The sequence below is a fragment of the Syngnathus floridae genome, chromosome 8 (genome assembly GCF_059516105.1).
Source record: "Syngnathus floridae isolate MCC-2025c chromosome 8, RoL_Sflo_1.0, whole genome shotgun sequence".
Lineage (NCBI taxonomy): Eukaryota > Metazoa > Chordata > Actinopteri > Syngnathiformes > Syngnathidae > Syngnathus > Syngnathus floridae.
Window position 1 is genome coordinate 7,886 of NC_142420.1, and position 272,464 is coordinate 280,349.

At 52.3% G+C, this 272,464-nt stretch overlaps 8 protein-coding genes and 1 long non-coding RNA gene across 22 annotated transcripts in view; 1 reads left to right on the forward strand and 8 right to left on the reverse strand.

Moving 5' to 3' along the window:
• Positions 1-9,154: 9,154 nt before the first annotated feature.
• LOC148393710 (uncharacterized) lies at positions 9,155-17,389 on the reverse strand. 5 transcript variants are annotated; one of them, XR_015860095.1, is made up of 6 exons: positions 16,393-16,762; positions 16,014-16,189; positions 15,342-15,437; positions 14,259-14,354; positions 13,226-13,321; positions 9,155-12,179 (listed from the first exon to the last, which is right to left on the reverse strand). It is a non-coding gene; the product is annotated as an uncharacterized LOC148393710 (long non-coding RNA). The 5 variants fall into 5 exon arrangements; XR_015860098.1 differs by lacking the exons at positions 16,014-16,189; positions 16,393-16,762 and adding an exon at positions 17,161-17,389; XR_015860097.1 differs by lacking the exons at positions 16,014-16,189; positions 16,393-16,762 and adding an exon at positions 16,772-16,879.
• Positions 17,390-18,730: 1,341 nt separating this feature from the next.
• Positions 18,731-135,631, reverse strand: ttn.1 (titin, tandem duplicate 1). The gene is made up of 196 exons (XM_088382272.1): positions 135,465-135,631; positions 132,566-132,685; positions 132,278-132,481; positions 131,416-131,703; positions 131,083-131,177; positions 130,835-130,986; positions 130,392-130,536; positions 129,676-129,738; positions 129,341-129,602; positions 128,876-128,924; positions 128,598-128,798; positions 128,263-128,405; positions 127,883-128,028; positions 127,305-127,532; positions 126,916-127,181; positions 126,521-126,741; positions 126,271-126,435; positions 125,772-125,940; positions 123,906-125,602; positions 123,338-123,619; positions 122,941-123,207; positions 122,524-122,796; positions 122,192-122,455; positions 121,672-121,932; positions 121,339-121,599; positions 120,602-120,865; positions 120,146-120,409; positions 119,703-119,963; positions 118,999-119,259; positions 118,699-118,840; positions 118,460-118,628; positions 117,975-118,209; positions 117,511-117,795; positions 117,274-117,387; positions 116,850-117,038; positions 115,333-115,782; positions 113,791-114,255; positions 113,604-113,654; positions 113,453-113,539; positions 113,081-113,368; positions 112,835-112,942; positions 112,432-112,708; positions 112,088-112,265; positions 111,708-111,788; positions 111,086-111,353; positions 110,725-110,787; positions 110,569-110,628; positions 109,999-110,061; positions 109,820-109,882; positions 109,655-109,729; positions 109,486-109,521; positions 108,351-109,364; positions 107,680-107,730; positions 107,116-107,520; positions 106,469-106,747; positions 105,859-106,128; positions 105,635-105,774; positions 105,398-105,524; positions 104,786-105,052; positions 104,434-104,700; positions 103,951-104,214; positions 103,737-103,876; positions 103,525-103,651; positions 102,707-102,973; positions 101,976-102,242; positions 101,576-101,842; positions 101,168-101,307; positions 100,736-100,862; positions 100,492-100,634; positions 99,641-99,764; positions 99,296-99,562; positions 98,880-98,977; positions 98,637-98,805; positions 98,207-98,476; positions 97,866-98,132; positions 97,508-97,786; positions 97,013-97,421; positions 96,811-96,935; positions 96,461-96,727; positions 96,086-96,355; positions 95,708-96,007; positions 95,316-95,618; positions 95,059-95,246; positions 94,870-94,984; positions 94,508-94,795; positions 94,177-94,328; positions 93,907-94,054; positions 93,589-93,766; positions 93,316-93,437; positions 92,924-93,211; positions 92,440-92,736; positions 92,129-92,315; positions 91,935-92,050; positions 91,564-91,863; positions 90,570-90,869; positions 90,362-90,467; positions 90,044-90,240; positions 89,650-89,958; positions 89,270-89,548; positions 88,884-89,183; positions 88,510-88,812; positions 88,182-88,378; positions 87,913-88,096; positions 87,473-87,775; positions 86,618-86,917; positions 86,221-86,339; positions 85,932-86,109; positions 85,566-85,850; positions 85,154-85,447; positions 84,770-85,069; positions 84,521-84,699; positions 84,263-84,392; positions 83,993-84,183; positions 83,471-83,900; positions 82,998-83,303; positions 82,745-82,926; positions 82,511-82,640; positions 82,269-82,420; positions 81,924-82,071; positions 81,674-81,839; positions 81,448-81,599; positions 81,043-81,339; positions 80,583-80,882; positions 80,190-80,504; positions 79,957-80,105; positions 79,620-79,770; positions 79,255-79,536; positions 78,847-79,149; positions 78,188-78,490; positions 77,826-78,107; positions 77,478-77,665; positions 77,246-77,357; positions 76,758-77,060; positions 76,361-76,669; positions 75,955-76,236; positions 75,531-75,830; positions 74,476-74,769; positions 71,416-74,385; positions 71,013-71,333; positions 70,642-70,926; positions 70,257-70,562; positions 69,975-70,138; positions 69,609-69,831; positions 69,236-69,511; positions 68,845-69,144; positions 67,555-67,857; positions 67,179-67,478; positions 66,806-67,093; positions 66,416-66,718; positions 65,960-66,262; positions 65,576-65,881; positions 64,479-64,766; positions 64,069-64,359; positions 63,695-63,982; positions 63,286-63,568; positions 62,895-63,202; positions 62,713-62,817; positions 62,344-62,541; positions 61,966-62,262; positions 61,288-61,878; positions 60,882-61,184; positions 43,467-60,776; positions 43,086-43,382; positions 42,215-42,802; positions 41,820-42,122; positions 41,446-41,742; positions 41,061-41,348; positions 40,655-40,960; positions 40,217-40,519; positions 39,832-40,137; positions 37,988-39,751; positions 37,573-37,866; positions 37,174-37,458; positions 36,787-37,086; positions 34,529-36,595; positions 34,148-34,450; positions 33,767-34,072; positions 33,349-33,639; positions 32,968-33,267; positions 32,403-32,708; positions 31,981-32,283; positions 31,503-31,784; positions 30,822-31,415; positions 30,411-30,698; positions 29,682-29,981; positions 29,281-29,583; positions 28,851-29,153; positions 28,161-28,745; positions 27,769-28,071; positions 27,290-27,589; positions 26,602-27,177; positions 26,204-26,509; positions 25,498-26,103; positions 20,268-25,405; positions 19,875-20,028; positions 18,731-19,794 (listed from the first exon to the last, which is right to left on the reverse strand). The coding sequence occupies exons 2-196, from the start codon at positions 132,657-132,659 to the stop codon at positions 19,622-19,624; spliced, it is 77,700 nt and encodes a 25,899-aa protein (XP_088238398.1). The 5' UTR covers positions 132,660-132,685; positions 135,465-135,631; the 3' UTR covers positions 18,731-19,621.
• A 721-nt stretch (positions 135,632-136,352) lies between these two features.
• On the forward strand, positions 136,353-138,675 carry lacc1 (laccase domain multifunctional purine nucleosidase 1). 4 transcript variants are annotated; one of them, XM_088383566.1, is made up of 5 exons: positions 136,357-137,029; positions 137,185-137,363; positions 137,434-137,599; positions 137,816-138,032; positions 138,199-138,675. In XM_088383566.1, exons 1-5 carry the CDS (start codon positions 136,528-136,530, stop codon positions 138,398-138,400), a joined length of 1,266 nt encoding a protein of 421 aa, XP_088239692.1. In that variant the 5' UTR covers positions 136,357-136,527; the 3' UTR covers positions 138,401-138,675. The 4 variants fall into 4 exon arrangements, with proteins under 4 accessions (XP_088239694.1, XP_088239693.1, XP_088239690.1 ...); XM_088383568.1 differs by lacking the exon at positions 137,434-137,599 and having other exon boundaries at positions 136,353-137,029; XM_088383564.1 differs by having other exon boundaries at positions 136,356-137,029; positions 137,816-138,494.
• LOC148393713 (TGF-beta receptor type-2-like) lies at positions 138,676-142,434 on the reverse strand. 3 transcript variants are annotated; one of them, XM_088383562.1, is made up of 9 exons: positions 142,289-142,434; positions 141,138-141,294; positions 140,622-140,842; positions 140,025-140,419; positions 139,723-139,896; positions 139,524-139,661; positions 139,170-139,311; positions 138,982-139,103; positions 138,676-138,911 (listed from the first exon to the last, which is right to left on the reverse strand). In XM_088383562.1, exons 1-9 carry the CDS (start codon positions 142,323-142,325, stop codon positions 138,708-138,710), a joined length of 1,590 nt encoding a protein of 529 aa, XP_088239688.1. In that variant the 5' UTR covers positions 142,326-142,434; the 3' UTR covers positions 138,676-138,707. The 3 variants fall into 3 exon arrangements, with proteins under 3 accessions (XP_088239688.1, XP_088239689.1, XP_088239687.1); XM_088383563.1 differs by having other exon boundaries at positions 142,260-142,415; XM_088383561.1 differs by lacking the exon at positions 142,289-142,434 and adding an exon at positions 142,053-142,235.
• Positions 142,435-143,066: 632 nt separating this feature from the next.
• Positions 143,067-151,909, reverse strand: itgav (integrin, alpha V). Of its 2 annotated transcripts, XM_088382781.1 has the most exons (32): positions 151,431-151,909; positions 150,428-150,552; positions 149,859-149,950; positions 149,624-149,738; positions 149,488-149,549; positions 149,350-149,398; positions 148,986-149,108; positions 148,853-148,897; positions 148,741-148,784; positions 148,607-148,663; positions 148,453-148,505; positions 148,299-148,374; positions 148,103-148,232; positions 147,933-148,030; positions 147,604-147,697; positions 147,487-147,532; positions 147,266-147,373; positions 147,132-147,187; positions 146,902-147,056; positions 146,588-146,725; positions 146,423-146,490; positions 146,208-146,352; positions 146,035-146,127; positions 145,849-145,928; positions 145,687-145,767; positions 145,413-145,518; positions 145,193-145,351; positions 144,990-145,127; positions 144,802-144,915; positions 144,620-144,727; positions 144,410-144,529; positions 143,067-144,329 (listed from the first exon to the last, which is right to left on the reverse strand). In XM_088382781.1, the coding sequence occupies exons 1-32, from the start codon at positions 151,625-151,627 to the stop codon at positions 144,237-144,239; spliced, it is 3,168 nt and encodes a 1,055-aa protein (XP_088238907.1). In that variant the 5' UTR covers positions 151,628-151,909; the 3' UTR covers positions 143,067-144,236. The 2 variants fall into 2 exon arrangements, with proteins under 2 accessions (XP_088238907.1, XP_088238906.1); XM_088382780.1 differs by having other exon boundaries at positions 148,103-148,374.
• Positions 151,910-152,322: 413 nt separating this feature from the next.
• On the reverse strand, positions 152,323-156,537 carry qtman (queuosine-tRNA mannosyltransferase). Of its 4 annotated transcripts, XM_088382787.1 has the most exons (10): positions 156,408-156,537; positions 155,215-155,414; positions 154,895-155,062; positions 154,650-154,826; positions 153,877-153,993; positions 153,368-153,513; positions 153,161-153,303; positions 152,999-153,069; positions 152,837-152,928; positions 152,323-152,704 (listed from the first exon to the last, which is right to left on the reverse strand). In XM_088382787.1, exons 1-10 carry the CDS (start codon positions 156,465-156,467, stop codon positions 152,568-152,570), a joined length of 1,311 nt encoding a protein of 436 aa, XP_088238913.1. In that variant the 5' UTR covers positions 156,468-156,537; the 3' UTR covers positions 152,323-152,567. The 4 variants fall into 4 exon arrangements, with proteins under 4 accessions (XP_088238913.1, XP_088238912.1, XP_088238911.1 ...); XM_088382786.1 differs by lacking the exon at positions 156,408-156,537 and having other exon boundaries at positions 153,159-153,303; positions 153,368-153,477; positions 155,215-155,692; XM_088382785.1 differs by lacking the exon at positions 156,408-156,537 and having other exon boundaries at positions 153,159-153,303; positions 155,215-155,692.
• Positions 156,538-157,228: 691 nt separating this feature from the next.
• Positions 157,229-165,975, reverse strand: LOC148393716 (zinc finger E-box-binding homeobox 2-like). Its single transcript, XM_088382784.1, has 8 exons — positions 165,821-165,975; positions 161,670-161,786; positions 160,504-160,572; positions 160,147-160,352; positions 159,611-159,713; positions 158,066-159,462; positions 157,682-157,838; positions 157,229-157,576 (listed from the first exon to the last, which is right to left on the reverse strand). The coding sequence occupies exons 2-8, from the start codon at positions 161,725-161,727 to the stop codon at positions 157,317-157,319; spliced, it is 2,250 nt and encodes a 749-aa protein (XP_088238910.1). The 5' UTR covers positions 161,728-161,786; positions 165,821-165,975; the 3' UTR covers positions 157,229-157,316.
• Positions 165,976-166,265: 290 nt separating this feature from the next.
• Positions 166,266-174,522, reverse strand: LOC148393717 (myosin light chain kinase, smooth muscle-like). The gene is made up of 18 exons (XM_088382783.1): positions 173,828-174,522; positions 173,447-173,563; positions 172,947-173,012; positions 172,416-172,463; positions 172,204-172,331; positions 171,976-172,132; positions 169,748-169,938; positions 169,565-169,673; positions 169,446-169,478; positions 169,217-169,307; positions 168,941-169,144; positions 168,563-168,780; positions 168,362-168,485; positions 168,134-168,286; positions 167,851-168,065; positions 167,535-167,663; positions 167,361-167,473; positions 166,266-167,196 (listed from the first exon to the last, which is right to left on the reverse strand). Exons 1-18 carry the CDS (start codon positions 174,267-174,269, stop codon positions 167,062-167,064), a joined length of 2,673 nt encoding a protein of 890 aa, XP_088238909.1. The 5' UTR covers positions 174,270-174,522; the 3' UTR covers positions 166,266-167,061.
• A 2,586-nt stretch (positions 174,523-177,108) lies between these two features.
• Positions 177,109-272,464, reverse strand: part of ttn.2 (titin, tandem duplicate 2) — a 164,034-nt gene continuing 68,678 nt past the window's right edge. The window contains exons 100-252 of the mRNA XM_088382789.1: positions 271,415-272,464; positions 271,044-271,094; positions 270,565-270,963; positions 270,179-270,457; positions 269,838-270,107; positions 269,618-269,757; positions 269,423-269,549; positions 268,761-269,027; positions 268,407-268,673; positions 268,027-268,290; positions 267,742-267,881; positions 267,506-267,632; positions 267,168-267,434; positions 266,498-266,764; positions 266,126-266,392; positions 265,614-265,753; positions 265,405-265,531; positions 265,023-265,165; positions 264,770-264,893; positions 264,426-264,692; positions 264,063-264,160; positions 263,801-263,969; positions 263,336-263,605; positions 262,911-263,177; positions 262,410-262,688; positions 261,594-262,002; positions 260,975-261,099; positions 260,629-260,895; positions 260,164-260,433; positions 259,683-259,982; positions 259,022-259,324; positions 258,462-258,649; positions 258,280-258,394; positions 257,910-258,197; positions 257,672-257,823; positions 257,455-257,602; positions 257,064-257,363; positions 256,558-256,845; positions 256,184-256,480; positions 255,721-255,907; positions 255,416-255,531; positions 255,036-255,335; positions 254,485-254,784; positions 254,281-254,386; positions 253,955-254,151; positions 253,553-253,858; positions 253,307-253,460; positions 253,117-253,241; positions 252,924-253,042; positions 252,614-252,794; positions 252,187-252,489; positions 251,647-252,105; positions 251,226-251,528; positions 250,985-251,141; positions 250,767-250,909; positions 250,573-250,691; positions 250,228-250,405; positions 249,830-250,114; positions 249,462-249,755; positions 249,076-249,375; positions 248,455-248,763; positions 247,864-248,081; positions 247,440-247,754; positions 247,197-247,311; positions 246,398-246,700; positions 246,139-246,320; positions 245,930-246,059; positions 245,686-245,837; positions 245,433-245,580; positions 245,061-245,281; positions 244,762-244,858; positions 244,108-244,404; positions 243,529-243,828; positions 243,106-243,420; positions 242,776-242,993; positions 242,526-242,676; positions 241,690-241,971; positions 241,018-241,320; positions 240,573-240,878; positions 240,139-240,420; positions 239,800-239,987; positions 239,615-239,726; positions 239,202-239,340; positions 238,851-239,014; positions 238,371-238,522; positions 238,027-238,183; positions 237,665-237,946; positions 237,042-237,341; positions 236,603-236,896; positions 234,307-236,308; positions 233,477-234,164; positions 233,075-233,339; positions 232,663-232,989; positions 232,272-232,556; positions 231,690-231,989; positions 231,070-231,372; positions 230,483-230,758; positions 230,057-230,356; positions 229,500-229,802; positions 228,728-229,027; positions 228,188-228,475; positions 227,697-227,999; positions 227,281-227,583; positions 226,601-226,906; positions 225,935-226,222; positions 225,401-225,691; positions 224,964-225,248; positions 224,273-224,860; positions 224,077-224,181; positions 223,812-224,009; positions 223,391-223,687; positions 222,719-223,306; positions 222,307-222,609; positions 205,125-222,218; positions 204,719-205,015; positions 204,001-204,588; positions 203,597-203,899; positions 203,216-203,512; positions 202,851-203,138; positions 202,457-202,756; positions 202,225-202,376; positions 201,979-202,129; positions 201,602-201,901; positions 199,746-201,512; positions 199,372-199,665; positions 199,007-199,294; positions 198,630-198,929; positions 198,225-198,559; positions 196,373-198,104; positions 195,981-196,283; positions 195,536-195,847; positions 195,135-195,425; positions 194,633-194,932; positions 192,842-192,983; positions 192,374-192,537; positions 191,580-191,882; positions 191,232-191,513; positions 190,558-191,151; positions 190,163-190,453; positions 189,765-190,064; positions 189,369-189,671; positions 188,990-189,292; positions 188,632-188,900; positions 188,249-188,564; positions 187,652-187,957; positions 187,198-187,497; positions 186,515-187,090; positions 186,119-186,424; positions 185,653-186,035; positions 185,352-185,562; positions 179,300-185,254; positions 178,617-178,919; positions 177,109-178,266 (exon numbers count right to left, since the gene is read on the reverse strand). The exon at positions 271,415-272,464 is cut by the window's right edge and continues 525 nt beyond it. Of these exons, the coding sequence (XP_088238915.1) occupies positions 177,959-178,266; positions 178,617-178,919; positions 179,300-185,254; positions 185,352-185,562; positions 185,653-186,035; positions 186,119-186,424; positions 186,515-187,090; positions 187,198-187,497; positions 187,652-187,957; positions 188,249-188,564; positions 188,632-188,900; positions 188,990-189,292; positions 189,369-189,671; positions 189,765-190,064; positions 190,163-190,453; positions 190,558-191,151; positions 191,232-191,513; positions 191,580-191,882; positions 192,374-192,537; positions 192,842-192,983; positions 194,633-194,932; positions 195,135-195,425; positions 195,536-195,847; positions 195,981-196,283; positions 196,373-198,104; positions 198,225-198,559; positions 198,630-198,929; positions 199,007-199,294; positions 199,372-199,665; positions 199,746-201,512; positions 201,602-201,901; positions 201,979-202,129; positions 202,225-202,376; positions 202,457-202,756; positions 202,851-203,138; positions 203,216-203,512; positions 203,597-203,899; positions 204,001-204,588; positions 204,719-205,015; positions 205,125-222,218; positions 222,307-222,609; positions 222,719-223,306; positions 223,391-223,687; positions 223,812-224,009; positions 224,077-224,181; positions 224,273-224,860; positions 224,964-225,248; positions 225,401-225,691; positions 225,935-226,222; positions 226,601-226,906; positions 227,281-227,583; positions 227,697-227,999; positions 228,188-228,475; positions 228,728-229,027; positions 229,500-229,802; positions 230,057-230,356; positions 230,483-230,758; positions 231,070-231,372; positions 231,690-231,989; positions 232,272-232,556; positions 232,663-232,989; positions 233,075-233,339; positions 233,477-234,164; positions 234,307-236,308; positions 236,603-236,896; positions 237,042-237,341; positions 237,665-237,946; positions 238,027-238,183; positions 238,371-238,522; positions 238,851-239,014; positions 239,202-239,340; positions 239,615-239,726; positions 239,800-239,987; positions 240,139-240,420; positions 240,573-240,878; positions 241,018-241,320; positions 241,690-241,971; positions 242,526-242,676; positions 242,776-242,993; positions 243,106-243,420; positions 243,529-243,828; positions 244,108-244,404; positions 244,762-244,858; positions 245,061-245,281; positions 245,433-245,580; positions 245,686-245,837; positions 245,930-246,059; positions 246,139-246,320; positions 246,398-246,700; positions 247,197-247,311; positions 247,440-247,754; positions 247,864-248,081; positions 248,455-248,763; positions 249,076-249,375; positions 249,462-249,755; positions 249,830-250,114; positions 250,228-250,405; positions 250,573-250,691; positions 250,767-250,909; positions 250,985-251,141; positions 251,226-251,528; positions 251,647-252,105; positions 252,187-252,489; positions 252,614-252,794; positions 252,924-253,042; positions 253,117-253,241; positions 253,307-253,460; positions 253,553-253,858; positions 253,955-254,151; positions 254,281-254,386; positions 254,485-254,784; positions 255,036-255,335; positions 255,416-255,531; positions 255,721-255,907; positions 256,184-256,480; positions 256,558-256,845; positions 257,064-257,363; positions 257,455-257,602; positions 257,672-257,823; positions 257,910-258,197; positions 258,280-258,394; positions 258,462-258,649; positions 259,022-259,324; positions 259,683-259,982; positions 260,164-260,433; positions 260,629-260,895; positions 260,975-261,099; positions 261,594-262,002; positions 262,410-262,688; positions 262,911-263,177; positions 263,336-263,605; positions 263,801-263,969; positions 264,063-264,160; positions 264,426-264,692; positions 264,770-264,893; positions 265,023-265,165; positions 265,405-265,531; positions 265,614-265,753; positions 266,126-266,392; positions 266,498-266,764; positions 267,168-267,434; positions 267,506-267,632; positions 267,742-267,881; positions 268,027-268,290; positions 268,407-268,673; positions 268,761-269,027; positions 269,423-269,549; positions 269,618-269,757; positions 269,838-270,107; positions 270,179-270,457; positions 270,565-270,963; positions 271,044-271,094; positions 271,415-272,464 (67,679 nt within the window). The 3' untranslated portion in view covers positions 177,109-177,958. The remainder of the gene's footprint in view (positions 178,267-178,616; positions 178,920-179,299; positions 185,255-185,351; positions 185,563-185,652; positions 186,036-186,118; positions 186,425-186,514; positions 187,091-187,197; positions 187,498-187,651; positions 187,958-188,248; positions 188,565-188,631; positions 188,901-188,989; positions 189,293-189,368; positions 189,672-189,764; positions 190,065-190,162; positions 190,454-190,557; positions 191,152-191,231; positions 191,514-191,579; positions 191,883-192,373; positions 192,538-192,841; positions 192,984-194,632; positions 194,933-195,134; positions 195,426-195,535; positions 195,848-195,980; positions 196,284-196,372; positions 198,105-198,224; positions 198,560-198,629; positions 198,930-199,006; positions 199,295-199,371; positions 199,666-199,745; positions 201,513-201,601; positions 201,902-201,978; positions 202,130-202,224; positions 202,377-202,456; positions 202,757-202,850; positions 203,139-203,215; positions 203,513-203,596; positions 203,900-204,000; positions 204,589-204,718; positions 205,016-205,124; positions 222,219-222,306; positions 222,610-222,718; positions 223,307-223,390; positions 223,688-223,811; positions 224,010-224,076; positions 224,182-224,272; positions 224,861-224,963; positions 225,249-225,400; positions 225,692-225,934; positions 226,223-226,600; positions 226,907-227,280; positions 227,584-227,696; positions 228,000-228,187; positions 228,476-228,727; positions 229,028-229,499; positions 229,803-230,056; positions 230,357-230,482; positions 230,759-231,069; positions 231,373-231,689; positions 231,990-232,271; positions 232,557-232,662; positions 232,990-233,074; positions 233,340-233,476; positions 234,165-234,306; positions 236,309-236,602; positions 236,897-237,041; positions 237,342-237,664; positions 237,947-238,026; positions 238,184-238,370; positions 238,523-238,850; positions 239,015-239,201; positions 239,341-239,614; positions 239,727-239,799; positions 239,988-240,138; positions 240,421-240,572; positions 240,879-241,017; positions 241,321-241,689; positions 241,972-242,525; positions 242,677-242,775; positions 242,994-243,105; positions 243,421-243,528; positions 243,829-244,107; positions 244,405-244,761; positions 244,859-245,060; positions 245,282-245,432; positions 245,581-245,685; positions 245,838-245,929; positions 246,060-246,138; positions 246,321-246,397; positions 246,701-247,196; positions 247,312-247,439; positions 247,755-247,863; positions 248,082-248,454; positions 248,764-249,075; positions 249,376-249,461; positions 249,756-249,829; positions 250,115-250,227; positions 250,406-250,572; positions 250,692-250,766; positions 250,910-250,984; positions 251,142-251,225; positions 251,529-251,646; positions 252,106-252,186; positions 252,490-252,613; positions 252,795-252,923; positions 253,043-253,116; positions 253,242-253,306; positions 253,461-253,552; positions 253,859-253,954; positions 254,152-254,280; positions 254,387-254,484; positions 254,785-255,035; positions 255,336-255,415; positions 255,532-255,720; positions 255,908-256,183; positions 256,481-256,557; positions 256,846-257,063; positions 257,364-257,454; positions 257,603-257,671; positions 257,824-257,909; positions 258,198-258,279; positions 258,395-258,461; positions 258,650-259,021; positions 259,325-259,682; positions 259,983-260,163; positions 260,434-260,628; positions 260,896-260,974; positions 261,100-261,593; positions 262,003-262,409; positions 262,689-262,910; positions 263,178-263,335; positions 263,606-263,800; positions 263,970-264,062; positions 264,161-264,425; positions 264,693-264,769; positions 264,894-265,022; positions 265,166-265,404; positions 265,532-265,613; positions 265,754-266,125; positions 266,393-266,497; positions 266,765-267,167; positions 267,435-267,505; positions 267,633-267,741; positions 267,882-268,026; positions 268,291-268,406; positions 268,674-268,760; positions 269,028-269,422; positions 269,550-269,617; positions 269,758-269,837; positions 270,108-270,178; positions 270,458-270,564; positions 270,964-271,043; positions 271,095-271,414) is intronic.

Genomic DNA, 272,464 nt, shown 5'->3' on the forward strand with positions numbered 1-272,464 from the left:
AGCAAGCCTAACCCTAAGCCTCAGCACAGCAAAAGCCAGCCTGAGCCTAACACAAACCCTAACCCTAACCCTAACCCTAACCACAGCAAGAGCAAGCCTAACCCTAAGCCTCAGCACAGCAAAAGCCAGCCTGAGCCTAACACAAACCCTAACCCTAACCCTAACCCTAACCACAGCAAGAGCAAGCCTAACCCTAAGCCTCAGCACAGCAAAAGCCAGCCTGAGCCTAACACAAACCCTAACCCTAACCCTAACCCTAACCACAGCAAGAGCAAGCCTAACCCTAAGCCTCAGCACAGCAAAAGCCAGCCTGAGCCTAACACAAACCCTAACCCTAACCCTAACCCTAACCACAGCAAGAGCAAGCCTAACCCTAAGCCTCAGCACAGCAAAAGCCAGCCTGAGCCTAACACAAACCCTAACCCTAACCCTAACCCTAACCACAGCAAGAGCAAGCCTAACCCTAAGCCTCAGCACAGCAAAAGCCAGCCTGAGCCTAACACAAACCCTAACCCTAACCCTAACCCTAACCACAGCAAGAGCAAGCCTAACCCTAAGCCTCAGCACAGCAAAAGCCAGCCTGAGCCTAACACAAACCCTAACCCTAACCCTAACCCTAACCACAGCAAGAGCAAGCCTAACCCTAAGCCTCAGCACAGCAAAAGCCAGCCTGAGCCTAACACAAACCCTAACCCTAACCCTAACCCTAACCACAGCAAGAGCAAGCCTAACCCTAAGCCTCAGCACAGCAAAAGCCAGCCTGAGCCTAACACAAACCCTAACCCTAACCCTAACCCTAACCACAGCAAGAGCAAGCCTAACCCTAAGCCTCAGCACAGCAAAAGCCAGCCTGAGCCTAACACAAACCCTAACCCTAACCCTAACCCTAACCACAGCAAGAGCAAGCCTAACCCTAAGCCTCAGCACAGCAAAAGCCAGCCTGAGCCTAACACAAACCCTAACCCTAACCCTAACCCTAACCACAGCAAGAGCAAGCCTAACCCTAAGCCTCAGCACAGCAAAAGCCAGCCTGAGCCTAACACAAACCCTAACCCTAACCCTAACCCTAACCACAGCAAGAGCAAGCCTAACCCTAAGCCTCAGCACAGCAAAAGCCAGCCTGAGCCTAACACAAACCCTAACCCTAACCCTAACCCTAACCACAGCAAGAGCAAGCCTAACCCTAAGCCTCAGCACAGCAAAAGCCAGCCTGAGCCTAACACAAACCCTAACCCTAACCCTAACCCTAACCACAGCAAGAGCAAGCCTAACCCTAAGCCTCAGCACAGCAAAAGCCAGCCTGAGCCTAACACAAACCCTAACCCTAACCCTAACCCTAACCACAGCAAGAGCAAGCCTAACCCTAAGCCTCAGCACAGCAAAAGCCAGCCTGAGCCTAACACAAACCCTAACCCTAACCCTAACCCTAACCACAGCAAGAGCAAGCCTAACCCTAAGCCTCAGCACAGCAAAAGCCAGCCTGAGCCTAACACAAACCCTAACCCTAACCCTAACCCTAACCACAGCAAGAGCAAGCCTAACCCTAAGCCTCAGCACAGCAAAAGCCAGCCTGAGCCTAACACAAACCCTAACCCTAACCCTAACCCTAACCACAGCAAGAGCAAGCCTAACCCTAAGCCTCAGCACAGCAAAAGCCAGCCTGAGCCTAACACAAACCCTAACCCTAACCCTAACCCTAACCACAGCAAGAGCAAGCCTAACCCTAAGCCTCAGCACAGCAAAAGCCAGCCTGAGCCTAACACAAACCCTAACCCTAACCCTAACCCTAACCACAGCAAGAGCAAGCCTAACCCTAAGCCTCAGCACAGCAAAAGCCAGCCTGAGCCTAACACAAACCCTAACCCTAACCCTAACCCTAACCACAGCAAGAGCAAGCCTAACCCTAAGCCTCAGCACAGCAAAAGCCAGCCTGAGCCTAACACAAACCCTAACCCTAACCCTAACCCTAACCACAGCAAGAGCAAGCCTAACCCTAAGCCTCAGCACAGCAAAAGCCAGCCTGAGCCTAACACAAACCCTACCCTAACCCTAACCCTAACCCTAACCACAGCAAGAGCAAGCCTAACCCTAAGCCTCAGCACAGCAAAAGCCAGCCTGAGCCTAACACAAACCCTAACCCTAACCCTAACCCTAACCACAGCAAGAGCAAGCCTAACCCTAAGCCTCAGCACAGCAAAAGCCAGCCTGAGCCTAACACAAACCCTAACCCTAACCCTAACCCTAACCACAGCAAGAGCAAGCCTAACCCTAAGCCTCAGCACAGCAAAAGCCAGCCTGAGCCTAACACAAACCCTAACCCTAACCCTAACCCTAACCACAGCAAGAGCAAGCCTAACCCTAAGCCTCAGCACAGCAAAAGCCAGCCTGAGCCTAACACAAACCCTAACCCTAACCCTAACCCTAACCACAGCAAGAGCAAGCCTAACCCTAAGCCTCAGCACAGCAAAAGCCAGCCTGAGCCTAACACAAACCCTAACCCTAACCCTAACCCTAACCACAGCAAGAGCAAGCCTAACCCTAAGCCTCAGCACAGCAAAAGCCAGCCTGAGCCTAACACAAACCCTAACCCTAACCCTAACCCTAACCACAGCAAGAGCAAGCCTAACCCTAAGCCTCAGCACAGCAAAAGCCAGCCTGAGCCTAACACAAACCCTAACCCTAACCCTAACCCTAACCACAGCAAGAGCAAGCCTAACCCTAAGCCTCAGCACAGCAAAAGCCAGCCTGAGCCTAACACAAACCCTAACCCTAACCCTAACCCTAACCACAGCAAGAGCAAGCCTAACCCTAAGCCTCAGCACAGCAAAAGCCAGCCTGAGCCTAACACAAACCCTAACCCTAACCCTAACCCTAACCACAGCAAGAGCAAGCCTAACCCTAAGCCTCAGCACAGCAAAAGCCAGCCTGAGCCTAACACAAACCCTAACCCTAACCCTAACCCTAACCACAGCAAGAGCAAGCCTAACCCTAAGCCTCAGCACAGCAAAAGCCAGCCTGAGCCTAACACAAACCCTAACCCTAACCCTAACCCTAACCACAGCAAGAGCAAGCCTAACCCTAAGCCTCAGCACAGCAAAAGCCAGCCTGAGCCTAACACAAACCCTAACCCTAACCCTAACCCTAACCACAGCAAGAGCAAGCCTAACCCTAAGCCTCAGCACAGCAAAAGCCAGCCTGAGCCTAACACAAACCCTAACCCTAACCCTAACCCTAACCACAGCAAGAGCAAGCCTAACCCTAAGCCTCAGCACAGCAAAAGCCAGCCTGAGCCTAACACAAACCCTAACCCTAACCCTAACCCTAACCACAGCAAGAGCAAGCCTAACCCTAAGCCTCAGCACAGCAAAAGCCAGCCTGAGCCTAACACAAACCCTAACCCTAACCCTAACCCTAACCACAGCAAGAGCAAGCCTAACCCTAAGCCTCAGCACAGCAAAAGCCAGCCTGAGCCTAACACAAACCCTAACCCTAACCCTAACCCTAACCACAGCAAGAGCAAGCCTAACCCTAAGCCTCAGCACAGCAAAAGCCAGCCTGAGCCTAACACAAACCCTAACCCTAACCCTAACCCTAACCACAGCAAGAGCAAGCCTAACCCTAAGCCTCAGCACAGCAAAAGCCAGCCTGAGCCTAACACAAACCCTAACCCTAACCCTAACCCTAACCACAGCAAGAGCAAGCCTAACCCTAAGCCTCAGCACAGCAAAAGCCAGCCTGAGCCTAACACAAACCCTAACCCTAACCCTAACCCTAACCACAGCAAGAGCAAGCCTAACCCTAAGCCTCAGCACAGCAAAAGCCAGCCTGAGCCTAACACAAACCCTAACCCTAACCCTAACCCTAACCACAGCAAGAGCAAGCCTAACCCTAAGCCTCAGCACAGCAAAAGCCAGCCTGAGCCTAACACAAACCCTAACCCTAACCCTAACCCTAACCACAGCAAGAGCAAGCCTAACCCTAAGCCTCAGCACAGCAAAAGCCAGCCTGAGCCTAACACAAACCCTAACCCTAACCCTAACCCTAACCACAGCAAGAGCAAGCCTAACCCTAAGCCTCAGCACAGCAAAAGCCAGCCTGAGCCTAACACAAACCCTAACCCTAACCCTAACCCTAACCACAGCAAGAGCAAGCCTAACCCTAAGCCTCAGCACAGCAAAAGCCAGCCTGAGCCTAACACAAACCCTAACCCTAACCCTAACCCTAACCACAGCAAGAGCAAGCCTAACCCTAAGCCTCAGCACAGCAAAAGCCAGCCTGAGCCTAACACAAACCCTAACCCTAACCCTAACCCTAACCACAGCAAGAGCAAGCCTAACCCTAAGCCTCAGCACAGCAAAAGCCAGCCTGAGCCTAACACAAACCCTAACCCTAACCCTAACCCTAACCACAGCAAGAGCAAGCCTAACCCTAAGCCTCAGCACAGCAAAAGCCAGCCTGAGCCTAACACAAACCCTAACCCTAACCCTAACCCTAACCACAGCAAGAGCAAGCCTAACCCTAAGCCTCAGCACAGCAAAAGCCAGCCTGAGCCTAACACAAACCCTAACCCTAACCCTAACCCTAACCACAGCAAGAGCAAGCCTAACCCTAAGCCTCAGCACAGCAAAAGCCAGCCTGAGCCTAACACAAACCCTAACCCTAACCCTAACCCTAACCACAGCAAGAGCAAGCCTAACCCTAAGCCTCAGCACAGCAAAAGCCAGCCTGAGCCTAACACAAACCCTAACCCTAACCCTAACCCTAACCACAGCAAGAGCAAGCCTAACCCTAAGCCTCAGCACAGCAAAAGCCAGCCTGAGCCTAACACAAACCCTAACCCTAACCCTAACCCTAACCACAGCAAGAGCAAGCCTAACCCTAAGCCTCAGCACAGCAAAAGCCAGCCTGAGCCTAACACAAACCCTAACCCTAACCCTAACCCTAACCACAGCAAGAGCAAGCCTAACCCTAAGCCTCAGCACAGCAAAAGCCAGCCTGAGCCTAACACAAACCCTAACCCTAACCCTAACCCTAACCACAGCAAGAGCAAGCCTAACCCTAAGCCTCAGCACAGCAAAAGCCAGCCTGAGCCTAACACAAACCCTAACCCTAACCCTAACCCTAACCACAGCAAGAGCAAGCCTAACCCTAAGCCTCAGCACAGCAAAAGCCAGCCTGAGCCTAACACAAACCCTAACCCTAACCCTAACCCTAACCCCTAACCCTAAGCCCAAAAGCCAGCCTGAGCCTAACACAAACCCTAACCCTAACCCTAACCCTAACCACAGCAAGAGCAAGCCTAACCCTAAGCCTCAGCACAGCAAAAGCCAGCCTGAGCCTAACACAAACCCTAACCCTAACCCTAACCCTAACCACAGCAAGAGCAAGCCTAACCCTAAGCCTCAGCACAGCAAAAGCCAGCCTGAGCCTAACACAAACCCTAACCCTAACCCTAACCCTAACCACAGCAAGAGCAAGCCTAACCCTAAGCCTCAGCACAGCAAAAGCCAGCCTGAGCCTAACACAAACCCTAACCCTAACCCTAACCCTAACCACAGCAAGAGCAAGCCTAACCCTAAGCCTCAGCACAGCAAAAGCCAGCCTGAGCCTAACACAAACCCTAACCCTAACCCTAACCCTAACCACAGCAAGAGCAAGCCTAACCCTAAGCCTCAGCACAGCAAAAGCCAGCCTGAGCCTAACACAAACCCTAACCCTAACCCTAACCCTAACCACAGCAAGAGCAAGCCTAACCCTAAGCCTCAGCACAGCAAAAGCCAGCCTGAGCCTAACACAAACCCTAACCCTAACCCTAACCCTAACCACAGCAAGAGCAAGCCTAACCCTAAGCCTCAGCACAGCAAAAGCCAGCCTGAGCCTAACACAAACCCTAACCCTAACCCTAACCCTAACCACAGCAAGAGCAAGCCTAACCCTAAGCCTCAGCACAGCAAAAGCCAGCCTGAGCCTAACACAAACCCTAACCCTAACCCTAACCCTAACCACAGCAAGAGCAAGCCTAACCCTAAGCCTCAGCACAGCAAAAGCCAGCCTGAGCCTAACACAAACCCTAACCCTAACCCTAACCCTAACCACAGCAAGAGCAAGCCTAACCCTAAGCCTCAGCACAGCAAAAGCCAGCCTGAGCCTAACACAAACCCTAACCCTAACCCTAACCCTAACCACAGCAAGAGCAAGCCTAACCCTAAGCCTCAGCACAGCAAAAGCCAGCCTGAGCCTAACACAAACCCTAACCCTAACCCTAACCCTAACCACAGCAAGAGCAAGCCTAACCCTAAGCCTCAGCACAGCAAAAGCCAGCCTGAGCCTAACACAAACCCTAACCCTAACCCTAACCCTAACCACAGCAAGAGCAAGCCTAACCCTAAGCCTCAGCACAGCAAAAGCCAGCCTGAGCCTAACACAAACCCTAACCCTAACCCTAACCCTAACCACAGCAAGAGCAAGCCTAACCCTAAGCCTCAGCACAGCAAAAGCCAGCCTGAGCCTAACACAAACCCTAACCCTAACCCTAACCCTAACCACAGCAAGAGCAAGCCTAACCCTAAGCCTCAGCACAGCAAAAGCCAGCCTGAGCCTAACACAAACCCTAACCCTAACCCTAACCCTAACCACAGCAAGAGCAAGCCTAACCCTAAGCCTCAGCACAGCAAAAGCCAGCCTGAGCCTAACACAAACCCTAACCCTAACCCTAACCCTAACCACAGCAAGAGCAAGCCTAACCCTAAGCCTCAGCACAGCAAAAGCCAGCCTGAGCCTAACACAAACCCTAACCCTAACCCTAACCCTAACCACAGCAAGAGCAAGCCTAACCCTAAGCCTCAGCACAGCAAAAGCCAGCCTGAGCCTAACACAAACCCTAACCCTAACCCTAACCCTAACCACAGCAAGAGCAAGCCTAACCCTAAGCCTCAGCACAGCAAAAGCCAGCCTGAGCCTAACACAAACCCTAACCCTAACCCTAACCCTAACCACAGCAAGAGCAAGCCTAACCCTAAGCCTCAGCACAGCAAAAGCCAGCCTGAGCCTAACACAAACCCTAACCCTAACCCTAACCCTAACCACAGCAAGAGCAAGCCTAACCCTAAGCCTCAGCACAGCAAAAGCCAGCCTGAGCCTAACACAAACCCTAACCCTAACCCTAACCCTAACCACAGCAAGAGCAAGCCTAACCCTAAGCCTCAGCACAGCAAAAGCCAGCCTGAGCCTAACACAAACCCTAACCCTAACCCTAACCCTAACCACAGCAAGAGCAAGCCTAACCCTAAGCCTCAGCACAGCAAAAGCCAGCCTGAGCCTAACACAAACCCTAACCCTAACCCTAACCCTAACCACAGCAAGAGCAAGCCTAACCCTAAGCCTCAGCACAGCAAAAGCCAGCCTGAGCCTAACACAAACCCTAACCCTAACCCTAACCCTAACCACAGCAAGAGCAAGCCTAACCCTAAGCCTCAGCACAGCAAAAGCCAGCCTGAGCCTAACACAAACCCTAACCCTAACCCTAACCCTAACCACAGCAAGAGCAAGCCTAACCCTAAGCCTCAGCACAGCAAAAGCCAGCCTGAGCCTAACACAAACCCTAACCCTAACCCTAACCCTAACCACAGCAAGAGCAAGCCTAACCCTAAGCCTCAGCACAGCAAAAGCCAGCCTGAGCCTAACACAAACCCTAACCCTAACCCTAACCCTAACCACAGCAAGAGCAAGCCTAACCCTAAGCCTCAGCACAGCAAAAGCCAGCCTGAGCCTAACACAAACCCTAACCCTAACCCTAACCCTAACCACAGCAAGAGCAAGCCTAACCCTAAGCCTCAGCACAGCAAAAGCCAGCCTGAGCCTAACACAAACCCTAACCCTAACCCTAACCCTAACCACAGCAAGAGCAAGCCTAACCCTAAGCCTCAGCACAGCAAAAGCCAGCCTGAGCCTAACACAAACCCTAACCCTAACCCTAACCCTAACCACAGCAAGAGCAAGCCTAACCCTAAGCCTCAGCACAGCAAAAGCCAGCCTGAGCCTAACACAAACCCTAACCCTAACCCTAACCCTAACCACAGCAAGAGCAAGCCTAACCCTAAGCCTCAGCACAGCAAAAGCCAGCCTGAGCCTAACACAAACCCTAACCCTAACCCTAACCCTAACCACAGCAAGAGCAAGCCTAACCCTAAGCCTCAGCACAGCAAAAGCCAGCCTGAGCCTAACACAAACCCTAACCCTAACCCTAACCCTAACCACAGCAAGAGCAAGCCTAACCCTAAGCCTCAGCACAGCAAAAGCCAGCCTGAGCCTAACACAAACCCTAACCCTAACCCTAACCCTAACCACAGCAAGAGCAAGCCTAACCCTAAGCCTCAGCACAGCAAAAGCCAGCCTGAGCCTAACACAAACCCTAACCCTAACCCTAACCCTAACCACAGCAAGAGCAAGCCTAACCCTAAGCCTCAGCACAGCAAAAGCCAGCCTGAGCCTAACACAAACCCTAACCCTAACCCTAACCCTAACCACAGCAAGAGCAAGCCTAACCCTAAGCCTCAGCACAGCAAAAGCCAGCCTGAGCCTAACACAAACCCTAACCCTAACCCTAACCCTAACCACAGCAAGAGCAAGCCTAACCCTAAGCCTCAGCACAGCAAAAGCCAGCCTGAGCCTAACACAAACCCTAACCCTAACCCTAACCCTAACCACAGCAAGAGCAAGCCTAACCCTAAGCCTCAGCACAGCAAAAGCCAGCCTGAGCCTAACACAAACCCTAACCCTAACCCTAACCCTAACCACAGCAAGAGCAAGCCTAACCCTAAGCCTCAGCACAGCAAAAGCCAGCCTGAGCCTAACACAAACCCTAACCCTAACCCTAACCCTAACCACAGCAAGAGCAAGCCTAACCCTAAGCCTCAGCACAGCAAAAGCCAGCCTGAGCCTAACACAAACCCTAACCCTAACCCTAACCCTAACCACAGCAAGAGCAAGCCTAACCCTAAGCCTCAGCACAGCAAAAGCCAGCCTGAGCCTAACACAAACCCTAACCCTAACCCTAACCCTAACCACAGCAAGAGCAAGCCTAACCCTAAGCCTCAGCACAGCAAAAGCCAGCCTGAGCCTAACACAAACCCTAACCCTAACCCTAACCCTAACCACAGCAAGAGCAAGCCTAACCCTAAGCCTCAGCACAGCAAAAGCCAGCCTGAGCCTAACACAAACCCTAACCCTAACCCTAACCCTAACCACAGCAAGAGCAAGCCTAACCCTAAGCCTCAGCACAGCAACCCTAACAAAAAACCTAACAAAAAACCTAACAAGAAACCTAACAAGAAACCTAACAAGACCCCTAACAACAAACCCTAACAACAACCTTAAGCACAGCAAGAGCAAGCCTAAACCTAAGCACAGCAAGCCTAACCCTAAGCACAGCAAGAGCAACAAGAACCCTAACCAGCACATAAAACCTTAAGCACAAAGCACATAAAACCTTAAGCACAAAGCACATAAAACCTTAAGCACAGAGCAAATGAAACCTTAACAAAACACATAAAACCTTAAGCACAAAGCACATAAAACCTTAAGCACAAAGCACATAAAACCTTAAGCACAAAGCACATAAAGACCTAATCACATTAAACCCTAAGCACATTAAACCATTAGCACATAGCACATTAAACCATTAGCACATAGCACATTAAACCATTAGCACATAGCACATTAAACCATTAGCACATAGCACATTAAACCATTAGCACATAGCACATTAAACCATTAGCACATAGCACATTAAACCATTAGCACATAGCACATTAAACCAATAGCACATTACACCAATAGCACATTACACCAATAGCACATTACACCAATAGCACATTACACCAATAGCACATTACACCAATAGCACATTACACCAATAGCACATTAGCACATTAGACCATTAGCACATTAGACCATTAGCACATTAGACCATTAGCACATTAGACCATTAGCACATTAGACCATTAGCACATTAGACCATTAGCACATTAGACCATTAGCACATTAGACCATTAGACCATTAGACCATTAGCACATTAGCACATTAGCACATTAGACCATTAGCACATAAGACCATTAACACATTAGCCCATTAAACCATTGACACATAGCACATTAAACCATTAGCACATAGCACATTAGACCATAGCACATTATACCATGAGCACATAGCACATTAGGCCATGAGCACATAGCACATTAGACCATAGGCACATTAGACCATGAGCACATAGCACATTAGGCCATGAGCACATAGCACATCAAATATAAGCACATAGCACATTAGGCCATGAGCACATAGCACATTAAACCATGAGCACATAGCACATTAGGCCATGAGCACATAGCACATTAGGCCATGAGCACATAGCACATTAGGCCATGAGCACATAGCACATTAAACCATGAGCACATAGCACATAGACCATTAGCACCTAGCACAATTAGACCTTAAGCACCTAGCACAATTAGACCTTAGCACCCAACCACATAAGACCTCAGCACCAAACCACATTAGACCTTAGCACCAAACCACATTAGACCTTAACACCAAACCACATTAGACCTTAACACCAAACCACATTAGACCTTAGCACCAAACCACATTAGACCTAAGCACCAAACCACATTAGACTTTAGCACCAAACCACATTAGACCTTAGCACCTAACCACATTAGCCACTAGCACCTAGCTTCTAGCACCTAACCTCTAGCCTCTAGCACCTAGACCTTAGCACCTAGACCTTAGCCTCTAGCACCTAGCCTCTAGCACCTAGCCTAACGAACCAAAAATATGACATCATAAAAAACAGAGTATGACATCACAAATGCAAAACATCATCCCACAAAAGACATCACATCACCCCACATGCTCTTATAAAATAACTTGGCCAATGCGTTTGTCTATTTGATTTGCTGCAAATCCAAATTATACCTAAGGATGGTGACAAATCTTATTATACTTAATAGGACATATTAAAGACTCTTTTGAATAAGTTCATTAACTTAATTGTTAATTAAATCATTTTCATTATGATTTTGTATAAATACTAGGTATAAACAGAAAATATACTACACAAAATTTAATCATGATTTTTCTATAAATACTAGGTATAAACAGAAAATATACTACACAAAATGGGCAGTTTACTTTTTTGAAAAAGAATGGGAAGTAAGACTTATTTCGTTTATTTAAACGGAAGAAGTAAAACTTATTTATTTAATGGGAAAAATGGATTTGGTGGAATTCAAAATTTCAAAAATGAATGAATGAAGTCATTTCAATTATGATTTTGGATAAATATTAAGTATGAACACAAACACGACTGCAAAAAATGGCCAGTTTACTTGTTTAAAAAGGACTAGGAAGAAAAGACTTATTTCATTTATTTAAATGGGAAGAAGTAAAACTTATTTATTTCATGGGAAAAATGGATGAGGTGGAATTCAAAATTTCAAAAATGAATGAATGAAGTCATTTCAATTATGATTTTGGATAAATATTAAGTATGAACACAAACACGACTGCAAAAAATGGCCAGTTTACTTGTTTAAAAAGTACTAGGAAGAAAAGACTTATTTCATTTATTTAAATGGGAAGAAGACTTATTTAGTTTGTTTAATATATGTTTGTTCCGAGGCAAAATTGGATTTGCTGCAATTGCAAATTTCGACAAATTACGGTCCCAAATATTGACTTGAGACCTGATGGGACGTATTAATAGCTAATTTGATAGAACTTGGTCATATGAGCAAGTGGAGTAACATGAGATCTATTCTGAATTACACAGCACACACAACTTTGGATCTTCTGAATGAATGAATGAATGAATGAATGAATGAATGAATGAATGAGTGGGTGAGTGAATGAATCTTATTTGTTCATTTAAATTATGACTGTATAAATACTAGGTATAAACACAAAATGGCCAGTTTACTTGTTTGAAATGGTGTGGGAAGAAGTAATCTATCCAATTTAAGACAAATGTAGTTACCTCTAACAATGTGTTACTTTATCTATTGTTGTCTGTGACTTCCCATGAATAAAAAGGAAGGAAGGACTCACCGGAGACGTCTTCGCCAACATCAAACCGTTGGACTTTTATCCTTCTTACAGTGGAAAACAACCAACACCATGGAACCTAAAGGAATGGAAGAAAACTTTAACATTTGGCTTCAAGCAACATTCGCAGATGCAACACAATGTGACGTGCGGGCTTAGGGCTCGTTCGGGTTAAAGGTTGAGGGAGGGGCCCTCGTTTTAAACTACTTTTTTCAAAAGGAGTGGGAACAAGCAAGACTTATTTAATTTATTTAATGGCAATATGTAAGACTATTTTTCTTCCCTGGCAAAATTGGATTTGCTGCAATTGCCAATTTCAACAAAGTACAGTGCCAAATCTTGACTTGAGACCTGATAGGACGTATTAAACGCTTAGTTACATTGACAGGAGTTGGTAATAAGAGCGAGTGGACTAGCGGTGGTTGAATGGATGAATGAATGTTGAAAGTAATTTAAATTATGACTTTGTTTAAATACTAGGTATTAACAGAACATCTACTGCGCAAAATGGGCAGAGTTTACTTGTTTGAGAAGGGGTGTCTTATTTAAGACTACGACTTATTTAATCTGTTTGTTCCCAGGCAAAATTGGATGTGATGCAATTCCAAATTTCACCACATGATGGTGCCAGATTTTGACTTGAGCCCTGATAGGAGATATTAAACACTGGATTACTACTTTGGATCTTTTCTTATATTACTTTGCAACAACATACTCGGTAAGAGATTAGGCAGTATAATCACATATGTTAACTAGAGAGTGCCCACACTCAATTTACTTATGGTTATGTGTTACATTAACTACTGTTAGGCATCATTTGAGCAGTCTGACCAAATCTTTGAATAGAAGAATTTGTGATTTAAGAAATTACTTCTGTTCAGGGTAATCAGATTTGTATATAATTCTAATGGTCGTCTTTTGAAAACTATTCTGAATTACAACTTTGGATCTTTTCTCATATTACTTTGCAACAATATACTCGGTGACAGATTAGGCAGTATAATCGCATATGTTAACTTGAGAGTGCCCACACTCAATTTACTTATGGTTAAGTGTTAAATCAACTACTGTTAAACATGAAATAGGAGGTGTTTAACATAAATGGAGGAAGAAATGGGTACTCACCATTGTGGCTCCTGGTCAATGATGCGAGCCTCCAACTGATTTGTATATTCATTCTCCTGACGGTGGGAAACGTACAGCCAACCAACACCGAGGAACCTAAAGGAATGAAAGAAAACTTTAACATTTGGCCTCAACCAACATTCACAGATACAACACAATGTGACGTGCGGGGCTAGGGCTCGTTAGGGTTAAAGGTTGAGGGAAGGGCCCTTGTTTTCAACTACTTTTTCGAAAAGGAGTGCGAACAAGCAAGACGTATTTAATTTATTTAATGGCTTATTTAGTTTGTTTCATCTATTTTTGTTCCCAGGCAAAATAGGATTTGCTGCAATTGCAAATTTCAACAAAGTACGGTGCCAAATCTTGACTTGGGACCTGATAGGACGTATTAAACTCATTTAATGGGAAGAAGTAAAACTTATTTAGTTTATTTAATCTATTTTTGTTCCCTGGCAAAATTGGGAAGGATTGGCAAGAAGTAAGATTTATTTAATCTGTTTGTTCCCAGGCAAAATTGGATGTGCTGCAATTCCAAATTACACCACATGATGGTGCCAAATTTTGACTTGAGACCTGATAGGACATATTAAACACTTAGTTGAAGTGATACAAATTGATAATAATACCGAGGGGGGCAACATGAATGTTCTGAATTAGACATAGTTTGAATATGCTTTTGAATATTTTTTAGGTTAACACTTTTGCTTCACTTTGAGGAGTGTGATAATCTAACCAAATCTTTGAATTGAAGAATTTGTGATTTAACAAATAGCTTGTTATTATGGTCACGGTAATCACATTTGTATATAATTCTAATGGCCTTCTTTTGAAAAATATTCTGAATTACAACTTTGGATATTTTCTTATATTACTTTGCAACAATATACTTGGTGAGAGATTAGGCAGTATAATCGCATATGTTAACTTGAGCGTGCCCACACTCAATTTACTTATGGTTATGTGTTAAATCAATTACTGTTAAACATAAAATAGGAGGTGTTTAACATAAATGGAGGAAGAAATGGGTACTCACCATTGTAGCGACTGGTCAATGATGCGAGCCTCCAACTGATTTGTATATTCATTCTTCTGACGGTGGAAAACGTACAGCCGACCAACACTGTGAAACCTAATGGAATGAAAGAAAACTTTAACATTTGGCCTCAAGCAACATTCGCGGATACAACACAATGTGACGTGCGGGGTTAGGACTTGTTAGGGTTAAAGGTTGAGGGAAGGGCCCTCGTTTTAAACTACTTTTTTCAAAAGGAGTGGAAACAAGCAAGACTTATTTAATTTATTTAATGGGAACATGTAAGACTATTTTTCTTCCCTGGCAAAATTGGATTTGCTGCAATTGCAAATTTCAAAAAAGTATGGTGCCAAATCTTGACTTGAGACCTGATAGGACGTATTAAACGCTTAGTTAAATTGATAGGAGTTTGTAATAAGAGCGAGTGGACTAACGGTGGTTTAATGGATGGATGAATGTTGAAAGTATTTTAAATTATGACTTTGTTTAAATACTAGGTATTAACAGAACATCTACTGCGCAAAATGGGCAGAGTTTACTTGTTTGAGAAGGGGTGGTTTATTTAAGACTAAGATTTATTTAATCTGTTTGTTCCCAGGCAAAATTGGATGTGATGCAATTCCAAATTTCACCACATGATGGTGCCAAATTTTGACTTGAGCCCTGAGAGAACATATTAAACACTGGATTACTACTTCGGATCTTTTCTTATATTACTTTGCAACAACATACTCGGTAAGAGATTAGGCAGTATAATCACATATGTTAACTAGAGAGTGCCCACACTCAATTTACTTATGGTTATGTGTTACATTAATTACTGTTAGGCATCATTTGAGCAGTCTGACCAAATCTTTGAATAGAAGAATTTGTGATTTGAAAAATATTCTGAATTACAACTTTGGATCTTTTCTTATATTACTTTGCAACAATATACTCAGTGACAGATTAGGCAGTATAATCACACATATTAAATTGAGAGTGCCCACACACAATTTACTTACGGTTATGTGTTAAATCAATTACTGTTAGACATGAAATAGGAGGTGTTTAACATAAATGGAGGAAGGAAGGGCTACTCACCATTGTAGCACCTGGTCAATGATGCGAGCCTCCAACTGATGTGTATATTCATTCTTCTTACAGTGGAAAACATACAGCCAACAAACACCATGTAACCTAAAGGAATGAAATTAAACATTAACATTTACCCTCAAGACATTCAAAGATATAAGGCAACGCGACTACGTCGTGTTTGTATCCGCTGTCGCGCTAACGGCCATTTCCCGCCCACGGATTTGAATCTTGGCGGGAGTTTCCCCTATTATTCATTTCGACGGCACATTACTGCGACGTAATACCCGCTTATCTAAAACGGCAAAGTTAAAAGTAGAGTTAAATAAAGTTTTATTTTTAATCAACGCAATAATTTACAACCGTTGACCAGGGAGAATCGTCGAAATTCGGCGTCTATGGCTGGCAGCAGACGCCGAATTCGACGACGGCCCCCCCACTCACTCGCTTTTTCGAGACTACAATAGTACTTATTTTTAAAAACAATGAGTTTTATTTACCGTGTAGCCCTAGACGGTCCAGTTGCAAGCAGAAAATAAAGATATTTTTGTTGATAATCGTCGTCTTTGTTTCCGCGACTCAGCTAAACATTGCTATTGCACAGTGAACGCTACCTACATCGACAACTTTAGTCAAACTACACAAAAGTAAGTCTCTTTAAACACAATGAGTTGTATTTACCGTATACGCTCTAGACGGTCCAGTTGAGAGCAGAAAATAAAGATATTTCTGTTGCTAATCGTCGTGTTTGTATCCGCTATCTCGCTCGCGTCCATTCGCAGCCATCCGCGGCCATGGATTTGAATTTTGGCGGAAGCCACGCCTACTGGCTTCATTTCCGCGTAATACCCGCTTATCTAAAACGGCAAAGTTAAAAGTAGAGTTAAATAAAGTTTTTCTTTTTAAATCAACGCAATCATTTATAACCGTTGACGAGGAAGAATCGTCGAAATTCGGCGTTTGTGGCTGGCAGCAGACGCCGAGCTCGACGCCCGCCACACTCACTCGCTTTTCGGGGCTACAAAAGTACTTCTTTTTAAAAACAATGAGTTGTATTTACCGTGTACGCTCTAGACGGTCCAGTTGCGAGCAGAAAATAAAGATATTTCTGTTGCTAATCGTCGTGTTTGTATCCGCTATCTCGCTCGCGTCCATTCGCAGCCATCCGCGGCCACGGATTTGAATTTTGGCGGAAGCCACGCCTACTGACGTCATTTCCGTGTAATACCCGCTTATCTAAAACGGCAAAGTTAAAAGTAGAGTTAAATAAAGTTTTTCTTTTTAAATCAACGCAATCATTTATAACCGTTGACCAGGAAGAATCGTCGAAATTCGGCGTTTGTGGCTGGCAGCAGACGCCGAACTCGACGCCCGCCACACTCACTCGCTATTCGGGGCTACAAAAGTACTTCTTTTTAAAAACAATGAGTTGTATTTACCGTGTACGCTCTAGACGGTCCAGTTGCAAGCAGAAAATAAAGATATTTCTGTTGCTAATCGTCGTGTTTGTATCCGCTATCTCGCTCGCGTCCATTCGCAGCCATCGCGGCCACGGATTTGAATTTGGGCGGAAGCCACGCCTACTGACGTCATTTCCGCGTAATACCCGCTTATCTAAAACGGCAAAGTTAAAAGTAGAGTTAAATAAAGTTTTTCTTTTTAAATCAACGCAATTATTAATAACCGTTGACCAGGAAGAATCGTCGAAATTCGGCGTTTGTGGCTGGCAGCAGACGCCGAATTCGACGACGTCCCCACCTCCGGCAGACTCACTCGCTTTTCGGGGCTACAAAAGTACTTCTTTTTAAAAACAATGAGTTGTATTTACCGTGTACGCTCTAGACGGTCCAGTTGCAAGCAGAAAATAAAAATATTTCTCTTGTTAGTCGTCGTTGAACCATCCGCTGTGTCGTTCGCTGCCATTGTTGATAGCCGCGCCCACGGATTTGAATTTTGGCGGAAGTCCCGCCCACTAGCGTCATTTCCGCGTCACATGACTGCAACGTGGCAGACGTCATATCGCTGTTTTGTTTAGTAGACTTACAGTTGTTATGCGTTGACATAATGGCGCACAGTCCAAATAGATTTAAATAAATTAAATAAGTCTTCTGCCCACTCCCTTTTAAACAAGTTAACTCTGCCCACGGATTTGAATTTCGGCGGAAGTTCCCCCCCATTGACGTCACGTCCGCGTCACGTGACCGCGACGGAGCAACGTCGTATAGCAACCGCTGTTTTGTATAGTAGACTTACAATTTTTATGCGTTGACATAATGGCGCACACTCAAAATAGATTTAAATCAATTAAATAAGTCTTCTGCCCACTCCCTTTTAAACAAGTTAACTCTGCCCACGGTTTTGAATTTCGGCGGAAGTTCCCCCCCCATTGACGTCACGTCCGCGTCACATGACTACACGTAGCAACGTCGTATAGCAACCGCTGTTTCGTATAGTAGACTTACAATTGTTATGCGTTAACATAATGGTGCACACTCAAAATACATTCAAATCAATTAAATAAGTCTTCTGCCCACCACATTTTAAACAAGTTAACTCTGCCCAGGGATTTGAATTTCGGCGGAAGTTCCCCCCCCCCCCGTTGACGTCACGTCCGCGTCTCCCCCCCCCGTTGACGTCACGTCCGCGTCACGTGACTGCACGTAGCAACGTCTTATAGCAACCGCTGTTTTGTTTAGTAGACTTAGTTGTTTTGCGTTGACATAATGGCGCACACTCAAAATAGATTTAAATAAATTAAATAAGTCTTGTGCCCACTATATTTTAAACAAGTTAACTCTGCCCAGGGATTTGAATTTCGGTGCAAGTTCCGCCCTATGACGTCACGTCCGCGTCACATGACTGCGACGTGGCAGACGTCATATAGCAACCACTGTTTTGTTTAATAGACTTACAGTTGTTATGCGTTGACATAATGGCGCACACTCAAAATAGATTTAAATAAACTAAACATAAATAGATATAAGATAAGATATAAAAAGGAGAATATAGACCAACTTGCAGTAAACAACAATTTAAATGATAATTTAAATTAAACTAATTTTTATCCCTGTCAGGGGCAGAGCTCGGTGGTGGCCAGGTGTGGCCTTGGACACTGTCCAAATGGAGACGAGGGTTGAGTAAATTACCTTTCTTTCTATGCGGCACCATCAAACGGATGACTTGACGGCTTACCGTTTGTACTGCAATGCTTTAGCGAGGTGCCCACCTGGCCACTGTCTCACCATTCACCCTCAAAGGGCCGCCCGGCAGTCGCGTTACACTGCTGAAGAATTTGTTTAGCGCTCGGTCACGCCATGTTGCCGCTTCCAGTTTGCTGTGTGAAACCCCCGCCCCTACCTTCCCCTACATGCACATGTGAGGAAAAACCAGTCAAGATGTGGTGCTGAAATCATGCTTTACTAGAACAAAAACAATAAAACACCCAAGGAGGACAAATGATACAAAACAAGGTTTGCCACAGCAGATGGAGTCAGCGTGGCAAATAAGTCAGTTCTTGACTACATGCTACAATACACACAACACACTCATGAGCAATCCTCCAAGGGATGGCGTTGCTTCTGCACAGCAGAGTCCACTTGGACTTTCTTTGGCAGTAAGGAGACGTTCCAAAGGAGCGTCCAGTGCCAGAAGCAGCGCTCCTACGTCAAAGGGGAGAGCACAGGCCACTTGCGCTCTCGGCCGGTCATCAAATCAATTGGTGGTACGACGCAGTCGGTCCGAGCGTGAGACGTCGTCACGCCGCTCGCGCGAGGGTGACGCCGGCGGCGCTCGGGGTCTTACGTTCGCCAGAAATCGGAAAGGCGACACGTGTCCAAAACATCAAGGTTTCTTTTTTGTGTCGAGTTAACTTCAACAGGGAGACGCTCTACCTGCCGAGGAAATCTTAGACGTCAACGTAGCGTTGAGGCGCAGCATTTTAGTTTCTGCTTCTAACAGGGTATTCGTTCCGCACGGGACTTTCTCCTGTTCAAGCGCATTTGCTTTCGTTCCTTCGCTTCATATTCTTGTCATAAATAACAATGCATACATTCTCCATAACCGTCACATCCGGCTATATACATTATGTACATGTCACTGCCAAAGTGTCATCGCGTCTGAAAACAATTGGAGACTTGAGTTGGGCAATCACTGAAGGTCAAGTTTGGTACAAAAAAAAAAGAAAGAGTTCCTATTTACAAGAAGATAAATTGGTGTCAATTCTTGTTGATTAATCATGAAACAAACCATTGCCAGTGAGGAAAATTAGGGGCGGGAGGGGTTGGGGGCTGTTATATACCAAACGAGGAGGAGGTTTCGTCACGCGATTGAGCGTACGTATGCACGATTTGACGGCTCGTTTCAGATGAGCTCTCCGTGGAGCTGAAAGACGCTGATGTCACACGAACCGAAGAGGCCGAGAAAGCTTCCGATTGTTCCGCACTTAACATTCTTTGTGCGTCAGCTGCAAGAAAGCAAGGAACACGTGTGCATTAGTCTTTTGAAAAGCTTGCTCGCAGCACTGTTTGAGTAACAATGACTTACTGATGACATTAAGGGAGGATGTGGCGGAGCACTGGCCAAGCTGGTTTTTGGCCTTGATGGTGTATTTGCCGCTGTCTGCCAGTGTTGCTTCACCAATCTCCAGTGTGTACAAACTGTTGGTCCAGGTCATTCTAACGTTGGACGTGGCTGACAGCTGTGAGAGAGAGAGACAGAGAGAGAGAGAGAGAGAGAGAGAGAGAGAGAGAGAGAGAGAGAGAGAGAGAGAGAGAGAGAGAGAGAGAGAGAGAGAGAGAGAGAGAGAGAGAGAGAGAGAGAGGGAGAGAGAGAGAGAGAGAGAGAGGGAGAGAAAGAGAGAGAGAGAGAGAGAGAGAGAAGCGTGATGTGATGATGGCAGTCAAAAGGGTTCAAACGGAGACAAAACCAAATACTCACAGTCAAGTTGTCTTTAAACCACTCCACGTCTGGGAAAGGCTCTCCCGCAACCTCACAGGTGAATTTGACATTTTGTCCCTGGTCCACATTTTGGGATCGGGGTTGCAACAGGAAGTGAGGTGGCGTCCCGCTTTTGCGGTTCTCCGCGTCAACTGAAGGAGACTTTTTTCCCACGGTTGGTGACATGACTCGCTTTGGTGATTTGATTTGCTTGACAGATGGAGTCGGCGATTTTGCAGTGGGGGAATTTGGGGAGACCGGTGACTTTACTCTGACTTCCTTGACCGACGGAGGCGGGGATTTTGCGGCGGGTGACTTTGGCGAGACTGGCGACTTGACCCTCAGAGGGGACTTGATTGGTTCAGGGGACTTGATTCTCTGTGGGGATTTGACAGGTTCGGGGGACTTGGCTTCAGGAGAGGTGACTCTGGGAGAGACCCCGACTTTCCGCTTGGACTCAGACTTGCGGATGGTTAGAGTAAAATAGGCTTCTTGTTTACCACCGGCGTTTTCTACACTCAACGTGTAGCTTCCTGCATCAGACACCTGAACAAAAGAAATTTCCAGAGAGGAGCTGTACTGCGTAGAGACAATGTGGTGATGCTGAGAGGAACCCAGAGCTTCTCCCTCACGAAGCCACAATATAAAAGGTGCTGGGTCACCATCCACGTCGCAAGAGAATCTGGCTAGACCTCCCTCATCGACACTCAGAGACTGAGGTTTGGTCAGAATCTTTGCAGGGACCGTGGCCTTGGCCTTTTCAACAACAGCGATATGTTTTGTCACCACTTCAGACATGGTTTCCTTGACTGCTGCCGCTGCTGAGATGTGGTACATCTCTGTTTTGGCCATGTCTGGAAGTTGGCAATATGGCGGTTCCTCATCCCGGTGGGTGGCAGAGAAGGCAGCAAATTCTGCTGCCACGTCCAAAGTGGCACTGTCAGAAGCTTCTCCTTTGACGTTCCTGCAGACCACAGAGTATGTTCCCGCATCGTCACTGGCGCAGTTGTAGATCTGGAGAGTCAGAAGTCCACTCATGTTGCTCATGTGGTGTTTGCCGCTCGGTTGGATCTCTTTTCCGTTGTGGAACCACTTGACTCTGGGCTCCGGTTTGGCCTGGACATTCAGGGTGAAGCTGGTGTTGGAACCAAAGCCGACGCGGTGAGATCGCAAGCGGATGCTAATGCGAGGGATGTGGTCCAGACTGAAAGGAGAATCTGACGTTCTTTCCACAGATCTGCGCTCTGATCTGAGAGTCTGCTTTCTCTCCTCATACCTGGAGAGAAAATCCACTCTGGGCAAAATGGTCTCTTTTTGGACAGCCTTTTCGGAGGGTGGAGCCCTTATCTCCGGCTCAGGCGTGGAGAGCTTCTTCATGGGTTTAGGAATATATTTGGACGCAAAACATGTCAGATGCTCCGACTCGATGCCCTCTGAAGCTTTTGTGACAGCGATGACTGTTTCCTTTTTCAAACTTCGACTTTTCTCCTCAAACTCCATGCGCTGGAGTTCACTCTTGTAGGAGGAGATTCTCTGAGTGGTGGTGTGAGGTCGCAGCAAGTCCTGATCCTCTCTCTCCTCGTATACCCTTTGCTTCTGCCTGGGAGCCTTGTATGTGGCTCTGTCATGGCGCTGCCGCAATTCCACAAAGCTTGGACCGGCCTCATATTTGGAAGGAATTCGGTACGAATCGTACCGTTGAAGGGCTCCCGCCTCCTCCTCCTCGTCATCACGATAGACTCTCACGGGTGATGAAGGGCGCAGCGACGACAGCTCAAAGCGGACAGGGCTTAGGCTTGGCGGAGAAGCCGAGTAACCGAGCTCCAGTTCCGCCTCCAAGCGAAGCCTCTCCTCTTCGGTGATCTTCATGGACAGATACTCCTTCGCCGGCAGTAGCAGCTCCTCATCAGACAGGTCGCCCAATGACCTTCTCCTGATCCTGCGGTAGACGTCTATCCCCGGTGAGACCGCACGGTGCCTCGACGACGGCCTGACCGTCTCTAAATCATCCTGAGTCATGGACGGGATGCGCCACTTTGGCTTGTACTGGTCTTTGATCCTGACGGGCACCTCGTAGAACTGCTCCCACCTGGAGAGACGAATACGTTTCATCCTCTTCTGCTTAATTTTCTCAATGGGCTCTGGGAATTCGTACTGATCTCTGAGCTTCTTGTACCACTTCATATCCGAGAGTGGCTTGAAGTGTTTGATTTCCACATCCTCTTCGAGAACAGCCGGGTTCACGACCCGCGGCGCGGGTACGTCGTACGGCATACGCAGTCTTTTCTCGTCGGCTCGCCTCTTTCGCTCCTCTTTTTCTTCCTGTATTTGGGCCTCGGACCTCTGGCTCTTTTTCGTCGTCACGGCGGGTTTAAACATGGTTGCCGCTTCCCTGACGGCCTGCACTGCAGCCGGAGGTAACGGCAAGACAACGGTGTCTGACAAGATCTGATGCAACCGGACCTTTTTGTCCAATTCCTCCTTCTGAGACGCACTTTGCTGCTCCTTCTGGCTGCTCTCGTAATCTTTCTTTACATGAGCGACACGTTCCACTTTCAGTGTTGCCTGGCAACTGGCAGATCCAGCAGAATTGGTCGCGGTCACTCTGTATACGCCAGAGTCTTCGGGGAGTGTGTCTCTCACATGAAGAATGAAATAATCCAAACCTTCGTGGACCAGCTCGATAGATGGCCCAAAGGCTATGGGCACGCCATCCTTTTCCCACTTCAGTGCAGGGTGTCCTGAAACTCTGATTTCAAAACGAACATTCTGGCCCTCTCTGCACTCCACGTTGGCGAGCAGACGTTTGAACATGGGCCTTAGAGTGAGGTCGGCTGGTTTTGGTCGCGGGACCACCGTCAGACGGGCTTTGCAACTGTCGTCGCCATACCTGTTGCGGGCCACAACGCTGTATTCAGCGTCGTCGTCGTCTTCGACTCTGTGGATAATTAGCTGGTACAGGCCCGTGTCACTGATGAAGGTATACTTTTTGTCATCCTCTCCAGGGACCAGCTTTTGTCCGGATTTGTGCCACGTGACACGGGGCTCAGGGTGAACGGTGATGGTCACACCAAAGCGCACATCCTCTCCAACGTATGCGGTGTGATTAACGAGGGGAAATGTGAACTCGGGCGGCTTCTGAAGCATTCTGGCGGTGTCGATTCGGCGCTTTGTCCTCTTGATCACGCGAGCAGTGAAGAAGTCACGGTATGACCTGACGCCGTTGACAAAGAGCTCTGCGTAGGCACTGTCCTCACCGTAATCGTTCACAACCTTGCATCTATACGTGCCGTCGTCAGCTCCGGTCACCTTGGCGATCGTGATCGTCGCCAGGCCGTCCTCATAATCGATCTGGTACTTGTCGCTAGCTTCCAACTGCCTGACGCCGCAATACCAAGTGACTTCAGTGGTGCTGTCGTAGTTGTCAATATTGCAGATGAATTTGACGCTGTCGCACTCGCTGGCCACCAAGTGTCCGACCTGGCCTCCAACCGGTCCGTGTTCAAACGGAGCAATTTTCACCTTTGCGACTAACACGCCACGCTGGGGCCGAATCGATCCGCCGCTGGCCACGCGGGCTGCAGACACCACAGTGCTCCATTCTTTCTTCACCATTGCCTGGTAGTACCTCTTGTGTCTGCCGCTCTGGACGGTCCTGGTGCTCAGATTTTCCACAGGAGCAGATAGCCATGGATGTGCCAGCGCCTCGGCAGCAGTCATACGGTGCTTGCGCTCCTTCGTCATTAAGCGGTCGGTGAAGTCTAGGGCTTCGACGCTAACGTGCTTGAAGGATTCATCGTCGTAGCCGTAGGCTGCATTTGAAATGTTGTCGATCATCTGCTGGTTGGTTTCGGCCGTGAATGGATTGAGTCCGCAGAGGAGCACATAGGACAGGACGCCGACGGACCACATGTCAGTCACGGTGCTCACCATGTCGCACTGATGGATCTCTGGGGCAGCGTACTCCGCAGTGGTGTACTGGATCTTGATTTGGTCTCCGGGCGTCAGGTGTCTGCACTGGCCCATCTCAATGATTTTGACGTTTGAGCCGGTTCTTGTTGTGTACACGATGTTCTCAGGTTTGATGTCAAAATGTCCGTAGCTCTGACTGTGCAGAAACTCGAGGGCTGAGCAGATCTGCCGAATGTAATTGGCAATCTCTCGCTCGTTGAGCTCAAACTCTGCCGTGTTGAGACGCTCAAAGATGTCAACACCTGAGATGAAGTCATAGATCATGACCAGCTCCTCGGGGCTATCAAACGACTCGTGCAGAAGGAGGACGTTTGTGTGCTTAGCCAGATTCAGTGTGGCTATCTCCTTCTTAACAATTGTCTGATCTGCACCCCTGACTTTGACAAATTTAGCCATGTAGGTCTTCTTCGAGCTGATGTTTACACAGCGGTGGACGATGCCGAATTGACCTCTTCCCAGTTCTTCTGCAATAGTGAATTTGTTATGCAGATTCTTTGCGTCAGAGTGTCGGGCTTTGCTTTTGGGAACGCAGCCCGTATCGTCGACCTCCGTGTCGTACAGGAGAACTCTCGATTTGTCCTCTTTTGTCATGACGGGTCCGCTGGACTCAGATGGTGCACTCTGTCCAAACCTGTTCTCAGCAATGACTCTAAACTGATAGCTTGTTCCTCCGAATAGATCGGTAACAGTGTAGCGGGCATCACGAGACTGAGCGACACGCTCCCACCGTTCGGCTGTGGTCGGGCACTTTTCAATAATATAACTGATAACCTTGCTTCCGCCGTCATTTGCTGGGGCAACCCAGTTGAGTGCGACAGAGTCTCGAGAGACATCGCTGGCTTTAATACCCCGTGGAGGATCAGGGACATCTGCCACATCCAGCTCAACCGTCTGCTGATCAATTCCAAATCTGTTTTTGGCGCAGACAATATAGAATCCCGCATCCTTCTTCTCAACGCCGTTGGGGAACACCAAAGATGTGAACGATCGCGTGACAATGACCTGGTAGTGGCCATTGCTGTCAATAAGATCTTGTCCCTTCTGCCATGTAATGACAGGATCTGGCTTGCCACCAAATGGTATCTTAACATTGACCATTTCTCCACGCAGGGCAGGAATTGCTTCTTTGTCCTTCAGGTTCTTGGGCAGGTGGATCTTTGCAGGAACTGATGACAGAGCAAAACATGACATTGTTAACAGAACAACCGTTGTGAAAAGTTGTATGCACTGTGCCGCGCCGCGTACACGACTTCCTTACTTTCAACATCCAGAGACACGGTAGCACAGATGGAACCTCCTTGGTTGGTCGCCCTGATCTGGTACACGGTCGAGTCTTCCTCATCCGCTTCGGTGACGACCAGTTGGTGGTAACCTCCCTTGAACTCTTGAATCTTGATCTTCTTTCCGTCTGAATGGACCTCCTTTCCTCGTCTGAACCACTTGATGACTGGTTTTGGCTGACCTGTGATCTTGCAGACGAGTGTGGCATTGCTCTTGTGTTTGACACTCATGTTCCTCAATTCCTCCTTGAATGCAGGCGCTCGGACATCGACGGCTGTGGCGGGAACGACGGAAGGACTTTCCTCACTATAGTCACTTTGTCCTCCGAGGTTCTCGCACTTCACCCGGAATAGATGTTCTATGCCCTCTGACAAGCATTTGACAGAAAAGACTGTCTGCTTGATCTCATCTGTAGTCACGGGCATCCATTCACCCCATTCCTTCTTATCCTTCTTTTCTTTCTTCTCAAGGTAGTAGCTCTTGATTTTGGAGCCACCGTCACTGATCGGAGGCTTCCAGGAGACTACGCAGGAGTCCTTGGTGATTCCGGAAACAGTTATTGACTGAGGCGGTGTCGGTTTCTCTGTGGACAAAAACAAAACAAAACAAAAAACCCCGCTTTGTCAGTACAGTAAGTAACACCGGCTGATTTTGTTGAACATTTTCTCGGGGGCTGAACGAACCCAATTGGCTCTTGATGAGTATAGGTGTGATGAGTTCAAGCGGCTCGCTGTTGCCATAGCGATTCTGAGCGTATACTCGGAAAAAGTATCCGGCACTGTCGGTAAGGTTGGGCACGCGGCAGGATGTGCCATTAATGGACGACGACACCAATTCCCACTCGCTTCCTTCTTTGTCCTCGCGCTTCTCCACAATGTAGTTGGTGATCATGCAGCCGCCGTCGTCCTTGGGAGGCTTCCAGGTGATGATGACAGAGTTCTTTAGGAGGGCCTCCAGAACGATGGGACCCTGGGGGATATCGGGTTTGTCTGCAAACAAAGGGTTAGGGTGTACTGTAATCATTGTCACTTTTTACAAAGGCAAAGCTGGTACTCGCTGAGTTATGAGGATAAAATCGTACCGTAGATTTCAACGTTGAACGCGGTGTCGGCCCTGCCAAAGTGATTGTGCAGTCGGATCCTGTATTTTCCTCCATGGATCCTGCGCTGCACATTCTTGATAATGAGGTGGGTATAATGCTCCGTGGTCTCGATACTGATGTCCTCGGAGTTCTCCAGGGTCTTTGCTTCTTGGAGCCACAAAATCTTTGGCACGGGACGCCCAATGTACACAGCGTGGATGCGTAGGGTCGTTCCTAGACCGGCGTAGTACGTGCTCTTCAATGGGTAGTCAGAGTGGAAGGACGGGGCAGCTTCCAGTACAAGTACTCCCTTGGTTTCTGCTTCGCCGGCATCATTGGTCGCCTTACAGGTGTATTCTCCCTCGTCCTCTTGTTGATCAGTCATGATGGAGAGGGAGTGGTTACGGCCATCGGAGCTCATCTCGTATTTGCGGGACTCGACAATCTCCTTGCCTGCGTGGTACCACTTGATCTCAGGAACCGGCCTGCCAATAATCTGGCACTTCATGACAGCAGGTTGTCCCAGTTTCTCTGTGACTTCGTCCATTTCTTTTCTCAGACTCGGTTTGGTCTCGACTATGTAAAAATAGCGAGCAGAAAAAATGCACAAAATGTGAAAAGGTGTCTTACTATTGTTTTGTGCCAACTATACAATTGCTACTTTCATATCAGCGATGGGTATACGCACCGCTCAGTTTGGTCTTGATGCAAGCAGCTGTCCGTCGAGGCCTGCTTATCCCGGTGTCATTCTCAGCTAGTACTCTGAACTCATATTCGGTAGCTTCGGCCAGACCACGCATGGTAAACTCCTGTTCTTTCAGTCTCTCCTTGTTGCATTTCTTCCAGGTGCTCTCAGTGGACTTTCGGTATTCCACCCAATAGCCCAGGACCTCCTTTCCACCGTCGCACTCTGGAGCTTGCCAGCGAACGGCGATGGAATTTTGAGTAACCATTGTTGTATCAATTTCACCTGGCTGGCTTGGTTTATCTGCACGATACAAAGGCGCAAAACAACCAGATGTTTATCGGTGCCACCAAAGGTAGCGAGTGAGAGAGATGAGGGATTATAATTCTTGATACGTATTAGGGAACATCTCTGACAGGAATCTGCTTAGTATCGTTAGTCATCCAATTCATGCTCCTGACTTTTGTCACACGGTGACTCACCAAACGGATCTTTGCACGTGACTGTCTCTGATACGGGTCCAGCTTCACTCTCTCCGATATCATTCACAGCAAAAATGCGGAATTGATAGTCTGCATTTGCTCTGAGTCCAGACAGGGTAAACATTGTGGAGGGAATCCTGGCGGGGTGACGAGACCATTGCTCCGCAGACACCTCCTTGTACTCAACGAAGTAGCCCTTGATGGAAGAACCTCCATCGTCCTTTGGTCTGCACCACGCCAGTGCCACCGAGCTTTTGGTGACATCCATGATTTCCAGCGGTGCGCCGGATGGCTCCGGTGGACCTATTTTTCAAACAAATGTTTCGCGGGTCAACAAATGCTGATGAGAGAATTCTGGTAAACAAATGATGGGGTGGGGCAAGAATACTTACAAAGTGGAGTCTTGGGCACTAGCGGTTGCTCTGACTTCAGAGATGGGCCAATGCCAAAAGAGTTCTCGGCGGTAACCTTAAAGTGATATTCTGTTCCTTCATTTAGGCCCTTCACAAGCAATTGATGATCAGTCACCCTGCTGTCCACAGTGTACCAGGCATTTCTGGTGACCTCTCTTCTTTCGACAATGTAACCGAGTATCTCTGCGCCGCCATCATCGGTGGGTGATTTCCAGGACACCTTTACAGAGTTGGCCTGGATTTCCTCAAACGTTAACGGTCCTTCCGGAGCACTTGGACGGCCAATCACCTTGACCTTGATTTGGGCCTTCTTCTTGCCAACTTCATTTTCCAGAAGAAGCTCATACACACCAGAGTCGCTCCTCTCGGCTCCTTTGATCACCAGTTCGCTGGTGTCTTCAGTGTAAGCAACCATGGCCTTGGTTGACACCGCCCCGCTGTCCTTTGACCATGAGCAGGTAGGGCGAGGTTTGCCCTTAATGGGAAGAGAGAGCCGGACCACTCCACCGTGACGGACCACGTACACATCTTTGTATTTCAGCTCGAGTTCACAATCGGGAGATTCTGTACAAGCCGAGTACAGAAATGGAACAGTTACTTTTCATTGACTTTCCTGAACAACAAAACTCATTTTGTTCACCTAATGTGTCCATTCTCGTGTGCGCTTACCAAACATCTCTGTGATGGTCATAGTTCCGGGAACTTCGGCAGGCTCCCCAGAACCGCCCGCGTTGCAGGCCAGTACTCGGAATTTGAACTCCTCTCCTTGTGGCATGTTGGTCAGTGTGTACTCGCATATCAGCGAGGGTGTGGTGTTGCATTTGAGCCACGCCATAGTGCCCACCTTCTGCATCTCAATGAGGTAACCGTCCACTCTTGCATCTCCCTCATCATCAGGGGGACTCCAAGCCAGGGATACGGATGTCTTGGTGGTTTCCGTGACCCGAGGGTTCTGGGGGCAACCGGGTGGATCTGACCGGGACAGAAATATGGATGTTCCATTTGTACCGATTTAGCTGTTTGCATGAAATGTATGGAAACACTGTCTGTACTTGACTAAATGCAGAAACGAGGACATTTTTTGTTTGTTTGGTCTCACCAATGGGATCTGATGCCACAGCTGGTTTCGAGGGCAAGCTCGGTTTGCTTAATCCACGGGCATTGATGGCAATGATTCTGTGTTCGTACTCTAGGCCTTCAATTAGCTCTGTGGAGCGGTATCTATTCATGGTGACAGGGTGCTTGTTGGCACGCACCCATCTGTCAGCCCTGACTTCTTTGCGCTCGATAATATAACCAGAAACCTCGAGCCCACCATCCTCTTCCGGTGGATTCCAGGCAACAGTCATACCATCACGTGAAACATCAAAAATGGTCGGCCGGCCAGGAGATCCGGACACATCTGCAAAAGAGGGAGAATCGTATTAGCCTTGTGCCAAGACTTATGGGTACATACGCTTGTGGAATAAATTACAAAGAGAAAAAAAAAACTGCTGTTACTTGTCAAACTCCTGCAGGTAACAATTTCCGACTGCAAGAAATCTCCGGTCCCATAGCGATTCACAGCAGCCGCACGGAAGACGTACTCATCTCCCTCAGTGAGGTTCTCAAATTTGAAGGTGGGTCGGCTGACAGAGTCAGAAACCGGCACCCAGCCTGGTCTGTGGGCATCTCGTTGCTCCACCACATAACCGCTGATGGGAGCTCCGCCATCCCTAGCGGGAGGATCCCAGCTACAGGTGACTGTGGTTGCGTCAATCTCATCAAATCTGATTGGTCCTTTTGGTTCGTCAGGTTTGGCTAGGAGAAAATGATGGTGTGTCATTGCAAAATCATCCAAACCACGCTTCTCACGCCGTCAGATGAAAGGTCAGAGAAGCGCAGTAACATGCTGCATTGACTTTATGACACTAACTTAAGTAACTTGCGTTGACTTTGAAACATTAACTCAAGTAACTTGGGAGAAATTGTACTTGCCAAAGTTAAATTGATACAACATACTCTTTCCTTTCACTTCTACATACATACGTACATACATAATTCTTAATCATACATGTAATTCTTTGGAGGACTACTCTTACTTGAGACGTATTATTATCACGAAACAAACCGTACTCTTACCTGACTACAATTTTTGGCTGCTCTACCCACCTCTGTCCATATTTCACCCGAACATACAGAGTATGTAAACAAATCAAAGTTAATGCCCATCTGCGGGGCTTTCCTTACAGAGAATGACAACTTTGATGACCTCGCTGGTGACACCAACAGTGTTCTTCAACTCCAGGGTGTAGTTTCCAGTGTCGTCGATGGTTGTGTTGGAAACGGTTAGTTTGCAAAACTTGCCAGTGCTCTGAATCTTGACACGATCTGTGATTTTGATCCTGTTGTCACCAAAGAACCAGATGCAGGAGGGGGGAGGCCTGCCGATGATCGGTAGGTCCAGCTCTAGGGTTTTACCGGCCAGAACGTGAATAGTTTTCTGGGGAAGGCTGGTGAAATCCACCTCAGGCATCACTGGAAAAAGAGTCAAGTCTTTTGTAAAGACTAAAACCATGTTTCATCGCACTTTGTCCTCACGGGTTTGACAAAAACGAATAAACAATGCGATAACCATGAGACGACGCTGCTGCTGCTCACCTCTTTGTTCCTGTACGGTCACAGGCGCAACGAGCTCCTTTGCTTCGCTGGCGCCTCGACTGTTGATGGCTTTGATTCTGAACAAGTACTGCTCCTTCTCATTCAACTTCTCAACTGTGTGCTCAAAGTCAGTTAGCTTGAGCGAGGCCACCTTCATCCACTTGTCAGTACCAAATTTGCAAGCCTCGACAATGTAACCCGTAAGTCTGCTGCCTCCGTCATGCTCAGGTTTCTCCCAGCTCAACGAAACTGTGCTTTTGGTGACGTCAATCACCTCAAATTTGCGCGGCGGGTGAGGCACCTCACAAACCAGGATCACGTCCGATGTCTCGCGAGGCTCGCCGACGCCGTAAATGTTTTCAGGTAGGACTCGGAAGTAGTACAACATGCCCTCCATCAGGCCATCAATCTTGAAAGATGTCTTGCTGCATTTGGAAGTAACAGTTTTGTAGGCTCTCATGGAGGCTTCGCGGCGCTCGATGATATAATTGTTGACAGGGGCGCCGCCATCAACGCTGGGGCCTTCCCAGGAGATGGTGGCATATTCTTTGGTCAGTTCCTTGATCTTGATCGGTCCCGTCGGTCCCGGTGTGTCTAGAATTGCAAAACGTTAGCCATTTACAAACGACGTTCCTAAATAATCACGCTCGTGACATATGCCTTTTTTTAATATCCGCTTACCGTAGACTTTGACGAGGATATGGACTTCCTGTTTGCCAGCAGAGTTCTCAGCCACCAGTGTGTATTTTCCCGCATCGTACCGATGGACCTTATCGATGATCAGTGAGGTTGACTTGTGAGTGACTTCTACGAAGCCCCGGCTGTTAAGGTCAACGCCCTGCTTGCTCCAAGTGATTGTCGGAGCAGGACGGCCGGTAATATTGACAAAGAGGCGTAGAGAACCACCGGCCCGCAGGCAGATGGTCTTCCTCAGCTCATCAGGGAGCTCCAAGTCAGGAGTTTCTATTGGGTCAAGGTAATGACAAATAAAGGTTGCTGAACTGCAACACGCGTGCGTAATAATTCATTTTTCTCCAAGGTCTATCTGTGACTTTGTAAATTTGCCAGCGGGTTCAACCTGCTCTCTGTTCCTTAGCAGTAGAGTAATTCGTATTGTCACGACTGAAAGGGAAAAAGAAAAAGAAAAAAAAAAACGTACCAATTCTCTCGACCGGCTCCGTTTCAGCACAGTGCTCGCTGAAGTCTCCGATGCCGTTGATGTTGATGCCGACCACTCTGAAGCAATACTTCTTGCCTGAGCAAAGTCCGGTCACTGTGTGCTCTAAAGTGCGCAGTGTCTTCTCATGGGCCTTTGTCCACTCCTGTGTTCCAGCTTCCCGCATTTCCAAATAATAGCCCAGCACATCAGCTCCTCCATCCTCCACAGGGCGAGACCAGGCCAAGCTAATGCTGTCAGCGTGCGTGTCAGTGATACGAGGTACCGAGGGGGGAGATGGGGTGCCTACGATGAGAGAAGACAGAGCTGAAATGCGTCGGATGCAAAGTGAGCGTGTCACCGACAGACTTCGTTTTGCCAATCTCTTTTGGATTGCTGGCGTATTAGGACCAAAACAAACTTACACGTTGGCTCTCTGCAGACAACGTAGAGTGAAACCTCACTCGGTTCACTCTCTCCAGCCTTGTTGATGGCCGTCACCCTGAACTGGTATATGTTGCCTTCGGTCAAACCGGACACCTTCAGCGTGGTGTCGAGATGTGCTCCGCTCCTGTTCACCTTCACCCAGCGAGCGCTCTTCTTCTCACGCTTCTCAACAAGATAGTGGAGCAACGGGCTGCCACCGTCACTCTCAGGCTTCATCCACTCAATGGTTGCAAAGTCCTTTCCAGACACCAGGATCTCAGGTGCACTTGGTGGCGATGGCACAGCTGTGGGGAGACAACTCGAGGTTTGAAACAACAACTGCGACAGGTTGACGTTATAATAATGATAAGTGACAAAGGGCAGGTTGTGCGGAATATTGGAACAAAGAGTTTCGTTCATGTAGTCGGGGGCTAAGGTTACGATCCACCAAACCGGCCATTTACGTTTAGGAAACTCCTCGGCAGCAACTTCAACTGCAAACGACGTCAAAAAACAAAAGTGTCGATTACACACATTTTACAACAGTTGCATGGGGACACTCACTGAAAGTGTTCTTGGCAACCATGGGATTGGAGACAAGGGGGACACCGGCGCCGTACTTGTTGATTCCCCGGACTCTGAACAGGTATTCTGTGTTCTTGAAAAGCCCCGTAATGCTGCAAGTCAGCTCCTTGCACTCGGTATGCATGAAAACCCAGTTAAGTCTGTTGGTGTCTCTTCTCTCCACGAGGTAGTGGGACACCTCATCACCGCCGTCTTCCAAAGGAGGCTTCCAGCTCAGAGTGCACGATTCCTCTGTTATCTTGCTGATTTCGACGCTGCCTTCACACACTCCTGGAGTGTCTAGAAACAGTCATTGTGTCGTCAGTCGATTTCTTGTCTCGCAAGGAGTTTGATTGGAGAACAGAGTGCAGGGATACTCACCGAGTACTTTGACATTGACTTCAGCAGTCTTTGTTCCACTCACATTCCTAACAGTGAGAATATACTTTCCGGTATCATCTCTGTCACAGAACTTGACGATAGCCATTGCCCGGTTGGATGTGTATTGCAGATGGTACTTCTCGCATAACTCGAGTTCCCTGTTGCCCTTGGACCAGGAAGCTTTGGGCTCAGGCCTGCCACCCACGGCAGCGTCCAGAACCAGATCTGAGCCAGCTCTCACCGTGACAACTTCAGACAGTAGTTTGCCGTCGAGGTGAGCCTTTGGAGGTTCTGTCGCACAATATAAGCGCATTGACACGAGTTGCATCTGCACGGTGGTCAGCCCGGGCATTTGTCACATAGTATCTGACATTGAATCACTGGCTAGTTTTTTGCACAAATAATCAAAGTAGCTTACCAAAGTCAGTCTTGCACTGCACAGAGCCAGTGGAATCTGATGGGGTGCTGAAGACTTGGTTGGCATTCTTGGCAATGACTCTGAACTCGTAGGGTTCTCCTTCTCCCAGGGCGGTAACCGTGTAGAACGTGTCCGTCACGTTGGTGTAATTACACTTCAGCCAACGGCCCTCGCCAGTCAAAGTGTACGGCTTTCGTTCAATGACGTATCCTACGATTGGACTGCCGCCGTCATTGAGCGGAGCCAACCATTTGAGCGACACTGTGGTCCTGGTTACATTTGTCACTTCTGGCTTACTCGGTGGATCTAAAATCAAAGACGTGGAGTCGTATCGGTCATAGGTCGGAAGCGGTCAATGTTTGCGTGGCAAGCGTTACTCACCAACAGGGTTTTGGGCGACTGCTCCTTTAGAGGCTTCACTGGCCTTGCTCAGACCAGCACTGTTCATCGCATAAACTCGGAACTGGTACTCTAGACCTTCGACGAGGTCTTCCACCTTATGAAAGCACTCAAAGCACGGAATCTTGTTCTCCCTTACCCAGAGAATGTTATTTCTCTCTTTCTTCTCGATCCAGTAACCTGTCACCTTGCTGCCGCCATCGTGATAGGGCTCCTCCCATTTCAAGGTCATTGTGTTGGCAAAGATATTAAAGACACATGGCCTTGTTGGTGCTCCGGGAGGTGCTACAACAGTCAAACGTGAATTCTCTTAGCGACTCACGACTTTTACCAGTGTCTTGCCAATTTAGAAATTGTACTTACTGTAAGGATGCTCTGCGACGACGGTCTGAGACTCAGTTGGCTTGCTGACGCCAAATCTATTCTCGGCAGAGACCCTGAAGGTGTATTGCATGTACTTTGTCAGATGACTGACATGCAGAGACGTGCGCTTCACGCTGGAGTTGATCAGTTGCCAGGCACTGGAACCAGATTCACGCTTCTCCACGATGTAGTTGGTTATGTCGGTGCCGCCGTCATCCTCTGGCGCGTCCCAGTTAACGACACAGGATTGGGAGGTGATATTTGAAATTTCGACAGGCCCCGTCGGAGGGTTGGGTCTACCGATGACGTTGACGTCTACAGTAAAGGTCTTGGTTCCGGCAACATTCTCCAGGGTCAGGTAGTATTTTCCTCCATCACCCCTCATGGCATCCTTGACTGATATGCTCGTTCTGTCTTTTGTTACTTGAATTGAAACTCTTTCAGAGTTCTTCAACCTCATCTCCTCCAGCCTCCAGGCTACCTTGGGAGCAGGTCGCCCGCTAATAGGGACATCAATTGTGAAGCTACTGCCAGAGCTGCATGTGATCAGCTGATTGGTGATCTCACTGAGATCAGCTGCCGGTTCAATGTGAGGCTCTTTGACCAACACCCGGGCTGGATTTTCCCGGGGCCTGCTGAGGCCGGACTCATTCTTGGCTTTCACACGGAAGTGATACTCGTGGCCCTTGTTGAGGTTATCGACCACGTAGGAGAGGTTCTTGGTGTTGCCAACCACAAACCATTTATCCGTCCCACTCGCCCTGGCCTCGATGATATAACTCTGGATACGGCTTCCGCCGTCATGCTCCGGCTTCAGCCAGCTCAGTGACACCGAGCTGTCTGTTGTGTCTACAATGTCCACTCTCTTTGGTGGCGCTGGCTCGGCAGTGGCCACGACAGGCTCTGTCATCTCCAATGCCTCGCCGACACCGTGCTGGTTCTCTGCAGAGACCCTGAAGAAGTATGGCACTCCCTCCAGGAGATCCTGGATTTTCATGATATTCTGAGTGCATTTTCCCCCAGACTGTGTCCAAGCGCGACGGGTGGCCTCGCGTCTCTCCACAATGTAGTGTTGGATTCGCGCTCCGCCGTCATTGAGCGGAGGCTGCCACGCAAGGGTGACTGAGCCTCTGGACACCTCGTGGAAGGCTAAAGCCTCAGGAGCTCCGGGAGTGTCCATGACCTTCAGGGTGAAAGTCATGGACTCACTACCGCTGCTGTTCTCCAAGTTAACAGTGTATTTGCCTGTATCGTTCCTCGAGCAGTTTTCAATATGTAGAGTACTGCTGCCCTCTGCGGTTATGACCTCGGACATCACACCCACTTCTCCTTCTTCTTTCAGCCAGGTGGCGACAGGAACTGGCTTCCCCCTGAATTGTACACTTAGTTTCACTGAACCTCCAGCCTTGACAACATGTGTTTGCTTGAAGGAGGCATCAATATCAACCATTGGCGGTGTGAGTCTGTCAACGGCCTGAGCTTGTTCTAGAGTTGCCATGTCCTCGCCTCTTCCGACTTGATTTACAGCGGCAACGCGGAACTTGTACGCAACCCCGGTTTGTAGACCAGTCACCGTGTACTCTGTTTCGGCCACAAGCTCTTCATTGACTCTATGCCAGTCGAGTTCGTTCGCTTTAACCATCTCGACGATGTATCCCAGGATATCAGAACCTCCGTCATCTGCTGGCTTGCTCCATTCCAGACTGATAGAGGTATTTGTGGAGTCGGACACACAGACCACGGATGGAGCGCATGGGATGTCCTTTGGTTCGACAGCTTTGATGGGCAAGGAGATGTTGCTCGGAGAACCAATACCGGCATCATTCACGGCCATCACCCGGAACTCGTACTCCATGTTCTCAGTGAGATGAGAAACCCTGTGAGCACATTCGGTGATGGGTTTCTTTGAAAGCACCTTGTAGAACCGGACAGTCTTCTTCTCTCGTTTTTCCAGTATATAATGTTGGATGGGGTTTCCTCCATCTGATGTTGGAGGAGTCCAGGCCAAAGTTATGCTTTCCCCTGTGACCTCGGTGGCATCCGGAGTGCCTGGAGAATCGGGGGCACCTGGGAGGAAATTGTGAATGGAAATATGTCAAGACCAGAATCAAGGATGAACACGCAGAGCAGAGCTTTCAATCGCAACGACCAATCGTTTTCCCTTGTTGCCGATTTTTAAACTTTCGAGTAGTGTGTTTGTATGTTCAATCCCCCCCAACCAAAAAATATTTGGTCAAAATGTCATTCTTTTGACTTACTGTATTGCAGCTGTGCAATAATAGGGCAAGATTCCAACGGTCTGCCAACACCAAACTTGTTGACTGCTGAGACCCTGAATTGGTACTCGTTGATCTTTACGAGTTTGGTTGCAGTGAGCGTGCACTCGTGACAGTCATCAGACACTAATGCCCAAGAGATTTTGGATGTTTCCCTCTTCTCAATGATGTAATGTGAAATTTCCGAGCAGCCATTGTTCTCTGGCGGATTCCAGGAGAGGGTACATCTGCCCTCTGAGATGTTGCTAAACACGATGGGTCCTACTGGTTCTCCAGGTGTGTCTGCATCACATATGAAAGTCGAAGTTAGAGGTAATACATCGATCGCTTGTGAATATACTACTATAATGTACAGAAACGACGACACACCTTGTACTTGAACCAGAAGATTCTCCTTCTTGCTGCCCGATCCATTAGTCGCTTCGACCGTGTAGAGACCGCGGTGGGTACGGTCAGCATCTCTGATGAAAAGAGTGCTGTATCCAGGAGCGGTGATAATATCCATCATCCTTTGGGTGATTTCCACGCCGTCTCTGTACCAGATCACTTTGGGAACAGGCCGCCCGGTGATCGCCACGTTCACCCTGATGTTGTCACCCGCTTTGACAGTCAAACCCTCGAAATACTCCGGGCCAAATTCAATGTGAGGAGCAGCTGGTTTAGAAAAAAAAGCATTTCACAATAAATGCATCATCATCATCATTATCATCATCATCATCATCATCATCATCATCATCTCATCACTCTCGCTGGCTTATCTTCACTTACCATTCTCGCTTCTGACTACAATCAAACCAGACGAGTTGGACGGGGGACTGACGACACCGATGGCATTTCTGGCAATCACCCTGAACTCATAGCGCTCGTTCATTGTCAGACCAGTCACAGTGTGCTGACAGTCGTGGACATCAGTCAAGTTGGCCTTGAACCAACGACCGTGACCCTGTCGTTTCTCAATGTTGTAGCCAGTGATCTTACTGCCGCCGTCACGTTTGGGCGCATCCCACTTCAGCGTGATCGAGTCACTCGTCACGTCAGTGTAGTCGGGCTGGCCTGGAGGATCTGAAAGACAAAAGTCCAGTTCATAATTAGTCTCCCAAAGGATCTTTGTGAAGAGGTTATTGGTTGACGAATAAGTTGAGCTACATGATGTAGGCCTATGGACAGAGTCGTCGGCACTTACCAACGGGACTGACGGCCATGACGGGCTTGCTCTCATCACTCATCCGGCTGGAGCCGGCATCATTCTGTGCGTACACTCTGAACGAGTACTCAAGGCCTTCGATGAGACCCAGGATCCTGTAATCGGTTTCTCTGATGACCACTAGGTTCACCTTCTGCCACATGATGCTGTTCTTTTCCCTCTTCTCCACATGGAAGCCCTGGATGGGTGTACCGCCATCATAGAGAGGCTTCTCCCACTGGATTGTCATGCCGTCGTTGGTGACGTTATACACAACAGGCCTGCCTGGTGGGCCTGGGGGCCTGAATTGGTGCTTGGCAATCACCATCTGTGAGACCAGGGGCTCACTGACACCGTACCTGTTCTCAGCACACACTCTGAACTGGTATTGGACACCCTTGACCAGGTTGGGCACTTGGAACTGAGTTCCCTCCACCCTGGAACAAGCCATCTTCCAGTCAGGCTGAGAGGTGTCACGCTTCTCGACAGTATAGCAGCTGACGTCTCCGCCGCCGTCGTCATTGGGCTCATCCCAGGAGATCATGATGCTTTCCGCTCTGACTTCATCAAGGCGGATGGGTCCGAGGGGCTTCGATGGGGGTCCGAGGGTAATGACGTGGATGTGGAAGGACTTTCTGTTGATTTTGTTGTCAAGAGTAAGTGTGAATTTACCCTCATTCTCTTTCTTCACACTCTTTATCATTAGCGTCACTTTGTTGGCTGTCTTCTTGAAGCGGATTTGATCGCTTTCCTTCAGAGGAAGGTTGTCCTTCAGCCACGAGACTGACGGCTTGGGTTTACCTACGTAGGGCAGCTCAATGTGGACATTGTGGCCTAAGCGAACACAGATTCTTCCATCCGGGTAGTCTGCGAGGCTCGCTTCGGGTGTGATAACATAGTCGATGACCTTGATTGGACCTATCTTCACAAAGTCACCCTGACCCTTCTCATTTCGGGCCGCAACTCTGAAGAACACGTCGGAGTGCTCCTTAAGTTTTTGCACCTCAAACTCACAGTGTCGGCTCGTTCCTCCGAGTGTCCAGTCTTCGCCCGCGGCTTTCTTCTCAACGATGTAGTCGGAGATGATGCTGCCGCCGTCGTAATCAGGCTTAAGCCACTGCAGGGTGACTGAGGTCTTGGAGGAATCCTTCATAGAAACACATTTGACTGGACCGGGAGTCTCTGCAGCCTTGACGGGTTCAAGTGTTTCACATGGTTCACCGACACCATTCTCATTCTCTGCGAGTACACGGAAAAAGTACAATGTCTTTTCAGAGAGATCTTCAATCGTGTAGGTGGTGTCGACGCATTTGCTTGTGACTGCAGAGTATGATCTCTTTGAAGAGTCCCTCTTCTCTACAATGTAGTTTGTGATTTCAGCACCGCCATCGAGGAGTGGCGTTTCCCAGCAAAGAGTGACTTTTCCACGGGTTACGTTTTTCAGTGTCAGGTTCCTGCACTGAGCTGGACGGTCCTGGACCTTCACGGACAAGGTTAGCGTCTTGGGCTCTCCTACGCCATTCGCAATCTTGACCGTGTATTTTCCAGTGTCGAGCTTGGTGACATCACGCATGACGAGAACTGCGGTGGTGTCCGAGTGGTGGAATTCATAAGAGGGGTTGTTGTCGATACATAAATCCCCTTTGCTCCAAGAAGCGTCGGGTGATGGTCGACCCTTCAAAGGAACAGAGAGCTCCACATCCTTGCCAGCCTTCACAATGTAGTGGGTTCTCACGGCCACATCTGAGTCAATCTGGGCTTCCTCTGTGAAAACGATATCACGGTCATTTAACAACAAACAAACAAAAAGGAAAGACATTTCTCAAGTCTGCAATGGCACTTACCCAAGATGTCTTTAGCCTGTACAGGCTCAGTCATCTGCAGAGGTTCCCCACGGCCCGCGCAGTTGACGGCAGAAACTCGGAAAAAGTAGTTCACGTCCGGCTGTAAGTCGTGTACAGTATATTCCGTCATCTTGACCTCGCCCTTTGAAGTAACCATGGTCCAATTCTCCTCTCCCTCCACCAGCTTCTCCACCATGTAGCAGGTCACCTCACTGCCTCCTTCCCATTCTGGCTTGGACCAGCCCAAAGTGATGGAGGTCTTTGTGGAATCCATCACCTTCAGCTTGCAAGGCTCATCTGGAGCATCTGTAAGCCAAATGAATTGATGGGCACAGGTGGTCCTCGATTGACATTTTGAAAGCAGCCAGCGTCTGGGATCACTTACCAACAGGATCTGCAGCCTTGTAGAAGTCGGATCCGTCAGAGAAGGGTCCTTCGCCAGCCCTGTTAATGGCACAGACGCGATACTGGTACTCATTTCCTTCGGTGAGATGGTAGACAGTCTGCTTATGGTCTGGAACGGGGTCTTTGTAAACTCGGATCCAGCGCAAACTCTTCCTGTCACGTCTCTCCAAGTAGTAGCCAGTAACTGTGCTTCCGCCGTCCACACCTGGACTTTCCCATTCGACCACCATAGAAGTCTTGGTGATGATGTTCACCTCAGGCGTATGTGGCTGTCCCGGAGTGACTGATGGAAATGCACAAAGAACAGATGTGTGAAACCTTTGTCCCTTGTGATCGGGGACAGGAAAACGAGCAAGAGTTCTGCATTTACTTGATGACGAAAGCTGAAGTGAAAATAAGCCTGAATTCCAAAGCTTACCAAAGGCGTTCTTTGCAACAACGGCCTCTGACTCGAGTGGCTCTCCCACGCCAAACTTGTTAACGGCCATGACCCGGAACACGTATTCGTTTCCTCGCACCAGTTTGCCGACGGAGATGTACGTCTGCTCGTGCCGCTCCGAGACTGTCGACCAGACCACTCTGCTGGTTTCACGCCTCTCCACGATGTAGTGCGTCACCTCGGAACCTCCGTTGTCGGCCTCGCACACAGGCTCCCAGCGGAGGGTGATTCTGTCCGCTGTGATGAGGTTAAAATTAATGCTGCCGGCCGGCGGTCCGGGTTTGTCTGAGGACACATGAAAAGGCGCCATCATTCAACAAACACAATTGAGACACGGGAGGAAACTTTTCAACGTGAGAAAAGGAAGCGAAACGTGTCAAAATACCGAGGATTTCGACCGCAACCGTAGCCGTCGCTGAGCCCAACGCGTTTTTGATCTTTATCTCATATGAGCCAGTGTGTCGGCGGGTCGCATCCTTGATCAGGATGGCTGACGAGTCGGTTGTGTTTTCCACACACAAGGAAGAAGAAGCGACAAGCTCCTTTCCGTTTTTGAGCCACTCGATGCTTGGCTGAGGTTTGGCAATGATTCCTACTCTGATTTTAACTGACGTTCCGGCTTTGTACTGAACCACATCCAAATACTCTGGAGGAAGATCAATGGCCGGAGCACCTGCACAAGAGAATACGGATCACATTTTCAACGCCTTGCGTTTTTCTTAACGCGCCCAATCACAGCCATACGAGAAGGAATGAAAATGAGCACTCACCGTGCGCGTCGATACAAGTGACCGGGCCAGCGATAAGAGAAGGGTTACTGACAGAGCCGACAGCATTCTTTGCATACACCCTGAACTCGTAAGACTCGTCCTGGTTCAGCCCAGACACCGTGAAGCCCATCTCAAGGATATTTGTGAAGTTAGCCTTCACCCATCTGCCACTGGCGGCGTCCCTCCTCTCCACACTATAGCCGGCGATCTTACTGCCGCCATCATATGGGGGCCTCTGCCAGGACAGGCTGACTGAGTTCTTTGTGACTTCGGTGACGTGGACATTTGCAGGAGGCTCTATAGTTGGAGATGTCAGAGGAGCGCCAAGTCACGTCGATGTCAACGGAAGCTATAAGACTGAGAGCGCCACTTACCACACGCGTCAATCGCCAGCACCTCTTCAGACGTCTTGCTCATCTTTCCAATGCCAGCGGCATTTTCAGCTGCCACCTTGAACTCGTAGATGAGACCCGGGCAGATGTTGGTGACCCGAAACTGGTTTCCTGGTATTGCTGTTTTATTGATCTTTTGCCAGAGGATACTGCTCCTTTCCTTCATCTGAAGATGATACCCGGTCACGGGATTCCCGCCGTCGCTCACCGGTTCATTCCAGCAGACAGTCAAGTTATCCCTACACACAAAACTAACCCAAGGGGTGGATGGAGGTCCAGGGACGGCTGGAATTAAAGCGACAGCATATTAGTCGATGGTACGTTTGAAAATGTTCATTGGCCAACCGCGACAAACCAACAAAGCCACGTTGACTTACTGAATGGAAGCTTGATCATAACTGACTTGCTGTCAATGTGGTCGCTGACGCCGTAGCGGTTCTGAGCCTTAATTCTGAAATGATACTCCTCCCCCTTGGTCAGTTTCATCACTTTGATTTCACTTCTTGCAACGTTAGTTGACGCCTCTGTCCAGGTAGGAGTGCTAGTTTCCCGTTTCAGGACGACGTAATTGGTAACAGGGCTGCCACCGTCATACTCTGGAGGATCCCATTTCAAGTACACTGTAGTCTCTCCAACCGCTCCAATCACCACAGGTCCGACCGGGGGTCCAGGTCTATCCAGCACCACAAAGTTCATGAAGATCTTGGCGGCACCACCGGGGTTTGAGGCGGTTACTTCGTATTTCCCAGCGTCGCTTGCTGCGCTTTCATTCAGGGTGATCGTTAAGTTGTCAGGGGTGACTTCGGTCGACAGTCTTTTGGATCCCTTGATGACAACATTGTTCTTGGACAGAGTCACTTTCGGCATCGGCTTGCCAAAAAGTGGAACGTCAAAGGTAAGGTCGGAACCAGCTCTGACGTAAACTGTATTCTTGGGGTAGTTTTTCAAATCAAACTCTGGAGCCTCTGTTGAAATTCAAGCAGAATGTAAAGTAAACTTACAGCAACGTTGAAAGCAAAAATAGGCTCCTTCTATGGCAAATAGCTGGCGTTTCATACAACACGTCATCGCAGCGGTGCACGTTGAGTGCCGCATTTCGGTTCGCTGTACATTAGAAAGCATACCTTTAGACGATGATGATGATAGAACTTTATTCATCCCACAGCGGGGAAATTCACTTGTCACAGGAGCGCATACGAGTGCAAGAATAATACGAGTGCAAGAATAGGAGATGAGAGAAAGAATTACCTTGAATTTCTTTGACGATAACCGGTACGATCATCTCCTTTGGTTCACTTAGTCCAGCGTGGTTCTCAGCTCTCACTCTGAAGTAGTACTCTGCACCTTCTCTTAGGCTTTTTATAGTGTGGCTCATTGTCCTCACTGATGCACACTTGACCCATTTGGTTTGTCCTTTCTCCAGAGCGTCAATGAGGTAAGCCTTCACTCTGCTACCACCGTCATACTCGGGACGAGTCCAGGCGATTGTCACGCTGTCTTTAGTGACGTTTGCAACTCCGAGTTTCATGGGAACACTCGGCACCTCTGCGACACAAAAGTGGGCCGTAGAATGAAGTTTTTACATTTGATGAACTTGATGGAATGAGAAGGGCTCGGACGGAACCTTACCTGTAATCTTTGTGCCGGCTTTTGCCTCCTGCGGTACTCCCAATCCATGTTCATTCTCTCCAATAACTCTAAAGTAATAAGTGGCTCCTTCCAGAAGCTGGTCCACTTTATACGTCAATGCGTGGCAGTTAGTGGTGACGGAAACCCAGGCCTTTTTACTCGCCTCTCGCTTTTCAACGTGGTAGGCCTTCACTGCGTCGCCACCGTCATTCTCAGGGGCTTCCCACGTGAGGGTGGCCGAGTCCCTGGTCACTGCTGAAACCTTGACATTGACTGGGGGTCCAGGAGAATCAAGAACCTTGACAACTAACGGTAATGTTGCCTTTCCTAATGACGACTCAATGCTGACACAGTATTCTCCAGAGTCATTTCTTGTTGACTTTTCGATGGTCAGTGAAGTGCTGGAGTTTGTTGAATCAATCGTTCCTCTCACCTTTAGGTCGGTGCCCTCCTTGGCCCATTCCACCGAAGGAGCAGGTTTACCCTTGAATGGAACATTGAGGGTAAATGCCGTTCCGTGCTGAACCACAAGGACTTTGCGCATCTCAACATCCACATCGAAAGCTGGCTCTGCAGTTCTTTCCACTGCTGCAGCCGCATCGGAGCAGCGGCTGCGCCTACTGCTTCCAACTTTGTTGATTGCTTTGACGCAGAATTCATATACCATGTCAGATTTTAGTCCAGGAACTGTGAACTCCAAGCTCTTGGTGAGAGCAATGGCCTCAACCCATCTCTGCGGTTCTGGTGACTTGGGTTCCTCCTCTTCCTCTTCTTCATATTCCCCTTCAACCTCCGCCACTGCCGTCACTGGTTTGTGGATGTACTCCCTGTATTCGACGGCGTATCCAAGGATAGGAGCGCCTCCATTGTTGGTAGGTGCTTTCCAAACAACGGACACGCTGTCCTTTGTTGAATTCACGATCTTTGGCTTGGACGGAGGACTTGGAACGGCCTGAGGATCGACTGCTCTAAATGAAGCAGAGGCTTCACTCGGAGGGCTCAGACCGGCCGCATTTTCAGCGTAGACCCTGAAGTCATACTCGCAACCCTTACGCAGTTTGTTTGCCACGGTGCTACATTCAGCGACTGAATCTCTATTGACACGAATCCAGCGCATGCCGGTCTTCTCCCGGCGCTCAATCACGTAGCCAGTGATTGGACTGCCTCCGTCGCTCGTCGGTTTGCACCATGTGACGGTCATTGACTCTCCAGTAATGTCAGTGGCATCGACGTTAAGAGGAGCTGTGGCAAACGTGTACGGGTCGGTGATCTTGACAGCCTCGCTCTCCAAAGCCTCACCGTTTCCGTGCTTGTTGATGGCCAAAACCCTGAAGATATATTCATTTCCCTTCAGCAGTCCCCTGACGGTCAAGTAGGTTTTGGTGACGTCAGCCTTCACTAGAGTCCAGGCCAGGCGGCTGGTCTCGCGCTTCTCAACAGCATAGTGTGTGATCTCAGCACCACCGGGCTCCTGAGGTGGACCCCACGACAGAGTGCATTCCTCAGATGTGAGACCTGTAATCTGCAGAGGTCCTGCGGGGGGCCCTGACTTATCGATAATGACACAATGTATTGGCATGCTAACTGTCCCGGCAATGTTCCGTAGCGTCAGTAAGTATTGACCGGAATCTCTTCTGATGCAGTCTTTCACAATCACCGAAGTAGCGGTATCTGTCGAAACAACTTGGATTCTCGCTCTCGGCACAATCTCGCTGCCGTCTTTGGACCAGGCGACGACGGGGGAAGGGCGGCCTGCGATGTCAGCGTGAACCTTTAAAGTTTCTCCTGCTTTCACAAATACAGTTTCTCTGTATTTGACATCCATCATGATTCGTGGAAGCTCCACATCATCCTTGACGGCGATCGGGCCAGTGTTGTCAGAGGGTCCGCTGAACAATCCTGCCGAGTTCTTAGCAATGACACGGAAGTCGTATTGGCTGTCCTCCGTAAGGCCCGTCACGTGGTAGCGAGTCTCGGGCACGTTGGTGAAATTGCACCTTGTCCAGCGACCTTCCGGAAGATCTCGACGTTCAACGATATAGCCAGAGATCTTGGCGCCGCCGTCATACTCTGGTTTGTCCCAACTCAAGGATACAGACGTTCTGCTTACAGCGGTGACAACGGGGGTTCCCGGAGGATCACACGGATCTCTCGCCGCCACAGCCTCAGAGACCTTGCTGCATTTACCGATGCCAGCAATATTTTCAGCATAGACACGATATTCATACATGATCCCCTCTTCTATTCCAGTGACTTTGTACTCAGAATCCTTGATCATTCCTCTGTTCATCTTGCTCCAGAGAATGCTGTCGCGCTCTTTCCGCTCAAGGTGATAGCCAAGAACAGGACTGCCCCCGTCATTGACAGGCTCGTTCCAGGTCACCACCATGTAAGACTTTGTGGCGAGCTTAACTGCTGGTGTGGAAGGGGGTCCGGGTTGCTTGAAATTGTACTGAGCTGTAATTGCAGGAGAATCTAAATGTGTGCTCTTTCCATAACGATTGACTGCGTAGATGCGAAATTGGTATTCTGCCCCGTGCGTCAGGCGGCTGGCTCTGTAGATCGTTCTGGCCACATTGCTCGCGGCCATTTGCCACTCTTGTGTGTTGGTATCTCTCTTCTCAACGATATAGTTACTTATGGAGCAGCCGCCATCGTAATCTGGTGGAGACCAGGAAAGCGTGATGCTGTCAGACGTCACGGCGTCCACCTTAAAGCTTGTCGGCGGACTGGGTTTATCCAGGACGACTACGCTTAGCTGTGATGTTACTGTTCCTGCGGTGTTGGCCAGGGTGATCTCATACTTTCCAACATGCTCCCTGGCAGCCTGCTTAATGAGCATCTTGGACGAGGTCTCCATGTTTAAAATTGTAACCAGAGAAGTTTGCTTCACGGGAAGACCGTCCCTCTTCCACGAGACAACGGGCTTAGGTCTGCCTCTCACTGGAACCTCAACAGCCAGGTCATCTCCGGCCTTCACGCTGTATGTTGTGAATAGTAGGTTCGCAGAGGGCTCGATGGCCATGTCCTTTGCGTGCACAGGCAAACCGAGCTCCTTGGGCTCACTCTTTCCTTTCTCGTTGATTGCGACGACTCTGAAGAGGTAGGTTTCGTTGGGAGTCAGATTAGGAACAGTAGCCTCCGTCACCTTGACTGTGCAAGCTGTACCCCATTTTCCACCACTCTTGGGCTTGAACTCCACATTGTAGCAGATGACTTTACTGCCGCCATCGTGTGCAGGTTTGCCCCACGAGAGTGAAACGCTGGTTTTGGTCACATCGACGACGGTTACATTGTTTGGCGGCATGGGTACCTCTGAAACTTTAGTTTCTCTGCTTTCAACCGTCAGCCCTTGGCCGTATTTATTAACAGCACAAACCCTGAAGTAGAAAATGCCACCCTCGGGCAACTCTTCAATCTTAAATGTGTTTGCCGTGCAGTTGCTGGTAACAGTCGTGTAGGCCTTACGGACAGACTCCCTCTTCTCAACGATGTAGTTGGTGATTTTAGACCCACCGTCAGTGAGCGGCGTATCCCAGACGAGCGTGGCTGAATCCTTTTTGAGATCCTTCACACTGAGGTTCTGCGGTGCACTCGGTGTATCCAAAATCCGCACGGAGACAACGGCACACTTTGAACCGCTGCTGTTCTCCAAGGTGAGTGAGTATTTGCCACTGTCCCAGCGGTTAACATTGTCAATGACAACCATAGTGTATGAGCTGGTGGTGTCGATGACAGCGCGGTCTGTGAGAGCACCATCCATTTTTTCCCATTTTACAGTGGGTTCTGGCCTTCCTCTGATGGTGACAAACAAACGCAAGGTACCACCAGCACGCACAGACACCACCTTTCTGAGATCAGCATCAAGCTCAATCTCCGGTGCTTCCTCCCTGTCCACAGCAACCACCGTGCCATGGATGTAAGCGGCGTCACCCACGCCCTCGGAGTTGATGGCGCAGACACGGAACTGATATTCTTCCAATTCCTTTAAGTCCGTGACAGTAAGTTGAGTAGCCTGAATGCCAGAAGGTGGCGTACACGTGGCCCACTCTTTTTCAACCAGTCTGTCTACTGTCGGGGCGACTTCTACCTCCTCTGTCGATTTTGGTACTGGCGTATACTCTCGCATTTCAACGACGTAGCCCTTGATATAGGCGCCGCCGTCAAAGTCGGGCTTGCCCCAGGAGAGTGAGACAGAGGACTTTGTGTAGTCTGTCACCTTGGGGTGGTGCGGGGGTCCTGGGGGCTTTGTGGCATCACAGGCTCTGTAAAGTAGCGACAGTTCACTGAGGTCTCCGATTCCTGCCTCATTCTCGGCTGCGACGCGGAACTCATAAAAGTGGTCGGCCATCAGTCCCGTCACTTGGAAGTGAGCGTCTGTCAGTTTTTGTCGGTTGCACTTTGTCCAGCGGACACTGTCTTTGTCACGTTTTTCTAGGTGGTAGCCTGCGATATCTGCCCCGCCTGTCTGCTCTGGGGCTGACCATGACAGAACCATTGAATCCTTAGTGATCCGACTTGCCTCCGGTGTTCCAGGAGCACCGGGGGATTTGTATGGATTGCGGGCAACAATGGGCTCACTCTCGAGACAATCGCCGACGCCGTATTTGTTGACAGCCCTGACTCGTAAAATGTATTCATTCCCGGCGAGCAGGTTTGTTAATTCGCAATACAGACTGCAGACATTGGCGGCAGCCACCGTCCATGATAAACTGCTGGTCTCCCGCTTCTCCACAATATAGTGAGTGATATTGGCACCTCCGTCCAGGGATGGCTCGGACCAGGTAAGGGTACATCTGTCAGCCATGATTCCTGTGACCTTCAAGGGTCCTGTGGGTTTTCCTGGTTTGTCAAGGACTTTGACTGTGACTGGGAAGGTTTTTGTACCACCCAGGTTTTTGAGCACAAGTTCATAGTGCCCGCTGTCCAATTTGTTCACGTCCTTAACCGTCAGGGCAGTGCATTTGGGAGTGCTCTTCACTTCAATGCGCAGAGCTCTGTCCATTTCCTTGCCTTCCTTGAACCAGAGCACGTCAGGAACTGGTTTTCCGTGGATGTCGGCATCGAGAGTTAAATGTTCTCCAGCATTGACCACGACGACGTCTTTGTATTTGGGGTCCATTGAGGCCCTTGGTGGCTCAATTTCATCCGTAGCAGTTATAGGTCCAGAGCTGTCGGAGGGCTCGCTGAAGACGCCGGCTGCATTTCTGGCGATAACCCTGAATTCATATTGCTCATTCTCTGTCAGACCGCTGATGTTATATTCCGTCTCCGTGATATTTGTAAAGTTCTCTCTGACCCAACGCTTATCGGGTGAGGCAAGGTCTTTCTTTTCTACAATGTAGCCGTTGACTTTGCTGCCGCCGTCATACTGAGGCTTTGTCCAACTAATCTTAATCAAGTTTCTAGAAATGACGACAGCCTCTGGAGTGCCAGGGGGGTCGCATGGATCACGTGCGACAAATGACTCTGAGGCTTTACTGCACCTGCCAATGCCAACAATATTTTCAGCATAAACCCTGAACTCGTATCCAATTCCTTCTTCGAGATTACAGATTTTGAACTGAGTATTGGTGATTAGTGTCTTGTTCAATTTGTTCCATAGGATACTGCTTCTCTCTTTGCTCTCAAGATGGTAACCAGTAACAGCGGTTCCACCGTCATTGACGGGCTCATTCCATTCAATGACCATCATCTCCTTGGTTGCAGATTTAACATACGGTGTCCCAGGAGGGCCTGGTGGCTTATATGGGTATTGGACAACAATAGCCTTGGAGTCTAAAGGAGGGCCTTTTCCATATCGGTTTTCCGCAAGGACCCTGAACTGGTATTCCACGCCCGTCTTCAGCTTGGTCACTTTGAAAGCTGTCCTAGCTAGCTGCAGGGTGACCGACTGCCACGTATTGCCGGTGGTTTCTCGCTTTTCTACGATATAATGTTTCACTTGGCATCCGCCCTTGTACTCTGGGGGGTCCCACGAGAGGTGGACAAAAGTGTTACTCAACTCGACAACTTTAAGTGGACCAGTCGGTGGACCTGGCTTATCGAGAATAATGACATCCATGTGAGCGATAAATGTGCCGGCGGCGTTGTTGGCAGTGATGGAGTACTTTCCAAAGTCCTCTTTGCACGCTTCAGATATCTGGATCCCGGTTGTTGTGAGCGTGTTCACCACATTGACTCTGGAGGTGACCTTCAGCAGTTGACCATCCTTTGTCCAGGTGACCTTGGGTTTGGGCCTGCCAAGTATAGGAAAAGTCAGGCTCAGGTCTTTTCCTGCCAACACACTATAAGTGTTGAACTGCATCTTAATGCTTGGCTCCAAGGTCATGTCACTAGCAACAACGGGTGTCACGAGTGCCTTTGGCTCACTCTTTCCCTTCTCGTTGTAAGCAATGATACGGAACAGATATTCCTTTCCGTTTGTGAGGCCTGTGACCGTGCCTTCGCATGTCTTTGTGTTCGTGGCAACACCCCACTTCTCTGTACCCTTGGGCTGCATCTCGATAAGGTAGCCACCAATCCTGCTACCTCCGTCATGCTCAGGTTTTTCCCAGGCCAATGACACACTGGCTTTGGTGACGTCGACAAGGGAGATGTTCCCGACAGGAAGCGGTACCTCAGACGCCTTTGAAGCCGTCTTTGTTTCGTTTGCCTGGCCAACGCCATATTCATTCTCAGCCATGACTCTGAAGTAGTACATAGCACCCTCTATCAAGTTCTCAACCTTGAATGTTGTCTTTGTACATTTGCTTGAGACGTTTGCATAAGCCTTCCTGGTGGATTCACGTTTGTCAATGACATAGTGCTTGATTTTAGAACCTCCATCGATTAGTGGCGCATCCCAAACAAGAGTGACTGAGTCCTTCCTGACATCTTTCACCACAAGATTTTGCGGAGCTCCTGGCGTATCAAGGACTTTAAGGGTAACAAACTCTGACACAGACCCACTGCTGTTAGTCAGGGTTAGAGTGTATTTTCCTGAATCCCATTTGTCACACGAGTCAATGGACAGTTGTGTGAAGGTCAGACTCTTTTCGACCAATGCCTTTTCACTCAGGTTTGTGTCACCCTTCAGCCACTTAATCTCAGGTGTCGGCCTGCCCTTGAATGGGACATGGATCCTAACCGATCCACCGGCCTTCACAGATATGCCCTTCCTCAATTCAGAATCCAAGTGGATCTGTGGGGGTTCGTGCCGTTCTTCTGGTTTCGCGGTTCCCGAGAGAACAGCTGGCTCGCCGACTCCGAGTTTGTTCAGAGCGCACACCTGGATCCTATACTCCTGACCTTCTGTCAGTTTGTGGATCTCATATTTGCTGACACGCAAGCCAGTGGGGGGAGTAACCATGGTCCATTCTTCTTCCTCACCCTTGCAGACTTCAACAATATATCCTTGAATGGCGCTACCGCCGTCAGACAGCGGCTTGCCCCACGACACAGTGATTGAGCTCCGTGTCGAATCGACGACGTTGACATATGCAGGGGACCCGGGTTTGTACTTGGGGTCGCATGCCTTGTAGTAAGAGCTGGGTAGACTGGGCTCTCCCAAGCCGACAACATTCTCAGCAGCCACTCTGAACTCGTACTCGTGGCCGGTGGTTAGCCCAGTGACTCTGAAGGAAAGGTCGGTGATTTTCTGTCTGTTGCATCTGGTCCATTTAACTCCCGCTCGATCCTTCTTTTCAACAACGTAACTTGAAATTTCACTGCCACCGTCAGACTCCGGGGCAGTCCAAGTAACACTCATTCCATCATGAGTAATGTTGGTCACATCCTCAATGTGAGGTGGACCAGGAAGAACAAAAGGAATCTTCATGATGGCGGCGCCAGATTCCAGTGGGCTGCTCGTGCCATAACTGTTGACCGCCATAACACGGAACATGTACTCACTGCCTTCCAACAAGTTGGTGACTTTGTAACATGTGCTAGTGCAGCTGGAAGAAACAACAGTCCAAGCGAGACGGCTCGTCTCTCTTCTTTCAATGATGTAATGCGTGATGGGGCTTCCGCCATCGTGTAAAGGAGCGTGCCACACTAATGAGCATCTATCCTCAGCTACCCCGGCGACGTGAAGAGGTCCCTCGCAGGGGCTCGGTCTGTCCAAGACCAACACTCTGAACGGCACAGTTTCAGTGCCCGCTTCGTTTGCTAGCCGTAGTGTGTACATTCCGCCGTCCGTTCTCACAGAATCTTTAATGACTACCATTGCGTGAGTTTCTGTGTTTTTCAAGGCAATTCTGAGTGTATTCTCAATTGAAACATCATCCTTGAACCACTGCATTGCTGGCAGTGGTTTGCCACGAACATCTGCGTCCAGTTTGAATGTCTCCCCAGCATTGATGACAATGGTCTTGGTGAACGCAGGGTCAACAGAGAATTTAGGCGCCTCGATCTTGTCGCTGGCGGTGACTGGTCCGCTGCTGTACGATGGCTTGCTGACGGTGCCGACGGCATTTTTGGCTATGACTCTAAACTCGTACTGGGAATTTTCTGTGAGGCCAGTGGCAGTGAACTGGGTCTCAATCACATTAGTGAAGTTTGCCCTCACCCAACGGCCTTCTGGCAAATCACGCCTTTCCACGAGGTAGCCGGTTATATTACTGCCACCGTCGTATTCTGGTTTGGTCCACTGGATAACAATGGCATCTTTGGTCACATGGATAGCTTCTGGCGTACCAGGAGGATCACATGGATCTCTGGCCACGCAACCCTCTGAAACCTTACTGCACCGTCCCGTGCCTACAATATTTTCAGCGTACACCCGGTATTCGTACTCAATGCCTTCCTCTAAGGGATAGCTCTTGTAAAAAGTCTCACAAATGAGTGTCTTGTTGATTTTGACCCACAGAATACTATTCCTCTCTTTTCTTTCAAGATGATAGCCGAGGACCGGACTGCCTCCGTCCGAGATGGGCTCGTGCCACTCCACAATCTGGTGATCTCTTGAGAGCGAAGAGATGAACGGCGTGCCCGGTGGGCCCGGTTCTCTGTACGGGTACTGAGCAACAACAGCAGAGGAATCGAGGCCGTGACTCTTTCCGTACCGGTTCTGAGCAATGATTCTGAACTGGTACTCAACTCCAGTTTTCAGTCTTGGTACTTTGATTGTGGTTCTGGCACAGTTATTGTTGACGTTTTCCCAAGTTGTTGTTACGGTCTCTCTCTTCTGCACAATGTAGTTTGAAATCTGACAACCACCATTGTGTTTTGGTGGATCCCATGATATAGTCACGCTCTGTGTTGTAATCTCATCAAATCTCACTGGGCCAGTTGGGGGCCCAGGCTTGTCAAGTACTATGACTTCAACGGTGGCTTCTTTCTTTCCGGCAGAGTTAGCGGCATGAACACTGTACATGCCTCCATCGTCACCTGCCGCCTCCTTAATGCTCAGAATTGTTTGAGTCTGAGTGCTGTGAATGTTCACTCTGCTAGTGAAGTTCAAAGGCGCTCCATCTTTGGTCCACGCTATTGTTGGTTTTGGGCGTCCAAAGATTGGCACTTCAACCTTTAGGTCTTTACCGACATGCACGCTGTAGCTGCTAAAGGTAGGGCGCACGTCGGGCTCGAACGTCAAGTTCTTTGTCATGACGTGGCTAGAGAGGACTCTGGGGTCACTTTTGCCCTTGTCATTTATTGCTGAAACTCGGAACAGATATTCCTCCCCTGGGTTGAGATTGGAAACGGTCGTCTCCATTGTTTTGTACGTGTTGACACGAGACCACTTTTCCTGTCCCTTAAGCTGTACCTCGAGCAAGTACTGGATGACTCTGCTGCCGCCATCGTATTCCGGATGTTCCCAGGCTAAAGAGATGCTTGTATTTGTTTGATCGGTAACAGTCAAGCTCCTGGGAGCCTGTGGCACCTCTGAGACCTTAAGCGGATCGACCGTTACTGCAGGCAGACCGATACCGTGTGCATTCTCAGCAAGGACTCTAAAGTAATAACTGCAACCCTCCTGGAGTGGCTCAATCTTCCACGAAAGAGCATGGCAATTTGTGACCACGGCAGCATATGTTTTGCGGGTGCTCTCCCTTTTTTCCACAATATAGTTTTTGATTTTGGAACCACCGTCTAAAAGAGGTACTTCCCAGGCAAGTGTCACGGCTTGGTTTGTAATTTCTTTCACTGTCAGATTAATGGGGGCGCTCGGTGTATCAAGAACCCGGACGACGACAAATGCAGATTTGGTTCCACTGGAATTCTCTGCAGTGATCGTGTATTTCCCACTATCAGCTCTGCTCATCTGGTCAATTACAAGGGCAGTGTAACTGCTGGTGACTTCAACTTGAGCCTTCTCCTTGAGTGGAGCATCATCTTTGTCCCACTTGATACTGGGCGTGGGTCTTCCCTTGATTGGAATAAAGAGTCGAAGTGAAAGTCCCGCCTTAATTGTCACAATCTTTCTCAGTTCCGGGTCGATGTCAAGGTCCGGTTCATCTGCTCGGTCCTGGGCAATGACCATTCCGGCAAAGTCGGCGTGTTCGCCAACCCCGACCTTGTTGCTCGCACACACTCTAAATTTATAAGCCTGATTTTCTTTTAGGTTTACAACCTCAAATTTGGTCTTCTTGACACCTGTTGGTGGCGTGCACATGATCCAATCTTCCGCAGGCACCTCTGCAGCCGGGGCTTCAGTCTGAGCCTCACCACCTGCGACTCGCTCTGTGGCAATGCAGTACTCAATGATGTATCCCTGTATCTCCGAGCCACCGTCACAGATAGGTTTGTTCCACGACAGGAATATCGATGATCTCGTTGTGTCTGTAACTCTGGGGTTCTGTGGCGGGCCAGGCCTGAAGACCGGATCGAGGGCTTTGTAGAATACCGTTGGCGACGTAGGCTCGCCGACGCCTACAGAATTCTCCGCTGCAACCCTGAATTCATAACTGTGGCTTTCCAGAAGACCCGTGGCCTTGAATGTCAAATCCAACACAGCTTGCCTGTTGCATCGAGTCCACCGCACACCTTCTTTATCATGCTTTTCAATGATATATGTGGTGATAGGACTGCCTCCATTCTCACTGGGAGCCTCCCATGTGAGCACCATTGAATCCTTTTTCACTTCTGCAACCTCTAAGCCTTTGGGTGAACCAGGGACTGTGTAAGGATCTGCAATCATCACCGGCTCAGATGCAAGCGGAACACCACTACCATACTCGTTTACAGCATGGACTCTGAAGATGTATTCATTCCCTTCCAGAAGTTTTGTAACTTTGTGGCAGGTGTTCGGCACTTTTGGATCCACGACAGTCCAGACGAGTCTACTTGTTTCTCTCCTCTCGACGACGTAGTGTGATATTTTGCTACCTCCGTCTTGTATCGGTGCTTTCCATGAAAGACAACATTGGTCTTTTGTTATATCTGTTGCAGTAAGAGGTCCCTGTGGTTCTCCAGGTTTATCCAAAATGACCACATTCACCTGTACAGACTTTTCTCCTCCTGGATTTTTCAACAGCAGAGTATAGGCACCTCCGTCGGAGAGTTTCGCTTCCTTGACAGTGACACAGGCGTGGGTTGCTGTGTTCTTAACCTCTCTGTGTATTGTGCTTCCAATTTCCTGCTCTCCTTTCAGCCAAGTGATAGAGGGCGCTGGTTTGCCGTGGACGTCTGCGTCAATCTTAAAATGGTCTCCCGCTTTGACCGCGATCGTCTGCGCGTACTCGAGATCAATGCTGATACGAGGGGGCTCAATCTCATCCCTTGCGGTGATGGCCCCAGTGCTGTAAGAGGGGAGACTGAAAACACCAGAAGCATTTCTTGCAATAACGCGGAACTCATACTGGTTATCCTGCACCAGTCCAGTTGCAACATATTCCGTCTCGATGACATTCGTGAAGTTTGCCTTCGACCAGCGGCCTTCGGGAAGCTCTTTTTTTTCCACCGTATAGCCTGTGATCTTGGCGCCGCCGTCATACGCTGGCTTGGTCCATGTGATGTGAACCGAATCCCTGGTAATCCTGGTTGCCTCAGGTGTACCTGGAGGGTCACAAGGATCTCTGGCGACGTGACCTTCTGACACTTTGCTGACTTTGCCAATGCCCACAATGTTTTCAGCATAAACTCTGTACTCGTATTCCATTCCTGGTTCCAAGCCTGTGGTCTTGAACGACTGGTCTGTAATAAGTGACTTGTTCAGTTTGACCCAGAGGATGCTGGTCCTTTCCTTGCGCTCCAGATGGTAGCCCAAGATAGCGCTACCTCCGTCATTTACAGGCTCATTCCATGTCACAGTCATGCTGTCCTTTGTGCACATTGCAATGGAGGGTGTCGCCGGTGGTCCTGGGAGCTTGTACGGATATTGGGCTACAATAGACTCTGACAAGAGCGCCGGACCTTTCCCGTATCGGTTTTCCGCTGTGATTCTAAATTGATATTCGGCGCCAGTTTTCAGTCGAGCTGCTTTCACTTTGGTCCTTGCGAGCTTTGGTGACACCATCGTCCAGTTAGTTGTGGATGTGTCTCTCTTTTCCACAATGTAGTTTTTGATTGTGCAACCGCCGTCATACTCTGGCGGGTTCCAGCAAAGAGTCACACTGTCAGACGTGACCTCTTCAACCTTAACTGGACCACCGGGCTGACCAGGTTTGTCCAGTACGACAATGCCGATGTCTGCCATTGCCTCCCCTGCTGTGTTTCCAACGGTAACGTGATAATGTCCAAAGTCATCTTTGGAAGCCTCTTTTATGCTTAGGTTTAACATTGCTTCTGTTGCACCAAAGTTGACTCTGGTTGTTCTCTTAAGCGGCTGGCCGTCTTTGAGCCAGGAGACGGCCGCTTTGGGACGGGCGACGTATGGAACCTCGACTGTCAGATCCTCACCTGCCAACACGCTGAACGTGTTGAACAACATTTTGACGACGGGTGAAATGACGAGATCTTTCACAATGACAGGGACGCCAATTTGACGAGGGTCACTTGTTCCTTTCTCGTTTCTCGCTGCCACACGGAACATGTATTCTTCACCTGCATTGAGGCCGCCGACGCAAGCTTCCGTTTCTTTCACGATCACCGCCTGTGTCCATTTATCTACGCCTTTGGGTTGGACCTCTACAACATAGCACCCGACTCTGCTTCCGCCGTCGTGCTCTGGCTTTTCCCACGACAGTGTGACGCTATTCTTAGTAACATCTTTCAGACAGATTTTACCAGGGGGTTGGGGCTTCTCAGACACTTTAACGGACTCGCCAGTCTCAACTGGCAGGCCAATGCCATATTCGTTCTCTGCCAAAACTCTGAAGTAATAGTTGCATCCTTCGAGGAGCGGCTCGACAGTAAAGGTGGTGTGATGGCACATTGTGCTGACCGTGGCGTAAGCCTTTCTTGTGGACTCGCGCTTTTCAACAATGTAGTTCTTAACCTTAGCTCCACCATCGTTTGATGGCGGATCCCAAGTGAGAGTGACAGACTGTTTTGTTACAGCATCAATCTTTAGATTCTGTGGCGCACTTGGCGTGTCGAGCACCCTGACCTGGACCGTGACTGTCTTGGAACCGCAGCTGTTCTCAACTGTGAGGTGATACTTTCCAGTGTCAAATCTATTGACATTTCCAATGACAAGGGATGTGTAGGACGTCGTGGTGTCAATAGTGGCTCTCTCGATGCGTTGGCCATCCTCTTTGGTCCAATTAGCCTGGGGAGAGGGTCTGCCTCTGATCGGAACAAACAGTCTAAGTGTGCAGCAAGCTCGGAGGGTGACCACCTTGCAAAGTTCTGCGTCCAAATCGAGGTCTGGGGGCAGGAGTCTGTCCTCAGCCTTGGCGTTGCCAGGTATGAATGTAGGTTCCCCAATTCCCTCCCCATTTACAGCAGAGATTTTGATTTTATACTCCCGACCCTCAGTTAGGTTGACAATGGTGAATGAGGTCGCAAGTAGTCCTTCCTTGGGGGTTACAATTGTCCATTCCTCCTCTTCTTCCTTCTTGTCAGATGTGATGCAGTCTTCAACAATGTAACCGGTGATGTCAGAGCCACCATCATAGGCTGGTTTGTTCCAGGCCACAGTAACAGATGAGCTGGTCGTGTCCAGGATCCTGGGGTTGCACGGAGGCCCAGGTTTGTACAATGCGTCACTGGCCTTGTAGAATGGACTGGAGAGGCTTGGGGCACTGAGGCCAGCAGCATTCTCTGCAATAATCCTAAATTCATATTCGTGTCCAACAATAAGACCTGTTGCCTTGAATTGCAGATCTTTGACCTTCTTCTTGTTGCACTTGACCCAGCGGAGGCCTGCCCGGTCTTTCCTCTCAACGATGTAATTTGTGATTGGTGTCCCACCATCACTCTTTGGCACCTGCCACATAATGACCATTGAATCTTTGGTGACAGCGGTGACCTGGGGATTCTGAGGCACATCCGGAACCGTGTATGGGTTGTCAGCAATAATGGGCTCAGAATCGAGAGGTTCGCCGTTGCCGTATTTGTTCACCGCCATAACTCTGAAGATGTATTCGTTTCCTTTTAGAAGCTTTGTCACCTTGTATTCTGTAACCTGGATGTCTGAAGAAACATTGGTCCAGACAAGTCTGCTAGATTCCCGCTTCTCAATGACGTATCCTTCAATCTTTGCACCGCCGTCATCGAGAGGCGGGGCCCACGTTAGGAAGCAGTTGTCAGCCGTGACATTTGATACCCGAAGAGGTCTGACTGGTGGGCCGGGTCTGTCCAGTACTTTCACTCTAAAGATGTGCTTGCAAAATCCACCTACATTTGTGGCAGTCAGAACAAATTCGCCTCCGTCCGATCTGATGGAATCTTTGTTGCTCAGTATAGTTGTCATTTCATTGAACTTCACGTCCAGTTTCAGTGTGTTCTCAACCTCTTTCTCATTCTTGGTCCAAACCATGGATGGGGTTGGTTGGCCTGCAATGTCTGCTTCGAGCTTGAAGGACTCTCCTGCCTTCAGCAGAAGCACATCCTTAAAGATGGCGTCCACCATGATGCGTGGCTCAACGATGCTGTCCTTGCATGTAATAGGGTCCGAGGGCTCAGATGGTGCACTCACAGCTCCTGCTGAGTTTCTGGCCATAACACGGAACTCATAAGATGCATCTTGTGTCAATCCACTGACGGTGAATGTTGTCTCAATGATGTTCGTGAAGTTTGCTCTGATCCAGCGACCGGTAGGGAGTTCTCTCTTCTCCACTGTGTAGCCAGTAATTTTGAATCCGCCGTCATAGTTGGGCTTTGACCACTTGATGGTGATGACATTTTTGGAAATAAAAACAGGCATAGGCTGACCTGGGGGATCCACAGGGTCCAGGGCCATTATTGCTTCGGAAGCTTTGCTGGGCTTGCCGATTCCAGCCATGTTCTCTGCCATAACGCGGAACTCATAGGCGGCTCCATCGTCAAGGCCTGTCGATTTCAGGACGTTTCCTTTCACCAGACCTTTGCTGATTTTTTGCCACATAATGCTGCTTCGTTCTTTCCTCTCAACGTGGTACCCGATGACTTCATTGCCACCATCAGAAACGGGTTCATTCCAGCCAATTGTTATGGAGTCTTTGGTGAACGCCACCACATGGGGTGTGCCCGGTGGTCCGGGAGCTTTGAACGGATAGGCAGCCACTACTGATTCTGAGGTTATGGGAGGTCCTACGCCATACCGATTCTTCGCCTTAACCCTGAACTGGTACTCTGAGCCAGTCGTCAAACGGTTGGCTTTAAACATGGTACGAATAGCAGTGGAAGTTAGTTCTGTCCAAGTCTGCGTGGTGGTGTCTCTGATCTCAACCACGTAATTAGTAATTGGAACACCCCCGTCATTCTCTGGAGCGTCCCATGCAAAGATGCAGTAGTTACGAGAAATTTCGTTGATTGTAATTGGCCCTTTGGGTGGCCCCGGGACATCGTGGACTTTGACAAAGATGTTTTCCACCACACTGCCAACTATGTTCTTTCCTGTCATTGTATACACTCCGCTGTCTGCTCGGGTACATTCATTGATGGTGAGGATGACAGTCGCAGCAGTCGTCTCCACGTTAGTCCTCTGGGTGAGCTTCAAGGCGGCGCCGTCCTTCTGCCAAGTGACCACTGGCCGGGGACGGCCCATTGTGGGAATTTCAACCTTGATGTCGTCTCCAGCTTTTGCGATTACGGTTGACTGACATACACTGCGCAGATCAAACGCTGGCAGGGAGGTCGACTCCTTGACAACAATAGGCTTGCTCTCCCGTGGGGCACTTCTTCCTGATTGGTTGACTGCCATCACGCGGAAGGTGTACTCTTCATTCTCATTGAGATTCCTCACAGTGAAGTCCATGTTCTTGAGGCTTGTTACGTGGGCCCATTGATCAGTTCCTCTCTTCTGGGCTTCGAGGACATATCCGGTCAGCCTGCTTCCACCGTCGTGCTTGGGTTTGGTCCAAGCCAGACTCACAGAGTTCTTGGTGACATCAGTTGGAATGACGCTTTCCGGAGCACTTGGGGCCTGGGAGGCACGGAGGGGGTCGGGCGTTTCGACCGCTTCGCCGACACCAAACTCGTTCTCGGCAGACACTCTGAAGTAATACTCGCAGCCTTCGCACAGATCACTAATTTTGACTGAAGTCGTCGGACAGGTCGTGACAACAGTGGCAAAAGCCTTACGAGTTGATTCCCTCTTCTCAACAATGTAGTTTGTGATCTTGGCGCCACCATCAATGAGAGGCATCTCCCACCAAAGGACAATTGATTCTTTATCGATTTGGACTGGTTTCAAATTGAGAGGAGGCCCAGGTGAATCCAGAACTCTCACATGAATATTTGCTGTCTTTTTTCCAGCGGCATTTTCGAGGGTAAGCTCATATTTACCGCCATCATTCCTTGCACTTTCTGGAATGACCAGCATTGTAAATGACTCAGTACTGTCAATGACAGCACGTGGCACAGGACTGCCCTCCTTGGTCCAGGTGACTGTCGGTGTAGGGCGCCCTTTGATGGGCACAAAGAGGCGAATGGAGCAACCAGCCCTGACAACAAGAGTTCTCCTTAGTTCCATGTCCAATTCCAAATCAGGTTCTGCTGCACGCTCCACTACCTCAACCAGTTCCTGAGTTTCTGCGGGTTCACCTGTGCCCTTAGCATTTACTGCACTAATTCTGAAGTGGTACTTGCTTGCATTTTCAAGCCCAGGAACAACAAACTCTGTGATTTTCAGCGTAGACGATGGCGTGTCCTTAACCCACTCCTCTGTTCCTTCCTTTCTGTGCTCGATTACATAGCCAGTGACGTTGAGACCGCCGTTATCCAGGGGTTTCCCCCAGTTGAGAGTGGCAGTGGTCTTGGTAGTGTCTGTAACCCTTGGATTGACTGGCGGTCCAGGGACATCTGCCAATAACGTAAAGCCTGCTTTTAGGGCACACGTTATACTATATCATCCACGCACATCGTTTTTAGAGGCACTTTTGTGTGTTTGCAATTGTTCTTACTCACAGGTAGCAATGACTGTTGTGACTGGCATTGATGGTTCACTTGGCTCTCCAAAGCCAGCTTTGTTCTCAGCAACAACACGGAACTCGTACTGTAAGCCTTCGGTCAGTCCAGTGACCTCGTAGCTGAGCTCGACGACAGATTTTTTAGAGCCCCTGATCCACCTCATGGCCCTTTTCTCCTTCTTCTCGACACAGTAGCCGATGATATCGCTTCCACCGTCTTCAGTGGGTCTTCTCCACGTCACTGTCGCTGAGTGCCCATCCACTTTGTCAACTTCTGGTTTTGATGGTGGACCAGGAGGACCTAAAAACAGAGGGTTCACATGGATTAAGAAACACAACGACGTGTTGCCGCACTAACTAAATAGATAGAATACAAGTTTTCAGGAGGTCGAGCCGACACATACCAAATTTATCGACCATCTTGACAGGCTGAGAGTGAGCTGGCTCACTGCTGCCGTACTGGTTCACAGCAGAAACTCTAAAGATATACTCATTGTCCTGGATGAGTTTGGTGGCCACATAATGACAGTCGACGACCTTCTCTTCCAGAATTGTCCAGAGAAGGCGACTGGTTTCCCTCTTCTCTAGTGTGTAGTACTTGATAGGAGACCCTCCGTCTTCTGGAGACGCTGTCCACGTCAAGATGACCTTCTCAGATGAGACACCGCTGCATTCGATGGGACCGGGAGCAGCTGGAACATCCAGAACCTTAACCTTAACCGTTTCCTCCTTCACGCCAAAGGGATTGCTTGCAGTGATGATGTAGTCCCCGGAGTCCTTCCTTGTGGCGTATTTTATTGACAGGGTGGAGGAGGATGCGGTGGTCTCAATATTGACTATGTCTGAGGGCTTCAGGTACTTTCCTCCTTTCGACCAGCAAGAGGTCGGAGCGGGCTTGCCGAGAATACTCGTGGCGGTGACCACGATGGTTTCCCCAGCTCTGACGGTCACACCGGCCTCCATTACCTGAGCATCGATGGTAATGGTTGGTGACGCTTTTGGATAGAGAAAAGAGAGTGGATTACTAATCACACCATTTTGACCCAGGAAGCACGTGTGACAAGTGAATCAAACCAAGTCACCGTATTCATCCACGCAGATAATAGTATCCGTCTGGTCGGACGGCGGACTCAGGGCACCAGCTGCGTTCTTTGCTCGTATTCTGAACTCATATTTGCAGCCCTCCTGGAGATCAGTGACCGTGTATGCGGGCTCTGCAACGTTCACGCTGTTGGCCTTCACCCAGATCTTAGAGGGGAGATCACGTCTCTCCACAATGTAACCAGTCAGCCTATGGCCCCCGTCAAACTGTGGCTCAGCCCACTGAAGAGTCACGGTGCTCCTGGTGACGCTGATTACGTCTGGTTTGCCTGGAGCATCTGAACACAAACAGCGTTTGTGCAGCAAAACCAACATTGCCAATGCTAAGTGTCATTGATCCTCACCAGTTTCACACTTACCAATTGGATCAAGGGCAACTCGTGGATCAGTGGGAGGACTCGGTCTGCCAATGCCAGCCAGGTTAATGGCCATTACCCTGAACTCGTACTCGAGGCCTTCGGTCAGCCCGGTCACCTTGTGCTCCTTCATTCTCAAGGCCGTCGGGCTTGCCCTCTTCCACAACATACTATTCCTCTCCTTGAACTCAGCATGATACCCTGCGCATTTGTTGTGGAAAGGGAGAGTGTGGTGAGAGAGTCTTCATAAGTTTACGAATGTAGGAAAAACAACCCCGACCGACGTCATTTGCAAAGGAGCTCAAGTACCCCACTGCGTTTGTATGTAGACGCACAGTGCGCAGCGTGTCATGAACTCACGCACAGCCATACCTGTGATGGGAGATCCTCCAGTCTTCCTGGGGTCTGACCAGGCAAGGTAAGCAGAGTCATGGCGCATACTCATGACCTGAGGTGGAGGAGGAGCGTCGGGAACGTCTGGGGAAAACCACAGATGTTTTGTACCGGGAGAAAGCTGCGTTTCGGCAAAAAGAGCATAAGTTGCAGACACTTACTGAATGGATGTTTTGCAATCACAGGTTCCGACTTAAGCCCCTCTCCAACGCCATACTTGTTCTCAGCACACACTCTGAAAATATATTCCGTGCCCTCGTGGAGACCAGTCACCCTCATGGTGCTCTTTTCCACCAGAGAAGAGACAGTCACCCACATATTGGTGACCGAGTCCCTCTTCTCTAGAATGTAGTTTGTGATGTCTGAGCCCCCATCGTCTTTTGGCGCCGCCCACTTCAGTGTGGCGCCGTCGGCAGTTATGTCCTTGAATTTGATGGGTCCTACGGGGATGCCAGGCTTTCCCACCACCCTGAAAGAAAAGTCCAGTGGTCACTGCATATGAACAGCGCAAGCATGACAATGCATTCATCCCTCCAGGCATCGGTTTAGCACCTGATGAAAATGCTAGACTCTTTGCTGCCAGCGCTATTCCTCAGGGTGATTGTGTATTTGGAGGCGTCGCTTCTCTGGCAATCCCTTATCAGGAGAGTGGTGTTGACGCTCGAAGATTCTGCACAAACACGTCCCGTGTCTGTCAAGTCTTCATCCTCCCCCTTCTTCCATGACACCTTAGGCGTTGGTTTTCCCATGATTGGAATCTTCAGACGCACCGTGCTGCCCTCTTTGGCCACGTAACACATGTCGGGAAGTTCCCTCAAGTCGCAAGTGGGATGAACTGTGGAAAGAAGGGCCACGATACTTTTCAAGAAAATTCCAAGAGACATATTGCCATACACAAATAGCGGCAAAGCCGTCACGGTGACACGAGAACTACGGTACAAATGTGACCATTTGTCCTTACTGAGTTGGTCCTTGGCAATTACTGTCAGCTCCTTGGTGGCACTCTCCCCAGTGTCATTCACAGCTTTGACGCTGTACTTGTACTCTTTGCCCTCGACCAGATCCTTGGCGCTGTACTGCATGTTCTTTGACCTCATCAACTCCTTGTACTTGTCGTCGCCATTGAGAACCCCGAGCACATAGCAGATAATGCGGCTGCCGCCATCAGTCAGAGGTTTCCTCCAGCTGAGCGTACAAGAGTCCTTGGTAACCAGCAAGGTCTTGAAGTCCATGACAGGACCAGGCTCCTCTGCGTGAGTAGAAAAGGACCGGTGACCAAAGGGCAGTGAAATTGAAGAGAATAAATGTGTCAGAAATGGTTCTCATCACACCCACCAGATGCTCTGACCGAGTCGGGGGTCTCGCAGCACTCTCCGGCGCCGAGCAGGTTGACGGCTGACACTCGGAAATAGTAGTACCGTCCGGCATTCAAGTCTGACACCTTCAAAGATGTCTTGGTACAATTGTTGGAGACCGTAGACCAGGCCTTCCTCTCAGTGTCTCGCTTTTCCACGATATAGTGGGTGACTTCATAGCCCCCGTCTAGAAAAGGAGCATCCCAGTAGATGGAGGCACTGTCCTTTGTGGTCTCTTTTACCACCAGGTTAATTGGTGGCCCAGGAGTGTCTTAAAAAAAAAAAAGAAATGAAAGAAAGTGAGGGTCTACTCCAAACGTAGTTTTTTTTTTTTTATCTTTCACTGCTGATTCAAGATCGGTTGAGATCAAGAAGAAGCAGTTTTCTTACCGAGCACCTTGACGATGACGGTGTACATTTTCATACCGGCCACACTCTCCAGGTTGAGAATGTATTTGCCTGCATCATATCTGTTGACATTCTCCACCAACACAGTGGTGTCACTTTTCGTGGACTTAATGACAATGCCTTGGCGATCCTTGATGTTGGTGTTCATCTTGGCCCATATGACCTTGGGCACGGGGTGACCCTTGATTGTGGCATAAAGCTTCATGGTGGCGCCAGCTCGCAGTTCCAGGCCCTCCTTCAATTCAGCACTCAGCTCCGCCTCCGGGGGTACTAGAAGATAATCAAACGCAATTCCCGCTGACTTCCAAAAGCCATGACATCATTCGTTTGAATTGATCTAATGTTAAAATCAGGGCTGCCTCCCTGAAAGGGTAACCTAGTTACCTCACGGATTACTTGCTATGAAATCCAATTGAGCTACTTGACCGATGACCTGATTTTGAAAGTACCTAAATGAAACAACTACGATTTGGTGGCTGCAAGCACCGTCTCAACATAACAATGATCACCTCACCGGTTTTGCCTTCGTTGCAAGTTAGTAACAATATTTTTAGCCTTCATCCTTTCTGATTGTGCGGAATTGATTATTGGTCAACAAGGGGTCATCTCAGACTCTGTCAAAATGTCTTATTACAATTATATTTCAGCTCCCTACTCCTCTCCTTCCACAGATGATATATTCTACTCATCTCCTTTTGCTCATCCCTTTTTAGAAGAATTCGTTTTATATCAACGATTATGACATTAATTGTTAAGACTATCACATTAAGTGAAAAGGCACTTCACAACAACCCAGGGCCTGCCCGACTGTGCTTGGGGCCGTGCAACATCATTCCGATTGTCTCCCCATCATTGATGGAAAATGAAAGCTTTGGTATGGATTTTTACATGTGACAATGACAAGAATAGTCATGCAACTTGAATCTGACTACTGGTCCGGAAATACTAACTCATGATCGGCATCTCAAAAAAAAAAAAAAAAAAAAAACGGCTCAATCCACATTTACCGTGTGCCTCGGTAGGATCCATCATCTTGCATGCCACTTATTCGCCTATAAATTGTGTAAAGCAAAACCTACCTATGATGTCCTTTGCGATGTGCTTGCCAGGCACTTCGACCGGTTCACCAAAGCCGACCTTATTGGCAGCGGTGACACGACACTGGTACTCGGCCTTGTGCATAAGGTTTTGTATGGTGTAGTTGGTGTCCTGCAAGTTCTTGGGAACATTGCATCGGATCCAATCTGCCGTATCTGTCCTCTTGCACTCCACCAGATATCCCAAGATTGGACTTCCACCATTGTTGGCCGGAGCCTTCCAGCGAAGGCTTAGGGTGCTGTAGGTGGTGTCACTCACACGTGGGTCGTGTACAGGGCCCGGGGGAGCTGCGGAAGAGCATTTTGTTCCGAGTTAGAAACAAGTACGCATAAACATAAGAAACTTTTGGAGGGTATGGAACTCACTGATGGGATTTTGTGCAGTAGCAGCATCTGAGGGCTCACTGGGTTTTCCAAGTCCTGCCACATTAACAGCAATGACTCTGAATTCATATTCCACTCCCTCGCTAAGGCTTGTGGCATCAAAAGTCCGTTCCATTAAGGGTTTCCTGTTCATCTTGCTCCAGTTCATCTCCTTGGTTTCCTTCTTCTCGAGCATGTAACCCAGAATGGCGGACTTTCCGTCATCGGTTGGCTCCTTCCAGCTCACTGTCATTGCATCCTTGGTGACGTTGGTAATCACTGGGGCCTCACACTGTCCAGGAACAGCTGGTACACACATACATCAGCACTTTTAGTTGAGCCATTCAAATGACGGGTTAAAAATGGGAATATTTTATAAAAAGAAAAACAAAACAAAAACAACAATATGGACATACTGAACTATATATAGTACTTGAGGTAAGCCAAGATGGAACTCACTGAATGGGTTCTTGGCAATGATAGGGGCAGTGATGAGACTGTCTCCAACTCCCCACGTGTTCTCAGCACGGATTCGGAACTGGTATTCATGACCCTCGATCAGCCTCTGCACATTTAGTTCAAGATCTTCACCCTTGATCTTTGAGGTGACCATAGCCCAAGTTGCCCGGCTGGTCTCACGCTTGTCCAAAATATAATTGGTAACCGGGGCTCCACCATCCTTGAGCGGCGGCTCCCAGGACAATTTTATGCTATTAGCAAACACTTCAACGTATTTGGAACTGGCGGGTGGACCAGGCACATCTGCGCAAGACACAGAGTTCAAATGCATCAGTGGACATCAGTCATCGAAGTAAACACACCAATTGGACCAGTTCCAAAAGTATTCACCCAAAACGGTAACATGGATGTCAGCGGTCTTGGAGCCACTGGCATTCTCTGCAAGAATGGTGTAGACCCCAGTGTCCTCCCTGGTGACTGAGCGCATCTCCATTTGGAAGTGGTGTCTCTGTTGGGTGATGACTTGCCCTTGACTTGACCTCAGACTATCATCACCTCTCTTCCATGTGACTTTGGGCATCGGTTTACCAAACACCTCAGCCTCAAGGAGAACCGAGGCTCCGGCCTTCACCTTCAAGCCTTTCTGCATCCTGGGATTAAGTTCTACCCTCGGAGGCACTGTGGTAAACGACATGACCCAAGTTTATCACCCGTCTCAAAGTTAGCTGGACAATAAAAGGTCACTTGGGCGTGTCCCTCTCACCGTTCTCAGCACAGACCAGTATTGAGTCTGTGGGCTCTGAGGGTTTGCTAATGTTGACGGCTGTTTTGGCAATGACTCTGAACTGGTACTGTAGGTCTCGCTCCAGGCCAGTCGCAGTGTACTCCTCCCTGGGGACATTCTGACAAACAGTGTTGCAACGTACCCATGCGTCTCCAGGCACACGCATGGCCTCGACATAGTAGCCGATGATCTTGCTGCCACCGTCGTTCTTGGGCCGGCCCCAAATGAGCGTTACCGAGTTCTTGGTCATGTCCACAACTTCTGGTTTCCCAGGGGTATCTGCAACACAGCGACTTACGTGAGAAAGAGAATTTGGTCAAAATGCTCTTTTGCAGGTGTGGTGTGGTGAACTCACCAATGGGTGTTCTGGCAGTTACAAAATCAGTCTTTGTGCTTGGCTTGCCCTGACCAGCACGATTGATGGCTGACACCCTAAAGGTATATTCGAGGCCCTCAATCAGGCCGGCACAGGGGTACTCGGTGGTGCGTACGACAGTGTCGTTGGCCTTCACCCAGAGGAGGCTGTTTCTTTCTTTACGCTCAATGTAGTAACCTGTGATGGGGCTGCCGCCGTCACTCTCGGGCTTATCCCAGGCCACAAACATGCAGTCCTTGTTAGTCTTGTTTATGTGACAGTTAAGAGGTTCACTGGGAACATCTGGTGAGGAAGAAGAAAATCAAACAGAACATTATTTCTGTCAAATGGATGACTTTTACATTCAATGGCCGTGTGAGGTTTTTCCCGAGCTGTGGGCCGGCCAACCGGAGTGAGTGAGCGTGTGGGCCTAAGAGTGAGTCGTCCAGTGGTTGTCTTGTGTCATGTCCTCGGGCAAGACACTTGACGCACCTTGCCTCCAGTGCCACTCACACTGGAGTACGCTTGAAGGTGTGGTGTTGGTTGTATGGGCCGTAGCAGCCACGCTTCCATCACTATGCCCGAGGGCAGCTGTGGCAACATACGTCACTTACAACTACCAATGTGTGCCAATGTGGAAACATTTATCCATTAGGAGCAGTTTCAGTGTCTCGTTCAGAAGACTACCATGAAAATCTGCCATATTATATTATATTATATCCATCCATCCATCCATTTTCTGAACCGCTTAGTCCCCACGGGGGTCACGGGCGTGCTGGAGCCTATCCCAGCCGTCCTCGGGCAGTAGGCGGGGGACACCCTGAACTGGTTGCCAGCCAATCGCAGAGCACACAGAGACCAATCGCACTCACACTCACACCTAGGGACAATTTGGAGTCTTCAATCGGCCTACCAAGCATGTTTTTTGGAATGTGGGAGGAAACCGGAGTGCCCGGAGAAAACCCACGCGGGCCCGGGGAGAACATGCAAACTCCACACAGGGAGGGCCGGAGGTGGAATTGAACCCGCACCCTCCTGACTGTGAGGCGGACGGGCTACCCAGTGCGCCACCGAGCCGCCCTAATTATATACATATATATATATATATATATATATGTTATATTATATATTAAATATAATTCTATTCTATTCTATTCTATTCTATTAGTATATTATTATTGCCATCTTAAGATAAGAGTAGCTTACACCTAACAGATAATCATCGAGATGCTTGATGAAACTTCATTCATGAGAAAATGATTCTTTTATGAATGAAGGAATGAAACCTACCAAAGGGAAACTTGGCAATCATCCTATCAGATTGGATAGGGTCCGACACGCCGTAGCGGTTCTCAGCCCGGATGCGGAACATGTACACTTTCCCGGGAACGAGTTTGCCCAGTCTACAGCTTGTCTTCTGGCCGGAGGACACAGCGTTAACCCAGTCACCTCGACTGACATCGCATTTCTCCACCACGTAATTTGTGATTTTGCTGCCGCCGTCCTCCAGCGGTTGGCTCCAAGACAGAGAGCAGGCATCTGAGTCAATGTCACTGATCTCCACGGGACCCGCAGGAGGTCCAGGAATATCTACAACACACATAGATAAAATGTGTGTCAAGCCATTCCATACACAATTTACAAAGACCCCATACAGAATAACTAAAGCAAAGAAACAGACCTCTGATGATAATCTTGAGAGACTGGACCGTCTTTGCAGAGCTGTTTTCAGCCACAAGGCTGTAGTCTCCGCTGTCTGTCCTTGAGACATCCTTTATAATCAAGACACACAAATTGCCAGAATGGTGCATGGCCAGACGGCTTGAGGAGATCAGTGGTACGTCGCCACAAATCCACTTGCAGGTTGGAGAAGGTTTTCCAGAAATGACAGCTTCAACTCGGAGCTTGGCTCCAGCTCTTTCACTGACAATGTCTGGCATGACGATCTTTGGCTCCACTGGGGTGGGGTGGGGGGGTCAAATAGATATGAAGAATACATTTCGGGGCAGGTGCGAGCTCATTTTAAATAATTGATCGTATCGACTTCAACTTACACATTTGTTCCTTGATCTCAGTTGGCTCCCTGGTCTCTGTGAACAAGCTCAAACCCATGATGTTCTTGGCAGCCACTCTGAACTTGTACCTCTTGCCCTCTTTCAGACCACTGATGCTGATGCTCAGTCCCTTCACAGTGGTATAGGCATTCCACACCTCCTTCTCAGGCTCCTTGGCCTCCACTTTCATTACTGGAGGCGGAGCTGTCCCTTGTTCTGGGGTCTGCATTTGAGGTGCACAGCATGAATGTCATTTGGCACACAAACCTTTGTTTCACAAATCAATTTGGGAAGATCTTAACACAATTTTAATAAAGCCAATTGCCGGTGGCCAACAGAAAGTGAAAAAGCGGCAAAATCACAAACCTCCACTGGTGCTGGGGGTTGTGGAGGAGGTTTGACTTCGATATACTCAATCACGTAACCATCAATCTTTGCCCCGCCATCCCTTGCAGGCTTCACCCAGCCAATTGTGGCACTGTTCTTTGTGATCTCAAGAATTTCAATCTTCTCACACGGATCAGGTTTGCCTGAAATAATAAAAACATTCAGGTTCTCTATTGTGACAAATGAAAATGGAGCAAGACACAAAACATGGCAGTGACTGAGTGCCTGTTTGTCATTGTGTGATCAAGAAGTCATACTTACTGACAGGATCCGAGGCTAAGTAGGAAGTGGGTGACACCCGGGGAACTCCTGAACCATACTCGTTGACAGCAGTCACTCTGAAGTAGTACTCTGTGCCTGGCACGAGGCCGCTGACCTTGAAGGGAACCTTGTCTTTCTCCACTTCGGCCTTGACTGTCGCCCACGTCTTGCGATCAATTTCACGCTTCTCGACGATATAGTGAGTGATCTCACTGCCGCCGTCGACCTCTGGAGGGTTCCACGACAGCATTGCTGATGTCTGCCTGATGTCAGAACCCTCCAGATTCATCACTGGTCCTGGGGTGTCTGTTGGGTGTAGGTGCAAATTTCTTTTTAACTCCAGCAAAACAATCACAGAGCAGTGACGGGAAAAGGCAGGACGTACCGAGGACCTTGACGCTGACGAACACAGCTTTTTCTCCAGCGGGACTCTGCACAGTCAAACAGTATTTGCCAGAGTCATCTCGCGTGCTATCCGGAATGACCAGGAAGGTCATCGTGTCGATGATGTCAACGTGACCCTTCCTGACTACATTATCAATGCCCATCCGTCTCCAAGTGACTTTGGGAGGAGGTCTTCCTCTGATGGTAGCGCACAGTCTGATGGGACACCCAGCTCTCACTGTTAGTCCCTGTCTTAAGTTGGCATCTAAGTCGATTTCTGGTGCCTCTGTTAAAAGCAAAACGTGGATTTATAGACATGTCCGTTTATGAATACAGTCATCTAAGTCAGGAGGTACCCAAAGCAACCCTTACCAAGTATCTCCTTGGGATTCACAGATGTTCCCAGATCACAGGGCAGACTCATGCCCACCTGGTTCTGAGCTGACACTCTGAAGTCATACAGAAGTTTCTCGTCAAGACTCGTGACTGTGAACTCACAGAAGACAAGCTGAGCAGCCACATTGCAGCGTTTCCAACTGTCGTCTCCTTTCTTGGCACTTCCCTTCACCCTCATCTCAACAACGTAGCCAATGATGGGCGCTCCACCATCGGACACAGGCTTGGTCCATCCTAGAGTTACAGTGGACTTGGTGCTGTCCAAGACCTTCAAGTTGGTGGGTGGTGCAGGAGGCTCTGTAAGAAAACACACACACACGTTGAAGTCACGCAGAACCAACACTAACAGGTGGCTAAAAGAAAACCAGCCACACCATACCGATTGCGTCCTTTGCCGAAACGGAACGCGAGGGTTTGCTTGCACTGCCGACTCCAATTTCATTGACAGCTTTCACTCTGTATTGGTATTCGTGCAGGGGCAGCAGTCCTGTTACGGTGAAGCACGTCGTTGGCATTGCCTCCTTGTTAATGGTGGACCACCTTACAGCATGCTCCTCCTTCTTTTCCAACATGTAACCAGTGACTGGCTTCCCACCATCTGTGTCAGGCTCTGACCACTGCACTGTCATCTCCTCCTTGGAAATTCTGGTTACCTCCGGTGCCTCAGGTGCTCCTGGAACACTAAACTTGGTGCCAGCGACAATGGCCTCGCTCTCCACAGCAGGGCCAGGACCCATTTTATTCTCTGCACGAACTCTAAAGATATATTCATTTCCCTCAACGAGACGAGTGACGTTGGCCTTGTTGGTGATGACGGCATTTGAATGAACAGACCAGACACCTCTCTTGGTGTCACATTTCTCTATGATGTAGTTGTAGATCTCGCAGCCTCCGTCGTCCTCTGGAATGTTCCATGCCAAACGGCACCTGTCAGTGGTAACGCCTGACACCTTAAGGTCACTGACTGGGCCGGGCCTGTCCAATACATTGACCTTGGCATGAGCGGAGCATGTTCCTGCCCTGTTGGCTGCAGTGACGACATATTTGCCACTGTCTGTACGCCGAGCTGTAGTCAGAAGCAGCTTTGAGAAGTCAACACCGGTTTCGATCTGAAGCCTGGAGCCCTTTTTGAGCTCCCCGGTGCCATCGTCCTTGGTCCATTTGACATCAGGTTGGGGTTTGCCTTTGACCATTGCCTCGATGGGAATTGAGTCCCCTGCCTTCACCACAAGGTTTCCATCCAGTTTGATTTTGATCTCTGGCTCTACAAGCTGCTCCTTGACGACGACTTCTGCTGTGGTCACCCATTTGCTTTCACCGCCGTCATTTTTCGTCTGAACTCTGAACTGGTAGACCTGGTTTTCAATGCACCTGTCAGCCATAAAGTGAGTCTCTTTTATTGCACCTTTATGAAGTCTCTCCCACTCTTCAGCCTCCTTTGGCTTCTTCTCCACATGGTAACCCAGGTTACGACTACCGCCGTCGTAGTCGGGCTTCTTCCACTTGAGGAAGCAGAAGGTCTTGCCAATCTCCGCTATATGGAAGTCGATCGGTTCACCAGGTTTCTCAATGGGGTCAATCGCCAAAACGGCCGTCTTCGTCTCTGTGGGTGGTCCAACACCGATCTTGTTTTCGGCACTAACGCGGAAAAAGTACTCGCAGCCCTCCGAGAGAGGGGCCTTCATCAGACGCTTTGTACAGTCATTGGAAATTACCGTCCACCCCCTCTGGCTCGGTTGTCGGCTCTCAATAATGTACTGGGTGATCTCTGTGCCTCCATTGTCCTCTGGATTCTCCCAAGACACCATGCAAGAGTTCTTGGTTACATAAGCCACTTTTATATTTTGGCAAGCTCCAGGTGTGTCCAGGACATTGACAATAATGGTGGCTTGTGCCTGTCCGCTGCTGTTTTTGGCAACAATGGCGTATTTGCCATAGTCGGACCTGACGGCATCATTAATGATCAATTCACACAGAGGATAGTTGTTGTTCAGCATCGTGCGTTTGTCTCGAGACAAGGCTCTGGCGTCCTTGGTCCAGGCGATCTCTGGGTCAGGTCTGCCCTTAACTCTGGCCATCAAACTGATGATCTGTCCTGCCCTTACAGTCAGAGAGTCACGGCACGATACGTCAACGACAACCTCTGGAGGAACAAGAATGTCCTTCGCCAAGATGATCTCGCTCAGTTCCCGGGGTTCGCTCTCTCCGACCTTGTTTGTGGCTCTGATTCGGACCCTGTACTCCATACCTTCAATGAAACCTGGTACTCTGAAGGCACACATCTTGACAAGGTCCTTGTTAACCCTGTCCCACTGAGCAGATCCTGACTTTTGAATCTCTACAACATAGCCCAGGATAGGGCTGCCACCATCTCTTGTGGGTTTGGTCCAGCAGATATCCGCATACAACTTACTCCAGTCCTTTAGTTTAGGATTTCCAGGAGGTCCCGGCTTGGTGATGGGCCGGGTCGCCTTGATGGGATCAGAGGTGAGCGATGGCTCACTGACACCGGCAATGTTTTCAGCAAATACTCTGAATTCATAGCTGTTGCCTTCAAGTAGGCCCGAAACCCTGTATCTGAGATCCAGCACGGGAGTTTTATTGACACGAATCCACTTCCCCGTCATCTCTCGGCGTTCAATCACGTAGCCACTGATAGGACTACCTCCGTCGTGGTCAGGCAGGGACCATTCCACTGTCACAGCATTCTCTGTGATATCAGAGCACACCGGGAGGCCCGGTGGACCAGGAGGGTTGAACATGTGCTTGGCAATGGTCGGGGGACTCTCAAGTCCGGCACCGATTCCGATCTTGTTCTCGGCACGGATACGAACCACGTACTCACGACCCTTCTCCAGGCGTGACACCTTAGCTTTGGTACCGATACCGCTCGAACTAACAACCGACCAAGGCTCCCATGATTTCTTCACATCCTTCTTTTCAACCACATAGTTGGTGATGGGGGTACCACCGTCATCCTTGGGTGGCCTCCATTGTATCATCATATAATCAGGGGTTACTTCTAGGATGTTAATTGGTCCGACGGGTGCCCCTGGAAGATCAAGCACAGTGACGTGCAGAGCGACAGTCTTGCTGCCTGCAGGGTTGGACACAGTGAGGATGTACTCGCCCGTGTCTCCTCTCTTGCATTCTGGTATGGTGAGAGTGGAGGTGGATCCAGTGGATTCTATCTTATAGTGACCTTCTGATGTAATTTCCTTGCCATCTGTCATCCACTTGGCAGTGGGGATGGGGATCCCCTTCATCTTGGCAGGCAGTACAATAGTGCTGCCTACCTTCACAACAATACCCTCGATAAGCTTCACATCGACTTCAATGGCGGGGGGCACTGAAAGACAAAGGAAAAGCATTCGTGTGAGGAATTTCAACGGAATGAAGCACTGCAGTTGTTCTTCAGTCCAAAACGGAGACGTCTTACGTGTCTTTTCCTGACAGGTGACGGGAACACTGGTGTCAGGACGACTCACGCCAATAGCGTTCTGAGCCATGACCCGGAAGCGGTAGGTCTTGCCTTCCCCGAGACCGCTGACATGTGCATGGTTACTGCTGACGGTCTTATAGGAAACCCAATCTGGCTGAGTCTCTTCCTGGTACTCAACGATGAAGCCTGTGATTTCACTTCCCCCGGTGCGATCGGGCCACTCCCACTCCAACCACACCTCTGTCTTGTCTGCATCAGTGTGGTGTAGGTACTTTGGGGGGCCAGGTGGATCTAAATAATGGAGACAGATTTGTAGTTTGTTGGTCTGGAAGGTAGAAATGGTACACGCAACACGATGCTACCTTGACTTAGTGGCACAATTTAAGCTTTTCATGTTGCAAGCCGTCGCTTGGTCAGTCTTTTTGCTTTGCGTCGCAAGTTGTGGGTGAGTTTCAGATGAGCCACTGCTAGAGTGAAGTGATTTTATAAAAAAAAAAAAAAAAAACTGGGACAGTCAAGGAACCTTAACGCCCATGCTTTGGGGCCCTAGGGGTACGTCAGCGCATTGCAGGGGATACGTGGAAGTACTTCATTTATTTACCAGCCCGGCGTACACACCTCGAGTGTCTCATTAAAGCTCAGATGAAAAGAAAGTAAAAGTGTCATAGTGGGTCTGAATATAATTCATGTTCAGGCTTTTGTTCCTTGTATTTCAAATTCAAATGCTTATCTACTGTCCTCTCACTAAGACGCACGGGTCGAGGCGCGTTCGGAAATTTGCGGGCCTCCGCGCTCCGGTTCGCTGCGGGTGTTTGGAAACTCTGCGTTGCTCAGATTTGACATTCGGTTATTCAGAGTGCACCAAAAATGTAGTGCTGGCACTTCGACATGGGACACCGCGCGCCAGTGCCGAATGACGGTGGTGCACACTCTGCCTCTCTAAACACAGGCATCAGAGCGAATTTCCAGAGATGAGTCAACTGAGTTAGGAGCAAATCACATTCAGGATTCAGGACAGGACTGAAACAGAAAACAAACAGCGTTGCACTCACAGAGTGGATCGACAGCCTTGATGGGAGTTTTTGTGATCACATAGTCACTCCTGCCAAACTGGTTTTCGGCTGCCACTCTGAACAGGTACTGGATTCCTTCCATCAGATACATGGCCATCAAACTCCGCTTCTTGTTGGCCGCGGAGACCGGGACCCACTGCTCAGCGGCGACATCCTTCTTTTCCACGACGTAATGTGAGACAACAGCACCGCCGTTGTCCTCTGGAGCTTTCCACGTCAAGTAAGCGGATTCGCTGGTCACCTCGGAGACCGCCAGGTCTCTCGGCGGTGATGGTTTGTCTGAAGGGAAAACAAGGGATGGAATTTGAACTGAAGATATGTTGCTCCAACATAGGATAAAAAACATAAAAAACAAAGAAGGGAAAGAGCATATCATTCACAAATATTGATGGTATTGACTCACTCAGAACCAGAACAGCAACCATGGCCGTTTTCTTTCCGGCAGCATTTTCCGCCGTGAGCGAGTAGTTGCCGGAGTCGGGGCGAACGCACTTGGGGATGAAGATTTTGCTACCGGCGGACGTGACAGCGACAGTGATATGAGCTGGCATTTGGCCATCGTTTTTCTTCCAGGTAACGGTGGGCGTGGGCACACCCTTGATCGTCGCACTCAAGGTGACGTCTGTGCCCAGCATGGCCAGATGGTCACGCACCATGTTAGCATCCAGCAGCAACTCTGGTGCCTCTGCAGAGGGAGGCAAGACAGAGTGTTCAACCTATTGGCTCTCAGGATATGTAGTATGGAAAACAGAGAGACATGTCGAACACAGACATATAAAAAGAAGACAAAAAAAGAAAGAGAATCATACCCAGTCTGTCATGAACCTTGACAGTCTGTTTGACATAGGCTGGGTCAGATTTGCCGGCGGCGTTGACAGTGTAGATCCGGAAGGCGTACTCTTGGCCATCACTCAGCCCTGTGACTACATAGTGCAGGTCAGGGCACTGCTCTGGATGTTCATTAGCCTGAATCCACTCAATGGAACCTGGCTTCTGGTACTCGACCAGGTAGCCTAATATCCGTCCTTTTCCGTCATGGCGGGGCTTCTGCCATTTGAGACTCACAGATTCTTTTGTCTTGTCGTAGGCCTCGGGGGTCACTGGAGGACTAGGGCGCACTGCAGAGAATGGACAACACGTACGATTCTAGCTTACGTCACTGCGGTATAATGAGGTAGGTCTGTTTGCGGCTTTAGTCACACGAACCGATGGGATCTTTGGCAAGAATGGGCTTTGAGGGTTCACTCGGGTCTCCGGTTCCTAGCTCATTTTCAGCCATCACACGGAATTCATATTCACAGCCCTCCACCAGGTCCTGGACTCGATACTGAGTAGCAGGGTACAAGGGTTCTCTTGTTGCTCTTGACCACCTCTTGGCAGTGGGCTCCTTCTTCTCCAGTATATAGTTGGTGATGGGCTTTCCTCCATCACGGGGCCGGTTCCAGAGCACCAGTGCGTTGGTAGCGTACACCTCCCTGACGGTCGGAATCTCAGGGGCCTCTGGAACTCCTGCAGAAAAGCCACAGCAAAATGTGGTGAAACATTGGTCATTTCAAAGTTGATATCGCTCGGTGGCCTCAAAGGCTCCCGTTTAACTACCGCCCAGCCGCTAGACGCTCCCCTTCGGGCGGGTCCCACCTCCAAACCTGGCTCCAGAGTGGGTCCAAAATACTCACTGAAGACAAAATACTCACTGAAGAGGTCTTTTGCTCTCATCTCCTCAGAGTCCAGTGGGTCGCTGATACCATACATGTTCTCAGCACAGATTCTCATGATGTACTCTCTTCCCTCTGTCAGTTTGGGGATCTGAAATGATCAAACAAACGTTTTCCTAGCATCCACATTCTGAAAACATATTTCTGAAATGATTTTCTAGCATCTGCATTCTGAAACCACACATTTGATGGCTAATGCACATGCGCCAACCTTGCATGTGGTCTTGGTGTTTGCTGAAGTGACAGTGGTCCACATTTCTCTGTTTGCGTCCCTTTTCTCAATGATGTAGTTGGAAATCTCTACGCCGCCGCTGTCCAGAGGAGGTTTCCAAGAGATTACCATGTAGTCACGGTGCACCTCCTCAAAGACAACTGGACCCACGGGAGGCGATGGACGGTCTGCGTAGACGACAGAAACTTGAGTGTTCTTTCACGACAATTACCGTAATGTAACAGAAATGAGATAACGGAAGGGTACAGAACAGTATATTGGCCCAGCCGCTACGCCTTTGCAAGTTGTAAGTATGAAGGAAGGTCAGGATGAGTTTCAAGCTCATACCGACAACTGTGACGTTGCAGACTCCCTTTCTGGACCCGGTGCTGTTCTCCACCGCCACCACGTATCGACCGCTGTGGTGGCGCTGTGCCTTCATCACACCCAGCGACATTGTGGTCAGCGTATTCTTGAACATGACGTGCTTGTCGGCCTTCAGCTCTTCGTCGTCTCGGTACCACACGATGGATGGAGAAGGCTTGCCGGTGTAGCGACCCTGCAGCAGGAAGCTCTCGCCGACACGGACGACGAGTTTGTCGCGGAAGTCCAACTCGATAGTCGGTGGCTCTGGAGCAGGTCACGCAAAAGTAGTCGGTGAGTTCTTAGAACTCCGGCACACCAGAACTGGTTTGAGGTCGGTTGCTTACCGAGTTCATTCCTGCAGGTGACTGGTCTGGAGCAAAATGAGGGTTTACCCTGCCCGACTTCATTGACAGCGCTAACTCGGAACTCATAGGTGTCGCCCTCCTTCAGTCCGTCAAAAGTGTACTTCCTTTCCATCAGCTTTTCCTTGGTCAATCGAGTGAACTTTTCTTTCCCAATCAAACGAGCCTCCAAGACATACATGACGATCTCGGAGCCACCGTCAAACTTAGGCGCTCTCCATGTGACACTGATCAAATCTTTGGTGACCTTGGTCACCTCGAGCTCCTCGGGTCGGTCAGGCACACCTGAACGTGCGGAGACAAGAAAGAAATGTTCATTCGCGTTCTTAGGGATCTTAAGAGGGCTTTGACTTTGAATGAAATCTACATTACATTGGATTTGATTGGAAACGTGATGATGCATTTCCTGAGCAGAAAGCAAAATGTTTGCATGGAAACTTAAGAGGGTTTGACTTTGAATGACAGCTACATTTTCAATGGATTTGATTGAAAACATGATGATGCATTTCCCGAGCACAAAGCAAAATGTTTGCATGCAAACTTCAGAGGGCTTTGACTTTGAATGACATCGACATTACAATGGATTTGATTGAAAACATGATGATGCAAAAGGTTTGCATGGGAACTTGGTATTCACTCACTCAATGGTTCCTTGACGATGAGCTCAGCCGCCGTCTCCATGAAGGGTCCGATGCCAATGGCGTTCTCGGCGGCAACTCTGAAGAAATACGCTTGGCCCGAGGTGAGGCCGGTAGCCACGGCATTCTGTCTGCTGGCGGTGAACGAGAGCGACGTCCAGGCTTTTCTCTCGGCTTCACGCTTCTCGATCACGTAATTACTGATGGGAGAACCGCCGTCGTTCTCTGGGAAGTACCAGTTGATCTTGCAGGAATCATTGCTCAAGTTTTCTGCAATCATAGGGATGCCGACGGGCCCAGGAACGTCTGGTGGAAGATGCAAAAGGTTTGTGGGAATTGAGATGAACCCAAAGTTTGCGGTCAGTTTCCGAGGACCAGAACATCTTATATGCATTGTGCAGAATGACTCACCCAGCACTTCCACTGTGACGTTCTTCGTCTTCTCCCCTGCGGCATTCTTCGCAGTCAGCGTGTAGATGCCGAGATGCCTTCTGGTGCACCCTTTGATGACCAAAGATGAGCTGATGGCTGTTGTTTCCACCTTGGCCTCAGGGGGTAGAGCCATTCCATCCCTGCTCCAGGTGACTTCTGGTGATGGCTGACCAGACACGTAACAGATGATCCGGATCACCCCACCGGCGTGGACCACCAACCGCTCCTTGACCGAGGCATCCAAATCAACCTCAGGGGCAACTGAAGACAAAAGTTTCATTTAGCTGATAGATGAAGATTGTCGGAAATCAGTGGGGGTTTTTTGCTATTCACGGCACACTTACCGTTTCTGTCGCTGAGCTCCAGCACCTCAAGAACTTCACCTGGTTCACTAACACCAGCGAGGTTGAAGGCCGTGACTCTGAACCTGAACTGACCGCCACTCTTCAGACCAGCAATCACAAAGCGGGTGCCACGGATTTCTGTGTCTTTGGCCTGGAACACAAAACAAACGTGCCCACCATTTGTTGCGGGTAGAGCGAGAGGAAATCAGACATCATCATGATCATATCTCATGAGAAAATCTCATCTCTCAGCGCGTTCTTCCAGCAGATTGGGAGAGCTGCTAAAATCAGTCTAAACTGGTCAATTTCCATTTTGTCGGACCAAGCTTTTTGTCACCTTGACCCAAGCCTCGGTGCCTTCCTCCTTGTACTCCACCCAGTAGCCGAGAATTTTGGAGCCTCCGTCTTTCAGCGGGGGGATCCACTCCAGATCCACGGTTGACCTTGTCCAATCTGAAACCTTTGGTGTTGGAGGAGAGGGCGGGGCTGGAGAAAGGGAGAGCATTGTTCATCTAAAGACAGAGCTACTGCTATGTTTATCGGATGACCCAGAGTGTGGTGAACGCTTACAGATGGGGTCTCTGGCAAACTTGGGATCAGTCGGAACGCTGGGGAGTCCAGGTCCCGCAGCATTGATAGCCGTAACTCTGAAGATGTACTCGGAACCCTCAATGAGTCCGTTCACTGTACATGATTCACCCAAGCCCATGGGTCTGATAGGGTCACGGGTGACACGTGCCCAGCGTTTCCCGGTGGTCTCCTTGCGCTCCAACCAGTAACCGGTGATTGGCGTGCCGCCGTCATCTTCGGGCTCCTCCCAAGTCACGGTCATGGAGTCCAGGGTGATGCCGGACACTGTTGGCTTTTCGCATTGGCCGGGCACAGCTGCAGAACGGAAGGACCATTTTTCATTTGGATGCAGGAGTGTGGATGTGTAGCCCATGTGAGCTCAAGTGGACTTACTATAGAGGTTTTTGGCTACTTCTGGATCACTGTCTAGCGGTTCGCCGACACCATACTTGTTCTGGGCCATTATGCGGAAAACATACTCGTGGCCCTCCATCAGGTTCTCCACTGTCCAGATGCGTTCTTTGGGCTCGCTGGTGACAGGGACCCAGGTATTTCTGTTGGCCACCCGCCTCCAGATGACATAATTGGTGACTTTGGAGCCCCCGTCATCACTTGGTGGCAGCCAGGAGAGAGTGATTCTCTCAGCCCCAACCTCCTCAAACTTAATGGGAGCAGAGGGAGGACCGGGACGACCTGGTGGAACAACAACATTTAATAATGCGGCGTACAATGACGAGGTTACAAAGCCGGGCTACGAAAGGTGTTCAGGGTTGACCAGATGTAATCAAATTGTCATCAAAAATGTCACTCCAAATCGTGTTTGAGAAACCACGTGGACACTGATGATACTTACCGAGCACGTTGAGCCTCATCTCTTTAGAGGCTTTGCCGAGGCTGTTGGAGGCCACGAGTGTGTAAAGGCCGGTGTCAGGACGTTTGCCCTGCTGTATCAACAGTGTGCAGCTGTCGTCGGACACCATCTTGTTGATGTGCTCATCGTAGCAGACCTCTGCCTTGCTGTCGGACTTGTGAGGTGGGGCCTTGTACCAAGTGAGCGTGGGGAACGGGCAGCCACGTATCCTGGCCACAATCCTGATGTCACTGCCTTGCTCGGCCTCCATGAACTCCTTTAGTTCAATGGATGGAGCGCCTGGAGGTTCAGTGTGATGTCACAGAATGTTCACCGCAGAATTTGTGTATTTGTAAACTTCGTGGTTGACTGGACATGAAAATGAACTGTTCCTTATCCTGTACTTACAGGTCTGGTCCCGAATGAGAATGGGCCCGGCAGTAGAAGACGGTCGGCTCGGTCCAGCCTGGTTATAAGCGATCACTCTGAACTCGTACTCATCGCCCTCTGTCAGGTCCTCCACCTTAAAGCTCGTGATATCAATGTCCCTCCTGTTACACCTGCAGTCAGTTGTGAAATTTGAAACTACTGCATAGCCAACAAACAGCTTGTCTTGTCTTCCAAGACGGTTTACCTCCTCCAGGACTCTTTCTGAGTCCCACTGGCATCCCAGCAGAGTAGGTCGACACTATAGTGAGTTACAGGTGATCCACCATCGTTTTTGGGAGGCTTCCATGTGAGGCTCACTGTTCCCTTCCTCACACTTTCAATTTTAAGCCTGGTTGGGGGATCTGGGGGATCTGAAAGCACAGGAAACGCACAGAGGAAACTCAGTCACAAGTCCCCAGAATATAGCGGAGGCTCAAACAAGAGCACGGACGTACGGATAGGATCTCTGGCTGTGGTTCCCTCGGTGGTTTCGACGTAGGGCCCAAAACCGAATCGATTCTCGGCACGGATGCGGAACAGGTATTCCTGACCTTCAATCAGGTCTGGAACCACGAGTGACTGCGCAGCACAGGATGGATTCACCTGAGTTGATGAGATCAGGATAGAGAAATTTGAGTCACTCAGTTTGTGTTGTATCCAGGTGTTTTCTGGACACTTGTCATAGTTTGTTCAGGACCTTGTTATATTCTGCATGGGGGTCCAACTAAACAGCCAGTTCATTATCGTGCCTTTTAGTTAATAATACATGTCAAAGCACTATCAGCAAAGATGCGCTTCACCTTTGTCCAGGCTTTTCCCACCACGGTCTTCTTCTCAATGAAGTAGCTCTTCACCCTCTCTCCTCCATCGTTCTCTGGAGGTTTCCAGGTGAGTCGGCAAGTACCTCTGGTCACGTCGCTCACCTTCAGGTCTCGAGGAGGTCCTGGAAGATCTACGGTCCAGTTGAAAAATAGCATTTTGTGATCTTTTCTGCTTTTAGTCGTGAAAAGTGAGTTAGAGTTGAGCAATTACTATTACACACCAAGGATGTTGACTCGCACTTTGACGACTTTGTGTCCGGCTGGGCTCTCTGCATTGATAATGTAGCGGCCAGCGTGGTTCATTTTGCACTCAGGAATGATGACCACGGAGGTTGTGTCGGTGGAGTGAATCTACAGTGAGGAATGTCCAAATTCAGTCTAGAAATACCTCTCGCTGTTGACGTGGTACTCGGGAGGAAATCGTACAGCCTAAACCGTCATCGATGTCATTTTACCTCTGAGCCGACGGGGAGTGTGTGGAGTTCGTTTTTCGTCTCGGTCTCGGCCGTTCCGTCGAAGGTCCAGGTTACCTTAGGCGTTGGACGCCCGTTGATGCTGGCAGGGATCCTGATTGTGGTTCCAGCCCTGCAGTTCAGCAGGTCGTGGGCACTCACGTCCAGTGACACGGTCGGCTCAACTAGAGGACAGACGCGGTGAAGGAATGAAACAAGCTACTACAATTGGGCAAACAAGCCACAGGGTTCTTACCAAGGATATCCTGAACAAGGACGTCTGCAGTCCTGGCAGGCTCCGAACTGCCTGCAGCATTCACAGCGTAGATCCTGAACTTACACTTCTTGCCCTCCTTTAGGTTGGGAACAGTTATCACAGTGGATGGGTGGAGTTTTTCATCAGGATTCACCCTTTTCCAATCAGGGGAGCCTTCCTCGTGAACCTCAATAATGTAACCCTTGACGGGGCTGCCACCATCCCTGTCTGGGGGACTCCAGGTGAGTGTGACACTGTTCTTGGTCTTGTCTTTGACCTCAGGGAATCCGGGAGCAGCAGGAGGGTCTGAGGGCCGGAAAAGGTCAAGATTTCATTGTGTGGCGCAAACTCAACTTCAGTGTTGTAGAAAAAAGCCAAAAGTGGCAGCACTTAATAATAATAAAATGAAGGAGCGTTCCAACTTCAGTTAGTCAAAATATTAAACAAGAGGGGCTCAAAAAGCCAAGACTCACTGCATGGGTCCACGGCGAAGCGGCACTCTGTGGACTCGCTGGGCGGCCCAATCCCTGCAGCATTGCTTGCTGCCACCCTGAATTGGTATTCGGTTCCTTCGATGAGCTTGAGGACAGTGTACTGCAGGGCCTTCACGGCCGGTTTGGTGACTGGGCAGCGATTAACGCGCCCCCAGTACACAGCTCCACGTTCCCTCTTCTCCAGCCAGTAGCCTTGTATGGCGGAGCCGCCGTTGTCGAGCGGAGGATCCCAGGCCAGAGTCATTGTGTTGGATGTGGCGGCAATGATCCTAGGGTTTTGCGGCGGTCCCGGGAGTCCAAACGGATCCTTCAGTTCTACCTTCTCGGAGTCACAGCCGTCACTGACGCCGTATTTGTTTTCCGCCCTGATTCTGAATTGGTAGTGGCCATTCGTAATCAGTTTGTAGACCTGAGTGGGCAAATGGCAGACCACGAGAGTTCGTACAGCAGAAGAGGTCACGTGAATGCACCTGGCCAACGTGTGGACGTGTCGGCACTCACCCCGTAGCGACGATCGATTAGGTTTGAGGTCACGGCCTCAAAGTCGGATTTCTTCTTGCTGGCATCTCTGCGTTCGATGATATAGTTGGTGATCTCACTGCCTCCGTTGTCTTCGGGGGCATCCCAGGTCAGGTAGCAGGAGTCCGCCTTGATGTCCGAGACCACAATGTTCCTTGGGGGAAGAGGGCGATCTGCAAACAAGACGACCTCAGGTCAGACAAGTGACGCTCTGCATCGACAGTCCCCGCCCGCCTCTGAACGTGTCCGTACCGAGGATCTCCACATGGATGACGTGCTGAGCTTTGCCGTGGCTGTTTTCGGCTAAAAGTTTGTAATTGCCTTTGTCTTGCCTGATGGTTTCCGGCATGGAAATGGTTGTCCTCAACGTTGTGCGATTTACCTGGTCATTGAAGAATTGGCAAACAACATCCAGTGTCAGTGAGGGACACGAAAAATACTACAGTCATTGAAGAAGGTGTACACAAAGAAGCACAGAATGAACTCTATTTCAAAAGAGTGCCTGCTCACCTCCTCAGTTTCCATCGTCATCTCTTTTTCACACTTGTCCATCACCTCGTCGTCTTTCATCCATTTGATTGTCGGAAGGGGAAGTCCCTTAACCTCAGCTGGAATGTCGACGGCCGAGCCTTTCTTCACAATGATTGCGTTACTCTTGAAGTACTTCAGAATTGTAATAAGTGGTGCAACTGTAAAATCAAAAGGTGACACATTTTGTTGGAGGTGTCCAAACAATCGATAGCTGCTTTGGTGACGTACTTTCATCATCCTGAATCTTGGCTGCGATGGGCTTGGACGGCGGGCCGTGGCCGACCTCATTCACAGCTTTGACCCGGAATTGATACTCCTGGTTCTCTGACAAGTTCTCGATGACACCGGTGCACTTGGTAAAGATCTTGCGGTTGGCCGGCTCGAACTCGTTGTCGTCCGATCTCATCTTCTCCACGTAGTAGCCAATGATGGGGCTACCGCCGTCGCTGCGTGGTGGCTGCCAGGCCAGCGTGATGGTGTTCTTGCTTCTGTCTGTGGAGTGCAGCTTCTCAGGAGCAGACGGTGTACCTGTAGGGAAACGTCAGAGAATGACTTTCAATCGGAACTGCTCCAAGTCATTCAGTGTGCTTCAATGTGAACATTTGGCAGCACCTTTGGGATCCTCGGCTAGAATGGGCCCAAGGTCCGCAGGAATGCCATCTCCATACTTATTCCGGGCAACGACCCTAAAGTCGTATTCCTCGCCCGCCAGCAGTCCCTGCACGTCGTATTTGCAGGACGCCACCTCAACGGGCTGGCGGAAGAGCTTCATCTTAGCATCCTTTCTCAGGACCTCGTAGCCAATGATGTCGCTGCCGCCGTTGTCCACTGGATCGGACCAGGTGAGAGTGATATTTTTCTTGGTCACCGTCACAGTCTTCAAGTCGACAACAGGCCCTGGGACATCTGCACGAAATCATAAAAACAAAAAAAGACGGGGATGTAAAGTATGAAATAGCCGAAGGAAAGAGAAATAGAAAATAATCATTTTGGAGAAATCTCTCGTCAAATGAATGACACTGACCCATGACGTCGACTTTGGTTTCGGCAGCATTAGTCCCACTGCTGTTGGTGCCCGAAATCTGGTACTTGCCATGATCCGCCCTTACTGTCTTCTTGATGACCAGACAGCTATTCTTGCCTTCTGTCTCCACAATCATTCTCTCTTTGTCAATTTCACCATCATCTTTGGCCCACTTGACCTCAGGCTGCGGGCGGCCAGTCACCACTGCGGGAAGCTTCAGTGACTCGCCGGCCTTTATCATGATGCCGTTCTTCACGGAGATGTCGAAGTCAACAGCGGGAGGTTCTGAAGACCGCAGGGAAGGACAACGCGTATTTTTAAGATGACAACCAGAGATTTGGCCTAGGCTCTGCCTTGCTCTTGTACCTTGTGGCTCCTTGACAGTGACGGGTTCTGTAACTCCGGGGGCTCCAGGTCCCGCATCGTTGACGGCGACCACTCTAATGTAGTAATCGGTCCCTTCGGTCAGACCTGTGACAGTGTAGGTCAGCTCCTTGCACCTGAACTCTGTGCTGCGAGTCCAGTTCTTCTCCCCAGCCACTACCTGATGACACAGGAAGAGTGATTTAGCCTGGAATGGCACGTGTCAGGTATCACCCAGAATAGTTTGCTGTTATTGTTTAACAGCTTCATGAAATCAAGGCAACACCAGAACCTTCTCAACGTGATAGCCCAAGATGTCCCCTCCTCCATTGTACAAAGGCGGCTTCCAGGCCACAATGACAGAGTCTTTCCCGGTGTCTACGATCCATGGTGTTGGAGGACCTGGAGGCACTGAAGTGGCCAATACGGGTAAGCGGTTACCATGCAGGTCTTTGAGATTATAATGCTGCACATCCACTAAAAGTCTTTAATATTATTTGAACGCTAATGAGGTCTTGTTTCAATTTTGTTCTGCCGGCATCAAACAAAATTATGATCTCGTATCACTCCTCATGAAACATGGAAAACAACAGTTTCTCGTACGTCAATAACGCTTGGATTTTACAAACAGGAAGTGAACAATCTACTTAGTTGGGAATGGCTGCTACTTCCACAGTTGGATCACTTACGGATGGCGTCCATAGCAACTATGCGGTCCGTGGGCTCACTAAAAGGTCCAGGTCCGGCCAGGTTCTCGGCACACACCCTGAAGATGTAGGTGAGTCCCTCCATCAGGCCGCTAGCTTTCACTTCCAGAGAGTTGAGGAGCGTGCGGTTAACACGAGTCCAGTGTTTGCTGTTCACTTCTTTTCTCTCGATCCAGTAGCCCAAAATGGGACTACCATTGTCCTTTGGCTCGTGCCAGGTAATGTGGGCGGAGCTTGCCGTCACCTCGTGAACTCTTGGGGTGTTGGGTGCATCAGGAGGATCTGATGGGAAAATCAGTGGTTCCAAAGTTAGATCAGAAGAGCATCAGATAGCCGCAGCTCACCGCCAACGCTGCAGCCGGGTCTGATTTTTTTGTTTGTTTGTTTGTTTGTTTGTTTGTTTGCAATATTGCCAATGTTTTATGTGATATAGTAGTCTGTCGTAGTATTGTTATTTTATGTCATATGTTCTGTAAAGCGCTATGTTACGGCTGTAAATCCCTGGCGTGACAACCTCTCAAAAAGAGCCATAACAATTACAATCTTAATATCATTGAATTGAACTGAATCAAATGGTTCCATTTTACAATTGAAGCGTTCTGAATCAGTTCGCAGCCCATGTATGGTACCCAGCAAATTGCCTATTGGAGTGATGCGCATCCCAAACTGTAACTCTCAAAAGATTTGAGATTCAGCTTTCTTGTGATTCGTCAACTGTTAGGTCAAATCCACCACACCCTAACCCTAACCTTTTGCCATGAGAGAAGACATAAATAATGAGAAATATCTGTCAAAAACCCTCGATTATCATTTCAAAGTCATATTGACAGCGCTTACCAAACATGTTCTTGGCAACCTGCGGTTCAGACACCAAAGGTGGTCCGCATCCAAATTTGTTCTCGGCGCTAACTTTGAAGATGTACTCCTTCCCTTCAATTAGCTTGGTGACGGGGAAGCTGGTAGTCTTCGAGGTTGAGGTGATAGTGATCCAGCCAATGTCATCGCTCTTGTTATCCTTTTTCTCCAGGATATAATTCAGGATCTCACTGCCACCGTCATCCTCAGGAGGCTGCCAGTTGCACACAACGGAGGTGTTCCTGATGTCATCGAAGGTGAAGTTGATAGGTGGACCGGGTTTGTCTGCAGCATAAAACGTCATCAGAGCCAAACATTCAAAAATGACTTGTTTTGTGTGGTAAATACCATCTCAAAACTTTTTTCTTTGTTTTTTTGTTTTTTGGGGGGGGACATGCTTACAAGTCTAAGGTCAAACTTACCGAGGACATTAACGACGCATGAGGCCGTGGCAACGCCGTGAGTATTCTCAACCTGGATGGTAAAGTTGCCATGGTCTGCTCTGATGGCCTCTCGGATCATCAAAGCGGAGTGACCCTTCTTTGTCTGGTCCAAACCAAGGCGCTCTCGCAGCGGCGTCACAAACTCTTCCTTGGTTTCAAAAACCTGGGAGAAAGTAGAACACCCACCTTGAATACAGGACAGACCTCACTTCAAACATAGACACGCTGGCTGCTGTCAGGAAACCCACCTTGGCTTTGGTCTTCTTCTTCTTAACTTGTGGGACAACCTTCTTGGCAGGCTCTTTGGTGACATCCTCACTGTTCCTCATCCAGGTGACCTTGGGGTAAGGCGAGCCCGAGATGTTTGCGTCTATGCGAATCTCTTCGCCTTTCTTCACGCATAAACCGCACTGCACACGGGCATGCAGGGTGACAGTGGGTTTCTCTGAAAAAGGAACACCAAGCGCTCGTCTCAAATTCGAGTCTGCAGCGGGTACACGCGATATCGCACAGGGATCCGATCACGCTGCGCTGTCGCTCGTAAAGCGGATTCGTTTGCCAAACAGTCCATCATACCGACTGGGTCGGCAGCCCGGATGGGTTGTGTGCTTCGAGACGGTTCGCTGATTCCGGCGGCATTCTCGGCTCGGACCCTGAATTGGTACTCCGTGTCCTCCTTGAGACCTGTCACCACTTGGCTGAAACCAGGGACCGAGCTAGGGGTAACCCTCTCGTAGCGGTCACCGTCCTTCTCCATCCTCTCCACGATGTAGCCTTGAATGGGGCAACCGCCGTCATAATCGGGAGCTTTCCAAGTGATGAGGATAGATTTGGAGGTTGGTTCTTGGGCCTCCACCTGGATGGGTGGGTCTGGTTTCTCTGCAAAGTGGATGGCACTTTAATGGTACCTCCGCCATTGGCCAAGCGGACACTGCCTGCAGGTAACTTACGCTTCATTTCCTCTATGATGACAGGGTTTCTCAACTCCAGATAGGCTCCGGCGCCCACCTTGTTGACGGCCTTGACCCGGAAATAGTACTCGCAGTTAACGTATAGGTCTTTCACCGCACAGCTGAGAACATTATCTCCTGACATGACAGGCATGTAGGTCTTCTTGGAGGCTTCACGACGTTCCAGCGTGTAACTCAGAACCGGTGTCCCGCCGTCATCTTCAGGTGCTTCCCAGCTGATCTTACAGGAGTTCTTGGTGACATCGCTTGAACTGATGTCTTTGCACTGACCAGGAAGCCCTACGTGAGATGACAAAAAGTGCAGATGTGTGATTTCCCAAAATGTATGACGGTAATTATAAATTGAAATGTTGAGAGCAACATACCGATGACTGTGACGTTAATGTTTCCATTGGCAGTGCCCAGGCTGTTTGTGAGGGTGATGGCGTAGATGCCAGCATCAGAACGCGTGCATCGGAGAAGTTCTAGGTGCGAACTGTTCATCTCCACTCTCATGGAGAGACGCTCGCCTTTCTGACATTCTACTGTGTCCTTCTGCCACACCATCTGTGGCGTGGGGATGCCTTTGTAGGGAACGTTTAGGTGCAGCTTCTCTCCCTCCGTCACCACCACATCCTTGGTGTCCAACTCCATGGTTGGGGCACCTTGAGATAAGGCGACCAGCCGTAGTAGCAGTTTGAGTATGCATGCTTGCGGTAAGTACATATATCATCGCATTCTGCTGTGCAGCTTTATTCATACTTACAGTCTGGATCCTTGGTAAAGACCTTGTCAGATAGCTCCGAGGGATCGCTTACGCCGAAGGCATTAATGGCGCGAACCCTGATGACGTACTTCTTTTCTGGTTTGATCCCATCTTGAATTTTAAACTTGAGGTCTTTGATCGGCCTGGTATTGACCCTGAGCCACTTCAGTTCCGGACGAGCCTCAGCCACCTCCACATGGTAGCCAATAATAGGGGAGCCACCGTCCTTGACTGGTGGCTTCCACGAGACGTTGATGTGCTCCCTGCTGCTATCCGGGACAGTCACCTCCAAGGGTGGCGACGGCGCACCTGAAGATCAAGACCGTCGGGGTTTCACAACAAAGTATCTCGTCTTTGGAGATTCTTCTGCCGAACTGCACGAGTTGTGACTTACTTGTCGGATCCTCGATGGTAAGGATCTCGGTGGGTTCGCTGGGTTCTCCAACCCCCGCCTCGTTTTCTGCACGCACTTGGAACTGCACCTCTGAGCCTTCGTCCACATCGACCACCTTGAACTGAGTTTGTTTGTCTGGAGTCTTGCAGCACTTCAACCAACGTGTTCCCACTTTGTCCTTCTTCTCTATCAGATACCTATGAGGTTAACGCAATGTTAACGGTGCCAACAACCTGTACCTCCACGTAAGGACTTCTTTGTAATGGACCAAGCCTCGTAGAAGCAACATCATTTCAAACGGCGGGAGTATGCTCTCACCTGGTGATGGGTCTACCGCCGTGGCTTTTTGGAGCTTCCCATTTCAGCTGCACATGTCGCTTGGTGACTTCCACCACAGTCAGCGCATAAGGAGGTCCAGGAGTAGCTGCAGGGGAAATTGATGTGTGGCTATAAGGCAGGCATTTTGTTGGGCTGAATGTCGAACAAATTGGGTCCAACATTGGCTCAGAGCTCACTCAGAACGTACTGAAAGTATCTTTGGCAAGCACGGCGTCCTCCAGCTCACAGAATTCGCCCAGGCCTACCGCGTTTTCAGCGGCCACGCGAAACACGTACAGCGAGCCTTCGTTAAGTGGCGTCACTGTGTATTTGAGCTCCTTGACGGTAGTGTCCACCGTCTGCCAAGCCTTCCGTCGCACGTCTCTCTTCTCCACCACATAGTTGGTGATGGGCGAGCCTCCGTCACTGCTGGGCGCCTGCCATTTGATATCAGCGTTGATCTTGGTGATGTTCGCCACATCCAGCCACTGAGGCGCAGATGGGGGGTCTGTCACATGGGAACAAGAAAGTGGACTTTTTAACCGACTATACTTCATGAAATTATCACACAGAGTAGGACTGGTGCAAGTATCCAAGACTGCCAAAAGATGAACTGGCATCATAAAAAGAAAAGACGTCTTTGGAGGACAACGGTGTCCTGTGAATTCTGGACGGAGAAGACTGCTGATCCGAACGAAATGTGAAATAAGCCAAAATGATCAAAGGCAGTCAGAGGCACTCTCAAAATAGAGAATCATTGCGACGTCCCGACATGGCTCCCAAAAGACTGGAAAAGTGGGCACAAATGAGGTCTTTTGCCGGAAGGAGAGAATGACCAGATGGTACGCAACACGCTCATTTACCAGCCACGCGTGGCGACAGCATAATCATCGATCATTGGACCACTCTCACCCCAAACAGGAATAGGAGGACGAGATAACTCCCATGTACAACTGGACGAGCCTTTTGAATTCAAGGCAGGCAAAATGTCTGCAACTCTCAAGAACAGTCGTGTTGCCCCCTTTCAACTTTTGTGGCCGAGAGCCAGAAGGGAGTTTGCCGTTTCAATGACCTCGTTCCATCTTCAGGCGTAAACAAGCTACTATCCGCGCAGCTGGAAATCCCGGCGGCATGTTCAGAAGATAAAGGTTTGAATGTGACTGTTACTTTGAAGCGTGTCGCCCCCTCTGTCTGCCACTTACAGAGTCTCTCCTTGCAGACCACAGAGTCAGAGGGCTCGCTGGGTTCGCTCTCGCCGGCTTTGTTGACAGCTTTGACGCGGAAGGCGTACTCTTGCTTCTCCATCAAGCCCTGCAGCTGGTGTTCAGTCTGTCCAATGCCCTCAGCAATGCGGATCCACTCATCACTTCCTCTTTTCTGAAACTCGATGATGTAGCCATCAATCTTAGCTCCGCCGTCGTGCTCGGGCCTAGTCCATGCCAGCAGAGCAGAGGTCTTGCCAACGTCACGGACCACGGGCTTTCCAGGAGCCCATGGAGGATCTGAGAAAGACAGAGGTGATTTGCAAATCATTTCAATCTCTGTTGGCACAGCTTCTTGCACTATAGCATACCAATGGGGTCTTTGATAAGGACTGGATCGGTTTCTGTGCTTGGTTTTCCAGTTCCAGACAGATTTTCAGCCAAGACCCTGAACCTGTACTTCTTCTTCGTAAGTAGTCCTTTCACCCTGTTGTCATATATTCCACAGGGTTCAAGGGGGGGGGAATCACAAGTTTCAAGCAACTGAAATGAGATGTTAGGTAACCTGAAGTTGGTGTCCTTGATCGGCAGCTTGTTGCATCTGATCCATTTATCAGTCTCAGGATCAAACCTCTCGACCCAATAACCAGTAATAGGACTGCCGCCATCCTCATCTGGCTCAATCCAGTTGAGAGTCACGGCATCCTTGGCTATGTCAGAGGGAGTGACTCTCGATGGAGGGCCCGGAGGATCTAAAAGGAACGTGCTATTGAATATAGTGAAGGAATACTTCAAAGAGAACGAATGAATGAATTAATTTAGTGAAAGAATACTTCAAAGAGATAAAAAAAAAAAAAAAACCAACTTCATTCTCACCAAATGAATACTTTGCAATAATGGGCGTGTGCTCGGCAGGTTCTCCGACACCGTACTGGTTTTCAGCACGGATCCGGAAGACGTACTCCATCAGAGCGGTGAGCTTGCAGGCCTTGAAAGTGGTGTATTTAACTGTGGCCGACAGCTTGGTCCACTCCTCTCGGTTAGCCTTGCGACTCTCCACGATGTAGTTGGTAACGGGTGAGCCGCCGTCGTCCCTCGGAGGGTTCCAGGCCAAGAGACAAGACTCGTTGGTGATTTCAGTGATGTCAAAGGCAGCAGGTGGCCCAGGTTTGTCTGAACAGGACAGGCAAGACAAATTGTTTGACTAATTCACACGCATTTCTGAATTGAGATGACTTCTGTGTAGTTTTTGACCGCGTCCAATCATTCTTTCTGAAGAGCATGATTCTGAATGGCCATGCTAACAGCTATGACTGATGCACTTGTACGGGTAAGTGGCTAACTCTTGAGCGCCACGCACCGAGAATGTTGACATCGACAGTAGCCGTCGCACGTCCGCAGGTATTGACGGCTTCAATTATGTAGATGGCGCTGTCGCTTCTGGTTGTGCTGGCAATAGACAACTTGGAGTGCCCCGGCTGGGTGTCGATGACAACGCGGTCGTCGGCCCGCAGGACCAGGTCGGCCTTGGTCCACTTGACGCGCGGATCTGGCTTTCCTTTGACGTCGGCAGGGAGTTCAATTTTGCTGCCGGCTCTGGCGGTGACGCCGGCCAACAGCTTCACATCCAGCTGAATCTCTGGCGGTTCTGTTGGGTATTTAAAGATAGTCAACGACGGCAATATTCAAGCTGATTTCGCGTTTTCGCAGACTTTTGGACATTAAATTCGGGCTCCACCACTCGAGCCAAACCTTTAGCATCGACAGCCTGGATCTCGTCAGTAGCCTTGCAGGGTCGACTAGCTCCTAATTTGTTGAGAGCTCGGACTCGGTATGCATACCACTGCCCTTCGATCAGACCGGTGACCTGAAACCTAACAGTGCAAAGATCAGGTGAGACGTGGCGACTCAGAACACACACACACACGCACACACACGCACACGCACGCACGCACACACACGCGCATGCACACATACGCACGCACGCACATCAGAAATAAGCCCTGATAGGATGTCTAGACCTACTTCAGCTCTTGAACAGGATCGGAGCAGGGCTCCCACTTGTCGGTTCCACGTTGACACTTATCCACCACGTAGCCTTTGATGTGGGAGCCACCGTCATACTTTGGAGGCTCCCAGGACAGAAAGATGCCCTTGCTGCTCTTGTCCCGCCACTTCAGATTTTCGGGAGGATCCGGTACAGCTGAAGCGAGGTTGTAGGAACTCATCAGAATGCTCTTGTTTTCTAGTTTGGCTTTTAGCGGCATATTCTCCTGCAGCCAGCGCATCTTTAGCTACATGAGAGAATACGCCCCTTAATGCATCAAGTGCATCATCACTCACTGGCAGGAGACGAGACATTGACGGGCTCGTCGATATAGGACGGCTCTCCCGCTCCGCATTTATTGCAGGCAGCGACACTGAACAGGTACTCCTTCCCTTCAATGACATCCGTCACTGTGTGCTCAAGGTCCAGGATTCCGGTGGCCACCTGGCATAGAATACCAAAAGGTCAAGGGAGAGAAGACGGCCGTTGGACTCCAGTCCATCGTAATTGCATTGTATCATTTTGCAAATGTACTGGCAGTAAAACCAATGAAGCACTTTGGCTACCTTTGCCCAGGTCTTACGAGACACTTCTCTCTTCTCAATCTGGTAGTGTGTGACAGGACTTCCTCCGTCGTGCTCAGGAGCCTCCCACATCAAGTGGACATGGTGTCTGGTCACCTCGGCCACCTTGAAGTCTTTAGGAGCACTGGGGCATGCTGGGGAATTCAAGAGGCATTAAAAGTCAACCTTACAAAGAAAAACAACCAGAATACACGTTGGCCGTCAGCCATGACACACACGCGTGCGCGCACACACACACACACACACACACACACACGCGTGCGCACACACACACTCGCACACACGCGGGCCAAAAAATAAACAGATCCATTACCGATAACATTGACATCAATCTCTCCAGAGACAGAGGACATATCATTTTCGAGCTGTACAGTGTAGGTCCCTTTGTCCGGACGGACACTTGGTGTAACTTTAAGCTCTGCATACGAGGGCTTCGTGACCACAGAAGCACGCTTCTCTGCTGACGTCAGCTCCTTCTCTTCAAACATCCATTTGGCGGTGGGAGTTGGGTACCCAGTGATGGGAACTCTGATGGCAAGAGGCTGAGGGACAATGACTTCCAAGCCATTCCTGAAGGCACTCAGCTCCATGGTTGGACCCACTGCCAGGAACAAAAGGAATTTTACTGAGCACCCCAAATTGGCCGGCTCATCTTTTTGGCTCTCACGTTCGTACCGTGAGGATCGTCGGCGAGAAGCGGGCCGAGTTGCTCCGCCGGATCGGAGATACCGGCGGCATTCTCAGCACAAACTCGATAAAGGTACTTGGAACCGTGTTTTAGTCCAGATACCTAAACAAAGAGGATCACTTTGCTGAGATTCTCAATGAAACGAGACAAACGAGGTGACAGGAGGAGCTCCGTACCCGGTAGAAGAGGTCTGCACAAAGTCGAGCGTTGCAGCGTAGCCACTTGTCTGTGCCATCCTCGCACTTCTCGATGATGTAGCCAGTGATGATACTGCCGCCGTTGCTGGCAGGCGTCTCCCAGGTGAGCGAGACAGCGTCCTTGGTTTGGTCATTGAAGTTCAGGTTGAGTGGCGGGCTTGGTCTCTCTGCAAGACATTCAGGTCGCACGCAAATGAGACGTACGTCACGAGCGACGACGGTCAAACGTCACCCACCGATGGGATCCATGATCTTGACGGGTTTGGTGGCAGCGCTGGGTTTTCCGAGGCCGGCCTTGTTCTCGGCTCGCACTCTGAAGATATACTCCTTGTTCTCGACCACGTCGTTGAGACTGGCCGAGTGCTCGCCGGCCCCGCAGGACATGCACGCCTCCCACTTTACCGACGTCCTGTCACGGAGCTCGATCACGTAGCCGGTGATCTCTGAGCCGCCGTCAAACAGAGGAGGCTCCCAGATGACGGTGGCACCAAATCTGTTCACCGCACTGACATCTACATTCTCCGGTGCATCGGGAACATCTGACGGGAGACAAAGTGTTTGCTAAGGTTTTCCTCTTGATACGATGGATCACACGCCTGCCTGCCTGCCCGCTCGCTCGCTCGCTCACCAAATTTATTCTTGGCCTGAACGGCGTCGTCAGTGACAACGTGGGGTCCACTCCCAACACGATTTCTGGCGCAGACTCTGAACAGGTACCAGGAATCCTTTTGGAGGCCACTAACACAGTACTCAGGTGCATCAGCACGGTCTGTCGCCACCGTCCAGGCCTTGCGCTTGACATCGCGCCTCTCGACCGTATAGGACGTGATTTTGCTGCCGCCGTCACTCTCGGGCTCCTCCCAGGCCAAACTGACTTCACCGTCGACAGTGTCGGTGACCCTCAGGTTCTTGATGGGTCCGGGTACGTCTGCCGAGTAGTGATGGACGTTAAAAAAAACTCCAGCGCGGTAAACCCAAATGAATCAAGCAATCCACTGAATCTCACCAATCACATCCAGGTTAACGAAGGCCGCATCCTCTCCGTGCTTGTTCCGGATGACCACCTTGTACTTGCCCTGGTCTTCTTTGGTGGGACTTTTAAGGCGGTACACTGTCTTGTCAACTGAGGTGTCAATGTTCTGGGGCAGTAGACTGGCGCCGTCGAAGAACCACTCTACATCTGCCCGAGGGTAGGCATCGTAGGGTACCGTAATGACAAAGGGCTTGCCGACATCCGTTATCAGGTTCTGGTTTGTGGTTTTAATCTTTGGAGGAGCTGCAAAAGCAGACAACCGAGTTTCATTTGGTTCTGGCATGGATGATTGCAGAGTCAGTCAGTCGTGCGGTGCAGTGTGGTGTGGTGTGGTGTGGTGGGACTCACCCGCCAGCTCCAACTTAGCTCGAGCATCTTTGTCTTTGGCAACGATCCTGTACTCGCCCTGATCTCGAGGTCGGAGCTCACACACCTGCAGTCTGTGAACTTTGCCCTCGCTGATCATCTGGTATTTGTCTCCTTGGATGATGATCATGTTGTTTCTCATCCACTTCACTTCCACTCTGTCCTTGTTGAGCTCCGCCTCAAACACCACATCTGAACCGGGAGGCTCCATAGTGTCCTGAGGCGGTCTGATGATCTCTACTGGGGTTTCTTTCGGAGGAAAAACGTCATGCGAGAAGATTTTTAAAAAAAAAAAAAAATCAACTTTTTGGACGGAATGAAACAAAACATACCTTCAACAAATAGTCTGGCTCTGGTTCTCTTCTCTTCCACGCCACAGGCGTATTCACATTCGTCTTCTGGTCTGCACGTCTTGACGACGAGCCTGCACGTCTTACCTTCCCTCTCGGTGAGATATCTGAAGGGATACGCAGGCTTCCATAAACACGCTTGAAAAAACACCTTTGATGTCACTAGTCATTTGAGGGCGGGTACCTCGGCCCTTCTCGAATCTCTCGGCCATTCCTGTACCACTTGACGGTGGCCTTCTCTTTGGATAACTTGCAGGTGAACTCTGCATCCTCAAACTCGGTGACCGTCTGGTCTTTGAGTTGTGCAGTGAAGTCCGTCGGGGCCTCGCTGATAATCAATTCGGCCGCGCACTTGTCTTCGCCGACTTCAGCGCTGTATTCGCCCTCGTCCTCCATGACGCAGTCCTTGATGGTGAGCGTGTGGTGGAGACCTTCGCTTCTGTAGATGATGCGTTTGCTGAGCTCCACCTCCTGGCCAGCCTTCAGCCATCTCACCGTCGCCTTGGGTCGGTTCACCTTGCACACAAAACTGATGGTCTTCTTTTCCTGGGTTTCAATGTCCTCTATAGGCACCAGGAACTTGGGCTTCTCCTCTGTAGATGAATTTCTTGGGGTTAGGTTAATTATTGCATTTCACAATTAGCCATTGTTTTGTGTTTGCGTGGATTTGGTCTTTTACCAGTAACTCTCGCACAGGCTGAGCACTTGGCGTGCTCTCCTCTGTGATTGGTCAGGCCGACAGTGTATTCGGCCTCGTCTATCTTGCGAGCGTCCCGAATCCTCAGGGAGAAGACGTTGTCTCTCTGAGCCACCATGTACTTGCTGCTCTCAAATATGGTCTCCTGGTTCTTTTGCCACTTGGCCTTTGCACCTTCAGTGTTGCTCTCGCAGTTGAAGACAATCTCGGTTCCCTCTTTGACTTCTGTGTCTCTGATGGGTGTGATGATCCTCAGTTTTTCTGCAATCGAGGACAGACTGTGCGTCACGGCCGTGGTCAGAGGGTCAGGGATAACGAGGGGGGAGCAAATGAGTCTCACCGATCACCAAGAGATCAGCAGAGGCTTGAACACTGCCAATGAGGACCATGTAACCTCCCTCATCCTTCAGCTCACAGTTTTTCACAACAAGAGCTCGTCTTTTTCCTTGGCTGACAATCTGGTATTTGTCCCCGCTTATGACCTCCTTCTCCCCTCTCAACCATTTCACATCATAGGTTTCTTTGGAGACTGAGCAGACAAACTCAGCCTTCTCTCCTTCCACAACTTCCTGGTTCTGCGGTCTGGCGATAAAATCGGCAGCCAGTTCTGGGAGGGGGGAAGCAAAAGGACACGCTTGCTGCTGTTCTTTCATTCGTCCAAGAGCAGGCTGTGTGTCGTACCATTCAGTTTCAGGACAGCAGCTGTCTTGACGTCGGGACTCAGTCTGCAGTTGTATTCACCGGCATCCTCCATCCTCAAGTCCTGGATGATCAGGATCCGTTTACGACCATCCGCGATCTGCTCGTAGCGGCCGCCCTCCGGAAGTTCTCGGTCTCCTTGGTACCAGGTCACCTGAGCCCCGGGCTTGGAGACCTCGCAGATCATCTTAACGCTGTCTGTCTCGGTGCCCTCGACATTGGACAGGTTCTTGGTGAACCTGGCAGCCTCCTCTGTAGTTGAAAATAAATAAATAAAACACTTAAATAAATTATCACTTGAGGATGAGGAAGCAAACAGTTTTTCTTTTGTGTTTTGTTCCTTTCTTGCCAGGCTGTAAAGTGCAAATGGAAATCACACTGAACTAAAGCCATGGAGGTGGAGGATCCTCACCAATGACAGTCAGCATGCCGGAGCTCTTTGACGTCCTTGCGTCACACTCGTATTCCGCTTCGTCATCCATGGCAGACTTGTGAATGATCAGGATCCTCTGAAGCCCCTTGGCCGTAATCTCGTACTTCTTTCCTTTTTTTATCTCGCAGCCATCCTTGAACCAGCAAACCTAAGGGAGGGATCGCAAACGTTGCTCAGCGGAGAGCGCGGTCAGCCAGAATCAGGAAAGCAAAGCGTTCAAACCTTAGCGGACTCTCGGGATACTTGGCATTCAAACTTGGCAGATTCTTTCTCTCGGACCTCAACGTTTTGCAGAGGCTTGATGAACTCCACGTGAGGCGCTGAGGGCACAAAATGACCACGACGTGTCAGGCCGAGATGGAAAGCATTTTCTCCTCGTGGTGGTAATTGTATCGATGGATGACGTGTTGTTATTTGTTGCGAGTGTGTTGATCCTTTCTATCGGCGAGTACTGTCACGGCGTCTCACAGCTGGTTAGTTTTGTCCTGCAGGACTTTTGCTTCTATTCGGCCATTTTGCCTGAAGCTCACACACAGGAACTACAGGAATGTCTCTAGAAATTGTCTTCCCTGCGCGGCACCCGCTTCTAGCTGGGATATTATACGTCAAAGCTCAAGAAATTCCAAAACAGTCCTTACGTATGACGTCGAGGAAGCAGGACGTCCTAAAGTCCTTGGCGTCACATGTGTACGTTTTAATGTCGTCCAGGTTGCAGTCGTGGATCACCAGCGCCCTCTTTCGCCCATCGACGATCACGTTGTATTTCTTGGTCTTATGCATTTCCTGTCCCTCCTTGAACCATTCAACTTGCGCATTCTCTCTGGAGACCTCGCACTCCAGAGTGGCCGTGGCCTCCTCCTCCACTGTCTGGTCCTCCAGAGGCTTGGTGAACTCCACCGGAGGCTCTGAAAGCACACGCCAAAACCTGAGCGCCGAGTGCAAAAGCAGAGACCGGACGGAGGTCAGGAGCGAGCGTCGTTCACCTCTGACTATGAGCTGAGCCTGAGTCTGGAAGTCCTTGGCGGTCAATCTGACGGGGCCCGCCTCTGACAGCTTCACGTCTCGAACCGTCAGCGCGTGAATCCGGCCATCTGCTCGAGTCTTCACCTGCAGGAACCAAACGATGGGAGTCGCATGCGTTTCCAGTTTGGAACCCCTCCGACTAGACGATGGCGGCTGCAGTCTGATGCGACTTTGGAGGCTCAACTTCAAGTTGTCAAGTTCAAGAGTTTTAGTTTGAGCTTGACGTTAGAGACTTGGGGAAGTGAAAGCTGGGGCATTCTCTTATTCGTTGTGGCCGTATCCATTCTTCCATATGGATACTGTATCAACTCAGCTCAACTCAGTAGGACTTTAACATTACAACTACTTATAGAGCACTTTAGAAACACCCATTCTGTTGTTGTACATGGATGGAGTAACAAACAAACAAAAAAACAAAAAAAAAAGAGAACATGTTGCGACAACAACGACGGGGGAAAAGACTAACTCCAAAGCCCTGACCCGCCTGCGGTGCTTTCCTGTATGTAGTCTGTTTGGTCTGTTCTCTTCCACTAGCAGTAAAGAAGGAAAAGCAAATTTTAGGTTGAACGTTTCGAGGGTGTCGCAATGAGTTTAAACACACAGTGTCACGAGCGAGACAAAAGCGCTCGCTCGCTCGCTCACAAGACCTTTGACGTCGTAGCGGCTGAAGCTCCATATCAGGGAGCCTGGAGGGCTAGTGTGAGATTAGTCAGTTATTTTTAACCTCAGCACAGAGCTCAGAGACAAAAGGGGGAAGGGTGTCTTTTGACGCGCAATTGACAAAAGCTGGCAAAAGTATTGGGCGTCCTACCCGCTCGCCGTCCTCCATCTTGTTCCCTGCCAGGAACCACTCTACCACGATGCCTTCGTAAGACAGCTCGCAGCGGAAGGTGGCCGTCTCTCCGGCAGTTACAGTGGCGTCCTTCAGTGGTCGCAGCAAGCTGATGGCTCGAGCTGGGGAAGGCGAGGGCGGACGGACGGGCGCTTCAGTGTCCAATCTCTTCAGATAAGGCAGCACCGGCCTTTGTGAGTGGCTCTCGCTTTAGCGTGCTCACCTTTCACTCGCAGCTGAGCGTTTGTTTTGGCGTAGCCCGCTGAGAAGTCCACGCCTCCCGCCATGTCCATACGGACGTTATAGAGGATAAGGAGATGCTTGGGGCCCTCTGCCTTGATATCCACATCCTGACAGCAGACAAACAGTCCATTCGTTTTGCTTCCATTGGGACCATACAACTAGCTCATCAACATTCTTGGTGTCTACTGCACGTATATGGACATTTCTACCACCGCATTTTAGTGACAGAAAATGCACAATGTGAAATGCACCCTTTGTTTGAATAAAGTTGGATTGTAGTACCTCGTGACATAGAGCTAGGGCTTTTACAAAACCATTATTTTCAAGGCCTGTGGGGTGAATCAAAGCAAAAAGTGGCTTTTGAGCCCCTTCCACCTCAATTTGCCAACGTGAACAAAAGGTCAAGGCTTACGGCCGACGGGTGCAAAGCTTCTCCTCTCAGCTTCCAGTGTCCCTCCACATCCTCGTCGGAAAGCTCCGTCTCAAACTTGGCCGTCTCCGTCTCGGTGACCTCCACGCTGTACAGGGGACGCACCACCTTGATGTCACGATCTGGAAGGCAAACCCGAGACAGACGACAATGTCAACGTGACAGAAGGAAGCCCATGGGGTAAAAGGCAGACAAGATGGGGGGGGAGGGCAAAACGAAAGGCTCAAGGGGCAACAACCACTTTGCAATACAATGACAGTCAGACAGAATCTTGACGTAGGGTTAGGGTTAGATTCCGTTGATTCCAAGGCCTTTCCATTGGTGCGGAGACCAAGAAAGCACCAAAGTGAAGGAAGAAGAGCTCGGCCACTGCACTCCATTTGGTCTTACCTTCAATTTGGAGATACGCTTCCGTCCTGTCGGAGCCGCAGTCGCACGCGTATTCTCCCGTGTCGCTCTTCTCGGCCTTACGCAGAATCAGGATTCGTTTTTTGCCTTCGCCGGTGACGCTGACGTTCTTGGAGGGCGTGAGGTCCTTCCCGTCCTTGAACCATTTGACGTCGGCCGCCGCCTTGCTCAGTTGGCACACAAGCTTCACTTGGTCCTTCTCCACTGCTGTGTAGTTCTGCAGCTTGCTGGTGAAATACGGGTCGCCCTCTGAGGGGGAAGGACACGGAAGGACGGCTTTTGGAGGTTTGTGTGGCAAATATTGACGTCCCAAACATGCCGCCTCAGTCGACTATTTGACGACTCTGCTAATCTCGGAAAGGATACGGCGTGGGGTACTGACCGATGACGGTGAGCATGGCGTTGACGCTCTTGTCGGCGGCCTCCACCTTGATCATGGCCGTGTCGTCGAGGGCAACCTCCTTGAAGGCCAGCGTATGGACCGCGCCGCGGTCCGTCATGTGGATGGCCTTTGCCGGGTGAAGTCGCACGTCGTTCTTGTACCAGACCACGGGGATGTTTTCGTGCGAGAGCTCCACGCTGAACTCGGCCGTTTCGCGCTCCTTCACCGTCACGTCCTTGATGGGCTTGAGGAACTCCAGGCGGATTCCTGTGGCGAGAGCGCAACGGTTGAAGATGACGCGTGCCACAAGCCCATCGCTTCCGGCGACGCATTTCCATGATTCCACTTGTTTTGGACAAACGGTTATTGATCAGCTAAGGAGTGAAGTTTAGCTAACCGCTACATGACAAAGATAAATGGTCTTGCGCTTATTTGCCACTTTTTTACACCACACAAAGGTCTGTGGAGCATCTGTGGACCACAGGCCACCCTTTTTTCATTTGCTCTCCGGGAAGGTCAGTAAACACAATTGTACTCGTGCTGTAGCTGCCGCCATGGCGTAACTCACACGGCGACCGACCGCTCGCAAATGGTTACCGTGGTCAAGAAAAGCTTCATTTTCGGTGGCGCAGTAGCCGCGACCGCCGACGCCATCCTCTTTTGGCGAGTCGGACCGAGCGGAGCGACAACAAGCGTAATGGTTCTGTCGCGTGGGGCAGGTGAGGGCTCACCTTGGATGACCAGTTTGCCGCTGGTCCTCTTGTCTTCCGCCTCAAACAGGTACTTGGCCTCGTCGTCGTAGGTGGCCGAGCGGATCAGCAGCGCGTACGAGTTGCCGTCTCGGATTATCTCGTACTTGTCGTCGCTCCCCAGCTCCTGCGAATCCTTCAGCCAACGGAAGGATTTGGGCGCTCGGGACACTTCCAGCTCGAATCGGGCGGAGTCCTTCTCGAACACGTGCACGTCGCTCAGCGGCATCAGGAAGTTGAGTGGAAGTTCTGACCGAGCGGGCGGACAAAGAAAATGGCGTCACGGTCCGGGAATGGAGAGGAAGCCTAACCTCTGCCCTTTCAGTCTAACTGCCACCAGAGAGTCATCTGGGAGGCAAAAATGGGCAAAAAGCAAACGAAGGAAGGCAACCGGACTCCCGTTGCAGGGTTGGAGGATTTTCGTCCTTTCTCCAGAGGTCCTTTCAAAATATCACTTTGCTATCTTGGGGTCTTACGGTGAGCTTGCGATCGGATTTGTTTTTCATGACTCGATTTTATTTTAAAGGAGTTTTTGATCAATAAAGGACCCATTAAGATGAGCCTCTCCATTTCGAAAGTAGAGCAAAGCAAAGCGACAATGAAGTCGGATTGCGTCCTCGTGTAGAGAGACGGCAAATGTGGACAAAAGAATTTCGGCAGCCGAAAATGAAGCAGGTGGACTGCTTCAGAAATACCGAAGACTCTCCAGTTCAATTTTGGATGATAGTTCTCAGAAAACAAAGACGAGCCCAGTCGGCCGAATTGAACTTTGCAGATTTCAGAGAATGTGGTGGATTCACCTTTGACTTTCAGGTTGGCGGCGCACTTGGCATTTCCGGCGGAATAAGCCACCTCACCGCTCATGGGCACTTTGCAGTTGTACAGGATGAGCGTGTGCTTGCCTCCCTCTTCAATGATGTCCACATCCTGCCCGTTTCAAAATGGTGCCACTCAATAAGCGAGCCAGACAACAAAGGAGCACACGCCGGGCGAGCAAGAGAGAGGTGCTCACAGAGGAAGCGCTCAGAACTTCTCCGTTCAGCAGCCACTGGCCGTGGACGTCGTCCTCAGAGATCTCCGCCTCAAATCGAGCCGTTTCGCCGTCAAAGAGTTCCACGCCGTAAATAGGTCGAAGCAGCTTGATGACGCGAGCTGGCGGGGAGGCCAAAAGTGAAGATGCTCGGCCCAGGCAAAGTCCACCGAGGGAGGCGACAATTTGCTTTTACCTTCCACGGTGAGGTCGGCGACCGTCTTGTCGGTCCCGCAGTCGCAGGTGTACTTTCCTTGACTGCTCCGCTCCACCTTCATCAAGACCAAAGACCTGCGAGTTGCCTCGGATTGAATGAGTACAGTCTTGGAAGCCATCATCTCCTTTTCTTGGTGATACCAAATCACGGGGACGTCTTTGTTGAGCTCACAGTCCATAGAGACCTGCTCTTTCTCAGTGGCCGTGTAGTCTTGGAGTTTCACCACAAAGACGGCGTCACCCTCTAGAACAACACCGTCGAGTCATCGATTAAAGGCGGCCGGCGCCATGAAAGCCTACCCTTCTCCCAGACTCTGGTCGCTCTGCCACCTCCGCAGAATGGGTCGTCAAGCACCCAAAGACCGGGCTCTGTCCCGCCCCACGCGCCGCGCCACGCCCCGCCCCGCCCCCCCCCAGCCAGCACCTCTTCTCCCCGTGCAAGAGATGGGACGGGTGACATTACCTATGACCGTCAGCTTTGCTGACGTGCTTATTCCCTTGGCCTCGGCCTTAATCTGGCAGGTGTCATCCAACGTCAACGAGTTCATTTCCAGAGCGTGTTTCTTTCCTTCCACGTGCACGATCACCGTTCTGCTCACGTGGAGCTTGACTTCGTTTCGGTACCAGACCACCGGTACGTCGTCGTGAGTCAACTCCAGCTCAAAGCGAGCCGTTTTGCCTTCTTTGACCGTCTGGTCCTCCAGCGGCTTGACAATCTTAAGCCTCAAGCCTGGAACAGAACAGGAAGAGCCGCGCCCACCCGCCCGTTAAGGAGGCGGCCCACTCCAAGCGCCCGACGGCGAACCGAAACTTACCTTCCACCGAGAGCCGAGCCGTGGATTTGTGATCCAAAACTTGGATGGAGTACTCGGACTCGTCGTCAAACTCACAGCTGTTTATGATCAGCATGTGCTTGTTTCCGTCTTCGATGATCTCGTATTTGGGGCCCGGGGCCACAATTTCCGTGCCCCGGAACCACATGGCCTTGGATACTTGCTTGGTGAGGGTGCATTCAAACTTTGCTTGTTTCTTTTCAGGAACTGAAACGTCCTTCAGAGGCTCCACAAAGCCCATTTCGATCTCTGCAAGGTTTCTCTGGGTTATTGACGTGCTATTTTCCCCATGCAAATGCTCAGCATCCATTCCAATGGAATTGCAAGAATGCTTTTCTTGTCATTGTACAACAGAGACGCAAATTGAGAGCGCGGCGGCTCCGGAGGTGCAAGACATGAGCATCGATTGGTGGAGGACTGGACTCAAGAGAGGAGAACGCACGCATACACGCGTACAGTCATCCACGCATACAGTCATCCACGCATACAGTCATCCACGCATACAGTCATACACGCATACAGGCATACATGCATACAGGCATACACGAATACAGGCATACACGCATACAGGCAAAGTTTGGATTGCGGCCATACCTTTGACAGTCAGCATGGCACTGGTGATGGCGTTTAAAGCCTGGTAGGACACTTCGCCCGCTTGATCCAACTGGACGTTCTTCAAACTCAGGAAGCGTTTGTTGCCATCGGCTTTAATGTCGCACGTCTAAAAACGCGTTTGGCCCATTTATTTTTCAATTTGAAACACCACGAGTAGCAGGCAGCCAATGTCTGGCAGACGGTGCTGCATCTGGCCACCGAGACGTGGCGACTCACCGGAGATCTGCTGAGCACTTGTCCCTTGAGCTTCCATTCGCCAACGATGTCGTCCTCTGAGATTTCCGTGTCAAACTTGGCTTCTTCCTTTTCCACCACTTCCACGCTCGCCAGCGGTTTGAGGATTTGCGCCTCACGCTCTGCACACAAGCACATCAAAGCGCTCATTCAAGGTGAAGGTGTACGTTGCCACCCCCAGCCACCCCCCCACGTGGGCCACGCACCTCCCAGAGTCAGTTTGGCCAAGTATTTGCGGTCCTCCACGGCAAAGGTGTATTCCGACACGTCGTCGGGCTGACAGTTGTTGATGGTGAGCTGCATGCTGACGCCATCCTTGCTGATCTCCACCTTGTCGGAAGGCGTGAGCTCCATGTCGCCTTTTAGCCACTTCCAGTTGGGGGTGTCCTTGAAGAGTTGACACCTGAAGGTGGCGCTGGATCTGGGTTTCACGTGCTGGTCCCTCAGGGGCTTCACCAACCAGTCTTTGATCACCTCTGAGCAGCACAAGGGACAAAATTGAGGCTCGCACTGTAACCCAAAATGGACTCTAACCGCAGCATTGTGAAACCCGGGGCTCGTTTGCCGAGCGTCTGTGTCGCGTTGCGGCAGGCGCAACAGCAGAAGAAGGAGGGAGGGAGTCAGAGGCACGCTCTGACATCCCGTCTTCATCGAGATGGCTCAAGGAAGGAAGTAGGAGTAGAAAAGGAGAAGAAAGCCCTAGTCAGAGCTGCAGTGAGCAGACACGCCGCCGCCGAGGGACGTGTCCGCTCTTCAACCTTTCCGAGGGCACGCGTTTAGAAGCTGAAAGGCATTAGCCGCGGGCGTCCTCCTCACCGGTGACTTTGACGTTGGTGCTGGTCTTGATGCCGTCCGGCGCGTCCACCTCACACGAGTAGACGCCGCTGTCTTCCTCAAGGGCGTTCTGGATGGTGACGGCGTGCTGCAAGCCGATGATGTTGATTGCCAACTTGCCAGCCTGTCTCTTCAGTTTGACGCCATCGCGCTTCCAGATGACGTCCCTTTCCTTGTTGAGCTCACAAGTCAGGTACATGGGCTGACCCTTGGTGCATGACGTCTCTGCTTCCAACTCTTTGACCCACTTCACAGGCAGCTCTGCACAAGGACAACATCTTGGAATGCACACGCTCAATTTGCCAAGGCAAAAGGTGACTTTTGTAAGTCCACATGTTGACTTTTGTGCCTTGAGCACCATGTTCTTGCAGGTTTGAGAGCAAAACCTGGGCCGTGGCCTGGAGACTGCTTTCTATGTGGCTTGGGAGCCACCGCCGTACACGACCGAGACCGCATTGACTTTAAGACGTCGTCGGTTGACAATTGGCCAATTGAACGGCGGTCTAGACACTTGGAGTGCCAGTTACAAAAACTCTCGGCCGGCCTGGGAACAATTGAAGACTGGAAATTGTTGCCGAGTACGTTTCTGTGCTTCCCCAAAGTCTAAAGAAGAAGATCGGTGAGCTCACCTTCAACAACAAGTTTAGCGGTGCAGGTGATCTCCCTTCCGGCATTCTTGGCAACGCAGGTGTACTCTCCGGTGTCCGACAGCTGCACGTCTTTGACCACCATCTTGCGGTCTTTGCCGTCCGAGGTGAACTTGTACTTGGGGCCCTCACGCAGGTTGCAGCCATCCTTAACCCAAGAGGTGACGGCGGTGGACGGCGACACCTGGCACTCAAACACGGCCGAAGAGCCAATGGACTCGGCCTCCTGCAGCACAATGTCCACCAGCTTCTTGATGAACTTGAGCGGCACCGCTTTGAGTTTGAATCCTCCAAAAGGCTCCTCCGGAGGAGAGGGGCCTTTACCACCGCCGCCGGGCCGCAGGCCTCGACCCCGACCGCCATCCCCGGGAGAGGGTGTTAGTCTCACTGCAAAAGCAGATTGAAAAATACGTGGGTGGGGTAAGATACGGGACGCAAGGCAACCAGTAGGGGCAAATGTCGATTCGTTCAAGCCAAAAAATCAAGAGTTTCAATCAAAGAGTCTTATGGAAGAGAAACCGAAAAGGGATGCATGTCAGTTCTCACCGCCAAATCCTCGTCCTCGTCCTTTGGGAGGTTCCTCCGCTGGTTTGCCATCTGGACAAGTGATGGAAAAATGTTCTGTCACAAAATCATCTTTTGCTCTTCCTCTAGTCAAATTGTTCTGCTCAAGCACAACAACGACAACAAGAATTCTTTCAAGAATGTCTTTCATGATGGGGGAATAGAAATAGGACGAGGATGATAACGACAACATTTAGGAGTCGTGTGATAATGATGATGATGATGCATCAGGTGACCCAAGAGTGTGTGATGAGGATTAGAACAAGACATCTCGGAAGGTGTTAGAATGGTGGCAAGGTTGCTGGGAAGGGAGGAGCTGCTGGAATGTAAGCAGGTAAGGTGGGTGGCAGTGGGAGGTTCAGGTAATGGGTGCCAGTCGGAGGTTCTGCTAGTGGGTGTTGGTAAGATGGGTGAAAGTAGGAGGTTCTGCTAGTGGGTGCCGGTAAGATGGGTGACAGTAGGAGGTTCTGCAAGCAGATGCCGGTAAGATGGGTGACAGTCGGACGTTCTGCTAACGGGTGCCGGTAAGATGGGTGACAGTAGGAAGTTCTGGTAGTACGTGCCAGTAAGATGGGTGCCGGTCGGGGGTTCTGGTAGTTGGGTACAGGTTGGGGATGCTGACAGCAGCTCCAATTTTCTGGATGCTCGCTCACCTTTTTGGCTGTCAGAAGGGCCTGGGGTTTCCCATGCCCCATCCAGCCCTTGAACTTGCCAGTCGTCAGAGGGGACCGGCTCCCGAGTCCAGGTCTCCTCATCGGCTGCGTCCTTGCTGTCCTCAGCCTCATCCTTAATCATGTGTTTCTCTTGCTGGGTGGGCTTCACCCATGAGACCCCCTTCCCTTGGGAGGCCTCTGGAGGGCAAGGTTCCTTTAAAATTGCTGCAACTTCTGGTGAAGCGGTTTCTGACATCCTTTTCACTTTCTCAGCACCACCAGTGTTGGTTCCAGTGGTGACTTCCTTTGCTTTGGACTTCTCAGCCTCTTTTGGTTCCACCTTTTTCAGCTGCTTCTTGGGCTCCAACGCCCCTTGACCCTTTTCTGCATTGCGTCCAGGCGATGGCGTACTCTTGAATTTGGCGCCAGTCTTGATGCGATCAGTTTGTCTGTGTGAAATGTTGTGCTTATCTTTCTCTCCTAGGGCAGGGTTGGGCGCCTCTGGAGCCAATCTGGCCGGTAGCTCTGCGGCTGTCAGCGTGGTTTTTGACACCTCTTGATCCACCATGAAGACTGCTTGACTCGTGGTGACTCTTAACTCTCTGTGCTCGCCATCAGCAGGTTTCGTCGCTTTGGCGTCATCTTCAGCTTTTGGAATGGGGCCATCCTTTGGCAAGCCGGGACGTCCTTTGAGTTGGATATTTTGTCTTTTAGATTTGATGGATTGCATCGGCTTGCCTGGCACTTGAGTTACTTTTTTGGAAGCGGTCGTTCCTTTCGGTTTTTCTGTCTCCATTTGATAAGCAACTGCAAGCTCGTCACGTACTTCGCAAAGCTGGACTTGACTCGTCTCTTGGGTCAGAGTGACGAAACCTTCCTGACCTTTGATTGTTGAATCCCGACCTTGTCTTTCATGCAGACCGGGAACGTCGGGCTCTCGGTCAAGATGCTTTGTGTGCACCTTGTGCATTGCTGCTGCTGCTGCTCTTGTCTCAATTTTGGGTTCAAGCGGTGCTGTGTTTTGGATAGCGAATCATTTCACAAACACGTCACAAACAGGTACACGCACTCGAGCAAAACAGCAAGCAGTGACATGAATTTCTCATTCAAACAAAAAAAAGGCCAAAGAAAATACCTTTGGTTGGTCCAGGAGCCTTAACCGGTTCCTTGTCTGCAAGAGTCAATATTAGTGAGTCATCTGGAAATGGTTCATTTGCAAGTTCAGGGAAAAATAAATGGCTGCAAAGCGGGGACAACAAATGGCAGCTTGTCACTCGCCAGACAGACGACAAGACAGACATTACCTGCGGGTGGAGGGACTCGCTTCAAGACAGGAGACGCTTTGGCCGCTGCTTTGGCTGCTGGAGAAGGTTTCTCCTCTGCCAGAGCGGGCAAAGAGCCAACACAAGTCAGGTTGGAATTGGAAGAGAAAGCAAGACGGCAGACACGCTGGGGAGGGGAGATACTACCTGGGGCGGGAAGGACTTGAGCGCGTGCCTCTGTTGCCACTTCCTTCTCCTCTGGAGGGAGGGCTTCAAGGTAGAACACAGGAAAAGGTCACGGACAGGCAGACACAAAGAGGAAAAAAGTGAGCACTCGGCGGCTGATCGAAGCTCAGAGAGACGCTCGGCAAGAGGTCCGAGAGTACCTGCGGGACGAGTCCTACTGTCCTCTGCGGCTCTGGCAGGGGAAGCTTTCCATCTTTGGTTCCCTAGAAGTGATAGCCCTTTGTCAAGTTTGCTGTGCGGTCGGTGACTTGCACACAAGCAGTTCCTGCTAAATGTCCAGAAGCTGGCTTCTGCGGCTTCTGCCACTTAGGGTAAGAACTAAAGGTTGTGCGCAATGCCTACAACCCAAACGCAAAGCAAAGGATGGACTTAAAAGAGAGTTCCGAGTCTGCCGCCCGTCAGTGTCGGTCAGTGTGCGCCTGTAAGCAGCTTGAGCGCAAGACGCTAACTCCTGAAGACAGGCCCAGAGTGAAAGACTGTACTTGGCTCGGGCTCTGGTTCAGGTTTTGGTTTTGGTTCAAGTTGTGCTTCGGCTTGAGGTTCCCATTGAGCTTGCGGGGCTGCTTTTCTGAATCCTTTCAATTCTTCAAGGTTAAAAAGACAAGCCACTTGGTGACTTGTCTCATTCGGGAAAGACGTCAGATGCAACTACTGAGCGATGAACAGCCGTGCTGAACGTAGCGAGAAAGACACAAAAGCCTAAGCATTACCTTCGGAGAGGAGCGGCTCCTCTTGTGGCGCTGTCATCTCTGGCTTCTGGCGGTCAGGGTCTTCAAAACATTGGGACTCGTTTGACTTTTCCGGAGCGAGAAATGGGTCGCAAGAGGACCAAAATGGCGTGAGCAAGGAAGAACCGGAGCAGATACCTCTGAGTGGAGCAGGAGCCAGAGCTTCAGATGCAGCGGGCGTCTCCTTCGGTGTCCTGTCAACTTTGGAGAAAGGGCACGTTAAAGCTATCGTCCGGGCCTGGACCGGCGGCGTCTTTTGGAAAAAATGTCATTCTAATCAACTGGCTTGTTCATCAACAGCGACAATCCAAACAAAGCCTTGAGAGCCCATTCCCTCCGTCAAAAACATTTGAAAGAGGATCAGGACGACGAAGTGCGCATGCATTTAGAAAAAGCTTTAGACCTGGAACAGCGATCAGAGCAGAAGACCATAGTCAGGTCATAGAAAAGACGTGGACGCGTGTCTGGAAAACGGGCGCTCCGTTTGCGCTGCTCTTACCGGAGATGCTGAGACTGGCGTCGGAGATGTGAGGACCGCAGACCACCCGGTAGTGGCCCTCGTCCTTGGCCCGGCACTGGCGGATCTCCAGGCTGTGGCGCTCGCCGTCACTGCGGATGCTGTACTTTACGCCGTCCTCCAATCTCTGGGTTCCTTTGTACCAGGTCAAGGTGATCTCCGGGTAGTTGATCCTGATCCGGCACTCAAAGGTAGCGTTGTCGTTTTCGCACGCGCTCTGGTCGCCGATGTCCTCCAGCACAGTGACGGGCTGCGGGTTGACAACCGCATTCAAGCGTTGGATGGTGAAAATGCTCTTTGGGCTTTTGGCGTGCTACGTATTTGTCGACCCCGTTTGCAAAGCAACGAACCACGCGGATCAGATGCAAATGTGCCAAAGTTAGGGTGATGCATTTTGTAGCTGCTCGCTGCGGTGGGTAACGAAAATACAGCCGACTCGATCAGAAGCCGGACAATGAAAGAGGGAGCTTGCCCTTTCTACGTTCACGAGGTGCGTGTGCTTTCTAGACTAACGAGGGTCATCGTTGGCGCAAGCGAGTCGGGCGGAAGTGAGAAATCAATGGCGATGGATTAGCGATAGTGTTCTCTCATGCCGCACTTTTACCTCCGTGTCCATGCGTCCCTCCAGCTGCTGGATGAAGCGGACCATATCTTCGTCATAGACCTGCTCGTCAAGTTGTGTCTCCTGCAGGAGAGCCCGACGGTCACGTGACACAGACAATGCATACTGTCATACTATTGCGCTGAGCTTTTTTTGCAGTGCCCAATGTTTGGATGGCATTCTGGTGGAGCTTTTGGTTTATGGACGGATGAGCGTCCTGACTTTTTCTCCAGGCTTGGCACTGAGTTGGATTGGACAATTCCTGCATGGAGCTCAATGACTAGATGACCTCGCCTCCCTTCGTAGCAACACTCAGTGGGTGGACGGACGGACGGACGGACGGGACAGTACGGTCACAAGCTGACGGACGGCGAGTTCCTCACCACAGCTTCCATCTCCTTTTCCTGCTTCAGCAGCTCCACCGCTTGAAGGATAGCTCGATAGTTGTGAATGTGGTGCTCTCTCAGGATCTTCTCGTAGTCTTTGGGCTCATGGCCTCGCAGCAACTCAACCAAGTTGACCTCATCTGCTTTTTGGGGGCTCTTCTGCTTTGAGGGGGTCCTAGCTCAACCAAGAGCAAAAAAAACATGCAGCTGATATAGACTCCATCTTCACGACGGCACAAACAGGACCCTTGTCCCCACTCTCGTGCCAAAGGGATTGGCTTATTTGGACGAGTCCCAACAAAAGGAAGAGAATTCTTTCTCAAGTCCGACCGACAGCTTACTTCTTCAAGCGAATTCTGATGTCCTCCGCCGCTTTCTCAGTTTTGGTCACCTCCATCTCAGCACTGCACTCGATCTCGCCGTGCCTGTTAGAGGCCACGCAGCGGTACTGGCCCGAGTCAGACCTAGTCACCTCCCGGATCTCCAATTTGGCCTCCTGGCCCTTGTGCTGGATGGAGACGCGGCCGCCGGTGGTCAGCTGCCTCCATTTGCCCTTCATCCACTTGACGCTGGGAATAGGCTCGCCTCCGATCTTGGCGATAAAGGTGGCCGTGCCCTCTGCGAGAAAACAACATCACATCACATTCTATGAGATGAGATGAGATGAGATGAGATGAGATGAGATGAGATGCCAGCAGAGACTCATCACAATTGTGTGGCTGATAAACTTTTGGAGCAACTCACTCTCTGTGACAGAAACACTCTTTGGTTGTTCAATGAAGAAAAGATTGTCCAGACGCTTGACGGGGGCAGCGGCGGCAGGGGTAGAGACGTCAGGGATTGCCTTGCGTTCTTGGGCAAGAGAAAGTAAGTGAGCTGAGGACCAAAAGTACTCTGTCTGGTTGAAACATCCATCCATCCACCCAATCCATCCACCCAATCCATCCACCCAATCCATCCACCCCATCAGTCCACCCCATCCATCCATACCTATGACGGTGACTTTGGCCTTGCAGAAGTCTGTCCCGGCAGAGTTGCTTGCCTTGCACAGATAGTCTCCCCCTGCGCTTTTGCTCACTTGGCTGATATTCAGACAAGGCGTTCCGTTCACAAAGGTGATCTTTGTGCTGGAAGTGGACCTCAGCTCCCGCCGGTCCTTCATCCAAATGATGGTGAGTGGAGCGGTGCCAGTCACATGACATTTAAGGCTCAAATTGTCACCCTCACTCAGCACTAGTGGCTGCAGTGGGCTGTCAAATTTTGGAGGCGCTGTGTTTTCTGAAAGAGCCAGCGGAGAACGAGAGCGCATCGGCACAAGCTGACGCCAAGTGTACTTCAAAAGAATGGAAAGACAGACTGTACCTGAGCTGGTGAGAGAAACCTGGGAGGAAGCCTCACCTCCTTCCCGGTCAGAGCCCCGGCGGGTGTACCCGTGGGCTGCGCTCAGACCTTCAAGACATGAAATCAGCACCATATGATCCTGTGTCTGTGTTACATGACAAAAGAGTCGTACCTGAGACTTGCTCCTGGACCTGGCTCACAGCCACCGTCTCGTGCATCGTGACTGCAAGGGCACAAAGGCAACAAATGAATAGCACTACGGCGACAAGTAAGCAAGTGATGTGTGGGTGGCTTTTGGAAGATAAGTGCTGGCCGTGTAGGTGCACAATAGTGTGGAAGAGAAGCAAGCAGATGCCAACCTGTAGTCACCAAGCCGCACTCGACATCCTCGGCCGAGCTTTCGAAAGACAAAGAGCCCGCTTGTCCGCCTTGGACCTTCTTTACGGGCGAACGGCACACGGGGCCGTCACCTTTGCTCGAGTACCACACGGAATCCCCGATACTCAAGCCTCCGTAAAGCCAAGCGGCAAAGGGGGCGGGGATCCCCTTGGTGGCGCAACACAGTGGGGGGTTGCGCTTGCGCACCAGCAGACCTCGGGGGATCCGGAGGAGGAAGTCGGGGCGCCAGCTGCACGGGCGGCTGTCGGGAAAGCTGCTCAGCGAGTACAGCTGTGAGTACGGAGGCAGGGATCCTGGCTTTTCTGCCGTCTTCTCTGGGTCCAAGCTCACCGGGGGAGCTTTTGTGTTGTCGCTGCCAGCCCGTGAGGCCGCGTGCACAGAATCTGTCGCAACGGCGCACTCGCCTTTGACATTTGCCTCTTTAGCTGGATAAGAATCATAGGTAGGGAGAGTCATTAGGCTGCTGCCACTCGTTAGTCACACTTTAGACACTTGTTATCAACTCACAGAGGACACATTTTGGGCCGGTCCATGACGCAAGCATGCTTAGCCCTCGAGAGAGAGAGAGAGAGAGAGAGAGAGAGAGAGAGAGAGAGAGAGAGAGAGAGAGAGAGAGAGAGAGAGAGAGAGAGAGAGAGAGAGAGAGAGAGAGAGAGAGAGAGAGAGAGAGAGAGAGAGAGAGAGAGAGAGGGAGGGGGAGAGAGAGAGAGAGAGAGAGAGAGAGAGAGAGAGGGGGGGGAGGGAGAGAGAGAGAGAGCGTGAGAGAGAGAGAGAGAGAGTAAGAGAGAGAGAGAGAGAGAGAGAGAGAGAGAGAGAGAGAGGGGGGGGGGAGGGAGAGAGAGAGAGAGTGTGAGAGAGAGAGAGAGAGAGAGAGAGAGAGAGAGAGAGAGAGAGAGAGCAGGAGAGAGAGCGAGAGCAAGAGAGCGAGAGCGAGAGAGAGCGAGAGAGAGCGAGAGAGAGTGAGAGAGAGCATGAGAGAGAGAGCAAGAGAGAGAGAGGCTAAGCAGATAGATACTTTCTTGATTTATCGTCACCACGTCCCACGTGATTCTGGGTGGCAAGAAGCAAAGCCTTCCCCAACGGCGGTGGGGGCTCGGGGGAATGGAACAAACAACGGACAGAAGATGGCTGCATCTCATGGGGTCAGCCCAAGTCACTCACCTGTTGCCACCCAGAAGCCCTCCCCCCACCCATTGCTGAAAATCATACTGCACACATCTGCCAACTTGCATTTGTTACGGACACACAAACACGCCTGCCAGCATTTTGATGAGTTAGTGACACAGCTGGGTTCCAAAAGGCGACAGCAAAGGCCTCTATGTACGTTTGGTGGGTCAGTAGGTTGGGCAGGTGTGGTTAGCAAGGCGGGGCTCGGCCCCGCCCGGCCCGGCCTGGCCCGGCCCGGCCCGGAGGAGACTTAAGAGAGACAGCAAGGAAGCGGGTGGAGCACTGGCACGTACAAGGAAGGCAGCGTGAGAAAAGAAAGACGAAAGAGTTCGCACCTTCTACAGTGAGGCGAGCAGACGAGCTGCTATGGCCGTGAGAGTTGGTGGCCGTGCAGCGGTATACGCCCTGGTCGGCCAGACTCACGCTCTGGATGACCAGGGACAAGAGTCCTCCCCTCTGAGAGCTCTTTGCCCGCTCCCTGAGCAGGTTCTGGCCATTGTGGTCCCAAACCACCCCGATGAACGGCTGCCCGTCAAAAGAGCAGCAGAACTCGGCCATCTCGCCGCTCTTGACGCGGATGTCCCGCAGCTCCATCAGCGCTCGGGGCTTCAGAGGCGCCGAGATGGAAAGGCTGCGCTCCGAGCTCTCCGTTTCCACCACCTCCACCGTCCGCCAAGACACGCTGGAGCTCTCAGAGTGGGACTTGGTAAACTCGCTGAGGTTCCGAGTCTCCAGCCTTTGACTCAGCTTAGCCTCGGCCAAAGTGCTATCAAAGGCATTTTCATCTGGGCGGTAAGAAAGAGGACAGACAGGGGTTGTTAGGTCAACACACTGTCGCCGACGTCCGGATCGGCGAGCGGAGGAGGAGGAGACGTGACGACGCTTTTGTCAATCATGCTCACAGAGCTTCCGCTGGCTCTCTGACCATGCTGCATGCATCTGAAATTCGAGGCTAGCTGTGTCCTGGCCCGGACGAGCAAAGAAAAGAGTTGGGATCGGTCTGAGCTGACGACCTACGGCCTGAACGACGTTGCGTGGCTTCATCTTAACGTCTGAGCCATGCGTGCGCAACTGTACTTCTATCCATCCGTCCGCCCGCCCTGGAACGGTAGTGATATTCTAATTGATCACAAGCAGAGTGACAAATTACGTTCGGGAAAAGTTTGCGGCTGGATTGAGGACTCGAGTGCATGGAAGCCAGTCATAAGGAGAAAAGAAAATAGGCAGGCAAAACAAGGTCGCTAAGAGAGAAAGTCCAAAATGAGAAGAGCCAGAGTAGCTAAAGGGAGAAAAGCCGCTCAGCTGGGCTGACAAGACGACGCGACGGGCCGAGTGCAAATAAAATGACCGGAGGACGAGGACACCACAAGGACTCGCAAAAAGAAGCCTGGAGAAGGGCATTTTCCCACTAGCCAGCCAGCCAGCCAGCCAGCCAGCCCCGTGTCAGAGCGTTCCATGTGGTCCACGTGCCAGGATGCACCTGGCTGGCCTGGTCCTCACCAGGACAAATCGGCTGTACATCTACATATCTTTAGGAGTTCAGTGGGCGTCAATCCTGTGTGCACGGCAGTAGAACAACCTAGGCGCATCACTGGGAGTCAGGCCAGTCCGTGTAGTCGTGCAAATCTGCGCACTACTAGAGACGAGTACGAGGTAGTGGCCCTCGGGTGGATCTTCGTGCATGGCCGATCCAAACAGACAGCGAGTCGCTTTCAGTCATTCTTCGTTTCAGTCGTTTGAGTCTCATTGCTGAGAGCGAAGGAGAACGCGCACGCACCTGGAGCCGATGCGCTCCAAGAGCAGCGGCCTGCACATGCGTGCAGGCCGACAGCTCTCGGCGCTCACAACTCACCGTCAACATAGAGACTAGCTTCGCACATGACCGTGCCGCCCGAGTTGCTGGCGACGCACGAGAACTCTCCCTGGTGCTCCGGCGCCACGCTGGAAATCCTCAACTGGCAGACGTCTCCCAATCGAGACATCCGAAAGACCTCAGATTGTTTGAGCTCTCTGTCGTTCCGCCACCAGCTGATTTGCAAATCTGCAACAGGAGCAGCGAGGTCAACAAGCCAGCCGGAACGGGTACAAAGCATGAACGCAGCGCGGTCTGGTACGGCCCACGGGAGCGAGCGCGGACAAAACAGCACAGCGCAGGTTGTGCAGCAGAGCACGGCAGGCCAGTCAGGTGATATTGAAGTCGTCATCGTCGTGGGCTTTCATTTTCTTTCTTGAGCGAGACTACTGCAAGTGATCAACTCAGAGTCGCACCGTCCTACCTTCCCCAGACACGCGACACTCCAGTTGGGCTGCGTGTCCCGCAGTCGCCAGGGTGTCGTTCATGGGAGAAAGCAGAACCGGAGCAGGCACCTGGGGCGTGCCTTCTTCAGGAACTGCAAGACAGACAAGAAAAGCAACCACTTCATCAACCGGCAACAACAGACCGGACCGGACCGGACTGGATGCGGCTCCGGGCTCGGCGGCGACAAACGGATGAGTCCGGACGGCCGACAAACCTTCCACATCCAGCGATGCCGAGCTGGCGGCCTCTCCAAAGTCATTTTTGAGCTCGCAGCTGTAGATGCCGGCGTCCGCCGGGAGAACCTCCGTCAGCAGCAGTGTGTGTTCGTCTTGGTCGTGCAGGAACTTGCAGGTGGCGCTGGCGCTCATAGCCTGGGAGCCTCTGTACCAGGTCACCCGAGGTGGCGGGAGGCCGCTCACCCGCACCGAGAAGCGAACCGATTTACCCGACGTGGCCGTCTGGGCTTGCATGGGCTGGAGCACCTGAGGGGCTTCGGGTACTGGGGACGGACGGACAGAGGAGGGGAGCGCCGTTAGGCTGGCTCCACACTTCGAGACAATCGGCTGCTTTGAAGGACTCTTTTTTTCCCTTCTGTAACGCAGCTTTTGGCTTGGCTCCCTCCATCCCCAGCCCAAGGGGAAGTCGGTCGCGATCAACTTCAAGAGGCGGCGCCCTTACGTCGCACATGGAGACTGACGGCACTGCTGGAGTTCTTCCCGGCGACAAAGGCGTACTGGCCAGCGTCGCTCCTGTAGGTCTCGGCCAGGCTGAGGCGATGGAGCTTTCCGACGGCGACGTAGCTGAAGCGTCGGTCGCCCGGCAGCTGGATCTCCGTCTCGTTTCGCAGCCAGCGACCCTCCACCTCGTCCTCGCTCACTTCAAACTCCAGCACGGCCATTTGTCCCTCCACAACCTAAAAATGGAGAAAAGGATGAGCGGAAGACGGTCGGGCTGGGCTCGAAATGTGGTCGGTCGCCCCTTTTCCACTAAACTCGGAGTGGCAAATAGAAAACTTGAAGCGGGCCTGCCTCATCACTTAGTGGAAATTCCTTTTTCAAATTCTATTCATCGACGAATGGACGCCCAATCGCAAGATGCAGCCCCGGTCAAGGCCCGCGGGAACGTTTGACGCCTTTGGCCTGGTCCAAAAGCAGAACACTCACAGTTACGTTTTTACTGGCGGGCTCCGAGATCTCGATGTCCCGTCCCTCCACCGACAGGTTCCCCTTGGACACGCTGGAGCCGGCTACGGCCGCGTACTCTCCGGAGTCAGATAGGCGGACGGACGGCAAAAGCAAGCGGTGCACAAACATCTCGGAGGTCATCTTGTATCTGCGGAAAATGTTTGCTCACCACGACTTTTCTGATGTTTGTTTGCTGGACGAAGGTCACGCTGAGCTACCTGTCGGACGGCTCCAGCTCCTCACCGTCCTTCATCCACATCACCTGGACGCTTGCTTCGGACACCTCGCATTCAAAAGTTGCTCTCTTCTTCTCTGTGATCTTCAAGTCCTTCAAGTGTTTGCGGAATTCAACCACACGAGCTGAAAAACAAAGTCAGTGCACCAAATGCGGGGTAATTAAACAGCCTTGTGTCCGGCACGGCACGGCCCGGCGATCAGTCGGCGTCAGTCCGTCGGGGCAGGACTGTCGGCGACTAGACTGTCGGTGGGTAGCTGCGTCGGTTCCGTTGCAGGCTTACCTTCCACGTAGAGCTTTGCAACGGTGAGCGATTGTCCCGCGGCAAAGGCGTACTCTGCGCTGTCCCCAAAGTGAACGTTCCTGATGCTCAGCGTGTGCGTCTGCTGCTTCCGGCGAGCCTGGCATCGGTCGCTAGAGCGGATCGCCACGCCGTTCTTCAGCCATCTAGAGGAGATGCCCTCGTGGTTGACCCGCACCTCAAACGTGACCGTGTCCTTCTCCTGAGCGTTGACGTCCTGAAGCGCGGCCAAGATGACGATGGCTGAAAAAGGGTGAAAAAACGCAAGGCGTCACCATGGGCCTTTGGCAGCTCGTCGCCAAGTATGCCCTGACGGCGGTCCGAGCGGAACGTATCGACTGCCACGTGAAACTGGGATTCTTGATACTGCTCAAACAGATGTGTCATTTTTTTTCTTCCCAGCAGCTTAGACCTGCGCTCGAGGTGACGTTTGAGGTGGAACTTAGAGGATTTTCATCAAGCCATGAACAACAACCAGGCTGCCGTGAGCAAGAACAGGCCCGAGTTCACCTTGCCAACCGTATGCATTGCTTCACTTTGTAGCTCGGCGACGCGTCGTAGTGGCAGGAGCCAACGTCACGTGCTCTTCCGACACAATTCAGCGGCGCATCCACGTTTGGTGACCATTACGCATTGTGGGAGACCGAGAATTACAAAGAAGTAGAAGCAAACGTTTGACAACTCACGGCTGACGGTGAGCGTGGCCGACACGCGGTCCTCGCCGCACACAAAGGTGTACTCGGCCGAGTCGTCCCTGCTGGCGTTGAGGATCTTCAGCTGGTGGACCTTGCCCTGCACGGCCATACGGAACTTCTCGCTCATCTCCATCTCCACGCCGTTCTTCAACCAGGCGGACGGCACGTTGAAGTGAGACACTTGGCATTCGAAGGTGGCCTCCTGGGTCTCGGCCACCGACGCGCTCTCCGGGGGTTTGGTCACGCGAAGAGCTGCGGCGGAAAGGGCCAAGGTCAACCGCTAATGCTAAGCGAGAAGCCGAACGTTAGCTTTCTATTGTATGCAACACACGGGCTGGCTTTCCACGAGGTTCAGCTTGCGGATCTAGACCGACACACAAACATGTCCGCACGCACGCCGCCGAGCGCATTCGGCGGTGGCTTGGGATGCTTACACTCGACGGTGAGGCGAGCGCTGCAGCGCAGATGACCGACCACCGCCGTGTACTCCCCCTCTTTGCTGCCGTCGACGTCCCTAACCACCAACTTGTGTGTCTTCTTCTCAGAGATCATCCTGTAGTGTTGGTCGGTCTGCAGCTCCTCATTGTTGAACAGCCACTTGACGGGAACGTCGTCCTCCGAAATGGTCACTTCGAACGTGGCGGCGGCGGCTCCCAGGAGCGATGTGACGTCCTTGGGCTTCTTCAGGATCTTGATGGCTGTGAGGGACATGAGTTGCAATCAAAAGGATTCAAAGAAGACGTTGCACCACCGCGACTAGCCAAAACGAAGCGGCAGTCTTGCCGACTTCACTGTATGGGAGAAGACGGAAAAAGCACTTTGAAAAGGACAGCAGAAGACTCTGCCTTTTGCCACCCAGGGGAACACGCCGCGCCGCGCCAAATGCTTACTCTCAACGTTCAGCCTCCCACTGGCCGACAGCTTGCCCAGCTTGAAGGAATAAACGGACTCGTCGTGTGCGGTGCAGTCGTTGATCTTCAAGGTGTGCACGGTGCCGCTGACGCTGATCTGATATTTGTCGCTTTGCTTGATCTCCACTCCGTTCTTGATCCACTGTGCTCCCCTTACGTTTTCGTGGGTCAGTTCCAGGCTGAACATGGCGTCTTGTGTCTGGACCACATTCAAGTTCTTCAGAGTCTTCCTCACCTTCACGGCTGTGGAAGAAACAGAAGGTTTGTCCCAGCGTTGGACTGGACCGGACTTAAGCATTCCTGGCCCAAGGTGACCATCCCAATCGGACTGGTACCTGTCAATAGGTGGATCCAAGATCCATCCATCCATCCCACACTCCATCCATCCATCCATCCATCCATCCCACACTCCATCCATCCATCCATCCATCCATCCATCCATCCATCCATCCATCCATCCATCCATCCATCCATCCATCCATCCATCCATCCATCCATCCATCCATCCATCACTCTATCCATCACTCTATCCATCACTCTATCCATCATTCCATCCATCATTCCATCCATCACTCCATCCATCACTCTATCCATCCATCCATTCCTCGCTCCATCCATCCATCCATCCATCCCTTGCTCCATCCATCCATCCATCCATCCATCCATCCATCCATCCATCCATCCATCCATCCATCCATCCATCCACGGTCAGTTACCTTCGACTTTGAGATTGGCTGAGGTCTTGGAACTTGCGATCTGGTAGGTGTACTCTCCGACGTCACTGGCTTTGGCGACGACGATGATGAGGCTTCTGACACGGCCGTTCACCCGGCTCAGGACGTTCTCGTTGAAGTCCACGGGCTGGCCGTCTTTCAGCCACTGTCCTTCCGCCGACGGGTTTGCAACCTCGCACGTCAGCTCGGCCGTCTGCGAGTCAGCTACCACCGAGTCCTGAAGAGGCTTCTTGATAGCGCCTCCTGGTGACAGGGGAGATTGCCATTAGCTCCGGCACATCAACTTTTGCCACGTGAGGCCCAGCAAAGTCATACCAGAAACGGTGAGCAGGGCGGCACATGTCTTCTCGCCGGCAGCAAAGGCGTACTCGCCTTCTTCGTCCTTCATGGCATTTAGGACCGTCAGCATGTGCGAGGTGTTCTTGGACTCCATCTTGTATTTGCTTCCCGCTTTGAGCGGCTGCCTCTTGAAAGTCCAGAAGGCGTCGATACCGGGGTGAGACACTTGCACTTCAAAAGTCACGTTCTCCGACTCGGCGCAAATCCTGTCCTTCATCGGAACCACAATTTGGACAGCTGCGGACAGCAGACAGTCCACGTTTGAGACATTTCTCTTTCGACAGCACAGCTGAGCCGGAGCCTATGGTAGCTGGCTTTGGGCAGGAGACATGCTATACACCCTGACCGGGCCAGCAGCCAATCACGGAGGCGCACGCCAATTACCCTCTCACAACAAATGAAGGTAGCATTATCTCATCTTTTCACACATTCGGACGCGCCTCGCAAAGAACAAAACAACGGCGTCAACGAGCGCGAGCTTCTTTGCGCCACTTACTCTGCACAGACAATCTGCAGCCGGTGTCGGCTCGGCCCACCGCCAGCTTGTAGTAACCTTGGTCTGAGGCGAAGGTCCTGCTGAAGACCAGGCGCTGCTTGGCTCCCTTGGCCACCATCTGGACCCGGTCACTGGGCGTCAGCACTTGGTCGTCGCGATACCACTTGACCGAGCTGATGTCCTGAGCCGAGATCTTGGCCTCCAGAACCGTCTTGGTGCCTTCAACCGCGCTCGTGTCCTTGAGCGGGACCAGGATGCCGATCGCTGCGATGCCAGATGTTATTTGGCGAGCGCACGCACGGTGAAGAACAGCAGTGAATCAGCGTACTTACTGCGGATAGTCAGCTTTGCAGCGGTGGAGATCCCCTGAGCGGGGACCGCAAACGTATATGCGCCACAGTCGTCCTCCCTGGCGTCTTCAATGAGGAGCTTGTGGATGTGTCTGTCGACGACCACGTGCACCCGGTCTGAAACGCTTACAGCTTGTCCGTCCTTCATCCAGGTACCTTCCACGTTCCCTTGAGAGAACTTGACCTCCATCTGAGCAATGTCCCCCTCGCAGACAGTCAGATCAGCGAGAGGCTGCATCAGAGTGACGGGGCGAACTGAAAGAGAAAAGGGGCGCCGGTCACCTTTCGCTTTCCACCGGAGGAAGCAAAGTGCGGAGCGACAACTTGACATTGGGAAGGTGGGGACGGGTGAGAAGGGTGAGATCAAAGGGTGACTTGCCAGACTCCTGCCAGACTCACATTTCATCTTGAGTGACGCGCAGGTCTTCAAGTCACCCACCGCGAAGGAGTACTGTCCCTGGTCGGCTTTGTTGACGTCTTTGACGGACAGGCTGTGACGTCCGCGCCGCGATGAGATGACGTGCTTGTTGCTCGGGGACAGCCGCTTGTCTCCAAAGAACCAGGCGCCCTGGGCATCCTCACGGGAAAGCTCGCACTCAAACTCTCCAGAGTAGCTCTCGGGCACCTCGGCGCTCTCGAGGGCTTTCAGGATCTCCAGCGGGGCTCCTGAAATGGCAAATTTGCACGCTTATCTGACCCGCGCCCCGACGACTTGACATCGTAGGCCTCTGTTATGGGTCGGCCCATGAAAAGGTGAAAAAGTGCTCCACCTGACGTTTGCATGGAGGAAACCCACCTTCAACGTTGAGCTCGGCGCTGGTCCTGACGAGGTCGTCCTCTGCCACCACGCAGGAATATTCGGCGGCGTCTCTCATCTCCAGCATGAGCACAGACAGGAAGTGGACTTTCCTGTCTGAGTGCATCCTGAACTTGTCTCCGGAGAAGATCTCCGTGTTGTTCTTCAGCCATTTGACTTTGACGAAGGGCTCGTTGGTTTCGCACTCAAAGGTAGCCATGGTGTCTTTCTCCTTGGCGTCGATGTGGTCCAGCTTCTGTGTGAAGCTGATGACTTGTTTTGCTGCAGAGAGAAGATTTGGGTCACGGCGAGTAGGAACTAGACTAAGCCAAGACCGGGCGTGGCATCCGCAAACACATCAATGTAGCCGGCGTGCGGGATCGGTCAGAGCAGAGGTGTGGCTCATTTTGGGTCCCAACAAGAAAAGGCATCTTGCCGAATAGCGGTTGGGAAATGCCAGAGGAAAAGCAACCGGAGCTACCAAAAGCCTCGTTGACCGCAAAAAGAGCCGGTTTTGGAAAGTGCGCATTTGCTGCTGCTCACCGTGTCCTACTCGATCGAGTCTCACCTTGCACCAGGAGGAATGCGTGACTGGAGGTTTCGCCAGCGGAGTTGGTGGCTTTCACCATGATGCTGGCCGAGTCCTCCGCCCGGACGTCTCTGATCACCAGCTCACACACGTGGTCTTCGGGCCAGAACCAATAAAGGCGCTCAGTCTTCTCTAGCTGAACGCCGTTCTTGAACCACTGGCATTCAGGTTCGGGATTGCCGACGACCCGGACTCGAAACTTGACTTCCTCCCCTCGTGCTGCGGTCTGACTCGAGATGCGCTCCAGGATTTTGGGAGCTTCCATGCTGGCCGACAGCTTGAGCCTTTCCGCTTGAAGCGGTTTGGCAGCCGTTTTGCCTGGCGCGGCGTCCTCTTTTTTCTTTTCTTCCTCCTCCTTGGCTCGATGCAGGAGGTCTTCCTTTGTCTTCCTCAGAAGATCCTCGTAGGAGTCGTCTCGCTTACGAGACTTGAGTTCCACCGCCGTGATGGACTCATAATAGCCCTCTTCTGTCCTGCGCTTGAACTTGCTCCTCAACTCCTCCGACTCCTCTGTGGCTTTTTCACGCACAATTCTCTGGGCTTTCTTGAGCTTGATGATCTCTTTCTGCCGACTGTCTTCCGGGGCTTGCTCCACCCTCACCACCTCAAAAAGAGTCTTTCCAGCTTCGGGTTGAATCTCAGGCGCTCTGGGCTCCGGAGCCCGGCGAAGATGCGTCCTGAAGTCCTCCTTCTTCTGAATCTCCAGTTTAACCGTGTGCTCAGTAGAGCCCAAGTTGTTGTCCGCGGCCACCTTGACCTCGCCCGAGTCGTAAGACTTGACGTCAACGATCTCCAGGTAGTAGATGCCGTCGTAACGTAGTCTGTAGCGCTTGCTCTTGCGGATGAGTTGTCCGTTGAGGTACCAGTTGACCTTGGGCGCAGGGTAACCGGTCACTCTGCAGCGGAATCGGGCCACGTCGCCTTCCAGCACTCGCGTCGGCTCGGGAAGCAGGACAATCTCGGGTTTGGTCTTTTCCGTCTGCTCGTCGGCCCCGCTCACCCCGGCCGGTCCGCCCTCGTGAGCCAGGCGCTCCATCTCTTCCAGCCGGTGCGCTCCCTTCCTCCCCTCGGGCAGCTGGCTCTCCTCCACCAGCCCCTTCTCGTCCTTGACGATGAGGGTGGCCGAGTTCTGGTCCGCTCCAAATTTGTTGCTGGCTCTGCAGGTGATGACGCCGCTGTCTCGCGCGTACGCCACCTCGTAGTCCAGACTGCAGTAGCCAAATTCGTTGATCATGCGCAGCCGGTTGGCAGCCTCCAGGGGCTTGCCGTCGTGGAGCCACTCCACCGCCATGGTGGGGTCGCCGATAGGGGTCAGCCTGCACTCAAAGTGGGCGGGGCCGAACTTCTTCATCCGAACCGAGGTCAGCTTCTTCTTGAACTGCGGTTTCTGTTGCTTCTCTTTGTCGTAAAGGTCTCCCTCCTCCCACTGCTCTTGGCCGTAGCGGAGATGCAGGGGCTCCAGCTCGGGGGCGGCGATCTCTTTGGCCTTGTAGGTTCCTTTGGTGATGATGAGCCTCCGCTCCGGCTGCGGCTCAGCGTAGTCCATCTCCACGTTGACTCTGCAGCGGGTGGTGTCCCGGCCAGCTTTGTTGATGGCCGTGGCCGTGTACCACGCGCTGTCGGAAGCCGACGCCGACGGAATCTGGAATCTCGCTTCTCCTCTGGTTCCTTCGATCCTGGAACACAGACAAAGCGTTTTACCAACGATTGGAGAAAGTCGGGCGCAGTGACGACAATTTGCTTCGATCCTCGGGTCTTGGAAATAAACTTTGTGCTTCTTTGAGAAAACAACAACAATTGACAACACAGCGACAGTTCGGTTTTAGGGAGCAACACGAAACATACTTGATATGTGGATGCTTGTGAGGTGTGACAATGTCACTATTTTTCAGCCAGACGATTTCGGGCAAGGGGTTCCCGATGGCTCTGACGGCCAGTTCCACTAGAGTTCCTTTCTTCACGCTAACGTTCCTCAGCCTTTCTGTGAACTGTGGACGCACCAACATTTCTTTGGCTGGAAAACAAGCAGAAGATGGACAGCTGAAGCAGCAACCACATCCAAAAGCAAAGTTACAAATGTAACCACAATTCTATGAATCCCTCCTGACCGGCAGGACATCCCGTTACTCTGTGCTTTAAGCACCGCCTCCTGGCGGTCAGCAGGGATGAAGTAGAACGAAAGCTACGAATGTCACTAAGCTTCTATGAATCTTTGCTGACCGTCAGGAGGCGGTGCTTAAAGCACTGAATGACAGGACGTCCTGCCGGTCTGCAGGGATGAAATAGAACTAGAAGACCACAGCAGGCAGGCAGGCAGGCAGGCAGGCAGGCAAGCAACTTTTACCATCCACAGTGAGCGTGACTGAGATGGATGAGCGCCCGGCCCGGTTCTGAGAAACCACCGTCCACTCGCCCGAGTCATGCGGCACGGTCGGGGCGATGATCAGGGACTGAGTGCCGTCCTCTTTAATCACGATCTTGTGGGTGTAATCACTGACGGCTTGTTCTCCTGTGCAACACACACACACACACACACGTCAAGTCCGAGACGTCATCATTAGAATAGTGCGGCCTTTGATCTGTTTGCTTCTCACCGTTGTGGAACCAGTAGGTGTCCGGCATGGGTCTACCAACCACCTTCAGGTCAAATCTGGCAGTTTGCCCCTCGGAGCATCTGAGCGAGGTGGGCTTCACCACAAAGACGGGCTTGTAGAGTCTCCCCAGCTGAGCCTCGTCCGTGTCGTCGAGCTTTCGGGCGGGAGAACGGCTGGGAGAGCGGCTGGAGGAGCGGCTAGGCGAGCCAGGAGACGCTGACCTTGACAACGACAACGGCACACGCTCGGAAGGATTCTACCGACGGCATCAAACGTCATTTGACACTCTGAAAGGATTTCGGCTTGCACTCAAAGATCTCGCGCTTTGATCTAGCGAGCAGACTTTTTAGTTCAAGAGGCAGCGTCTGTGGAAAAGGTTGTCAGCGCAAACATACCGGATCCTCTGCGGGGCCAGCTGCGGGGTGTACGTCTGGGGCGACGCGCTGCCAGAGGGCCCCACGTAGGGCTCCACGTAGGGCTCCACGTAGAGCTTCCCAGAGCTGACGGCGTTTCCCTTCTCATTGCTGGCCAAGGCGCTGTACACACCCTCGTCCTCGGGTAGAACCACTGCCAGTCGTAGGCTAGCACGGCCGTCCCGAAGAACCTCTGTCTGGTAGCGTCCGCCGGCGTGGATGCGCTGACCGTCTTTGAACCAAACGATCTGGCCGCAGCACATTTTGTGACATTTCAACACGTGCACGTGCATCCCGCTCCATTTCCATGGGTCTTGATGAGTTGCAGCAGACTGGGCAACCCGTCGTTTCAGTCGCGCGCGCTCGCTCACCTTGGGTGTCGGCACTCCGAAGATCCTGCAGTGGAAGGTGACACCCATTCCTTCCACGATACGGTAGTTTTTCACCAGCGCGTCAAAGGCGGGCGCCACGGCCTCCTGGTCGGTGGCGCTCGCCATCTGTTCGCCATCCTCTGCCAGCAGCTCTGCGTAAGTGATTCTCAGGACGCTCAGCTCGATCTCCTGCATGATGCGCTGCTCGATGATGGACAGGCGGAAGTCCTGCAAAACAAGAAGGTCTGAGAGCCACTGCTGCGGACCGCCCGTCCTCACGAGATAGGCGACTTTGGCTTGGCCGCCGGGCCGCCGACACCTTAGCATCCCCCGACTCTTGGCATCTACAGCGGCCTCGGCATACTGAGAGTTACTTTTCATTAGATTCGTCGGCGGCGGCGGGACGACCTGCCGCCTGCCCCTAAGCCTGCTCTTGTCTCCACAGCAACCTTTACAATTCAGAACCCCCCCGACACGAGTCACCCCCACCTCCCAGATTTGGAAGTAGCCAAAGTTGTACTTTGTACAGCCGCAAAGGCATCGACTTGAGCGCAAATGCAACCGGGAGACCCTGCTACCTCTCCAGAGAGAAAGGTGGTGGTGGTCATCTTGTCCGTCACGGTCACAGTGGGGGCAACGTCTCCAACCAGGGGTTCCCGCACTGGTGCTTCCGCTCCCTTCTCTGAGGTCAACTCCTGTTTCTTTACGTAGGCTTCGTATTCATCTGAAGACAAGAAATTTGACAGGCTTCAGTTGCAATCAAATGCAGTCAAATGGACGGATGCCAGCGTGTCCGTGTGGACAGTCCATCATCCAAAGGTTGAACGGAGCAACTGGACCTCACGGGTCGGTTCGAGACCTTTGTCAGTTTCAGGTCAGTTTTTTAAATTGTGCGAGAGTCCAGTAGGCCAAAGTCAACCTTTGCGGCCGACACGCTGTGCCTGGCTGTACAACGGACCTTCCTCCAGCAGCCTGGCGGTGGCGGAGGACTCTCCGAGCCGGTTCCTGGCAACGACGGTATAGTCTCCGGCATCGTCAGCAAAACTCATAGAGATGAGCAGGTGGCAAAGGCCGCTCTCCTTCTGGTAGGCAACTTTGTATCTGCAAGACACACTTGATCACAGCCACCCACCAACTGCCACCAACTGACCGTGCGAGCTCCGTGCCGGCTGCCCTTTATGTCGACCACAAGCCTTTGACAAGTCCTCATGCAATTCTCATCAAAGTTCCCATGGCCGCGTTTGTTGTCATTTTCCGTCTCTCTCAATTGATCAAGAGCCAGGACAAACCGACCTGTATCCACTGGTGAGCGGGACACCGCCCTTCTTCCAGACGAGCTGCGGGCGAGGGCTCCCGGCGACTTGGCATTCAAAGATGATACTTGCGCCCTCCACCAGCTTCTGGACGCCGGGAGTCTTGACAAAGAAAGGAGCCTCGGCACAGGTCTCTGACTCCAGCGCGCTCGCCTGGGTGACGCTTTCTTGCTCGGGGACTCTGCGAAAACATTTGAGGGCCGCTCAGTCGGGCGGAGGCGCTAAGGCGTCCCAGAAAACCGGCGGCCGTCAACTCACGCCCTCTCTTCGACCTCCTCCTCCTCTCGGCTCTCGATGTCCTCAGACACTGAAAATCAACGTCTACGTGAGAAGCGAACAATCAAAGCGTCGCCTCGACCTCACTGTTGATTTTTTGACAGTTTTTTGCAGATGATTGTATTTTGTTGATTTTTACTTGTTAACAAAAGCGTAGCTCGCGTGACTGTTAGCAGGACAATGTTATTTTAGGGGTGGGGCTAAACAGGAAACAACCAAATGGCAGTTGAGCATTTTGTCGAGCCCAAGATTGAAGGAGCAAGGCGGTGGCTCAAAGGCAGTTTGGTCTGGCAGCGGGCCAGCCCGCTGGAATGATCGCACGTCACCTTCGAGAGCTTGACATTTGTAAATCTTGGTATTTGTCAATCAGGTCACGTGGCTTCCATTGCTGCAATGCGGGTCATATTTGCGAGCGGCTGTGACTCCGCCCCGGGCGGATGCACTGACCCTGGACGAGCAGGTAGCAGGAAGTGCTGACGGTTCCCGCCTGATTAGTGGCGGTGCAGGTGAAGCGGCCGCTGTCCTCGGCAAAGGCCTCCCGGATCAGCAAGCGGGCGCAGCCGGATCGGTCGTAGCTGATCTGGAAGTCGGCTGAGCTCTCGATCTTGTAGTCCTCTCGGAACCACATGATGACAGGGGCGGGTCGCCCGCCAATCTGGCACTCCAGGCTCACGCACTCGCCTTCGGTCACATTTGTATTCTTCAAAGCCTGAAAAACGAATGGGTCACGTTCACAGGACTTGTGATTTCAGGCGCCGCTGACACCCGTCTGTCTGACTCACAGAAAGCAAGACGGGCGGGACCACGCTGTCTCCGGGGGGAATCGCGGCAGTTTCTTCCGCCGCCTGGGGGAAGGACGACAGACAAATCAATCCAACGCTCAGATACAGCCAACGAGACCAACCGAAGGAGGTCAAAAGGTTACCCGCGGCAGCTTGCAATTTTACACCAACTGGATAAAAGCACAATGGGTAGACATGGCTGGATCAGAGACTTCTCTGGGTTGCATCTGAGCGGGTCCCCAACATGGACGGCGCCTCCAGACCAGCTACCCGCGAGGAAGTTGACGCCATTGTGTGACTTGACGTTGGACCAAATCTTGCCTGGCTTGATATTTGCCGCAGTAACTTGGGAATTCCTTGAACCTCGACTGCGACCGCTTCTACCGAACGACAAACTTCCTCTAAGGTGGCTACGGTGTGACGAGCATTTCTCGAGCGCAGGACAAAACAACATCTCAATATAGGGTCTGTCTCCATCACACATTTTGCCCAATTCCACGCGGGATGACATCAAGAAATGGCATTTTGCAACTTTTAGCAACAAATGCCCGAAACAACTTTGCCTGAGGAGAAGCGCCCGAGCGGGTTGTGAAGCCGCGGCGCAACGCTCAAGCAATCATAATGGCGCCGTGTCCCCCAGGGAAGGGAGCTTTGTTACAGCCACGCTCCGGTCACGAGGCTTCCCTTCGCAAGAGAGTGTAAAAGTTTCCCCTCACCTGCGTGATGCAGATGAGCTGCTGTTCCCGGTCCAGCTGAGCCACATCGCCGCCGCCGCCGCCGCCCTCGATCAGCTTCCAGGGGGGAAGGACGTCGGAGCCGCCGTCCCCCAGCTCCAGTGTGCCCGTCGGGGACACGACGGCCCTGAAAGCGAGAGCCGCACTCATTCTGGTGAGTCCTGCGTGCAAAGACGTTTTTGCACAATGCTTCATTGATTTCATGAATGCAACGTGCTATTGTTTTATTCTTTTTAATACATACTACGTATGTACGTACTACTATAGGCCAAAACAAACTTTCAAGGCAGTGTTATCCTCCCTCGCTTTAGATTTCCAAATGCTCCCTGTGAATTCCTTTTTTCTTTGGGAGACAGTCCAAATGATTGGTCTCCAAGCTCGACTTGAACTCCCGACCCCCTCGGCCAAGAATCTCGGAAGCCTACCTGCCGGGCGAAGACGCGGGCGCTTTGACGGGTCTGACGGGCGACTGCCGCCGCCCCACCGTCACCCCGGCAATCACAGCTTGGGGAGCCAGGAGCGCCGTCGACTCGGCACCCTCCACTTGCATCTCCATGGTGGCCATGCTCTGAAAACTCTGAGGGGGACGGCAATTGCACAAGCCGTGTTCTGATTTAGTAACACCTGACTGAAAATGCAAGGTCCGAAGAACGGGAAAAACGGCTTTCTGTACCTGCTCCACCCCGGTCTGAAGACTCATCTGTGAGCCGGAAACCTGGGAACTGGAAAGCAGGGTCTTGGTTTTCTTGGCCGGGACCACTTCCTCGCCTGCGTGTGCACAAAACGGCCAAAAGGTTCAAAGCTAACCCGACACCTCCTGTTCAAAGTGCTTGGAGTGCGTCTCTACATTTGACTGCACTTTGCACACAGGTGAAGTTCATTTGACCTCCTCGTCGCCAACTGTTTTGCGACGGCAGCATTTACAACAGGTCAACGAGCACTTCCAAGTACGCTCGTTGGCCTTTCTGCCAGTCACAAATATTAACCCTTAATGGCAAACACCCACCGTAAACCAGCAGCTCGGCGCTGGACAAGGCCCGGCCGCTGCTGTTGGTGGCCGTCACCGAGTAGGTCCCGGAGTCCTCCGGGAAGGCCTCGGCGATCAGCAGACTGTACGAGTCGCCGTCTCGGATGACGGTGAAGTCCGCCGAGCTCTGGATCTCGGCTCCCTCGCGGTAGAACACGACGGCGGGCGGCGGGATGCCCGTGACTCGGACGGCGAGTCTCACTTGACTACCCTGCCGTACCGTCGAGCTCTGGAGTCTCTGAAGGAAACTGGGAGGTGACGTCTCCGCTGCACGGGGACAAAAGTTCACACAGCGCGCTTCAGTCAGATTCAATCAGTACGGGTCCCACGGCTGTCCCTGCAGCAAGCGGCTTTAAAAGGTTTGAGTTGAACTGACATCTCGAGGGAAACAAGGACTTTGTGTCCAGTCAGTCTGAGGACTTTGAGACCATGCGAGGTCTTGAAGGAGATGAGGCTACCATGAAAGCGACATTACAGGAGTCAAAGACTAGCTGAGGCCTTGCCGGGGACATTTACTCTTCCAGATGCTTCAAGATCACCTGAAGTTCTGAAGGGAACAAAAACTACTCCAGTTGTTTGAGGGAACATCGACGAGTTCAAAGAGCACCTGAGGTTTTGAAGGGGACATAGAATAGTCCAGAGGAGCTAAAGACTATGAGTGATCTTGAAAGAGCAAAAAAACTACCTGGGCTCTTTGAAGTAGGTCCAAAGATCAGTGGGGGTTTTGAAGGTGAGGCAGAGCTAAAGACTTATCTGATGTGTGCAGGGGAACGTCAACTCGGTCAGAGGTGCTTTAGGAGCGCTGGAAGGGGGTGAGTACCGACTTAAGATGGGCTCTCACCTGTAACCACGAGTTCGGCGGTGCTGGTGGCTTGTCCGGCTCCGTTGGTGGCCCGGACGGAAAACCTCCCGCTGTGCGTGGCGTTGACGGCGTCGATGCTCAGAACAGCGTGGCCTTCACTGAACGAGATCTGAACGCCGGGCAATGCGGCGGCAGACAGGACCTGGCCGTCGCGGAACCACGACACCTCGGGAACCGGAGCACCTGGGCCGGGGGGATGGGAAGCGGGGTCAGACGGCAAGCTACCTTGCGGATGGATGGACGGGCGGGCGGACGGGTGGGTCTTACCGCTCACTTGCGCCTGGAACGAGGCAGCACTACCCTCTAGTGCCACCACGCTCCGAAGCGGCTGCGTGAAAGTCGGCGCCTGCTGGGTCGACATCTTCTTCTCCTTCTTGGCTTGGCAGCCTGCAGACAAAGGGAACGGAATGCAATATTTATTTTTTTTGGGAGTCTGCGAAAATCTTCCTTAACAAGCCAAATGTGCAGTCCATTGACCTGTTGCTTTCATGGTGCTTAACAGAATGAATAGCATAGCGACGTGCTGCAGTGACGGCTATACTTTTCGGACTTGGTCATAAAGAAATCCGTGACTTTGGATGATGCGCTCTTGCCCCTCGCTGCTTTAGGTCGTTGGCACCTTTATTTGCCACGGACACGTAAGTGCCTGCCTTACACGTTAAACACTCAGCTTCATAAGCATCACGACCCTGGCGAAAGCACGCACTTTTCTTTTTAATTCCTCCATAAAGGTGCATTTTCGTTTCGGCATTGTTTTTAATACACTCGCTGGCAAGCACTCGCCTACTTCCTCCTCATACACACACACACACACGCACACGCACACGCACGCACACACACACACACACACGCACACGCACACACACACACACACCACGCACCCACACACGCACACACACGCACACACACCCACAAACGAGCGCACACACACACGTGGCTAGATTTGAGGAGAAGGCCGTGACTTATTTGTGAACGATTACAGAGAAATTCTATTGACAATGTACATGTGAGGCAGTTGAACAAAATCCCGGGCAATTTTTGAAAATTTTCCCGGACATCTTTATGGGGCTGAAAAGTAGGACATGTCCGGGGAAAAAAGGACGTCTGGTCACCCGATGTTGCTTGGCATCGTTAGGTGGCCTTGGAGAGAAATCCCTGACGAAACGTCGGTGTTGCTGCTGTGGCCATTTCTATTCCTCCCATCAATCACTAGAGGTCTCCCCAGACCATCGCGACGCACTAGTCCATTTGGAAAGTCATTTCAATACGCATAGTAGGCCAATTGTGGCACTAGAAATTGAAATTTAGTCGAAGTCCGATTATGCTTATTTGTTCAAATGTGACGTGTCGTTGGATATCGTGTGTATGCTAATTGTTGTTATTTTACATTGCACACTCTGCTATCTGCTACCGGTTATGTTCTACCATCGCTCATTTCTCATCTGCCACCTGTACATCTGGAACATTTAAAGCCACCAAAGCATCGCATCTTGTATTCTGTCCCAACATGCACACTCTATACACGCGCGCGCACGCACACGCGCGCACACACTCACTCACTCACACACACACACACACACACTCACACACACAAACACATACACACACAATGATTGAGTGAAATAGCCTCACCAACACTTGACGAACTTTATGTATTTTTCAAATGCTTTAGGTTTCCGTTTTGAATTTGCCACTCGCTGAAAGGCACGCGACGTTCGTTAGTATGTCCACCAAGAGTTACGCAATGCTTATTGTGACTTATTATGTCAAAATTGTGTTTATATTCGAAGCAAAAGCAACATGAACGTCAATCACTTCGAATAAAGACGGTTACGGCTGGCCTGAAGCGCAGAGCTGCGCGGGCGGGTTGGCGGCTGGCTCCACTTGGAACGACGCCACGTCAACGTCACTGCTCGCAAACACACCGGCGTCGAGCGGCCATCCCGTTCGGACTCTCCCGAAAGAGCCGTAAAGAGTCCACCGACGCCGAATAGTTTCTTCTTGCTGCAGGCGAGCTAATGTTGGACCGAGGTTCCGCCGAAGCGGCTCCAATTAGTGTCAAGTGCGAGCAGCTGTTAACCTCCCCGCAATTTTAAGCTCCGCGCCTTCTTTTCAGACAACGCTAACATTTTTCTTGGTAAATTTCAATTGTTATCATTGAGCGTTGTTGTTGGGACAATGTGCGACGAGTCCAATTGGACGCATCAGCAAAGTTCTTTGCTGGCAGACGAGCGCAACAGCTGAGCGCCAGTCAGCCACAACGGTGTCACAGCCCCCCCCCCCCCCCCACCACGTCGGTTATAAATACTTTGAGGGGCCGGGCCACGGGTGACGGGCGTCGGCAGCTGAAGGAGGCCGCCTTCCTGACTGCCTGCCAGGATATCAAACCCCCCAAAAAACCGACCTCAATACACACCAGGGCAAAACACGCATGCAGGCTCCAGTCTATGTTGTCATGCTAAGAACATGAAACAACGGCACGTCTTGGGATAGATGCGAACTGTTCAATGTGACATCGTGACGTCACTTCACTTTGCCGTGTTACAGCGCAACCATTTCTACAAAGTAACGTTTATTTCTGATCCACGAATACATATTCTGACCGGAATAAGGTTTGTTTGGAACGCGCTCGTAAATGTGTCAGCGCAGTCCAAATCAACTCAAGTCCTCAGTCAAGTTTGAGAGGCTCCGCCCCCTTCTAATGACGACATCGTTTTGCTGCGCTGTGCATCTTCAGCCGGCTGATTTTGAGGGATCGGGATGGTCGAATGCCCCATTTTGCCAACATTTAGGAACCCTCAAGAGCCCAACTCGATTGGATTGGAATTGTTGACGCGGGGCACGAGGCGCTCGACGCACGCGAGGAGGCCCAGTCCAAACGCTGCTGCTGCTTAAAATAGATTTTTGGATTGACAGGCAGCATGTGGCGCATATCTGCGGGAGGGTGAGGGGGGGCGCTCAAGTGACGATTCCCTTAAAAAGTCATCGGCCCCCGGCTGGGACACCCCACCCCCGTGCCCCCTCCCTCATCCGAGCTATTTTGGGTTTTGTCAAAGATGCCGCATGCCTCCTGAGCACCAAACCAGCCAAAGCGAAATGAAATGAACTCCACAATTGTGCGTTTGCACGGTCGGCCAGGGCTAATTGGGGTCCGGTTGTTACTCACGTGAAAGGCCGCCCGCTGGTGTTGGGACGGAGACCCCCACCCCGATGAAGCCGAGCAGCTTCTTGATGGTCCAACTTTGTCCTCAAAGACGGGCCGCTTGCTGGACGCCCCCTGAAAAGACAAAACTACACCCCCGTGTAGTCTTCCAGCCGTAGCAGGCTGGGAATTAAAACTGCTCAAGGGGGGGCGAGCTCGCTGTCACCTTCTTATACCCGGAGCCCCCCGTCCATTCCCACCCCCGAGTCTTCTCATTGGCGTAGCAAGAGAGCATCATGGGATATGGAAGCCACAACTTATTCAACCCCCCCCCCCCCCAAGGGGATGTTTTGTAGACATAGGAAGTGGCTCGAGGTCGCAGAGCAAAAGGAAGCTCAGGCTTTGGCTGTCTGTCCATCAATGTTGATTGACTGTTGCCCAAAATAAGCTCAGGCCGGCCCAAAACTCAACTTGATCGCCTGCGAGTTGCGCTTCAGTGTTGCCTCAACTTCAACCTGCGTCCGAGAAATGTGGACGATGTGTTTTCGCGTGACAACGGCAGGGGGCGCTATGTGCGTACCTGCTGCTTTGGTTACTGTGACACCGCATTTGAAAATGAATCCAAGTGATTAATGACAACGGATTTGATACTTTCACACTTTTCTGCTTCAGATATAGCAAGGAAATAAAAATGAATTAATAAATGTTATAATAAAATAATATTCAATCTATAATGTAATCATATTTTAGTTAATAATGATAAATAGATAACATTAAAAATATACTGCCATCTGAAAAATATACTTTGTCATTGTTAGCAGGCAACAGGGGGCACCTGCACGGGACAAAAACAACGCTTATGGTCACTGCCGAATCCGAGTCTTGGTGTGGGCGTATGCGCGCGCGCGCGCGCGTCTGGGAGCGCGCTTAGTAAGGGGAAGAATCTTCCCGTTTGTCTCGTCATCCGGAGCGTGGCGGAAGAGGAAGCCAAAAGTTGTTATTTTCCTTTATCTTTTTTTGCGGCTTTTGTTTCACGAGGGAGGGAGGGCCTGGCTCCCTTAGACGCTCGAACTCACTTGCCGGCACCATGAGCGAATCGGCGGCGGCGGCGGTGCTGTTGGATCTCGCGCACGCCTGCCGCTGCGGCTGTACCGAGCGGCTGTTCCGCGAGGAGGCCGCCGCCGCCACCGCAGACGCGCACCTATTGGTGCTGTGCGCGGGCTCGGCCCGCACCGCCGTCGTGGACGCGTCGGTTCGCGCGTGGAGCGGCGGGGGGGGAGCGAGAGTGTTGCTGGACTGGAGCGCCACAGCCGCGTGCGCGTACCGCCTGAAGCGGGCGGCGGACGAGGCCGGAGTGCTTTGGCTGCGCGTCATAACTAGCCCGCGGGGGCGCGCGCTGCTGCTCGGCTACGAGCGCGCGCTCTTCACGGCCCTCTACAAGTTCACATACCGGCTGGGCTGCGGCCCGCGGCCTCTGCGCGGCGCCGACACACCTGTCCGAGAGGTGGAGGGTGACGTCACGGTCCTGCTGCAGGCACTTCCGGCGGTGGGCGGGGCCATCCGGCTCCTGACGTCGACGCTGATCCCAGGTGAGCGCTCGGGACACACGTGGGATTGAGCTATCTGGCTCTGCTCCGAAACGTGTGTGCGCTGCCGTTGCCTTGACGGATGAAATGATCAAAAGACTCGGAGTTCATCTTTCGCCTCGGTGATTTCGCCGGCCCGCTGTCTCCCTGCGCCTCAGAGTGCTTCGGCCACGGCTTCAGCACGCGTGCCGGCGGCGTGTCGCTCGTGCCCACCTTGTCGTCGTTGAACCTGTTCAGCAGTCCCAGGAGACGAGACTCGGCGGCCCTGGTCAACGAGAACCGGCGCCGCCTGGCGCTCCACGCTGGATTTTACCCGCGCCCGCTACAGATGCTGAAGGTGGGTACGTGCCGAGTTCTGTTGTCGGTCCTCCGGGCTCTTCTGAGCAAAGAGGCCCGCCGCGGTGCAGGTGGAGCATTCCAGTCGTGTGTGGGTGCTGGGGAAAGCCGAGCCGGAGCGCTACGACGCGGCGGTGACGGACCGGCCCGGGGTGGTCCTGGCCGCGCCGGGCGCCGACTGCGTCCCAATGCTCTTCGCCGATCCCGTGGCCAAAGCGGTGGGCGTCGCTCACGCAGGTATACGGCGTAGCCGGCGTGCCCGACCTCGTAAACATGAGACAAAACAACACGCTGAGCAAAATCACGTTTAGTTTTAGCTGATCCAGTTCACGTGTTCCTATGAGGACATCAAAGTAGTAAATTGACAAACACCATTGTCCGTCCGCATGTTAGCTGCTAATAAAGTTGTGTGTAATGCCAATGATGCTAAGCTAAGCTAAGGGTCTCTTTTAGGCTGGAGAGGAACGCTGCTGGGCGTCGCCACGGCAACGGTGTCGGCCATGGCGACCGAGCTGGGCTGCGTGCGCACCAACATCCGTGTGGTCTTGGGCCCCTCGGTCGGGCCGTGCTGCTTCACGCTTGAGCCGGAACAGGCCGCCCGCTTCCGGCCGGACTGCGTGCGCCGTTCAACGTCGCGCAGGCCCAACGTGGACCTCCGACTGGCCAACAGGTGGCCTAACGCTTGCTCCTGCGTCGCTGCTCTTCCGCTGCTCTTCCTGCCACCAGATCCTCGTCCTGCTCGCGTTCTCCCCATTCTTCTTGATCCTCTTCCTGCTCCTCCCTCTCCTGCCTGTTCCCTGCTCGCTCATCTCTCCTGGTTGGCGCGCGTGTGGCAGGCTGCAGCTGGAGGAGGCGGGAATCCCGGCGCTGCACATCCAGGACGACCCCGGCGTGGCGCCCTGCACGTCATGCCACCCGGGAGACTTCTTCTCGCACGTGCGGGACGGAGCCCACTTTGGCACCCAAGTGGGCTTCCTGTGGCTTAAGGAGGAGGCGGCGGCCGTCGGCAAGGCTTCCTCGGGACGCTTGCGAGACTGAAGCGCCGCTTTGGCGAGACCGAAGCGTCTCGCCAAACCGAAGCGGCACTTTGGCGAGACTGAAGCGCCGCTTAGCACCTAGCAACCACTTAGACGCATCCTCAGCTTGCCGTTTGTGCCGTTTGGAGTCACGCTGATGTCTACTGGGGTTTGTGTTTCATTGTGCTCCCGTGGACTTTTGAGACCGGTCTGTTCTCGGCTTTGAAAGCAAGTTTGTGCAAGCGCAGGACGGTCGGGCGGGGCTGATACAAACAAACAAAGTGCTTTAAAACCTCATTTGAACCATTTTGATTCTTGACTGCGTTTAATCATGTTGCCATCATTTGTCTGTGACTTTCCTTTGTATTCGGTCTTTGGGCCAGGATATTTGGCGCTTCCTCTTTCGAGCGTACTTCTTTGGGTTCCCGCCTCCCGAGGCCGCGCATTCGCTCGAGCACACAGTGCGCCGTGAGGCGTGCCTCGGGGTCGTGGTCCCAGCACTCTGTAACTGTCTGCCAGTAGACGCTCATCCCCTACGGGAGCGGCATCAGCGTTAGCAAGTGGCAACAAAGAAGAGCTGGGCGTCGCCACCGCCGCGCCTACCTGATGCCGCATCCATCTTGGCGGGATCTCGGGGCGCCCCCTGAAGACCAAACGGCGCATGGCATCCACCCGCGGACGTCGGCTCGTCTCATCACCGAAGGGCGGTATGTAGCTGCCTACCTCTGCACACACGCACACTCACTCACCAAAGGTGCGCCGCAATAAGATGTGTCGTTGCGGCGGCTCACCTCCAATGGCCAAGCACCTTGAGGCCATCTCCCAGAGGACCAGCGCCATGGAGTAGACGTCCATCTGCTTGAAGGACTCGCCATCCTCCAGGTTGACGCGGGACTCCAGCGCCTCCGGGGACATGTAGCGAGCCGTGCCCACCTCACAACACGCAAAACACATCAACGTTACGCCACCTTTGACTTTGGTTCAAATAACATCTGCATGCGTTGCATCGTGACACAATAGAATGTCTTGGCTCTCGCCGTGCGGCCGGTACACGTGGAGATTGGGCTCTCCCATCATGTCCACGTCACGCAAGCCAAAAGGGTCACGTCGCGAGGCATCGCTCGGGTGCCGCTCGGCGAGGTTACCTGCCCGCTGTTGGCCAAGTCGTCCGCGGTGAGCTCGGCGTGGAGTTTGATGGCCAGGCCAAAGTCGCACAGAACCACGTCGCCGTCGTCCTTCAGCAGCACGTTGCTGCTCTTCACGTCTCGATGAGCCACCGACACCTGAAAGGCACGCGCATCCTGTTAGACACGGCGTCCTGAACTTAACCCACGTGCGTGTTACCTTTGGCGCCCCCGGTGGCCAGAGGGTGTCACTGTGCAAGTGCGCCAGGCCGCGCGCCAGGCCCGTCGCCATCGTAACCAGCCGCTCCCACTCCAGCACGTTGGCCATCAGGAAGTCTTGGAGGTTGCCCAGCCTGTGATAGGCTAGCAGCAGCCAGTAGGCCCCGCCCCTCACCTGTTGAGCAGCAGATTTAACGTGTTCATCTCAAGTAGCATTTTTCCTGGCACTCGTTTAGTCAAGTAGCACATTGACTTTTGTCCCAATGCAACACCTGTAATGCAACGTGTCATGTGACGTGTCACCTGCGCCCCCAGGAACGCGATGACGTTGGGGTGGCGCATCCCGCCGTCGGCCAAGATGGAGCCCTCGTGCCTCCAGGAAGCCGCTCGCGCGGCAGAGAAAACCTTCACCGCCACCGCCGAGCCACTGTCCCGACCCTCGTCCTGGGGCCGGGCCCGCCACACCTGCGCAAAGCGGCCGCCGCCCACTGCTGCCTCCAGGCAAAGCGGCATCCTGACAAGCTCCAGACTGTTTTCTTCCATCCGGACCGGCCCGGGCGACGAGGTCGCCGGACGCTCCCGGGGTCTGTTTTTGCCACAGCGGCGCTCATGGGCTCTGTAGAGGGCGGTGGCTATGACCAACGCCGGGGCGGGCGTGAGCAGGCTGACCAGGACCACCCGGAGCACGGAAGAGAACCCTGAATAACGGCAACAGTGTGAGGACATCTCTGACGTCATCGCGAGGTCACGTCGGCAGGCACGAGCGTTTACCGGCCTACGTCATTTGAACTGGCGTCTTCTGTGTTTATCTTAGTTAGCATCTTTGTTGGTTACTTTGCCGGCTTATGCGGTGACCGATGAGCATCATACGCATGTTGGTCAGCGCATGTCATAGCTCACCATTAGCGCGGCGGCTGCGGCGGAAGATGAGTTTGTCGTTGCACTCGTGCCGGCCCTGGCAGGCGCACACCTTCAGCCCGCCGTCTGTCGCCCCCGCCGCGGTCATGCGACACTCGTGGGACGCGGAGTTGAGCAGAAGCTCAGCCCCCACCACCCCCTCCAGCGGCAGCGTGGGATCGTGACAGGCGGTGCGCACCGACACGCTGCCGTTGGTCTGACGCCTGCGCACGAGGAGCACCGCTGTGTTAGCTAGCGCGCGTGTTCTGCTCAGCCGTTAGCTTCAAGATTCAAGAATTTTTAGTGGCCATGTTTGAGCATGCCAAACAAGGAATTTAACTTCAGTACATCTCAGCCTCTGTTCAACATTTAGGTGACTAACAACACTCAGGACATGAGCGAAAATTGACAAATATTCTCAAACATCCCCTGATCTTAAACTTGCGAGCCCATTCGGCTTCATCGCCCCTCGAATGATGTCGTACGTGTATGAAGTAGCGTGTTAGCGTGTCAACTCACCAGAGGGCCAGGCAGATGTCGTGCGGGGAGGAGCAGAAGGAGGATAAGGAGCAGTTGGAGAAGCAGATGCGCTCCCCGTGGCGCTCCTCACACGTCGGACTACTCGTGTCACACCACATGCACACGTTGAAGTTCAGATGGCCGCCAATCGCAGCCGCTAATCACAACGACAAGGTTAAGGATGGATGGATGGATGGATGGATGGATGGATGGATAGATGGATGGAGGGAGGGAGGGAGGGAGGGAGGGAGGGAGGGAGGGGTGGTTGGATAGACGGATGGACAGACGGATACTGAGTCTCTTCTGGGCTCAACTTTTGCACACTTATTTTGTCGGATTTGCGTTTGTGAGGTCAAAAGCGTTCCCTGCTTTGAGCGTCTCCCTTGCCTAGAAAGAACATGTCTAGAAAGGCCGCACGGCAAGCTGTCGCCACTGGCAGACCAGAAAAGCTCTGCAGAAAAAGATCTAGCCGCTCCCCTTTCGGACAAGTTTGCATGTTGTGCGCGCGCGTGTGCGCGCGCGCGCACACACACACACGCACGCACACACACACAAACACACACACACAAACACACACACGCACACACACACACTGGCCTCCTTTGTCGATGGAGACATGACCGACTGGCACTTAGTAACTGCACAAAAAGATGCGTGTGCGTGCCAAATAAACACCCCAAAAAATTTTCTCGCCATACATCACATTTAATCCTATCCTATCTAAAAACAAAGTGAGGCCCAGAAGCAAGGTCGAGAGCAAGCAGAAGCTGGATCATTTGAATCAGGTGTGTGCAGGGAAACACACCGGAAGCCACGCAGGACTCCTGGAACCAGGGTTGAAGACCCGGCCAGGGTCTTCTCGCTATCGCCTAGACGCTTACGGTTCAAGTGAATAGCAGACAAGAGAAGAGTCACCCAATAACAGAGCGGTACGATCGCCCAACAGCTGAGAGGTTGAGCAGCAGAGAGATGGCTGCATGGAAGTTGCGGCTGCAGTGCGCACCCGCACACACACGCACACACCGAGTTGAGATCGAATGCAGCGCAGAGAAAGAAGATCAGGGAAGACCTGAAGAAAGCTTTACTATTATGACACTCCCACACACACAACAGAATACTCACGAAAAGTGGCGTAAAGTCACACAACTCACAGGTGATGATGACGATGATGAATTTGTTTCTCCACATGATGGAGATATTTTAAGTCGAGAGGTACAAACACCAGAGCGGCGTGCACGCAGATGTTTTGGATCCAGATGTGAGCAAGGCCCGCCCACACGTCCGCCGCCTTAGTCGCTTGCCAGCCATTGGTTTTGGCCTCCGATGACGTCACGAGCAACGCCAACTCAACTTCCACGATTTAAAACAATGATTACAATATACGTTTGCAAAACGTGTTTACAGTTACAATTTCATTTGATGAGTCGAAACATTTAATCCAACATTTGCACTATTTCAATACTACCTTGTTTTAATGATTCCTCGACAAGTTTCCCAGTTGTGATTTTCCTTTTTTTTTTTTTTTTTTTAATAAATTTAAATTATTCTATTTGTCAGGTTCCGCGTGAGATATATTGCTTTGCTTCCCTCTAGTAGCTATTTAGCGTAATTGTTTTCTCGTTCGAGTCCAGCGCAGGGGCCAGGTCAGACGCAGAGCTGAAGAACTTGACAAGAGCCATCCTGTAAGTCGTGCACAGAGCGAGTCTGTTCCAAGCTTCCTCGTGGACACGGCCATCGTAAAACTTGAGTTTTCTTCTCACTCTTTTACATCACCCACAAAATGTTTTAACGAAAGCAAACATTCCAGTAAAACTCATTTTGAGTTAACAACTTTGCTCCAGTTTCGGGCTTTGCTCTTGGAGGTAGTTTGCTAGCCGTGCAATGGAATTGCCTATGCACCGCCGATACGCGGACTACAATGCCGTCAGATGTTGGGAAAGCAGTTTATTTTCAAAGTTAGGTGACAAGATAAATCAGTATCAATGAAGAAGAAAACACAATATCAGACCACTGAGCTAGCTCAGCTCATTAGGCCTCGGCTAATGTCGACAACATTCGGCGCTCCGAGTGCGTTTACTAGCATAAGTAGAAAAACACCCCCCCCCACAACCCCACCCTACAGACTGAATCCTGACACTAACTGGAAGTAGCGTGTTGCGGTGACTCACGTCTCAATGCGATGAACGTAATTAGCCGCGCGAGCTAGCTTGGCTGTTAGCTAGGTTCAGTTGACATCTGCTAACTAGCAAGTCATTTTTTAAAATAAGGCTTGAAAAGCAACTAAAACACACATGGACTAGCAATAGTCAAAACACGCATCTGTGATGAATCATTTCTTTGAGGAATCGGCAACAAAGTAGAGGGCCGCCATATCAAGGGTAACATGGTGCCGACTGCGCCCGTGCCACACGTGGTCGGCATCCAAGCCCATTCCACGTTCATGTCTGCCTTTGCCCGGCGGCATATTGTACCATATGAAATAACAATAGGCTCGAAATTTAGTGATTTTTTTTGAGCATCTGAAATGAGGATTTGTTAACGTCAGTGGGAACGGTACAAGGTAAAAGTCGACGTCAAGCCGGCCATGGCGGTTAGGGTTAGGGCGATCGTTCGAAGGACCAACTTTGCGGCACATGGGCATCACGTGCAGAAATGACGAGCCAAGTACGTACGAGAAGGGATAGCGACTTTTTGGATGGCGCAACAGCTAGCATCCGCCCTGAGCCGGCTTGTCACGTTGGACTGAGCTTCTCAATGCTGAACCATTCTGCGGGCGGGGCAATTAGTCAATTGTTGTCGAATACTTGGTAGCGGCCGATAGAGAAATGTAAAAGGCAATGTTTGTACATCTCGGGTTCAGTTAATCTTTTCCAACAAAGTGTTGAGTTAAAAAATAAACAAACACGTTGGCCAAAAGCGACGTTAGCGAGAGCAGCAACTAGCACGCCGACGACGGCTAGCTTAGCGGAGAAATCTGCTGGATTGCTGTCGCTGGCGTCTGCTCAAGTTTGCGCCGATGCCAACAAAGTGCAAAGAGTCCATGATGGTGCTCACACAGGATGTGCCTTTGTGCTAAGCTAGGCTACAGGCCAGAGCGGGCTAAGTATCTGCGTTTCCGTTCTCCTCGGGCTGCAGCTGCTCCTTCTCCAGGCAATCCTCCTGCGGGGGGCGCACTCGCTTGAAGAAGCCCAGCTGGACGCACACACGTGACACATACCAGTCGTCACACGTTGTCACCTCGCAAGGACGGCGGCTGACTCGGCGGCTCTGACCTTGTACATGATGAAGATGAGCAGCGCCAGCAGCAGAAGGCCCGCCAGCACGGCCAGCGCCACCACCCAAGCCGGCACCGGCTGGGGGGCGTCCGCCACCCACAGCACCGACACGCTAACCTGCTGGCCAAAAACGAGCGTCAGAGCGAGAGCGAGCGAGAGCGAGCGAGCGAGAGCGCGCGCTCGGCCCGGCCCGGCCATGCGTCTTACGGTAGTGCTGTTGGACGGCAGCGTGGCCGGAATCTTCTTGTAGGGCATCTGGATGACGTTGAAGGAGGCGGTGGACTCCAACACGTACGAGCGATTCTGGTTCTCCGCCTGCACGCGCACACAGCGACGTCACACTGTTCTTGTGTGTGTGTGTGTGTGTGTGTGTGTGTGTGTGTACGCACTCTGAGGAAGTTGTTGACGTCCAGTCGGGAGTAAATGAAGACGATGGCGTTCTTCTTCCTCTCCAGACGTCCCACCTGACAGCGAAGCTTGACACAGGACGCCGTGCTGCAGTCCTGCGCGCACACAGCTGTCAAGTCGCCGTCACGGCGCCGACAGAGGCCGCAGCCAGCTGGCTGGGCGCTTTTACCAGCTTGAGCGGGTTGTCGTCGTCGTCGTCGCTGCCGGCGCCGCCGGTCTGCAGCTCACGCTTGCGTACGCGCTTGCGGCCTTCCGTCTGGCCATCTCCGGCGCTGGCGTTTTTCAGCACCGCCAGGGGATTCTCCAACTAGCGGTGACAAGCTAGCATCAGGCTTCAAGAACAACATTGCGTGGTGGCTGGAAAGGTCTTACGGTGACGTTGCGCGCGTTGAGTCGCACGTTGCTGGAGCAGTTGACGGGGCCCTCCGTGTCCAGGTGGGTGATGTAGAGGAGGCTGGCATTGTGGCGGCCGTACGGCCACTCCACCTCCAGCGAAGCCAGGCTCAGCGTGCTGGGACCGCTGTTCAGCAGCTGCACGCAAACGCACGCGTCAAAAGAAAGATGGCGGGCGGGCGGCCTATCTCGTGCTTACCTCGTAGACGTGCACAATTTGTGGTCCAATGTCGTCGCCGGTGAGCGGAGGAACCTTGGCTTGCCAATTGGCGATGGGAAGCAGCAGCTGGCCGGGAGACGACGTGCTACAAACGCACAAACACAACCATCACCCGCAGTAGATTGCTGAAGTCCACACCCCCTGCTGAAATGCCCTCCAAACGAGGCCATACGGAGCGAGCCCCGCAGGTGACATTCACAAAATGGATCTGGATCTCATCTGGGACCGTTTGGAGGGAGGCGGCCGCCGTTACCCTCGTATGGAGACTTGCGCCACCACGACCAGCTTGGTGACGCTGGACACTCTGGGGCTGGTGCTGTTGAACTGGTTGGAGCTGCAAACACGCCAAGGGGGCCGAGGTGAGCCCGAGGTGAGCCCAAGACGGCGAGCCGGCCGGCCGGCCGGCGTGTCTGACCTGACTATCTGCAGATCAAAGCGCACGTCCGTGTCGTCCTCCGACAGCTGGTGGACGCTGAAGCGCAGCTCAGCCAGCACCTGGCCAAACAAAGGAAAAAGATGGCAGCCAGTCACAAGATGAGGACACGCAAACAAATCCAAGCGAGCAGACAGACAAAGGAGGATTCATTTTGGCTCCACTGACCTTGGTTCCGGCCTTCATGGGGTTGCCCAGATCGCACACCACCATCTTGGTCTGGTTCTCCTTCTTGTAGGCGCACGACAGCCGGCTCAGCGTCTGCCGGCACAGCACCAGCCACACGGGTGTCAGCCGCAAACCGGGCCTGGCCAAACCTCGCTGCCGCCGCAAACGCTTACCTGGCTGCGCACCACGCCGGTAAAGTCGGCCTGTTGCGGCGGGAAGACGTGGAGCTCGGCCTCGTAGGCGCCCTCGCCGCGGTTCTCGGCCACAATCTCCAGCGTCACCGCGTTGTCGTCGCCGATGGCCATCTCGGAACGGTCGCTGGGGGGCAGGGGGTGGAGGCGGATTTAGTCTTAGACAGTGTTGGTTTGGGCGGTGTGGCTGCAGTCACCTCTGGACCGACAGCTGCAGGTTGGGTTTGCAGATGTTGTCCTTGCCGCAGTCCAGCAGGATGTGAGCCTGGAGACAGCGAGGCGTCACGAGCAGGGGTCATGAGTGGGCGTCACGAGCGGGCGTCACCAGCGGGCGCCCCGCGCGGCACAGGCGGCTGGCTCACCTGGCGGGTGACGTTGGGCGGTGCGGCCACGTCCAGGACGGGCAGCAGGCCGTTGCGGTCTCGGGCGCGCCCATAGTCCAAGGCGTACTCCAGAACCACCGAGATGGGCGTAATCTTATCGCGGAAGTCGCGGTCGTCCTGCCGCCGCAAAAGCAACCGAGCGCATTGAACTTAGTCGGTTGGGTGACACGTTTGCAAACGTCTGCTATCGGGAAGGACGACTGACGCAAACTGACGGGCTGATATCGCAATCCATCAACGAGGGCAGAGTGGGCAGGGCCGTCCGGCCGGCCAGGGGCTCCTACTCTACCTACCCTGAGGAAGACGTCCTGCTCCTCGCACGCAGGCCCTCCGCCGTTGCTCAGCGTGACGTTCTTGGCGTAGGCGACGCTTCGGCTGTGCAGGAAGAGGACTCGCTTGGCCGCGTTCTTCTGCTTCAGTCGGTCCAGGAGCACGTCCACGCGGAACGCTGGAAGGGAGCGCACGCTCACGAGCGCCTGACGGGCAGGCAGGAGAGCCCCCGCGCCGGCGGAAGGTTACTCACTGAGGGAAGAGGGCGCCCCCACCCCGCTGGCCTTCAGGCAGTACTTGACCTTGAAGCTGCGGGTGGGCCGACGGACAGCGATTAGCAAAGGCGTTTGGCGGCCTGAGCACCCGCCCGCCCACTCACTCACTCACCAGGACACGGCAGCGCCGGTCGCAGGCAGCGTGCAGCTCTTCCCCTCAGGGTTGATGATCTGAGGGCTGACGTCCAGCGTGGCGTTGACGCTGATCACCGGCCGCGCTCTGATCGCACACACGTGAGCATGGGTTAGGTGGCACACGTTGACTTGTTTGATGTCATGGCAGGCAAACACTCGCACGAACGCACACACGTGCGCATGTGCGCAGCTAATCACCTGTACAAAACAGCCCTGTCAGCTCCAAACACTCCCACCAGTAAATCTGTGAGAGAAACATTTGCAGGAGCTTAACGCCTGCCGCATCACACGCACCTGGTGCGGGCGGGCGTTTACCTGGATAGCCGTTGCGGTCTATGTCCGTATTCCCCGTCATGGAGTAGCCGAAGCTGGCCGGCATGTAGCTGGAGGCCCATTTGCCCTGCAGGACCTGCCAGGTGGCACGTGCACACAAGATGGACAAGCGCTAGCTAACTCGCTAGCTAGGGTGCTAAATGAAAACGTACAAAGCGCTCATTTTTGGCTCATCCTGACCAATCCCATCAAGGCAAAAATCATTTGACGCTTCTTGCGTGTCATTTTTCATCAAATTTGTCTCAACTCCAAACTGATTAGTTGTCAGGGGATTGAACGGAAGGAAGGCTGCTGCTATGGGGCGCTGGTACCTGCGAGGGCGTCTGCGACGGGCCCTGAGGACCGCCATTGTGGATGTACACCTGACCCAGGCGCTCCAGACCACCGTATGGGGCCGAGATGGCCACGTCTGCTTGGGGTCAAACACAAACACGTGACCACACGTGCTCGCTCGCTCGCTCGCTCGCGCACGCACACGTGCCATTGTATCCGTCCATGTCGAGATCTCCGAGCGCGGCGATGGATGAGCCGTATCGGGCGTACACTTCGGAGCCGGTGAGCGTCAGCGGCGGCCGGAAAGAGAAGCCTCCTCGACCCAAGAGCACGCTGACCTGCAGCCAAAAGGCGTCACAGCGGGACCCAGCCGGACGAAGGCGTGAGACGCGCATGGCCGTTACCTGTCCCACCTCCCTCAGCTTGCCGTCAGAGCCTCGGTCCATGAAGAGAGGCGCGCCCACCAGAAGGTCCATCAACCTGCCCGCATGAGCCTCGCGTTAGCGTTGGCAGCCACGCGGGCAAGCAGGCGGGCAGGCAGGCAGGCAGGCCACTCACCCGTCCTGGTTGACGTCGCTGGCGGCGACAGAGTGTCCGAAGTAGGCGGCCATCTTGAAGGGACACAAAGAGAAAGCTCACGCCAGGCCACGCAAATCACCTGGCATGCACCCTTTGACACTTTTGCAAGTTGGGCTCGGACGGACTCGCTCACCTGACTGCCAGTGAAGTTGACCATGGACTCCATGTTGCGGCCGTTGAAGATGTTGACCTGAAAGACGGCACGCGCGTCGGCACGCGCGTCAACACGCAGGCGCCTGCCGGCACGGGCCGACATGCTGCACTCACGTAACCCAGCGCCTTGTCGCCCCGCGGCACGCCCGTCACGTAATCTGCAAGCACATGAGCGGCATCAGCGACTTGTGGCCGCCCTTCAGACCCAAAGCCCCAGCCAGGCTACCTTCAATTGCGTCGTCGTTGAAGTCTGCGACAGTCAGCGAATATCCTGGTGGCAAAAGGAAAGGCAGGCGGGTTGAGTGAGCGGAGCGCAGGAGGCCCACGCCGGCCGCCCTTTGCAGGCCACCCTCACCCACCCAGGTAACTGTCATCATACTGGGCGCCTGCCGACTTGGTGGCCAGCGTCTTTCCGTAGGGGCTGACGTAGCTCTTGTCGAAGCGGGCAAAGATTTCCGACACGTCGTCCGATATTAGTTGACCTGCGGGGAGACGACCGACACAAGACCGCTTGAGACGAATCTGCCCGGAGAGTCCGCTCGCGATGGCTACGTCCGGACTGCGGAGCGTCTGGAAGCTAAACGACACCAGAGCGTCCCGCGCTAAGCCGACCTTGACCGTTTGCAACCAAGTGAGGGGGAAAGAAAAAAAAAAAATGCTAACACCCCCCCCCCCCCCCGGGCAGAAGGAAGGGGACATGTGTGCAGGCGCTGGCAACGTGACCTTGCCAGTAGAAGCTTCCGGGTCCTCCCACCACCACTCGCTTGTCGGTCTGCAACACACACACACACACACACACACACACAACGGGACTGGCCTTAGTACCCGAGCTCAGCATGCCGGTCGGCGCCACCCGCCTACCTTGAGGAAGTCGGCGCTGAAGCCAGCCTGGCAGAAGCCCTGGCCCTCCGGGGAGTTGGCACCTGCGCAGAGGAAAGACCGGCACGTGACTGGCAGGGAGAGGCGGAGACAGAAGGACAGGCGAGCGGGAACGCACGTGAGCGACAGGGAGAATATTCCACCACCGTGTCGTCTTTTTTCAGGAAACACGTTCCCACCGGCTCGCGCTCCGACACGCCAAAGGTGGACCACTGGTAGAGCGGCGCGCACGCCTGCGTAGAGGTCCCGGAAAAGCAAACTTTTGGGTCGACCGGCTTTGGATTTTCCGCCTTTTCCTCATTTGATTGCGTGGCTCCTTCATGGCAGCGCGCTTTCGCTTTGCTCCTCCTTACCAGGATGTGCTCGCCGTCCGAGCGCACCGAGGCGCCGAACCACTGCTTGGACTTGAACTCCATCTGCGCGCCGTCGGCGTTCTTCCTGTCGCCTGCGACGAGAGGGACGGAGGTTCGCCATTTAGCAATATTTCAACACTTTGTTTATTTTTCAAAAGCCAGAAATGATTTGAGTTTGCCAATTTGGGCGACGAGCAGGGCATTCGCAGGCACGCGTCAAACATATGGAAATTCATTTGTCCAAATATGGCGCAAGAGTTGAGCCGCTCGCTCGCTCGCTCACTTCCTCTTCTGCACACGCTGATAATCCCAGATTATGTTGCTGAATCATGCAGGCGACATTAGCAACAATAGACTCGTATTTTCCAACGCACGAATAACTCCCGCTGCTTCCTGATTTTACCACACTTTAGAAGACATTGTTACTTTTTTTTTATTCTCATGGCCTCAAATGGCTGACTGTGGCATCTAAAAATGCTCCACTTGAAAAAAAACTGGCAGAATGTAAAACTCGTCATTGGAGAACGCGGTATGAGCCATCACGGCCATGCAGTGGGGCGTTTGCGTACCTGACGTGTCAAAGAGGAGCTGGCGGCAGGCGACACCGCCCGCCCAGGGGCAGCTGTAGACGGCCCCTCGCTCCAGCACGTCGCCCGACGTGTTGGCCCGCGGCGCTCCGATCAGGACGTCCGACCTGAGCAAAGCGGCAAAGCGCAATGGGCTCGTTACGCCGCTTTCTTTTTGCAAGACTCTCCGACACACGCGCCGACCTCCACGTCAATTTGCCCTGCTAATCGGGACCATCTGAAATGTGCCGTGGTCCGATTGAACCGGGACGTTCACTCAGACGAGATTTAGCCATCAGAGGACTTTGATTGGAGACGGACGTTGGTTCTGACAGGAGTCCCAACGTGTGCGGCACTCTGGGTGGACACTGTCGGAGTGGAGCCCGCAAAACACCACCAAACCTCTTCAGTGGCAGATTTGCTCAATTTCACACAGGGCTGTATTTTGGAATTATGATTGGCCTTTTCAACTGGAAACGAGCATTTGAGTTTGGAATTCCAATGGCAAGTAAAGGCAGGCGGGCGGGCAGGCAGGCAGGCAGGCAGGCAGGCAGGCAGGCAGGCAGGCGGGCGGGCGGGCGGGCTATCAGGCAGGCAGGCAGGCAGGCAGGCGGGCAGGCGGGCGGGCAGGCGGGCCATCAGGCAGGCAGGCGGGCGGACGGGCGGGCGGGCGGGCGGGCGGGCGGGCAGGCAGGCAGGCAGGCAGGCAGGCAGGCAGGCAGGCAGGCAGGCAGGCAGGCAGGCAGGCAGGCAGGCAGGCAGGCATCCGCTCCCACCAAAGTTAGTCAGTCGAGGCCAGGAAGTGCGTCGTCATTCGTCCAATTATGGTCAGGAGCGGGACGGAAGTCATGCCAAGCGAAGCTGCGCCTTCCCGGAGGAGACTGTGGCGCATGCGCAGCAGCCAGCTTCTCCTCCAGAACGAGTCACCTTCTTCTCAAAGTTGTCGACAAAGTTGTTCGCGCGATTCGGCGTTTCTGCATAAAGGTTGCCACTGATCTTTTCTTACTGTTGCTTGTTGGCTGCTTTGAAGAAGTCAACCGAGAAGCCGAAGTAGCTGCCCGACGGGCCGTCGTACACCGACGGCCGCTCGGCGTCCAGGTTGAACGCGCCTCCGCTCCGCACGAGCACGACCAGCGCCGCAGCCGCCACCGATACAACGGCGGCGGGGGAGAGGCGGCCACTCAGCCCCGGCCCCACTACCATGGCCAGAGAGAGGGAAGGAGGGAGGGAGAAGGCTTCGGGGAACTTTCGCCTGCTGACGAGTCGAGCCGACTAACGAGCTTGCGTGCGCCCTTCTCGGCGCTTCCACGGGAGAATGGCGACGGCGGTTCCGTTCGGCAACTGTACGCCGGACAAGTTGGTCGGATGAAGGCGAACGAGCGGAGTCACGGCGGAGAGACGTCTGTCTGCTCGTGCTCGCTCGTGAGGCGTCCACACAAGGGAAGCAAGTTCAGACGCGACCACACATCCGGCTTCTCTCTGTCAAAATAAAAGCCTGGCCCACTTTTTATAATAAGGTCAAACGTGACCACACATCCGGCTTCTCTCTGCCCAAATAAAAGCCTTGGCCACTTTTTATAACAGCGACGCAAGCGGTTCCGCGCAAATATGCAAATCCAATCGTTGCCAACAGAGGGCGCCATTGCACTGTGACAAAATATCCCCTTTACGCTTCGTGCTCGCCACAAATTCTAATTAACATAACAATGCATCACGGACCATTCAAAAACAGCAGCATAAATGAATAAATAAAATAAAACAAAGACTAAGATTAACCTCCGATATTCTAAATAAGGTTCACATGGCGGCGCGATGAACTTTGACCTGAGCATGAATGACGCCGGCGCGGTGGCCCCTGCGCGTGTCTTGTCGTGCTGTCAGGATTACAGTATTTGCGATGAGGTCGTAATTCTGCTTTAATCTGCTTTGAGGCGCCAAGTGGAATTTTTTGATGAGAGCGACAAATCCTCCAAAAGCAAAACTTTGCTGTCATCACCTTACAAGTGACCACCCTCCTGTAATGCAACACAAACGCGCTAAAAACAAAAGGGATTTCTTTTCCAAGAGCTACATTGAAAGTACTTTATTAAAAAAAAAAAAAAAAAAAAGACTCGGTGTCTCCCTCGGGGGTTTTGTTTGATTTCTATCCACCCACCAGCTGATCATGTCTGTTGATCATTGGGAGAAAAAACACAAAAAGAAAAGCAGGCGCGCTCATGTGCTCAGGAGACTTTGGAAAGAGTCCTTGAGGACGTCCCACGAGAACCGGCTCGTGTCCACCTGGGAACGCAAACGTCACATGCAAAGCTAAACTAAAATAATCTAATCTAAATCAGGAACGTGACATGCTGTCGATGAACAAGAAGGAGCGGACCAAAGTTGACCTCTGACCTTCTCGTCTTTGTGTGCTACCTTGAGCGCGTGAGCGCGTACGTGTCTCGGCCGGGCGCAGAAGTGGCGCAACCTCTTGAAGAGCTGCCGGGGAGTGGCGTACAGGTACTCGGCTAAGGGGCGAAGGTCATTGGGGGTCACGGGCTGGCGGGTTGGAGCGACCGCACGCCTGCGCACTTGTACCTGGGAAGATCTCGGGGTAGACTAAAGCCTTGGGACACAGAGGGTAACAGCCGCAGTGCACCGCTTCCAACCTTAAAACACACACACACACACACACACACACGATTATGACCACGCAAACGTACGCAGCAAAAAAGCGAGGCGCGGCGTAGCGTCTCACACGGCCACTCCGAAGAACTCGTGTCGCGCGGTAGACACGACCACGTCGGCCTGGCATAGAATGCTCAGGTAACGCTCCCGAGACTCCTGGAAGCCCCAGTGTACGACGTGCGAGTCCAGCAGAGGCCGGCAGCGCGCAAACACCTCTGGAAACAGCGCGGAAACAGCTCGTTAGCTGGCGCTAGCCGCCCGTTAGCTGGCCGCTCGTACCTGGCGCATCGGCGAACGTTTCCCCGAGTACAGAGAGCAGGAAGTCGAGTCCTTCTTCTTTCAACTTCAACATGGTGCTGAAGAACAGCTCAGGATCCTTGTCGTGCTCCCTACGCGCACGCGACACATCAACACCTCCAATGCTCCTGTCGGTTTTGTGAGAGGCCTCAAGAAGGCAAAGGAAATGCGGTCGGCGGCGGCAACGATGCCAGTATCCAGGCCACCGGCAGATTAGCGGCAAAGATGAGAAGAAGATGAAGTCTGGCAGCCGCTAATCCTAATTGGAGCGCAATAAAAGCGGCGGTGGCGGCAGCTGTAATCCAGCTGTGTTTTGCTCAGTTGAGAGGCGATTAGCGCGTCACTGACATGAGAGCATGGCAAAAACACGGGACAAAAGAGACCGTTGCCACACGTTAAGCTTATTTGGGCAAAGGCCGCGCCGTTCGCCTTTGCGCTCGGGTCGCCCGCCCGCCCGCCCGCAAAAACGTCTGTTGCCGCCGGTGCCTCACCAGCGGTGAGGCCAAACGATGTGCAGCGGCGTCCCAGGGGAGTCGGGGCGGCGGTCCGCAGCGGCGCCGGCCGTCGGCGTGATGACGTCGGCGGCAGCATGCGCCGGGACTTTGCATCTGCAAACAAGAAACGCACACGCTGTTCCCAAAGCGGAACACAAACTCAAGTGGTCTTCCTTTCTGATCAACGGCTAGACCTTGAAAGGCCTTGCTGGAGCCATCCAAAGCATTTGCAAAAAGAAGCGATGGCGGCCGGTGCCCAAGCATCCGCACCGCCCACCGGCCGGCTTTTTTGAGCACGGGCCGTCGGCCGTGATTCGTTGGACAAACGTACCACTCCGACGTGGCGGGCCCGACCAGGGAAATCCGTCTTGCTCGACCGCAAATAAATGAGGATAAGGCTGCGTGCGTCTCTGGGTAGCTTGCCATTCAGGCACGCACGCGCCGCACGCGCGCGCGCACGCACACACACACAGACACACACCTTGCCCTGAGCGACAAGCTACGAGTACACACGCATTTGAGGATGAGGTGCGGGATTAAGGCGGATGAAGGTGCTCAGCAGATGTTTTTCTGATTAAACTTGATCTTCTTTGATTAAAGAGCAAAAAAGCCAGGAGAACGCACGCGGCGGCGGGCGGCAGGATAAGACACGTCACATGTCGATGATGTCACTGCAGACAAATTAAAAAAACGGCGGCGGCTCGGAACGCGGCTTGCGGAAAGATCTCGAAAAGGCTCGGGCATGCGCCCCCCGCGGTGACGTCACCGACCTGCCGACGTCGGCCAAGTGCAGCGGAAAATGAACAACCCGACACTTGGGCCGGATGGCGTGCACCAGGTCTTTGGGGGGCCGCCGGTCCGGGATCTTGTTCAGGAAGGACGTGACGGCGGACAGGAAGGAGTCCATATTGAAGGCCGAGTTGAAGACCACCACGTCGGCCACCAGGCTGCCAGCAAATTGCCGCCGCACGGGTCACGCCAAACGCACTGGCAGCGGCGACGGCCAGCCACTTACCACGACAGAATCTGGTTGTAGCCGTACTGGAAGTCACGATCCCGCTCCTCGCGCACCGGGTACACCAACTGGTTCTCGTGAAAGTACAGAACCTTTTTCAGCTGGGCCAGATCCGGTCGAAGGGCCACCAGCTCGCATAGGTTGAGAACCGAACTGCAGAACAGAACCCTGGCGCCGAGTCAAACAAGTCTCGAAATCAAAGTCTCAAAGGCCCAGCTCAGGCCAACTTGGGTTTCTTTAATCAAATTGATGACGCAATAGTTAGATGACCGTGTTGAAGGGTTGGGGGGAGTGCGTGTGCATGTGTGTGGGGGACCCACCTGTACGCCGGGTTGGGCGTGACGTTTTGGCTGAAGTAGAGCGCCGAGGTTCGGGCCCTCCAGTGCCACTTCTTAGCGGGCGTGGTGAAGGCAACGCAGGAGTCCAGCTGGGCGCTCAGCAGGTCTAGCAGCTGCTTGTGGGAACCCCCATAGAAGGGCTCCAGGAGCAGGACCCGGGCAGGGGGGGGCAACGACGGGACCTGACCGCACAGACGGGAAAGGTAACAAAGCGGGCGGGTGGCGTGAGTGACAGGCCCGAGTGACGCGCGACAGCCGACTTCATTAGGGACACAATGCCAAGTCATTTGCGGCGGGGGCCGCCGCTCCATCAGCCATATCTGCAGACGCAAATGAGCCAGGCTATCAGCCGCGTCCGCCATTATGGTACACGGCAGGCCCCCGGCCGTCATTACGGCGTCCATTGTGCGGCGGCGGCCTTCGGGGGGCGCCGCCGGCCAAAACGATAACATCGACGTCACGTCACCTCCGCGCAGATTGTTGGGCTGCTGCCGAGCGAGCCAGCGCTCCCAAGGCCAAGGTCGCTCACAACTATGCCGTCACATCCAATTGAGGGCTCCCGAGTAGGCTTGCTCCCAATAGAGGATGGATGATGCTTGGCGTAGCTGATACGTGCTCAACTCGGGCCCTTGGCTCGAGTTCACCATCTCATGCACAAGCAATGTGTTTGACATCATCACTCAAAAAAAGAAAAAATCAAACATACAGTGCTTTGGTCCAAATTGTCTGTTCTGTGAGGGCTTGAAGCACCTCATTGGGAAGGAGGCTTTGCCATCGGTTCCTGACAATCTACCCATCAAGCAATCCAGGCGACCGAGTCCGCTGTCTGTGCTCGTTCACTTGGACTCTTTCTTTTCGGGTTCGCAACGTTAGCTCCTCGGTCAGGCGCGTTCGCGTGCGGCCAGATGCGTGGCTCGGACGACGCCGTTAGCTCGCTCGGAGAGCTGTTCGCTGAGCCAAACGGCGACTAAAGTCAAACTTGGAGCCCGAACAAACCCACCCGTGGCCAGCTGGAAGCTAGCTCGCGCGGGCGGGCGCGGCTAGCCGAGGAGCTAACGGCTAATATTGGAGACGGGGAGCCAAAGTGAAACTCTGACGAATGCCCGGCGACCCCCGATGAAAGTCTGCTGGTCGGGCTAACGGCGACGAAGACAACAACACTCTGGCACACGCACCTGTGACTCCATTCGCCTGGCGTGGCGTGGCGTGGCGTCATCTCGCCGTCCCTTGTCCATGACGTACGTCTTGGCAACGCCCCCATCCGTGAACTGCCTTTTGGCGTTCTAGCTCGGTAATTGTTGCCTTAATATTCTTAGTATTTCTTACAAACCTTCAATTCAACTTTTATTTCCTGTTTTTTACAGCCACACATAAAAAGTCAGTAAGTGTACACACTGAAAACAACGTCCTTTAAATGGAGCATCTGACCGATCGTATCAATCCATTTGTGAAGAAAAAACGAAATAAATAGCAAAACCGTCCAAAGTGTGAGGTTTTGGTCAGCAATTGTCATCTCTCCCGGAGGATGACGTCAGTTGAGCACATTTAAATCATACGCAACTGATGTACATGGTTAACTCAAGTACTTTTTCTGGGGGCATTATTTCAATATTTGAGTCAGCAATCGACTCGTTCATGCGAAAAAGATGACACGTTTCATTTTGTTAGCTTTTTATTTCATTGATCTGAATGGAAGGACGGCGGCGGCACACCGACCTAGCGGTCAGCACAGCCACCTCGAATGAGAACGGATGGATGGATGGATGGATGGATGGATGGATGGATGGATGGATGGATGGATGGATGGATGGATGGATGGATGGATGGATGGATGGATGGATGGATGGATGGATGGATGGATGGATGGATGGATGGATGGATGGATGGATGGTTAGAAGAACTTTTCTTTGATTGGTCAAAGTTGGAAGTGTGCCCCAAAATGACAATGTGAAATAAATAAGTTAGGCAATGACACCAAAAAAGAATTTGATGTGGCTTCTGAAAAAGTTGCTTTTGATTTGACACATACAGATCAGATCCGCGGGCAGGCAGAATGCAGAAAGCGAACCCGGTGGCCAAAGCGCTCAGGACAGGAGCGGGGCCCGCATCCGAGAGTCCCGCGGCGAGGCAGCCTCCCGGCGGACCCGCCTCTCCTCGGCCTCCCTCCGGCAGTACGAGTAGCGGTGGTTCATGTGCTGCGAGTACGAGCCCGAGTGCGAGAAGCGCTTGCCGCATTTGTCGCACTGGTAGGGCTTCTCGCCCGAGTGCAGGCGCGAGTGCTCGATCAGGTGGTGCTTGTGCTTGAAGGCCTTGGGGCAGACGTGGCACTGGTGGGGACGCCTGCCTGCGTGCGTGCGTGCATGTGTGCGTGCGTGGGGGGGAAAGAAACAAATGAAAAGGCAGCCCAAGAAACAAAGAGCGAGCCACAAAGAGCACCATTCAACTGTACCTGTGTGCTCATACTTGTGTCTTAGGAGGGAGCTGCTCTTCTGGAATGTTTTGCGGCACACGTCACAGGCGTACGTCCCGCCACTGGCAGCCTGCCGGCCTCCCGTCAGCTGCTCCGCACTTGACAGGAAGTCCAAAGACCCGTCCGACAGCTCCCTCTAACGCAAACATACACGTGCAATGATAATCTCGCACCTCTTGACTGGGAGACACCTTCTGGACACACACCCACCCCCCCGTCCCCCATGATCCCAAGTCTGGACAGAGCTTACAAACCTGGCTGCCCTCATGCAACTTCCCCCCCCCCCGACCTGCCCATCCTCCATCAGACAGAATGTGAACAAATGAACTGCTCATCAAATTTCAAGGCACCCCAGCAACGTACCTGAAGAGCTGTTTTGCTGCTGGCGTGCAATATGTCGACAAACGCGCCGGCCCTGCTTGCCATTTGGGGCGCAAAGCTCACCGAGTCCAGGAGCAGTGGGTAGCGGGCGGGTGACACAAATGTCGGCAAAGTGTGGAGCCGACTCACCGCGGAGGCATCCGTCCCAAACATGGGGCTTTTTTCCACAAGGTGGCGCTTTCTGCCACCGTCCGGCGACTCTTTCTCCATGCCGAGCCGGTCTGCTGCTCCCGAAGTCCGGCCTACTCCGTGGCCACTGAGTTGCGGTTGCTCGGATCCCATTTTCCTGTCGCCGCTGAATTCACGCGCCAGGTATTTGGGTACAGAGAGATCCAACGGAGTATCGGCGTAAAGCTCCTCCCCGACCGGAGCGTTTGGCGTGCCGGAGCTACACCGCACGCATTTGGAGTCGAGTGCTGCCGGACGACCGTTGCAGTCCAAAGGGGCCCCCGGTGATCTTGCCCCTGGACTCTTTGTCGTAAAGGCATCGCCGTTTGACAACGTCGGCGAGTGTCTCGAGATCTGCCGCAGTCGTGACCCACCGTCCTCGGGGGGACCGGGATTCCGCCGAGTCAGCCAGTCCCGAACAAACTTTTGCGGGAGGCCCACAGCCAAGGAGATCTTGACCAGCTCCTCTGAGTCGGGGTCCGTATTCACGGTCCAGTTAGTCTGCGTGACCGACAGGCGATCCCCGAAAGGGGGGACTGCGCGGGGCCTCTCGGCGGTGGGCGTGAGCCATTGCGAGCACTCGGAACCCGGACCGAGTCCGGCGGCTGGCTGCGAAAGGGCTCGGACGCCTTTGTTCATCTGGCACAGGTAGCGCTCGTGTTGGTGGACCGCAATGGGTCCCGGCAAAGTCTCCTCGCAGAACTGGCACGAGAGCTCTACAGACAGGTTGCTCTGTTTGTTTGGGACCGTCCGAGCCTTTGGCGCGGCATGGGTGAAACTTTGAGCTGGACTGCTCTTCTCCTCCTCCTCCTCCTTCTCCGTGTGGGCCCCGAGCTCCTTCACTGGGTAAGCTGGCGCTTTGGAAACCTCCTCTGGGTTCCTGTCCATCTTTTGCCTGCGCATCTTGTGGACACGGTTGAAACCCGGTAGAAGGAAGTCCACACTCAACGTTCCCAGGCGGCCGTACCTGTTTGCGGAGACCCCGTTTGCACGAAAGCCATGACAAGAGCCCGTCATTGGCCCGTACTCCGGGACGGTTTCCGATGTGCCATTTTGCAGCCGGCGGGGGCGGGAGAGCGGGGCGGGGCTGTCCGGCGAGCACGCCGGCCTTTGCGTGGGCCCCGCGCACTTCCTGCCGCTGATGTGCGAACTGTACGAGCCCGAGTGGGAGAAGCGCTTTTGGCAGTGGGGGCACTGGTAGGGTTTTTCACCTGGCAGCCAGCCCAGAACAAGAAAAGGGGGAAAGAAGAAAAGATGTCAGAGGAGGCCATAGAAGCTGCCATTATCTTTTCAAAGTGGCTCTGCAGTTGTGGACCAATCCTAATCCATTGTTACCCATGGCGCCCGCCCGCCACCTACCGCTGTGGATGCGCAGGTGCTCCTTCAGGTGATGTTTGTACTTGAAGGCTTTTCCGCACTCGGCACACTCGAACTTGCGCTCGCCACCGCCGTCGTTCGGCAGCTGCAATTGAACGGAAAAGTCAATTCAACACATTGCGTCATCTCCGGTGGGGAGGGGAGGGGAGGGGGATCCCTTCGTTTGGACTTTTTCTGTGCGCCTTTCCCGAGTGGTCTGTTCTCGTCCCCCGTGTAGGCCCTTTGAAAGGCTTCCCCCAAAATTGGAATCAAGCAAAAGTAGACTTCAAAATGAAGGCCAATAAAAGAGGAAAAGCATGGCAGGCAGACGCCGCAAAAGAAACAAAAGCGGCTGGATTTGGATTCCTTTTAAGCGCCATCTGGGTGGCTTTTAAGCTTCACGGTGGGGGGGACTTTTGGGTGCTTTTTGCCATGATGCTGAATAAAATGAGAAGAAAAAGTTCTGCTGTGTAACTTTTGGGACAAGCAGTATTGTGATCCAGTCATCCAACAGCTGATTTTGCAACGCCAGCCCTGACCTGCTCTCCCGTCGGGTCGCCGGCATCGGCTCCCACGGCAGCTCCCACGGCAGCTCCCGCGGCGGCCTCTGCGTGGCCGCCGTCTCCGGCCTCATTCGGGTCTCGCAGGTCGACGACGGTCGTGCGGCTGCGCCATAGGTACTGGGCCGGCGATGGCCCTGAAAGCCCGCACAAGCCTTCACGTTGACGGAAAAGAGTGGCGTTGGCTACGAAAAGGGAATGAAAGGCATAGGTCAAAACATTTGAGGCCAACAGGGCAACTCTTGTCACGAGCTCCCGCGTCGCAATTGCTCACGGAACAGCTTTGGTGGATGTGCGGGCGGATGTGCAGATGGAGGCGTTGCCGCGGCGACTCACCCAGCGTCTGCCCATCTTCTTCACTTTGTTGTCCCCGCTCTCGTGACGTCGCCGCATCGTGGTCCAACACTGGAGGGGGAGGTGCTTGTTTACGATATACCGTGACAACATTGCACCGTGTGTAGTGGATATGCAGCCGTGAGTCCATGGAAATGCGTGCGTGCGTGCGTGCGTGCGTGCGTGCGTGTATGCAGGTTCCAGGAAGGTTTGCAGAAGTGAAAGCGCTGACGCAGGAAGTGTGCAAATCTTCAAGTCATCATCTTCCTCTCAGGCGAGCGAGCCGGTTTGGCATCGAGCGCCGGGCCGGATGAAGGGGACGTCGGTCGGGCGGGCACCGCTTTGAAGTGTCGCTCCCGGCTAGCTTTCTAATGGCTGGTTCCGCGTGGTTTCTTCTTTTCAATGTGCTAACTTGTTTGAATTTCTTGGTTTCGTTTTAGACAAAGTTTCAGTGGTGGTTTCTTTTCAATATATGGCGGATTTGTAATTGCAAGATCCCAATCTACCCATACGCACAGCACAGCCGCATAGTCATGTGTCTTTTGGTTTGGTGCCACTTGTCAAGGAGCATCTTGACATCATTGAGACGTGAGCGTCTCATTTGATGATGGCGAGCGAGCGAGCAAGCGGCGTAGAAAGAAACAAATGACAGAGAATGATCAACTTGGGCTCTGATGATTGACAGCCTCACTCTGCTCTGCCTCATATTGTGTCTGTGACGGGACGGGCGGGGCCGTTATCTCGGTGGTGATCAATGGAGCGTGATGCAAGCGCGTGCGTGCGTAGGCATTTCGCTTGACTTCGGGTGCGTTGCTCTCGGGAAAAGCTAGACTTGGGTGAACTTTGACATATCCTCAAGTGGCACATGTCGGACGGACGGACGGACGGACGGACGCCCTCCCTTTTGTCAAAGCGGACGGCAGAAAAAGGCGACTCATCACTCACTCAGTCCCCGCCACCTCGTCTCGCCTCGCAACAACGCAGCGAGTGACAGGTTGCAGCCAGGAAAAAGGCCGTGCACGCTGCTAAACACCACTTCAATGAAACTACGCTGATGGAGCACAAGCGCACGCGGCGCACACACACGCTTCTTTTTCTTCTTTTCGTTATAATAACTTTTGCAACTCTTCAAATTTGCATAACGACTCGTTTGTGTGATGAAAAGTTACCGTTCTTCCTGCGCGGGTTGGCTTGTTTTCTCCTCTGGAAGCGCGCGCGCTCCTCCATGTCTGCACACGCACGCGCAGGCCACCGGCACCCACTGGAGCTTTGGGTCCGTCCTGGTCCTGTCACAAGCGCAGCCAGCCAAGCGTCACTTTCGGCTCGGTACGGTGCAGAACAGAGCGCGCGCGCGCACACCCGACCGCGTCCACGACGCCCGAACAATGACTCGGTCCTTCAAGCACGACCTACAGCGTAGGAGGGGCTACGCACGCAGTGGTCACTTCGGGGCGGTGACGTCACAGCTGTTGCGCCAATTGACGGGTCGGAATGACCTGGGTGACGTCACGATGCAAGTTGCGTCCGGTGGTGGGAAGTCAGCATTATGATTTCCGATTGTTCTTCTTTGGCTTCTTCTTCGTCCGGCTAATTTGACTGGGCATTTTGCTAATTTTCATCACTTCACTGCCTTTATGAAGTTGGCCGCGCAATGTGACGCAAGGACGGAGCGACCGGGCTCGGGCTCGGGCTCGGGCTCGGGCTCGGGCTCGGGCTCGGGCTCGGGCTCGGGCTCGGGCTCGGGCTCGGGCTCGGGCTCGGGCTCGGGCTCGGGCTCGGGCTCGGGCTCGGGCTCGGGCTCGGGCTCGGGCTCGGGCTCGGGCTCGGGCTCGGGCTCGGGCTCGGGCTCGGGCTCGGGCTCGGCTGCAAAGAAAGTGCAAAGCAAAGCCGAGCAAAAGTCACGCAGCTGACAAGTCAAACGTCATCGCATTGACTGGAAACAATTTGGCAGCAGTATTTGCTCTTTTGGCATAAACGCAAACAACACAAAATTTGAAACCGATATCAAGAGATGGCCACAAAAGCACGATATAGATGGGCTGTCACAATGCTTATTTTTAGGAAACAGGCCCACCAAAGCATTTGGGCAGTTGAGGTTTTTTTTTTTATTATTTTGCACAGGAAAGCGTGAGCGCTTGCCATCAGCAAAATGAGTGACAGCGCGTCGGTCGCGCGGCGCTTCCTCCCCGCACTCGGTCCGGCTCAGATAAGCTCGTAGAAGTCCGATAGCGGCCCGGCCAGGAAGCGCACGTGAGTCTACTCGGGTGTGTGTGTGTGTGGTTGGGGGGGGGGGGCACCTACAAAATAATTTGCTCTTGCAAGGAACAAAGTCAGGCAAAAGGCACAAAAGTGAACCTTTTGCAAATGTCCTTCTTGGTCCTCACGAACAAGCCTTTGAAAAAGACTCAAAGTTGATGAGTAAGAGAGCCACAGATGACATTTTCCAGTAGCATTCAAGTGGCCTTCATTCTTTTCCTTCACTTTGGAACCCCGCAAATGCAGCTAGCTAGCAGCCACGCTAGCCAGCTAGCACCAGCCAGGGGTCTCCAGATCAGTAAGTTAGACAAACCATTGCAAGGTCGTCCCCCCCCTGGGGTGGGCAGGGGTCTAGCCATCTGTCTTGCGGGGGGACCACGCCGATGGAGCCTAATCCAGATGAGCCGCTAAAGTGAGAGCGGGTCACCACGGGGGGGCAACGGCGGAAAAAAGGGTGGGCGGATGGACAGTCCGACAGCACCTCTCTCTCGACGACCCGAACGCGAGCCCCTTCGATGACGGAGCAAGCGTTCCCAGAACTCTGCATTTTTAAATTTCACCCAAATTTGAAATTTCAAAGCTGGACCTGCAGCCACGCAATTTCTCTCGGCTCCAAAAGAGGAAGCAACAAGGGAAGGGCAGCGTTGCCTGCCTGCCTGCCTGCCTGCCTATGGGCCAACGTTTGACGCTCGCCGTTGGGATTCTTGGCCGATTCTTGGCAACCCCAGGTGGCTCCGACGGGCGGCGGATGTCACCAAGATGCCTCAATGGAGGCTTTGTGAAGACCGGCGAGGTCCGGACTTGACGGAAGCTGGCAGACAGGAGACGTCCCGCCGCCGACGGAAGACGATCCTGGCTGTCGCCCACGGGACAGGAGTTGAGCGATGTTTGAGCCTCTTCGCTCTGATCAGCCAAACTGACGAATGATTAGAAAGTCATTTGGAGGAATATTTTGGGACTTTGATAAGTCAGATGAATATTTAGATCATTACAATAAGTATATAGAAATACGATGAAATAAAATGATACTACTGGCATTAAAACAAATACAAAGCACATCAAATTAAAACTCACCATTAAGTATCTGCTCCGTAGGTTTGTTTTGGTCGCTGTAGAAAATCTGTAGAAAACTGCAGAAAATCCCGCTTCACATAGATGGGATGTCAGAAAGGGAAGCAGGGTTTTCTCTGCTTTTGTGGCGATATCGGGATATTCTGCCTTGATTTTAGTCCAGTTTTCTTTTTCTTGGAAGTTGTAGCCTCTTCTTCTGTCTCCTCATTGGGCCTTTTCCTCTTTCCAAACACCTCATTTTCTTACTCATTTTTTTGCTAGCTACGCGGGCTCGACCGGGGTGACATGCCACGTGACCGGGACGAGCGTCTTGACTTGAATTAACCTGTGTCAAGAGGCACAGATGCAGCGACGAATGTAATTGGGAGAGAATCCCCAATCTTATTTTTAGAATTTTCAAAATAAATTCTTACTTATTTTTGTTAGCTTTGCGGGCTCGACTGGGGAAACATGTTACGTGACCGGGACGAGCGTCTTGACCTGAATTAATTAATCGTCGATCTTTTTTTTTTCCTTTTCTTTTTTTTCTGTGCGGCCCGGTACCAAATATACCCACGGACCGGTACCGGTCCGCGGCCCGTTGGTTGGGGACCACTAATTTAGACTAGCTATCAATCCCTTGAATAATTCGCTCTCATTTCTATGGGATACGGGTGACGCCCTGCCTCGGAAGTACGCACATGGAGCAATCGTGGACAGGAAAGCGTTCAAGAGTGACAGAAAAAAAGGAAACGCAAGTGCTCCGTGAGTATACCCAAGTCATGACGGAAATGCGTTGGATAAGGCAAGATACGAGGAGGCACAAAACCCGCACAAAAAAAGTGCTTTCATTCATCAAGCCCATGAATGAAATGTTGCTCCCACACAAGCTATTTGCCATCAATGAAATAACACCCCGCTTTTGTCAGCTTTCTCCGCAATTCTTTTGACCGATTGCCTTCCGTGGAGACGCCGGGTCACTGTCCAGACTTGCTTCATTTTTTTGACTTGGGTTTGGCTCCCTCTAGCGGATACCAGTGCAGTCACTTCTTCCGCAGTCTCATGTCGCTTCCGTGTGTTCCGTTGGCCGGCACAGGAGAGGGCGCCAAATATTCACTTAAGGAGCCAGCTGAGTCAGTCGCCGTCCCCTTAGACCAGTGGGAGGCAATTCGGGTCCTCGAGGGCCGGTGTCCTGCATGTTTTCTATGTCACCCTGTTGCAACACACCCGATTCCAATGGTCAGATAATTGGCGAGATCTGCAGAAGCTGGATAACAATCCTGATCATTTGAATCGGGTGTGGTGCTACAGGGTGACATAGAAAACATGCAGGACACCGGCCCTCGAGGACCGGAATTGCCTACCCCTGGTTTACAGGAAGGACGCTTGGAGATAAAACCGGTAAAGGTGCCAGAGGGAGACAGCCAAGAACCCGGCCAAAGCTGATCGTCAAGGCTGAAAGACGGAAAGGAAAACAACAGCCCCCACACACATGGAATGACCCATAATCAACACCCAACCCCACGGAACCAGCTGTCACCGAACCAGCAGCACCCACTCCCATGGAATCAAACTCTCCTGCGAACTTGCCCCACCCCAAAGACTCATCAGCCATCAAACTCGGCCCACACCGGCACGTGCAACTGAATATAAGCTGAGCAAAGAACCTTGAACGTTGCCTTTTCTGAATGGAGACTTTCTGCTCTTGAGCATGGTCGCACAAAAGGCCTAGCGCTGTATTGGACTTTCCTGAAAACAGAGCTTTCTTAACCAGAATTGTGACTGAACTCAAGCAACCTGTGGAAGTCTAATTTCTGCTTCAGTGTCTGAGCATTTTCCTAAATCTGAAGAAATCAAACGACCACGCGGTGAGTAAATTGGATAACAGGTGATTGGCAATGGCTTTTGCCGTGAGGCGCAGATAGCGCGCTCCCTAAATTGTGGACCAAAAATCCAACAATAGAAATAAATAAAGGCGAGGAGGACCTTCAGCTCTCTTGACACAACCACTCACTGCAACTATTAGTCCTGCTCCTGCTGCTGCTCCTGCTGCTGCTCCTGCTGCTGCTCCTGCTGCTGCTCCTGCTGCTGCTCCTGCTGCTGCTCCTGCTGCTGCTCCTGCTGCTGCTCCTGCTGCTGCTCCTGCTGCTGCAATGTGCAGGAGGGCTGGCTCGCCCTCTTACGCAACACAGGTGTCTTCACTTCACACGCAATGAACACAGGTGTCTTCACTGAGACCATCAACAGTTTGTGTCATACAAATACGATTCATCAAAATGCAAAAAATAAACAAGATGTAACTCAACAAAGTTGAATGGCAAGGCTTTTTTCACTAAAAAATGACCATGTGTAATAAGGCTTTTTTTTCCTTTCCTTTCCTTTTCTTTTCTTTTCTTAATAAAAGAAGAGAAGAAAAAGCCCACCACTGTCTGTGTCCAAAAACAGAGGGACAAACAGTGTTTTGGGGTGATTCTTTAATTGGCTGCATGTGAGAAAGTACACCTGTGCTCTCTTGTCGTACGTGTCAAACTCGCTATAGAATTGTACAAACCTTCTTGGAACACAACTGACGGTAGGACAAACGTCAACGTGAAATCAAATCAAAGTGTGCAAACGTTTGAGTGGTGTGTCGAGTGTGCAAAAACAAAGTGCGGCGGCGGCGAGGTCCACGTTTGGGTCACACGGACCAGCGACAAGGCGGCCACCGTCACCTGCATCCGGGAGACATCCGCACGCACCTCAACCCGCTAAGTGATTGCCAAATCTTCTGATCACCGTTTCGAGACCTTGCTCAACTCCAAACGGTGCCAATATTGGGAGAGTTAACCTCTCAATGGTAAAGGCACGCGTACCCGCTTTCAATTTGGCTGACTTACTACAAAGCGGACGTCACGTCCTCACTTTATATTTGGTTTTGCTTTGATTGACACATTAGTGGAAGAAAACAATCACTAAACAATGATCTGTAGCCCTAATGTCCTCATCCTATTGACATCATGATGACATCATCAGAGCCACACCGTGATGACGTCATCACGAGGATGTGGCGAAGGCACGCGAAAACAGCAAAAAAGGCAGCTAAAGGAAAAGTCGGCAGCGTGGGGACGGCTCGAAGGCTTTTGCGCACACACACGCACGTGCCGCAGCCTGAGGTTATAAATAATCAAGGTGACTGTACTGACAGAGAGGCTGGAGAAGTGCACCACTTCCGGCCTGAGTGGCTCCTCCCCCACCAGAGTCCGGAGGTTGTGAAGCTCACTCCTCCTCCTCCTCCTCCTCCTCCTCCTCCTCAGCAGCCATGACCTCAACCAGCAGCTCAGCGGTGCAGGTGGCCTCACCGAGATCGTTGACAGCCTTCACCGTGTACTTGGCGTCGTCGTCGCCCGACACCTGCGGCGGACACCCAGTGTAACAAAAAAAATCAGACACAGACTCAAAAATGAGACTTGAGCTGCAGTATGCAGTGAGCCCAAATGTTGAAAGGCCGAGTTTGGATTTTGCCACTCTCTGCTTTTCTTCTCCTTTCATTAAGGGGGCGCGCTGAAGTCCATTACCTCGGAAATGACCAGGCTGCAGTTGCCGTCCTCATCGTAGTCGATCTGGAAATGCCTGGTCTCCTTGATGGGCTGCTCGTCCTTGTACCACACCACCTCCGGGTCGGGGTAACCTGCCGAGCCAGGGCGGCTGGCCGGTTAAACCGGCGGCTGGCGAGCGGGCTAGGCTCTTACCTTCGATCTTGCAGTCAAAGCGTGCGGCGCTGCCCTCCACCACCTCCACGTCGCGGATGACGGCGCTGAAGGTGGGCTTGCTCTCGGCCTTCTGCTCCGGCTCCAAGCACTCCAGGAAGCGGTTGTCGTCTGAAAGGCACAGCGAGCGATCCGTTGCCGCCGCGTGCATCCGACATGTAGTAGCTCGGCTAGCTTTACGCTCATAAAAGGAAACTAACGATAGGCGGCCGGCGCTACCCCGTCGGGTGCCGCCAGAAGCCTTTTTTGCTAGGTCTTTGGATTCAGGCGGCTTTCCAAGTCTCGTCGGCCGGCGTACCTTCGGTGGGCGAACCCCTCTTGGCGTGGAGCCCTGCCATCATGGCCATGGACGACAGTCTGCCGATGGCCTTTATGGCGTGCCCTGTTTTCTGCCACTTGCGCCTCAAGATGTACTTTTTCATCCTCTCCTTGGACAGCTTCTTGGCTTTCATGGTGTTGGTGTCCTGCTTGAGCCAGCTGTGCTCCAGACACTGGGGGCAGCTCAGACGCGCCCTGAAAACACACCACGACACGAGCGTCCGGCCGGGACGGAAACCAGCGCGAGCGACAAGACAACCGACTTCATGTCCTTCTTGAGCAGCCGGGTGATGAAGTCCTTGGCGTCGTCCGAGATCTCGTCGAAGGCCTCGTCCTCAAAGTCCCACGTGGCCGAAGTCACGTTGGCCAGTGTCTCGTTGTCGTTGTCGCCCATGAAGGGCGACAGGCCGCTCAGCCTGCCGGCGACGGACGCAGGGCGCTCAGCCGACGGCCGGCAGGCTGCCGCGTGTTGCCCGCCACGCCATACTCACAGAATGTAGCAGATGACGCCGATGCTCCACATGTCGGTGGGGTAACCGATGGCTTCGTAGTTGATGACTTCGGGCGCCACAAACTCAGGCGTTCCGAACAAAACTTTGAGAGTTCCCGCGTTTTCTGCAAGAGGCGCGTGGGTCGGATTAGGAGGAGACGCCGAGCTCGCCGGTCCCGAAGCCGGGAAGCATCCGAGTCACCTAGACGCCTGGCCAGGCCAAAGTCGATGAGTTTGATCTTGCTGCCGGTCTTGTTGACGCACATGATGTTCTCGGGTTTGAGGTCCAGATGCACGATGCCTTGCTTGTGGATGAAGCCCACCCCGTCCACGATCTGCAGCATGTACTTGATCACCTCGCGCTCCGACAGCTCAAAGTCCTCGTCGATGATGCGCTCAAACAGCTCGCCGCCGGAGATCCTGCCCGGCACAGGAAGTCTCAATCAGCCATTTTGTCAGGTCACAGTCACGAGGAACGGTCTCAGGCCCGGTCCTTTGTCGACGGGCTTTTGACCTGAACTCGAATAAGAAAGGCAAACAAATGGTGATTGGACTGGCCAATCTCGGGAAGAGCACTGACATCTCCAGCACCACCACGATGTCCGACTTCCCCTCGAAGGCGTCTACGCACTGGACCAGCTTGGGATGATGGAGGCTGTTCATGATGCCGATCTCTTGCCGAACGTTGTCTTTGTCCTTGACCGAGTAGGCCTTGATGAACTTGCCCGCCCAAACCTTCTTGGTGGCCTTCTCCACGAGCTTGAACACCTGGCCAAACTTGCCCCTGCAGACGTCCATCCGTGAATATAGTTTGGGCACGAGTGTTTGGACATTGAGCCAAAGCGCGCACGCTTACGTTCCCAGCCTCTCCTCCACGTCGTACAGCTCCTTCACCTTCACGTCCGTTCGCACCGTCACCTGCCTGTAGTCGGGCTCCTTCTCCGAGTCTACGGCACGCACGCACGGGAAAGCACGTCAGAGCGGGAACGCCGCAAGAAGCAAAAACATCTTTTCAAATTAAGATGGAGCATTTGTCAAATTCTGGCTCATTGGCTCATTGGCTCGCCCCCCCCAATCTGGAATACCGTCTTCGTCCTCCTCCACCTCCTCCTGGTTCTCTGTGGGTGGAAGCAAAGAACACAAGCCGTTATTCCATTTGCTGGGGTCACGTCACGTCGCGCCGCGCCGCACGCTTTGTCCTCACCGTCTTCGTCCGCCACGGCGACGTCCTCCGACTCGGCGCTCGGCTCGCTGACGCCGTAGACGTTCTCCGCTCGGATTCGGAACTTATATCGGCGCTCCGGAAGAAGGTTCTGGAGGTGGACGGAAATGACCGTGAGACAAAGATAGTAAAGCCGACAAGGACATATGTTGGCCACAGACGCACTTGGACATTGTAGGATGTGCTGTTGCAGGACACGAGCGGCGTCCACTTCTGCTCCACAGAATTGTATATCTCCAGGTGGTATGTCTGGACGGCACTCCCGCCGTCGTAGGTGGGACCGTACCAGGACAGCGTCAGACTGGAACGTCTCACGTCCGACAGGGCCGGAACCTTTGCGGGCGGGTCCGGCTTGTCTGGAGGACGGAGGACATCTTTCTCACATCTGCCGCTACTGCTTTGCCAGCTAAATGTGTGAACAAGTTAGTGAGAGAGAGAGAGAGCGAGAGAGAGAGAGAGCGAGAGAGAGAGAGAGCGAGAGAGAGAGAGCGTGAGAGAGAGCGAGAGAGAGCGAGAGAGAGCGAGCGAGAGAGAGAGCGAGAGAGAGAGCGAGAGAGAGAGCGAGAGAGAGAGCGAGAGAGAGAGCGAGAGAGAGAGCGAGAGAGAGAGCGAGAGAGAGAGCGAGAGAGAGAGCGAGAGAGAGCGAGAGCGAGCGAGAGAGAGCGAGAGAGAGAGCGAGAGCGAGCGAGAGAGAGCGAGCGAGAGAGAGCGAGTGAGAGAGAGCGAGCGAGAGAGAGCGAGAGAGAGCGAGAGAGAGCGAGAGCGAGAGCGAGAGAGCGAGCGAGCGAGCGAGCGAGCGAGCGAGAGCGAGCGAGAGAGAGAGCGAGAGAGAGAGCGAGAGAGAGAGCGAGTGCGAGAGAGAGCGCGAGAGAGAGCGAGAGAGAGAGCGAGTGCGAGCGAGAGCGAGAGCGAGCGAGAGAGAGCGAGAGAAAGAGAGAGAAAGAGAGAGAGAGAAAGAGAGGCTGGCATGCCCAGGCCAAGGCTGAGCTGACGGGACGCGTGAGCGAACGAGCGAGCGAGCGAGCAGGCGAGCGGTCGTTCCTCCGCTGCCATAAAAGGCATCCGCAGTGCCTTCACGTTTCCCCCAAACAAAGATGGGTCAGTCCATGCCGACCCACCCTTGCACCTTGGCTTAGTAAGCCGAGACGCGGCGCTCGCGCCAAGGCTCGGAAGGCATCGACGCTCAACGTGCTAACAGGGACATGGGCCAAGACGTAGACGTGGCTTAGGACAAAGGTTTGCTCAAAATTACAAGGATGTGGGAATAAAGCACTTTGCACTTTTGCTGATTCTAATGTTCAAGCTAATGTCACGCCACAATGTCCCTTTATCTCTAAAATGAAAGAGGTTAGGTTAGCGGAAGGTCAAAATGTGTGTGGTGATAAATGAGAAATCCAAATAAGCCATTTTGTCGTTTACGTTGGCCTCAAATGCTTTGAATCGGCAAAATCAGAGTGGGATCAATCACATGATAAGGCGAGAACGCATGCTAATGTTCATGCTAAAACCAAGAGGCTAATCGCCAGAGATGGGAGCAAGTTACACATGTGCAAGTCTCAAGTAAGTCTCAAGTCTTAACCTTCAAATCAATCAAATCAAGTAAGTCCCAAGTCATTTTTTTCTCGGGCAAGTCAAGTCAAGTCCTTAAATAGGTCAAGTCAAGTCCAAGTCAAGTCCTTAAATAGGTCAAGTTAAGTCCAAGTCAAGTCACCTTCTTATTGCAATTTTACCTGCAGAATCTGATCTTAGTAGTGAAAAGACAAGATATCAGTAACTTTAAGTAACCATCATTGTCCAATGTGCATTAAAGCTGTATATACACACCTATCTAGATAAACAAAAAGCACTTAGTTGGCAGAATGGCCCTTCAAATGACGGACAAAGTTTGACGTTGTCGTCTGGCTGTCCGAAATGTTTTTGTTGCATATCTCGCACTGTGCTGTCCGTCTTTTCCCGTCATACAAGTAATTGCGATAGCCGAAGGTGATGACTCGCGGTACCGCTCCCGTTGACATGTTTGCGCTTGTCTGATATAAAGGGGCGTGATTCTCCAATAAACACATTCGGTAGGTAGACAGGGCACGACTGATTGATTGACAGGGTAGTGATCCAATCATGACAACGCCATTCTCAGCCTGCACTCCTACTGCGTTATTGATATTATTTTTTTAAATGTATTATTCATTTTATATTCAAACTGAAAACATAAACTAAATAACACTGAAGTCATTCAAGTCATTGTGTCTCAAGTCAAGTCCCGAGTCTTTAACTTCCAAGTCCAAGTCGAGTCTCAAGTTTTTTCATTTTTTGTCAAGTCAAGTCACAAGTCATCAAAACAGCGACTCGAGTCCAAGTCACAGTGACTCGAGTCCCCATCTCTGCTAATCGCTTACCCACGATGGTCAGGTTGAGCGCGGCCTGCCGGAGGCCATATTGGTTCCTCAGCTCCACCGTGTAGCATCCGCAGTGCTCCTGCTGTCCACTGGCGATGGTCAGCAGGCTGCTGCCGTCCGTACTGAAGATGGACGTCCCCGCCGCGCCTTCCTGGATCTGGACAAACATCACGCATGTTCAAAGCCGTGTCACCTCAGCAGTGTGACGACGCACGTACGCACGCTCACCGGCTTCCTGAACTTGAGCCAAGTGCAGCTGATGGGCGGGGCTCCGGAGAACTTGCAGAGGATCTCCACCTTCTCCCCTGCCAGGATCTTCATGTCCTCCGGGAACTGAACGATGTGAGGAGGCAGCGCTGCACGCAAGCACGAAAGCACATCAGTAGGCTCGCCTGCTGTGTGTGTGTGTGTGCGCGCGCGCGCGTGCGCGCACTCGTCACCTTGTTTAGGAGGTGTCTTGGCTGTAGGCTTCTTTATTCGCGCTTCACCTGAGAAGAAAACGCACGCGCGCACTGTCGATCACGTGGCATCCCGAGGCGCGCACCCTCTTGCACGCCTTCTCTTAGCGCGCTCCACCGAGCAACTCGTACGTAGTATCTTGAATCCTTTTTGACGAGAGCGAGTAGACGACATGAAGAGACACGCGTGCGTGTGAGAGTAAGATTTGTGCGTGTGCGTGTGTGTTTGCATGTTTGTGAGTGTGTGGGAGAGGTGGACGCACTCTTCATATTTGTGCGCGTGAGGTCGAGAAATGTGTGTGCGCCCGCCAGCAGCGTTCGCTGTCTGCATGTCCTTATTGGGACAAAAAGCGCGCGCGGCCAGGCCACTGGCTTCTTCTTTTTCTACCGTGCATCTATCCATCTATCTATCTATCCATCTACCCATCTATCCATCTATCTAACTATCTATCGCTTGTCGCCATCCTCCACTCTTCTTTTTCTTCTTCCGACGGCTCAATTGGCTCAACTTACTCTCGGAGGTGGCCGCCGTCTTCTTCTTGTTGGACTCCTTGTCAGCCGCAGACTTTTCCGGAGGATCTGCCGCCACGGACGCATTTAAACACTTCAATGTGAAAAATCAAAGATGTCATTTGCGAGCGCGCCTCCACTTACGACCGAAAAGCTTGTCATTGTGAGCTCGCACATTTCCGACAATGAGTCGTTGCTGAGTGGGAATCCCGAAACAAATTTGTGCGGCGGCGGGGGCGGCTTTAGCGCGATAAGTTCTCTCTGCGCCATCATATCAAATTGAAATCTGGGAAATGGACCGCCCCCTGGTGGCCGCCGTGGTGCCGGCGGCGGCGGCGCACACCCCAGAAGGAGGCTCGCTGAATTCCATCATGAAGCCAACGCGCTCTTATGGGCTTTACTTTCTATTTGACACAATTTGTTGTGTGTCGGTACAACTCGATGCGTCCTCTCGTAAGTGGAGGCGCGGGCGCCACGTGACGTCTGAAGGCCGGCTTTCTTACCGTCCACCAGAACCAAACAAGAACATTCGGCCCGGCCCGCCGAGTTCTCCACCTTGCATTTGTACTCGCCTTCGTCCTCGGGCAGGGCCTTGTCGATGCTCAGTGAGCACACGCCGCCTGTCGCACGCACGCACGCACGCACGACACAGGCAGAAAAGAAAACATTCTCACGTAATGTACGTTCAGCCTTTCTGATGAAAAAGCAAGATGCTTTTGGGGCACTCCTGAAAAGTGATAATTTGTCGACCCAACCCGATGCCAGTGTATGTCACTTGGATACAAATGAATCAATACAGTGGTCACGCGAGTGGCACCCCTGAACCTTGCTACCTTTTGTGCGTGTATGTATGTGCGTGCGCGTGTGCGTGCGTGTGTGCTGACCTTGGTTTTTGATCACGATGAACTTGGAGGCTTTGATAAGTTTCCCGTCAAGCGTCCAGCTTGCGTCGACGTCATCGCAGGCCGGGTCCAGTCGGCACTGCAGATGCAGGCGCTGGCCGTCCAGAACCGTCACGTCGCCCAGCTTCTCGGTGAAGCGCGGCGTCTTGGCGCCGCCGCCGCCGCCGCCATCCTTCAGGCAGTTGTTGACCACTTCGCCGCCATCTCCGTTCTTGTCCACGCCGCCTGTCTTCTTGTCGTCGACGGCAGCGAGCGCGTTCTTCTTGGTGGGTGCCTGGGGCGGGCCGGCGGCCTTGTTGGCGCCGCCACCCTTCTTGCCCAGCACGGCACGGAAGTCCACCTGCGCGGCGGCACCGCTGGCCGCCTTGCGCTGCTCGTCCTCCATCTTGGCCTTGACCCCCTTCAAGTTGGCCTTAAAATCCATGGCAGTCAGGCGGTACCCTCCCTCCTTGTCCGTCTCCTCGCCGCTCGGTGGGCGGGCGTGGAGCTGCTCCCCGCAGCCTTGTGGTGCGCCTCCTGAGCTCCTCCTTCTCCTGCTCCCAGCTTGGCTTCCTGCTGCTTGTTCAGGTGTTTCTTCCGCCTCTGGCTTGGCTTGTGGCCAATGGTGGTGGATTGAGCCTTCTTCTAATTTGTTTCTGCTGGCTGCTTTTGCTTTTTTTCCTCCCGCCCTCCCTCCCTCCCTCCCTCCCTCCCTCCCTGTTTGGCTCGCTGCCACCGGCTGCGAGCTTGTCCGTCTTCTTCCGCTTCCACTTCTCCGAGTCCCTGGTGTGGTTGGTTTCAGGTGTGGCTCACTTTGCCAGCATGTGTCCCTCCTGGTTCTCCTGCTCCCGCCTGCCCCCGTGCGCCTCCTTCTTTTTTTGTTTTTCTTCTTCTTGTTTCCTCCTGGCTGGCCGCATGGGCTTTGTGCCACTTTTACTCTCCTAGTCCTTGTTCTTCTCCCTTTTCTTTCTTCTGGTTGGTGTTCAGGTGCTCGTGCTGCCCGTCAGGCCTTCTGCCACTGTGGACTGACTGCCGCCTCCTCCTCCTCCTCCTCCTCCTCCTTGGCGGATGGAGAGAACGGGAGAGTAAACAGCTGGGTTAAAGCCCCTGTCCTGGAAGAGTAGCGCTGCCCCCCGCCCCCTGCATCTGGGGCGCCGAGGGGAGAGGGGGGGATCTTACATCACATCAAGTGAGCGGCGTGGCCAAATAAGGTCATGGAGTCTGAAGACCGGTGAAACCGACTTGCCACGGCCTTTTCCACGTTCCCACGGAACGCCACACTGGGCAGGAAGTGGTCGGGTGCTCTTTTCAGGGCCCGCGTCAATCAAAGGTGACAGTGATCTCACGGCACACCTGAAGGGAAGCCTCGGAAGAGACCTACCGCTCGATGGTCGGATTAGCAGGCTTTAGGGGGGCGGCATGATGGATAGGGGAGGCGCAGGCTGGAAAAAGAAGCTAGCACATGAAAACAAGCAAACGGACTTCATTCAGTATGTGAGTGACAGACTGGACGTACGTCACGCCGATTGGACGTGAGGAAGCCCCCGGGCCAATCGGCTGCCGGAGGCGGCGGCCAATCCCGCGGCAAGTGCGCACACTCATCCGAACACAACATCCCGTTAAACAGGCACGCGCGCACAAGGACCGGGTTCTGTGTCAGACGACGGAGTGAAAAGGAAACCCAAACTCCTTATATGGTCAAGAGCAGCCAGGACACACTCGCACAAACACACGTCCAGGAAATGACCCCCTCCCCGCCCCAAATTCAAAGGAAGACGGCTTTTCAACAAATCTGTAAAATACTTATAAACACTGAACAAAAAGCTCATAAACAGACCAAGTGTGTGAGTGTGTGTGCATGTGTGCGTTGTCTGCGGGTGGGGGGAGGGCAAGTGAGGGTGGGGGCAAGTATTTCCTGTTTCGAGACAATTTTCCAAATCAAATGCGCAGGATGTCGTGCGCATGATTTGCAAGTGCAGCATCTTGCAGCATGGCCACTCAAGTCTTTCTGTCCTCTATTTGTCTGAAACTGTCCTCACCGTGTCTTCTTCATGTTGATATGTCCTCACAAGGGCTACACAAAGACACACATTTCCACTTCATGCCCTTCTTGGGTGGACTTGAGCTTTTTACTGTGTGTGTGTGTGTGTGTGTGTGTGTGTGTGTGTGTGCAGCATGTTTTGTCTTTATAAGGCCTCCTGCTCTCGCATGAGTTTCATGCTCCTTGGTCTTGAGCGCACGTGTGCATGCCTGGATGTGCGCCTGGCGCCGTCGTCTGGACGCTTTGGTTACTACATGCTTCACAAACAGAAGGAGGCCATCGGATTGTGGACAGGCGCGCTCGCACACACACAACACGCCACACACACGCGCGCACACACACACACACACAGCATACGTCTTGACCTGGATGTTCAGAGCGGTCGCAATGCAAAAAATCCAATCTTGGAGCACATAGACCCCAGAAGGATTGGAATAAAATCAGACCGGTCTGAAAATTCAAAACGTCACCAGTGACATAGAGCTACGAGCAGAACCGTTTGGACATCGGTGCTGAAAAAGCTTTCAAAAATCCAGCGGAGAGCCTGAAATGTCCTGCAAAGATGCCGTTGTGGGACGTTTTCCATAATCGTTCACTGGCCATGAAAATGGAGCCTCCTCTGTCAGGCTGGGAACAAGGCGGAGGACTCGGATGCAGAGTCGTTTCTTTCTCTGATTTATTCCAGCACACACACTGATCAAAAGTACAACTCAAAACGCCTCTTGCGAGGGAAAACACGTGGCAAAAAGTTCAAACAAAAGCGTCGCACTAGGGCGAGACAAAAAGGCTATGGGGATCAAGGCACTAACAAAAAGCGTCGCTCGGTGGCGAGACAAAAAGGCTATGGGGATCAAGGCACTAACAAAAAGCGTCGCTCTGTGGCGAGACAAAAAGGAGGAATCTTACTGAGAGCTCGGACGTCAAAGAATCGCTGGTGGTCGGGACGAGGCAAGACACACTGGCACAAGACAAGGGGAAGACACGGACTAAATACACACAAAAGGGCGGGGACACAGGTGCTGACAATTAGTGTCAACTACACAGGTGCACACAATCGGGATCAGGAAAGACAAGACAACCAAACACCGAGGAAGGAAACCCGAACTGAAACGGAAGGGATGACAAAATAAAACAGGAAGTAAAGTTACGACACCGACGAGACAGAAAACCGGAAAAATAAACGCGACCGCATGACATCCTCACGTGACAGGTGTTGAAAAAAGACACACGCACACACTCCAGCTCTGCTGCTGTGCTGACAATCACGCTTTATTCAATCAATCAATCAAGTTCCAGGAGGCTGCGGAAAAACAAACACACACTAAAGTGAAGAGGAGGAAGTTCTAACTCGGGGGGGTGGGCCGCCGCCGCCGTCACCGCACGTGATGGCGTTTGTGGGTCGGTCAATGGGCAGGCAGGCAGGCCGGCCGGCCCGTTTTCTCCACGCTAACACGCTGCAGGCCTCCGTTGAAAAGAACAAAAGAAAAGAAACAAGCAAAAACGTGCTCAGGGAGTGCAGGCCGCTCGCACTGTGAGCGTGTCATCGAAAACGGCGGTACGACATCATCCGTCGCGACGCGAGAGCCGTCGGCGCTGCTTGCGCGAGGGTTGACGCAAAGAGCGCTCGGGACCTCGCTCACGCGGGCTGTTTTTTTTGGTCTTTTTTTTTTCCAGTCTAGGGTCGAGTAAACGTCGACAGGGAGACACTCTACCTGCCGAGGCAATCTTAGACATCGACGCGAGTTGCGTCGAGGCGCGGTTTGGAGTTTGTGCCTTTAGCAGGGTATTCGCTCCGCTCCTGGAACTTTCTCCTGTTAAAGGCAATTTTGGTTTCTTCGTTTCACTTGAACATATGAACTGTCATCAATAACGATGATGCATAGCACACATTCCTCGTAACCGTCACATCTGGCGGCTATATACATTATGTACACGTCACTGCAAAAGTGTCATGGCGTTGGAAAACACATGGAGTGGTAATACTCCACTTTGTCACGGTCGGTACAAAAAGAGTTCCTATTTACAAGTGGCGTCCAATCCTGAAGGGGAAAGGGAAGTGGCTGGGTGGGGACGCTTCATCGTCTTCATCTTCTTTACACGGATCGAATGCTGATGCAAACGGTGGCCGTGTCGCATCCCAGCTCGTTGGACAGTTTGAGGGTGTAGGTTCCAGCGTCTTCTTCCCGCACGCCGGCGATGATGAGGGTGGTCAGGTCCTCGCCCGTCTCCACGTGGAAGCGGCCCCCCGGCGACGAGCGGATCTTCTGCCCGCCGCGGGACCACTCCACGTGGCTGGCGTCGCCCGAGAAGGCGCAGGCCACCGTCAGGACCTTGCCGGCCTCGATGCTGATGTCCTCGGGCACCGCCTCGATTCTGGGAGCGGCGGCGGCAGCGGCGGAACCTGAAACGGGTTAGGCTGCTGACTCAGTGTACAAAGCTGACATTCAATGTTGCATTTAACACATTCGCTGCCATTGACGTTAACTGGAGGTTAAGCGGCTACAACACGGTGCAGCTTTCACGCGAGCAAACGAGCAAAGAGGCGTTTTCTTTAGAGCCTTTGCTTTTTTTCGCTTCACTTGCACCGACCGCTACGACGGCTTCCCATTCGCAATCTCAAGGCACCGCTCGAGTCGATACGGCACATTTTCAGTTTTAGCGAGCGGGTGGCTCCGGAAGGCCTTCACGGTGCAAATCAATTCTGTGCCATTGCTACGACAACAAAAAACGGCGAGGGAACGTCAGTCCTACCGAGTGCCCTGAAGGAGGATCCGCTCAGGTGCGAGCTCATTCCCGTGACGCTACTTGAGCTCGCGGCATAGGACTCGGAGGCCATGGAGGACACGCTGGACATGGACATGGTCTCAAACTTCATTTCGGCCGCCATACTGCCAAAGGAGCTGGACTCCATCATGGAGGACATCATGGCTCTCTGGGCGGAAGATGAGGACGAGGAGAAGGAAGACGACGACTCCTCCACTGTGCGAGTTGCTGTCCTCGTGGCCATGGAGGAGCTGGATGAGGATGCCTCCTTGAAACTCGTCATGCTGGATCCTGTTGACGGTCCACAAGGCAACATTAACACCCACAACATCTTAACATCCAGGATAGCCCGGAATAGGACATGCCCCCTCAAATAATAATAATGGATACATTTCAGTCACAAAAATCGGCTTTGGATAGAATTGGTTTCAAGTCAAGAAAAAGCAAATGACGGTGACAATACGGTGTTTGCTGGCCCATTGATTTTCCGCAGACTTGCGTCTGTTATCTGCGATAAAACTCTTTTTGATAGAGAGCGAGGCGTGTCTCTGAACAGTGCGGCCGAGATCCGAGGACCGTGCACGGAGAAGCGTTTGCGGAAACACCGTTCTGAGTGATGCGCGCGAACGATCGCCCATCCCCACATGACTCACTTGGGACCTGTTGCTCACCTTTAACTGCAAGTTGCTTTTCACGGTAAGTGTTGACCTTCATGCGAATGGACTGGTAAACCTGTCCAGTGAAGGAGAAGGAGGACTTTGAGACGCCTCCCTCCGATGTCATCTCGCAGGTGTACTCTCCCTGGTCACTGTCGGTCAGGTCGTGTATCACGAGACTGCAGGAACCGTCGGAGTACTGCATCTTCAAGCGACTGCTCTTGGAAAGTCGTCGACCATTGCAATACCACGACACGTCCTTGACGCTGCTCTCGCAAACGCAAGAAAGCTTGACGGAGTCTTCGCAGGCCACAGCCGCCAGCTGACTCACGACTTTGGGTGGCTTGGGGGTTGGAGACTCATCAGCTGGTGGTGACAGGACCCTCTTTGAGGACATGGCAGGAGGTGGAGACTTTGTTCTGGTCGGAGATTTGACTCCCTCGGGTTCAGGGGACTTCACAGCCCTCAGTGACTTGATTCCAGATGGTTCTGGGGACTTAATGCCTCTTGGTGTTTTGATGCCAGCGGGTTCTGGGGACTTGATGCCTTTAGGTGTTTTCATTTCTGCAGGTTCAGGTGATTTGATGCTTCGGGACGTTTTAGGTTCCTCAGCTTCGGGTGACTTGACTGGTGGCGGTGACTTAGGTCGTGGTTCAGGAGATTTAACACCCCCAGGAGACTTAATTCCCTGTGGTTCAGGTGATTTGATCCCAGGAACTGGTGACTTCACACTCTGTGTCTTCCCAGCAGGCGTTGATGACTTGACACCCGGTACCGGTGACTTCACCCTGGGTATTGGTGATTTGGGCTCGGGGGACTTGACGCCGGGTTCTGGTGTCTTCACAATAGGTTCCGGGGACTTGACTCTGGGTGCTGGTGACTTCACAGTGGATTTTGAGGGCTCAGGGTGCTTCACATCTGGCTCCGGAGACTTAACACTTGGTGCTGCTGGTGGCTTCACAATAGGGTCAGGGGATTTGACGCCAGGTGCGGCTGACTTCACACTCGGTTCAGGAGACTTGATGCTAGGTGGCGGTGACTTCACCCTAGGTTCAGGAGACTTGACACTAGGTGGCGGTGACTTCATCCTAGGTTCAGGAGACTTGAGGCTAGGCGCCGGTGACTTCACACTCGGAACAGGGAAAGTCACCGACGGCGACGGTGATGTGACCGAAGGCTTCGGTGACCTCACACTGGGTTCTGGGGACTTGATGCCCTTGACCTCTTTGGGAATGGGCCTGCGGATGGTCAAGGTGAATTGAGCCTCCTGTCGGCCCGCCGAGTTCTCTACGATGACTGTATAACTGCCCTCATCAGAGGATGTAACAGAAGAGACCTCCAGATTGGACTTGTACTGTGAGGTGGTGACTTGAAGACGGTGGGAGGTGACAATGGTTTTCCCCTCGTGCATCCAGATAACAGAGGGCGCGGGCGCACCATCAATATCGCAGGAAAAGCGGGCTGTCTCGCCCGCGGCAAGGGTCACAGACTGTGGCTTGGTGAGGAATCTAGCCGCGACAGTCGGCGTCACTTTTTGAGCAGAAAGCTGCTCGGACGATGCAGCGTACTTTGACTTGGTTCCGGCTGTAGTGTGTTTTTCAGAAAGGGCGAACTTGTCAGAGGAGTAGGAAGAGGCAGATGACAAGTATTCAGTAGAGGCGTACTTGATGGATGCGCCGTAGCGCTCAGCAGACGAGTACCTCTCAGAAGATGCCCCGCCGTCGTACCTTTCCCGAGTGATGTCTTCGCGTGTCTCAGATAGCTGAGTCTTGCTTTCTTCCACTGCAAAGTGGCTCTCAGATTCATAGCCAGTTTTGAAGCGGGACGAGCTGTAGTGATCAAGTCGAGTCATTTCGGGGACGATAGATTTAGGAACTTCCTCATCCTTGCGGCGAGAAGAGAACGTGGTGTAGGCACCTCCTGCTACATCCAGGGTGGCGTAGTCCGAGGCTTCCCCTCTGGCGTTGGAACAGAAGCAGCGGTATGTACCGCTGTCCTCCTCCTGGCAATCCAGGATGGTGATGGTCAGAACTCCGCTCATGTTGCTGAAGATGTATTTGCTGCTGGTTTCGCAGATTTCGTTTCCGTTGTGGAACCACTTGACCTCGGCCTCCGGCTTGGCTTGGATGTTCAGAGTGAATTTGGTGTCCTGGCCTAGTGGCACGCGGTGAGAGCGCATCCTGACGGTCACGCGGGGCCCGTGGTCCAGGCTGAAAGGCGACTGACTCACCACCTGGTACGTCCTCTCAGACTTCAGAGCTGCCTTTCTCGCCTCGTAGCGGGACATGATGTCAAAGCGGGCAGAGCGCTCAAAGCGAGAGGTGGAACGGGAGGACCTCTCGACAGACCTAACGGGGCTCGGAGACCGAGGACGAGTTCTCTCTGGCGTTGGCGATCTCCTCTCTACAAGCTCGGTCTCCGCCTCCGCCGCAAGTCTCACGCGAGCCGGTCGGATCAACTCGGAGACCGGGCGCATCAGCTCAATGTAGGTGGGGGACAGTGAGCGCCTCCTTCTCATGTACTGAGAAACAGTACGCTTTTTCTTCGTCTCCCCAATCTCCAAAGCGTCCCGTCGTATCTCTCGAGACCTCTCTTCGCGCTGCACCGCATGTCGTTCAATGCGAACCGGACTGACCGCAGGGGAGGCAGAAAAGCCAAGCTCCAGTTCATCCTCCAGCATCATCTTCTCCTCCTCTGTCCTCCTGGAGGACAGATAGTCATCTGCAGTGCTGATCAGTAGCTCCTCGTCACTCAAGTCGCCCAAAGATCGTCTCCTGGATCTGAACGAAACGGCGGACTCGGGGGACGGTGAGCGGCGGGCAGGTCTGACAATTTCCAGGTCGTCTAAAGTCATTTTTGGAATTCGCCATCTTGGCCTGTACTGGTCGGTGATCCTGGGGAGCGGCACGACGTAGAACTGCTCCCACCTGGACAGGCGGATTCGCCTTTGTCGCTTTTGCACAAACCTTTCACTTCTCTCTGAAACCAGATACTGCTCTCTCAATTTGCGATACCACTTCATGTCAGAGAGTGCGACAAATCGCTTAATGACTTGGTCCTCACGCAGAGCTTGGCGGTCATGAACGACAGGTTCGGGAATCTCATAGGGCATGAAAATCCTTCTCTCGTCTTCTAGTTTCCTGGTCTCCGACTTGACCACAGTGATGTCGAACTCGCCCTCGACGTTCTTGGTGCTGACGGCGGGCTTGTACATCTCGGCGGCAAATCTCAGAGCCTCTTGTGCCGTCGGATTCAGCGGCACAATCTCCTCTGTGGCAACAATCTTCTGAGCCATTTTGTTGGTCTTTTCAATTTGCTTCTGGACGCATCTGTATTTCTCCTCCTCACTCTTGTACTCTCTTCTGGTGTACGTGAGGCGGTCCACGCTCAGGGTCGCCTGGCAACTCACAGAGCCGGCACAGTTGGTGGCGGTCACTCGGTAGATACCGGAGTCCTCAATCAGTGTCTCCCTGATGCACAGAACATGGTGGTCAGCGTCCTCTTGGATGACAATTAGCTTTGGACCCAGCTGGAGGGAATGGCCATCCTTCTCCCATTTCAGGGAAGGAGTCGGGATTCCAGACACTCTGATATCAAAGCGGACGCTCTCCCCTTCTGTGCATTCGACATTGGCCAGCAGGCGCTTGAAGGTGGGCCTCATACTTTCCTCTGTCACGGGATGTGGTGTCACGGTGAGACGGGCCTTGCAGCTGTCTTCTCCAAACTTGTTGTGGGCCATGACCGTGTACTCGGCGTCGTCGCTCGTGTCCAGATTGTGGATAATCAGCTGGTACAGGCCCTTGTCACTCAGGAAAGTGTACTTGGGGTCACCGTCGGCGGGTGAGATTCTTTCGCCGTTCTTCAACCACGTGACACGAGGATCGGGGTGCACGGTGATGGTGACGCCAAAGCGCACGTCTTCGCCAATGTAAGCGCTGCGGTTGTACAGTGGCAGCGTGAACTCCGGTGGCCTGTAGAGGATTCTGGTCTTGTCAATCCTCCTTCTTAGTTTCTTGATGGAGCGACTCACATAGTGCTCCCTGATGCTTCTGACTGTCTCGACAAAGAGCTCACCATACGCACTATCCTCGCCGTCATCAGTCAACACCTTGCACCTGTAGACGCCGTCGTCACTCTCTTCAATGTCCTTCACATATATGCTGGCAAAACCGCTGTGGTAGCTGATCTCGTACTTGGAGCTTGAGTGCAACTGGCGGCTGCCAAAGTACCACGTCACCTGTGTACTTTGGTCAAAGCTGGCAATGCTGCAAGTGAACCTAACGTGGCCACCTTCCTCGGCAGAGGCGTGCATGACGGGGCCGGCACGGAGACCGTGATATTCGCTGGCGATCTTCACTTTGCCTACAGACAATCCTCTCAGGTTCTTGAAGGCGCCGCCATAGGCGACGCGAGCTGCCGAGACAATGGTGTCGGTCCTCTTTACCACCGAGTGGTAATACCTCCTGTGTCTCAAAGTCCGGATGACCTTCCTGCTGACGTGCTCCATCTTCATCTTCAGCCACGGGTGCTCCAATGCCTCATGAGCAGTCATACGGAGCTTCCTGTCCTTGACGAGAAGTCTGTCCACAAAATCCATAGCCTCTAAACTGATGTCCCTAAATGCGTCAGCGTCAAAGACATATTCGCAGGCGCAGATGTTCTCAACCGTTTGCGTGACGGATTCCGCAGCAAACGGATTGACACCACTCAGCAGCACGTAGGCAAGCACACCGACGGACCACATGTCAGTGGCTGTGGTGACCAAATCGTGACGGTGGACCTCAGGGGCGCAGTACTCTGGGGCTGAGAAGAACATTCGAATGTTTTCACCTGGTGCCAGCGAACGAGCCTGACCCATATCGATGATCTTGACAACCTTGCTTTTCCTTGTGGCATAGACAATGTTGTCTGGGCGGATATCAAAGTGGCCAAAGTTGTTGCTGTGCAAAAACTGGAGAGCCGAGCAGACCTGTCGGAGATAGAGGACAATCTCCTGCTCGGTGAGCTCAAAGTTGCTTGTTCCGAGGCGCTCGAAGATGTCAACTCCAGAAATAAATTCAAAGATGAGGACAATCTCCTCCATACTTTCAAAATACTCATGCAGGTAGATTACGTTCTTATGCCTTGCTACGTTCAAGGCCTCAATTTCCCTAAGAACCAGCTCACGGTCAGTTCCTTTGACCTTGATGAACTTGGCCATGAAGGTCTTCTTGGTTGCATTCTCCACACAACGGTGGACCACTCCAAATTGACAACGAGCCAACTCCTCCGAAATGGTGTACTTGGAGTGGAGCTCCTTGATCTTGAATGAGTGAGCCTCTTCCTTGCTCGTCTCTCTGCTTTCGTCCACTTCCTCATCATAGTTCCTGATCACAGACTTGTCCTCCTTTGTGGTGATGGGCTCCGTCGGTGCAGAGGGAGGACTCAAGCCAAACTGGTTCTCTGCAATAACGCGGAACTGATATTTGGCCTTGCCAAAGATGTTGAGGATGGTGGTGCTGCAGTCAGCAGTCTGTCCGGCGCGAATCCACCTGTCCGCAGAGGTGGGACACTTCTCCACAATGTAACTGATGATGTCACTCCCGCCATCGCTGGCAGGGGGCTCCCAGGCCAGCGTAATGGAGTCTCGGGAGATGTCGCTGACCACCAGTCCTTTGGGCGCTTCGGGAATATCTGCTATGCTCACCTCGATGGTCTGTTTGTCCATTCCGAACCGGTTTTTGGCAGTGATGCTATAGTAGCCCGTGTCCTTCTGCTGCACTCCCTTCTGGAAGACCAGCGATGTAAAGGAGCGAGTGGCGATGATCTGGTGATAGGGAGAGTTGGAGAGGATCTCCTGGCCCTTCTGCCAGGTAATTGCCGGTTCGGGCTTTCCCGAGATGGGGATCTTGATGGTGATGTGCTCACCCCGAACAGCGTGGACTGCTCCCATTCCTTGGAGCTCCTTTGGCAGGTGAATCTTGGCAGGAACTGCAATTAGCACAGACACGCACAGCACGGCTCAATCTCAAAGCGATCACCATTGAAAGGATCGTTCCAGCTAGTTCTCGGCGACTCCTCGGTCTACCTTCCACATCCAAGTTTGCTGTAGTGGAGATGGAGCCTGCAGAGTTGGTCGCTCTGACTTGATAGACTGTGGCGTCACTCTCGTCAGCGGCAGTGATGACCAGTTGGTAGTAACCGCCCTTGAACTCAAGGGCTTTGATTTTGGCTCCGTCAGCCTGGATTTCCTTTCCACTTCGGTACCACTTGACCACAGGCTTGGGATGTCCCACCACCTGCACATAGGTGGCAAAAGAACATGAACTTACGATGATAACTGCAAGACGTACAAGGTATGCATTGTCAAAAGACATCGAGGTAAGCACCTTGGTAACAAAGGTGGCATTGGCATGGTATTTGACAGTCATGTCTCGGATCTCCTCCCTGAAGCCGGGAGCACGCAGAGACTGGTCGGACTTGGGGACAATGGGCTCTGAGACTTCGCTCCAGTCACTCTCGCCACCCATATTCTCGCACTTGACACGGAACTCATACTCAAAGCCCTCAATTAGGCCTGTGACCTCAAAGGTGGTCTCCACAATCTTCTTCGTGGTGACTGACATCCACTTGTTCTGCTTCTTCTCACGCTTTTCCAGATAGTAGGCGGACACTTTAGCGCCACCGTCACTGCTTGGTGGCTTCCAGCCGACAACGCACGAGTCCTCGGAGGCGCTGACGATGAAGGGTTGCTGTGGTATGCCAGGTTTTTCTGAGGACCACAGAAAGCACCATGATGTGATCAAAGCGGAATCAAAGACAGATCACGTTCTTCTTCGTAGCTACGCGACTCACCGAATGGACTCTTGATGATGACCACTGAGGGAATCTCCAGAGGCTCGCTGACACCGTACTGGTTCTGAGCAGAAACTCGGAAGTAGTATCCGGCACTCTCCACAAGGTTGGGTACACGGCACGTGGTTCCAGAGACAGAAGAGGACACGAGGTTCCACACTTCTCCCTCCTTGGCCATGCGTTTCTCCACAATGTAGTTGGTGATCATGGCGCCGCCGTCATCTTTGGGAGCCTTCCACCCGATAATGACGGAGCTCTTCAGCAGAGCTTCGACCACCACCGGGCCCTCCGGGATGGACGGCTTATCTGGGTACGTCGCAACGGGCACTTTTAGACTCTCAGCAATGGCGACGAGATGACACACATCATACCTTCAAGTCATACATAGCTCTTTACCTTGGATTTCAACCCGCAATACTGTATCAACGGTGCCAAACTTGTTGCTCAGCTGCACTTTGTAACGGCCGGCGTTGGTCTTCCTTTGGACGTTCCTCACCACCAAGTGGGTGTAGCTCTCCGTGTTCTCAATGATCACTTTCTCGGACGAGTTCAGAGGCTTCTTGTCATAGAACCACATAATCTGGGGAATGGGGCGGCCGATGTAGACCACGTGGAGGCGGAGACTGGTGCCAGCCCCGGCATAATATTTCTCCTTCAGAGGGAAGCCGGGGTGCAGCTGAGGTGCAGCCTGTAGCAGCAGTTTGCCGCTGGTCTCCATCTCCCCGGCTTCATTGATGGCCCTGCAGGTGTACAGGCCCTCGTCTTCCTGCTCGTCTGTCATGATGCTAAGGGAGTGGTTGCGGCCATCTGAGCTCATCTTGTACTTGCGACTCTGAATCAGCTCTTTGCCATAGCGGTACCACTTGATCTCTGGCAGAGGTCGGCCGATAATGCCGCAGGACAGCGTGCCAGACTCTCCGAGTTTGGTTGTGACATCCGTGACGTCTTCCTTCAAAGCCGGAGCCTCGCCGACTGCAGAACATCAGTCAGAGTCAATTTCAAGAAGTACATTTGACAATGTAACCAGAACCACTTTGGGCATTTCGAGCAGTGAGATGAACTCCATAACCGTCACTCACCGCTCAACTTGGTTTTGATCCCCATGGGCGTGCGCCTCGGCCTGCTGAGTCCGGCTTCGTTCTCGGCCAAGATTCTGAACTCGTACTCCGTGGCTTCCATCAGGCCCCCCATGGTAAACTGGCGGTCCTTGGAACGCTCTTTGTTGCACTTCTTCCAGGCGCTTTCGCCGGACTGCCTGTACTCAATCCAGTACCCCAAGATCTCCTTCCCCCCATCAAAGTCAGGCCGTAACCAATGGATGGTAATGCAGTCTTTGGTTACAGAGATGACGTCGATCTCTCCTGGTTGGCTTGGTTTGTCTGTCGAGAAGATATCAATGAGTGTGTCGATTGGGAACGGCAACAACAACAACAGCAACAACAACAGCAACAACAACAACAACAACAACAACAACAACAACAGCACAGGTTGAATTGATTAACTCCCGGGCACCATCGTGGGGCATTTACACACCGAATGGATCTTTGCAGACCACCGACTCAGACGCAGGGCCCGGCTCACTCTGCCCGACGTCATTCTGTGCCACGATTCGGAACATGTACTCCGCATCGGGGATGAGGCCGGTGACATTGTACATGGTGGTTGTGATGTGAGTCTTGTTGTGGCGGACCCATTTCTCTGTGGAAACCTCCCTCCTCTCAACAAAGTATCCTGTGACACGTGAGCCACCGTCGTCCCGGGGCCGGGCCCATGATAGGGAGACTGAGGACTTGGCTACGTCCATGATCTCTGGAGGATTGCTGGGGGGTTCCGGCGGGCCTTTAGATAAATAAGAGTGAGACGAAAGCTGATAAGAGAGTTTGGACAGCCATACATACATACATACATGCTTTCAAGAAAGAAAAACAGCACTGAGGGTGAGGGTGGACGGCTCCCGTTTGCCACACAACCAATAACGAGTTGAAACGGGGAGCGATGAGGTCAATATTTCCCATATTTCACAAGACAAAAAGAAAAGAAATATCAACCACGAGAGCGTTTTAAAGTTGGAAAACTCCTAAATTGGGGCACCTTCAAGTCACATCACCACTTGATATTCTCGGTACTCACAGAGAGGTGTCTTTGCTGTGACAGGCTCTTCGGACTTCAGAGAGCGGCTGACACCAAACTGGTTCTCAGCAGAGACCCTGAAGTGGTACTGCATATTCTCTTTCAGGCCTTTGACCACCAGGGAGTTCTCTGTGACCCGAGCGTCCACCGTATACCAAGCAGCCTTGGGGACTTCGCGTCTCTCCACGATATATCCGAGGAGGTCAGAGCCTCCGTCGTCAGACGGGGGCCGCCAGCTGACTCGGACTGATCTGGCCTGAATGTCGTCGAACTCCAGAGGGCCCTCCGGGACATCGGGACGCCCGATGACCTTCACCTGCAGATATAAGATATAAGATTAAAAAGAACTGACGATGGTTGCAGTTCACAGGACTTGACCTTACCTTGATGTACACGGCTTTCCTGCCACATTTGTTCTCCAACAGCAGGTCATAAGTACCCGTGTCATCTTTGTGAGCCTCTTTGATGACAAGCTCCGTTATGTCATCATTGACAGCGATCATGGCCCGGTGGGAGATGTCACGTCCATCCTTGGTCCACTTGCACGTAGGGATGGGTTTACCGGTGAAGGGCACCGACAGGCAGATGACTCCTCCTTGCCGCACCACGTAGCCCTCCTCATATCTACTGTCCAGCTTGTATTCCGGATAATCTAAGGAAGACACAGAGAAGATTTGTGTTGGATCGAATGCGGCAAATGATGTATGACACTGTACAAATGATCACATGAATTGATCTTACTGAGCATCTCCTGGACTTTGACAACCCCAGGAATCTCTGCGGGTTCTCCAGTGCCACCAGCATTGCAGGCGATGACTCTGAACTTGTATTCTGCACCTTGCGGCATGTGTGTGAGGGTATACTCGCACATTTTGGTGGGTGTGGTGTTACACAGGGTCCACTCCACCTGGTCCACCTTTTGCATCTCAACAAAGTAACCGGTGACCACAGAGCCACCCTCCTCTACAGGAGGCAACCAGGCCAGAGACACGGAGGTTCTGGTGGTATCTGTGACTTTGGGATGAACTGGAGGACCTGGTGGCGCTATTTCACAACAATACATATAGGGTCGGTCAGATGGACTTCTTCACAAGTACAAGTGTGTCAGTTTATCATGTACCTATGGCGTCCATGGCAACAGTGATGGCAGAGGTCTCGCTGGATTTGCCCGTTCCTCTGGAGTTAATGGCTGTGATGCGGTACTCGTACTCCAGGCCTTCGATCAGACCGGAAGAGCGGTACCTGGTCATGGTCACTGGGTTTTTGTTGATCCTCAGCCATCGGTCAGAACGAGGCTCCTTGCGCTCAATGATATAACCGGTGATGGTGGAGCCACCGTTGTCCTCCGGGGGATGCCAAGTGAGGGTCATGCCCTCGTGAGTGACGTCGAGTACCTCCGGTCTGCTCGGAGGTCCAGGGATGGCTGCGCAAGTCAACCGCAGACGAATTAGGAGGGGGGGAAATCGTAGGCAAGTCAAACGTTGCTGCTGAAGGCGTTGTCAGTTTGCGCACTCACTTTTGGCACTCTTAGATTCCACCACTTGCGACTGGAGGAAGCCACCAACACCGAAGCGGTTCATGGCGGCAACACGGAACACGTACTCTATTCCCTCAGAAAGTCGGGTAAACTTGAAGCACGGTCGGGTCACCGATTCTGAGACCGTGATCCAGCCGGGGCGGTGAGCATCGCGCTGTTCCACCACATATCCGCTGATGTTAGCGCCGCCATCCTTCTCTGGAGGTTGCCAGCTGACTGTCACTGATTGGCCATCGACCTCGACGATCTTCATGGGGCCGACCGGTATGCCGGGTTTGTCTGAAATAGCACATGAAGAGAGGGGTCCAGGTCCTCACACTGCAAGCAAATACTCGTATAATCACTTTGGTGTTGATTCGGAGCTTCTGCCAGCCTACCTAGGATGACCACTTTAATAACTTCAGTTGCCACACCCATGGCGTTTTTGACCTCAAGCATGTAGTCTCCTGAGTCGTCGATGGTGGTCTCACGGATGACCAGATGGCTGTATTTGCCATTGCTTTCTGTTTTGATGCGCTCCAGGCTGTCTTTTAGCTGGACACCGCCAAAGAACCAGGAGCAGACAGGCTGCGGTTTGGCCGTAATTGGCAAGTTGAGATCGATGGGTTTACCACTGGGGACGTAGACAATCCTCTGAGGAATGCTGGTCATGTCGATCTTTGGCATGACTGGAGGCAAACACAGAGGTGGGTGGATGCGTCACGTGAAACGATAACGGTGGGGGACCATTCTACAGCTGTGAAAGTTTGCGTCTCTTGGCCGACCGACATACCTTTGAGTTCCTGTACGGTGACGGAGGTGACGATGTCCACGGCCTCACCGCTTCCTCTGCTGTTGCAAGCTCGGACTCTGAAAAAGTACTGGTCGTTCTCGGTGAGAGACTCGACAGTGTACTGGGAGATGGAGGCCTTGACGGTGACCACTGTGGTCCACCTGTCTGTTGACACCCTGCAGGCTTCAATAATGTAGCCCGTCAGCCTGCTGCCGCCTTCATGCATGGGTTTGTCCCATCGCAGAGTGACCGAAGACTTTGTGACGTCAATGACCTGGAGGCTCTGAGGCACCGATGGCACTTCGCACACCAGCACAGCCTCAGCTGTCTCGCAGGGCTCGCCGACGCCATAGATGTTCTCTGGTAGTACTCTAAAGAAGTAGTGCGCACCCTCCTCCAGGCCAGTGATCCTGAACAGGGTCTTTCGACACTCTGTGGTGACAGTCTTGTAAGACTTCATGCTGGCTTCTCGTTTCTCGATGATATAGTTGCTGACGTGAGCGCCGCCGTCAATAGTTGGGACGTCCCAGGTGATGACAACTGACTCCTTGGTATAGTCCTTCACTCTCACAGAAGCTGGAGGACCAGGAGTGTCTGCAGGGGATGAATAGAAAGAGTTCAATTCGACCCCAGTTTCGAAGCTGTATTCCAAGAATCTTTGGGTGTTCACCTACCATAGACTTTGACCAGGATGGTTGCAGACTTCTTGCCTGACGGGTTCTCTGCCTCCACTATGTATTTCCCAGAGTCGTAGCGGTCAACCTTCTCCACAATCAGCATAGTGTAGCTGTCAGTGGTCTCCAGGAAGCCGCGGCTCTGCAGCTCCACGCCTGTCTTCCTCCAGGACACAACCGGTGTTGGGCGTCCGCCAACAGTCACAAAAAGTCGCAAAGTTCCTCCAGCACGAAGACAAACAGTCTTCTTCAGGTCCTCGTCCAATTCCAGGTCGGGCATTTCTGCGAGTAGGCGGTGTCATCAGAGCCAGATTGGATCATGAACAATGTCCTCTGGGCAAGACTTACCAATTCTCTCCAGGGGCTCGATTTCAGCGCTGGGTTCGCTGAACTCTCCGGTGCCGTTGCTGTTGACAGCTGCCACCCTGAATCGGTATTTCTTATTGGCGACCAGACCGCCGGCCAGATACTCGTTGGATTTGAGAGCCTTGGCTGTGGCGCGATACCACTGCTCGGAACCCTCCTCTAGGATTTCCAACACATAGCCGGTGACATCCGAGCCACCGTCGTACATGGGTCTGGTCCAAGTCATGCTGATGCTGTGCTTTGTTGTGTCTGTGATGCGAGGCATTGATGGGGGAGCTGGGGTGTCTACAAGGGGACGCAAGCAAAATTTAGGATGCTGTTCAAAATGCACCTCGGAGGTGATCAGGGGTGTCTTGCTCAGGGACACTTTGACCTCTGGGTCGGGAGATGACCACCACGCTCACTCGGCTTTTCTGCCAGTCCTCGGGTTTACTCTCACATTTGTTCGTTGTACTGAAAACTCGACATTGAATACTCATTTGTCTAGACTCGATATACTGTACGTGTTCTCCCAGAGGCAGTCAAGGTTGTACGGCAAAGTGCTATAGAAATTAGATAGCAGGACTGACTGACTGACTGACTGACTGACTGACTGACATACGCTCTATGTACAAAAATAATACATCCTTGCTGAGTATACTTCAAAAATAAAACATGTTTCTATAAATGAATCAAAGCTGAAGCCTGTCCAATTGCGCCTTGCACCCTTCAATCTGTCCTATGTGTGACTTGGAAAACACAGTTTAGTATAGATCCACAAACAAAGAGAGTCTCACAGCTGGGATCTTTGAGGAGGATGTATGGCGAGGCGTCGCTGGGCTGGCTGTCTCCCGCCGCGTTGACGGCCGTCACACGGAATTGGTATTCGCTTCCTTCCAGCAGGCCCGTGATCTTGAGGCGCGTGTCGTAGATGGTGTAAGTCTTGTTGACCCGCGTCCACCTGGTTTGCAAAACGGGGAACCAGCATGTGTGAGGAGCATGACGAGAACATAGACGATGGGCAGAGGCAAAATACAAAAAACAGGAGTTAAAAAAGCAAGAGCAATGAATATGAGCTAATTTGACAATAGACTTGGAAACTTGGACGTGGCAAAGTCAACTCAAGAGTAAGTACCATGGAAACCCGTGGCAAAACGTCATACTATCTAAAGCCCTCCGATGATGTTTTTCTTTTGGAACCGTACAGAATCATGAGCGGAATCATGAGCAGCATCCTTCCAGGTTGAAGTGTGTTTTGCTCAAACCTGGTGCTATTCTTCTCCCTCTTGTCCACGAGGTAAGTTTTGATCTCGCTGCCTCCGTCACTCTCTGGCTTCATCCACTCGATAATGACGTGTTCCTTGCCCACGGCCGTGGCCTCTGGTGTGCCCGGTGGCGATGGCAAAGCTGGAGTAGAGACAAAATAGACACAAAAATGAACTCCAACTTGTACGACTCCACTTGCCCTGTGTCATTTGTTTATTTAGTGACCCATTTACTGACTGACTGACTGACTGACTGACTGACTGACTGACTGACTGACGTCCATTGGAACGTTCTTGAAAATAGACTTGAAATTTCCTTATGACGTACCTACTGTTTGTGTCTTGGCCTAAGCCTGAAGGGACTACACTTATTGCATTGCCCCGAATATAAGACGGTGTTGATTTGCATTGAAACGAGACTAAAAAAGCAGGGGTCGTCTTGCATTCGGGGTCGAGACATTACACCCATTCACAATGTTAGATGGCGCCAGATATTTTCAAAGCGAATGCTGACCTTAACTCCCCAGGCCAAAGTGAACCCCTGTCACAAAGAAGAAAAAGAAAAATAGCCTTTCGAAAGGTTCCTATGTTGATGCTAAAATGTTGATTACCTCAGCTTATCGTGATCGTTGGAGCTTGTGCGCAGCGGTAAGTTAAAGGTTGCTGGTATCCACTGAGTATGTTGCTGTGACCGTGTGCGTCGTTGACTCAAAGTGAGTTTGTACGTTTCGTTGTTACTACTGTCTACTGTTGTGCCGGACGTTTGTCCGACGGCGGTTTGTTTCGTGTGAGTGCGCGCCGTTTGGTCGGTAGCTTCGGCGCGCTCCTTTGGGTTTTCCTCGCATCGTACGAGTAGTCGTTACGCAGCTCCGCAGCGGCTAACGGTTGCCAGCAAATGTATTTTGTTGTCTCCATGACTTATGTTTGGTGTGTTGCTGAGAGTATTTCTTTCATGGTTATTTAGTATAGCGGAACCGTTACGCGCAGTCAGTTATGTAATGTGTGCCGTCCGTGTACTCGTTTGTGTTGTGTGACGTCACAAGTGCTGTATTTCTGTCTGTTGCCCCCACAAACCACACGCACGCTTCACACGAGAATCACATTCACTCACCCTGTGAGCCACAGTGCCTGTTACTTTTTTGCCAATAATTCAGTCAATAAAGCCATCATAACTGAACCACGTCTTTCCTCCTGTGTTCTGACCGACACCGGAGGCGAAAAGAGCGTAAGCATCCGAGCCGACCCTAACCCTCCCTCCCCTATCCCTATACGGTCCTCAGGCTCCCCAACAACAGCAGTAGCGGGAGCAGTTGGCATTATTCGATTGCAATGTTTTTCCTTATTCAGATTTGTTGCAAGTTACAGTTCGACTTCACTTTGATGGTTAATGCAGTTATTGCAATTTTGTTGTTTTATCACAGTAGATTGGTTTATTTACATTTCAAAAACCAGAAGCCATTCATTTACAAATGTGATTGCACTTTAGTTGACATATTTAAATGTTCAGATATTAAGATGTAATGGACAGTTTGTGAATGAGGCAAAATAACACGCTTTTTCTCTCAAATACATTGTTGTAATCATTTGTTTCAGATGTACTGTCATGATTTTCTGTCTAAAAAGGAAATTTGGTGTTCAAAAAGTCTTTGTTCGAACTTGAGTCTTGAAAAAGAGGGGGTGGTCTTACAATCAGGGTTGTCTTATATCCGGGCCAATACGCTATTTCTGCTGCATGCGCCTTAACTGCGTGCATGTGTGTGCTGAATGGAAAGTGGCTTTGCATACACTTACTGTAAGCATTCCTGGCTATGACCGGCTCCGATTCCAGTGGAACGCCAGGTCCATACTTGTTGACTCCCCGCACTCGGAAGACGTACTCGTTGCCCTTAATCAGCCGGGTGCTGACACAGGACAAGCTCTTGCACTCGGTCTCCATGATGACCCAGTTGAGACGACTGGTCTCACGGCGCTCTACGATGTAATGGCTGACAATGTCACCGCCGTCTTCCAGGGGGATCTTCCAGGACACGGTGCACTTCTCTTCCGTCACTCTGCTGATCACGATTTTATCAGCTGGGGGCCCAGGAGTGTCTGTGAGACACCAAAAGGTTGTCAGTTCAGCGTGTCTAAGTCACCTTTCGATGACTGTGCAAGCACTCCGCGCAGATTTGTAAGTGGTGCCTTTCTATTTTGATGGCTTGTTTCGAAATACACAAGTCCAAATGTGTGGCACACCTTCCGCAAAAAAGCCCCAACAAGAACCCTAGTTACGGTAACGGTTTAGTCGACTGACCCAGGACTTTAACGGTGACAGCCGCCGTCTTGATTCCATTGACGTTCTTGACGGTCAGAGTGTATCTGCCCGTGTCAAATCTGTCACAGTTCTTAACGACAGCCATTGCTCTTGTGCTTGTGTAGGTCAGTGAGTACTTCTCGCCCAGATCCATGATCTTGTCGCCCTTTGACCAGTAAACAGTGGGTTCCGGTTTACCACCCACCGCACCATCCAGGACGAGATCGGAGCCGGCGGTGACAACAATGGTCTCGCCAGTCAGCTTGCTGTCCAGCTCTGCTCGAGGAGGAGCTGAAGGTGGAGAAAGGCAATTTTTGTTCAAATCTGCTTCCAAGTCAGGGCCAACTGAAACTGAAAGAGCCAATGAAATTAAGCACGACATTCTCCATTTTAGAGCTTACAGTATTCGTCCTTGCAGGTCACGGGTCCAGTGGATACGGATGGAGCACTGTGGACCCCGGCGGCATTCTTGGCAATGACGCGATATTCAAAGGTTTCTCCCTCTCCCAGGTTGGTGACGGTAAAGTAGTTCTCTGTGATGGTGGCGTAGTTGCACTTGAGCCAGCGGTTTTCGTCCCACTCATCAGTAGTGTAGACTTTCCTCTCCACCACATAGCCGACAAGCTTGCTGCCACCGTCGTTCTCGGGCACGGTCCAGCACAGTGACACGGAAGAGCGAGTTATGTCTGTCACCTGAGGGTGACCGGGAGGATCTGAGGAGAGTAGGAGGAGAAGTTTTATAATTGCACACGGGTATTTACGCTAGAAATTACGACCCTTGATCGTGGCCATTATTGAGCATTAAAGCTTTGCATGTGTTAAAAAGACAGGCTGCTTGCTACTCACCGACAGGGTTGAGCGCCACCACTGGTCTGGAGGCCTCACTGGCCTTGCTGATTCCGGCGACGTTCATGGCGTAGACTCTAAACTGGTACTCGAGACCCTCAATCAGGCTGGACACCTTGTAGTGGCAATCCAGACAGGGCAGCTTGTTCTCCCTCACCCACAGAATGGTATTACGCTCTTTCTTCTCAATCCAGTAACCAGTCACCACGCTACCGCCATCGGCATAGGGCACATCCCATTTAATGCTGATGGCGTTGGCGGACACAGTCACCACATCCGGACGGGTTGGAGGACTTGGAGGAACTGCAGGAGTTCATCAGAGGAAAATCATCATTTTACCCCAAAAAACACAGAACATTCTAGGTAACGCGCGAAGCACGATCAGAACGTACCGAACGGATGCTCAATGATCACGGCTGCAGACTCGATGGACTTGCTGACTCCAAACTTGTTCTCAGCGCAAACCCTGAAAGTGTACTCCATGTACTTAGTCAGATGAGTGACCTTGATGGTCGTTCTCTTCACGCTGGAATTGACCACTTGCCAGGAGGCCGAGCCTGACTCGCGCTTCTCCACAATATAATTAGTGATTTCTGTGCCGCCGTCGTCAGGGGATTCGGACCAGGACAACGAGCAGGACTCGGAGGATACACCGGAAACCACGACAGGGCCTGTGGGAGGGCTGGGTCTTCCGACCACCATCACAGTCACAGTAAAGGTTTTCGCTCCGGCAGCATTCTCCAGAGTCAGGTAGTATTTGCCGCTGTCACTTCTCTTGCTATCTTTTACCACCAGAGTGGTTCTCTCTCTGGTGGTCTTGATGGAAACTCTGTCTGTCTCGTTCAATTTCATCTCTTCCAGCCTCCAGGTGACTTTGGGTGCCGGCCTGCCGCTAATGGGAATGTCAACGGTGAAGGTATTGGAGGTCTTGCAGGTGATGAGTTGGTTGGTGATACCGCTGAGATCGGCGGTGGGTTCAATCCGAGGCTCTTTGATGAGCACCGAGGTTAAGGTCGCCTGAGGCTCACTGATGCCCGCGTCGTTTTTGGCCTTGACTCTGAATTCATACTCTGTATCTTCAATCAGACCTTCCACCAGCATCTTAAGGGACTTGGTCTCCCCTGCGACAGACCAGAACTGTTTGTCCTCAGCTCTGAACTCCACGATGTAACCTCTGATGTGGCTGCCACCGTCATGTTCAGGCTTGAGCCACACCAGTGAGGCTGTCGAACTGCTCGTGTCGACAACATCGACTCTCTTTGGCGGAGCGGGTTCTTCGGTCGCCACGATGGGGTCGTTCATCTCGTGAGGTTCCCCCTGGCCGTACTGGTTAACAGCAATGACTCGGAAGAGGTACGACACCCCTATGTCCAGACCGGTTATCCTGATCATCTGCCGGGTGCACTTGGTGCTGACCTCTTGCCACGTGAGGCGGCTGGCCTCACGTCTGTCCACAATATAGTGTTGGATCCGCGAGCCGCCGTCATTGCTCGGGGCATCCCACATCATGGTTAATGCTCCGCGTGTGACATCCTTAAAGGTGAAGGCGCCTGGAGGTCCGGGCGTGTCCAGCACTTTGACAGTAAATGTAATGGACTTGCGCCCGCTGTTGTTTTCTAGGGAGAGCGTGTACTTGCCAGCCTCGTAGCGCGTGCAGCTCTCGATGGTGAGAGTTGAGTGGGAATCTGTGCTCTTAATATCGGCTATCATCGGCAGTTCGCTATCCACTCGGGACCAGGTGATCAGAGGAGTCGGTTTGCCCCGGAAAGCCACGTGAAGGGAGAGGGTGCCGCCATTTTTCACTGTATGCGTCTGCTTGAAGTCGGCATCGATGTCGAACTCGGGCGACGTTAGCCTGTCGAGAGCCTGCACGGCGCTGGGCATCACTGACGATTCACCTTCCCCAGATCCGTTCACAGCGCTGACCCTGAACTTGTAAAGCTCACCGGCAACCAGGCCCTTGGCAGTGTACCGCTTGTGGAAGCAAATCTGGGTATTTACTCGATGCCACTCTTCGAGGCTGGCCTTGCACATGTCAATATTGTAGCCAATGATTGGGAGGCCGCCGTCAAAGACTGGCTTGGTCCATTCCAGGGTGACAGAGGATTTGGTGGAGTCAATAACCTGATGGAGACAGAGCAGAGTAGAGCACAGTTACTGAACTAGTTGCGCTTTCATCATGCGGAGATCAAAAGTCGAAAGCAGATTCTGATTCCGATTTTTGCTGTCTCTATGCCAACCTACCTTGATTAGGGTCGGGGCGCTGGGAGCACTGGTAGGCTCTCTGCATTTGAAGAGCCTGGATGTGCCGCTGGCCGGTCCGACACCGGCGCCGTTCTCCGCCATGACACGGAACTCGTACTCATTGCCCTCAGTGAGGTTGGTGACTCTATGCCTGAGCTCTGTGATGGGCCTTTTTGCAGAAACCTTCACCCAGCGCAGACTCTTCTTCTCACGTCTCTCCAAGATATAGTGTTTGATCTCATTGCCGCCGTCTGACCTCGGCCTGGTCCAGCACACGGTGATGCTGTTGCCGGTGACATGTGTAGAATCCGGGGTACCGGGTGCCTCGGGCACAGCTGTGCGCAAGAACAGACATTAACATTAGGCTGAGATGGGGAAGAAACATCACAGCGCAACAATTCTTACTGTATTGCATCTGAGCAATGAAGGGAACAGAGTCCAGTGGTTTGCCAACACCAAACTTGTTGACAGCAGAGATTCTAAACTGGTACTCGTTGCCCTTGATGAGGTTGGTGGCGCTGAACGAGCAGGCTTCGCATTTGGGGGTGACCAAAGCCCAGGAAAGCCGAGACGTCTCCCTCTTCTCGACGACGTAGTGGGTGATGGCGGCACAACCGTCATTTGCCGGGGGATTCCACCACACTGAGCACTTTTCGGCCGTGATGCCAGTGAACCGGATGGGACCCTCGACTGGTCCAGGGGTATCTGAAAAGACAAGGGATGGTAAATGCTCCAAATACGTACACTTGGGCTTGTGCGCTCGTCAAGGAGAATGCAGCAACCTTGGACTCTGACGTTGACGTCGGCTTTCTTGGCACCGGAGCTGTTCTTGGCCTCCACGGTGTAGACGCCACGGTGGTTCCTGTTTGCATCGCGAACAAACACGCCGCTGGTCCCGATACCAGCGGTAATCTCCATGTCCGTCGTGGTCCTCTTGTCGATTTCTTTTCCATCCTTGTACCACACAACTTGCGGTACTGGACGACCGGTGATGTTGCAGCTCAGCTTGACATTCTCTCCGGCTCTCAGCGTCAGCACCTGGTCTGGGGACCATTCGATCTCAGGAGAGACTACAAATTGCAAAGAGGACTAGTTAGCATTTGTAATGGGAAAAGTGTCTTTTTTTTTTCAATCTTAGAATGCATACTGCTCTCATCCTTGGTCGTGATGTATCCAGAGGAGTTGGACGGGGGGCTAACGGTGCCCACGGCATTGCGGGCGATCACCCTAAATTCAAATCTGTCTCCAGCAGACAGACCGGTCACTGTAAATTGTGTCTCACTGATGTCAGTGAAGTTGCACCGCAGCCATTTCATCCTGCCCTGGCGCCTCTCCACGCTGTAGGCCACAATCTTGCTACCTCCGTCTCGCTTGGGGATATCCCACGTCAAAGTGACCGAGTCTCGGGTCACGTCGATGCAGGTCGGGGTGCCAGGTGGATCTAAGGATTCGTCAAATCAAACGTTGCTTCATCTACAGATACGACGTACGATTCTAAACATACAGGTCACAGGTACTCACCGACAGGGGCGATAGCGAGTGCGTGCTTGCTCTGCTCGCTAACCGGGCTGAGTCCAGCATTGTTCTCTGCATAGACTCTGAAGGAGTACTCGAGACCCTCCAAAAGACTGATGATCCTGTACTCTGTGTTGGAGATGATGGTGGAGTTGACCTTCTGCCACAGGAGACTATTCCTGTCTTTTTTCTCAACGTGGTAGCCAAGAATGGGCGAGCCGCCATCAAACTCTGGCGCTTCCCAGCGAATGCTCATGCCATCACTGGTTACGTTGTAGGCCACTGGCCTTCCAGGAGCACCTGGAGGTTTGTATTGATGCTCTGCAAGGACCTCTGTGGAAATGAGTGACTCACTGACGCCATATTTGTTCTCTGCACGGACTCTGAACTGGTACACAGTTCCCTTCACCAGGTTTGGAATCTTGAAGGATGTTCTGACCACACTTGAGCAGACCATCTTCCAGATGGCATGGGAAGTCTCACGCTTCTCCACACTGTAGCAGGTAATCTCGCCACCTCCGTCCTCTTTGGGCTCATTCCAAGAGATGATAATAGTTTCGGCCTTGATCTCGTCAAAGTGGATGGGGCCAACGGGCACAGAGGGGGGCCCGAGGACGGTCACCTCGATGTCAAAGTAGTTCTTTACAGCTCTGTTGTCCAGAACCAAGGTATACTGGCCCGCGTGCTCCTTCTTGGCATCTCTGACTGTAACCGCAGTCTTGTTGTCAGTGGTCCTGAAGCGGACGTTTTCGCTTTCCTTAAGAGGCAAATTGTCTTTCAGCCAACTGATGGCAGGCCTGGGTTTTCCCTTGAAGGGCAGCTCAATGTGGATGTTCTGACCCACACGAACGGCCAGCTCTCCGTTGGGGTAGTCACTGAGGCAGGCCTCGGGGGAAATGACAAAGTCCATCACCGTGATTGGGCCGATCTGCGAGAAGTCACTGGTGCCCTTCTCATTCTTTGCATAGACCCTGAAGTTCATCTCCGAATCCTCTTCCAGCTCCGTCACCTCGCATGTGCAGCGCTTACAAGTTGTAGCTAAAGTCCAGCTGACATTGTTCTCGTTTCTCTTCTCGATGACGTAGTCAGAGATGTGGCTGCCGCCGTCATGGTCGGGTCTGGTCCACTGCAGAGTGACGGAGGTCTTTGTGGAGTCAAGCACGACCAGGTCTTTAACTGCACCGGGGGTCTCAGTGGCTCTGACAGGCTCCAAGGTCTCGCAGGTGTCACCCACACCAAACTCATTTTCAGCTGACACCCGGAAGAAGTAAGCGATGTCTTCCTCCAGGCCCGACACCTTATAGCTCGTATTGGGACACTGGTCCGTGACCATCTGGTACGCTTTCATGGTGGAGCCCTTCTTCTCAACAATGTATTTCGTGACAGGGGAGCCGCCATCAATGAGGGGAGCCTCCCAACTCAGCGTCAAGTTACCTCTGGACACATTCTTAATCATCAATTTTTGGCAGGTGGACGGACTGTCTTGCACCTTCAGGGAAACCGTTATGATCTTGGGCTCTCCCACGCCATTCTCAATCTCCAGCATGTACTTGCCACAGTCGTCGCGAGTGACCTTGGGAATTAGAAGGGTGGTAGCGCGCTCGGTACTGGCGATGGTGTAGCGGGTGTCGGCGGCGATGTTGCGCTCCCCGCGGCGCCAGGTGACGCCAGGGGCGGGACGTCCCTTCAGCGGAATAAACACCTCCACGTCACGCCCTGCCCGGGCCGTATAGTGGGTGGTCATGGGAACATCCAAGTCAACGTCAGCCTCCTCTGTCAAGAGAGAAATTTCACACAGACGTCAGAAGGAGCCAACCTTATTACTCTCGGCAGTTTTGCGTTTGTGATGCGAGGATACAAACCCAGGATATCCTTGGCTTGCACAGGCTGGTACATCTTGATATCCTCTCCCTTGCCCTTGCAATTGACTGCAGAGACTCTGAAGAAGTAGTAGGTTGCTGGTTTGAGGTGAGAAACCACATACTCGCAGGCCTTAACTTGCGGGTTGACCGTCGCCCATTCTCGCTCCTCTGAGTTCATTTGCTCCAGGAAATAATGCGTGATCTCGCTGCCACCATCATACACAGGCTTCTCCCATCCGAGGGTGATAGAGGTCTTGGTTGAGTCCACCACATGCAATTTGGATGGCTCGCCAGGGAGATCTAAAGGCAGAGACACCAGGGGTCTATCAGCTGTGGTACGGGAAAGGCGGCGTGTCGGAATAAGTGCAAAAGTGTACCGATAGGATCGTAGGCCTTGTACAATTCGGAGGCCTCCGAGTAGTTTCCTGCTCCTGCCTTGTTGACAGCGCATACTCGGTACTGGTACTCGTTGTTCTCCACAAGCCCGCTGACCTTCTGCCTGGTGTCTCGGATTGTGCCTTTCACCACCTGTGCAATAAACCGCAACCGGCCATTATTACCATGAGCTTTGCAGCCACTACGGGTGACGATAAGACTCGCGCCAAAACGATCCACAAACCGACCTTGAACCACTGAAGACTCTTCTTTTCCCTTTTCTCCAGGTAGTAACCGTCGATGTCGCTGCCACCATCCAGAGCTGGTCTCTCCCAAAGTACCGTCATGGTTGACTTGGTGATCATGGAGACGTGAGGCTTCGATGGCTCGCTGGGAGGACCTGTCGAAAATGAACGAGCCATCGGTTGATACATATCTGGCTGAGGTGGCAATTCATGCGTCGTTTATTGCGTTTTCTACCAAAAGCGTTCTTGGCGACGATGGGCGCCGATTCCAGAGGGTCACCGACGCCATACTTGTTGATACCACGGACTCTGAATACGTATTCGTTGCCCTGGATGAGTCTGGGCACGTTAACGATGCAGTCGACAAGTTTCTCCGAGATGATGGACCACATGACTCTGCTGGTCTCTCTTTTTTCCACAAGGTAGTGCGTTACCATGGCACCACCCTCGTCACACGGAGGAGACCACATGATGGTGATGTTGTCAGCGGTCACCTTCTTGAACTGGATCTCTCCAGCGGGGGGACCTGGCCTGTCTGTAAGTGGCAATCATAGGATGTATTGCGATTGGGACCTCAGATAATGATGATCTTTGAACACGAAACAAATACGGAAATTGATTTGAAGTACCTTGGATGAGCAATCTGGCAACCGCACAGGCTGAACCCAAGGAGTTCTTCAGCCTGACCTCATAGGTACCAGAGTTTAGGCGCGAGGTGTCCCTCAGGTACACACTTGTGGACTCAAAGGTGTGTTTAAAGGACAGTTGGGCACTGGGTTTGAGTTCTCTTCCATCCTTCAGCCACTCAATGGTGGGAGCAGGCTTGGCAATGATGTTAAACTTGAGTTGGACATCCGAGCCCGCCCTGTGTTTCAACTCGTTCAAGTACTCTGCTGGTATTTCTATTTCTGGAGCACCTGAAGGAGAAGAAATACGTACCTCCGATGAAAACCCACACTCAGCAGTTGAACATTTTGACTGCGCTTTTACGTACCAAAGGTGTCAACGCATGTGGCGGGTCCAGCTGTCATGGAAGGATTGCTCACCGAGCCTACGGCGTTCTTGGCCATGACTCTGAACTCATAGGTCTGATCTTTAGTCAGGCCAGTCACAGTGTAGCGTGTATCTTTGATGTTGGTTAGGTTTGCCTTGGTCCACCTGCCATTGACGCCTTCTCTCTTCTCCACCAAGTAGCCTGTGATCTGGGATCCTCCATCAAAGTTGGGCACCTGCCAGGCCAGGCTGATGGAGTTTTTGGTGATATCGCTAATGCGTAAATCGGTGGGTGGTTCTGCAGGGAACAGATGGCACTGATAAGACAACAGCAAGTGTAAAAAGAGTCCAAAGGAGCCGGGTTGCCGGCACCGTGACTCACCACAGGCATCAATTGCCAGCACTGCATCGGAAACCTTGCTGAATTCACTGATTCCAGCGGCGTTCTCTGCCGCCACCTTGAACTCATAAATGAGTCCGGCGTGAATGCTTGTGACCTTAAAGTGGCTGGCCCGGATGACCATTCTGTTGACTCTTTGCCACAGGATGCTGTTCCTGTCTTTCATCTGGAGATGGTAGCCAAAGACTTGACTGCCTCCGTCCGACTTGGGCTCCTTCCAGGCTACAGTGATGGTCTCCCTGGTCACACCGGTGATCTCCGGAGTGGACGGCGCTTCAGGCAAGGCTGCGGGAAGACAACGAGTTATGAGGCTGGTGTCATGGTCACACGTGATCAGACATCAAAGGGCCAAAATGAAACAATCAACAGCATTGACGACTACATACTGTAAGGCAGGCGAACGGAAACAGCCGGTGAGTCAATGTGCTCGCTGACTCCATATCTGTTCTCGGCTCTAATCCTGAACTGGTACTCCAGGCCAGTTGTAAGCTTCTGGATCTTGATGGTACAGCGAGCCACAGCAGACGAGACGTCTGTCCAGCTGGCCGTGGTTGTCTCCCTCTTCTGGACGATGTAGTTTGTGATGGCGCTGCCACCCTCATAAGCAGGCGGCAGCCACTTCAGACTCACGCTGTCCTCCGTGATGTCAAACAGCTCCACGGGCCCCAGCGGAACACTGGGCCTGTCCAGAACCACAACGTTGACAAAGGACTTGGTGGTGCCACTCGAGTTGGAAGCGAGGATATCGTAACGCCCAGCGTCTCCTGCGACGCTTTCACGGAGCGTGATCCTAATGCTGTCGGGAGTGACCTCGGAGTTGAACCTCATGGTTGACTTGAGTATCACATTGTCCTTGGAGAGGGACACCTTGGGCAGTGGCCTGCCTGTCAACGGAATCTCACATTTGAGGGTGGAGCCAGCTCTGACATACACTGTGTTGTGGGGGAAGTCCTTCATGACAACCTCAGGAGATTCTTTGGGAAATGAGGAGAGAGAATTGCAACACTAAATTTGATATCTGAGGAAACTGAAGAATCTCTCGGCTTTGGTGAAACACAAAGACACAATATGCTTGGTTCAATCAAAAATGTCCCCATAACTTACCATGTTGGTCTCTGACCAACACCGGGGTGATCATTTCTTTGACATCGCTGAATCCAGCGTGGTTCTCAGCTCGGACTCTGAAGAAGTATTCGACGTTCTCCCTCAGACCAGACACGGTGTACTGCAAGGACTTGGTTACGCCGCACTTGACCCACTTCTCCTGGCCTTTCTCTAATGCTTCCACTAAATATCCCGTAATTCTGCTGCCTCCGCTCTGCTCGGGTTTGACCCAAGCCAGGGTTACACTTTCCTTGGTCACATCAGTAACAGCAAGCTTTGCCGGTGGGCTTGGTTTTTCTGGATGGGGAGGGGGGGGGGGGGGGGGGGGGACACACACCAACAATGTGTTATGCTCATTTCGTATGGTCACATTCTATGAAACATGACTTAATGAAAAGTACGATACCCGTGATCTTGGTTCCTTCTTTGGTCTCAGCAGGTACTCCGACGCCATACTCATTCTCGCCAGTCACTCTGAAGTAGTACACGCCGCCCTCTTGCAGGTCTGACACCTTGTATGTCAGCCTATGGCACGTGTCTGTCAGCTGAGTCCAGCCCTTCTTACTGGCCTCCCGGATATCCACCAGGTAGTTCTTTACCGGTCCTCCTCCTTCATTCTCGGGAGTATCCCATGTCACAGTTGCAGAGTTCTTGGTCACATCCTTGACCATGACACATGCTGGAGGTCCAGGAGAATCCAGGACTCTGACGTTGAGAGTCAAGGAGGCAGTACCAGCTACATTGGACAAGGTGATTGTGTATTTTCCAGAATCGTTGCGAGTGGCTTTCTCCAAAGTGATTGAGGTGAAGGTGTCTGTGGTGTCAATGACAGCACGGACCCTTAGGTCGACATCTGGCTTGCTCCAAGTCACACTGGGGATGGGTTTGCCTCTGAAGGGCACTGTCATGGTGAAGGAGCTACCATCCTTCACAATAAGAGTTTTCCTCATATCGTTGCTGATGTCAAAGATGGGCTCTTCTTCCCGTTCCTTGGCCAGCTGCTTGTCAGACTCTGGACTGGGGTCGCTGACTCCAATCTTGTTCATGGACTTCACCACAAACACGTACTCTGCACCAGGTGTCAGTCCTACCACTGTGAACTCTGTATTCTTGGTGTTCTGGACACCGACTGTCCATTCATCATCCAAAGTGTTTCTATATTCCACTCGGTATCCCGTCACGGGCGCACCGCCGTCAAACAGTGGCTTATTCCATGACAGGGTGACAGTGGACTTTGTGGAGTCAATGATCTTGGGCTTTGCTGGCGGGGAAGGCAAGAACTGGGGATCTTCTGCCTTGGTGAGCGGACAGGCAACGCTGGGAGCGCTAAGACCGGCAGCATTCTCTGCAAACACTCTGTATTCATACTCAGCGCCCTCACGAAGGTGTGATGCTTTGACTCTGAGGTCATAAACAGGTTTCTTGTTAACACGGCACCAGCGAAGGCCAGTCTTCTCTCTCTTTTCGATGACGTAGCCAGCAATGCTGCTGCCACCGTCAGAGACTGGTCTTTCCCAGCAGATGGTCATTGCCTCGCTGGTAACTGAGGTGACCTCAACATTAGTGGGAGCAGCGGGGACTGTGAACGGATCCATGGCCTTTGTTGGCTCACTTTCAAGGGCTTCTCCATCCCCATATTTGTTCACTCCTCTAACTCGGAAGATGTACTCATTTCCCTTAAGCAGCTTGGTGACTTTACAGGTGGTGGCCTTCATGTCACCATGGACAAGAGTCCACGCCAGTCTGCTAGTCTCCCGCTTTTCGACAATGTAGTGCATAATATCGGCGCCGCCGTTCTCCCGAGGAGGTCCCCAGGTCAGAGTACATTTTTCTGCTGTCAGGCCAGACACAGCCAAGGGTCCCGAAGAAGGTCCGGGCCTATCCAGAACCTTGCAGTTGATAGCCACAGACCGGGTTCCTGCCACATTGTGCAGAGTCAGAACGTACTGGCCAGAGTCTCTCCTGATAGCATCTCTTATCAGCAGGGTAGTTGCAAAGTTGGTGGTGGCGATTTCACACCTGGCCTTGGCCTCAATCTCCTTTCCATCCTTAGACCACGTCACGACAGGAAGCGGTCGCCCGGTAGTTTCAGCGTCAATTTGAATCATTTCTCCTGCTTTGATGACAAGCAGCTGTCTGAACTTTTCTTCCAAGATGATTGTGGGTGGATCGACATCATCTTTGACTTTTATAGGTCCAGTACTGTCGGAAGGAACGCTTAACACCTCGGCAGAATTCTTAGCGATAACGTGGAAGTCATACTGGACGTCTTCAGTTAGGCCTGTGACATCAAAGTAAGTGTCTTGCAGGTTGGTGAAGTTACACTTCAGCCAGCGGCCATTCGGAACCTCTTTGCGTTCAACAATGTAGCCTGTAATCTTGATTCCACCATCATGTTCTGGCTTGTCCCAGAAGAGGGAGACCGAGGTCCTTGTGATATTGGTGACTCTTAGATTGCGAGGAGGTTCACAAGGATTCCTTGCTGCCACCGGCTCACTGGCTTTGGACCCTGGACCGATGCCGGCAATGTTCTCCGCGTAGACTCTAAACTGGTAGAGCAAGCCTTCTTCGATGCCACTCATCTTAAACTGACTCTCGGTCACAAGACCTCTGTTCACCTTTGTCCAAAGGATGCTGCTTTGATCCTTGCACTCAATGTGATAACCAACGACGGGGCTTCCACCATCCCTGATGGGTCGGTCCCAAACAACAAGCATGCCAGACTTGTTGGCATGGGAAACACGAACGTTGGCGGGAGAGCCCGGCGGTTCGAACGGATATTGAGCAACGACGGGAGCAGAGTCGACAGCGTGACTCTTGCCGTACCGATTCTCGGCTGCGACGCGGAACTGATATTCCGTTCCCTGAGTTAGACGGCACACTTTGATCGAGGTCCTGGCGACGGTCGCAGACACAATCTGCCATACAGTTGTGGTCGTGTCTCTCTTTTCCACCACGTAATTATTAATCTGGCATCCGCCGTGGTAGGTCGGAGCATCCCAGGACAGAGATACAAAGTCAGCGCTCACTTCATCCATCTTAATGTTACTGGGTGGGCCCGGTTTGTCCAGGATGATAACAGAGATTTCACCTGTTGTCGTGCCCACTGCATTAGTAAGAGTGAGCTCATACTTTCCTACGTCTTCCCTGGTGGCATCCTTGATGACGATTTTCGACGAGCTCTGCGAGGTGAGCACATTGACTCGAGTGGTCTGCTTCAGCACCTGACCATCCTTCTTCCAGGTCACTTCAGGCTGCGGCCTGCCTTTGAAGGGAACGTCAATCTTCAGGTCATCTCCAGCTTTGACACTGTACGTGTTGAACAGCAGATTGATGGTGGGCTTGATGGTGGTGTCCTGCACCAAAACAGGCTCAGCTAGCGGTTTGGGGTCACTCCTGCCCTTGTCGTTCACCGCCAAAACCCGGAAGAAGTACTCCTCGTCTGTTGCGAGACCTTCAACGGTGGCCTCGAGTGCTTTAACTTCACTGCACAAACTCCACACTTCGTCTCCGTAGGGCTGCATCTCCACAATGTAGCCTGTAATCTTGCTGCCACCATCATGGTCAGGTTTCTCCCAGGACAGAGTGACAGTGTGGCGAGTGACGTCCATCAGCTGCACTCTACCAGGAGGCAAAGGAGCCTCAGAGACTTTGACTTGTTCCGTGGAGGCGGGCAGACCCACACCAAGTTCATTTACAGCCAGCACGCGGAAGTAATACCGGCCTCCCTCCTGTAGGTCAGAGATCATGTAAGAGTTCCTCACACAATTGGTGCTCACGCTGGTGAAGGCCATTCTCTTCTGCTCTCTCTTCTCCACAACGTAATGAGATATCTTTGCCCCTCCGTCGATAAGAGGCGGCTCCCAGGAGAGGGAGACTGAATTTCTTTTCACGTCTTTCACCTCAAGGTTCGTGGGGGCGCTAGGTGAGTCAAGGACTCGGACGTTGATGAAGGCCGATTTAGAACCGCTCATGTTCTCCAGCGTCAGTACATATTTCCCGGTATCAAATCGGTCAACGTTCTCAATCACTAACATGGTGTAGGAGCTCGTCACCTCAATCTGAGCACGCTCGTTGAGAGTGCCGTCTGCCTTTGACCACCGGACCTCGGGCTCAGGCTTCCCTCGGATTGTGACAAATAGACGCAAGGACGCTGTGGCCCTGACGTTGACCATCTTTCTTAGATCGCAGTCCAGTTCAATTTCGGGAGCTTCCAGCTTTTCAGCGGCGATGACGCTGCCAGGCAGGTCTACGTGTTCACCCACGCCCTCGCAGTTAACGGCGCAGATGCGGAAACGGTACTCTGCGTTCTCCCTCAATTTCTTCACTGTGTAGTTGGTAGCCTGCACTCCAGTGTGTGGGGTGCAAACGACCCATTCATCCGCTTCGGCCTCCTTCATTTCAACAATGTAACCGCTGACGGGTGCCCCGCCATCATATATAGGCCTCGTCCAGGTCAAGGAGACCGTTGTGCTGGAATGGTCGGCGACCTTCGGGTTGTTTGGGGGTCCTGGTGGGTAAATGGCATCGCACGCCTTGATGTACTGAGTCGGTGCACTGGGCGTGCCCACGCCAGCGGCATTTTCAGCAGAGACCCTGAATTCGTAAGAGTGGCCCTCGGTGAGACCAGTGCATCGGAACCTCAGGTCGGTCAGCCTCTTCTTGTTGCATTTGCTCCATCGGATGCCGTCCTTGTCACGTTTTTCAAGGATGTATCCCTCAATCTCGGCTCCCCCGTTGCTCTCTGGCCGTTCCCAGGTGAGCACAATGGAGTCTCTGGTGATGGCACCGGCCTCTGGTATGCTCGGTGCGCTCGGGGTGGTGAATGGATTGCGTGCAACAACTGGCTCAGATTCGAGTGGCTCTCCAACACCGTATTTGTTGACAGCCGTGACTCGGAAGATGTACTCGTTCCCAGGCAGCAGTTTGGTGACTTTATAGCTGATGGCTTGTATGTTGGGCTCCACCATAGTCCACGACAAACGGCTGGTTTCTCTCTTTTCGATGATATAGTGTGAAATGCCAGCTCCGCCGTCCTGTGAGGGATGGTTCCAATGCAGGTAACACTTTTCAGCAGTAACGCCTTTGACCTTTAACGGGCCCTCCGGTGGGCCGGGTCTATCTAGAACCTTGACGTTAGCCGGCATGTTTTTAACTCCTCCCACGTTCACGAGTTTGAGAACAAAGTGTCCCCCATCTGTGCGGATGCAGTCCTTCACTGTCAAGACGGTGCGTGTGAGTGTGGTCTGGATCTCCATTCTTGGCGTAGTCTTGTCAATCTCCTTCCCATCCTTTAACCAGATGACCTCAGGCAGAGGCTTGCCGGTGTAGTCTGCGTCAATGACAAACGTTTCGCCAGCACGAACCACCGTTAGGTCCTTGAATTTGGAATCCATGGTTGCTTCAGGGGCCTCAATTTCATCTTTGGCAGTTATTTCTCCTGTGCTTGGAGAGGGACGGCTGGATGTGCCTGCTGCATTCTTGGCCACAACTCTGAACTCATAAATGCAGTCCTCAGTCAGGCCAGTGATCGTGAACTGGGTGTTAAGGATGTTGGTGAAGCTGGCCTTCATCCAGCGAGTATCCGGGTGTTTCCTCCTTTCAACCACGTAGCCGGTAATCACGCTGCCTCCGTCGTACGCTGGAGCGGCCCACCGAAGCGTGACGTGGTTTCGTGTTATTTCAATGGCCTCGGGAGTACCCGGTGCGTCACAGGGGTCCCGAGCGACTGTACTTTCGGATACTTTGCTCACGGGACTTAGTCCTGCAATGTTTTCGGCACACACCCTGAATTCATACTCAATGCCCTCCTCCAGATGACCGGTCTTGAACCGCGCATCGGGGATAAGCAGCTTGTTGAGCTGAGTCCACAGGAGGCTGTTCTTCTCCTTCCTTTCCAGATGGTAACCAAGAATGGGACTGCCACCATTGTTTGGGGGCGGCTTCCACTCTAGCACCATGCTGTCCTTGGTCGCCGCGGTCACAACGGGTGCCACTGGTGCGTCAGGCACACTGAATGGATACCGAGCCATGACTTGTGGCGAGACAATAGCAGAACTCTTTCCATATCTGTTCTCAGCAGACACTCTGAATTGATATTCCACTCCAGTCTTCAGGTTACTGACCTTGATGGTTGTTCTGGCGATGGTCGCAGACACAATCTGCCAAGCTGTGCTAGTGGTGTCTCTCTTCTCGACAATGTAGTTGTTAATTTGACAGCCGCCAGTATACGTCGGTGGCTCCCAGGAGAGTGTCACGTAATTGGAGCTCACTTCGTCAATCTTCACAGGACCGGTGGGCGGACCCGGTTTATCGAGAACGATAACGGTGATCTCCTCGGTTGCAGTTCCGACATTGCTGGTAGCTGTGACGGTGTATTTGCCGGAATCCTCCCTCTTTGCATCCTTGATGCACAGCTTTGTCGATGTAGGCGTACCAGATACATTGAGCCTGGTCGTCTCTCTAAGAGCCTGCCCTTCTTTCTTCCACTCCACTGTCGGGACTGGACGCCCAGTCACTGGAATCTCAATTTTCAAATCCTCACCATTTTGCAAACTATACGTGTTGAATGTCATGCTGAATCCGGGCAACATGGTCAAATCCATGGCTATGACCGGTGCGGCGAGAGCCCTAGGGTCACTCTTACCTCTGTCATTAAAGGCAGATACTCTGAAAAGATACTCGTGTCCGGCAGTGAGGCCTGTGACCGTGCCTTCGCAGGTCTTGGTGGTGGTGGCCTCCACCCATTCCTCAGAGTCCATAGTTTGCATTTCGATGTAGTAACCGATAATCCTGCTGCCTCCGTCGTGGACTGGTTTCTCCCATGACAGCGAGGCAGTTGTTTTAGTGACTTCGGTTAAATTGACTTTACCGACTGACAGAGGAGGCTCAGAGGTCTTAACCGAGTCTGTTGTCTCAACGGGTAGTCCGACACCAAACTCATTTTCGGCAAGGACCCGGAAGTAGTAAATGATTCCCTCGGTGAGCCCGGTGACTCGATAGCTGGTCTTTGTGCACTTGTTGTCTACATTGGCATAAACCTTCCTGTTGGACTCACGCTTTTCGACCAGATAATTCTTTATTCTTGCACCACCGTCAATAAGAGGGGGCTCCCAACTCAGGGTGACGCTCTCGCGTTTGACATCTTTGACGATCAGGTTCATGGGCGCTCCTGGGGTGTCCAGAACTTTGACAGATACAAATGCAGATTTGGTACCTGCGCTGTTTTGCAGATTGAGGACATATTTCCCGGCATCATATCTGTCACAGATATCGATGGAGAGCTGCGTGTAGTCATCTTCCATTTCAAGTTGAACTTTACTGGGAAGTTCACCGTCCTCCTTGGCCCAGCTAATCTCCGGTGTAGGACGACCCTTAAATGGAATGCCAATTCTCATGGGGGCTCCCGCACGGACGGTAATGCCCTTTCGAAGTTCTGCATCCAGAATCATCTCCGGGGCATTCATCTTATCCACAGGCGTAAGTGTGCCCAGGACTTGGCTTGGCTCCCCAATGCCCAGCTTGTTGATGGCACAGACGCGCACTTTGTATTCCTGATGCTCAGTCAACTTGGTGATGGTAAACTTGGGGACATTTACTCCAGAAGGTGGCGTGCAAATAGTCCACTCCTCCTCATCAGCCTTGGTGATTTCAACAACGTAACCTTGAATCTCGCAGCCACCATCATATATGGGCCTGTGCCATGCCAGACTTATGGAGTCCTTTGTGGTGTCTGTCACATGAACGTCGGTGGGGCTGCCAGGCTCAAAAGTGGGGTCACAGGCTTTCAGGTAAGGTGTGGGAGGGCTCGGCTGACTCACGCCAGCTGCATTCTCGGCAGACACCCTGAATTCATATTCGTGGTCCTCGGTCAGTCCCGTCACTCGGAAACGCAAGTCCGTTACCCTGCGCTTGTTACACTTGGTCCACCTTATGCCAGCCCGATCTCTCTTCTCCACAATGTAGCCAACAATTTCACTGCCTCCGTTGGTCTCGGGGCGGTTCCAGCAGACAGTCATGGAGTCCCTGGTAATGTTGGTGATGTCAATCTCTCGAGGTGTGCCAGGCGGGACAAATGGATTCCTCATTATAACTGGAGCTGACTCTAGAGGCTCCCCCTCGCCATATTTGTTGACCGCCATGACCCTGAAGATGTATTCGTTACCCTTCAAGAGTTTGGTGACCTTGAACATGGTGGCAACGCAATCACTGGAGACCACAGTCCACGCCAGGCGGCTGGTCTCTCTCTTCTGAATGACGTAATGAGAAATGCCGCTGCCGCCGTCATGCCTCGGCGGAAGCCACGACAGGGAGCACTTCTCCTCTGTGACATTGCTGACAGTAAGAGGACCCTCCGATGGACCCGGTCTGTCGAGGACTTTCACGCTGAACGGGACAGTCTTGCTGCCGGCCACGTTGGTCAGTACCAGTGTGTACTGGCCGCCGTCCACTCTGATGGCATCCTTGACAACAAGAAGAGCCTTAAAGTCTTCATTTTTAATCTCCGCTCGGGCCGAGTTCTCCACTTCAACATCTCCCTTAAACCACTGAGCTGTGGGAACGGGCTTTCCGTCCACTTTGGCCTCCAAACTGAATGTGTCCCCAGCATTGACGACGAGCGTCTGATTGTACATGGCGTCCGTCTCACAGTCGGGCGGGTTAACTTCGTCTATTGCCGTGATGGATCCGGTGCTCTCGGAAGGCTTGCTGACTGCACCGGCCGCGTTCCTTGCAATGACCCTAAAGTCATATTTGCTGTTTTCTGTCAAGCCGGTGACCGTGAATTCAAGGCTCGTGACGTTTGCAAAGCTGGACTTCATCCACTTGCCTTCAGGAAGATCCCGTTTCTCCACTACATATCCAATAATTAGACTTCCGCCGTTGTACTGCGGGGCGGCCCACCTGAGCTTCACTGAGTGTCTGGTCACAATCAGTGCTACTGGACAGCCAGGAGGATCACACGGATCGCGGGCCACATAGACCTCTGAGACTTTACTGCACTTTCCAATGCCGACAATGTTCTCGGCGTAGACCCTGTATTCATACTCGATGCCTTCCTCCAGAGGAGTGGACTTGAACCTGCAGTCTTGGATGAGAGTCTTGTTAATCTTGGTCCAAAGTATGCTGTTCTTCTCTTTCCTTTCAAGATGATAGCCCAAGATAGTGCTGCCGCCATCAGATGGAGATTTGTGCCACTCCACGACCATGTAGTCTTTAGTGTATGAAGACACAAACGGCGTGCCCGGTGGCCCGGGCTCTTGGAATGGATACTGCGCCACGACCGGGTCCGAATCAATGGCATAGCTCTTGCCATATCTGTTCTCAGCATAGATTCGGAATTGATATTCCGCGCCGGTCTTCAGATTGCCCACTTTGAGCGTCGATCTGGCCACGGTGGCAGAAACCACTACCCAGTTGGTGGTGGTTGTGTCTCGTTTTTCGACAACATAGTTTGATATTTGGCAGCCGCCTGTATAAGTGGGAGGTTCCCATGTAAGGGTGATACTCTCTGCACTGACATCATCCAATTTGACAGGTCCCGTCGGCGGTCCGGGCTTGTCTAAAGTGATAACTTCGACAGTGGCTTCCTTGGATCCCAGATCGTTGGCAACGGTGATGGTGTACATGCCTTCGTCCTCTCTCGTGGCATCCTTTATCGTGAGTGTGGTCTGATGCGCTGAATCTGTGACGTTTACCCTGGTGGTCTGCTTGAGGACGGCTCCATCCTTGGACCAAGAGATGGTCGGCTTTGGATGTCCCGCAATTGGCACTTCCATCTTGAGGTCGTGTCCCACTTGAACACTGTAGCTACTGGCTTTAGGACGAACGGCAGGCTCGATCACAAGGTCCTTTGCGACGACCGGCTGAGCCAGTTGCCTGGGGTCGCTCCTGCCCTTGTCGTTGACAGCCACCACTCGGAACTGATACTCTTCTCCCTTGAGCAAGTTACCCACTCGGGCCTCGGTTGCCTTCCCACTGGCACAGACGGACCAGGAGTCAGTGTCCATTGGAGCCAGTTCAACTTCGTAGTGGCTTATCCGGCTGCCGCCATCATGTAAGGGCTTCTCCCACGTCAAGGTGACGCTACTGTGCGTGACGTCAACAACGCTGACTTTACCGGGGGGCTGCGGCTTCTCGGATACCTTGATCGGCTCAATGGTTTTGGCAGGCAGACCGATGCCGTACTCATTCTCAGCCATCACTCTAAAGAAGAATATTCCACCCTCTGGCAGAGATTCTACTTTCCATGTCATCTTATTGCAGACGGTGACTGGGGAGTAAACCTTACGAGTGCTCTCCCGCTTCTCCACGATGTATTGCTTAATCTTTGAGCCGCCGTCGATGAGCGGAGGCTCCCACGTCAGAGTGACGGAGTTCTTGGTGATCTCCTTGACGAAAAGGTTATTTGGAGGGCTCGGGGAGTCCAGGACTCTGACGCTGATGAAGGCGCACTTTATTCCACTGGCGTTCTCCGCAGTAAGCGTGTATTTGCCACTGTCAAATCGGTCCACGTTCTCAATAACAAGCGATGCGTAGCTGTCTGTGTTATCAATTTGGGCTGTCTCCTTAATCTCCCCATCAGCCTTGCCCCATTTGACCTCAGGGGCAGGACGACCTCTCACGGGAACAAAGAGCCGAAGTGTGCTTGCGGCTCTGATGTTGATCATCTTTCTCATCTCGGCATCGAGGTCCAGGTCTGGAGCTTCGAGCTTTTCTTCCAGAACGATTTTCCCCGGGAAATCAGCTTGCTCGCCGACACCCATTTTGTTGATGGCGCACACTCTGAACTGATACTCGTGCTTCTCCAGGAGCTTTGTCACCGTAAAGTACGTTTCTGCGATTCCAGAGGAAGGCGTGCATATGAACCACTCATCTGATGCGCTGTTGCATGCTTCTACAATGTAGGCCTGAATCTCACAGCCACCGTCATAGATGGGTTTACCCCAGGTCAAGGAAACGGTGGATCTTGACGTGTCCACCACCTTGGGATTGTTTGGCGGGCCTGGTTTGAAGACAGGATCCAAGGCTTTGTAATATGTTGTCGTGGGACTGGGCGTTCCGATGCCAGCAGCATTCTCTGCAGAGACTCTAAATTCATAGCTGTGGTTTTCTTGAAGACCGCTAACTCTGAAACGGAGCTCGCTTACATTACGCTTATTGCACCTGGTCCATCTAACGCCGTCCTTGTCACGTTTCTCCACAACATAACCTTGGATGGCGCTGCCGCCGTCGTTACTCGGCCGTTCCCAGGTCACTACCATGGAGTCTTTGGTAATTGTGGAGACTTCCACCTCTCTTGGTGGGTCGGGCGGGACAAATGGATTTTTGGCAATCATGGGCTCGGATTCCAGAGGCTCACCGACTCCATATTTGTTCACTGCAATCACTCTAAAGATGTACTCGTTACCGGGGAGAAGCTTGGTGATCTTCAGGTTGAGGGTTTGAACCTTCTGTTCAACTACTGTCCAAACCAGTCTGCTCGTCTCTCTCCTTTCAACAATGTAATGTGAGACATCGCTACCGCCATCTTGCAAAGGCGGTTTCCAGGAAATGGAGCATTTCTCACTCGTTACACCGTAGATTGAAATAGGGCCCTCTGGCGGACCTGGCCTGTCCAGAACTTTGACATGAATGTTCACAGATTTCTCTCCACCTACATTCTTCACCAGCAACGTGTACTGGCCCCCATCGACACGAGTGGCTTCTTTGACAACAATGCAGGCCAAAAAGTCGGTGTTCTTGATTTCCAGGCGTGCTGCTTCACTCATGACTTGACCCTCCTTCAGCCATTGTACCGTGGGTACGGGTTTGCCAGAGAAAGCCGCTTCAAGCGTGAAGGACTCTCCGGCGTTCACAAGCAAAGCCTGAGAGAATTTGGCATCTAAGTCAATTTGGGGCGGATCCACCTCATCCTTGGCAGTGATGGCTCCGGTGGAGTCGGACGGTCGACTGCTCACACCAGCTGCATTTTTTGCAATGACGCGGAACTCATAAATCTGATCTTCAACGAGACCCGTGACAACAAATGAAGTCTCGATGACGTTGGCAAAACTGGCCTTCATCCAGCGTCCGGCTCCTTCCTTCTTCTCTACCACATAGCCAGTGATTTTTATGCCACCATCATACTCGGGTTTGGCCCATCGGAGGGTCACCTGGTTTCTGGTTACGATAACAGCCTCCGGCTTTCCTGGTCTGTCACAAGGGTCTCTGGCTACCTGCAAATCACTCACGACGCTTGCTTTGCTTAGGCCGACAATGTTCTCAGCATAAACTCTGAACTCGTATTCAATACCCTCTTCCAGGCCAACCGCTTTGAATCGGGTTTCTGGGATAAGCTGTTTGTTCTGCTTCACCCACAGAATACTGTTTTTCTCTTTGAGCTCCAGGTGGTAGCCCAGGATCTTACTTCCACCATCACTGCTGGGCTGATCCCATACGACCAGCATGCTCTCCTTGGTGGCTGACTGGACAACCACGGAACGTGGTGAAGCGGGTATGTCGAATGGATATTGAGCCACTATGCTTTCAGATAGCAGCGCCGAGGACTTCCCATAGCGGTTCTCTGCGGCAATCCTGAATTGGTACTCACATCCGGTCTTCAGACGTACAGCCTTTATAGTGGTTCTGGCTACCGTGGCCGATACAATCTGCCAGTTAGTGGTCGACGTGTCTCTCTTCTCCACGACATAATTGTTGATGCTACAGCCACCGTCGTACTCTGGCGGATTCCAGGACAAGATCACACTGTCTGCAGTGACTTCGTCCAGCTTGATTGGGCCAGTCGGAGGGCCTGGCTTGTCTAGGACCACCACGTTTACGTCTGCAGTTGCCTCTCCTGCTGTGTTACTAAGTTTGATGGAATACATGCCCACATCATCTCTGCAGGCCTCCTTAATGACGAGGAAAAGGTTCTTGTTGGTGCTTTCAGCGTGAACTCTCGTCGTCTCCTTGAGGGCGACGCCGTCTTTGAACCACGTCGCTGTTGCTTTGGGACAAGCGGCATAAGGCACGTCAATCTTCAGATCATCTCCGGCTAGCACACTAAAGGTGCTGAAAGCCAGTTTGAACGTTGGCGCTATAACCAGATCTTTGGCCACCACTGGCATGCTGAGAGAACGTGGATCACTAACTCCCTTTTCATTGGTTGCTGAGATACGGAACATGTACTCCTCTCCCTGCGTTAAACCTGTTACAACTGCCTCGTTGGTCTTGACCGCCATAACCTGGGTCCACTTTTCACTATCACTTGCCTGCATCTCAACAATGTATCCGGTGATTCTGCTGCCACCGTCATGGTCGGGCTTCTCCCAGGTGAGCGTAACGCTGGTGCCGGTAACCTCGCGGAGAGTCACCTTTCCTGGAGGGAGGGGCCTCTCCGACACCTTAATGGGGTCAAACGTCTCCACCGGGAGCCCGATGCCATATTCATTCTCAGCTAAAACTCTGAAGAAGTACATCTTGCCTTCCTCCAGTTCTCCAACTTTCCAGCTGGATTTGTGGCAGCTTGAACTGACAGTGGAGTAGGCCTTCCTGGTTGACTCGCGTTTCTCAACAATGTAATTGCGAACTCTGGAGCCCCCATCAATTAAAGGCGCATCCCAAATGAGCGAGACCGAATCTTTGGTCACCTCCTTGATGAGAAGGTTCTGAGGTGCCCCGGGGGTGTCGAGCACCCTGACGTTGACAAAAGCACTCTTACTTCCCGAGGCATTTTCCACAGTGACTATGTATTTACCACCATCAAACCTGTCAACATTTTCAACTTGCAGAGTGGTGAATGATGACGTGACCTCAACGATAGCTTTGTCTAAGGACTCCCCGTGCTCTCTTGACCATTTGACGTCAGGTGCCGGCCTGCCTTTGATCGGCACAAAGAGTCTGAGTGTGCCACAGGCTCGGATGCAGACCACCTTACGGAGCTCCGCTTCGAGTTCGATTTCAGGAGGTAGTAACCTGTCCTCGGCTTTTGGAGTTCCGGGGACAGCAGCGGGCTCTCCCACACCCTCGCAGTTGGTGGCACAGATGTTGATTTTGTAGTCTTGGTTCTCTTTCAGCCCAGTGATGGTGAAGGAGGTAGCTGTCCATCCCTTCTTTGGAGTGTGAATTGTCCATTCATCCTCTTCTGGCAGGCAAGTCTCCACAATGTAGCCAGTGATTTCAGAACCACCATCATAGATGGGCTTATTCCATGCAAGAGTGATAGAAGACTTGGTCGTGTCTAGAACTCTCGGGTTCCCCGGAGGTCCTGGTTGGAATATTGTGTCCATGGCTTTGTAGAACGGACTCGAGGGACTCGGCTGGCTCAGTCCGGCATTGTTCTCTGCAAAAACTCTGAACTCATACTCGTGGCCCGGTGTGAGGCCAGAGGCCTTGAACCGAAGGTCCGTTACAGTCCTTTTGTTGCACTTCACCCAGCGCAGTCCAGTCTTATCCCTTCTCTCAATGACGTAAGTGTTAATTCTGCTCCCTCCGTCATGCTCGGGGCGCTCCCAGCAGACCACCATTGAGTCTTTGGTGATGGTCGTGACCTCCGGCTGCCCGGGCGGGTCACTTGGAACGTAGGGATTGGCACATATGACAGGCAGGGACTCCACCGGCTCTCCAATGCCATACTTGTTCACAGCCATAACTCTGAAGACATACTCGTTGCCCTGCAGAAGCTTGCTGACCTTGAACCTGTTTGCTTGGAGATCTGTGGCCACGTTTGTCCAGGCCAACCTGCTGGTTTCACGCTTCTGAATGATGAAGTATTCAATCTTGGCACCGCCGTCATGTGTTGGATGCAGCCAGTTGAGGACACACTTCTCCGCGGCAATGTCGGTAACCGTTAAGGAATCGGGCGGTCCCGGTCTATCAAGGACCTTGACGTTGAAAGTGAATTTAGCGTAGCCGCCAGGGTTACTGGCAGTAAGGGTGAACGCACCGCCATCTCTTCTCAACGAGTCTTTGTTGATTAAACTTGTGTGGAAAGCAGACATCTTGATCTCCAACTTTCCGGTATCTTCGAGTTCCTTCCCGTCCTTGGTCCACACGAGTGAGGGAATGGGCCGACCCGTCACGTCGGCCTCCAGCGTAAACACCTCTCCGGCCATGACAACAACATTGCTACTGTAAATGGAGTCGACATTGAGCCGGGGCTCCTCAAGGTCATCCCTGCATGTGATGGCTTCCGAGGGTTGAGAAGGTGCACTCACAGCTCCTGCTGAGTTGCGAGCTAACACGCGAAATTCGTAAACTGCGTCTTCAATCAGACCGCTGACTGTGTAGACCGTCTCGAGGATGTTGTTGAAGTTGGCTTTGAGCCAGCGCCCGCTTGGCAGCTCTCTCCTCTCCACGGTGTATCCGGTAATGGGGAATCCTCCATCTGCCTCTGGTTTGGTCCAGGAAACGGTCACCTCGTGTCTGGTGATGTTCAGTGCCAAGGGTCTGCCTGGCGGATCCACCGGATCCAGAGCGTGCAATGGGTCAGAAGGTTTGCTGGGTTTGCTGAGACCAGCCAGGTTTTCAGCAATAACACGGTGTTGATATTCAATTCCATCAACCAGGCCAGTTGATTTGAAGATGTTCCCCACCACGAGAGATTTGCTGATTGGCTGCCACAGAATGCTGTTCCGCTCTTTTCGTTCCACATGGTAGCCCAGAATGGCACTGCCCCCATCCGAAGCTGGCTCGTTCCAGCTCAGAGTCATTGCATCCTTATTGTGAGACGTGACTGCAGGTGGCCCTGGCTGGCCTGGGACATCAAACGGATAGGTCGCCACCACCGGCTCAGAGACAATGGCTGGTCCAATGCCGTATCGATTTTGGGCCTTAACACGGAACTGATATCCAGTTCCGGTGATGAGCCGGGCTGCCTTAAATGTGGTGCGTATGACAGTGGCTGCTAACTCTACCCAGGAAGTACCGGTGGTCTCCCGCATTTCAACAATGTAATTGTTGATGGGAACACCTCCGTCATTCTCAGGGGCCTCCCAGGACATAAGGATATAATCGGACGAGACTTCGTCCATCTTTATGGGACCGGTGGGTGGACCCGGAATATCGTGGACTAATACTGTGATTGTTTCAGTCACTGTGCCCAGCATGTTCTTTCCTGTCATCGAATACTGGCCTCCATCAGTCCTCTTTATCTCGCCAATGTTGAGGATGGTTGACGTTGCTGTGGTTTCTGTGTTGATTCTTTGCGTCTCTCTGAGAGCAGTGTCTCCTTTCTTCCAAGACACAACAGGTTTGGGTTTTCCAAGCACCGGAATCTCTACCTTAACCCGGTCGCCAGCCTTGGCAATGACCGTCTTCTGGTAGACACCACGTAGATCAAATGACGGAGCCGATGTTTGCTCCTTAATAATCGCTGGTCTGCTCTCGCGTGGATCGCTTCTACCCGAAGCGTTGACCGCCATTATGCGGAACGTATACTCTTCCCCCTCGATCAGATTGGTCACAGTGTAGTCCAGAGCCTTGATGGCAGCAACGTGGAGCCAATGGTCAGTGTCCTTCCTCTGGGCCTCAATGACATAGCCTGTGATCAAGCTACCACCATCGTGAAGAGGCTTGGTCCACGCCAAGCTGGCGCTGTCCGCCGTAACATCAGTGATGTACAGGTTTTCTGGCGGCGAAGGGGCCTGAGAGGCCTTGATTGGGTCGGCAGTTTCAGCGGGCTCGCCAACGCCGAGGTCATTCTCGGCAGAGATGCGGAAGTAGTAGTAAGCGCCCTCCTCCAGGTCAGTGAATTTGAAGGCGCACTTCTGCCAGTCGGTGCTCAGGACAGTGTAGGCCTTCTTTGTGGCCTCTCTCTTTTCAATGATGTAGTTGTGGATCTTAGAGCCACCGTCAATGATGGGGATCTCCCACTGAAGGGTTATGCTCGTTTTAGCAATCTCTCTCGGTTTGAGATTCACCGGGGGCCCCGGTGTGTCCAAGACCCGAACATTTATGAAGCCAGTCTTCTTTCCGGCCACGTTCTCCAGGCAGAGGTTGTACTTTCCGGCATCGTATCTAGTGCAGTCGGGGATGACCAGCAGGGTGTAAGACTCAGTCGTGTCAATGTGCGCACGCAGTTTCAGATTGACGTCATCTTTGGTCCAGGTGACTTCTGGCACAGGACGGCCTCGGATGGGAACAAAAAGACGTATCGATGTGCGGGCCCTGACCACCAGGGATTTGCGGAGTTCGGCGTCTAGCTCAAAGTCTGGAACAGACTCCTGGTCCACAAGTTCTGTTACTTTCTCAACCTCTGCAGGTTCGCCAACCCCCTCTGAGTTCACAGCTCTGACTCTGAACTGGTATCTGCCTCCCTTCTGCAGTTTTCCGATAACATAGACAGTAGCCTTCAGCTGGTACTCTGTCTCTGTCTCCCAGTCATCATGCCCTTCCTTTTTATACTCCACAATGTATCCATCCACTGGCAGTCCGCCATCGTAGTGGGGTCGGCCCCAGGTGAACGTGGCAGACGTTTTCGTGGTGTCTGCAATCCTTGGGTTGGAAGGAGGGCCTGGTGGATCTGATGAAGAAGGAAAAGAACTTGTTGAAGAAAACATCATCATTATGTGGCTTAAACTAAATGTGATTATTGCTCTTGAACTACGTACACACGATGTCCTTGGTCATGGCCGGACGCGAAGGCTCACTGGGTTCTCCGAAGCCAGCCTTGTTCTCGGCAGTCACTCTGAATTCGTACTCGACCCCTTCGCTTAGGCCTTGCACCTTGAAGCGCAGGTCTGGGACCGTTCTTTTGGAAGCCCTGACCCACCTCATGCCTCGTTTCTCTTTCCTTTCGACAAGGTAGCCCCTGATGTCACTGCCCCCATCCTGCAATGGTCTCTTCCATGAAATGGTGACAGAGTTCCTGGTGACATTATCAACTTCTGGGCTAGATGGTGGACCTGGTGGACCTACGGGTGCAAAAGATGGTTGCCATTGTTTGTCATGAAAATCTGACATGCCCAAAAGAGTAAATGAGTTATGATGAGCAGAACATTGTAGAACACGGACTCAACTTACCATAACTGTCGACCATTTTGACTGGACCGGACAGGCTTGCGTCTCCAGTGCCATATTGGTTGACAGCAGACACCCTGAAGATGTACTCGTTGCCTTTGATCAGTTTGCTGGCGACACATCTGCAGTCCATGACGTTTTCAGCCAGCTTGGTCCACTGCAAGCGACTGGTCTCTCGCTTCTCAAGGATGTAAGACTTAATAGAGCAGCCTCCGTCCTCCTCTGGTGGAAGCCAGGTCAGGGTGCACTTTTCAGCAGAGATGTTAGTGGCCTCAATGGGGCCCGGAGGTCCAGGAACATCCAGAACCTTCACTTTGACGTGTTCTTCTCTGATGCCGAACGGGTTACTGGCAGTGATGGTGTACTCTCCGGTGTTCTTCCTGCTGGCGTACTTGATGGCCACAGCGGAGGAGGTCGGAGTGCCGGTGATGCTGACAATGTCGGAGTTCTTGAGCTCACGGCCGGCCTTTGACCAGACAGCGATGGGGGGAGGTTTGCCGAGAATCTTGGAAGCAGACACCACGATTGTATCTCCTGCCCGGACTGATAGGCCGTCCTTCATGTCTGGGTCAATGGTGATGCTTGGGGGTTCTGAGAAATCAAGTGATGCAAAACGTCACATTGCAAGGTGGAACGCTCTGAACAAATGGCAAATTTCAGTCAAAGTCAACTTACCAAACTCATCCTTGCACGTTAACAGGTCGGTCGTCTCTGAGGGAAGACTAATAGCACCGGCAGAGTTCTTGGCCCTGACTTGGAATTTATACTGAGCTCCCTCTGTCAGGTCAGTGACTGTGAAGGCACAGCCTTGAATGTTGACGTGGTTCGCCTTCATCCAGGCCTTACCGCCAGCCTCTAACTTCTCGACCATGTAGCCAGTCAGTTTGTAGCCGCCGTCATATTTGGGAGGGGTCCAAATAAGAGTGACTGATGACCTGGTGACATTAATGACCTCGGGCTTGCCAGGAGGATCTAACAGAAGACAAAGACATCACTGTCATCATTTTCTGCCAGACGCCAAGTGGGAGCTGCATTTTATGTGTTCAAAGTGACACATGAATCAAGTTTGATTGATTGACTGAGCTCAAAAACTCACCAATGGGATCCAGGGCAACAACAGCCTCAGTGGGTCTGCTGGCCTTCCCGAGACCGGCCACGTTCATGGCCATCACCCTGAATTCGTACTCCAGTCCCTCAATCAGACCCGTGACCCTGCACTCCTTCAGTCTGAGAGGAGTCTTGCTGGCTCGTTTCCACATCAGACTGTTCCTCTCCTTAAACTCCACATGATAGCCTGCACGCAATCACAGTCCACGTTTTGTTGCAGGTCGTAGCTTCACACCGCGACGGCACTCGGTTACCTGTAATTGGGGAGCCGCCCGTGTCTCTGGGATCGGCCCAGGTTAGGATGGCTGACTCGTGGCGGATGCTCATTATCTCTGGGGGTGCAGGCGCATCTGGGACATCTGGGGATGGCAACAGAAAAGATTTTTCTTTTTCCCCCCTCCCACCAAATGAAGCACACAAGGTGATTTCGTTTCCGTCTCGGATACTCACTGAAAGGATGCTGCGCGATGACCGTGTCTGACCTCAGGTGCTCTCCAATTCCGTATTTGTTCTCAGCAAACACTCTGAAAATGTACTCCACTCCGTCGTGGAGACGTATGACTCGCATGGTGGTTTTTTGTATAGCCGACGCTACCGTGGCCCACTTGTTGTCTGTCGTCCTCCTTTTCTCGACAATGTAGTTGGACACCTCTGCACCGCCGTCATCTTTGGGTGGCCCCCATTCCAGTGTGATGCCGTCGGCTGTGATCTCGTCAAACTTGATGGGTCCGGTGCAGATGCCCGGTTTGCCCACAACCTTTAGCTGCAACTTACAGTCCTTGGAGCCCAAGCTGTTCCTGACGTTGACGGTGTAGATTTCCGCGTCTCCTCTCTGGCAGTCTCTGATCAGGAGAGTGGTAACACCCTGGGAGGCCTCGACACACATACGGCCGATATCGCCAAGCGCTACGTCGCCCTTCTTCCATGTGGCAGTGGGATAGGGCACGCCGCGGATGGGGATGTTGATGCGGGCGGTAGTCCCCTCCTTCACCACGTAGCAACCGTCGTGCAGACAGCTCAGGTTGCAGTCAGGTAGCACTGGAAAGCAGCGTAGCATTTGGCACGTTGAGGAAACAGAGGCAGCGGTTACCGAGTCTTTTAGTGTCACAACCTGAAAGCAGGTGCAACCGCGGGTTCTTACCAAACTGGTCCTTGGCAACAGCCGCAATCTCAGAGGGTGGCCCCTCTCCAGACTCATTGAGTGCCTTGACTCTGAACAAGTATTCCTGGCCCTCGGTGAGCTCCCCAACCGTCAGTGAGGTGTTCTTGCCCTTAGAGATCTGCTTCCACTTCTCGCCTTCGCTCTGGTCCACAACATAGGCGCTGATGTGGCTTCCACCATCACTGATGGGCTTTTTCCACGCCAGAGTGATGGAATCTTTGCTGGTTTTCTTGGCATTCAAGTCCATCACTGGACCAGGTTCCTCTGGAGAGGCATCAAGAATTGTATCACAATAAGAACGACTTTCATGGCAGTAAGAAACAGCAGATTGCATACAAAGATTTGAATTTTATTTTAACGGTCGATAATCATTGTATCCACAACACACAGAAGAACTGGGGTGGGTACTCTCTTACCTGAAGCTCGCACGCTGCCGGCAGTCTCACAGCCCTCTCCGATGCCGTAAGCATTCTCGGCCAGAACTCTGAAGCAGTAGGCTTGTCCCGCCTCCAGGTTAGGAATCCTGTACGAGATCTTGTGACACTCGGCTGACACACAAGTCCAGGCCTTCCTCTCGGCCAGGCGCTTCTCCACGATATAGTTCTTGACGGGACTGCCGCCATCGATCAACGGGGCGTCCCAGGTGATACAGGCGTGGTTGAGGGAGGTCTCCTTCACAGTAAGGTTTTGAGGCGGTCCAGGAGAATCTACAGTGGAAGGGTAGGGAATCAACAGAGGCAATATACTCAAGCTTCATTGAACTCAACCACTAGGTACTACTCTGGCCAATGGCTTAGGGTTACGGAGAAGCATTGGCCACTACTGCAGGCATGGCAATCGCAACGTCGCCCCTGTCCCAGGACGCACAAAAGGCGCGGGAAAATGAAAGGATTAGTTCTCTGCTTCCTTAAGGGACTCGCTCACAGCCGCAAAGATGATGGCTATCTCACCGAGGACCTTGACCACGATGGTGTAGCTCTTGGACCCACTGCTGTTCTCCAGCATCAGGACGTATTTGCCAGCGTCGTATCTGTTGATGTCTTCAACTAAGAGCAGGGTGTCCCACTCTGACGTCTTGATCAGGGCGCCAGTTCGCTCCTTCAGATTTCCGTCCACCTTGCTCCACGTCACTTTGGGTGCCGGCCGCCCTCTCAGGGGGACGTAGAGCCTCATGGTGACACCGGCGCGGAGAACCAATGTTTTCCGCAGGTCGGCATCCAGCTCGGCTTCCGGAGGGACTGCGGGAAGTGCATTTTGTTCACTAGTTTAGTTTTGATTTCATTGTCACAATTTCAGCAAATGGCATTTTGTTCAGTAGTTTAGTTTTGATGTCATTGTTACAATTTCAGCAAATCGCGTCGCGGTTCACCCTTTTCTGCCCCCCGCTATAAAGCACAGGGTTCCAAGCAATGTTGTTGTTGTTTTTTTTAATACGACCATTCCAGTTACTCAGGCAAGTCTGATTTTAGAGCTGTTTGCAGCACGTGCAGCAATATTTGGAGACTTGAGTGAGCCGGTTGGCTGCCTTTGTTTCATTTCCTCAAAGGGATGTGACATGACAAATCCACCAAAATAAACCGGGGTTGCCTGTAAAACAATGCAAAATGAGAACATACTCAGAATGTCCTTTGCCGTGTGGTTGCCGGGGACTTCGCTGGGCTCGCTGTAGCCAATCTTGTTAACGGCAAATACTCGGAACTGGTACTCTGTGCCTTCCATCAGGCCTGTTACCAATAACTTGGTGGCCTGGAGCTTCTTGGGGACATTGCATCTGGTCCAGTTTTCCGCAGTGGCCAGTTTGCACTCCACCAGATAGCCGATGATCTCACAACCTCCGTCGTACGCCGGCTTGGTCCAGCTCAGGCTAATGGACCTCCTGGTAGAATCCACCACCTTGGGGAAGGCGGGCGGGCCGGGGGGATCTGACAAATGCAGACATTGAGTGATGACAGTGCCAGACACTTGATAATATACCTGCACAGTAACTCACAAACGTGAGCACACCCCTCCCTCACATTTCCCGTTCTGACACAGAGGAGGGAAATGGACTAACTGGGCCAAATCGGGACAGTTTCAGTTCCTTTTGTCGCCAGTGGTTCAGACATTGTGCGTTGACTTATTTTAATACTAAGGCGGCAGACTGACTCCTTTACATAGCAGTAAAAGGGTGTTTTTTCATCACAGAATCAAATCAAATCCCCACAAAACTCAGGGGTGTCCTCACTTCTCAGGGGTACAGGATATTTTCATTTGAATGACAACCAACGCAGGCTCTCACATCCAACGCGATACTCACAGACGGGATCAACGGCCAGAGCCGCGCTGGACGCATCACTTGGTTTTCCCAGACCGGCTTTGTTCATGGCAATGACCCGGAACTCGTACTCGGAGCCCTCGGTCAGCTGGCTCGCCTTGATGGTTCTGTCGATCACTGGCCGCCGGTTCACCTTGGCCCAGGTCAGCTCGGTGGCTTCGCGCTTCTCCACCATGTAGCCCAGGATGGAGGCTCTCCCGTCATTGGCGGGCGCCTTCCAGCTGACCGTCATGGAGTCTTTGGTGATGTTGGTGATGACAGGTGGCTCGCAAGGGCCGGGAACATCTGAGGGAACCAAACCGATCGCTGATTAGAATCAGTCGATCCTGACAGGGGTACTCGTAGCAGTCTATAAACAGGTTGGAAAACATAGTGGACGTCTGGAAGCGTGCGCTCACCGTAGGGATTCTTGACCGTGACCGGTTCGGTCATGGTGGCATCGCCCATGCCGTACTGGTTCTCAGCGCTGACTCGGAACTGGTATTCGTGGCCCTCAATGAGCTTTTCTACCGAGCAGTCGGTGATGTGTCCATGTATGTTGGCGGTGACTAGCGCCCAGTTGGCCCTGCTGGTTTCCCGCTTCTCGATGATATAGTTGGTGATTTCAGAACCGCCGTCTGCCAGCGGGGGTTCCCACCGCAGCTTGACGCGGTCTGCAAACACTTTGGTGATTTTCACTGAAGCCGGAGGACCTGGTTTGTCTGCGAGGAACAACCGGAGTGTAGGTTTGAAGACTTAGACAGACAGTGTTCCCACTGTTCATTTTCCATGCGCACAGAAAATGTCGTGGAATCATTTTGAATGCTGAATATACTCAGAATAGTTGTCAAACAGCGACTTGCTGAGATGCCAATACTCGTAGACTTACAATTTGCCCCAGGCAACTTACCGAGAACTTTGACTTTAATGGTGGCATACTTGCTGCCACTGGCATTTTCGGCGAGAATAGTGTAGTCTCCGGATTCCTTCCTGGTGACGGAGTAGAGCTCCAACAGGTGGACGTGTTTCTTCTGGGTCATCTTCATTCCCTCTGCTGGATGGAGAGGAACGTTGTCTCTCTTCCAGCTCACCTTGGGCAGAGGCTTCCCAAACACTTCCGCATCCAGGCAGACATTTGCCCCGGCTTTCACCACAATCAAATTGTTCATGTTGACCCCCAGCTCCACACGTGGAGGAACTGTACGGAATAAGAAGAAGACCATAGTGGTTATTTGTGTCCTTGTGCCAGGACCCTGATGAACTTTATTCCTTGAACTCAGCTGGAGTTTCTGCCCTCTCTGCGTCCTATTCATTCAACATTCATGTTTTGTGTCGACATTGTTATTTGAACTCGACTTTTGTTGGGGTTGCATTTACATAGAGCACTTTGTTGCGGCCGCGGTTGTCCTGAAAACTAAATCCACACGAGTAGAGTGGAGTGGAGTCTTACCGTTCTCGGCAATGACGGCGATGGGATCCGAGAGCTCCGAGGGCTGGCTGACGTTGATGGCCGTCTTGGCGATGATTCGAAAGATGTAGCGCTGGCCCTCTTCCAGACCGCTTACCACGTAGTCCTCGGTCTGGACACTCATGCAGTTGCTGTTGCAACGGCTCCACTTCTCCTCGGGCAACTTGCAGTACTCCACAAAGTAGCCAATAAGCTTGCTGCCACCGTCGTGCTTGGGTCGGGTCCACACCAGCGACACGGAACTCCTGGTCACGTCCATGGGCTCGGGTTTACCTGGAGGGTCTGGTGAAAAGGTATTTGGATTCAGCTCTCCGAGAAGGTCTGGCTTCACAATACAGCGGTACCTTGACTTTGTGTACTTATGCGTCAGATGAGTGCCTCTCAGAGCCGTGCCTCTCAGAGCCGTGCCTTGCGAGTGATTGGATTGAATGGCCTCGAGTGTGTCGGCGACTGGGCCTGACAGGACCTTATCCTAATTTTTTGCCGACCAGACCATTGCATCACAAAAACCGCAGCTCAATTTTGCTTCTACCAACAAATTGTACGCATCCATGCACATGACCCAAGGTCTTGGGGTCCAGTCTTTTAGACTATCTAAGTTTGCGTGACCATTTTTTTCATTCCCCACGTACTCGTCCGTGTATAATACACACAACTTGATTTGGATAAGATGCTGACTCCACATTTCGGAAAATTGCTTGGTATTTTGGAATAAGTCAAGGCAGCGTCGTATGCGCTTGGAAGCTTTTCATACCAACAGCTGTCCTGGCCGTGACGAATTCGGTCTGCTTGCAGGGTTTTCCCTGTCCGGCCAGGTTGATGGCAGACACCCTGAAGGTGTACTCCAGGCCCTCGATGAGACCGGTGCAGGTGTACTGGGTGGATTTGACCACGGACTCGTTGGCCCTGACCCACAGCAAACTGTTCCTCTCCTTCTTCTCGATGCAGTACCCTGTAATTGGGCTTCCGCCGTCGCTGCTGGGACGCTCCCAGGACAGGATAACAAAGTCCTTGTTGATCTTGTTTACCCGAGGGTTCCTCGGCTCACTGGGAGGATCTGGGGGCAAATGAAAGCCAGGTGGTGTGACATGCATTCAAAGAACGTAAACTCCATTTTCGGCTCAAAGCTTAGCAATGTCCTCGTGCACCATTTCAAAACTCGAATTGAGAATGAGTTTGCTTTTGCAAAGAACTCTTTTTGATGTCGTCTGCTCTGTCGTCAACATCATTCCAGAAGAGCGCTTGCTCTCACTGATCTTTAAGGAGTTTGAGAACGTTTGGGACTCACGGTTGGCAGCGGCGTCAACTCACCGAACGGATATCTGGCAATCATTTTCTCGGAGTAGGTGGGCTCAGAGATGCCGAACCTGTTCTCGGCCCGGACGCGGAAGATGTACTCGGTGCCGGTGATCAGTTTGGTCATCCGGAAGCTGGTTTTGGTGCAGGACGAGGAGACAGTGAGCCAGTCGCTCTGGCTCACGTCGCACTTCTCCACGATGTAGTTGGTGATGTTGCTGCCGCCATCCTCCTGAGGAGGGTTCCACAGAAGCGTGCAGGCATCGATATCCTGCTCCGTGATCTCCAGCGGAGCTTCGGGAGGTCCTGGGATGTCTGCACAGCGGCACAAAGATCCACCTCATTGTTATGAATAGACCCGTTGCCGTAGCCTATTTATCGAAAGGAGTGACAAGTTCATCGACAAGAGTCGCTGCAGCTCCATCTACGCTTTGAACTGACCCATGACTACGACTTTGAGGATCTGGTTGATCTTGGCCGTGCTGTTCTCCGCCGACAGGCTGTAGTAGCCGCTGTCCGAGCGGGTGACGTTCTTGATGATCAGCGTGCAGCTGCTGAGCGTCTTGACCACCGAGAGGCGATCGGACGTCAGGACGTCCTCGCTGCCCTGCTTCCACTTGCAGAAGGGAGCCGGCTTACCAGCCACCAGAGCCTCGATCACCATCTTGCGTCCCGCTCGGACAGTCACCGTGTCTGGCATGATGATCTTGGGAGCCACTGAGGGAGCGACAATCGGCATGGCTTAGCACACTGTCACAACATTTGCGTTTGGAATCCTTCCTAGAACAGGCGTGTCCAAACAATGACCTGCTAAAATTACGCATTGATGCGGGATGTGCGGTTTGCCCGCCTACTCGCTGGGTGGCAAGGCAAAATGACAAAGAGAGGGAGAAGACAAGGAAGAAGGGTACAGGGAGAATTGGTGTCAATGTAGTGTCAAAGCGCGTCACGGATTTCTCTGTTTGCGATCCTGGGGGAAAAAAACCCTCAGATATGCCTGCCCTCGACCTCGCCGCCGGTGTACTCACTGAGCTGCTCCTTGGCCTCAAAGACTCCCTCGGCCTCTCGAGCAAGACTGACGCCGACAGAGTTCCTGGCTGCCACCCTGAACTTGTACTTCTTGCCTTCCTTCAGGCCCACGACGACAATGGTTAAGTCTTTGACCACCGAGTACGGTGTCCACCTGTCCTGCGGCGCCCCCTCCTCCTGATAGTCCACTACATAGCCATTGATCTTGGCTCCTCCATCTCGGAGAGGCTTCAGCCAGCCCAGCGTGGCGCTGTTCCTTGTCATCTCCAAAACCTCCATCTTCTTGGGCGGATCTGGCTCACCTGAGAAGCATAGCAGGTCTTAGCCACAACCAGCAGCAGATGGAAAGTACTTACACGCTGTGTTAAGTGACATCTTCACTTATGTATGAGACACTTTTTTTTTCTACAATCAAAAGGGTTGAGACACAAAGAAGAGAATTGATCACATACAAACTTCAAAGTACGTGCAGGACCTTATCTTTATCCGCTTCATATTGTTTGCGAGGTGTTGCGACGGCGGCGGAGATAACTGTATACGTTGTGCCCGCGTGTTGTTGGAAATCGGTATCAATAGGTATCAATAGTACAAAGGATCACTGGATGATCGCAATACTCACTGATGGGGTCCTTGGCCAGGTAAGACTTGGGCGAGTCCTGAGGCACTCCGATTCCATACTTGTTGACCGCCATCACCCGGAAGTAGTACTCGATGCCAGGGGCCATGTTGGTCACCTTGAAGCTGGTTTTCTTCAGGTCCTCTGTGCACTTGGTCCAGGTCTTTCTGTCCACCTCCCGTTTTTCCACAATGTAGTTGAGGATGGCGCTTCCGCCGTCGTTCTCCGGCGGCAACCAGGAAAGCTGCGCTGTGGTTTTGGTAACCTCGGTCGCCTCCAGACCACCGACGGGACCAGGAGTGTCTAACATAAGACGGATTCCACATTTGCAAATCAGCTCACGCTCTTCCAAATACGCTTTTCAAGCTAAACCCCCAACGCCTGCTTCACCAGCCCTCCGCTTCACCCACTACATGCACACGGGCGTCAACTAAAAAGCTAACTTTGCTGTGGGACTGGAGCAAAATTCCATTTGGCCTACTGCGTCAGGTGTTGAATGGCATTTAGAAATGGACATTTGTGAACCCACGTTTGACTGTACGTAATTTTGCACAGTCTACTAGAAAAGTTGTGACTCTTTCTCACCGAGGACTTTGACACGAACGAAGACGGCCTTCTCTCCGGCCGAGTTGGACAGAGTCAGTGAGTATCTTCCCGAATCTTCTCTGGTGCTTTCAGGGATGACGAGGAAGGACATGGTGTCTACTTGGTCCACGTGGCCTCTCCGAACAACATTGTCCACCCCCACGCGCTTCCAGGTGACCTTCGGGAAGGGGCGTCCTCTGACAATCGCAAAAAGTCGAATGGGACAGCCAGCCCGCACCGAAAGACCTTTCCTCAAACTTGCGTCCAAGTCAATCTCGGGAGCCTCTGTTGCCGGTAAAAAACACACTCAAGGTTATGCTTCATGTTCTGGACAGGGTACACAAGCTCGCAAAAATGATGACAACCCAGTCAACCAAGTTCAGGTTCTTACCCAGGATCTCCTTGGGGAAGACAGGTTCCTTTAAGTAGGCGTGACGTCCCCAGCCCACCTGGTTTTGGGCGGACACCTTAAACTCGTACTCCTGTTTCTCATCCAGCTGTCCAATGGTAAACTCTTTAAGGACCAGTGGGCCATGGGTGTCGATCCTCTTCCAGCCTTCGGCGGGCTTTTCGGGGTCCGCCTCACTCTTCAGTCTCATGTCCAGACTGTAGCCGATGATTGGCGCACCCCCGTCGTACACGGGTTTAGACCAGGAAAGGGTGATGGAGGTCTTGGTGCTGTCGGACACCTTCAGCCCTGCGGGTGGCCCAGGAGGTTCTGGGGACGAACAAAGCAAAATGAATAAGTGCCACTGCTCTGGCAGACACACCAACAGGATTCAGTCCGGTCAAAGTAAACTCACCGATGGGATCTTTGGCCGTGACAGGTCTGCAGGGTTTGCTGGGATCTCCCAGACCGACCTCATTCTCAGCCTTGACTCTGAACTGATACTCGTGGTTGGGGATCAGGTTGGTCACTCTCATGCGTCTCTCGGGGATCGGACTCTTGGTGCACGGCACCCAGCGTACCGCTCTTTTTTCCTTTCTCTCCAGGATGTAGCCCGTGATGGATTTTCCTCCATCATTCTCGGGAGGAGTCCAGACCACCGTCATCTCCTCTTTGCTTATCTGCATGACACCAATAGGCTCATCATTTTGGCTGTCCAGAGTATTTACTATTTTTGGGACATCTTACTTGGAAAATCAACATCCGTACTTTCTAAATATGAATCCACTACTGCCCACCGTGAGTGTTCAGAACCAACCTTAGTGACCTCAGGGGCGTCGGGCGGTCCGGGTCTGTTGAACTGAGTCCGGACCGTGACGGGCTTGCTCTCCACGGCAGGCCCAGTTCCCATCTTGTTTTCGGCCCGCACTCGGAAGATATACTCGTTGCCCTCCACCAGACGCGTCACGTTGCAGTACGCCGTGACAACCGAGGCAGAATACGTGGACCACACCATCCTCCTGGTCTCGCACTTTTCCAAGATGTAGCTGTCCACCTCGCAGCCTCCGTCATCCTCAGGCGCATCCCAAATGACTCTGCACTTGTCTGCTCCGATGCCAGTGACTCGTAGGTTCCTGACAGCTCCGGGGACGTCCAGGACGTTCACGCTGGCATACGCCGTGAAGGTTCCGGCTGAGTTGGTGGCGGTGACAATGTACTTCCCGGAGTCAGTGCGTCGGGACTTGGTCAAAAGGAACTTGGAGTAGTCAGAGCCGGTCTCATAGCTGATTCTGGGGTTGTCTCCGGTTGCCTTGTCCTTGATCCACTTGACTTCAGGGTGGGGCTTTCCTCTCAAGGAAGCTTCCATCCTGACCGACTCTCCAGCCTTCACCGTCAATGTTCCGGAAAGCTTCAGGTCGAGGACCGGTTTCTGGATCTCTTCTCGCACCAGAATATCGGCCAATTTCACCCAGCTGCTCTCTCCTCCTTCATTGACGCTTTGCACCCTGGAAAAGAAAAAAAACCCAAAGTTGTGCTTTAGGCATTCATGGCAGCTTAGCAGCCAGAAGAAAATGCATCTACTTTTCACACTTGTTTGAAACATTTGTTTGAAAACCCTAAGCCGCCAGGGCAAGTTGTTTGACTCACCTGAACGTGTACGTCTGATTTTCGACACACTTGTCCGCCAAAAAGAAAGTGTTGGTCAGGACGCCCGTGTTGAGTTTTTCCCATTCCTGCGCATCTTTGACTTTGCACTCCAGGTTGTAAGAGAGGTTGGGGCTGCCGCCATCATAGTCAGGCCTCCTCCACCTCAGGTAGACGTAGCTCTTGCCAATGTCTGTCACCCTGAAGTTCTCGGGCTCGCCTGGTTTTTCAATGGGGTCGATGGCTAGCACGGGGACCTTGGTCTCCACACAGGGCCCGGGTCCCATCTTGTTTTCGGCACAGACACGGAACAGGTACTGGTGCCCCTCCATGAGCTTGGTCTTGATCTTGCGGTTGGTGCAATGGGAAGAGATCATAGACCACATGCTGATGCTGGGCTCTCGGCACTCCACAATGTAGTTGGTGATTTCAGAGCCACCATTGTCTTTTGGAGCATCCCAGTTGATCATGCAGGAGTCCTTGGTGACGTAGGTGGTATGGAGATTCTGGCAATGGCCGGGACGGTCCAGAACATTGACAGTGATGCAGCAGGAGGCCTCTCCGCCCACATTTGAGGCTTTCAGGGTATATTTACCATGGTCAGCTCTGGTGGCCTCTTTGATCTTCAGTTGAACCACAGGTAGGTTCTGGATCAGAGTTACACGTTTGCTGTTCTCCAGAATAGTCTCTCCCTTGGACCACAGCACTTCAGGCTCCGGACGGGCCTTGATATAGCCGACAATGTTGACGTTGTGTCCGACGCGCACGGTGACGCGCTCACGACACGTGGCGTCCATTTCGATCTCCGGTGGGATCAGAATGTCTTGAGCCGTGACCGACTCTGGAACTTCGCTGGATTCACCGTCACCGATCATATTTGAGGCAAACACTCTGAATCTGTAGGTGGCACCCTGCTCGAGCCCCTTGACTGTATATACGCACAACTTGATGACGTCGTCCACGTTGACTTTCTTCCAGTCTCCGTCGGCCTTCTTCATTTCCACAGTGTAGCCCAGAATGGGACTGCCTCCGTCTTTGGTGGGTTTGGTCCACACCAAGTCGGCCGTTGATTTGCTGTAATCTTTGACTTTGGGGTTTATCGGGGCACTCGGGACTGTGATTTGCCTGCAGGGCTTGCAGAGGTCAGAGATGGGTGAGGGTCCACTATAGCCAGCACTATTCTCTGCAAATACTCTGAATTCGTACTCGTTGCCTACAAACAAGCCCTGGACTCGGTAGCGGAGGTCCTTGCAGGGCGTCCTGTTCACGCGGATCCATTTCCCTCCTTTATGTCTGCGTTCAATGAGGTAACCGGTGATCGGACTGCCACCGTCAGACAAGGGCATGGTCCATCCGACCGTGACGGCATCCTCAGAGATGTCATGTGGCAGCGGCTTACCGGGCGGACTCGGCGGCATGAAAGTATGCTCGGCGATGGTAGGCTTGCTCTCCAAGGGCGCCCCGATGCCCATTTTGTTCTCGGCGCGAATGCGGACCACGTACTCAACGCCCTTTTGCAGGCGCGCAATCCTGAGCTTGGTGGCCAGGCTGCCAGAGCTAACTCCTCCCCAGGTCTCCTTGTTGGAATCTTTCTTCTCCACGATGTAGTTGGTGACGGGGCTGCCGCCGTCATCCTTGGGAGGACGCCACTCGATGGTCATGGCGTCGGGGGACACCTCCAGGATGTTGACGGGTCCGATGGGCGCCGCCGGGACGTCCAAAACGGTGACGTTCAGAGCCGCCGTCTTGGTGCCGGCGAGGTTGGACACGGTGAGCAGGTAGGTGCCCGTGTGGTTTCTGGTGCACTCGTTGATGCTGAGAACGGTGGAGAAGTTGTCGGTGTCGATCTTGATCTTGCCCCCGCTGGTGATCTCCTCTCCTTCGATGGACCATTTGGCAGTCGGGACTGGTGTTCCTCTCATGATGGCGGGCAGCCTGATGGTGGTGCCCGCCTTCACGATGATGCCGTCAGTCAGCTTGACATCCACCTCTAGGATTGGAGGCACTGTTGACAGACGACACGCGGGCAGAGTGAAAACTAGCTCCCTCTTTGAAACTACTTTGCATATTTTGGGCTGATCACTTCTATGCCATGTGTACCCCCCCTTGCTTCCTGTTTCCAAAAGCATTTGAGCTGTCTTGTAATGAAACATGGGTCTGAGGTCTGACATCTTTGACACGTCACACACTCCAGCTCTTTTAAGCTATTACTCCTATGCTGCGTCTACTGTCAGCCTGCGCTGTGGGTCTCCCTCCCTCCTCCCTCCCTCCCTCCCTACCCTCGGGGTCATAATCTCACCCAGCTTCTCCTGGCAGAGGATGGGAAGGGTGGTGTCGGGTCTGCTGAGGCCAATGGCGTTCTCAGCTCTCACTCGGAAGCGATAGGTCTTGCCTTCTTCCAGACCAGTCACGTGGTTCTCCGGGATGCTGACCGTCTGCCACTCGTGCCACTCTTTTGCTCCTTCTTCTTGATACTCCACCAAGAAGCCCGTAATCTCACTCCCGCCATTTCGGTCAGGCCAGCTCCAGGCAAGCCACACCTCCGTCTTGTCCACGTCCACGTGGTGAAGGTCTTTAGGAGGACCGGGAGGGACTGCGGAAAAGACATGTTCAACCTTCAGACTGGCGGAGCTCCAACTCGGTGTGTGCGGTTGTTATTTATGTGCTTATTTGCGTGTTGGAGGAGCAGCCGCCGTTGATGAACGGGGCTCGGCAGTATGCAGAGCGCGGCTACTCACAGAGCGGATTCATGGCTTTGATGGCCTTGGGCGTCTCCACATACTCGCTGCGACCATACTGGTTCTCGGCCGCAACTCGGAAGGTGTAGGCCAGTCCCTCCGTCAGGTGCTTCAGCATCATGCTGCGTTTCTTGGAGGTGGAGCACACGGGAACCCACTGCGTGGAGCCCGTGTCTTTCTTCTCCACCACAAAGTTGGTGATGCGAGCGCCTCCGTTGTCCTCCGGGTCTTTCCAAGACAGGAAAGCTGAGTCGCTCCTGACATCTGAGACGCGAAGGTGCTGAACAGGACCAGGTTTGTCTGAACACAAAATGAGGACAACTCATAAGAACACTCACACAACTTGCTTTTGCCGAGTTTGGTCTTTTGCTTGAAAATGACGGTGAACCTACTTTGACCTTCTCTAAACTTTTGTCCAACACTTGAACATTTCAGAACTTAATTGCATAGCTTGTTGTTGGAAGAGTTGGAGCCGTGAAGTCGAAGTAAGTAGCCATAGCAGAGTAGAACGTTCCAAAGTTGGACGCAAGTTTAGAGGTCATATCAAGTTTGCCTGTCAAGGTTTCGAGCCTAATTTGAGTAGAAATTGGCTCAGAGTGGATTTGTTTGTGGTGAACTCCTACCAAAGACCAAGACGGTGCATGTGACGGTCTTGGAACCGGCAGGGTTTTCGACCGTGAGCGTGTAGTCTCCACAGTCACCGCGGTTGCAGAACCTCATCTCCAGCTTGGTGCCCTCTTGTTTGGTCTCAATGTCAGCCCTGGTGGGCACGTCGGCGTCGTTCTTCTTCCAGACCACGGAGGGGAAAGGGATGCCCTTGATGGCCGCCATGAGAGTGATGTGAGTGCCGACCAGGGCCTTGACCACTCGGGTCATGCCGGCATCCAGAATCAACTCTGGTGCTTCTAAGGTTATGAGCAGCAAACACAAACCTGAGTCGCTGGACCACAGTAGGACATTTCTAGGCCACGTTCGAGTCGCTCACCGAGTCGGTCCATCACTCTGACCGGTTCTTTGATATGAGCGGGTTCGGACTCCCCGGCAGCGTTGACAGCCTTCACTCTGAAGCGGTAGAGCGCGCCATCCTCCAGGCCCACCACCTTGAACTTGGTCCCCTGGCAAGAATCTGGAGTGTGGTTCACCTGGAGGAGGATGGAGCGGTGGGTGGAAATGACAACCTAACAAAGCCACTCTACAAACCATTTAGAAGTAAACAAACCAAACTAAAATGGAGCGGTCAAGAAAAATCCCCAAGTACTCTGATCAGTCCAACATTTTGTCCTGCTCTTCCCGACAGTGTGCGTGCGTACAAAGCGACAAGCAGCTGACCTTCTGCCACTCCTCCTCGCCAGCCTTCTGGAACTCCAGCAGGTAGCCGAAGATCTTGCCTCGGCCGGTGTCGGCGGGCGGCTCCCAGGTCAGAGTCACGGACTCCTTGGTGTGGTCCACGGCCTTGAGATTCTGCGGTGGGCTCGGCTTGACTGCGGAAAAGAGTGGTTGGTGAGTGACGTGTAAGCCAACGTTGACGCCGATATTCTGGCCAGGAGCAGACGGCACCGAGCTCAAATTCAGCGAGGGCTCCGCAACCTGCGTGGCTCTTACGGTGTTCTGTCACTTTTAGAAAATGGGAATTTCATTGCATTACTTTGGTCATTTTTTTATGAGGCACCTTGAAATGTGAAGATTATGGCGCTCTCGTGACACAACCGAACATATTTTGTTGTTGCTGCCCAAAAGCCCAAGCAGATGAACGCAATCTCATTACTTTGCACATTTGAGGTTGCCGACCGAGCCTTTTCCGTGTCTCACCGATGGGATCTTTGGCGAAGACGGGCTTGGAGGGCGGACTGGGGTCACCCACGCCCACCACGTTCTCCGCACGGACTCGGAATTCGTACTCGCAACCCTTGAGCAGGTCCAGGACCATGTACTCCACCATGGGATGGATCTTTTCCGTGTTGCAGCGGACCCATCTGCCGAACAAAAACAATCCAGCTGGTGAGTGGAAACATGAACATTGTTAGCTTTTGGTGAAACAAGGTACTCTGGAGTGCAGCAAATAAGGGCGCCGGAAAATCAAAGCAGTATTTTGGACGATAGGTAAGAGCAGCCTAAAAGTCGCCTCCATTCATCTTGAGTGGCCATGGAGTGGCTTGGTACCTGTTGGCCATGGTCTCCTTCCTCTCCACAATGTATCCGGTGATTGGCTTGCCTCCATCTGCCGGAGGCTCCCAGTGAACCAGGGCGCGGTCCTGGTACACTGCCTTGACGGTGGGCTGCTTGGGCGCGTCGGGCACCCCTGCGGCGCAAACACACAACGCACTTGCATCAATGATTCGATTTGACGATTTTGTAGTAGACACACTTCTTCACTTTGACAAAAGCACCATTTTGCTCGAATGTGACTTTTTTTTTTACTTGGTTTCATCGTCGAGTGTTTCTCGTATTATAATGCCACCCATTTATTGGATGTTGTAGCATTTCAATGGGCGTGACTTTGTTTATTTTCCTCGTCTCCTGTCACCTCACTTAGGGCATGACTTTCCCCCGGCCCAAAGGCGGACATCACTTACGGAACACATCTCTGGCCTTGACCTCGGAGGACAGAAGTGGGTCGCTGATGCCATAGATGTTCTGGGCCATGATTCGGACGATGTACTCGCGACCCTCAATCAGTTTTGGCACCTGAATCGGCAAAAGGGTACAATTACACGAGGCGCTGAGCGCAAGCTCAGCCAGGTTAGGTCAAGGTGCTGACCCTGCAGGCGGTCCTCGTGCAGGACGCGCTGACGGGCATCCACAAGTCTCGGTTGGTGTCTCGCTTCTCGATGACATAGTTGGAGATGGCGCAGCCACCGTCGTCCAGAGGAGGTTTCCAGGAAATGAGCATGTGGTCTCTGTAGACCTCCTCAAAGATCACTGGGCCCTCGGGAGGCTGAGGTCGGTCTGGCAGGAGAGAGGAAGCGTTCAGAAGTTAAAATTCTATTATTTTCGGAAAAAAATCCCAAATCTTTGGGCTGGCAACATAGGAGATGGAGGATGAGCGTAGCACAGTGTGAGCAGGACTCTTTCAGCGCTTGCCCGGTGTTCCACTCACCGACGACGGTGACGGCGCAGATTCCACTGCGCCTGCCGGCCGCGTTGTCCACGTTAACGCAGTAGCATCCGCTGTGGTCTCTCCTGGCCTTGCCAATGTCCAGACTGAGTTGCGTGTCGCCGCAGCGGACGGCTAGGTCCGCATCAGGCTTCAGCTCCTCCTCGTTCTTGGTCCAGGTGACGCTGGGCCTCGGCTTGCCGCCGTAGCGTCCCGACAGCATGCAGCTGTCTCCCGCCTTCACCGTCATCTTGTCTCGGAAGTCCAGGTCCAGACTGGGAGGTTCTGGTGGACGGAACAGCAGAAAAAGTCGACTCGAGGCCGCTGGCCATTTGTGTGCCCCGCGCTTCCCTGAAATGTTCTCCTTGAAAAAAGCAGCCTTGCGCATTGCATGGCAGCTACCCCAGTCAGGTGGATGTCAGGGCCGTAGTACTCACCCAGCTCATCCTTGCACTGAACGGGTTTGGTGGCAAAGGAAAATTTGCCTTGTCCCACTACGTTGACGGCAGCCACTCTGAATTCGTGGCTGGAGCCCTCCTTGAGTCCGCTCAGGGTGAACTTTCTGTCCATCAGCTTCTCGTCACCTCCCACGCGGACAAAGTTGTCTCGGCCGATCATGCGACACTCAAGGACGTAGCTGGTCACTTGGGCGCCCCCGTCGTACTTGGGCGGCTTCCAGGCTACCGAGATGGAGTCCTTGGTGACGGCCGTGACGATCAGGTCCTCCGGACGCTCGGGTACGGCTATGGGAAGGAGACAAGAGTTGTCCTTTGCAGTTTGCCAAACCCTCACGACAGCCACAGCATCATTGACCATGATGTCACGCGCACTTCTGGATGGCACAAGATGGCGTTTTCATCCACGCAAACAAACAAATCTTACAGATGGGGTCTTTGATGAGCACGACTTTGTCCGTCTCCACAAAGGGGCCCATGCCGATGATGTTCTCGGCGGCGATCCTGAAGAAATAGCCTTTCCCGTTCAGGAGTCCCTGCACCACGGCGTTGTTCCTGGTCACCGTGTAAGTGACCGAAGTCCAGCCCATGCGGTCCGACTCCCGCTTTTCGATGATGTAGTTGGTGATGGCCGAGCCGCCGTCGTCTTCGGGAGTATACCAGCTCAGTTTGCACGAGTCGTTGGTCAGGTTCTCACCGGCGAAGGGGAGGCCGACTGGTCCGGGAACATCTGGAGGCCAGAGATGCAAACTCATGAAAACTAGGTGTGGACACTCCAAAACCCACGGATAAAAGACACGGATGGTTGGCAAGCCATGTATACTGGGGCTGCAGATGATCGGCAACTCGTGGTCACGTGCAGCGGACGATCGTTAAAAATGTCACACGTAAGAAATCAGAACAGTCGGTGAGTCATGAACACGAGTTGTGGATGCTCTGAAACTCACGAGAAGAAGTTGGGAGTTCCAACGAGTAGCGATAGGAATATAAGTAAGGAATATCAGTGACTCCTAAAAACGAGTTGTGGACAGCCAAACTGGAGAAAATCTTGACAAGGACTCTCAGGAGACCGGGTCATGGCAGTAGACTTCGAACTCACCCAGGACCTCTACGATGACCGCCTTCTTCCTCTCGCCACCTTCGTTCTTTGCGCAGAGCGTGTAGATGCCCTGGTGCTGGCGTTTGCAGTTCTTGATGACCAGCGAATTGGAGATGCCCGTGGTTTCCACCGCGGCCTCCTTGGGCACCTCGCCGTCATCTCGGCACCAGCTGATGTGCGGCGCCGGTTTGCCGGACACGTAGGCGATGATGCGGATGGTCCCGCCGGCGTGGACCACGATCTTCTCCTTGACGGAGGCGTCCAGGTCCATCTCGGGCGCAACTGAAGGAAGAGCGGACGCTTGGTGAGAAACACCTCACTGAGGTTTCCAGTTAGCTAGCTAGCAGCTCTCTTGGAATCACAGCAAATAGACTGATGCTGGTAGCTCGACTTAAGCGTTTCATTTGGTCATAACTTAACTTACTTCGGTGCGTTTCCCTGAATTGACGGGTGATCAAAAACAAAAACGTGTGAGTACACGCCACGCCACGCCACTAACATGCGCATTTGTGTAATTAGTGTTGAATGCGTGCCTTTAATGGGCGTGGCCTAGTGAGCGGCCTCAGGATTTGTCCTCGTGTGAGGGCCTGGGCGTGAGTTGCGGCCTACAGCAGCTCGCTGCGAGGGTTTTGGCTATGACTGGCAGCTGCATTCAATGCGTGTCAGAAAGTGCAATTACTCCACTTCTAGTGGTGACGTCTCTAAAGCGCGCTCCTGATTTGAAATTGAGCAAAAACAAGGCCAAAAAAAAAAAAAAAAATCAACCCAGCAATGGGTGGTAATTTGTCCAACTTTTGAACCGGAGCCTATGTAAGTCAAAGTAGCGTTGTTCTTACTTGTCCTGTCTCTTGCTTCGATCAGCTCTGAAACGTTTCCCGGTTCACCGACCCCGGCGGCGTTGACGGCTCGGACTCTGAAGCGGTACAAACCACCTTCTTTGAGACCGGCCACCACAAACTTGGTTCCTCTGATCTCTGAGTCCTTGGCCTGAAGAGAGGGCAACGTGGGAATGAAGGACACGTTAACCAGTTGGGGAAAGTCAACTTTCCTGGGACTACAGCGTGTGGTGTGAGTGACACGGTTTACCTTCTCCCAGCTCTCCGGTTCCTTGTCATCGTCGGCGCTGCTCAGTAGAAGCAACTTCCTCTGAGCCTTCTTCTCCTCCTCTTCCTTGCTCACCTCCTTGAATTCCACAATGTAGCCGGTAACCTTGGAGCCTCCGTCCACCAGGGGGGGAAGCCATTCCAGCTCCACCGTTGACCTGGTCCAGTCCATCACCTTCGGAGTGGGCGGGCCAGGGGGCTCTGCGCATTGCACAAACAGTTGGCTTAAGTCATTTTGAATGAAAACTAGTTGCGGGCATTCGGGAACTCATGAAAACTAGTCACAGAATTATGGCTGTCCCAGATGACTCACTGATGGGGTCCCTACAGAGAACGGGGTCTGAGGGTAGGCTGGGTAGTCCGCAACCGGCGGCGTTGGCGGCGCTGACTCGGAACTGGTACATGGCACCATCCATCAGGCCGGTGACGTCCCAGTTGTTTCCCAGGGGCAGCGCCCGGATGGGCTGCCGGTTGACGCGAGCCCAGCGCTTGCTGGTGGTCTCCTTTTTCTCGATGAAGTAGCCGGTGACCGGCGAGCCACCGTCGTATTTGGGCTCCTCCCAGTTCACCGTCATGGACTCCAGACACACGTTGGTCACGGTGGGCTTCTCACATTGGCCGGGAACAGCTATGCCGGAACAGAATTGCGGCGGGCGTGAGCATACTGGGCTTTCCATGAAACATTTGAAGCCTGGGCTTTGGAACCCAGGGAGAGTGCTTTGCGTGTGGCACTCACTGAAGAGGTTCCTGGCTTTTTCAGGCTCGCTGAGTAGCGGAGGCCCGACTCCAAACTTGTTCTGCGCCATGATTCTGAACTCGTACTCGTGGTTCTCCGTGAGCCGGGTCACCAGGTAGGCGCAGTCCTTGGGGTCATTGGACACGTGCACCCAAGACTTGCGGTTGTCCTCGCGCTTCTCCACCACGTAGTTGGTGATTTTGGAGCCGCCGTCGTCCAGGGGCGGCTTCCAGGCCAGGCCGATCCTCTCCGCAAACACCTCGGTGAACTTCACCGGTCCGACGGGTGGGCCGGGAGGTGCTGTGGAGGTCACGCCAAGTCTTGTTGAGAGAGCTGGGATTTGATGGTGCTGCTAAATGTTATTAGTGAACCTTGTGGGATTTGTTGGTGACATCATATTTGGAGCAGCCGATTGTGAAAGTGATGTCAAGACTAGAGTGGTCAATATTTTCAAGTTGGAATAAGTTGATTTTTTCCCCCCACTTTACTGAATGGTAAAGCCCAAAAGTGTTGCTTTCCACTGCACTGAATTTTGAGCCTTACTACCAGGAAGCCAAATGTAGGTAAATTCACACTCACCATAGACCAAGAGTTTGACGTCCTTGGTGACAGTGCCCAGGGCGTTGCTGGCAGTCAGGCTGTAGAGGGCGCTGTCGTCGCGGGTGGCCCTCTGCAGCAGCAGCGTGCACTTGTCGTGCGTCACCAGCTTGGCCACGCGCTGGTCGTAGCGCACGGCAGCCTTCTGCTCGGGCGTCGCCAGGCTGGCTTTTTGCCACGAGAGGCTGGGGAAAGGACAACCGCTGACCTTGGCCGGCAGGCTGACATCGCAGCCCTCCTCACCCTCCAGCACCTCCCGCAGCTCGATGGCGGGCGGGCCTGAAACGGGGTCAAACGCGCGTCAAATACGTCACGACCAGCTCAGGCAGCATAGCGGGCAGAGTCTGAGATGCATGCCGCCATTGCTCCTGCATGTAACCACCACAGCCGTTACCTCATGTTGCTGTGCTCTAGGTGTGAAAAAACGTTCATTTGGGATGAACACGTGGGCCTACTGCGCGACTGTATTTTAATGTCGGCCGTCGGTTGGTACTCAGAGCGCAACGTTTGACAACAGTCAGCGCTCACGCAATAGTGCGAATGCTGACAGTTCCTTCTCGGACTGGCCAGCCAACAGCGGGATAAAGTAGCTCTTGGTTTGTCTCCAAACATTAAGTTGAGGCTTGTTCAACTCACAGGTCTGATCCTTGATGAAGAGCGGTCCAGCGGTGGCTGAGGGTCGACTGGGTCCGGCCGCGTTCACGGCTTTCACTCGGAACTCGTACTCTCCGCCCTGAAGAAAAAACAACAACTCGATCAGCGGACTGATTGCTGTAGGGAAGGAAGGAAGGAAGGAAGGAAGGAAGGAAGGAAGGAAGGAAGGAAGGAAGGAAGGAAGGAAGGAAGGAAGGAAGGAAGGAAGGAAGGAAGGAAGGAAGGAAGGAAGGAAGGAAGGAAGGAAGGAAGGAAGGAAGGAAGGAGCTTCGGGGACTAACCTCGTTCAGGTCCTCCACCACAAAGCTGAGCTCCTCCACGTCTCGCTTGTTGCACTGCTTCCAGGTTTCCTTCTCCTTGCCGCTGGTGTCCCAGCTCAAGCGCTCCACCACGTAATGTTTGACAGGAGAGCCTCCGTCGTTCTTGGGAGGCTCCCAGCTCAGGGTCACCGTGTTCTTGGTCACCAAGTTGACTTTCAGCTTGGTAGGTGGGTCTGGCGGGTCTGCGGGTGTGGACACACAGCGAGCTTCAACGCCCATTTTAGAGACACCCGAGTGTATGTTAAAAATCACTCTGCTAATAAGGAGGATTCTGACGGTGCGTGTAAACTCTCAGGGTAACATTTGCATGGAAAAAAGTCAGTGTGCACTCACAGATGGGGTCGTTGGCTCGGACAGGATCAGTGGTGACGGTGAACGGCCCAAAGCCCAGCCGGTTCTCGGCTCGCACTCTGAACAGGTAGTCCTGTCCTTCCAAGAGGCCCGGGACCACAAAGGCTTGACTGGCGCAGGCCGCGTTCACCTGAGCAACAATCACAGGCACCGTCGTCACTTCCTCATCTTGGCAAACTTTGTCTGTCTGTCCGTCCGTCCGTCCGTCCGTCCGTCCATCCTTCACTGGCTCTACCTTCGTCCAGGCCTTGTCAGTGACGCATTTCTTCTCAATGTAGTAGCTTTTGATTCTCTCTCCACCGTCATTGTCAGGCAGCTTCCAGATCAGCCTCATGGTTGAACGGGTGATGTCGGTCACCTTCAGATCTTTCGGAGGTCCCGGAACATCTGAAACAATGAAGGAAATCGTTAGCCATACAAACACACGCACAACTAAAAACAAAGCAAGCGCCTCGCATCCAGTCGAGTTCACGACCCACCGAGGACGTTGACTCTGACGTTGACGTGTTTCTGTCCAGACTTGTTCTTGGCCGTGATGGTGTAGCGTCCAGAGTGGGTCCTCAAACTAACGGGGATGCTCACGACGGACGTGGTGTCTGTGGACTCGACCTGAGGAGACGCAAGAGCGCGTTGAGCTCAGGAGTGGAGCATTTTCTCACGTCTGCTTGGAATGGCCAAAAGAAGTCACCTCCGAGTCCACGGGAAGAGTGTGCAACTTGTTCTTCTTGTGAGACTTGGCTTTGCCGTCAAAGTCCCACGTTACCCTGGGCACAGGACGACCTTTGATGGTGGCTGGGATCTTGATGGGATCTCCGGCACGGATGTAGAGCAGATCATCCACCAAGATGTCAATGGTGATGGAGGGCGGGACTGAAATAGCGGCGGATGAGGAACATCAGTGACAAGCACCTCATTTCCACGTGCTCTTGCCAGGTGCCAACACTTACGCTGAACGTCTTCAATCAAGACCTCGCCGGTGCGGGGGCTGGGGTCCGATTCGCCGATGTCGTTGACTGCAATGATTCTGAAGCGGTAGCGCTTGAGCTCACGCAGGTTGGGCACGGTGAACTCGGTGGTGGGGTGCGGCTCTTCGTTCACCCTCACCCAATCCGATTTGCCCTCGTCCTGGATCTGGACGATGTAGCCCTTGATGGGGCTTCCGCCATCCTTCTCCGGCGGCTTCCAGGTCAGAGTGACATTGTGCTTGGTCTTGTCGGCCACCACGGGAGCATTGGGCATGCTGGGAGGAGCTGAGGGAGGGCAGAACGGATCCATTGGGCTCAAAATAAATCACGGCGCAAACAGTACAGATATGCAAGACGGAAATGAAACGCAACTGGACTTTGCTCATGAAGACCTTCGATACAAAAGTCACATCCCTTTGAGGGAAAATTCTGGTCAGGACAGACACCCGGTTTGAACGGCAATCTGTGCGAAATTTGTCGCAACAGAGGAGGAGGTTTGACACCATCACAAGCATGCAACATATTTTCACCGCCACGGTGAGACCAGACCAAAAATGGGGAACTCCCCACCAAAAATTGCCAACTGACTTTTGAAGTCAAGGTCAAACACCTTTCAACAACTAAGAAGGCTTTGTCATGCTGTTCGGTTGCAGTAAGAACATGGAGTACAAAACCTAAGCCTTTCGAATGAAAGATGAAACTTCTCCAGCGACAAAGCAACTGAGGGACGACGGGATGAGTACGAATTTACGCAAAGTGCTGTATTGTTCAGCTGACTCACTCAGAGGGTCGACGGCAAAGGCCGGGTCGGATGGTGCGCTGAAAGGTCCCGTTCCGGCTGAATTGAAGGCGGCGACTCGGAATTCGTACTCACTTCCTTCAAACAAGCGAGTCACCTGGCAGACACAGAAAGTTATCGGACACTCTTCCAGTCAAGATGTATTCGACAAAATCCAAGGCAGATGCAGAAAGTTATCAGACACTTTTCCAGTCAAGATGTATTCGGCAAAATCCAAAGCCCCACCTGGTACTCCCAGCCTTTCATGCCCCTCTTGGTGATCGGCATCTTGTTGACTCTGGCCCAGTAGGCGGAGCCTCTTTCTTTCTTCTCCAGCCAGTAGCCGATGATCATAGAGCCGCCGTTGTCCCTTGGTGGCTCCCAGGTCAGGGTCATGGAGTTCTTGGTATACTCAGTGATGGCCGGTTTCTCCGGGGGGCCGGGGAGCCCGAAGGGGTCTGTGATTTGAACTTCCTCTGTTGCGCAAGGGTCAGACTTGCCGTAACGGTTCTCGGCTCTGACGCGGAACAGGTAGGATTTGTTGGTATCCAAGTTCCACACCTGCAGTAGAGGGAGGAGAAGACCACTTCCTCATGACCGTGACCAGAGTACAAGCATGTGTGACGACAGACCAGGAGCCAGGAGTAAGCTGAGAGCCAACGGGACCTACCCGAAACTTCTTGTCTACGATGCTGTTGGTGAGCTCCACCCATTGAGGTTCCGCTTCCTGTCCCTCTTCCTCCCCTTCGTCTGTGATCACTTCTTTCTTCTCAACAATGTAGTTGGTCAGCTCACTGCCACCATCATCCAGAGGCGCGTCCCACTGCAGCTGGCAGGATTCCGCCTTGATATTGGACACTGCCACGTTTCTGGGAGGAAGCGGGCGGTCTGGGCAAAGAGAGGAGGTTGGTTTAGTTGTTGTTTGTTGGTATTTTTGTTTGTTTGTTTTTGTCTCGTTCGATCTTCATGTGGAGCGTATATCTGGAAATAACATCAACATCTCAAACCAATTAGAACATTAGCATATGTCTGCGGTCGAGTCTGCTCTCTCGGGGGCTTCGACTGCAGTCCGATTGTTCACCATATGACAACGTGTCCATTTGGGCTCTTCTTTGACGGATCAATTTTCCCAGGCTTAAAAATGTCTCCAATACTTCCGATTCAATGATCACGCCCCCAAGAGCAGTCGACGTGGGTTTTCTTCACTCGACTGAGGTATTTTCTGACACGAGGGGGACGTTGTGTCTTGAGGGTAGCTCACCTAGCACCATGACAGAAGTGGTGTGCTTGGCTGAGCCCATGTTGTTGGAGGCCGATATGGTGTAGCTGCCGCGATCCTTCCGGTCGGCCGCGGGGATGGACAGAGTGGACTTGCAGTTCATCCTGCCCGTCACCGTCGTCTCCATCAGCAGATTTTCCGTGGGCTTCTGCAGCACCACGTCATCTTTGGACCACTCCACTTTGGGGATGGGGAGGCCCAGGATGTCGGCGGGGATCTCCACGGGCTCGCCCTTTTTCACCGTGATGCTGTCAGCCTTGAATATCTTCAGCATGTGGATCTCTGGGGCCACTGGGGGAGATGAGACAACAACATGGGTCTGGTTTGAAAGGGTAAGGCTTTGCTTGATGGACGTTAGGGCTCAACAAGGAAAAACAAATGAGTTCAGGAAACAGATTCGCTTGTGCATTATCATCTGATTCTTGACTTTTCTTCATGTTCATGCCTTATCGAGGTATTTTTATTGATTTTTTTTTTTAGAACAAAAACGGATAGAAAACCCTTTAGGTTCGCTGGCCTTGATTAATGTTTCAACACTTGGACATCTTCAAAAAGGTTGCCCAGGCCTGGCCTGCAGCTTCGCGTTCCACAGAATTGGCGTACCTTCATCGTCTTGGATGACCACGGACAGCGCAAGGGACGGGTCGCTTTGCCCAATCAGATTTGCGCACTTGATCCTGAACTCGTACATCCAGGCCTCGTCCAGGCCCTCCACCGTCATGCTCAAGTCAGGGCAGAGCTCTGTGTTGCAAGGCTCAAAGGCCTGCTTGTCTTGACGCTTCTTCTCCACCAAGTAGCCAATGACAGGGCTGCCGCCGTCATTGCGAGGCGGCTTCCATGCTAGCGTGATGGAGTTCTTGGTGCGCTCCGTGTAGTGGAACTTCTCGGGGGGCGACGGCGGTCCTGCGGAACCCGTGACAAGAGAAAGCGTTTCACATCGGAGTCGTCGGCATGGTGCACCGTCGGTACGGAGGCCTCTCGGGACTCGCCTTGTGGGTCCACAGCTGTGATGGGTCCGATCTCGACGGGCGGGCCCATGCCGTACTTGTTCTTGGCAAAGACACGGAAAAAGTACTCTTGTCGCTCCATGATGCCCACACACTCGCATTTGGAAGAGACGGTTTCAACGGGTTGCCTCCACGTGTGCATTTTGGCATCTCTGCGCTCCACCAGGAAGCCGGTCAGGTCACTGCCGCCATCGTCCACCGGGTCATCCCAGTTCAGGAAGATCATCGTTCTAGTCACAACCACTGGCTTCAGGTCAGTGACTGGTCCGGGAACATCTGCAAAGAAAGGGGGATTGGCGTCGGTCCTCGTTTTGGAACCATCACCGCTTTCCATGTGTCCATCCACCTACCCATGACCTCCACCCGGGTGAAGGCTGACCTGGTGCCACTGGGGTTACATGCAGAGATCAAGTATTTGCCGCAGTCCTTCCTCTGCACGCTTTTAATGAGCACAATGCTGTTGTTGCCCTCGGTGAGGATTTCTACGTGGTCTTTGTCGGGTTTCTTATCGTCCACGGTCCAAGTGATGGTTGGGTAGGGTTTACCGGTGACAAGCGCCGGAACATGAAGTGTTTCGCCAGCTCGGATGACCACGCCATTCTTGACTAAAATGTCCAGCTCCACCGCAGGCATTTCTGCAAAAGGGAGACAGCCGCCAAGAGTAAGAATGAGCTGCTGCTGGAACGCACTGCTGCATTTGACATTGATCGTTTGGACATTTTCACGTCATCGCCTTCCGGTCGCTGACCTGCAGGATTCCTGACAAACACTGACTCGGTGAAACCCGGGGTTCCCTCTCCCGCAGCATTGCAGGCAATGACTCTGACCAGGTACTTGGCTCCCTCACGGACTCCATATACCGTAAATGCCCGAGTCTTCCATGGACGTTCTGTAGACCTGGACCAGTCTTTGGTCCCGGCCATAGTCTAGGGAACACCGCAGAAAAATAGGGAGGGATTTATGTTCATGCAACGTCAAATGAAGTCATGTCAAATGTATTTATTTATATAGGCCGTAATCACAAAACACAATAAAAACATCTCAAAGGGCTTCGCGTGGCCAGAATTGATGATTGGGGGCGCCCATTAAGCACCTTGTCCACGTGGTATCCCAGGATCTCGCCTCCTCCATTGTCGGCAGGTGCGTCCCACTCAACGTCAATGGAGTGGTCGGTGGTTGCCACCACTCGGGGGATAGGTGGTCCGGGAGGTACTGTAAAACAAAGACTCAAAATGGAGACCGGTACTCCGAATGGAAGGCATTTTACCATCTGGAAAATGCACGTACGTATTGGGGCTTGTGCCGTTTTAGGATCTGAAGGAACGCTGAACTTTCCGGGGCCCGCCTGATTTTCGGCCGCCACTCTGAAGATGTACGTTAAGCCCTCGACGAGTCCCTCCACATTCTGCTCGGTTGAAGGGACCATGTTTCTGGAGAACGCACAAATGAAATGAAGTCAGAACAGGAAAGTAAGACGAGCATGGTTCTTTTTGAAAAGCCTCCACCTGTTGACCCGAGCCCAGTGGGAACTGTTGATCTCACGACGCTCCACCCAGTACCCCAGGATAGGGCTGCCGTTGTCGTTTGGCTCCTTCCAGGTGACCAGCATGCTGTGGGCTGTGATGTCATCGATCTCCGGCTTCTCGGGGGCCTCAGGAGGTTCTGGGAATGAAGGGCAGCCAGATGACACGATTCATCAAGTTACTCACGCAAACCGGAGCAAGTCTTGAAAAAGCTTCTACACACCGAAGGGGTTCTTGGCAACGAGAGGTTTGGAGATGCAGGGGGGACCAGCACCATACTTGTTCTCAGCGACAACTCTGAAGATGTACTCCTTCTTTTCGATGAGTTTGGGCACCAGATAACGACACCCTCTAAGTGTGGAGGTGACACAGCTGTATCCGAGCTCTATCTTGGAGTTATCCTTCTTCTCCAGCGTGTAGTTGAGGATCTCGCTGCCTCCGTCATCTTTAGGGGGATCCCACTTGCAGATCACAGAGTTCTTCCTCACCTCCTCAAAGCAGAAGTTGATCGGAGGTCCAGGAGTGTCTGAAAACCGTGACAAAATTTTATACGCTGAAGCTCTACCATCCTCCAGTAAACCATCAGAGGAGCAAGAACTATTGGGGCTGGAGACAGACAACAAGAGAAGAACCCGAGCTCTCACCAAGGACATTGACATCGCAGGTGGCTGACGCGACGCCATGGTCGTTCTCCACCTTCACCATGTAGACGCCGTGGTCGACGCGCAGTGAGTCCTTGATAACTGCTGTGGACTCGCCCCTCCTGCTGTTGTTGATGCTCAGCCGCTCGCCAATAGTCGGGTAGTCTGTCTCCTCTGCCTCCTGCTCTGCGACCTCCTCCTTCTTCTCCTCTGCATCCTTGACTTCTCCCACTTCCTGCTCTTTCTTTTCTCCTTCCTGCTCCTCCTTCCTCTCCACCTTTTTCTTCAGCGGTCTCTCCGGCCTCCTGCGGGGTGCCTCGGGCCGGATCACCTGGTTGTTCCAGTACCAGGTAATCTCAGGGTACGGTGAGCCGGAGATATTGGCCTCCAGGCGGATCTCACTGCCTCGTTTCACGTTTAGGCCAGATTGAAGGCTGCCACTAAGGAAAACCTTCGGAGCATCTGGTGGCAAACGCAGACAGGCAAATCAGAGCTATAAGGCCACGAGACGGTCCGAGTCCGAAGCATGGAAAATGTTCTCACCGACTGCATCCAAGGCTTTGACAAACAGGGTGCTGCGGGACGGATCGCTGACACCAGCGGAATTTTCTGCTCGCACTCTGAAGGCGTAGCTCTTGGCCTCCTTTAGCCCTCTGACGGTGTAGGACAGCACCGGAACCAGGAAATCGTTGCACCTCTCCCACTTGTCCTCACCCTTCAGCTGCCGCTCCAGGATGTAACCCATGATCTTGGCACCTCCGTCATACATGGGAGGCTTCCAGGTCAGTGTGATGGTGCCCGAAGTGGGATTGTGGGTCTCCACATCCACCGGTGGGTCAGGAGGATCTGATGCAAGGTGAGACGCAGGTTGGTTCCAATGAGACACAGCAGCAGCAGCAGCAGCAGCAGCAGCAGCGGCAGCAGCGGCAGCAGCAGCAGGCCATGATTGGGCCAAACAGTTGTTTCTTACGTTTCTGGTCCTCAGCAATGACAGGGTTGCGAAGCTCCATGAACTCCCCACCTCCAATCTTGTTTACCGCCTGGACTCTGAAGTAGTACTCGCCGTTGGGAATGAGGTCTTTGGCGTTCCAGCTCAATTTGTTCTCTCCAGACATTATATTGACATACGTCCTCCTGCCGGCCTCACGCCGCTGCAGCAGAATCAAACACGAACGGTCAACCCTTTCTGGAAGCTTTTGGAGCTAGAAATCCACGTGTGACGCTCAGGCAGCCCAAAAGATGAAAACCAAAAGGGCTGGACCAGACGCTGGCTTACTGACCTGCAGAACGTAATGAATAATCGGGGTGCCTCCATCATAGTCGGGAGGATCCCAGGAGACCTTGCAGGAGCTCTTGGTGATCTCAGAGGCCACAATTTCCTTGCACGGGCCTGGAAGACCTAGAGGTGCAGTTTGAAGTCTGGTAAGACACCGGTGACTAACAGCTCGTGCTGCTGGTGGGCCGCTTAGTTACCGATGACTTTGACGTTGATGGCAGCGCTGGCGGCTCCGAGTTTATTCTCCAGAGTCACTTTGTACTGGCCTGCATCAGAGTGAAGACTACTGTCCACCTCCAGGTGACAGCAAGTATACTCTTTCCTGGTGTGAACAAAGCCTTCTCGTCAGCCCCTAGCCACTCGAACGCGACAGAAAGGAGCACCCACCTGAAGCCCAGACGGTCGCTGGCCTTCAACTCCTTGCCGTCTTTGTGCCAGGTGACCTTGGGCGAGGGAACTGCCCTGAAGGGAACCGGGATGTGCAGCTTCTCTGTCTCTACCACAATCAAATCCAGCGTCTGGAATTCTAGCGTGGGGTTGCCTGTAAACGCAGACAAGCGCAAGCATGAAAAACGAAAGACAACAAAGCGACAGCAGTCGTTCGGAGCCAAGCACCCCCGCTATCATTCTTACAGTCGGAATCTTTGGCTACGACGTTCTCAGAGATATCAGAAGGCTCGCTGACTCCGACAGAGTTGATAGCTCTCACTCTCAAGACGTACTCCTTCTCAGGGACGACACCTTCCGCCACGGTGAACTTGAGTTCCTTGACGGGACGAGAGTTGGCCCTCATCCATTTCTCCGTCCCGGCTTCGCACATCTCGATGTGGTAGCCGGTGACGGGGGAGCCGCCGTCTCTCTGCGGAGGCTTCCAGCCGATGGACAGGAAGTTCCGGCCGGCAGCCGTCACATGGAGCTCGACGGGAGGTGATGGGACGCCTGCAAAAGGCAAGCCGTTTTTTTACTTCACATCTACAGGAAGCCGACACCTCTCGCTCGGGTTCTCGGTTGGCGGTTTGACTTCCGTCAACTTGCCTGTCGGGTCTTCGATGGTCAGGATCTCAGTAGGTTCGCTCGGATGTCCGACTCCCGCCTCGTTCTCGGCGCGGACTTGGAACTGAACTTCTGTTCCTTCGATCACGTCTGTCACTCTATATTTGCAGTCCGGCCCGGAAGTCTTTCCGCACTTGACCCAGCGAGTTCCGAGCTTCTCCTTCTTTTCGATAGAATACCTGCAAGGTTCGTGGCATAACAGTAAGGCCTCAGTGGAAAGGCACTGCAACTGACAATAAGTACACTGACAGTAAGACTGGAATGATTTCAAACATGAAGGAGGTTGTGCGTGGCGTCGCGTGTCCTACCTGAGGATAGGTCTGCCACCATCATTCTTGGGCGCCTCCCACTGCAGGTCGACATATCTTTTGGTCACGGCGTCCACTGCGAGGGCGTACGGTGGCCCGGGAGTGGCTGGAAAAGGGAAAAGGTTTTGTAAACTTTCCTCCACGGCCAACAAGGCCAGAGAGGATTCGATTGTCTGACAGCAAAACAATTGGCTGCCAACTTACTGAAAGTATCCTTGGCCAGCACCGAGTCCTCCATCTCGCAGAAGGGCCCGACGCCAACTGCGTTCTCAGCCGCCACGCGGAACACGTAGAGCGAGCCTTCGTTAAGCGGCGCCACCGTGTACTTGAGCTCCTTGACGGTGGTGTCCACGGCCTGCCAGCCTTTACGCCGGACATCCCGTTTCTCCACCACATAGTTGGTGATGGGGGAGCCTCCATCGCGCTCTGGAACGGTCCACTTCAACTCAGCGCTCTTCCTGCTAATGCCGGTGACCTCCAGCCAGCGAGGAGCCGAAGGGGGGTCTGTGGAGAGAGTGACATTGTGAGGACGTCGCGTGACGTGAGCCACTCAGGTCAGGTCATCTGACTGAAGTCAGTCATTTTGATCAGACAACTACCTACGACATCTGACTTCAACTGTCAGACGAATGACGTAAAAAAAAGCTTGCAGCTTCATTTCTGTTTCAAAAAATGCTTTTTACACTTGACTTGGATTCGAGAGCACAAAGTCGTTGGTGGGATTTCATGTGACCCGGCTAATTTGTGTCTCTTACTGAGCCTCTCCTTGCAGAGGACCGGGTCGCTGGGCTCGCTGGGCTCGCTCTCCCCGGCCACGTTGACGGCTCGCACCCTGAAGGAGTACTCCTGCTTCTCCATCAGGCCCTTCAGGAAGTACTCGGTCATGCCGACGTCCTCCGCCACACGGATCCAATCGGTGGTTCCGCTCTTGAGCATCTCGATGACGTAGCCGTCAATCTTGGCTCCTCCGTCGTGCTCCGGTTTGGTCCACATCAGGAAGCAGGAGGACTTGGCCACGTCCTTCACCGTCGGTTTGCCAGGAGGCCACGGAGGATCTGGAAAAGCCGTCGGCAGTTTAGGTATTTGAACAAATCCCTTCGAGTAACAAGAAAGCGACGAGTCCAAAGCGTCGTACCAATCGGATCTTTCACAAGGATCGGCTCGGTTTCCTTGCTCGGTTTTCCGGTTCCGGCCAGGTTTTCAGCCAGGACTCTGAACTTGTACTTCTTCCTTGTGGGAAGACCTTTGACCCTGCAGACAACCAAGCTCATGCTTTAGACCAGCACTTCCTAAACCTTCTACACAAAGTAACACCTGAAAAGGCTCTCCAAGTCCCAAACAGGAGTAGACCGAGTCTCGCAGGCAGACAAAAAAAAAGTGAGACACTTGAACCTGATGTCAAGCCCCTCTTCCACTGAGCGGTCACCAGTCCAAACCAACCTGTAGTTTGTGTCCTTGATGGGCAGCTTGTTGCATCGGATCCACCTGTCGTGGTCGGGCTCGTATCGCTCCACCCAGTAACCGGTGATCGGGCTTCCTCCGTCCTCGTCGGGCTCGTACCAGCTGAGAGTCAGCGAGTCCTTGGCGATGTCCGAAGGCTCCAACTTGTAAGGGGGGCCCGGGGTGTCTGGGGAGAAAAAAAAAAAAAAAGCTTGGTCAACAAGGGCTCTGCACATGATCACTCTCCTTGGCTCAATCAACATTTCTAGAGACAAATGATGCAACTCAAATGTCAAACAAAAAGACAAATGCACCAATATTAATGTTTCAAAACAGTTTCCCCCCAAAGGTTTACAATACTTGACGTTATCTACATAAATGCGCAAATGTACGTAAATATATCCATTTTTTAAGAGCACAACGCAACTGAAGTACTATAATTCATCCCCAAAATTGAACCTACCGAAGGGGTATCTGGCAATAATGGACGGGTGTTCGGCTGGTGGGCCCACACCAAACTGGTTCTCGGCAAAAACCCTGAAGATGTACTCTTTGAACTTGACCAGGTCCACCGCCCTGTAGGTGGTTTGTTTGACGGTGGACGAGAGCCGGTGCCAAATCTCGCTGTCAGCGGCGCGGCGCTCAATGATGTAGTTGGTGACTCTGGAGCCGCCGTCGTCACGCGGTGGGTTCCAGGCCAGGAAGCAGGAATCGTTGGTAATTTCCGAAATGTCGAAGGCTGCAGGGGGTCCCGGTTTGTCTGAGGTGGGAGAAACACGACTGACTGAATTTGGGTCCAAAGCACATCTTACGGCTGCATCCAGACTTCCACGCTACCGAGAATATTGACGTCGACGGTGGCGGTGGCTCTGCCGCAGCTGTTGGTGGCCTCAATGATGTAGGTTGAGCTGTCATCCCGCTTGGTCTTGGACACGGTGACTGTGGAGTGTCCCGGCTTGGCGTCGATATGGACTCTGTCATCTGCTTTGAGGACCAGGTCAGCCTTGGTCCACTTGACCCGGGGCTCGGGTTTGCCCGTCACCAGGGCGGGGAGTTCAATTTTGCTGCCGGCTTTGGCGGTCAGACCGGCAAGCAGCTTGGCGTCCAGCTGGATCTCTGGTGGCTCTGGAAAAGGTTTCATTATGGACGACAACTAGTTAGGACAATGGTTACCAGTTAAAACACTTACTCCAAGACCCCTGCGGGATACCGCGGGTCAATTTTAGCAATGCTTTTTGGTTGCCTATTTGATGTCATTTTGTAACTAGTAATGCGACCCTGAATGTTTATCAGTGTTTTCTGAAAATGTTGGGGATTAAAATCAACCCCTCTTTGGTCTTTACCTTTGGGGTCTACTGCCTGGATCTCATCCGTGGCCTTGCAGGGCCGACCGGCTCCGAGTCGGTTCAGCGCTCGGACTCGGTACGAGTACCACTCGCCCTCGGTCAGACCCGTGACTTGGCACTTGAGTTCGGGGACCAGGTCTCCGCAAGGCTCCCACCGATCGTTTCCTCTCTGGCAGCGTTCGACGTTGTAGCCGCGGATGCTACTGCCGCCGTCATACTTAGGAGGCTCCCAGGTCAGGAAGATGCCACTGGCCGACTTGTCTCTCCACCGCAGATTTTCTGGTGGGTCAGGGACGGCTGGGAGACAAAGTGATTGGCGGTTAGCTATACATTGTTTGGGTTCAGTTTTTGCTTCTTCAGGTCACAAATCAATTGTTCTGCAGCTCACTGGCAGGAGAGGACACATTGACAGGCTCGTCAATGTAGGCCGGCTCTCCTGGTCCACACTTGTTGCAGGCCGTGACCTTGAACAGGTACTCTTTGCCTTCAATCACATCGGTGACTGTCATCTCCAGATCCTGGATGCCCGAGGCCGCCTGCCAAAGGATGAGAGAGGGCGCCTCGGTACAATGCGGTCGACTGAGATATCATTCGGCGCGTCGTACCTTGAGCCAGGTCTTGCGGGAGACCTCTCGTTTCTCCACCTGGTAGCCCGTCAGAGGACTTCCTCCGTCGTGCTCTGGAGGATCCCAGCTCAGGTGAACGTGCTGGCGGGTCACTTCCAGAACCTTGAAGTCCTTTGGTGCACTTGGCGCGGCTGCAATGCGCAAGTGAAAAAAATAAGACCTCAGTACAGATGCATTTTGTCCGGCTATGACACACAAAGCCTCTGCTGTTCCCTACCAATGACATTGACTTCGATTTCTCCAGAGACAGACGAAACGTCGTTCTCTAGCTGCAGGGTGTAGGTGCCTTTGTCCGGACGGACGCTGGGAGTCACCACGAGCTCCGCAAACGTGGACCTGGTGGTCACCGTGACGCGGTCATCGGCACCGCTCAGCTCCTTCTCCCCGAATGTCCACTTGGCGATGGGGACGGGATATCCGGTGATGGGGACTCGGATGGTGAGGGCATTTGGAACGATCACCTCCAGCCCGTCTTTGAAGCCACTCAGGTCCATGGTAGGTGGGGCTGGAGAGGAGAGGGAACCGAGTGATGTCAGCCGAGGTGGCGATCAACTCCAAGAACTACAACGGCAGCGCATCCCACTCACTGTGCGGGTCGTCGGCCAGCAGAGGTCCGATGACGTTGGATGGATCCGAGATGCCGGCGGCGTTTTCAGCGAACGCTCGATAGTTGTAGTATGTTCCATATTTGAGTCCAGACACCTGAAATCAAACATAGCACATGAAACTGATATCGCAATAAGGGAATCACCGAATTTTGACACGGCACCTTGTAGAAGAGGTCGGGGCAGAGGCGGGTGTTGCAGCGGAGCCACTTGTCAGTTCCGTCCTCACAGCGCTCCAGAATGTATCCGGTAATCATGCTCCCGCCGTTACTGAGCGGTGTCTCCCAGCTCAGCTGCACCGAGTTCTTGTTCTGGTTTTGCCAGACCAGGTTTTGAGGCGGACTGGGAGGCTCTGTTGGTGGCACGGCGGGTCCAATGTAAATGTAATGCCGCATTGTACTTTTTAAATCTTTTTAATCTTTTTATTCTATTTATTCTATTTTATTTTATGCACTGATCAGCTGGCACTTTTAAATTCCGTTGTACAAGTGAGACAATGACAATAAAGATCAATTCTATTCTATTCTATTCTATTCTACACTTGAGAACTTGTAGCTCCAGCCAGCTGGATTCACCCGAGGGTGTTACAGTTAACAAAAAAAGTGTTCAAAAATGAAGCTAACAAAAAAGCACGAAATTCGATACGTACAAACTGGAAGTGAGGCAAAAAAAAATCAAATAAAACTGTACAACTACTAAGAAAGTTGACTAAACTCGGACTCACCGATAGCGTCCATAATCTTGACGGGATAGGTTGCGGCACTGGGCTTTCCGACGCCGGCTTTGTTCTCCGCCTTGACTCTGAAGATGTACTCTTTGTTCTCAATGACGTCATTGATGACGGCGCTCAGCTCATCGGCCTTGGTCACCTGGACCGGCGACCATTTGACAGACGTCCTGTCACGAAGCTCCACAATGTAGCAGGTGATGGGCGAACCGCCGTCATACTGGGGCGGTTCCCAGGTCAAGGTGCAACCAAATTTGGAGACCTTCCCCACCGTCACATTCCGAGGGGGATCGGGAACGTCTGATCGTCGCAAGAGAAACAAGACTCAAAAACTCGACAAGGAAGGAGGGAAGGCACTTTGTGTCGACTTTGCCTGGGAATGACCCTGACACCCGAAAGCAACTGATGATTGAAATGTAGACGGTGGGAATGGAAGGTGGAACACTCCAGAAATGGGCAGCATGGACGTGCTCACATGCAAGCTTTCTCCATTTCAGAACTTTGGACAGATAACAGGCCCCATATTGTCCTGACTGAAAGTGAACCACGAAATTGCAATATTATGCATCAAATTGTGATGAGTGGAATTTGGGGAACATTGCCATTATTGGACAAAGGAAAAATAAAATGTTCTGCCGATGTCAAATGATTGCCTTACCAAACTTGTTCTTGGCCTGGACCGGTTCGTCTGTCTCTACAAGGGGTCCACTGCCAACTCTGTTTCGGGCACAGACCCTGAAGAGGTACATGGAGTCCTTCTGGAGTCCGGTCACGGTGTACTCCGGACTCTGGGCGTGCTCTGTAGCCAGCGTCCAGGTCTTGCGTTTGACGTCTCGCCTCTCCACCACATACTCGATGACTTTGCTTCCGCCGTCGTTCTCCGGTTCGTCCCACGCCAAACTGACTTCTCCGTCAGCGGTGTCCACAACCTGCAGGTTCCGCACGGGCCCCGGGACATCTGGGTAACGGACAGACAGAGATTTCAGTTGCGATGTGATCGGCGGACCACGAATCGAACTCTCGGGACATTTGCTTGGTGTGCAATAACTGAACGACAAGGCGTCCTCTGTTAGGTGAGATGGCTTCGTGGCCATCATGTCTGTTACAAACGCACAGTGTAAAAAAAATAAAAATCGTACCAATGACGTCCAGGTTGATGAAAGCTTCACCCGCTCCATGTTTGTTCTTGATGATGACCTTGTAGCGACCCTCGTCAGACTTTCTGGGGTCCTTCATCCGGTACTCTGTGCAGTCAGAAGAAGTGTAGATGCTATCCTGGGACAAACTTGAACTGCCGTACAGCCAGTCAGCCTTGGCTTGAGGGAAGGCGCTGTAGGGAACCGTCATGACCAGGGGCTTCCCCGCGTCAGTGATGTAGTTTTGGTCTGTGGTCTTGATCTGGGGCGCCGCTGCAGGGGCAAGACCGGGAGAAGCCGTGAGAACAAAAAGTCGGAAAGAAGGGCTCATCCAAGCAACGCAACTGGGGGAGGGGAGGTTCCGATCCGCTCGGCTTTCCTGAACCACGGGTGCCGTCACATTAATACTTGGTGGCTTTGTTTTGTCAGATTGCCATTCACGCCTGTGCTAATTGTTTAGCAGCTTACCCGCCAGCTCCAGCTTGGCTTTGGCATCTTTGTCCTTGGCCACCACTCTGTACTCGCCCTGGTCTCGAGGGCGGATCTCACAGACCTGCAGCCTGTGTACTTTGCCTTCGCTCATCATCTGGTATTTGTCTCCCTGCACAATGGTCATGTTGTTCCTCAACCAACTGACTTCAACTCTGTCTTTGTTGAGCTCCACTTCGAACATTACGTCCGAGCCGGGCGGCTCCGATACGTCCTGCGGGGGCCTGACGATCTCCACCGGGATCTCTGCGAGCCACAAAGTCAGACGTGAGATAATTGCGCAGGTTGGAAGGAATTGTGGCCGAGCGTGGCCCAGCTGTCTCACCTTCCACAAAGAGCCTGGCTCTGGATCGCTTGTCGTCGACACCGCACGCGTACTCGCGCTCGTCGTCTAGTCGGCACTCTTTGATGCGCAAGTAGCACATATTCCCATCTTTTTCAAACGTGTATCTGGGAGAAGACGGCAGTTGCTTTAGTGAGGGCACTTTGTGTTGGAAATGTACGCCAATACTAAAGAGCTGAAGCTGAACTGTAGAACGTGAGACTTGGTATATACCGGATGGAAAACGTCATTTCAATTTCATGATTTTTGAAGCAACATTTGGGAATGGAACAGCCGCGAGTCGGCAAGACGCAATTTGCGACGCGGACAGTTTGGTTTGCCCTGTACAACCCGTGTTATCAATGAAAAGTCTTTCAAGGGTCTCATTACAAATGAGTGCAAAAAAAAGCTTTGGAAAATGTGATGTTGGAATGGACACTTGATGAGCAATATGGAGTTAAAAAATGGAATTTAAGATCAATCATGTTTTGCTTTCAAAAAACAACCCAAAAAAAAAAGGAATAAGCTGTAAGGTTTGTTGTTGGAATGGTTTGAGTCAGTCACAAATATGTGGAAATTAGAGGATGTTGATTTTGGCCAATCATTTTTGAAAAATGAGCACCTGGGTCCTTCTCTGATCTCACGTCCGTCCCTGTACCACTTGACCTCGGCCTTCTCTTTGGTCAGCTTGCAGGAGAACTCGGCGTCCTCGAACTCGGTAATGGTCTGGTCCTTCAAATGCATGGCAAAGTCGGCGGGCGACTCGCTGATGATCAGCTCCGCCGTGGACTTGTCGTCGCCAGCCACCACCGTGTACTCGCCCTCGTCGGCCAGCGTGCAGTCCTTGATGGTCAGCGTGTGCTTGTCTTTGTCCACCCGGTACACCAGCCGCTTGCTGAAGACCACCTCCTCGCCGGCCTTGATCCACTTCAGAGTGACGTTGTGGCGGTTGACCTTGCAAGAGAAGCTGACCGTCTTTTTCTCCTGTGTGTCCACATCCTCCAGAGGAACCACGATCCTCAAACGTTCCTCTGAGGACACAAACATCAGACGCTGCGCTAAGATCCAGGTAACATTGTTCAGTATCATTTTCAGGAATGCTAACGTGCTAACAGCTGCTACGCTAACCAAGAGCAAGAATGGCCAACTGTTGCTAAGCTAGCATGGATAGCAAACTGAGTGCCCTGTACGGCTTTCTCTAAAAACGCTAGCACCATTGCAGCTGCTATGCTAAGATCTGCCAAAAAATAGACTTGAAAAAATGTACCCACCCACACCAACAGTTGGTATGGTAGCACACGGCAGGATTGGAAACCGAGTTACAACAGTCCCACACAGAACAGCATTACAACTTTCTCTGCACCCAGGGACCGTTCCTAACAAAACATTCTAGCATGCTAATGGAAACTATGATGGAAGGCCCGCAAGACGGACTCACCTTTGACAATAAGTCCGCAGGAGCTCTTGACATGCTCTCCTCTGTGATTGCTGAGGTGGACGCTGTAATTGGCTTGGTCATCCTGCTGCGCATCTCGGATCCTCAGCGAGAAGATGTTGTCCCGCTGGAGCATCACGTACTTGCTGCTTTCGAAAATGGTCTCGTCGTTCTTCTGCCACTTGACCTTGGCGCCCTCGTTGTTCACCTCACAAATCAGGACCACCTCCTGGCCTTCGTTGGCCTCCGTGTCTTTTAGCGGCGTGATGATCTTCAGTTTTTCTGCAGGTCAGCGGGTGACATGGAAGTTAGCCTTGGGTTCAGATGCGTTCATGTAGCCAGGGTTTTGCACATCAACTTTGGTGGCGGCCGGCCGCTTCCACCAAGTTACAGCTCAGGAAAACCGTTAACTGACCAGCATCTTTTTCAGCTGCCATTGTGGTCTGACGCCGTATCGCACCTGCCTGGATTTGGGCCCGGAGGAACCCTAGCGGGGTCACTTACCGTGTACAGTGAGCTGGGCGCTGGCTCTAGTGGCTCCGATCAAGACCACGTATTTGCACTCATCGCTGAGCTCGCAGTTCTTGATGACCAAAGTCCTTCTCTTCCCATCACTGACCATCTGGTACTTGTCCCCGCCCTCCAGCTCCTTGTCATCCTTTTGCCATTTGACCTCATAGGTCTCCTTGGACACGGTGCAGGTGAACTCGGCCTTTTCGCTTTCTACCACCTCCACGCTGCGAGGCCTGGAGAGAAACTCGGCCGCCAGTTCTAAAACAGCAGAAGAGAAAGACCAGTTGAGAGCGGACAAGACCAGTTTGAAAACGTAAGTCAAGGAGCTTGGTTGAAGAATGAATGAAATTCCCAAGTGTATATTTTTTTAGGTGGAAAAAAAGCAGCCGCTAGACAAGAAGTGGCAGTGTGTGTACCATTAATCCTGAGGTTTCCTGAGGTTCTGACCCTGGGACTGAGCCTGCAGTTGTACTCTCCGGCGTCAGGAATCTTCAGGTCCTGAATAAGGAGGATTCTCCTCCTGCCGTCCACAATATGGTCATAGCGACCGCCCTCCGGCAACTCTTCCTCGCCCTTGTACCAGGTAACGTCAGCGTCGGCTTTGGAGACTTCGCAGATGAGCTTCACGGTGTCGGTCTCCGTTCCCTCCACATCGGACAGGTTCTTGGTGAACCTGGCCTCCTCCTCTGTGAGAGACCACCACCAGTTTGAGTCGCACGGCATCACCCGTTATGATGTTCTGCCAGTGCGGTCAACACTCGGTCCTTCTCACGACTGTATTTTGACGCTTCTCATTGATGGTGGTACTACGTGTAGCTTTTTTGAGGCGGTATTGGTGTAAAGCTTTTGACACCCACTGAACCTAGCGTCACTCTTCTTACCGATAACAGTCAGCATTCCGGAGGTCTTGGCGGTTTTAGCGTCGCACTCGTACTCGGCTTCGTCATCCATCACCGACTTGTGGACAACGAGGATGTGTTGGCGTCCCTGAGCAATGATTTCGTACTTCTTCCCTTTTCGGATTTCACTTCCGTCCTTGAACCAGCAAACCTGTGAAGAGGAAGGAGGGGGTAAGACAATGGTTAGACTACGATTAAACGTGAACGGGGATGACGATGAGGGCACCGAGGCGACCGAACTCACCTTCACATTCTCTCTGGATACTTCACACTCAAACCTGGCAGATTCCTTCTCTTGCACTTCCAAGTCATGGAGCGGCTTGGAAAACTCCACGCGGAGAGCTGTGGGTAGAGACACCGATGTCAGGCTAACTGAGGGATTCACAAAAGTCTCCAGATAGTCAGTGAGACCGCCTCAATTTTAAATTCAAGGGGTTTGTGAATATAAGCCCTGGTTAGTGGTGGAACTGGAACAAGAATGTCCGTTTATGGGGACTACCTGACTTCGAATGTAAAAGAGAGAACAGGAGGTGAGCCCCCACTTGGTGCATTTCTTTTTAAACTGGTTCCCATAGGTGTTTCTCATGTAGTGGGTGTTGGTACTCACGTTCTACGTTTAGGAAGCAGGAAGTCTTGAATTCTTTGGCAGCACAGGAGTAGGTCCTGGAGTCATCCAGGGCGCATCCGTGGATGAGCAGCGTCCTTTTGCGTCCGTCTACGAGCATCTCGTACTTTTTGGTCTTGCGGATCTCCTGTCCGTCTCTGAACCACTGCACCTCGCCATTGGGCCGAGAGACTTCACACTCCAGAGTGGCGGTGGCCTCCTCCTCCACCGTCTGGTCTTCCAGTGGCTTGGTGAACTCCACCGGTGGCTCTGCAAAACGACAACAAACCACTTTTGAGCATTGAGTACCGGGACAGTCCAGCTAGCAATCATCTCGGACGTCCCACCTTTGACGATGAGTCTAGCTTCGGTCTGGCAGTCTTTGGTGGTGAGCCGAACTTGTCCTGCTTCATGCAGCTGAACATCCCTCAGGGTCATGCTGTGGACTTTACCCTCCGACTTCAGTACCACCTGCAGTTCAGTGACAAGCTCAGTTTTGATCCTTCAATGCTGCCCGTAGTGATGTTCAGCACATCCCAAAACCAACCGCAAGAGCATAAACAGGGAGTGGAGTCGGCAGGCGGCCAGTGGCATACTCACTCGGTCGCTGGGCTCCAGCTTGACGCCCTCCAGGAACCACTGCACGGGGACGTCCTCGTAAGACACTTCGCACTCGAAGGTGGCCGTCTCGCCGGCCGTCACAGTCACGTCGCTCAGCGGCCGCGTCAGGGTCACCACTCGGGCTTTGGAGCAAGGAGAAGACATTTTGCGTGAGAGGCAGTACGCCCCCCCTCCCTCAAAAAAAACAAGTTTCTGCAAAAAGTCGTCGGGGCGGCTGCTCGACGCCCACAGTACAGATGCCGGTGACGCCCAGCACCAGGGGGGCCCTGCTCATTAGCGTATGAGCCGGGTCACATCCCGGCCCGGCCAATCGGCGGCGGCAAAGTGGGCCCCTTAAGGCTTGCAAAACACACAGTTTCACCTTTGACGCGGAGCTGAGCGGATGATTTTGCATTGGCGGCGGCAAAGTCTACTCCTCCCGCCATGTCCATGCGGCAGTTGAAGAGGATCAAGGTGTGCCTGACGCCTTCCTCCTTGATCTCCACATCCTGAAGGACAAGAAGAGGTGGGCGGCGTCGCATGACGGCGCTCGCAAAAAAAGACGCTGGCGAAGGGGAAGGAAAAGCTCACAGTGGACGGGTGAAGTGTCTCGCCCTTCAACTTCCAGGTGGCGTGAAGGTCCTCCTCGGAGATCTCGGTTTCAAACTTGGCCGTTTCGGTCTCAGTGACTTCCACACTGTAGAGCGGACGCATCACCTTGATGTCGCGCTCTGCGTTGCGTGGACAGATGCTAGCGTTAGTTCAAAGGCCGTGGCAAGATTAACTGGAGAGAGCAGAACTGGGCGGGACCACCCAACCTCTAATCTCCCATTGAGGAACTTTGCCCTCTACAGTTGTGCGAAAGAAACTTGAGAGGGCAATGTCCAAGCAGGAGTTGGTGTTGCAGAGGCGCAGAAGAACCTCTAAAGAAAGTTTGAGGCTCTGCAAAACACACCTAAGAAGCACTGTTGGCTGCCTTTAGAAAGCAAATCCTATCTGACCGAATAAAGCGGGGACTATGTGGACGCTGATATTTCAGACGACCACTCCAGAGATTCAGGTCCCAAATTGCGGGACTCCACGTGGGATGGCACAAGGATTACCTTCGATGTTGAGCTGGGCTGTGGTTCTGTCAGTGGCACAGTCGCACATGAAGGCTCCCTTGTCGCTCTTGGACACCTTGCGGATGACCAGCATGCGCTTCCTGCCTTCGGACTGCATCACAATGTTCTTGGAAGCAAAGATTTCCTTCCCGTCTTTGAACCAGCGGACCTCGCCGGAAGCTTTGCTCAACTCACAGGACAGCACCACTTGGTCCTTTTCGATAGCGCTGTAGTTTTGGAGCTTGAGCGTGAAGTAGAGGTCGCCCTCTGCAAGAGGTCAGGGTCACGGTGTCAATGCGCAAACATGATTTGCTGGCTGACGAGCGCAGGAGTCAGCAGGCGGATACAAAGACTCCGGGCTCGCATACTAACCCAGCACGGTGAGCATGGCCTCAGACGTCTTGTCCATGGCTTCCACTTTGATCAGGGACGTGTCATCAATAGACACCTCCTTGAAGGCCAGTGTGTGGACTCGACCGTCCTCTGACATGTGCACCACCTTGCTGGGGTGCAGGCGTGCGCCACTTTTGTACCAAACCACCGGGATGTTTTCGTGCGAGAGTTCCACACTGAATTCGGCCGTTTCGCGCTCTTTCACCGTCACGTCCTTGATGGGTTTGAGAAACTCCAGGCGGATACCTGACGGACAGAGACCGTGTTCACACTGTGGCTGAGGAATACCTGCTTAAATCCCGGAGACATCGACATGGAATCTGCACGTTTCGAGAGCACAAATCCTGTTTAGCAGGACTAAAGAGGGTGAGACCACATGGACAAAAGTATTTGAGCTTGACATCCTACCAAGACATTTTGCACAACTGCAACACTTTGGGCAAATTCCTGTTCTGCAAAGCTCGGCAAGCTCTGTGCTCGGAAGAGTGCGGTGTAGAAGAACACGCGACGGCGGAACAAGCCTTCGAAAGTCTTTCAACTTAGGGCCAAGTGGCGTGCGTTCATGCACCTGCGGAACCTTCTGCGCCACTCTAAACCTATACATCTGGTGAGCCGCCATAGCACGTCCACCCGGTTTGACGTGGGCTACCTTCAATGATCAGCTTCCCTGACGTTCTCTTGTCTTCGGCCTCAAACAGGTACTTGGCTTCGTCTTCATATCTGGCGGATTTGACGACAAGAGCGTGTTTGTTTCCGTCTCGCAGCAGCTGGTATTTGTCGTCACTCATCAGTTCCTGAGAGCCTTTGAACCAACGGAAGCTTTTGGGTTCTCTGGACACCTCCAGCTCAAACTTGGCATCGTCCTTTTCAAAGACGCGCACGTCAGCCAGCGGCGTGATGAAAGAAACGGGAATCTCTGTTGATTGATAGCGAGATGATTAATGCCGGCGCGAAGGCCCCGTTGGCGAGGGGGAAGCCAACGCTCACCCTTGACTTTCAGATTGGCCGAGCACTTGGCGTCAGCGGCGCTAAACGAAACCTCGCCGGTCTGAGGCACCTTGCAGTTGTAGAGCACCAGAGTGTGCTTGGCTCCATCCTCCACCATCTCCACATCCTGTAGATGCCGATGCACTTTTCAATGCTAAGATCGGGGTCACGAGACCACCGTTTCACACACAGACACACGCACACACACACAGCGGAAGATCTAGGGGTGCACATACGGGAGATGGACTTAAGACTTGGCCGTTGAGTTTCCACTGGCTGTGCACGTCGTCCTCGCTCAGCTCCACCTCGAAGCGAGCCGTCTCCCCCTCAAACACCTCCACGCCGTACACCGGCCGCAGCACTCGGATGTGGCGGGCTATCGTTGAAGAGAGGCCACAACTTAGCGACTAACTTGCGAGAAGGTGAAAGCATGATGAAGACGGCGATGAAGCAGAAGATGGCATAGCGCACGAGCCGTGGGATTTGCCGGAAGGGAAGTGACAGCAAATTGCCGCCTTTACCTTCAATGTGAAGGCTTGCTGTCGTCTTGTCCGTCCCGCAGTCACACACGTACTGTCCCTTGTCTATGTCGGCCACTTTCCTGATGAGCAGCGTTCTGCGCTTGCCCTCGGCCTTGATGGCGACCACCTTGGAAGCCTTCACCTCTTCTTCATTGTGGTACCAAAGCACCTTAACATCTTTGTTGAGCTCACATTCTAGGGCCACCTTGTCCTTCTCCACTGCTGTGTAGTCCTGCAGCTTGACGGTGAAGTACGCGTCTCCCTCTGAAAGGGTGCAATTGGACAAGGGTGACACAAAAGCGACAAGACAGAGACACAGAGACACAAAGACGGCAGACGAGGACGCCCGCCTGGACGGCCCCAAAGAGAGCAAGAGTTACCTATGACGGTCAAGTTCGCCATGGAGGAGACTCCTTTGGCCTCAGCCTTGATCTGGCAAGTGTCATCCAGAGTCACGTCCTTGATCTCCAGCACGTGCCGCTTTCCATCCACGTGCTTTAGCACCGTTCGGCTGGGATGGACTTTGACGTCGTTCCTGTACCAGGTCACCGGAATATCTTCGTGGGAGAGCTCCAGCTCAAAGCGAACTGTGCTGCCCTCCTTCACCGTTTGGTCTTTGAGCGGCGAAGTCAGTTTGAGCCTGATGCCTACAACCGCAGCGTCAAAGTCATTAGGACACTGAGCGCTGGCTGCATGGAGTGTCGGCGGCGCAAAGCCACGCGTCCCCCGCTTACCCTCCACAATGAGTCTCGCCTTGGACTCTTTGCCCAAAACCTCAATCCTGTATTCGTCCTCGTCGTCAAACTGGCAGCAGTTGATGATGAGCAAGTGCTTTTTGCCATCGGCGATGATGTCATACTTGGTGTCCGGGGTGATTATTTCGCTTCCCCTGTACCACATGGCCTTGGGGACATCTCTGGTGATGGCACATTCAAACTTGGCCTGTTTCTTTTCAGGCACACTTACGTCCTTGAGTGGTACGACAAAGTCCATTGGGATTTCTGAAGAATGTCAGGATGGGACAGGCACGCACATCAAACACCAAACGAAAGTGACAACGGTGAGCGGCAGACAAAAAGGTGCCCTTTTATCGCCACATACACTGCAGGTATCGCTCAATGCGTTTCCAGACCACGAAGAACGACAAACACGACGAGTCAAAAGACAAATAACGAGAAGAGGGACGTTTGGAGGAGGCGGGCGGGCGGGTGGTCGGGGGTCCCGAGTCTTCCATTGTTAGAGCTAGCGTACGCACGCCAAACCTAGCATTGACGTCCTACATGGACCTGAAGTGATTTGATTCCTGCCTTAAGGTCTGTACCGAGACTGAATAAAAAAAAATGTCTGTGTTTGAGAAAGACGATTGCGGTCCAAGTTGCCGTAAGCACGTGCTTACCTTTCACGGTGAGCATTGCGCTCGTGACAGCGTTCAACGCTTGGTAGGACACCTCGCCCGACTGATCCACTTGACACTTCTTAAGCTTCAGTTGGCGCACGCCACGCTCCATTTGGATGTCGCAGGTCTACGGGAGGAAGAGAGTCACTTGAGCCAAAACTCCATACAGGGCAAAAAGCAAAACAAGTTTCATACCGGGGATCTGGTCAGAGGCTCCCCTTTGAGCTTCCATTGTCCTGGAATGTCATCCTCGGATATTTCCGTCTCAAAGGCAGCATCTTCCTTCTCGAACACCTCCACACTGGTCAGGGGCTTCAAGATTTCAGCTTCGCGCTCTGAGATCAGACACGTTACGTATCATCGCACGAAGCAAAGAACAAAATATGGCAGATGAAAGCCGAACCAAGACCCCAACCTCCGAGAGTCAGTTTGGCGCTGTAGACACGTCCCTCCACCTCCACCGAGTAGTCGGAAACGTCGTCGGGCTGGCAGTTCTTAATGGTCAGCGTCAGGTCCTTCCCGTCCTTGATGATCTCCACTTTGTCGGAGGGGATCAACTCCTTGTCTCCTTTGAGCCATTTCCAGTTGGGAGTGTCCTTGAACAGCAGGCCTTTAAACGTGGCGCTTGCCTTGGGTTTCACATGCTGGTCCCTCAGAGGCTTTACGAGCCAATCCTTGATGACCTCTGTTTTACCCAGAGCAGACCGTCAGTGTATGGAGATGGCTGGGGTCGGGGACCCAGCGGAAAACACTCACCCGTCACTTTCACGTTTGTCGACGTCTTCAACTCAGCCTGGTTGGCCACTTGGCAGGAGTAGCAACCAGCGTCCTCCTCAACGGTGTTTTGAATGGTCACAGCGTGCGCCAGCCCAATGATGTTGATCTGGAACTTGTTTTCCTGCTTCTTCAGGACCTCGTCGTCCTTCCTCCAGATGACATCTCTCTCCTTGTTCAGCTCGCAGGACAGGTAGAGCGGCTGACCCTTCACAGCCGACATCTCCGGCTCCAACTCCTTGATCCATTTTACAGGGAGCTCTGAAAATGAGAACAACCAATTCAGGTGAGATCCTGACAGTACAGCACCTAGCCTACGCCCAAACACCTACTCAGAACAGGATGACCACGAAGGAACAACTACACACCTTCGACAATGAGCTTGGCGGTACAGCTGATTTCCTTGCCGGCGTTCTTGGCGACGCAAGTGTACTCTCCGGTGTCCGACAGCTGCACGTCTTTAACCATCATCTTACGGTCTTTGCCGTCTGAGGTGAACTTGTGTTTGGGGCTCTCGCGCAAGTTGCCGCCATCCTTCATCCACGAGGTGACGGCGGTGGACGGCGACACCTGGCACTCAAAGACGGCCGCGGAGCCGATGGACTCGGCCTCCTGCAGCACAATGTCCTCCAGCTTCTTGATGAACTTGAGCGGCACCGCTTTGAGTTTGAATCCTCCAAAAGGCTCCTCCGGAGGTGTAGGAGCGCCTCGTCCGGCAGGTCTGAGACCACGTCCCCTGCCTTCACCGGGCGATGGCGTCAGCTTGGCTGAGAGACCAATGAAAGGGACGGCGGGACTTTCAGGAAAGGCAGATGTTTCCGGGCGAATTTCGTCAACGGCGACTTACGTTTGAGGCCTCTTCCTCTTGCCCTTCCTGCTTCCTCTGCCGGCTGTCCCTCTGCTCAGAAAGACAAAGCTATGAGCTGCCTGCAAACAGCATCTGCTCTTAAACAGTGTCAGTGGAATGAAGGTGGAGAAATGAGCGTGAATGAGTGTCGTGCTACGTTAATCAGAGAAAGTACAGGAATGACATGAAGATGACGACGACAACACCCAAGTGGACGGGAATGACATCACAACGTAACCAGTGAGGTTGAGGACCACCAAACACAGGTGAGCGGTGTGAAGATGGAGGCATGACCATGGCAATGAGTTGAGATTATTCGGTGCATGAAGGATGGCTCTGTCGCAGGTGGTCCCGGGGCTCCGACGTCTCACCTCTCCTGGTCGCCCCCGGCACCTCCAGAGCGCCCTCCTCCTCCTCCCCTTCACCTTCCCAGTCTTCATCAGGAACCAGTTCCCAGCCCCAGGCCTCTTCCTCTTCTGGCTCCGCCTCCTCGTCCAGCCTGAGGTCCTCCTCAAACACCTCCTCTTCTGGCTGAGTCGCTACTTTTCTCATCTCGACCGCTCCGGGAGAAATTTCCTTGACCAGGGGAATCGTTTCCTTGGGCGAGGGTGTTTTGGCTCGTTTCTCAAGAGTGGTTACATCTGGGGAGTCCTTGGGTGAAACTGTTTTGGGAGTTTTTCGGAGTTTATAGGCAGCAGGAATCCCTTCGGTTTCTTTGCTCTTCTCCACTTTGGGCGATGGTGTCTTCTTCAGCTGAATTTTCTTGATTTGCTCCACAGGTGTCAAAGCAACTTCTTTCTGATCCTTGACCTTGGCTGTGACTCCCTTCCTGAGCTTCAGTGGTTTCGGCTCCTCTGAAACTTGATCGGCGTTCTTCAAAGGAGATGGCACTTGAGAGGGAGTCTTTGCTGGAAGTGGCTCAGGGTCTCTCTTCTTCTCCAGGTTTCCCTCCTCCGCTTGAGGGGTCTCAGGTTTCTTTGGTGTAGCAAGTGGTACTTTCACTTCTGGTTCACCCACAGGGACTACACGGTCCTCCGTCGTCCCCTTCTCTTCAACGGCTGACGGTTTCTTCTCTGGTTCAATAGCTTGGTTTGAAGGCCGAGAGAACGGCTTCAGAGCCACCTTCTCTGGCACTGGCTCGGGCTGCCCTTTTGGGGTTTTCTTGACCTTTACTGGCGCTTTAGCTTCCTCCTCCTCCTCCGATTTTTCCTCGGGTACTCGCGTTGGCACCTTTGCCGAGGGCTCCTTTACCTCTGTTGGTACTTTCTGAGGGATCTTCTGTGGTTCCTCTGCCTCAGTCTCCTTGGGAAGCCTGGCTCCCTTTTGGAAAGCCACGGTGTCTCTGTCTGGTGTGTCTTTGGCTTTCTCCGGCTCTTTGGCAGCTTGAACCGGCTTCTCAAAGGGTTTTAGTTGGACAACTT

What these genes read in the sequence shown, in the direction of transcription:
- ttn.1 (XM_088382272.1), bottom strand. Translation starts at nt 132,659, where the DNA reads ATGTCGACCCAGCAGGCGCCGACTTTCACGCAGCCGCTTCGGAGCGTG. An exon ending in GGTTTCTCTCACCAGCTCAG is followed by an intron (nt 113,369 to 113,452) that starts GTACAGTCTGTC and finishes TGGCTCTTTCAG; the next exon opens with AAAACACAGCGCCTCCAAAA. An exon ending in CGCTCAGCTGCGAGTGAAAG is followed by an intron (nt 100,635 to 100,735) that starts GTGAGCACGCTA and finishes CGCCTTCCCCAG; the next exon opens with CTCGAGCCATCAGCTTGCTG.
- lacc1 (XM_088383564.1), top strand. Translation starts at nt 136,528, where the DNA reads ATGAGCGAATCGGCGGCGGCGGCGGTGCTGTTGGATCTCGCGCACGCC. An exon ending in GACGTCGACGCTGATCCCAG is followed by an intron (nt 137,030 to 137,184) that starts GTGAGCGCTCGG and finishes CCTGCGCCTCAG; the next exon opens with AGTGCTTCGGCCACGGCTTC. An exon ending in GGTGGGCGTCGCTCACGCAG is followed by an intron (nt 137,600 to 137,815) that starts GTATACGGCGTA and finishes GGTCTCTTTTAG; the next exon opens with GCTGGAGAGGAACGCTGCTG.
- LOC148393713 (XM_088383561.1), bottom strand. Translation starts at nt 142,116, where the DNA reads ATGCAGCCATCTCTCTGCTGCTCAACCTCTCAGCTGTTGGGCGATCGT. An exon ending in TCGTACCGCTCTGTTATTGG is followed by an intron (nt 141,295 to 142,052) that starts GTGACTCTTCTC and finishes CGTTGTGATTAG; the next exon opens with CGGCTGCGATTGGCGGCCAT. An exon ending in GGCCACCGGGGGCGCCAAAG is followed by an intron (nt 139,662 to 139,722) that starts GTAACACGCACG and finishes CGTGCCTTTCAG; the next exon opens with GTGTCGGTGGCTCATCGAGA.
- itgav (XM_088382780.1), bottom strand. Translation starts at nt 151,627, where the DNA reads ATGGTAGTGGGGCCGGGGCTGAGTGGCCGCCTCTCCCCCGCCGCCGTT. An exon ending in GCTCCTCTTTGACACGTCAG is followed by an intron (nt 149,951 to 150,427) that starts GTACGCAAACGC and finishes CTCTCGTCGCAG; the next exon opens with GCGACAGGAAGAACGCCGAC. An exon ending in TTTGATCTGCAGATAGTCAG is followed by an intron (nt 145,768 to 145,848) that starts GTCAGACACGCC and finishes GCGTGTTTGCAG; the next exon opens with CTCCAACCAGTTCAACAGCA.
- qtman (XM_088382785.1), bottom strand. Translation starts at nt 155,684, where the DNA reads ATGTTATCGTTTTGGCCGGCGGCGCCCCCCGAAGGCCGCCGCCGCACA. An exon ending in ACGCCCAACCCGGCGTACAG is followed by an intron (nt 155,063 to 155,214) that starts GTGGGTCCCCCA and finishes ACTCGGCGCCAG; the next exon opens with GGTTCTGTTCTGCAGTTCGG. An exon ending in AACGTTCGCCGATGCGCCAG is followed by an intron (nt 153,304 to 153,367) that starts GTACGAGCGGCC and finishes CGCTGTTTCCAG; the next exon opens with AGGTGTTTGCGCGCTGCCGG.
- LOC148393716 (XM_088382784.1), bottom strand. Translation starts at nt 161,727, where the DNA reads ATGGAGGAGCGCGCGCGCTTCCAGAGGAGAAAACAAGCCAACCCGCGC. An exon ending in CAACCCGCGCAGGAAGAACG is followed by an intron (nt 160,573 to 161,669) that starts GTAACTTTTCAT and finishes CTCCCCCTCCAG; the next exon opens with TGTTGGACCACGATGCGGCG. An exon ending in GCAGCAAAACAGCTCTTCAG is followed by an intron (nt 157,839 to 158,065) that starts GTACGTTGCTGG and finishes TGTTTGCGTTAG; the next exon opens with AGGGAGCTGTCGGACGGGTC.
- LOC148393717 (XM_088382783.1), bottom strand. Translation starts at nt 174,269, where the DNA reads ATGGATTTTAAGGCCAACTTGAAGGGGGTCAAGGCCAAGATGGAGGAC. An exon ending in GACGGCGGCCACCTCCGAGA is followed by an intron (nt 172,464 to 172,946) that starts GTAAGTTGAGCC and finishes TTTTCTTCTCAG; the next exon opens with GTGAAGCGCGAATAAAGAAG. An exon ending in GGCTCAAGTTCAGGAAGCCG is followed by an intron (nt 172,133 to 172,203) that starts GTGAGCGTGCGT and finishes ATGTTTGTCCAG; the next exon opens with ATCCAGGAAGGCGCGGCGGG.